This window comes from Podarcis bocagei, assembly GCF_964188305.1.
Source record: "Podarcis bocagei genome assembly, chromosome: 1".
In the NCBI taxonomy this organism is placed as follows: domain Eukaryota; kingdom Metazoa; phylum Chordata; class Lepidosauria; order Squamata; family Lacertidae; genus Podarcis; species Podarcis bocagei.
This window is the reverse complement of record NC_138125.1, coordinates 134,326,754-134,615,111: the sequence shown is the minus strand read 5'-3', so window position 1 is coordinate 134,615,111 and position 288,358 is coordinate 134,326,754. Positions and strand designations below refer to the sequence as shown.

The following is a 288,358-nucleotide window of genomic DNA, read 5'->3' as shown; positions in this document are numbered from 1 at the left end:
CATTCAACATCCCTTGCTTCTACACAATAAGCTGTCCACATTAAAATCATAGGTTTCAGGTAACCAGATGCATCTGTTGCATCTGGTTACCTGCAGCTGTGGGGAACTTGCAGACCTCCAGGTGTGGTTGCTAGACTACAACTCCCATCATCCCTGACCGTTGGCCACAAATGACTCTTCATTATCTGGAGTTGAAAATATAGCCATCACTGCCCCAAAATACCTGTAGAAACGTTGGAAAGGTCACTGGAGGTTTTCATTGACCAGCTTACTGAACGCTTAGAAGGACTTACAGCATGGGTGTCATGGTCCAGTTCATGGGCAATCGAAGTCCCAGCAGGGGACGTCAGGACAAGATGGCAGGGTGGGAGCAGGAACGGGGGTCCAGAAGCCAGGAGCCAAGAGTCCAAGGGTCAGGGAGCAGGGAGACAAGAAGCCAAGGGTCCGAGGGCCAGGAAGCAAGGAGTCAAGAAGCCGAGGTTCAAGGATCAGGAAACAAGAAGCCAAATGCAGCAAAGCAGGAAGTGTGTTGCTGTGGCAAAGAGCCGAAGGGAAATGCTGACCTTATCTCTCTTCCCAGCTCTTGCCACCAGGTGCTGTGAGTTACCAATTGGCCTCGCCTTGCCTCTTCAGAACAAACTTTGGAAGGCCCCAGTCCTGCACAGTCCTATTGGTCACAGGGCCTGGCTCCTGCACACACACCTGACAATGGGGAAAGGCAGGGCGCTTCTCAAATTCCCTTAAAAAATAATAATTAAAGGGTAGACATCAATGAACTGGCAAATGGGAAACCAAGAAGCAAAAGAAAATATACCATTTTGAATTCTCACACTTGGAACACAGCCTTGATAGAAATAGCCCAGCTCTTTGTTTACTAAAGACGCTGTAAACAAGGGACGCGGGTGGCGCTGTGGGTTAAACCACAGAGCCCAGAACTTGCCGATCAGAAGGTCAGCAGTTCGAATCCCCATGACGGGGTGAGCTCCCGTTGCTCAGTCCCTGCTCCTGCCAACCTAGCAGTTCAAAAGCACGTCAAAAGTGCAAGTAGATAAATAGGTACCGCTCCGGTGGGAAGGTAAACGGCGTTTCCGTGCGCTGCTCTGGTTCGCCAGAAGCGGCTTAGTCATGCTGGCCACATCACCCGGAAGCTGTACGCCGGCTCCCTCGGCCAGTAAAGAGAGATGAGCGCCACAACCCCAGAGTCAGCCACAACTGGACCTAATGGTTCTGGGCACCACAATTCAAGAAGGACACTGACAAACTGGAACGTGTCCAGAGGAGAGCAACCAAAATGGTCAAAGGCCTGGAAACGATGCCTTATGAGGAACGGCTAAGGGAGCTGGGCATGTTTAGCCTGGAGAAGAGGAGGTTAAGGGGTGATATGATAGCCATGTTCAAATATATAAAAGGATGTCACATAGAGGAGGGAGAAAGGTTGTTTTCTGCTGCTCCAGAGAAGCGGACACGGAGCAATGGATCCAAACTACAAGAAAGAAGATTCCACCTAAACATTAGGAAGAACTTCCTGACAGTAAGAGCTGTTCGACAGTGGAATTTGCTGCCAAGGAGTGTGGTGGAGTCTCCTACTTTGGAGGTCTTTAAGCAGAGGCTTGACAACCATATGTCAGGAGTGCTCTGATGGTGTTTCCTGCTTGGCAGGGGGTTGGACTCAATGGCCCTTGTGGTCTCTTCCAACTCTATGATTCTATGATTCTATGATTCTATGGTTCCCTTTACCTTGTTTACCAAGATAGAAGCCAGTGACCAGATTTGGAGAACGGTGGGGGGAAGAAACCTTAATGGTCATAATAAAGAATTAGCATTTTAGAAAGAGATGCAAATTTAAGCTCTAGTGCAGAATGCCAGTGTTCTCTCACATTCTTAAAGCAGTCCAAAAATGCTTGCTCTCTCTCTGTGTGTAAAACACATTTGTACTTGTTACACCTCTCAGGATTAGGTTCAGAGCTTGTGCTAAGGAGGAGCTTTCCATCATATTGAGAGACAGGTCCTCTGAGGAGAACAAGTGGCCTCTAAAGGATAGAGTCAAGAAGACTTAGGGAAAACAAAACCGACTCAATGCATTTCTGACTCAATGCATTCTCTGAAGCGAGTTCTTTGGAGTTGGAACATTGAGACTGGTGCAGATAGAACTGAGCGTTTATCTAGAGATCTTTCCCTTGCTTGTCACACTGTTATTCAATTATTGACACTTCGCTGGCCAAGTATGACTGATGGTTCAGTATTGTGGGGAGGGCAGTCCACAAAAGGTCAGCTCAAGGGGAATCTGTCTAAGCCTTTTTATTATTTTCTGGGTGTCTCCTGTAGAAACCTTCCAAAGACACAAAGCGGCATGTTCTCCTCCATGGACACGCCTGCTATCTTCATGTCGCAGAATCACATTTCCTTATCTCCACTTGTTAATTAAGGGGAAAGGGTGATAAAACTGGCCCGTGTAGTACAGAGACACAGAGGCACATAATGGAATCTGCGTGCTTCACAATGTGATGCCTCAGAGCATCTCCAAGAAGCTGATAAAGAGGATATCCAAAATATATCGATGAGAATTCATGTGGGTTATTCCCAAGTATTAATTAGATCTCTGGCAGATCGCATATACCTCCAAGGGTGGGAGAGGGGGAAGACTTGTGAAACAGGAGCTGCTTTTTCTGTAATTCACAAACTAGCACTTTCCATGACTAAATCTTTTTTTTTTTATAAAATTTTTATTGGTTTTTCACATTTTATAAAGACATAACACACACATAAAAGACAAAGACAAAAACATGTATAATTTCAGAAATCTTACTTTCTTAACTTTGGTCCTTGACTTCCCCCCACCCCCCCCTTCATACATCCCAATTCCCATAATTATGTCAGCAAGTTATTATTTTCCCTCCTTACCATGTTAATATTACATCTTTTATGAAAAATTAAGTTCTTTCCTAAGTTGGACTCAGATTCCCTTCCATCGATTTCCCATTTTTTATTAAACATAAATCATATTGACTAAACCCAAAAGTCGTAAGTGTTTTTGAAATTCTGTCCCCCCCCCTCCCATCCCCGGTTTCCGTCCCTTCCCAAGTACATGTCCACAATAACAGTTCTTAGCCTGGATTCCTCACATCCGAGGCCTTCAAGTCTCTTTCAGTCCCTCTCCGCCGGTTTTGTTGGTAGTCCTTTATGTTGGTCTTCGGATCTCGAAGGAGTTCTGTCCCAAACAAGCCAGGTTTTCTTCCCACAAGAAAACTTAAAGACAACTGCTGCAAAAGTTCCACCAATCCTTCATATTCAGAATGGAGGCCCCAATCATATTTCTTCTTTCTTTTAAGTTCTTGAATTCCAAGTACTCCAGGGGCCTCCTCCTTCATCTTTCGCATCTTTTGCAGATTTGTAATCCATATAATCCAAGGGTCTTCTTGTTTATAATCCACTTGTGTAGGCTTCTGGTTGGTACTTTCCATCTGTGCTTTCTCCTTTCCTTGTTTAGTCTCCTTCAGTTCTTGAGATATCTCTTCCAGTTCAGCTGCAGATTTTTTCTCATTCAAATCCTCAATACATTCAGCAGAGCTGCTTATTCCAGAAGTCAAGGTCGTGAGTTGTTTATTCATAGCCAGACTCTGCTCTTGTAAAATTCCCACAAGGTAAAACATTCTTTCTATCTCAGCTAGTAAATTTCCATCCGCAGCCATTGTAATGTCTCAGAATTCCCCCTAGAGGGAATCTAGTTACTTAGTAATCTTTTCCCAACAGTCCTTTGCCTCGTTATTTGTTTCTTTATTTCCAACCACTTTAATTCAATTGTATCGCATTTAGTCCAGGGAGATCTTAAGTAACAAGCTTTTTCACTTTAAATTGCCCGTTTGACAGCTTTGACAGCTGTCAAACTCCTTTCCTCTTCAGCAGGCTCAGAAACAGGACGCTCCCAGGCCCGGGAGGGGGGGTTGCACACAACAAGAGAAAAACTTCTAAAATTCCACTCTTACACTCCAGCTCAAAACTTCTTTTATCAAATCGTGAAAGTTAATGTCTTTTTAACTCACCCCAAAAGGGTAGGCTCTCCAACTTAGTTCTCCTGCTATTGCTTTAAATCGTCTGCAGGAGGGGGGGTGCGGACTTCCCTTTGACACATCCCCCGGTCGTATCAAATTCAGAGATAGATATTTTAAAGTCCGAATTCCAATCTACTCACGGGTTGCTTCTTTTCAGGTCCGAATTTAAGGAAAAAAAGTCAGCGCTCTTCAGCCATGGCACACGGCTTCGCTCCACTGGGGTAGCGGTCTACTCCCAGCACCACGCCGCTCTCCGTACCCTCTCCGAAGCCTTTAAAAAGGCTCTTCGTGGGTCGGGGGGCGCTTAAGGTGCCCACCGAGTCACCAGGTCCGCAGGCATCCGCGCCTGCGGTTTTTGAGGGTCTCCGCGTCGCCGTCGCGGCAAGACCCGTCCCCAGCGGAGCCGATTCCCTCCGGAGCTTGGAGGGAATCCGCCATTAGCTGTTCGCGCCAACCCGGAAGTCTTCCATGACTAAATCTTGTGCGCTATGGGAGGGGGAAAGGAAAATTCGGTGCTGAGAGTAATTTGGATTGGAAATAAGATGGCAGATACGATATCTGCCATTCTAGAAATCAAGGGTGGGGATATCACTGCCTTCCGGGTTGGATTGCAACTCCTGCCATCCCTGATGCCCTGCCGGCTATGATTGATGGCAGCTGGAATCCAACCACACCAGGAGGGCCACAGGTTCCCTACGTCTGGTATAAATCTATGGTTTTTAACTACCTTTAGAATAATGTAAGCAGTTCTGGGCATCCCAGGTAAGAAAGGCAGGGGACAGATATTTTAGAGCTGGGGAAATGATAGAAAATGGCAAGTAAAAGGATAGCAAGCCCGATCCAAATAGCTTGATCAAAACTACCACCTGCCAGCCCAAAATCCAAAGTTGCTATTTGTAAATTGGACCATAAAGAAGGCTGATCACCGAAGAATTGATGCTTTTGAATTCTGGTGCTGGAGGAGACTCTTGAGAGTCCCATGGACTGCAAGAAGATCAAACCTCTCCATTCTTAAGGAAATCAGCCCTGAGTGCTCACTGGAAGGACAGATCCTGAAGCTGAGGCTCCAAGACTTTGGCCACCTCATGAGAAGAGAAGACTCCCTGGAAAAGACCCTGATGTTGGGAAAGATGGAGGGCACAGGGAGAAGGGGATGACAGAGGATGAGGTGGTTGGACAATGTTCTTGAAGCTACAAACATGAGTCTGACCAAACTGCGAGAGGCAGTGGAAGACAGGAGTGCCTGGCGTGCTCTGGTCCATGGGGTCATGAAGAGTCGGACACGACTAAACGACTAAACAACAACAACAATTTGTAAATGGAGCGAAACTCCTCATTAGTACTAATACAGGTTGCTTTCCTGATGCAAACAACAGTTGGGCGTCTATGGCTGTATTTCTGGTCCCTCTCTGGTCCCTAAGGTTGTAATGTTGTTTGGGTTCCCTTTCACCTACTATTTACATTTTTAAAAAACATGCACTTTATATATATATATATATATATATATATATATATATATATATATATATATATATATGCAGGTTTTGGTGTCTTCGGGTGTCTTCCCGTGTAAGAGTTGGGGTGTCTAGGCGACGTTTCGACGAGGTCTCACTCGTCATCTTCAGGCTGGTGCTTTCGGCTTCTTGTTACCACACCCCCTCAACAGTATTTATAGGAACTCAAACACTGAGATCCTGCTCTGTTCTAGTAACAAGAAGCCGAAAGCACCAGCCTGAAGATGACGAGTGAGACCTCGTCGAAACGTCGCCTAGACACCCCAACTCTTACACGGGAAGACACCCGAAGACACCAAAACCTGCATTCCTGTACCCGTGAAAATCTACGAAAGCAAATATATATATTATATATTATATTATATTGCAGCATCAGGATGGGTGGGGTATAAAATAATAAATCATCATCATCATCATCATTATCATTATCATTATCATTATCATTATCATTATCATTATCATTATCATTACATCTAGCTATACCCTGGGAACCAGTGGGTTAGAGACACTCAATCTACTGTTACCATATTAAGAGTTCACATCAATCTAGTGGGGCTATTGATTTTTTTGGGGTTCCGTTCTTCTTTTTGCTACGTATTTTGGGTTCTCATTTTGTATTTTTATGTTGCTTACCACCCTGTGTTCTTCAGATGAAAAGTAATATACTAATTCAACAAATAAATAAGTGAAAAATAAAATGGATTATAATATTGTCAGTAGGCCTAGGGTGGACAAAAGGAAGTAAAATGGCAAAATAGCACTAATTAAAAATAAAATTAATGAACAATTGCTCTAGCTGCAAAGAGGAAAGCAGTAATTAACACCTCCCCCCCCTCAGGGAACAGGAACTCATTAAGGGCTATTCAGGGATATCATAGCCACAGGACTGAGTAGGAAACAAAAATGAAGCACTCTCATAGAAAGAGGCAAGGACAAAGCTACTAATTAAAGGGACTATAGCCCTGAAAAGTCTCAGGAGAATTTTGCTAACCAACATTGGGCAGGCCATTGTTGCAATTGTAAGTCATACATTATTATTTTTTAAATAAAGGGGAACATTGGAATCCAATGGGTGGTAATTATAACATCTGGATTGTCCATATAATCTGAGCAAATGAAGAATTCAGTTCCAGACTAAATGACTAGTATGGAAGAAGCCCTGGTACGATCACAACAAATGGATAACAACTTTGCATTATTATGCCAAAACTCATGCTTGTGTGCAATTTAGCAGAAATTGCCCTATTTCTGGCTCTTAACTACTACCACGAGGTCTCCAAACACATTCCTTCTAAAAATTAAAAACTTGGGATTTTCAGGCTTCCATGACAAAGCTCAGATTTTTGCTTGAATCCATTTTTGTACGTTGTGGTCCATTCGCAGCATGCTGATTCCAAATAAACCTTCATAAACTGGCCTACAACATTACAACATGAGTTGGTTTTTAAAAGATCTAAATCCACATTCAGAATCTAACACCTACACACACATGATGAGCCTGGAGTGAGGGCTTACTCCCATCCAGTAACTTAAAGGCTCTGCCCTTCTGTGATTCACACATATGTGTGTTTTCTCACATCTCCTTATTCTTGCATTTTTAGGCACCCTGCTAGTCTCTGATGATTCATCTTCCCTTTATAACTCAGTCCCATGTGGTGCTTTCCTGAAACCCGCTGTTGTTACAAGAGAGGCATGAAATATAAAGGAACCAAAGGATACATCAGGATCTTCCGCTGATTTTAGTGGAGCATCTGACATTATTAAAACTCTTAGCTGAAATTCACTTACTAAGCAGAACATCCAGCCTTCTGATGATGATCCAACGTACTCCTTTATTTTTCATTTGGGTACAACATGACACAATGGACAACAGAGTGGTTTAACAATCAAGCCCTCCTCCTAGGGCACTCTGAAAATTGTAGCTCTGTGAGGGGAATAGTGGACTCCAAATGACTCCTTTAACAAACTACAGTTTCCAGGATTCTTTGGGGGAAGCCATGATTGTTTAAAGTGATACGATACAGTTTTTAATGTATAGGGCAGGTGGGGCCTTTGTTTGATAGCCCTAAATGGCCTCGGCCCAGTATACCTGAAGGAGCGTCTCCACCCCCATCATTCTGCCCAGACACTGAGGTCCAGCTCCGAGGGCCTTCTGGCGGTTCCCTCACTGTGAGAAGCAAAGCTACAGGGAACCAGGCAGACGGCCTTCTCGGTAGTGGCACCCACCCTGTGGAAAGCTCTCCCGCCAGATGTCAAGGAGATAAACAACTATCTGACTCTTAGAAGGCAGCCCTGTTTAGGGAAGTTTTTAATATTTGATGCTACATTGTATTTTTAATATTTTGTTGGAAGCCACCCAGTGTGTATAAATATATTATTATTATTATTATTATTATTATTAGATACAGGAAACAGAAAATTGTGTGTTGCGGTATACCACAGATGTTGAACAGTCTTCTTGCAAAAATATTCCCAACGGCATCCTGACATGGAACCCGCTAACTCTATTCTAGGGTTATTTCTCATCCAAAAACAAAACAAAACAAAAACCCAGGACTTCCCCTTACCCATAACACACACACACACACACACACACACACACACACACACACACACACTTTTTGAAGCCTGAGAGTGCTCAGTCTCAGAAGCAAGAACTGGTGTGCTCAGCTTACAATGTGTTTAAATCTGACTTAATGGTTTTGAATATTGTATTGTTAAATTGTTGTAACCCACCCTTGGACATTATGGTGAAGGGCAGAGAAGAAATCTTAAAACACCAACACCAACAACAAATACCATTGTCAGGGAAGTGCCGTCAGCTCAGAGGCGAGAGGTGGAAGGGCAGTTGGGTTACAGGGAGTCTCCAAAGATTGTGAGAAGCAGCTCTTCCTCTGGGGAGGAGGGAAGCCCCGCCTCCAGTGGGGAAGGGATCCAGGGCTCGGAAGATGCAAGAGAGAGCCGCAAAACCGAGCCTGAGCAAAGCGGGGGGGAGGCAGGTCGCCCATCGCCCACGCCCTCTCTGTGCAGTCGGTTTACGCGCAGAGAGGGGGGGCGTAGGATGGGGGTCAAAAGACTGCTATGCTGGGGAAAGTTTAAGGACCACCCACTCCCAGATTCTGCTAGCGACTGAGCAGACATGGAATTGAGACACTCTGCACTGTAAATGTTTTGCACCGATAATAACGCCTTGAAAAGACCAGTGGGAGTCTTGCCTGTTTGCTCTCGAGCAACCACGCCAGCATACATAACAACTGTGTACAGTGGGACCTCTGTTTCCGAACGTCTCCGTTAACGAATGTTTCGGAACTCGAACACCATAAACCCGGAAGTAAATGCTTCAGTGTGATGGCCTGGGATTCCGATTCGGAGGATGAAACAGAGGAATCCCAGCCTGCACAGGAGTCCCCGCCTCCAGGGCCGGCTGAACTGGGGCAAGGCCTAGAGGCTGAAGAGCCTGCACCTGTGGCAGTGCAGCAGGAGCTGGCCCCAGGTGAAGTCCTCCTGGCCCCAGAGGAGCCTGATGACTCAGTGGCCACAGGTGAGCCTCCTCCAGGGCCCAGTAACCCTTCGGCCTCTCCTGATCTGCAGAGGCTTAGGGCAGAGAGGCGAAGGGAACTAGTTGCCCCCAGGAGGAGTGCTCGCCTTAAGGCCAGAGTAGGCGGGGCTCCTGGGGGTCGGGACCGCCCCTGACCTTAGAAGAGGATAAAAGCCCACTCATCCCGGCCCCAGGTTGCGGGAGCAACGTCGTTGTTGGCTTCGGACCTTCCTGTGATCCTGATCCTTGCTCGGCCTCCTGTTCCTGACTAACCGGTACTCCTGTTCCCTGCTCGGCCTCCTGTTCCCGACCATCCTGTACCTGCTCCGCCTTCGGTTCCAGCGTTCCTGTTCCCCGCCCGTCTCTCTGCATCGGACCTCGCCCCGCTTCGTGTGGACTCTGCTACACTCACGGTACCTTACCCCCGGGACCAGCACAGTTTGCTCCCGCCACACCCGCACTCCCCCTTCGTAGGGGTGCGTTCGGGAAGAGCCAGAGGCCATGGAGGACCCGGCGGCTGCACTGGTGACTTTGGCCCAGGAGAACCAGGCCTTAACTCACACCGTGCAGCAGCTCAGTGACGCGGTCGCGGCACTTCAGCAACGCTTAGAAGCCCTACCAGCTCCTGGGGCCGACGCCCCGACTCCTGGCAAGTACCCAGTGGCTTTGCCTGAGAAATTTGATGGAGCCCCGGCCAGCTTTCCTATGTTCCTGGCCCAGGCCAAGCTATATATTCAGGGGCGAGCCCGGAACTTTCCTGACGACCGCACCAAGGTGCACTTTTTGATTAGTTTGTTAAAGGACCAGGCGGCCAAGTGGGCGTTGCCGCTACACAGGCAAGACTCCCCCTTGCTGGCAGACTATACGGGGTTTTGCAATCGTTTGGAGGCCATGTTCGGCAACCCCCAGAAAGGGAGTCAAGCCAACCGGGCGATTCGGCGGTTGAGACAGGGCAAGTCCACGGTGGCCGCATACACCACAGAATTCCGGCTGCTGGCACAGGACTTGACCTGGAACGACTCGGCTCTCCGGGACCAGTATCTCGAGGGGCTTTCAGATGAGATACTGGACCAGCTGGCCACGATGGAACGCCCCACCACGCTAGACACCCTTATCCAATGGAGTCTACAGATTGACGATCGGCTAGAGGACCGGTGTCAGGCTCGGGACCGCCGGCACCTCCAGTTCTTGGCCCCAGTGTCGACCAGCAGCCCCACGGGCCCAGCTAAGTCATTGGAGGAACCTATGCAGCTTGGGGCAGTGCGGCCACGCCTCTCCCCCGCAGAGAAGTCGCGGCGTCGGGAGGGGAATCTTTGTCTCTATTGTGGCGGAAGCGGACACTATGCAAGGTCCTGTCCTGAGAAACGCCAGCCGCAGGGAAACCACCAAACCCCAGTAGCTGATGGCCCTGGCTACCGGGGGTCCCAAACAGCACAGAATGGGGCCGCACCAATTGAATTACAACACCTTATGGTTCCGGTACATCTATACCCTCCAGGAGGGCCATGGATTCTTACCCATGCACTGGTGGATTTGGGCGCAACCCGCTCTTATATGGACGCTGCTTTTGCTGCCCAGCATCGGGTGCCATTGCGGAACAAGCCAGAACCGGTGCAGGTGGAGGCAATCGACGGACGGCCCCTGCGTTCGGGTGCCGTCACTCAGGAGACCCAGCCCCTGGTCCTGTGCCTCCAGCAGCACCGTGAGATGCGAACTCTGGATATTGCCTCCATGCCCCGGTTCCCCCTGGTGCTTGGGATGGACTGGCTGGAGGCTCACAATGTGCGGATTAACTGGGTCAAACGGACTGTACACTTCCCAGACCCCAGTTCTCCGGCTGAGACTGAGATGCTAGCAGCTGCGCCCACTGAGGAGGTTGCTGCAACGCTCCCCGCTGAATACCGGGACTATCACGACGTGTTTGAGGAACGGGGGGCAGACCAGCTACCGCCGCATCGGTCCTTTGACTGTGGCATAGACCTCCAGCCCGGAGCGCCTCTACCGGTGAGTCGCTTATACTCGTTAACCGAGCCAGAGCGCGAGGCTTTACAGGACTTCTTGCGCAAGAACCTGGAGCGTGGGTTCATTAGGCCTTCTACCTCGCCCACTGCTGCGCCAGTGCTCTTTGTTAAAAAGAAATGTGGGGAGCTCCGCCTTTGCCATGATTGCCGGGCCCTGAACAAAATCACCATCCCGGACCGGTACCCTTTGCCCCTTATTTCGGAGTTACTGGAGCGGGTGCAAGGGGCGCAGGTGTTCACCAAGCTAGACCTCCGGGGTGCCTACAATTTGATTCGGATCTGCGCCGGGGATGAGTGGAAGACCGCATTTGGGACCCGGTACGGACAGTTCGAATACCTGGTTATGCCCTTTGGTTTGTGCAACGCGCCTGCTGTGTTCCAACGGTACATCAACCACGTGTTCCAGGACTTGCTAGACAAGTATGTGGTGGTGTACTTGGATGACATTCTGGTTTACTCCCGTGACCCGGCGTGCCACGAAGGCCATGTCCGGACCGTGCTGCAGCGCCTGCGCGAGCATCGTCTGTATGCAAAGCTCAGCAAGTGCGAGTTTCATCAGCGGTCAGTGGACTTCCTGGGTCACCGACTCTCACCAGGTGGGGTGCAGATGGATCCTGGGAAGGTGGCAGCGGTTCGAGAATGGGCGGCACCTCGGAACCGCAAGGACCTACAGCGTTTCCTGGGGTTCGCCAACTATTACCGAACCTTCATTGCGGACTATGCTCACCGCACCACCCCGTTGACCCGACTACTGCGCCCCAAGACGCCGTTTTCCTGGGACAAGGAGGCGGAGGAGGCGTTTCAAGGGTTGAAGGCCTGTTTCCAGAGAGCGCCAATCTTGCAGCATCCGGATCCTTCTCGACCCTTTGTGGTAGAGACTGACGCCTCCAGTACGGCTCTCGGTGCCGTCTTGTCTCAGCAGCACGGACCGGAAGCGCCACTTTTACCCTGCGCCTTCTATTCCCGCCAGCTCCTCCCAGCGGAGCGTAACTATACTGTGTGGGAGCGGGAACTACTGGCCATCAAGGTAGCCTTCGAGGTCTGGCGCCACCATCTTGAGGGGGCACGACATCCGGTGGAGGTGAGAACCGACCACCGGAACCTGGAGTACCTCCAGACCACCCGCAAGCTGAACCAAAGACAGATCCGGTGGGCGTTGTTCTTTTCCCGGTTCCAGTTTCGCATCCGCTACATCCCTAGCTCTCAGAATCAGAAGGCGGATGCTCTGTCCCGGAAACCTGAAGACAACGCAGACACGGTACAGCAAGCAGAACCCACCACGATTCTACCTCCGGCTGCATTCCTGGCCACCCAGGAGGCGCAGCCACTGCAGGTTCGGGTGCGGGAACAGCAGCGGGTCGACGCTTGGGCCCAGGATCGTCTCCGGGAGCTGGCTGAAGGGTCCAGTCCACAATATCCGGGGCTGGTCCTGCATCAGGGCCTGCTGCTGCACCACGGTCGTCTGTACGTCCCGCCAGGGCCACTACGGCTGGAGGTTCTCCGGATGGCCCATGATGCCCCAGCAGCGGGGCACTTTGGACGGTATCGGACCACCCATTTGGTCAGTCGGGAGTTTTGGTGGCCCCGCCTGAAGGCTGACGTGGCTCGCTACGTTGCTGGTTGTGATGTCTGCCGTCGCGCCAAGGGTCCTACCGGGCGACCCCCCGGCCTACTTCAGCCATTGCCAGTTCCACCGCGCCCTTGGCACACGGTTTCGTTGGACTTTATAGTGGAATTACCCTCGTCTCGTGGCTGTACCTGCCTTCTGGTTTTCTCCGACCATTTCACCAAGATGGTACACTGCGCTCCCTGTCCATCTGTACCCACAGCCAAGGAAACTGCGCAGCTGTACCTTCAGCATGTCTTCCGCCTGCATGGACTACCTGAGCGCGTAGTGTCCGACCGGGGCATTCAGTTCACATCCCGGTTCTGGCGAGCATTACACCAGACCCTCGGGACAGAGGTCTGCCTCTCGTCAGCCTACCACCCACAGACCGATGGCCAGATGGAACGGGCGAACGCGGTGCTAGAGCAGTACCTCCGGTGTTACTGCAGCTACCAGCAGGATGACTGGGTCGACCACCTGGCATTGGCGGAGTTCGCCTATAACAACGCGGTGAATGCGTCCACCCAGCAGACCCCGTTCCAGGCCAGCTATGGTTATCATCCATGGCTGTTTCCAGAGGTGCTGCCAGCATCCGCGGTCCCGGCAGTGACGGAGTGGCTTCAAGAGCTCCAGTCCCAGCAACAGCTTTTGGTGGAGCAACTGCACCAGGCCAAGGAAGCGTACAAAGCCCAGGCCGACCGCCACCGCCAGGTGGGGCCGGAACTTCGCGTCGGTGACCTGGTTTGGCTCTCCACTCGCCATCTCCACCCCTCTCGACCTTCGCGGAAGTTGGACGCCCGCTTCACCGGCCCGTTCCCTATCGTGGACCAAGTCTCTCCTGTGGCATTCCGTCTCCGGTTACCCGCAACCCTGAAGGTTCACCCGGTCTTCCACAGGTCCCTTTTGAGTCCTGTGGCCCCACCCGACGAGTTCCACCCGAACCGTCCCCAACCGCAGCCAGTGTTGGTTCGGGGAGAGCCTGAGTACGAGGTGGAACGCATCCTGGACTCCCGATACCGCAGGGGAAAGCTACAGTATCTCATTGACTGGAAGGGGTACGGACCGGAGGACCGTTCCTGGGAACCAGCGGCCAACGTCCACGCACCTGCCTGCCTCCGAGAGTTCCATGCGACGTACCCCGGCAAGCCGGGTCCGGACCCTCGGTTGAGGGGGGGGGCTGGGAGGGGGGATGGTGTGATGGCCTGGGATTCCGATTCGGAGGATGAAACAGAGGAATCCCAGCCTGCACAGGAGTCCCCGCCTCCAGGGCCGGCTGAACTGGGGCAAGGCCTAGAGGCTGAAGAGCCTGCACCTGTGGCAGTGCAGCAGGAGCTGGCCCCAGGTGAAGTCCTCCTGGCCCCAGAGGAGCCTGATGACTCAGTGGCCACAGGTGAGCCTCCTCCAGGGCCCAGTAACCCTTCGGCCTCTCCTGATCTGCAGAGGCTTAGGGCAGAGAGGCGAAGGGAACTAGTTGCCCCCAGGAGGAGTGCTCGCCTTAAGGCCAGAGTAGGCGGGGCTCCTGGGGGTCGGGACTGCCCCTGACCTTAGAAGAGGATAAAAGCCCACTCATCCCGGCCCCAGGTTGCGGGAGCAACGTCGTTGTTGGCTTCGGACCTTCCTGTGATCCTGATCCTTGCTCGGCCTCCTGTTCCTGACTAACCGGTACTCCTGTTCCCTGATCGGCTTCCTGTTCCTGACTATCCAGTACTCCTGTTCCCTGCTCGGCCTCCTGTTCCCGACCATCCGGTGTTCCTGTTACCTGCTCCGCCTTCGGTTCCAGCGTTCCTGTTCCCCGCCCGTCTCTCTGCATCGGACCTCGCCCCGCTTCGTGTGGACTCTGCTACACTCACGGTACCTTACCCCCGGGACCAGCACATTCAGTTTTTGAACATGACTCGGAAGTCGAACCGTCTTCCAGAACGGATTACGTTCGAAAACCGAGGTACCACTGTACTTCCTTGTCTCTGCAGCCCAGGTGAAGGAATGTATCCTATCCTGCCCTAGGTTAAAGGTAAAGGTAAAGGGACCTCTGACCATTAGATCCAGTCGTGACCGACTCTGGGGTTGCGGCGCTCATCTCACTTTATTGGCCGAGGGTCATGTAGCCAGCATGACTAAGCTGCTTCTGGCGAACCAGAGCAGTGCACGGAAACGCCGTTTACCTTCCCGCCAGAGTGGTACCTATTTATCTACTTGCACTTTGACGTGCTTTTGAACTTCTAGATGGGCAGGAGCTGGGACTGAACAATGAGAGCTCACCCCATCGCGGGGATTCGAACAGCCAACCTTCTGATTGGCAAGCCATAGGCTCTGTGGTTTAACCCACAGCGCCACCTGCGCCCTGCTGCCCTAGATTAGGTTGGAGTTTTTGATTTCCTAGCAGAAGCACTGGGGAGGGAAGAAAAGTCTTGGATCCAATGTTCTCTCCTTTTTTTTAAAATGATATTTATTAAAGTTTAACATTTACAAGAAAGAAAAGCAAACAATAAGAGAGTTACAATACTTCAAAAATAAAAGAAAATACAATTAAAAAACAGTACAACAAAGCAATAAAAAAATTAAAAAACAAAAACATTTAAAAGGAAAAATAAAAACACATCCGGTATTTTCATATCTTTATCTTTCATTTACTTATTTCCTCGACTTCCTCACACCTCCCTTTTTTGTATTCTAATTCAGTTAGCTGTTTCAGCAAGTCCTTTCCCTCTTTCTCAGATTTTGTTCTATAATTTATCTTAATGCAATTTAACCTTAAATTTTACACTTTGACCCATTAACAATCCATTTTTACTTAATTCTTTGTAACCTTTCTGATAAAACCATGTAAGTTCATTCCAGCATTCTTCTAACATTCATTAATTTTACAATATTTCTGTAAATATAGTTTAAATTTTTTCCAATCTTCTTCCACCGACTCTTCTCCCTGGTCTTGGATTCTGCCAGTCATTTCCGCCAGTTCCATGTAGTCCATCAGTTTCATCTGCCATTCTTCCCGGGTAGGTAGATCTTGTGTCTTTCAGTGCTTTGTGACAAGTATTCTTGCTGCTGTTGTAGCATACATAAAAAAAGTTCTATCCTTCTTTGGCACCAATTGGCCGACCATGCCCAGGAGAAAGGCCTCTGGTTTCTTCAGGAAGGCATATTTAAATACCTTTTTCATTTCATTATAGATCATCTCCCAGAAGTTCTTAATCCTTGGGCAAGTCCACCAAAGGTGAAAGAATGTACCTTCAGTCTCCTTACATTTCCAACATTTATTATCAGGCAAATGGTAAATTTTTGCAAGCTTGACTGGTGTTATGTACCACCTATAGATCATTTTCATTATATTCTCTCTTAAGGCATTACATGCCGTAAACTTCATACCTGTAGTCCATAACTGTTCCCATTCAGCCATCATAATGTTATGTCCAACATCTTGTGCCCATTTAATCATAGCAGACTTCACCGTTTCATCCTGAGTATTCCATTTCAACAGCAAGTTATTATTCTCTCCCTGCCCCTCTTTTCCCGCAGCTTTGAAACCTTTGAGTGAATTGCTTTGGTTTTATCTAAAATTCACCCATTTCAACCAATAGAACTGTTGGATTAAGAAAGTGAAAATGTTTACATTGCTATCTTTATTCCTTCGGTCAGCGCACATGTTTTCCTACATCGGAATACATAGGTTGATGGAGGGAGAAGGAGAAAACATACGCACTCTGATACAGTGTCATGTGTGAATCTCGTATTTTTAATCAATTTATTGGAGCGACTGCCAGGCTTAAACTAAATTAATCGATTTGTACTTAATTCTGTTCTATTTCTCATTTCATTCGGTATGCATTTCCCTTGGTTTGTATTGTGATGACCAATGGTTTTAAGCAATAAATCTGAACAGAAATATTACTTATATAAGATAATTATAGATTTATTTTTTTACACCCCCTCGAGGTGGATTTCAACAGGTTGAGAGCAAACTATGCGATCAATAATCAGATTTAATCCTAAATCACCATGGAAACAGCACCCCCCCCGAAAACTAAAATGCAAATAAACCAGCATTGTTTCCCGTCGCTTCTGAATGCAGGAGTGAAACTCATGTGGTGTGTGCCTTTTCCTTACACGAAAGTGATATCCATATTGAAACTTGCTGTGTATGAGGCAGCCCTAATGGAGAAAAAATATTTGATAGAGGCTGCTAAAATCCTGTTTCATTAAAGTAAGCCTCAGACTCACCCACGATTTAAGACATCGAGGAGCTCACCTGCAGAGTGAGAGTCTAATCCCATTTCTACTTGAATAAAATCAGCGACAGCCTCACTGAACTCAGGAGCTAATGAAATCAGAATCCAGCCTTGTGAGGACAAAAGGACCGGAGGTGACTGCGGACTAAACCAATAAGAAAAGGGCACGATTGATAAAGGAAAGAGAAATGGTGGTTAGGGTAAAGTAGAAAAGAAAGAAATGGACATCCAAAGGGAGCCAAAGGAAGGAGGGGCAGAAGATTAGTAACATATGGCAGGTATCAATTATTTACCATGTATGTACAGTTAAGAAAGCTCACATCCCGTCGGGACTGGGCCTGCATCCTAAAAAGCTGAACTGTGTTTTAAAAGCAGAGGGAAAGGAAGATTAGCAATCGAAAAGTTCTGCAATTAATTAACATCTCCAGGGCACAACCGTGTTGGAAAAAGCCCCTTCAACCCTTTGTGAATCGGGTTGCAAGAGAAATTGGCTGCACCAAGGTACAGCAGGACCCATCAGATGCCTGAGAATGATGGGGACAAAATGTAATGATATCCAATATTAGTCATTGAGCAAACCCATTAAAAAGAGCTGACTTGATTTCAGTGGGTCTACTCTGAGTAAGACTTAGGTGGATGTCATCTTTCATCTTCTGCTCCTGAATAGAAGGAACCAAGGGCTTTCCTTTTAAATCAAATAAAATGCAAGTGAAAATAGCCCGTTTACTTACCGGTAAATCCAAGGTTTGCTGTTAATCCCTTTGCCTCCATTTCAGAACCACAGTGCAATTACTCTAGAATTTCCAATCAGCATTCATTACTCTTTTCCCACCTCACCAGATGGAAAAGTCTGTCTTCTTCTTGGGCGATCACTCGTAGCCAAGTAAGATCATCTTCCATGAACACGGTCTTAACAGTGAGTCCGTAAGTGACTGTGGAGGCCAATTCTGGATCCATACGTCCTTCCACAGTGGGGACATGGATTTCCAGACGGGAGTTGATCACGGTGAGGATTTGCCAAACGTGCCTTCCTCTTAGCATGTTTCTCCCTTTCATCTTGAGTTCAAGCATCTTCAAAGTCCATTGCACCTTTGGAAAAGGTCTTTCTCCAATTGGAGCACTCGCAGGCCAGTGTTTCCCAGTTGTCTGTGTTTATACTATATTTTTTTAATATTTGCCTTGAGAGAGTCTTTAAACCTCTTTTGTTGACCACCAGCATTACACTTTCCATTTTAAAGTTTGGAATAGAGTAGTTGCTTTGGAAGACGATAATCAGGCATCCCAACAACATGACCAGTATAACGATGTTGATGTTGAAGAATCATTGCTTCAACACTGGTGATCTTTTGCTTCTTCCAGTTCGCCTGTCTTCCCAAGTGATGTGTAATTTTTTTGGGAGACACCGTTGATGGAATCTTTCGAGGAGTTGGAGATGCTGTTTATAAGTGGTCCATGCTTCACAAGCATACAATAAGGTTGGTAGTGCAATAGCTTTGTAAACGAGCATTTTGGTTTCCCTGCGAATGTCCCGGTCCTCAAACACCTCAATTGGGAGAAAGCTGCACTCACAGAGCTCAGGCAATGCTGGATTTTGGCATCAATGTCGGTCCTTGTGGAAAGATAACTGCCCAGGTAGAAGAAATGATTGACACTTTCCAACGTTACACCATTTCTCCTTTCCCACCTCCCCAGTTGGAAAAGGCTGTATGCAATATTCAAGAGATAAACAGAAGCTAATTGGTATCCATTAACGAGGGTGGCCATGTGACCTGTTTCACAGTCCTTTATTTGAATGTGTCCTCTATCTGCCCATCCAAAGTCTGGTTTAAAGATAAACACTGAGAAGGAAGTGCAGGACAGGCCTTCAAGCTGTCGTCAGGACTTAACACCTGGGCAGCAGGTGGAACACGCAGACAGGTCACCTCTTCACATTCTCCCCCACTACATTGAGATGTATGACATTTCTACTTAAATTTACAGTGACTGTTTCTGAATTTGCATCTGCACGTATAAATTAGTACACATAGATGTTATGCAAAACTTTGGTTTTTTGGTGACACCTTTCCTCTTTCTAAGAGATGCGGGTGGCGCTGTGGCTTAAACCACAGAGCCTAGGACTTGCCGATCAGAAGGTCAGCGGTTCGAATCCCCGCGATGGGGTGAGCTCCTGTTGCTCGGTCCCAGCTCCTGCCAACCAAGCAGTTCGAAAGCACACCAGTGCAAGTAGATAAATAGGTACCACTCCTGTGGGAAGGTAAATGGCATTTCCGTGTGCTGCTCTGGTTCGCCAGAAGCGGCTTAGTCATGCTGGCCACATGACCTGGAAGCTGTACGCCGGCTCCCTCAGCCAATAAAGCGAGATGAGCGCCGCAACCCCAGAGTCGGTCACGACTGGACCTAATGGTCAGGGGTCCCTTTACCTTTACCTTCCTCTTTCTAGGTGATGCCACCCTCTTACTAAACTGCCATACCAAAGAGGAGCAGCCTGGCCATTTCAGCAAACCCAGCCCATTGTGAAGTCAGCGATGAGTTCCATAGCTGGGAGACCGTGGATGAGCAAGGTGGTGTTGCGGTCCTCTGACAACACCAAGAATCTCTGGGGTTGTTCCGATCAGGGATGTCCAGAGAGGGGTTGAGGTGTCCAGAAGAGGCCAAGCAAAGCTTTAGAACTCAATCCAAATATTAAGAGGTGGAATCAGGCCTTGGATAAAAACAGAGTCCCATATGGGATTATTATTAATAATAATAATAACAATAACAACAATATATTTGCATCTACTCATGCCAAGTTCACAGTCAAGGTTGGCTTCAGGTTTGGGGGGGGGGGAGATATCACCAAAGTTTCTCTGATGCCAGACCTTCCAAGTGTCCCTATTTTTCAGGAGTGTCTCTGATTTAGAGAAGCCATTCTGGTTCCTGATTTGATCCTGGAATGTCCCGCTTTTCCTAAGGATGTCCCTATTTTCACTGGAGAAATGTTGGTGGGCATGGAGTTACCTGACCCCCAATCCATCTGAAGGCAGCCCAGTATAGGGAAATTTTAAAATGTTTAATTTATATATATATATGTTGGAAGCTGCCCAGAGTGGCTGGGGCAACCCAGTCAGATGGGCAAGGTATACATAGTAAAATTATTATGATGGAATAGGACATCTGCATTATTATTTTTCATGACCAGTTGCTTGGTTTTTCACAATTTTTATAAACACAAACATTACACAATACAAATAAACAAACATGTATAATTTCGAATCCTTTTTTCTTAAACCTTACTTCACCGACTTCCCCGTACCTCCCCTTTCTGCATCCCAATTTCCAAATTTGTTTCAGCAAATCCTGCCCCTTGGTTTTATCAAATTTTCCCTTATTCTTTTCTTTTACTTAATCTTTTACAGCTGTAATCCCCTTTTTTCTAAAACCTCAACATTTTAGCATTCCTTAATTTTACAATGTTTCTTAAGATAAATTTTAAATTTCTTCCAGTCTACATCCGCCGTCTCTTTCCCCTGGTCACGGATTCTGCCAGTCATTTCAGCCAGTCCCATGTAGCCCATCACCTTCATCTGCCATTCTTCCAGAGTGGGTAGATCTTGTGTCTTCCAATACTTTGCGATGAGTATTCTTGCTGCTGTTGTAGCATACATACAAAATAATTCTGTCTTTCTTTGGCACCAATTGGCCGACAATGCCCAGGAGAAAGGCCTCTGTACGTGTAGGAAGACCTCTTCTGCTTATCTTCTGCCAGTAACCGGAACTTAATGAGAACCGAACTGCACCGGGCGAAATGGATGGGGTCCGTTTTCCACTGGTAGATTTAGGGCTCAATCAGGGGTCATATGAAGATGCTCCCACCACCAGCAATGAGTTACTAGCTGAAACCTTCTTACTGGATCTCTCATGCTTTCCATCACGAGAAGCCCCATAATATAGGTCAAAGGTCCCTCCACATTCCCTAGGGGTAGCCCCCAGGAAGGAGCAGCCTAAATGGCTTCTATTGATCCAGCAGATTGATTGAGCCCCAGCTGTGATTAATTTTGGACCAAAAGCACCTGCGGTAGCAAAGCAATAGGTCAAGGTTTCAAAGCTGTATCGGCTGAAGCAAGGGCTGCTTTTTAAGGGGCACACAAGGCCCTTTAAAAGGCCAGTGAAGGATTGTAGCTTGTTAAAGGCTTTCCAAGCCTGCTAATATTAACCCACCGAACTGGCCGTGCTCAGCTCTGCAGCTTGCCCTAATAGCACCTTAATAGCACAATAATGTGGACTGCGCAGAAATTATCAGATTGATCTTCTGATTGATGGGGAAATCATGACCACTCTGGCCTCTTCGCTCGCTCTTCATTGGATTGTTTTTGAATTCATCACACATACGGACCACAGCACTTAGTTTCATAATTAATGCTTGGGACAAAGAAAGTCATTCATTTATCAGTTCTTTGCTTTCTCTACTTTTCACACCCCCCCACCCCCCAACGGCTCATTCTTAATGTGTGAACAGATTGAAGCAGCCCGTGATGACAGTTGTGTTGCTTGGTTCACTCCCTGGAATCATCCATTCACACATGCAATTTGACATTTACTTCCTTCTCTGTTTGCCTCCACATCCTGCGCTTCTTCCAGTGGGCACAGGGATGAGCACGTCTTATCTTCACAACAACCCTGTAAAGCAGGCTAGGCTGAGAGGTGGAGAAACTTGCACAGGGGCACCAAGAGAACTACACAACTGAGCAGGGACTGGAATCTAGACCCCTGCCAGCCCAAGTCCAGAAATCTACTAGCTATATCATGCAAAGAGCTACAAGCAGGGAGACCAGTGTTTAAATCTCTACTCAGCTATGAAGCTCCTTCTGTGACCTTGAACCAATCACAACATAGTTGGGAGGAAGGAAAGCACCTTGAGCCCCTTGGACAGAAGGCGGGATCACAATATCTGGAATCCAAATATATTTCCGAGATAGTGAATATTCAGAGGTCCATCTACTCACGTGCATGGGAACAGGTATAAATAATAAGCCTCTCCATGATTGAGAATAGAAAGTAGTGTAAACCAGGTATAAAGGTAAAGGTAAAGGACCCCTGACAGTTAAGTCAAGTCATGAACGACTCTGGGGTTTTGGTGCTCATCTCGCTTTACTGGCCGAGGGAGTCGATGTTTGTCCGCAGACAGTTTTTCCAGGTCATGTGGCCAGACTAAGCTGCTTCTGGCGAATCAGAGCAGCCCACGGAAACGCCATTTACCTTCCTGCCAGAGTGGTACCTATTTATCTATTTGCACTTCGACGTGCTTTTGAACTGCTAGGTTGGCAGGAGCTGGGACCGAGCAATGGGAGCTCACCCCGTCGCAGGGGTTCGAACCACCGACCTTCCGATCGGCAACCCAAGGCTCAGTGGTTTACACCACAGCGCCACCCATGTCCCGTAAACCAGGTATAGGGCAACCCAAAATAAAATTAAAAAGTGGTCCAAGGCAGTGCATGAACCAGATCAAAGAATACAGTGGTACCTCGGGTTAAGAACATAATTCGTTCTGGAGCTCTGTTCTTAACCTGAAACTGTTCTTAACCTGAGGTACCACTTTAGCTAATGGGACCTCCTGCTGCCGCTGTGCCGCCGGAGCATGATTTCTGTTCTCATCCTGAAGCAAAGTTCTTAACCCGAGGTAATATTTCTGGGTTAGCAGAGTCTGTAACCTGAAGCGCATGTAACCCGAGGTACCACTGTATATGGATTCTTCAACCCAAACAGTGCTATGATCTGATTAGATGTAATGGTTGTATTCTGCTATTCCAGCAGCAAATGTTGAGCTCAAAGTGGCTCACAATAGCATTAGAAAATAAATACTGCCATCACTATAATCAAACATAGTAGCGTATAACAAAAGCAAACAACAACAGATTCATCAAAACAATTAATACAATTCCATAAAGTCAGATTAAGTCAGAATAACAGAAATGGTTGTTGAGCACCAGTCATGCGTTTGTCCAAAGCACTCTCATTGATTGAAAGGTCCTCCCCTTTGACCTGATAATGTGTCTCATCCAACAAAAACAATGGGCTCCTTGCAGTGGTTTTCAATCAGTGTGCCGTGGCACCCTGGGGTGCCTTGAATGATGCTCAGGGGTGCTGCAGGCAACACTGACCTCTGTCCCTCTTCCTTCTGGTCTCTTGCATCTCTGCCTTCCAAAGGCTTGCACAGCTGTTTGTTGCAGCAGCCCTGGCTACAAGCTCCGCAGGGGAATGGTGCCTCTGGGGCTGGGCAGGGGGTGCTTTCCAGGCCTCTGTGGGGCAGTGTGAAGAGGCACCTCTCTTTGGGGCAGGTGGGGAGCAGCTCAGAGACCAGGGGCAGCAGCAGCTGCCTGGAGGACTCCCAAGGAGAGGGGAGAAGAGAGGAGGCCGAGGGAAAACTCCACCAGGGAGGGTGTTCAAAAAGGGGTGAGGGGCTGCCAGCTCTGCAGGCAAGGGGTGACATAACTGGGCTCCTGAGCCCCACAGGGGTGTTGCAGAAAGAATGTAGTTGGTCAAGGGAGCCGTAGACCCCAAAAGGTTGGAAGCCTCTGGCACATTGGACATCACAAATGATCTCAGTCCTTGAGGTGTTCCTGACATGGGTTACAACTCAGGTCTCATACCCTCATGATGTGGAGCTACCCCTTGGGGGATGGAGCCTTGGGAATTATTAACTTGTTCTTGGAAAACCTTGCTGCATTTCAAAGGCATGCATATTTTACTAAATGAAATCCTTGATATTTGCAATTTACCAAAGGACCATGAACTATGGGTTCTTGGTTCCAGGCACACTCATGGTCAGCTTCCATTCAACAATGGAGTAATGACTTGCACTCCTTATTTCAGCTGGCAAAGGATCAATGGGAGGGTAAAGAAAAGAATCAAGAGAACATTTGATCAGGATATTTGATTTCCAGGTCACAACACTTTAAGCCATGTCCCCTGTTTCCTCGATTATTATTTTTGTTTGACTATTACTTTATCCTCATTGTTCAGAAATGATAAATTCTGTTAATGAAGTTGTCAGGGTATATATATATATATATATATATATATATATATATATATATATATGCTTTCGTAGATTTTCACGGGTACAGGAATGCAGGTTTTGGTGTCTTCGGGTGTCTTCCCGTGTAAGAGTTGGGGTGTCGAAACGTCGCCTAGACACCCCAACTCTTACACGGGAAGACACCCGAAGACACCAAAACCTGCATATATATATATATATATATAATCTACAGATTCTGTCTCAGAGTTACTATACCATACATTTAAACACTTGTTTAAAGCACATGACTCCCCCTAAAGAATCCTGGAAACTGTAGTTTCCCCCTCACAGACCTACAGTCTCCAGCATCCTTATTAAACTACAGTTCACAGCAGGGCTTTTTTCCAGTCAGAATTCACTGGAAATCAGTGCCTCTCGGGTGGGTGCCATTGCCATTCTAAGAGAACAAGAGAAGTGTTCTTGATGAGAAAAATAGCACTGGTTCCTGGGATTCATGCGCTTTAAATGTGAATTGGGTGTGCTTTAAATGTATAGTGTACATCTGCTCTCAAACTGTCCCGTGAGTCGCTCACTGCTCTGGAAAGAAGCTTATGAACTATGTCGGCACCCCTGTGACAGAAACCACATCCATTCCATCCATTTTTCACTTGATCCACTGTGGATATTCGATTGTGGGTTTTTTGTCCCCTCACAGAACTCCAGGAAGTGGAGGAAATTGTTGATGGGGGGGGGGCAGGTGTCGTTGTTGACAGGGGAGGGAACAATCTGAGAACTCCTCTGAATCCACAGCCGCAGAGGATGTTTTCTAAATGGTCTTAACAGATCCGAGGTGACCAAAGCTCAGTCTCTAACAAGCAAACAAGGAAACATGAACTTCCTCCCTCTCCGCTACAAGAGCTCTCTGGTTACCCTTTAATAGCTTTTGCAGTCACCCTTTGAAAGACAGTTAGCAGCCTCAGCTCAGATCAATGCGGGTGCTTTTTGAGCACATGAGGGGGATGGAGATACAGGGGTGGGAGAGGGATGCCGGGCGGCCTAGAATTGCTAGCAATGCATGGGAAATCTGGGAGGAAAATGAAGCCACAAATCCAACTTCCTAACAAAATGGCTGCTCAGGGAATGTTGACTAATGCTCATCTCTGTGCATCCGAGACCAGGGAGAAGAGTCGGTGAAAGAAGACTGGAAGAAATTCAAAGACTACTTACAGAAACATTGTAAAATTAATGAATGTTAGAAGGATGTTGGATAGAAACTAAGCGGTTTCCAGCTGTAATGCTTTAAGAGATATGAAAAAAAAAGAGGTTTTACAAATGGGTAAAAGTTTAATGGTAAGGATTTGCTGAACTAACAAATCGAACTGGAATACAAAGAAGGGAGGTATGAGGAGGTCCGAGGAAATAAGTGTATGGAAGTTATGTTATTGAAAATTAATGTGTTTTTTTTTTGTATGTTTATTTTTCTTTTTTCTTGTTATATCTTAAAAACTTTTAATAAATATCTTTTTTAAAAAAAATAAAAAAATGCTCATCTCTGTGCGGTGGGTTTTGATTCAATTCGGACACCCTGAGCCTTGAGAAAAATGGAGGCAGGAGGAGTAAAAGTAGAATACCAAAGCTTCTGCCCAACTCACTCACCCAACTAACTCCTTGGACTATGGTTCTCCATCCTAGGATGACTGTCAGGAGTTCAGGTTCCCAGCTTGATAACACAGTAAGGTAAAGGCCCCCCTGACCATTAGGTCCAGTTGTGACCGACTCTGGGGTTGCAGCGCTCACCTCGCTTTCTTGGCCGAGGGAGCTGGTGTACAGCTTCTGGGTCATGTGGCCAGCATGACTAAGCCGCTTCTGGCGAACCAGAGCAGTGCACGGAAATGCCGTTTACCTTCCTGCGGGAGCGGTACCTATTTATCTACTTGCACTTTGATGTCCTTTCGAACTGCTAGGTTGGCAGAAGCAGGGACCGAGCAAAAGGAGCTCACCCCATCACGGGGATTCGAACTGCCGACCTTCTGATTGGCAAGTCCTAGGCTCTGTGGTTTAACCCACAGCACCACCTGCAGGTAATTAAAAAGGAGGATTTATGGCAAAAACAGATAGCTCCGGATGGCTCTGACAAAGTCTCCTGCATCATTACTCAAAATAATAATAATTTATTTATACCCCGCCCATCTGGCTGGGTTTCAGAAGATGACCCTTCTGAAGACTCCTTCCGGCATCAACAGAAGATACTGAAATTACGGCCTTTACGTCTCTTGTTTCATTTCCTATCTAGCAGCCCTCCCATTTGTCGACTCTTTGGACTTAGCGGATCAGCTCCAACCCCTTCCTGATCTGAGAGGCTGTCTCTGAATCTATTTGCGCTGATTTGTGCTTCCGGTGAGCTTTGGCTGTGTTCTAGTATGCTCTCAGCTACTGCCTTATCAGCCTGCCTATCAAGGTCAAGAAGAGCCAAAGTTTGCGGCTGCCACTCTCCGCTGCCTGACTAACATCTAAGCCTCTCTGTTCCTGGCTGCTTTCTGCAGTTGGCTACAAACCTTTGCTTGGAGCTGGCTCATTCCTGACAATGATCTGGCTTCCAGCCAAGGGGAGAGGGTTTGGAGAGAATGCCTGTCCCCTTCCTGGAGAACACCATCACTTAAAAGCGAGTCATACAGGGCTGGGCAATGGGCTTCATGGAGTGGCGAATGCTTCCCTCTATGAGAGAGTTCTTCCCGGAACCCCTTAAAGAAGCGGTTTATGAAACTGCTTCTTAAAAAAAAAGCATCTCTTGACCTGGCTACTATGGCCAATTATATGGTCCAATCTCAAATATTCCATTCCTGGACAAGGTGATAGAGCGGAACAACTCCGGGCGCATCCGATGGCTGTGGACCATTTGGTTCCCTTCCAGTTGGGTTTCAGGCCCTACTATGGGACCTTTTCTCTTAGGATAAAACTTGTCTGACCAGTCCAGCAGCCTCTTCTGTCAGAGTCTATCCAGCAAGAAGCATTGTCACAGTTCAATGAAGCATTCCAGACAGGGAAAACTCTCAGGGCATCAGGCAGGGTCACTGTTGGATACAGACTGCAGACAGTGTCAAGGGCCACACAGAGATTTCAGGAGGTGACACATTTACTGTCTGGGTCGGAGGTTCTCCACCTCCATGATAACCCTTTGTTTTTATCCGGTGGCTCACTGTATAGAAAGGGAGTTTCATCCTGCCATTGCAAACAGTCGCTGTCGCCACCACTTTCAGGGGAAATGCCTGAACCACATGACAATTTGCCAAGCGGCAGAAGGGTTGCTGTTTTTTTTGGGGGGGGGGAAATATTATTGGATATAATGGGGTTCAGGGAAAAATTTGTGACAGGAATAAAGGCATTATATGCAGAGCAATTTGCAAACATCATAGTAAAAGGGTTTTTTATTAGAAAAATGCATTATTGCTGAGGGAACAAGACCAGGTTGCGCACTCTCATTTGCCCGATAACAAATGTTGGAAATGTAAAGAAATTGAAGGTACATTTTTTCACCTTTGGTGGACGTGCCCAAAGATTAAGGCTTTCTGGGAAATGATATATAATGAACTGAAAAAGGTATTTAAATATACTTTCCCGAAGAAACCAGAGGCCTTTCTCCTGGGCATAGTTGGCCAATCGGTGTTAAAAAAGGATAGAACTTTCTTTATGTACGCTACAGCAGCAGCAAGAATTCTCATTGCAAAGCATTGGAAGACACAAGACTTACCCACCTTGGAAGAATGGCAGATGCAACTAATAGACTATATGGAGATGGCGGAAATGACTGGCAGAATCCGAGACCAGGGAGAAGAGTCGGTGGAAGAAGATTGGAAGAAATTTAAAGACTATTTACAGAAATACTGCAAAATTAATGAATGTTAGAATGATGTTGGATTGAAGTTAAGTGGTTTTTAGCAGCAATGTTATAAAGGAATATGTAAAAATGGATTGTTAATAGGTGATAATTTAAAGTTATAATATATTAAGATAAAATATTAAGATAAAATCAAAGAGAGAAAGGATTTGCTGAATTAATTAATTTGAATTGGAATACAAATATTGCAGAAATATTGTAAAATTTTTGAATGTTGAGGACATTGAAATGAATTCCAGGGGTTCTAGCAACAAGGTAAAATGTAAGATTGGATTAATAATAGATAGACTAATAGGACATGAATTTGCTGAACCAATTTTTAAAAGGGATACAAAAATGGGAGACGTGAGGAAGTCAGGAAAATAAGTTAACTAAAGAGGAGAAATTAAGAAAGAGAGAATTTTTGTTTTCTTTTATATGTGTTTTTTCTTTTTCTTTTTTTGGTGTTTAATGTCTGTATTTTTGTACTTTATAACTTTGTATTTTTTTTCATTTTTTCATTTTCTAAACCTTTCTATTGTTAAAACCTAATAAAATATTATAAAAAAACAAAACAAAAAAACAACAAGACCAGGTTGCGCACTCTCACGGTTACTGTATATTTTCTTAGGCCGTTAAGTCTGAAATGCGACAGCAACCACTACTACTGATTATGCAAACTGGCCTCTAACTGAAGTACAGTCAAACCTTGGCTACTGAACGCCTCCGTTTTAGAACGTTTCGACTCCCGAACACCGAAAACCCGGAAGTAAATGCTCTGGTTTTCAAACGTTTTTTCGGAAGCTGAATGTCCGACACGGCTTCTGCTTGAGTGTTGGAAGCTCCTGCAACCAATCGGAAGCTGTGCCTCAGTTGCTAAACATTTCAGAAGCTGAACAGGCTTCTAGAATGTATTACGCTCAACATCAGAGATTTGACTGTATCCTTGTTTTGTTTTGACTCAGAAACACCCTTCTCCCGGTCAGGGCCATAGGTAGGGGGTGGCGAGGTGGGCAACCGCCAGGGGCACAGGCAAGGGGGGGGCGCAAAATTGGCCTAAAAAATATGTCCGTAAATATGTCCATAAATAAAAATATTGATTATTGCCTCAAAAGAAATGGTTTTAAATAGAGGGTGAATTGAATGGGTGGAGGGTTGGAGGAGAGGCGGAAAGAAGAGCTAATTTGTCCATGGCTAGGGGGCGTAATCTGGACAGTTCTGTCAGGGGTGCAAGATCACCCTAGCTACGGGTCTGCTTCCAGTCTTATCTCAGTTTCTGGTTGCCGATTTGATTCCATTTACCAATTGCTTCCCATGAAATCCCTCTTGAGATGTCGTATTGGAAGCAATTCTTAAGTGGAATTAATCAAACAAACACTCTGCGGAACAGTAAGAAACCAGCAACTGAAACCCAGTCGTAACGTAAACAATCTTCCTAAACCTGAAAGTGGAGGTGGGAACAATATTAGGTATTGCAACATGGAAGCCGTTCATCCCCGTTTTGAGTTATTCCCCACGTAGCCTCGTAATGCCAGGGCATCATTCCATTCTGAACCTTTTAGAGATCTGTGGAGACAAAAGTCCTCAAAAGCATGAATCACCCACCTTTTCCCTGGGGGTCCTGATTAATTTCCAGCTTGGATTGCATCATGTGTGTGTGTGTGTGTCTGCTGAAGCATATATGTGCAATGGGAGGGGCTGGAGTTGCAGACAAGAGCCCAACAAAGTTGCACAATTGGTACTTCTGATAAGAAATAAATGCACCTATGTTTCTGGTGGCAGCGAGGAATTTGAGCTTCCACCCAATTAGCATGATGAATAAATTGACCCATAACCTGTAATCATCCAGACTGCAGAGAGGCGGTCTAGGAATCTGCACAACCGAGATTATACTGCAAACAGCAAAAAACTAGAATCTCACACCACGAAAGAACCGAGTTTCTAGTTCTTTCATGTGCAAAGAGAATTGCAGTATGCTTCTACTCCAGGCGTAGGAGGCTGGGGGTCCAGGTGGGTCGCCTAGTGTTGTTTCCCCCCCTTTATTCTGTAAGTTCCACAATCCTTGCAGCAGCCCTTTAAAGAAGCCAAGTATCATTTCCTGTGTATCGCAGATGGCTGGCTTGTCACCTGTTTGTGGCTGAAGTGAGATTTTGGGCATCTTTCCCACGACCCTTTGCTAGAACCCCAAGGCGTGCTGCTAGATTTCAATCTGCTTCTTAGACTTCTCTCCCTCTCTTTCTCTCTCTTTCACACACACACACACACACACACACACACACACACACACACACACACTTGAGTACAGTTCACTTGCTGACTTCATGTACCTGAAAATGCTTCCACCTGGAAGTGGCCATTTCCTTTCTGATACAGTCCTAATTGATTGGCTTGATAAATGGTGAGCTTTTGCTGCCCCGAAGCACAGCCTGTTAGTTACTCAATAATAAATAGATCTGGCTGGCACTTGCAGATGCAGCCGCCCCCTGCTCAAGCTTCTCCCACAATGCCTCCGAACAATAGCCGCTTCTTTCATCCAAAGCTAAGAACACAAACTCTGCTTAGCTCAAAAATTCCCACTGTAACTAGGATTTCCACCACCGCCTGGTTACATTTTTTTTATTAAAGGAACAGATGCTTAAAGCTCCATCTTCTTCTAGAAGACGCTAGAAAAACAGGGAGAATAAAACGTTGTATGCAAGGCAAAGCCAGCTGGTTCTCTATTCAAGGCACTTAAGCAAAATCAATGTCTGTCCTGTATGCATCAGCTTGAATGAGAAAATGAGTTAATTTGAGGAAATTCGTGGGAGGAAAGTTTCCTGTTTCCTCCGCCTCCTCCTGTACCCCCCAGAAAGCCTCCCCAGAGAGTTTGGGGTTGTCTGGACAATGTGGAATGAGGTGGTATGGGAGACCCCCCCCAATCAATCAAATGTCGCCCCACACCTCATCCCACATGTAAGCATTATTTAGCTTCAACCAGGTTGACTTTAGAGGTAAAGGGACCCCTAACTTAAGTCCAGTCGCGGACAACTCTGGGGTTGCGGCACTCATCTCGCTTTATTGGTTGAGGGAGCCGGCGTACAGCTTCCAGGTCATGTGGCCAGCATGACTAAGCCGCTTCTGGCAAAATCAGAGCAGAGCACGGAAATGCCATTTACCTTCTTGCCGGAGCGGTACCTATTTATCTACTTCCTCCCACCTCTAACCCACCAATCTGTGGCGGACATGTGAGAGCCGCCAAAGAGGGTGGAAAACTGTGAACAACCACACTGAAACAATGATTAATATAAAGCTTCCTTTCTTAAGAATGTACCCAGGAGTTGATACCAGTGCTTTTTTTCTGGGAGAACGCAGGAGGACGTATACCCCTAAACATTTTATGAATCTTTGTCCTTTTGTCCTTTTACTGTATTCATTTTTCCCAATTTGAACTATAAAATGGTGATTTTCTTGAGTCAAAATGAGAGTAGCCCTAAACATTTTTTAAGGAAAAAAGCACTGGTTGATACCACATGTATTCGTAGCAGCACAGACCCTCCAAATGTCCCTATTTTCCAGGGGCGTCCCTGATTTAGAGAAGCTGTCCGGGTTTCTGATTTGACCCCAGAATGTCCCACTTTTCCTTAGGATGTTCCTATTTTCCTTGAAGAAATGTTAGAGGGTATTTGACCCATGAGCCGTCTGAAGGCAATCCAGTATAGGGAAGGTGTTTTTTAATGTTTAATGTTTCATTATGTTTTTATATATGTTGGAAGCTGCCCAGAATGGCTGTGGCAACCCAGTAAGATGTGTGGGGTATAAATAGTAAAATTATCATCATGGGATGAGACGTCCCTGTTTTCATTGGAGAAATGTTGGAGGGTATGGCAGCATGTCATGTAAGGTATCAGAAACCTTTAATAGCCCATGTCTTACTCAGAAGTAAATCATGGTTCAAATGGGATTTTGTTTGTTATAACACTAAAACTAGCTTTATATGCGTAAAAATAAGGAGGCAGCTTAATCATTTTGTTCAGAACTGACTAACTGCAAAAGCACACCAAACACTGTACTTCAGATAGCAGAAATTGCCCTTCTGAAATATTATAAAGGGTATTTCGCCGAAGAATTGATGCTTTTGAATTATGGTGCTGGAGGAGACTCTTGAGAGTCCAATGGACTGCAAGAAGATCACACCTATCCATTCTTAAAGAAATCAGCGCTGAGTGCTCACTGGAAGGACAGATCGTGAAGCTGAGGCTCCAGTACTTTGGCCACCTCATGAGAAGAGAAGCCTCCCTGGAAAAGACCCTGATGTTGGGAAAGATGGAGGGCACAAGGAGAAGGGGACAGCAGAGGACGAGATGGTTGGACAGTGTTCTTGAAGCTACCAGCATGAGTCTGACCAAACTGCGGGAGGCAGTGGAAGACAGGAGTGCCTGGCGTGCTCTGGTCCATGGGGTCACGAAGAGTCGGACACGACTAAACGACTAAACAACAACAAGAAGGTGCCATTTTGGGGCCAGATAACTCTCAAGTCTTATTTTTCAGATGACAGACTGACTGTGATTATCAGTTGAACATCTGGCTAGTTCAGATGACACGACTAAACAACAATAAATTTTATTAATTTTAGAATGTATGTTTTGCATTAACAGAAAACGAAGCAAACTTTCTCTTAGGAAGACTAACCATTTCTATATTTACGAACTGCGCCTTCTCAGTGCAGCGAGAGTCCCTTTTCAATTTAACCTTTACTATAGGACCAACCTGAGCCTCACCCACCTGACCTTAAGGGTCCTTGGCTAGATGGAAGGTTTAAACATGAAAAATAAGGAAACACAGGGAGGAAATACTCTCAGATTTTACCAGCCTTTTAGTTTCCTGCTGGGAAATGATGCCTTTTCCTATTAAACTGAAGAAAGCAACCAACTATTTGGAAGACACTAAGCTTTAAAGTTTAGAAGTCTATATTTACCCATTTATTTCTGCTGTGTCACTGTCTCGTTGGGTCGATTATCCTCTGGCTGGAAAAGAGCTGACTCAGACCTCTGCCTGGCACAAGGTTTTACCTGCAGCACAGCAGAAGCTTCCTGGGATGCTCTTGAATCCAGCAACTCTTCCTGAATCTTTTGCATTGCCAAACTGAGAATCACACACAAGATATTGCCGTAAGCAAGTCAGATGTTTAGACTGTATACCTTACTGCGGAAGCTGTGACACATAACACACGCAAATGGCGAAGAAGAAGAAGAAGAGGATGAGGAGTTTGGATTTGATATCCTGCTTTATCACTCCTTTTAAGGAGTCTCAAAGCGGCTAACATTCTCCTTTCCCTTCCTCCCCCACAACAAACACTCTGTGAGGTGAGTGGGGCTGAGAGACTTCAGAGAAGTGTGACTGGCCCAAGGTCACCCAGCAGCTGCATGTGGAGGAGCAGGGAAGCGAACCCTGTTCACCAGATTATGAGACCACTGCTCTTAACCACTACACCACACTGGCTCTACGAATGTGTCATCAAGATTCTGATTCTGTGTGCCATTGAGTCTGGATCTGTGCTTGGCTGCCCTACGTGGCAAACTCCTGACTTGCAAAGGACAGTGAAGTACTTTCGGATTCTGGACCAACTGATCAGTCATCACCAGCTCAGACCTCATGAGCCATATGCAAACATAAGATCTCCTTGCCCTAACATGCACTGCTTTGCCCTTGCTTACATTGAATTGCATTTTACCACCCATTTACACCGTTAAGAAAGGTTCTTTTGGAGCTCTTGGCAATCTCTTTTTGTTTTGACTGGTCTTCACTGATTTATGCACCAGACGTGAATCTATCTCTAGCTGAAGCAGCTTCAGAGACTGTCTGGAAGCCCTTCCAGCAGAACATGTGTCTACTCCCATCTCCTTTCTTAATAGCATTCCTTGGAGATGCAGTATTGAATGCTGCTTTCAGTGCCCAATAAAATCCCTCCACTTCTGCTTTTGGGTGCCCTTGACTCTGCAAATGTCTATAAGGTTCACCCAGCCAGTCATGAAAGGGATGCACACAACATAGAAACACTGTGTGCACCATTCCTTCACAAATGATTTAACCCTTAAAAACTCTATCCATCAGCCTCAATGTGCATATAAAACAGAAATAACATACGGATTCTCAGCAGATATTAGGTGTTAACCGACCCAGCTTCAGTAGTTTCCTTGGGGGTTGAGGGATGATAATATCCATCAGTCCCCCCCCCTTTCTCCCTAAACCATCATTTGTCCTGGTTCCAGAGGCTGCTTTGGGTATCCCCATGTTTGCCAGCCTGGGCTACATGCGCAAAATAATATCTGTCTCTCTGTATGGGCAACCTTTTCCAGAAGACAATTGTATTTTGAGGAGTTTTAGTGATCTGGCCTACTCATCTCTTCCTGCCTCTGTTTGCTTCCCTTCTCTGTCTCTTGTTAAAGCTCTTTGATGGCTGAGAGCAGCCTTTAATGTATAATCTGGTGGAAGGAAGAAGTGATGGTGCAGGATACCTGCTGACCTCCTTTGATGTTAGACGTTGTTTGGAAGAACGTCCAGTATTGGAAGAGGGGGCTAGCTAATTAATAATCTGTACTAGCTAGTCGGGCAAGGCACATAGGCTAACGGGTTAGCTATCTATAAATCAGATGGTGTTGGGCAGGAGTTCTGTGCGAAGTGCGTGTATGAACTCATGGCTGGAGGGTCGTGCAACCTGTGGCTACCTGGGGTTCACTTCACCACTTCTTGAGGGCTTCACTGCCAGAAGCCAAGTTACAGGGAACCAGGCAGAGGGCCTTCTCGGTAGTGGCACCCGCCCTGTGGAACACCCTCCCACCAGATGTCAAAGAGAACAACAACTACCAGACTTTTAGACGACATCTGAAGGCAGCCCTGTTAAGGGAAGCTTTTAATGCTTGATGCATTACTGTATTTTAATATTGTGTTGGAAGCCGCACTGAGTGGCGGGGTCTAAATAAAAAGTTGTTGTTGTTGTTGTTGTTGTTGTTGTTGTTGTTGTTGTTGTTGTTGTTGTTGTTGTTGTTGTTGTTGTTCCCAGTGGCAGATCGAAGGGCTTGCTTGGTAATGTACATAATGCTTGCTGTTTAGAATAAAATCTTTAATCTTCTCACTCCCTTGTGTTTGTGTTGCTTCTGCATCTCATTAAAAGAATCACCTTGCATTTGGCAAGACGCTCACCAAGAGCCGTCGCTATGCATGTGTGTCTTATTCACCAAGACGCCATCTCCCCTCTAACCTGCTGATCCTTGCCTGCCGTCCCATGACAATGCCTGCCTCTGAATCCAGGCACCTCGCAGCTTACAAGGCTGACAGCTGGCATTTAAGGGAAACTGATTTAGCAGGCTGTTTTTATCAAATTTTGCCTTCCCTCCAAAGACCAGGGCTTGCTTTCCCCTCCCCGTCCCCCATGCCTGCATCACCCAGCTCCCTGGAGAACAATCTCAGGCAATTTACAAAGCAATACTTTTCCTGTTGCTGAGATCCTTGTGACAGCAATGGATATTTTATGCTTGAGGAATTGGTCTTTAAGGATTTGGGCTCTGGATATTCCAACCCATCTAAAATGTCACTTTCAAGTGTTTGTGTGCTCTCCCGTCTGATATCTCTTTGTATTTGATCCTACATGGAACACCCCGCCCCCCAAGAGAAACCATGCCTGGGCATACATACTTTGTTCAGAATCTGCCGTGGGAATTGAAGAGTCTTGCAGCAGCAGCAGCAGCAAAAGAGAGAGAAAGGAAAGCCACTTTATATTAACCTTGCAACAAAGGCAGGGGGGAAACAAATTCAGTCCTCATATCTGCTATACAAGACTGCATGTACTGCAGCGGTGTGGATTCATAATTCATGGGTGTATAGGTTCAAATGAATTAAATATTTTTGCCTTCTCACTTGAATTAAATACATAACTTTTCCATGTAACAGCACCTAAATCTACACACAAAGGGATACTGTGTAAGTTTATGATGGTATATATTTGGCATAGCTGCATATTATATGTAATATATAGGCAATGTAAAACATTGCCCTATGTAGGGTTGGGAGGATGGAAAGTAAAGAATGCATTTGAGATTATATAAAAATCTGTTTCCATATATTTAGGCCGAAACTCTATACGCACTTACAGTGGCACCTCAGGTTAAGAACTTAATTCGTTCTGGAGGTCCATTCTTAACCTGAAACTGTTCTTAACCTGAGGTACCACTTTAGCTAATGGGGCCTCCCGCTGCCGCTGCGCCACTGACACGTGATTTCTCTTCTCATCCTGAAGCAAGGTACTATTTCTGGGTTAGCAGAGTCTGTAACGTGAAGCGTCTGTAACCCGAGGTACCACTGTATTTTGAATAAGCTTCATTGAACTCAACTGGGTTCAAGTGCAGGACTGTGTGATTTAACTACTGAGAGTTGGTAGAAGAGTTTGGATTTGATATCCCGCTTTATCACTACCCGAAGGAGTCTCAAAGCAGCTAACAATCTCCTTTTCCCTTCCTCCCCCACAACAAACACTCTGTGAGGTGAGTGGGGCTGAGAGACGTCAAAGAAGTGTGACTAGCCCAAGGTTACCCAGCAGCTGCATGTGGAGGAGTGAGGAATCGAACCCGGTTCACCAGATTACAAGACTACCACTCTTAACCACTGCACCACACTGGCTCCTGGAGAATGTCCCATGTGTCCAGAGTGAACTAATCACATGAGAGTTACTGGGGAACATTTCAGAATTAAACACACAGTAATGCGTTTAAGCGTTCCCAAATTCAGCAAATTAAATCACTATACTTGACATACTCCAGGGCCCCATGCACCATCTGTCTCAAAACAGGGAAGCTGCAGAGTAACAGAGGATATTATTCACCACACTCCATTCCACGTGTAAGAATATTGCACCATTGGCAGTCAAAATAGCCATGTGGGAGTAAAGGCTAAAGCATCCTTTGCAGCCCAGTTTGTCTGATCATGCAGAAACGAAGACACTCAAAAGCATCCTTTGAACAAGGAACTGTTGCAACTTGTTCATCATTCATAGACAAGTGCTAACATTATGCCTTTCAATGTGCCTTTCTATGAAAGATTAGATGTTTGGTCCAGTTGTCTCGTATGAATAATGCATCCGCCCCAGACTCCCTGCAACACTTGCTGCTAAATGGATTCTTTAAAATATATATTTGGATGTTACATCTTGGTTCTCCGGGGAGAAACAACAGCAATAAGAGGATTTTCCAGTTTCTGTGTCTTAATAAAAACCTGGGATTATCCCCCCTGCACTGTTATCTGAATTAGTAGGCATGAACACTCTGGTTGTGATTAAAATAACAACAACACACAAACACATCTTCAAAGATCCGAAAACACAGCACCAGTGGATTGTTCTACTCTCCAGGGGAAACTCTTTCATGAACTGATGTTTTGATCCGTGCTGATAAAATCCGAATTGTAGAAGGCCGCTTACCCAAACCCCTTTTCCAGGGATGGAAAACTAGAAGATCTCATACTGTTTGCAACCTGCCAACTCTGTTGTTGTCCACAGTGATCTCTTCCTTAGAAGTATGTAATGCTCATTCCACTGAAACAGTTTGTGTGCCTGAATGGAAGAGATAAAAACCATGTGTGATGGTCTGGGATTCGGACTCAGAGGCTGAACCTGAAGAATCCCAGCCTGCACAGGAGTCCCCGCCTCCAGAACCAGCTGAGCTGGGGCTGGGGCATGAACCTGAAGGGTCCTCAGCTGTGCTAGATCCTCAGGTGCAGGCACCAGCTGAGTCTGCTCTGGCCCCTGAGGTGATGGAGGACCCATTGCCTGCAGGTGCTCCACTCTCAGCCCCATCAGGGGAAGCTGAGGTTGCCTCCTGGTCTGGTAACCCTCCAGCCTCTCCTGAGCTGCAGAGGCTCAGGGCAGAGAGGCGGAGGGAACTAAGTTCCCGCAGGAGGAGTGCTCGCCTCCAGGCCAGGAGAGGTGAATCACCTGTGGACCGGGGCCGCCCTATGCCACGGGGCAGATAAAAGCCAGCCAGCCCCAATCCCATGTTGCAGGAGCAACGTTGTTGGTAGCCTGTTCCTGCCTGCACCCCGTCCTGCTCTTTTGCCAGAGTTCCTGACCCCACCCGACTCCCTGCCTTGGACCCAGCTTCAGCTTTGACGGACAGCCTCCATACCACACCATCGACTTCGGACTGGACTCGGACCTCACCTCTCGGTTAGCCCCCAGGACCAGAATACCATGGCTGTGTTCCATTTTGAACAGGCCCATTCTGAGAGTCTCTCTTCCGATGACAAAGTTGGGGGGTGCGATGACGATGAACAGATTTCCCCCCACGCCCCAACAAACTATAGGAACTCTTTTTTTTATATAGATAAATTTTTTATTGGTTTTACAATTTTTTTAAGACAATACAAACATATAAAAAGACATACAAACACGTATAATTTCATAACCTTTTTTTCCATAGACCGTGTTTCTCAGACTTCCCCATACCTCCCCTTTCTGCATCCCAATGTCCAAAAGTTTTTAGCAACTCTGAATATATCTGTCAGACCTCTGTCCTCTTAATCTTTCCTTCAATCTAGTCTTATATCGCTGTAACCCTTTCTTACTCAAACCTCAACATTCTAACATTCAGCAAGTTTATAATAGTCCTTAAGATAGATTTTGAATTTCTTCCATTCTTCTTCCGCCGTCTCCTTTCCCTGATCGCGGATTCTGCCAGTCATCTCGGCTAATGTCATATAGTCCATCACTTTCATCTGCCATTCTCCCAAGGTGGGTAAATCTGGTGTCTTCCAATACTTTGCGATGAGTATTCTTGCTGCTGTTGTAGCATACATAAAGAAAGTTCTGTCCTTCTTTGACACCAATTGGCCGACAATGCCCAAGAGAAAGGCCTCTGGTTTTTTAGGGAAAGTACATTTAAGTATCTTTTTCATTTCATTATATATCATTTCCCAGAAAGCCTTAATCTTCGGGCATGTCCACCAAAGGTGATAGAAAGTACCTTCAGTTTCTTTACATTTCCAACACTTATTATCAGGCAAATGGTAGATTTTCGCTAGCTTGACTGGGGTCATGTACCACCTGTAAATCATTTTCATAATATTTTCCTTTAAGGCATTACATGCCGTAAATTTAATACCGGTGTTCCACAACCATTCCCAGTCAGCAAACATAATGTTATGACCAATGTCCTGTGCCCACTTAATCATAGCCGATTTAACTGTTTCATCTTGTGTATTCCATTTCAGCAGCAAATTATACATTCTTGACAAGTTCTTAGTATTGGGTTCTAACAGTTCAATCTCTAATTTTGATTTTTCCACCAACAAACTCTTATCAACTTATGGGATACAGCATCAAGCAACATTTGGTCATTGTGTATTTTAGGTGCACATCTACAACAGGGCCCTGCACACAACTTACTCTCTGTCTCAGACAGAGACATGAATGCTACCTTAATAGTCATGTATCTTTCTACTGGATGTAAACCTAGAGATATCAGCAACCCTAAAAGACCTCTCCCACCCCAACATGTGCATGCACACACAATTTATTCTTAACGTTTTCCACTTCAGGTCATACCTAGCTGCTGGCAAAATCCCATTTTACTGTCAGAGAGACCTAGACCAGGCATAGGCAAACTTGGCCCTCCAGATGTTTTGGGACTACAACTCCCATCATCCCTAGCTAACAGGACCAGTGGTCAGGGATGATGGGAACTGTAGTCCCAAAACATCTGGAGGGCTGAGTTTGCCTATGCCTGACCTAGACCCTCCAAGCGTCCCTATTTTCCAGGGACAGTCCCAGATTTACAGAAGCCATCCCAGTTTCTGATTTGATCCTGAAATGTCCCACTATTCCCTATTATCATCACAGAAATGTTGGTGGGTATGGTAGGACGTTCCCTTTTTTTATCAGAGAAACGTTGGAGGTGTGGCGCACCAAGCCAAGGAGATAAGGAACTCCAACTTTTAGAAGACATCTGAAGTCAGCCCTGTATAGGGAAGTTTTTAAATGTTTCATGTTTTGTTATGTTTTTATCTATGTTGGAAACTGCCCAGAGTGGGGTATAAATGATAAAATAATAATAATAATGATGATGATGATGATGTACTGAAGTTCTCACCCTGGGCCAGCAGAGGATACTGTAGATAGTTTTCACTCAGGTCCACATATGCAAATAAGGAATTGAAAGTGACGTTCAGGGATTGGATAGTTACAGAAAGTTGTTACTGTTGCTTTGTGGTCGAGCTCTATATAAGCAGGTTGGCTGAACCCTTCAGCCCAGTTCTGTTCTGGGCCTGTGAATAAGCAAGAGCTGTTTGAAGAATCTCCCTGTCATCTGATATGTTCACCCACAACTTAACACTTCTTCTTCTTATTATTATAGAATAGGACATCCCTATTTTCATCGGAGGATATGAGAGAAGCAGCTCTGGAAGCTCTGGGGATCAACAGCAAGCCTCAGCAGTACGAAGATGAGACATTATGGTAATGTTTGTTCCTAAGGAAGTTGGTTCCTTAGGGCAAATGGAGTGCTGCTTTGCCACCAACTTAAGTGCATCTCCAGCCAGCCAGCAACCACCTGCCTGCCTACCTTCCTACAACCACACCAGGTGGGGAGCAGTGATGCCGCCTGTCAACTTCCTCTTCCTTCGTTTTGGTGTTGCCATTGCAGAACTTAGCAGGGAGGATGACGGAGACCAAACCAGAAGTAATTGGCTGCGCCTGCCATTAGCTCTGATTTCCTCTCCCTGTTGGTCTCACTGCCAGAGGTCTTCGCCTAAGCTTTACTCATGCAGCCAACCAACCTCCTGCTACAGTTGTGCTGCTGTTATTTTTCATCATCATGCTTTGAGGTCAATCAGCTTAAAGCCTCATGACTCACACATCAGATGGGCTGAAGCTTGACATAAAAGTGTTATAGCAAGGAAGAAAGCTGAATTAGACTTTCTTGAAACTGATAGAATGGCAGGAGCCTTGCAGTTCTTAAATACTGTGGTATAATAACGTTTCCAAACTTCTTGTCACATTGCCTTTAAAAATCACATAAAAGGAACAATATGGTCTCCTTAGAATTACCAAATAAAATTAAAATTTACAAAGACCGTGAAATCATAGACCAATTTATAGACTTTTTGCTCCTCATTTCTATTTGCCAGGAACAGCTAACCCAGAAGAAATAATCAGTTATATCAACAATGCAAGAGTAAAACAAATACAGTCATACCTCGGGTTGAAGTTGCTTCAGGTTGAATGCTTTCAGGTTGCGTTCTGCGGCGACCTGGAAGTAACAGAATGTGTTACTTCCGGGTTTCACCACTCGTGCATGCGCAGATGGTCAAAATGACATCATGCGCATGCACGGAAGCGGTGAATTGCGACCCGCAGATGTGGGTTGTGTTCACTTCAGGATGCAAATGGGGCTCCGGAATGGATCCCGTTTGTATCCAGAGGTACCACTGTCCCAGATAAAGAGAAAAACGATCTAAATAATCACACCATCATTGAAGAATGACATGATGCAATTAAAAAACTAAAAATCAGCAGCAGTAAAGACGGCTACACAGTCACCCTTTATTTAAAAAGAAAGAAAGAAATAATAAACACGATTTTTTAAATAACTTACTTAATACAATTTTACAGGAGGGCAGATTCAATCAATGTGGATAAAAACCAGAGAAAGAAGAAAAAAAATGGTGAGATCCTCTCAGCCAATCTCTCTTGTGAGGTTGTTGCCTAAGCAGCACGCTTCCCTGGGTAGCAAATATCTCATTTTCCTAGTTAAAGATCTGAGACAACCAACCTTGTCAAGAGCTTGCAAAACATATTAAAATGTATTTATGTAAAATATTTGCACCCTGCCTTTCCATAAAAAATGGTTTGAGCCAGCTAACAACAGTTAACCAACTGAAGTGATAGCAGCAATAATTGCCTTAACTAAAGCTGCCTTATACCAGGCTATGTACCATCGAGAACCAGTGTCTGGCACTGGTTTTGCAGGGTTTCAGACCTGAGAATTTCCCAGTCCGACCTGGAGATGCCAGACACTGAAAATGTCGCTTTTTGCACATAAAGCATGGAAAGCCACCATTGAATTGCAGCACCGGCCCTTCTCTCCCTAACCTGCCTCTTAAAAGTTTCGATGGACAATTGCCAGTTTTTAAAAAATGTCATCTTCCCATCTTGCTACACAGCAAAAGTCCTATGAGTTGCCCTACAAAAGGGTGGAGTGCACCAGATTGAACGCCCACGATCCTTTTCATGATAGTGATCCATTTTAAGTGATTGTCGTGCATTTTTATTTCAGACCATCCGGGCATGCCATCGTTCAACCCGGACACTGAGGTCCAGCACCGAGGGCCTTCTGGCAGTTCCCTCCCTGCGAGGAGCCAAGTCACAGGGAACCAGGCAGAGGGCCTTCTCGGTGGTGGCGGCTGCCCTGTGGAACGCCCTCACATCAGATGTCAAGGAAATAAACAACTATCTGACTTTTAGAAGACATCTGAAGGAGCCCTGTTTAGGGAAGTTTTTAATGTTTAATGCTGTATTGTGTTTTTAATATTCAGTTGGGAGCTGCCCAGAGTGGCTGGGGAAACCCAGCCAGATGGGCGGGGTATAAAAATAAATTATTATTATTATTATTATTATTATTATTATTATTATTAACACTAACATCTTACAAGAAGAGTCTGTGGGATGTTGGGAATTCCATTCCACCCTTTGCTGCAGACATGTCACATGTCTGTTTACATTCCAGCACAGATTGCTGGCGTGAGCGGAACTTCCACTCTGTATTGCTTTTGCTTTTTAGCCTCTCTCCGAGAAGACGGCAAGGAGAGATGTTTTCTTTGTCCTGATTTATGTATAATAAATGCGTAGTTTAGTATGTGTCTACAGCCTCAAGCCTTTTCTGTTGCGCAGTTTGCACTGCTGAGGAAGGTGTGCTCAAGCCTGCAAGCTTGAGTCACTGATGCACGTTGGAGCAGAGGTTGATGGATCTCCGCAGCAGCAAGGCTGAGGGGAGACGCTCCAGCTGGGGCTGGACCCCCGATTCCTACACGGGATCCGGGCAATTGCCAATCTGGCCCAGCACCCTGTTCTCACAGTGGCCAACTGGATGCCCGTAGGAAACCCACTAGCAGGACCCAAGTAACAGAGCACTCTCTGCTCCTGAAGTTTCCAGCAACTGGTATAAACCAGATGAATGCTCATTGGTCATTCTTCTCTAGGGATGGGCAGTCAGTAGGCAGATGGTTTTTGTACACAAAAGAAACTTAACAACAAGTGATGGGATGGATGTATTAGATAATTGACTCTGCTCCCTATCAAATCAGGATTCTGTCCCCTGACAGATGATGATGCAGATATAAAGCATACCACTCTTGACGTCTGCGGAGTGAAGCAAGGTGCATGGATCTAGCACAACTCCAGCTCAATTTCGGACCAGTTAAAAAGCACCAATCTTAATATAGATACTTGAGGACGACATTTCTTACATCACTCCATTATGAACTGTCCATTTCTTCCCACTCTCTGCTTCTTTAGCCAATTACCAATTGATAAAAGGACCTCTCCTCAATTTAATCAATTAATCAATCAATTAAATTTCGCTGACCGGGAAAATCAGAAACCAGGAAGAGCAAAATTTTAATAGAGTGAGAACAATTTCTATTGTACTTGAAAGACCACTGTAAACAAATGAACCCTTTAACAGGACTTAAATAACACATTTGGATATAATGGATAATTAAGTAATTGGATGACTTAAAATATGCAGTAGAAAAGGATAAGTATGGAACCCATGGAAGGGTGGAGGGAAGTCTATGGATTCGAGAGAATCTTGTATTTGTTTTTTATTTATATGTGATTTTGAATGTAAATATTAATTGGAAAAATCAAATGAAAAAATAATAGAGAAAAGGACCTCTCCTCTTACCACATGGCATGTTTTCTCAGGAGCCATTAGTGAGGAACATCGTCAAAGCAATTAGACACAATAATGTCTAATTGGTTCAACCTTATTTACATGATTATTGAAACTGTTAATAAAAAACAACCCTCTAAAAGAAAGGTTAGTTAGATAGGGCATAACTTTGTGGAAGCCATGTTGAATCTTCTTCAACAAGACTCGTTCAGCAATCATTGACAACTGATGAGGCAGCCGCAGAATTATTTCACCACATGCCCCACTCAAATACATATTTCTGTTGCAACCAATCAACCAGCTTTTCAGCAGAACAGTAAACATGTGAGATGGGCATGTACCGCATGAATTCACTCGCCACCCTTTCCCAAAAAGGGAAAGTGTACCAGACTCACACCTGCATCAGCAGCAGTGGCGTAGCGTGGATTGTCAGCACCCGGGGCAAGGCAAGTAATTTGCGCCCCCTAACCCGTGGATTTGCGCCCCTAACCCTAACCCCCAGATGTTGCGCCCGGTGCGGCCGGCCCCCCCGCACCCCCCACGCTACGCCACTGATCAGCAGGACTCAAGATGCTGAAATCAAAGCATTTTTTTCTCTGGAACGACACTTTCAGAATAAAAATTAGATCAAGCCACTCCCAAAAAAATTATTGATAAGAAATACACCAGAAAACAAAAAAAAAAAACAAAAACAACTCCTAGCTGTGCTCAATTTATAACACAGAACACAACTACCATAGTTTAAGACTAGGTTCTTTTCTTTAAAAATCACGCTAAAAAGTGGGGGTCGTCTTATACATGGGTAGTGCATAGGGTGAACGTTTGATTGGTTGCTGCCATGGCTGTCAGAGGCTATCGTGCTGTTATTGGTTGCTTCATCAATAGGTGGTGTTGATTGGCCAACGCTGTGGCAAATTGGCGGGCGACTGGCAGCTTCTGCCGGCGATGGGACAGACAAGAGGTGGATTTTGCAATGTGTGGGTGAGCGATTTTTTGGTATTCCCCCCTAGAAAAAGCTCAACAACCCTTTGGGCCATCTCCCCCCATTTTCTTAAATCTGAGTCCCCCAAAATAGGGGGCGTCTTATACATGGAAAAGTACGGCACTTTACAATATGTTCACGGAACATCCAGAAAGTATAAAGCAATGCAGCTGCATAAGAACATCATTGCAAAATATAATTATAAACAAGCCTCTTACACATGTACCTTAAGTGTGTACACAAACTTTATGAGAGGCATGAGGTTGCTTAATGAGAGGCATAAATTGCCTGACTTCTCCGTTTCATAAACTTGCAAACCCTTGGCAGTTTTCTTGCTGTTGTACACCCCCTTTTTAAAAAATCTCTCAAAAGGAGAAGGTGAAGATGGAACTGCACTGTTCTGCATTGTTCATTTCTAAATGAGACAGCAAAAGCTCTGTACAGTCCCCAAGAGACACTGTCTGGCATGAGTCAGCATTGAGCAGATTTACTGCCAATTGATTAAATTAACATTTGTTATAAGCCAGGGAGCGGATGGGAAGAGGAAGAGAGGGAGGGTAAGAAACCCTTTCGTGGCATTTGCATTATTTATGCACTGGAACTCTGTATTCTACGCTATGTGCACCCTTGATAGATACAAGCAGAAAGAGAGACAGCCCCCTCTCCAAACTCACACCCACACATCCATGCATTTCCAAACTTTGTCAGCTAGCAAGCTTCACTTACGGAGAGAGCAAAGCTTTCGAGCTCGTTCCAGGGGTCGGGATTTCCACCCCGCAGTTGGCTAAGGCTGCACAGTTGGAAAGGGTTTGCCTGCCCCGCTCACTCCCCAATCTTATACAAAGCCAGAGGAACATACTGTATTTTTGCACCATAACACTCACTTTTTTCCTCCTAAAAAGTAAGGGGAAATGTCTGTGCGTGTTATGGAGGGAATGCCTACGAGTGGCATGCCTACGGATTTTCCTCCTCTAAAAACTACGTGCGTGTTATGGTTGGGTGCGTGTTATAGAGCGAAAAATACAGTACGTCTTGGGAAACAATTCGACAGAATTCCTTGTGCTGGTCCGGACCCCCCCAAAGTGGTCCTCAGAACAATCTGCTGATGGGCGCTCTGTAAAGGTGGAAACAGGCAAGGAGGAATTTGTGCCTCTTCTCTCTTCCAGGCCATAGTTTTCATATATGGAATTCTCTGCCAGAAAATATGGCGGTGTGATGGCTTTGGAAAAAGAGACAAATTCAAGAAGGGCAAGACTCTCTCTGCAATAGTCTCAGCAGATGAGAGCAACCTCTATGCACTGAAGCAAGGGACGCGGGTGGCACTGTGGGTTAAACCACAGAGCCTAGGACTTGCCGATCAGAAGGTCAGCGGTTCGAATCCCCATGACAGGGTGAGCTCCCGTCGTTCGGTCCCAGCTCCTGCCAACCTAGCAGTTCGAAAGCACACCAGCACAAGTAGATAAATAGGTACCGCTCCGGCGGGAAGGTAAACGGCGTTTCCGTGCGCTGCTCTGGTTCGCCAGAAGCGGTTTTGTCATGCTGGCCACATGACCCGGAAGCTGTACGCCGGCTCCCTCGGCCAATAAAGCGAGATGAGCACCGCAACCCCAGAGTCGGCCACGACTGGACCTAATGGTCAGGGGTCCCTTTACCTTTACGCACTGAACAGTATTTCCCTGGGTAATGGATGCCATGACCAAACCACAGGCAGCATTTAGCTGGCCACTGATGCGCTAGATCAGTCTTTGGTCTGGTCCATAATGTTCCAAGATACACCTGCACATGTCATGCCTTTCCAGATAACAGAATACTCAAAGTGTTGTTGGTACTGATTTCTTATATAGGATCCAGATGCCTCTCTTCAGACAACCTTTCACACTTGGGAGAACTGCACTACCATTAAAGGGAAAAGGCATTTCTTCCTTATGTTTATCGAGCTGTTGTTTAATTTGCTGTCTGGACTGCAGTCATGGGTGTGTCTCGACACTTTCCACACAGCACTCCTGGTGTCATTGGTGAACAGGTCACACAGCTGTTGCTGTTTTCGGATAGGATTTCTTTTGTTGCCTCAGATTTGCACAAAAAAACTGCAAAGGTGTGAGCTGGGAATTTGCGGCTGCCTGACCATGTGCTCCTGCGCACTTCAGGGCAGAAAATTCTTTTTAAAGAACCAAACAAGGTGCAAAAGCAGCTATCTGCATGCGCGCCCTGCTGCACTGATCTGGCATAACAGAATCAACAAATTCGAAAGTAGGGAAATGTTATGTACTGAAGTTCTCACCCTGGGCCAGCAGGGGGATACTGTAGTTAGTTATGCAAATGAAGGATCAAAAGTGACATTCAGTGATTGGATAGTTTTAGAAAGTTGCTACAGTTACAGTGGTACCTCGCAAGACGAATGCCTCGCAAGACGAAAAATGCGCAAGACGAAAGAGTTTTCCGTTTTTGAGTCGTTCCGCAAGACGAATTTCCCTATGGGCTTGCTTCGCAAGACGAAACGTCTTGTGAGTTTGTTTCCTTTTTCTTAAAGCCGCTAAGCCGTTAATAGCCGCTAAGCCGTTAATAGCCGCTAAGCCGCTAATAGCTGTGCTTCGCAAGACGAAAAAACCGCAAGACGAAGAGACTCGCGGAACGGATTAATTTTGTCTTGCGAGGCACCACTGTACATTGTTCTAGGAGCTCTATATAAGCAGGCTGACTGAACCCTTCAGTTCAGTTCTGTTCTGGCCTTCAAACAAGAGCTGTTTGAAGAATCGCTGTGTCGTCTGATATGTTCGCCCACAACTTAACAGGAAACCCTAACGGTTTGAATAACAAAGGCCAATGTTGCTCCTCATATACAAATTCAGATACATGTGGACTTATCTGGCTTAACTCAAATGGGAGGAAAGTAGATGTAGTCGTACCTTGGAAGTCGAACGCTTTGTGACTCAAATGTTTTGGCTCCTGAATGTTGCAAACCCAAAAGTGAGCGTTCCGGTTTCTGAATGTTCTTTGGAACCCGAACATCTGACGCGGCTTCCGATTGGCTCGCAAGAGCTTCCTGCAGCCAATCGGAAGCCATGCCTTGGTTTCCAATTGTTTTGGAAGCCAAACGGAGTTCCAGAACAGATTCCATTTGACTTCTGAGGTACGACTGTACACAACTAAATAATGTTCAAATATGGACAAGCCTGAGGTAACCTGAGGTAGTCTGAGTGACTGGAAATTCCTTTTACCAACTGCAACTGGTTTGACAGCTACGGCCTTTCCTGAACTGGGATGAACTGTTTTAATATATTCTATTTTGATCATAACCTTCTCTGTGTTTAAAATTATGGCTGTAATTTTTTTTGTTTTTTTGTTTTTTGAAGTGACAAAATGCAGCTGTTTATTGAGTAGTACATGATTCAACACATTCTGAATTTTCATTAACCCCACCTTTTTTTAATAATAAAAGTATCCTTTCTGGATATGTAGTGTACTCCCCAGGCACCCCTTGAGAAAAATAATGACAGAGGTATAATTAAATCAGTAATAATTTAAGGCTTTGCTGGAAAACTGCTATCCAAAACAGAGGCACTGGTGAAAATGCACCTTTTAATACTTCAGCCCCAGGTAAAGCTTGATGCTTTAGACAAGAGGAAGTCCACCACAAAGCTCAACATCCACCCCACACCAAACTCTTCTTATTCCCTGTTCTACTGCGGGGTTTCCCCCCTTTTCTTTTGAGGTGCTACACATTTTTGAAGAATGGCGATGAATAATTTTTCTTCCCCAGTAGAGGTGACTTTTTAGTCAAAACAATAACTCCAAGCTACTTTTAATATCTGGCACAGAGCTTGTTTCTCAGAACCCCTTTGCAAAATGTTTTCTGCTGGTACCTAGAGCCATTTTGCAAGAAAGGCCACAATTTTATTGTTTTATCTTTTTGTGAGCTGCTTTGATGTTTTTTGTTTTTTTGTTTTTTGGCACAATCAAGCGGTATATAAAGTTTATTAAATAAAGCAAACATATAATCCCAAGGACTTATTGGCTGGGCCCCCAAGATGACACAAAGACTCACCTGCACCAGTCCTGTAACCTTAAATCTATTCCAACTGGCAATGGCTTTCCGGGGTCTCAGGCAGAGGCAAAACCAATAAGCCAGTAATGAAGCCTCTGCAGATGCAAAATGCAAATAGAATGTGAATTACATCCGGAGAACAGCTCCATCTCCAAGGCCAAACCAAACACCCGCTCCTCACTAACACCTGACAATTGTTCCTGCCTCCTTAGGGAAACCCGCTTCCCTCACTAATAGCCACAGCTAGAAGGAGTATTTCAGAACGGAGAGATATTGCAGCGCATTGTATCCTCTTGAGGACGCTCCCTGCTCCACTGGGCCCTTTGCTTCCATTATTTTTACCCTGAACCCTGATTTTCCCAATAACACCGCGACAGATAGCAATATATTGCCACTATGTTTTTAATGTCCCCCAGTAGCTCTTTATTAATTGTGACTGGTTGGTCTCTGGGAGCTTTAGGGGAGCTTTGCTGCTTCCTCCATCTTTGCCTTTGTGGCTTTTAGCACCGAAACCCCAGGAAGGAGAGCTGGCAGGTGGGGGCTTTGTGCTGTTATATGGATTGCTTATGCAGGTCTGCTGGTTTCCTCTTCCATTTCTGTGAATCAAGCGTAAGGTTAGGTTTTGGGGAAAGAGAGAGCAGGTTTCTTAGAGACATCTCTCTCTCTCTCCTTTTTCTCCCTGGGGGATGAAAGATGCATGATAGAGAGCCAAGAAGAGAAAGAAATAGGAGGAGGGGAAATTTGAAAGATGAATGAAACAGCTGACTGGATGCACAAATTTGGGAGGAGGTTGTGTTTATTTATTTGATGCAGTTTATGAGCTGCATTCCATATGTACCGTCTCAAAGCAATTGCACAGCAGAAGCGTCATAGACAAAAACAGTCAAAACCAATTCCGTACGTAAAGACAATTTCAAATTCAACGCAGATACAGACTAAGATACAGATCTCCACTGAAAAGTCTTGCTGAAAAAGGAAAGTGTTCAATAAGATAATAGAGATGAGAAACCTGCCTTGATATATGGTTGGGGGTGAGAGTTCCACCACACTCAAGGTGTGCAAAGCTAAATTGGAGAAATGCTTGGGCTAACTATGCTTACCTGGGAGTAAGCCCCATTGGATTCAATATCACTTACTTCTGAGTAAACATGGTTAGGATTGTGCTGTCAGTAATTATTGAGATGTGCATTTTTTAAAAAATCGTAAGTGTAATGAAAAAGACCAATGTCCATAATTAGTGTTTTAGCATTTTCTTTTCCTGTATTCCACCCCCCTTAAAGGAAATGCTTTCTGGTCTCTTACAGGCTTAATATTCTGGTTTAAAAATAGTTTCAGGATTAAGAAGGATGCATTCAGAAAGTGTGCATGTATTTCTCGAGAGATATGCGTTCCATCAAAGAAAATATCATGGATGAAATGGGAAAAAAAGACAAATTAGCTGGGACAAGAGAAATAAAATCACAGGTGCCCAGTTACTGGGAGAAGGTAACACCTAGAAAATGGCTTTGGCAGCGTATACATTGGCTCCAGCGGGGGTGGGGTGGGGGGTTAGCCTGTGGCTGCAATTGATCTCAGTAGGTTTCTTTGAGGATAAAATGGGGTGCTGGGAGTACCATGTATAGATACATACGGTTGAATACAACTAAGGAATACAGTGGTACCTTGGGTTACAAACGCTTCAGGTTACAAACGCTTCAGGTTACAGACTCCGCTAACCCAGAAATAGTACCTTGGGTTAAGAACATTGCTTCAGGATGAGAACAGAAATCGTGCTCCGGCGGCAGCAGGAGGCCCCATTAGCTAAAGTGGTGCTTCAGGTTAAGAACAGTTTCAGGTTAAGAACAGACCTCCAGAACGAATTAAGTTCTTAACCCAAGGTACCACTGTACTCAGAGTGGACACTGAAACCAATGGACTTGACTAACCTAAGTCAATTGAAAGCATCAGGACCACTCTGAATATTACTTAACTGGACACAAACTTCCATGGGGTGGAATTAAGCAAAACACTAAGTGGGGTACGTTCATGGGGAGCGAGGTCTGCTCTGCCCCTGCCCACCCTGGCTTCAGCCTCACCCACATGGCGCACCCGACAAGTTATCCCCCGCCCCCAGGGCGATGCTAGAGAACCTGTGACCTTCCAGATGTGAGTGCTGGATTCCATCTCTCATCCTCCCATAACCATTGGCCATGCTGCCAGGAGCAGATGGAGTCCGACAACAGCTGGAAGGGCCACGAGTTCCCCAGCTCTGCCCTGGGTCACCTTTGTGACCTCCCAGGCAGCCTTTCTCAAAACTGGGTCCCCAGATGTTGGTGGACTACAACTCCCATCATCCTTGACCACTGGTTGGTCAGGGATGATGGGAATTGTAGTCCAACAACACCTGGGGACTGAAGGGGGGGAGGAACCAGTTGCCCACTCCTCCCTAGCCTCTGTTGCTCTCAAGGACCTCAATAGCTCATCTGATGCAGTGGAAGGGGGACCAAAAGGATACAGAACACACCAAGGCCAAGTGGTGCAAGTCCTGTTGCATAGTAGTAATTGTATACTTCATGGTTCAGCCTTAGCACAGTGACTCATAGGTGAGTGGGACCCCTGCTCCATTAGCACTCTGAAATAACTTTGCCCAGCGTTATGAAAATGTTCAGTTTTTGAAAAGGGCCTTCACAAAAGTGCTGCTTCAGCAGACAGAGCACAGCTCAACACACACACACACACACACACACACACACACACACACACACACACCCCAAGAAAGAAAGGCATCCCTGTTTCCATCCTAACTGAATTGCTGACACAGAGCTGGTCCATAGGAGAGACATCACACATACAGGCATAAAGGTAAAGGTAAAGGGACCCCTGACCATTAGGTCCAGTCGTGACCGACTCTGGGGTTGCGGCGCTCATCTCGCTTTATTGGCCGAGGGAGCCGGCGTACAGCTTCCGGGTCATGCGGCCAGCATGACTGAGCCGCTTCTGGCGAACCAGAGCAGCGAACGGAAACGCCGTTTACCTTCCCGCTGGAGCGGTACCTATTTATCTACTTGCACTTTGACGTGCTTTTGAACTGCTAGGTTGGCAGGAGCAGGGACCGAGCAACGGGAGCTCACCCCGTTGCGGGGATTCGAACCGCTGACCTACTGATCGGCAAGTCCTAGGCTCTGTGGTTTAACCCACAGTGCCACCCGCGTCGCCATACAGGCATAGTCAGTTATTATTTCACTGCCTGCTCTCAGTGCTAGGTTAAGTATACTTTAGAGAGGTTAAACCAGGCGTCAGCAACCTTTTTCAGCAGGGGGCCGGTCCACTGTCCCTCAGACCATGGGGTGGGCTGGACTATATTTTGGAGAGAGAGAAATGAATGAATTCCTACGCCCCACAAATAACTCAGAGATGCATTTTAAATAAAAGCAGACAAACTACTCATGTAAAAACACGCTGATTTCCGGACTGAACGCGGGCTGAATTGAGAAGGCGATTGGGCCACATTCGACCCCCAGGCCTTAGCTTGCCTACCCCTGGGTAAAATGATGAAATTAATTATTGGAACAGAAATATCAGCTGCCATATTGACAGCCCCAGGGGACTGCACCTTGTCAGCAGACTTAAATGTGCACACTAACCTGTTTGTAGCCAAGAAAGAAAAAAAGAAAAAGTTTTACTTACTCTGGAATTGTTCCTGCTGGGACCTTTCAGTTATAGTTCCACCCACCCGAGGGAGGACCACTTGCCTGGCTCCCTCTTTGCTTGCTTTTCAAGGGCTGAGTGTGAAAACTGTTTTACATCTGTGAGCCTTTGGCCCTTTTTCCTTTAAAGGGCATTGTAGTAGCCGTTTATCAGCAGTTTTGAAAATATGGATTATCCCATTGTTCCTTTAAAAATGGTTAGCTGCTTTGACCTTCAAAGATGGAGAAATGGAGCATAAATTCTTTAATAGTTTAATAAAACTGGAGACGGTGGAAACTGTATTTACAGAAGCAGTGCTAATGCGTCCAAACACAATCATTATGGAAAACAGGCTGTAGTAAGATCTAGGAAACTGAAGGTCACACTGCGCTGATGGACTCTTCCCTAAATTAATTCCAATAAATGGAGGCTGGGAAAGATTTCCTCTCTTGTCCCACAAGGCAATGGTATAAGCTTGTTATTAATATAAGCTTGCCATGTCTGTAGCACAGAGCTGAGCAATCTGCAGCTGCCCAGCAAATTCTCCCTCTCTGTTTTTCATGATACCAAGAGGGAGTATTCTGGGTATAAAAGCAAAACAAAATGAAACAGGAAGCGCACCTAGTTGTCAGCACGTATTAGAGAAAACCAGCTCTTTAAAAGTGTTCAAAATCTCATTGATGTCTCCTTTGGGAGAATGAGGAAGAGGGTTTTTCCCCCCTAAAGCATCAACGCCAATTCTCTCTTTCGGTTTGTCTACATAGTGATGTCTGACAGCCAGTTGTCAGGGCAGTTTTCCTTATTAGGTGGTACATTTGGGGTGGGAGCAGGTGCATAACACCAGTCAATTGCCCTCCTGCAATTGGTGGAGAGGATGTCAGGGCCAGGCCAGAGAAAAGCTGTGATCTTCCTCCTCACTCTTCCTCCATGCAGGGAACGTGTTAGCTTACATAATGGGTTATGTAAAGGTCAAGGTACCAGAAGATGTAGTATGAATGCCAGGAATTAAATGACTTAAGAATAAAGGATGTTAAGGATGCAGCAAACAAGGGGATATCAAAAAGGTGTGAAATAGTTTGTGCTGCTACTAAGAAGTTACAAACTAATGTGGAGCTTGTTTTCTCAAAAAACAACAACCAGGTTTTATCTTGTATCGTGACAACACCAATACACACACAAAAGGAATGAGAATAGGGGAGCCCAAGGGGCAGAGTCTTGCTTTGCTTTGGACCACGTCAGCGAGGCTGAAAGGGAGCTCTTGTTGTCTGGGCAGGCCTCGAAACGCACTGCTCAGGATTTGTGCCCCAGAGAGGTTACTTCATCGCTGGGAATGCAGCAAAAACAACACAGGAAGCAGCAGTTGTGAGTTACTGGTCTCTGCGGCCACAGCAGGCGCTGTGATTCCCCAGAGTTTGACTTTGTCCCCGGAGCCACATCCCGCTGTCTCTAGAGGCAGATGGATGCCAACAAGGCTAAGCGCTTAGCCAACCCATCTTTAGTCTGCCAGTAATAATACTGACCCGCCTTACAGACTTATTGTTAGGATTGCAGCGTAATGAATGTGATCTAGATACTCTAGAATGCTGTATGATTGCAAAGTAGTTTTATTATAAAGTTTTGCACATTTACAGTCAGCGTGAACTGTGAGTCTCTTTAACAGAATGTGTGCCGTTTCATTCTATGGGCACATTGCCTCAATACCATGTGTGTGTTGCATTTCTTAGGAGAAGGACACTAAATAAGAGAATTGTTTGAAAGGGAAAATATGGCATTCATGACAGAAGTATGGAGGAACAGTGAACAATTATTTCATAGTAATGCGATGCAATTGACCTCAACAGGAATGACGACAATATCTATGGAAAGCAACCACTGTTTTCAAAATATGCAGAAATGATTTGTATGAAAATTTAAATTGCTAACAATGTTTTAATAAACTACAATGTGATACAGTGTCTATTGTACATTCTTATTTTGAGAAGGGACTGCTGTAAATTAATTAATTGATAAAATACCTTAATATGGAGTCCTATATTCAGTTGATTTGGACACAAATCCCAAACAGGTTAATGCTCTTCACAGTATGTATAAACCATCACAAAGTTCAGATCCAAGTCATGCATATCATCGGTTTGCAGTTTGACCTTGAAAATTATACACTGTGATTTAAAGTGCATATAATTACCACAAAGAACATAATAATGTTTCCCCAAGACCATCATACTTATTTTTGTAAATAGTCCATGCACAGCAGAAAACATATTAAAAACATCTCCCATTCTTGGCAATGTTTCTTTTCAACTGCATGTATAATGTTGCTTCCTTACCTAATTTTAAATGATTTATATAGATTCACATCCAAATTATACCATTTACAAAATGAATCAATGGTGCCCAGTTTTCACAAACATTTCCCAACTCGTCCCCTCCATCCCTTTTGTTTTCAGCAAGAATGAGTGTGAGTTAAGCATCGCCATGCAAGGCTAGGCAAAAAAAGACTGGCATGCAGTCCCTCCTCCTCTGCGATAAAAGCCTAGAGACCCCTCTTGACGTCTGGCTGACTCTCTCAAAATGACAGGGGTGCCAAGTCTGGGTTTACTGCCCTTGGGTTTCAAGTGAATTCTGCTAAAGGAGAATATTGGAGGGGTTAATTAAGCCAAAGGTTCTGTAACATTGCAGACGGGGCTATTGTACTGAGATCGTTTTGCCCACAGTCCTGTGACAGTGTGATAATGGAGAGTCTTCTCACCTAAACCTTTTCTTTTTTTCTACATCAAAGCTAATATGCGCAAGAAAATGCGAGCCAGCCTTTGCCAACCTGGTTTTCTCCAGATGTTGATGGACTGCTGTTGTTTAGTCGTGTCCGACTCTTCGTGACCCCATGGACCAGAGCACGCCAGGCTCTCCTGTCTTCCACTGCCTCCCACAGTTTGGTCAGACTCATGTTTGTAGCTTCGAGAACACTGTCCAACCATCTTGTCCTCCCCGTCTCCTTGTGCCCTCCATCTTTCCCAACATCAGGGTCTTTTCCAGGGAGTCTTCTCTTCTCATGAGGTGGCCAAAGTACTGGAGCCTCAGTTTCACGATCTGTCCTTCCAGTGAGCACTTAGGGCTGATTTCCTTCAGAATGGATCTGCAGTGATCATGGAGCCCAAGAAAGTAAAATCTCTCACTGCCTCCATTTCTTCCCCTTCTATTTGCCAGAAGGTGATGGGCCCAGTTGATGGACTACAACTCTCAAAAGACCCGCAGGTCTCAGGCATACAAGTAGAAAACAGTAAGAAGTGAAGCAGCCCTAATATATCCTTGATTCACTTCCTCTTATCTGTTTTGAACTTGGTGTGATACTAGGTGACTTGCAGCTATTTGCAAATAGCAACCGATCGGGATTTTGAAGTTCAATACATTAAAACTTTTTATTTATCCATTACTAGTCAGACTGGTACTTGGCAATGCTTGGGAATTCTAAGAAACAAAAAAAGTGCAATATTTAAAGGTTCAGTCCATGACCTTGATTCAAAACGGCAGCCAATCATATCCAAACATGGATTAAGGTTACCAGATTTTTTTCAATGAATCTGGGGACACTTGTCAACTTCAGTGGATTTTGTATGGGGACTGATTTGTAAATCCAGGGACTCTCCCCGGGAAAGGGGGACATCTGGTAACCTTAACATAGATGTGAATTTGTTCCTTGATCTCAGAATCCATCATGCAAAATGTAGTTAAAGGTAAAGGTAAAGGTAAAGGTACCCTGACTGTTAGGTCCAGTTGTGGCCGACTCTGGGGTTGCAGCGCTCATCTCGCTCTACTGGCCAAGGGAGCTGGCGTTTGTCTGCAGACAGCTTCCAGGTCATGTGGCCAGCATGACTAAGCCACTTCTGGCGAACCAGAGCAGCGCACGGAAACGCCATTTACCTTCCCACTGCAGCGGTACCTATTTATCTACTTGCACTTTGACGTGCTTTCGAACTGCTAGTTTGGAAGGAGCAGGGACCGAGCAACGGGAGCTCACCCCGTCGCGGGGATTCGAACCGCCAACCTTCTGATTGGCAAGCCCTAGGCTCTGTGGTTTAGACCACGGCACCACCCGCATAGTTAGAGTACCTTAAAAGGTGCCCAAATGCATAGCTAACAAACTTTCCAAAGTACAGAGTAGATTTTGAATTAGAATTTGTGATAATGTTTAACAAGCTATGAGAGACAACAAAAGTGCAAGAACAATAATTCCCTATCAATTTGGGTGTTGTTGGGTTTTTTTTGCTTTTTAAAAAGTGTTATCATGAAGCGAAAGTACACTGGAGGACTGAGCCGGTGCCCACTTTCCTTCCTGAGCGCAAGGTGCACTCAGAGTGTTTAATAGGAAGACTTGGCTGTACTCTGCAAAGGTGTGTATTATGGAGAGTCCCCAGCTAGGAAGTATTGGCAACCAACTAGGCTTCTGTACACATGCAGATCTGAGCAAGGAGGAATGTTGCAAGGCATTGTTCCAGCACTGCAGAGTGAAAAAGTAGGTCATGGAAAGTAGGTTTGAGAGAGCAGAGAATTGAACTTGTCACCTCAGATTCCATTGGAGTAGAAACTGAAAAGAGCCAGCATGATCTAGTGAGTTGAACAGGGCTCTCTCTGCCTTAAAAATAGCAGTCGAGATGCAAGGCAGACCTCCACGTCCCCACAGTCTCTTTGATGGTTAAAAAAGGGAAAGGGAAAGAGGCTGCAACACCTTAGATGCTTCTGGAGATGTCTGCCTTAGAAGCTGCTCTGTCGTCCCCTGTGCTTTCACTCCCACTTAAATCAATGGGATAAAAATGGGTTCAAGATGGAGATGTAATTAGATACAGGTAGACTTAATCATCATTATTATTATTTTTTAAAGATATTTATTGAATTTTTTTTTGAATATAAGAAAAAATTAAAAATAAACATACAAAATAATAAACAGTTAAAAACACACATTAATTTTCAATAACATAACTTCCATACCCTTATTTCCTCCGACCTCCTCATACTTCCCTTCTTTGTATTCCATTTCAGTTTGTTAGTTCAGCAAATCCTTACCATTAAACTTCTACCCATTTATAATCCTTTTTTCATATCTCTTAAAGCATTACAGCTGGAAACCGCTTAGTTTCTATCCAACATCTTTCTAACATTCATTAATTTTACAGTATTTCTTTAAGTAGTCTTTAAATTTCTTCCAGTCTTCTTTCACCGACTCTTCTCCCTGGTCTCGGATTCTGCCAGTCATCTCAGCCAACACCCCTGTCGTGTCCCTTTTTCAATTCTAAATTCTTCCGTAACCACATTATTTACAATTAGTTTAGCCTTTTGTTCAGAGTATATTGCACCTATACCATTTTCAAAACCTTGGCCCACCCCCATCCCATGTAGGTTCTTCTTCATAAAACTCCAAGAGATGTTGTCAAAAGCTTTCTCCGCATCCACAAAAATCAAAACTGCTTTGGTGTTTATATTCACTTCTAATTTTTCCAAAATATCTATTATATTCCTCACATTATCAGACAAGTATCTTCCTGGGAGAAAGCCCTTAGATGCTTCTGGAGATGTCTGCCTTAGAAGCTGCTCTGTCGTCCCCTGTGCTTTCACTCCCACTTAAATCAATGGGATAAAAATGGGTTCAGGATGGAGATGTAATTAGATACAGGTAGACTTAATCATTAAATGGGATTGCACGTGTTTCAAAGCTCGTGCCCGTGTTTAGTCTAGTCTTCTGGATTTAAGTAAGGGCAGCCCTCCCCCGATGCATTTTAAACGAGACAAAGCAGTATCTTGCAAGGGGGGGGGGTAGTTTATAGGAATCATAGGACTGTAGAGTTGGAAGGGATCCTGGGCTAGATGAGCTAGATGATTCTGAAGAGGAGGTAATCTCCACTGGGTGGCCGCTTAGGAGGAAGAAGCTCCCCACCCCCCACCCCCCTGCAAGTGCCCTTCCTACCAGACATGGAAAGAACGTGTGCCAGTCACGGACATCACATCATGAATATTACAGACACAACATGGGGAGAGTGGGTGGTTTTGAAGTTGCCCTGAGAAAGGAGATGGAGACTGGGCAGCCAGAGGAGGAGGAGGAGGAGGAGGAGGAGGAGGAGGAGGAGGAGGAGAAGAAGAAGAAGAAGAAGAAGAAGAAGAAGAAGAAGAAGAAGAAGAAGAAGAAATTATTTATACCCCACCCATCTGGCTGGGCTTCCCCAGCTACTCTGGGCAGCTTCCAACAAAATATTAAAATACAGTAATGCATCAAACATTAAAACATGGGCTGCCTTCAGATGCCTTCTAAAAGTCTGGTAGTTGTTCTTCTCTTTGACATCTGGTGGGAGGGCGTTCCACAGGGCAGGCGCCACTACCGAGAAGGCCCTCTGCCTGGTTCCCTGTAACTTGGCTTCTCACAGCGGGGGAACCACCAGAAGGCCCTGGGTGCTAGACTGCAGTGTCCAGGCTGAACAATGGGAGTGGAGATGCTCCTTCAGATATACTGGACCGAGGCCATTTAGGGCATTAAAGGTCAGCACCAACACTTTGAATTGTGCTCAGAAACGTACTGGGAGCCAATGTAGGTCTTTCAAGAACAGTGTTATGTGGTCTCAGCGGCCGCTCCCAGTCACCAGTCTAGCTGCTGTATTCTGGATTAGTTGTAGTTTCTGGGTCACCTTCAAAGGTAGCCCCACGTAGAGTGCATTGCAGTGGTCCAAGCAAGTAGTCCAAAGTTGAACAAATATCAGCCATCTTGTCTCTTGGGGCTTAATTTCTATGCAAAGAGAGAGCAGTCCCCACACACCCCTGTTGTTTGGTAATGTTGTTCTGCAGTAGTGGGGGACACATCAGGAAGCACTTCACATCCCAGAGAAAACACTCATCCCTTGGAGGTTTTAGAGAAGAGGTTGGATGGCCATCTGTCATGGATGCTTAAACTGAGATTCCTGCGTTGCCGAGGGTTGGACTAGATGACCCTTGGGTCCCTTCCAACTCTACAATTCTATGTTAAGATCTCTTCCATTGTAAATGAAATGCAAACCTTGTGCCTCACTCTCCTCTAAGCCGTGGCCAGGGCCAGATTTAGGTTTGATGAGGCCCTAAGCTACTGAAGGTAATGGAGCCCTTTATATGCCCAGCTGTCCTTTGTCAACAAGAAATTGCGTGTAAAGACCCCCAAACCCCCTCCAAAATAAATCACACAGGAAACAGAATATTTGTTTAGGATTTTTGGCATTAATTTGGCCACAACTTTATTGTTTACAGCATGTGAGAGGTTGCTTAGGCATTGGTTCGGACTACCTGAATTTGCACCGGCAGGAACAGGACTGACAACTGGAACCTCTAGAGGTGAGTAAGGGAAAATATACTGGGGGGGGGGCACAGAGGCGGATTTCCACCTCTTAGTTCACCCCAGATGTTCCCAGGAACTCTGGCCTGGCCCTACTCCTGAGAGAGGATCGGACAGAGCAAATGGAGCCCCTGGTTTCCTTTAACGGAATTCCCTAGCAGCAACAACAAAATTGAGGGGCAGGCACAGCCAATCCATAATCCCCTCCACCAAAGGATGAACCAATGCCTAACTTCCAACCTTACAAAGCTGCGATGATTTGCTACACGGTAGGCAAAAACCAAATGGCACCAGCCAATCAGCCAAGTGGCAAAATTCCTACCAGGCCCCTGCTCCAAAAACAGACAACCCCTAGACAGGCATAGGTAAAGGTAAAGGGACCCCTGACCATTAGATCCAGTCGTGGCCGACTCTGGGGTTGCTGCGCTCATCTCGCTTTACTGGCCAAGGGAGCCGACATACAGCATCCGGGTCATGTGGCCAGCATGACTAAGCTGCTTCTGGCGAACCAGAGCAGCGCACGGAACCACCGTTTACTTTCCTGCTGGAGTGGTACCTATTTATCTACTTGCACTTTGATGTGCTTTCAAACTGCTAGGTTGGCAGGAGCAGGGACCGAGCAACGGGAGCTCACCCCGTCACGGGGATTCGAACCGCTGACCTTCTGATCGGCAAGTCCTAGGCTCTGTGGTTTAACCCACAGTGCCAGCAAGGTCAAAAACAGAACCTAAAATTATAGGGAGGGAGGGCGGGAGATCCACTGCACGATGCGAAAGAAGAAGTACTTCGCCACGTGCAGCCCCTTAAATAGCCCCTTATGTGCCAATCAACCCCCAAATGACAGAAGTCTGCCCCAGTAACAAAGGGGCGACCAATGAGGCAAGGAGGTCATCCAAACGGGCCTGCCCCAGCAGAAGGCAGTTTGGTGATCTCACCACAACATGTGGCTCTCCATGATTTGGAGGACACGATTTGTCGCTGTTTTTTGTTTTGAATATATGCTATATGGTAATTTATGGACCTAATAGGTATCTAGAGCCATTTGCACATGGAGAATGTAGGCACCCTATATATAGAAATGAGCAAACCAGTGATATTTTAGGGAGCAGGCTAGCAGGCAAGGCCTATTACTTACATCATACACAACACAACACACTGTTGCTGTATGTAGGTTTTATTTTGTTTGTTTTTTATCTTATATTTTGGAAATGTACATCCAGTTTTATTCTTTTAATTTTTTTGGGGTCCCCCAAGAGAGTCGGGCCCTAAGATATAGCTTGTTTAGCTTATACGTAAATCTGGCACTGGCTGTGGCTGATTGGAATATACGCAGCCTCGTTGAAATAATTCCTGGTTTTTTAACTGGAAATGGAAGGAAGGTCAGAGAACTCCCAAACTGGAAAAATGAGCAGCGAAGAACAATGCACTTATTTCTGTGCTGTCCTCCCTTTGCTTTGTGCAAGGTGGCTGTGACCGGTTGGAGTTGGGAGGGGGGGAGTGCACGGGGGGGGGGCCATCGCAGACAAGCATCTTCAAGACACCCAGGAGGCTGGCGACAAGCAGACAGGAAAACGCGGCAGGGGCCTGGTGCCTGTTTCAAAAGCCAAATGCTTCCATCCACATGCCCTCCAGCCATCAGGCACGCAGCTGCTGCACATTACCTTAAACATTTCTCGCTTTTACTTTTCCCAGAGATGCTCGCTAATGACATACCTGTCGGTGACATGTGGCTGTTTGGGTTCTTTGACAGTCCGTATGTCCTTAATCCAATGGATTTTGAGATTAGACATGGTGCCTCCACCTGTTCCTTCCCCCTGTCTTTCTTTCTTTCTTCTGGCTAATAGCTTTAATGTGTCCTGCGCAGGACTGGGCTGCCTCCCTCTATCCAGTGGGTCATCATTTATTTACACGGCTAGAGTCCCCCAAGCTGTCTCCTGCTGGTTGTCACTCTGCAGGGGGCAAGTACAGCAAGACCAGCCAACCACAAAGAAAGATGACATCATTTTCATGTCGGGAATGAGGACGTTGGGGTAGGGTATAGCAAGACACCTAATCTTGTGTTTGTGTACACACATCTATCCAGCTACTAGTCCCACTGTGTCCTAGATAAAGGAAATTATATGAATTTCCTATATCTAGGATGCAGTGAACTAGTGAAGGCTAAAGCAAATGAGTACTGAAGGCTGGACCATAAAGAAGGCTGATCGCCGAAGAATTGATGCTTTTGAATTATGGTGCGGGAGGAGACTCTTGAGAGTCCCATGGACTGCAAGAAGATCAAACCTCTCCATTCTGAAGGAAATCAGCCCTGAGTGCTCACTGGAAGGACAGATCCTGAAGCTGAGACTCCAATACTTTGGCCACCTCATGAGAAGAGAAGACTCCCTGGAAAAGACCCTGATGTTGGGAAAGATGGAGGGCACAAAGAGAAGGGGATGACAGAGGATGAGATGGTTGGACAGTGTTCTCGAAGCTACCAACATGAGTTTGCTCAAACTGCGGGAGGCAGTGGAAGACAGGAGTGCCTGGCGTGCTCTGGTCCATGGGGTCACGAAGAGTCGGGCACGACTAAATGACTAAACAACAACACTGAAGGCTAGGAGCACATGGGTTTTGTTTTGTTTTTTAACAGGAACAGAAAAGACGTTTTCTGTATGCGACAAGAGTCGCACAGATGTTACTAGCCCAGAGATGAAAATAAGATAAAGTCCCAACCAGAGAGGAATGGCAAATCAAGCTGTTGGACTATGCGGAAATGGCAAAACTGTCTGGAAGACTCAGGAACCCCGAAGACCTAAACTTCAATAAAGAATGGGGGGAAATTATAATTTGTCTAGGACAGGGGTCAGCAAACTATTTCAGCAGGGGGCCGGTCGACTGTCCCTCAGACCTTGTTGGCAGCCAGACTATATTTTGCAGGGGGAACTGAACAAATTCCTATGCCCCACAAATAATCCAGAGATGCATTTTAAATAAAAGGAAACATTCTACTCATGTAAAAACATGCTGATTCCTGGACTGTCCGCGGGCTGGATTTAAAAGGCGATTGAGCCAGATCAAGCCCACGGGCCTTAGTTTGCCTACCCATGATCTAGATGACTGTAAACAGGTGAAAACAATAGCAGACATAGGAAGTTGCTATAACCTTCGATTTCCCAGAAATCAGGTGGTATTGTATTCTGCAAATGTATAAAAAGTGGGCGCACCCTGACTGGGATGTGCAGATTGCGAGCTTACCACGCTGTGCCTTTGTCCTGCATATGCATTTCAAATAAATCCGGTTGAATCCTGCAAGGTTGGTTGCCACTTTGTGTGAATCTGTGCTCCGGGGACCCAATAGCAGATATGGAAAATGTCCAACAACTGGACTTTGCCAGGCTGTGCTGCTGTCTTTTGACTACCAGGGCCAGCAAGTTCTTGGATCCTGAGCAAAGGTAGCCAGGAAGATGAGGTTTTGGGGGCGAGAAGGAAGGTCTCTCTCATCCCCTCCAACAGGACATTCCAGGATCAAATCAGAAACTGGAACGGCTTTTGTAAATCCGGGACTGTCCCTGGAAAATACAATTAAAAAATTCCTTCCAGTAGCAGATATCTGGTATCTGAAGAAGTGTGCATGCACATGAAAACTCATACCAATAACAAACTTAGTTGGCCCCCTGGAAAATAGGGGCACTTGGAGGGTTTGTGTATACCAGTGTTTCCCAAACGTTTTTGGGCAACGGCACACCTGTTTACCGGAAAAAAATCTCGCGGCACACCACCATTAAAGCCCCGCCCCGTGACGTCAGCGCGCAGCGTCACGCCGGGAGGGACGCACAAAAGTGAAAGTTTTTTCCCTCCCCCTTGCCGGGGTGGGAGGAGGCAGCAGAGCGAGGGACTGAGGGACGGCGGCAGCTGAGGCGGCGGCGGCTGTTGTGGTGGTGGCGGCGATAGCGGGCGGAGGAGGGGGCGGCGGCGGGGCTTGAGGAGCCGTCGCCGGGAGTTGCTGCTGCTGCTGTTGCTGCTGCTGCCCGGACATGCCGGCCTCCTCCTCCTCCGCTGTCTCGCGCTCCTCCCTTTTGCGCGCGCTGCCCCGCCGCTCGGCACCACCACCGCGGAGCTGCCCCCGGCTCGACGCGGATCCTCGCCGCCGCCGCCTCTCGCCGCCCGACTCGCCCGCCTCCCTCCCACGGCACACCAGCCGATGTCTCACGGCACAGTAGTGTGCCGCGGAACACCGGTTGGGAAACACTGGTGTATACTATAGTATAGTACAGGTGGACCTCAGTTTAAGAACAGTCTGGTTTAAGAACGATTTGGTTTACAAACTCCGCAAAACCGGAAATAGTGTCCCGGTTTGAGAATTTTACCTCGGTCTAAGAACGGAATCCAAATGGTGGAAGGGCACTGGCAGTTGGAGGCCTCATTAGGGAAAGCACGCCTTGGTTTAAGAATGGTTTTGGTTTAAGAACGGACTTCTGGAACAGATTAAGTTCGTAAACCAAGGTACCACTGTATAAAGAAAGGGAGATCATAGAATTGTACGGTTGAATAGGACTCTGAGTGCCATCTAGTCCAACCCCCTACAAAACATGTTAATAATAATTAGCTAATAGTGTGGGGGGGAAACTAACTGGGAATTGAAATGGATAAAAAAATACTTTGAGAGGCACATGGGAATGGGAAAATGCAAAATGGGGAGGCAAGGTCACAATATGTCTTTACTTCGCTTGAGGGGAGCTGAGCTATGGAACTCCTTGCCACAAAAGTGATCTGACTTCACTTTGCAAAATTCCGGGAGCTCATAAGGCAGAACTGGCCATTGGTGAGCCATTGTCTGCCTTCAGCTCATCCTTGGTAGATATATTATGAATGACATGAGCTACATTGAAATGAACCACTTTCTGGTTTGCTCTGCGCATTCCTAGGGCTGGAATCTGCATGCATTTACCTGGGAGGAAGTCTTCTTGTAGTCAGTGGGACCTCTGGGTTGGCATGTGTAGAACTGAGCTATAAATCATGCTTTAATGGCTTAGCACTCCTTTTGTATCTCACATGGGCTTAGCTATAATATTCCTTTGCAGTGTGTGAGGATAAATTAGTGAAAATAAGGGTTACAGACTCAACAGCCTGATGATCAGGACCAAAATATACCACTTGCTGCCAGAATCTTCCCTGTAACCATGCTGATAATTCATTGTATGGTGCCATCAAATTATGCTGTGATAACAGCTCTTATACATTACACGTTGCAGATGCTTTTTTTTATTGGCTTAATGTGAATATTATTGCCACTGTTTATTACTGAGACCTATCTTGTAGTAATTGAAATACAATATGGTGCTATTAATCACTCTGAATACAAAATGTTAACTTTAAAGTGTTCATGGTGTGTGTTATTAAATACTGTTCTAAACATAAAGCAATTTGATTTACAACAGGACAGCTTAGAAAACTATGGCGATTGGCTATGTAACAGGATGGGCAGATGCAACAGACGAACCTGTATTCTTGAGGAAGTTTACAGCTGTTTCCTTTTGAATTGCCGTAAAACAGCATCTCGCCAAAGCTCTGCATTTTATTTAGTTGTAACCGAATGTGAACATCAGAAAGTTTAGACACATTCTTTTAAGAGCACCTTGAATGATGGGCCCATTGCCACAGTAAAATCGCCGATAGCAGGCCTAAAAAACCATATAAATATATTGGAGAGATCTGGGTTTTAGCAATATTAATGTCAGCATACTAGATGCTTCAATATGCTACGAATTTCATCCTCACTTTTATGTATTTATGTATTTTATTATAAAAGCTTTATCCCACCGTTCCTTTAGTAAAGGTAAAGATAAAGGGATCTCTGACCGTTAGGTCCAGTTGCGGACGATTCTGGGGTTGCGGCACTCATCTCGCTTTACTGGCCGAGGGATCCAGCATACAGCTTCCGGGTCATGTGGCCAGCATGACTAAGCCGCTTGTGGCGAACCAGAGCAGCGTGCGGAAATGCCTTCCCGCTGGAGTGGTACCTATTTATCTACTTGCACTTTGACGTGCCCCATATTAAAATAATATAAAGCAGCTAAGAAGGGAGAAGGAAGCATGCGACAGCGTGAAGCCGCAGGGTCCAGCAGCACTCCTTCTAAGTCTGATTTTGATAAGCGAGTTAAGCAAATGCTGAAATCTCTCCTATTGAAATGAACGAGGCTTAAAACTTAATGGCAGTTGGATCACACCTGTAATATATTAGAAAGCACAGTAATAAAGGCCCATCATGATAAACAAATAATGCTCAGAATAAATCAGCATCTTAAAAAATAATAATGCAGAAAACACTTTTGAGTTCCAACTTCCTAATTTCCCTCTCAGGATCTCTCTGGGCAGGGCAGCAGGAAGAAATGATAAGAACTTGTGAAGAGAAATATGAACTCACAAGATGCCATAAGTTGGAACCCCAAAGACTGGATCCAATGTTTTTGCAGACTTGGGTATAGGGAAAGCAATAGCGTACATATAGTTCCTTAGCTGACTGGGTGAATGTTAATTCTCATCGTATTTTTCTTTTGGGTGGTTTGATTGAGTTAATACAGCCTAGAGGATAAGTGCATCAGCCATGGGAAGTGCTTGGCAGAAACCTCAGCCCTCCATAAATAAAGTGTTGTCAAATGCCAACCACAACGTCACAACCTCAACCACTAATAATATGGGGCTTATAACAGCAGCCTACAGTACAAGGTTGTCATGACGCTTACTACTATGTTTATGAAGTGCTGTGAATGTTCTAAGGCAGGGCTTGCCGAATTTGGGTCTCCAGCCAAACAACTCCCATCATCCCTAGCTAGCAAGACCAATGGCCAGGGATGATGGGAATTGTAGTCCAAAAGCCGCTGGAGACCCAAGTTCGGGAAACCCTGCTCTAAGGCAACCTTCCCTAGACTGGTGCCCTCAGATGTGGATCACAACCCCACATCTTTTGTCTTACTAACTATCCCCTGTTTGCAGCTGGCAAACTTTACTTTGCTGTTGGCCCATCTTGGTTTCTGTCTTGGTTTCTTAATGGCTTATCCCCAGGCAATTCCCCGGTCAGGAAAAAAAACAAGTTTGACGCTGCTAAATCAAATGTTCTGCACCTTCTCTTAGTCATAGCTGTCAACTTTTCCCTTTTCTTGTGAGGAATCCTATTCGGAATAAGGGAATTTCCCTTTAAAAAAGAGAAACATTGACAGTTATGCTCTTAGTACTCCAAATATTGGTTAAAATCTAACATTTACTAAATCTAGGAAGTATGGGTGCCTTGCACCCATGAACTCTGACACCCAAAACCTATAGCAATGCAAACCAATATCCCATCTTTTCAAAATGCCCATTTAATCTGGTGTTGCCATTTTGATATACACATTTGTTTTATATATAACCAGCAGCGAGCAGATGGAGATGAGTGTAAGAAAAACTCCAGGAAGAAGAGAATCGTAGTGTTAAAATGCAGGTTGCTTGCCGTTTGGCATGATTTGGGGTACAAAGGTCATTGATGGCTTTACTTTTTTTTAAAATGATATTTATTAATGTTTCACAAACAATAAAAACAAATTCCAACATTTAAACTACAAAAGCAAAACAAATAAAAGATACACAGTAGAAAAACAGCTAATAGAAGAAAGAAGGAAAAAAATAAAAAATAAAGAATAAGAACAAAGAGAAAAGCCAAAAGTCAAAACTAAAAATAGATTAATATTTTCAAATCTTATATTTTCTTCACTAGTTTCTTGACCTCCTCACACCTCCCACTTTGTATTCCATTGATGGCTTTACACCACACATTGCTCAATGCTCTCCCAGTTGCCATCCGTGTGTATCTTAATCATCTCAACCCCATTTACATTTTGTTCTCAATTATCGGTGGTAATCCACATCGCCGTGACATGGCCGCTGATAGCTCAGACATGAGATGGTGCAGTGTGAATGGTAGGAGAGATGAAAACTCCACAGAGCACATGGGATGAAGCACTACACAAATTGGGCACATTGGATCAGTAGCTTCGACTGGCAGAGATTGTCCCCATTGTAGTTCATAGTCCCTATACAGTGGTACCTTGGGTTAAGAACTTAATTTGTTCTGGAGGTCCATTCTTAACCTGAAACTGTTCTTAACCTGAAGCACCACTTTAGCTAATGGGGCCTGCTGCTGCCGCCATGCCGCCGGAGCACAATTTCTGTTCTCATCCTGAAGCAAAGTTCTTAACCTGAAGCACTGGAGAGCCCCTGAAGAGCTGGAGGAGGGTCTCCCGTTGTCCCTCAGCGAGCATGGAAGACTCAGGTGGTGGCACCTCCTGCTTGGGGGGTCGGGAGGTGGGGGGTCGGGTGGAATCCCGCCTTGGCGTCACCTGCATTGACCTCCCCCCACATAGGCGTCTGGGGGGGATGTAACTTGACCCTTCCACCCCACCTCCCACAGACAAACATTTGTGGGCATCTAACTTTGCCCCCCTTTCCCTTCCCATATATTTGGGGGAGTCTAGTCTAGACTATTTCCTCCCCTCTCCTATACATTCGGGCTAATATTTTAATGTTTCAATATTTTAATGTTGTATTTTAATCTTGTTTTTATGTTGTATTCATTCAACTTGATTTTATTATTGCTTGTTAGCCGCCCTGAGCCCGGCCTTGGCTGGGGAGGGCGGGGTATAAATAAAAATTATTATTATTATTATTATTATTATTATTATTATTATTATTATTATTATTATTATTATTATTTCTGGGTTAGCGGAGTCTGTAACCTGAAGCGTATGTAACCTGAAGCGTATGTGTTAAGTTGTGGGTCGACATAGCAGACGACACAGCGATTTCTCCAAAGCAGCTCTTTATATTGTAAGCTGGAACAGAACTAAGCTGAGGAGCTCAGCCTGCTTATATAGAGCTCCAGAACAATGTAACTGTTGCCATTTTCTAAAACTATCCAATCCCTGAACATCACTTTTCGATCCTTCATTTGCATACAAAACTATCCAATCACTGAACGTCACTTTTCGATCCTCCATTTGCATAACTATCTACAGTATCCCCCTGCTGGCCCAGGGTGAGAACTTCAGTACATAACAGTATGTAACCTGAGGTACCACTGTATTTTGCTAACGTTCTTAACAGTTTCCAAAAGGGGAGGCATGTTAATCTGTTGCAGCAAAAACATCTTTGAAACCCCTTAAGGTTTCACAAAACTGTCTGTTGCTTATTCTTAATGTTGCAATTCCATACATGTCTACTCAGAATTAAGTCCCATTGATTTCAGTGGTGCTTTCTCCCAGGGAAAGTGTTTGCAGGACTGCAGCCTAAAAGGACTTCTACTTAGACATTAGGACTTGGAGGAACAAATATTATCAGGGTAAATTTAATATTTGTTTGTACATGTCAGCCTGTGGTTTTTTTGCCGTACCGCCTCGTCAGCGATGAGGTTTACTTTGGAAAAACCTCTGGGCAAAATTCTGCTCTAGGTATTTTAAAATAAGATTACTCTGAATTATTGATTGCATCAATAAATACAGCCCATGGAGGAAGCAGAGGAGAATTCACAGGACCCTTGGTAAAAGGCAGCTGCCATGTGTTATTACTGTAAGGTAAATTAAAAGTTGATGGTGATTGCTGGCGTACTAAATACCACCCTCACCTGACCCTGGCTTTCTCGTCTTTTATTTGTCTTTACACTTCCCACTCCCTAAAAGGAAAACTCACAGTTCAGGCACAAGGCAACATGTTTGGGTTGCTTGTTTATGGCGCTCTAATTTTAAAATGTTCCACTAGATTAGAAGTAAATATGAGTATTGTGCTGACTTTAATCACAAGAGACAAGGAGCTATCATTTGCAGCCGGTGCCAAGATATACCTGCTTGTGAATTTAATGTGTAGCAGGGCAATTCTAGGATACTGTGAATCTATAAGTATATACACTAATGGGGTGGGGAGGGGGAGGGGAGGGAAGAAAAGGTCAGCTCTCCTGAGAGACACCATCTCTGTGGAGGATGTGACGTTAAAAGCCATTGTTGCCATGTGCCTTTCTGTAACCCATGGCAACAGCCATCCCCATAGCAGCTGTCAGGTATTGATTTGAAGGGATAATGTAGGTGCTGCCCTTTAAAAATAACCCCACCAGATATTTGCACACTAGAATATAAGGGATCATTTTCCATTCTGGATGCGAGATTCCCAAAGTGTAGCTTTTACAGCAGCAAACTGCTTCCCTAAATAAACAGGAAAGCTGTTTCAGAATGGTGATAGTATGATTTTGGAAGAGTGGTTGAATGCTCCCTGGGGGTAGAAACTGTTTCCCCCCCTACATGCTGTTATAGTTTTGTAGTTAATTAGGGGAGTGTAATTGGAGATTATTCTAGGTAATATAGAAAGGAAAGAAAATCTGCATATGGGGTTGTGAATAGCGATGGGGGATGGGAGAGAGAGCTGTTAGCATTTGCCAAGAAAGCTCAAATCAGCAAAAATTTGAAGCACAGCTAATCCTTCTCCATAATTTTCTTGTAAAGAGGCTGGTTAAATGTGGGTTGAACGAGGTAACTGTTAGGATTTGTAGCTGGTCTACCGACCAAACTCAAAGAGTACTCATTAACGGTTCCTGACCATAGCTGTCAAAGTTTTCCTTTTTTAAAGGGAAATTCCCTTATTCCGAATAGGATTCCTTGCAAGAAAAGGGAAAAATTGACAGCTATGGGTTCCTCGTCATCCTGGGGAAAAGTGACAAGTGGGGTGCTGCCTGGTTCTGTCCTGGGCTCCTTGTTCAATGTATTTATAAATGACTCATAAACGTAAAGGTAAAGGGACCCCTGACCATTAAGTCCAGTCGTGACTGATTCTGGGGTTGCGGCGCTCATCTCGCTTTATTGGCCGAGGGAGCCGGCGTACAGCTTCTGGGTCATGTGGCCAGCATGACTAAGCCGCTTCTGGCGAACCAGAGCAGTGCATGGAAACTCTGATCACCTTTCCGCCAGAGCGGTAAATATTTATCTACTTGCACTTGGATATGCTTTTGAACTGCTTTCAAGCAGGGAGCAAGGACTGAGCAACAGGAGCTCACCCCGTCACGGGGATTCGAACCGCCGACCTTCTGATCGGCAAGTCCTAGGCTCTGTGGTTTAACCCACAGCACCACCCACATCCCAGATGACTCATAGGATGAAGGAATTGAGGGGATGCTCATCAAATTTGCCGATGACAGTGGGAGGGGGTAGCGAATGCCGCAGAAGACAGAATTGGGATTCAAGATGATTTTAACAGATTGGAGAACTGGGCCAAAACTAACAAAATGACAGATGTAAGATTCTGCACTTGGGCAGTAAGAACCCACTGCAGAAATATAAGATGAGGGACACTTGTCTTGCCAGTAGTACATGTGAAAAAGATATAGGGGACTTAGTAGACCGCAGTAAGAAGAAATCCAAATTTAAAAAGTAGAGGCTGGTATTTTGACATCATATGAACATTTTTAAATTGCGTACATGAGCAGCACCAATTTCATCATAAACTTCTATCTGGAGGCACTCTAACTCTCAGCCTAAAGGTAAAGGGACCCCTGACCATTAAGTCCAGTCATGGCCGACTCTGGGGCTGCGGCGCTCATCTCGCTTTACTGGCCGAGGGAGCCGGCGTACAGCTTCCGGATCATATGGCCAGCATGACTAAGCTGCCTCTGGCGAACCAGAGCAGCGCACAGAAACGCTGTTTACCTTCCCGCCGGAGCGGTACCTCTTTATCTACTTGCACTTTGACGTGCTTTCGAACTGCTAGGTTGGCAGGAGCAGGGACCGAGCAACGGGAGCTCACCCCTTCACAGGGATTCGAACTGCTGACCTTTTGATTGGCAAGTCCTAGGCTCTGTGGTTTAACCCACAGCGCCACCCGCGTCCAACTCTCAGCCTAATATACCGCAAATATGTGTGATTATTCCTTAGGAAAACTCTGTGTCTCCCCTTTATTAGCAAAACTCTGTAAAAAATGTTTTAACTGCTATCAAAAAGTCCACTTCTTCTGTGTGCACAAAACTATGGCCTTGCTGCTAAACACATCCAAGAATCTACCTTTGAATATGTTGTAAACCATCACTGCCACCCTTTCTGCTTCTTTACCATAATAAAAAAATGGTACCCCCCTCAGCCATGGGTTATTTAAAGTGAAACTAAAACCCCATATAAGTCACTCTGAAATTCTTGAAGGACAGGATGTCTACACCTCCCTTTGGCAGTAACAATACCATGAACAATCCATGAAGATTTCCGTTGCACATGTGCAAACAAGACAAATTTTCACAATTTATAGGACAAGCTATTGTGGATTTCCTCCTTTGTGAAGCGTATAGTCTATTGTTATCACGGCAGTGCAAGGATTCAGAATACTCCCAAATACAGTTTTAAACTGGTACCAACAATTTAGAGAGGAAATAAATAAAACACACTTTGTGCAGACCCTCCAAGTGTCTCTGTTTTCCAGGGGCGTCCCTGATTTAGAGAAGCCATTCTGGTTCCTGATTTGATCCTGGAATGTCCCGCTTTTCCTAAGGATGTCCCTATTTTCACTGGAGAAATGTTGGAGGGCATGGAGTTACCCGACCCCCGAGCCGTCTGAAGACAATCCAGTATAGGGAAGGTTTCTTTTAATGTTTAATGTTTTATTATGTTTTTATATATGTTGGAAGCTGCCCAGAGTGGCTGAGGCAATCTAGCAGGACGTGTGGGGTATAAATAGTAAAACTATTATTATGGAATGGGACGTCCCTATTTTTATTGGAGAAATGTTGGAGGGTATGTTTGCAAAAGAATGTGCTATCTTGTCCCTTTTGCTTTCAAAATTCATTTTCCCAGCAGAGAACATGTATGAGAAACCACTTAACTCTGCTATATTATTTACAGGTTCTCTTATTATTCAGTGAATGTTACTTGTTTATATCCCTACTTAAAAAAAAAAAAAGACAGCTGTAATTTGAGCACATTAATCCAGCCTGAATCTGTGGCTCCATTTGTAGTGTACTTAATATGCCCACTCAGCCTCTTCCACATCTGTTGAATTCCTAGATAACACAAAAAGGTTGGAAATGCTGTCCACAAAAGCAAACAAGATTTTTTTTTCTGTTGGGGGGTGGGAAAGGGGCAGGAATTAAAGGAAGACACAACTAAAGTTTCCGAAATAGTTCTACGGTAGTTAGAGATCCATTTAAGGATTGCACTTCCCCTTAAAAAAACACAACAACAGTGTGATTAGGTAGAATTGTTATAATTTCATGATATCACATAGGGTAACTGTATGCTTTACCACAGATACTCTTCCCATTCAGTTATTACTAGATGGGTGCAACTAAAGGTCCAATAAGACACACACACAGGGATCCATAGGAACACGGAGCATAAAAGCTGTGGGTTTGTAATGGAATTTGTTTTTCTGTTTTCCATGTGAGATCGGGCAAATTTTGTGAGACCCTGGTTTGAAATATTTATTCAACCAGCCCAGCTAAAACAATATTCAAATGAACATTAACAGCATTTGTGCGGAATGGGTAGTGCTTATGAAGATAATGAAACATGCCTCTGAAGAAACTTCTTTCAGATGTGCCTAAAAGCTCTTTCCATTAATCAGTTATAATGATACTTTTTTTGCAGAGGTTAACAAGAGTGGCACATGGTAATTAACTACCCATTCCCTATTGCAGAAACAATCATAAAAGCCTGCCATATTTGGCAGATTCCTTGTTCCTGAAAGGTTTCCTTTAGCTAAAAAGGATGCATTCCTTTATTTTAGGTATTAGAAATATTAGCATAACCCTGGGCTATTAAAGACCTGATTCAATCTCATTTTTTAGGTACGGGGGAAAGTTAACCCAGATTGCCTATGGTAGAAAGCCTAGCCCTCTTCAACCCCCCCCCCCAGGGCTGGCCCAAGACATTTTGGCACCTGAGGTGAACCACAAAATGGCATCCCCTCCCCACCATGGGAGAAAGGGGGAGTGAAGATCTACATGAGGAATAAGGGGTAGGGACAATAATTTACATTCTGTAAATGAATGAATAGGACTTCTTCAAGTACTGTTCTATGCAACACTGGTGCACCCCACAAGTTGTGTGGACAGGCGGAGTCCCCCCAACCTCACGTGACCCCCAAGCAGAATATTGACTCAAGACAATGTGCTATGGGGTTAAAATTGGCCACAACTTTATTAAGTTTTAGACGTAGGGAGACCTTGGCTCAGGCATTGGGCGTTTATCCTTCCCAGTCACCAGACGGGGATCTGGGAGACAGGAGGGTTATCCAGAATGTGGGGGTTGGGGTTGGGCTGGCTCTGGAGAACATATGTTCAAGCAGAGAGCCCGCCCCCCGTTTCGCCACCGTTGGAGGGGAGAGCAGCGACAACCTCTCGGCGTATGGCCAATACCTCCAATCAAGACCCCTTTAGCGAGGAACCCTGGGATCACCGCCGCAAGGGGGGCGTGGGTCACCGCTTCACCCCTCCCCACATTTAGGAAGATAGACTAAAGGATTCCGCCCAAAGCCCGAAACCGCCAAAGTTGAGGAAAATTCCTTTCCGGCCCTTCAGCAGTGACCATGACGTAGCAGCGCCCACGTACCTATGGAGAAGAGGTTAACCTGCAAAAGAAGGCTTAACTGAGGGAGAGCAGGGTGGGAGAAGCTCTGAAGCCAACTGACGCTTCGCAGGTAAGATTCACCTTCTGTTGTGTGGGCAGGGCAGTCCCACCCCCTACCTGGCCAATCACCTGGCAACACCTCCCCAGGCAGGATTAGGCGATTGGCTGAGGTAGGCAGAGACTGTTATGTACTGAAGTTCTCACCCTGGGCCAGCAGGGGGGTACTGTAGACAGTTTTCACTCAGGTCCACATATGCAAATAGGGGATTGAAAGTGACGTTTAGTGATTGGCTAGTTACAGAAAATGGTTACAGTTGCGATGTAGCGGAGCTCTATATAAGCAGGCTGGCTGAACCCTTCAGTTCAGTTCTGGCCTGGCCTGTGAATAAACAAGAGCTGTTTGAAGAATCACAGTGTCGTCTGATATGTTCACCCACAACTTAACAGAGACCTCCAGGTATCCAGCCTGGGGAGGGCGAACCCAGCCCATACTACTGGGATCCGGGGGGCTGCGCGCGACCACGCAAAAGGCGTGAAGGATCACGTTGACAAGAAATGGATGAAAACCAAGGATCAGGGCTGCGCTGCAGTGCAGTTGGGATGAGCCAATCCCAGGCCTCTTGATCTTTTCAAGCCACACAACTCTCCCAATTCCTGCTCTGATTGTGTTACTCCACATCTTCGAGTGCGGGGAATGCCCTGTTAGTGTGGCTGACACTGGTGCTCCCTGCGTTTTGCTTTCATGCTAAGGTGAAAAGCTCCCATGCGGATGGGTTCAAAAGGACTCAATTTGTGTTCTTTGGCTTAACTGACTTAGGAGGTAGTTTGGTTTATGGAACGTGGATGAAACGAGAAATCTTACTGTGGTGTAATCATTCCCTCTGGAGCTGCAAAAAACCAAAGAGTGTGCAGCAGATTTGTATTGATTTCTGAACTGGAGATTAAAAGAAAGAAAGAAAGAAAGAAAGAAAGAAAGAAAGAAAGAAAGAAAGAAAGAAATGCAGCCATATGGAAACCAAAGACACACAGAGAAACATGTCAGTTTCCATGCTTTCTGAAATAGCTGACTGTGTGGGCCTTTTTATTCTCCGACATCATCTTTAGCCAAATATCATGATACCACAAATGTAGCAACATGGAAAGTCGCGTGTCACTTGAGGGCAAGATGAACTTAGGAAAAAATGATACCTCTGGCAATGAAAACTCCACCATATTGTTGCACACCAACCCCAATCTCGGAGCAGTGCGAGATTCCAGGAATTCCAGGGTCTCAGTTTCCTTTTGGGAATGAAGCACAGCAGAGACTGTGGCGTCTTTATGATATATGGTTTATTTACACACACACACAACCTGAGCCTACAGTGGAGAGGTTCACAGCATAATCACCCCCAAAAGATTTTTTTTTGTCCCACAGGCATAGATTCAAAGAGACACCAAACATCACCCTCTGCCTGATTCTTTGCATCTCGGTCACATAACTCCTAACTCCAAAAGTTCTTAAGTTCTGGCTTTATCTGTTGAGGGAGAGGCCCTACTCATTTGCCATCTCACACCAAGTCCCTTTTGACCCTTTGCTGTCTTAATGGCTCATGACCCAAGCTCCCACTTCAAAACTAAACTACCCTGGCTTAATTAGCTCTTAACACTTGCTGGTTCCAGAATAATTAGAAGTGTCTAGCACACAACTCAATACATATATATGGGTTTGGATCCAGTTTTAACACTTAATTAAATTCTAACACTACCTTGAGCTGCAGATTGTAGTGGCCTGGCACCCACAAACCCAAATCAATATCATGCTAGGTTTTGGTCTGGTTTGGCATAACCTCCTGCTCTTGATGAAATCCCGCCCCAACAAAATGGTGGGGAAATGTATTCCATAACAGCACACAGAGCCATAAGAAATACAGTCATACCTTGGGTTGAATTTGCTTCAGGTTGAGCGCTTTCAGGTTGCGCTCCGCGGCAACCCGGAAGTAACAGAGCACGTTACTTTCGGGTTTCGCCGCTCGCGCATGCGCTCAAAATGACGACACGCGCATGCGCGGAAGTGGCAAAACGCGACCCGCGCAGATGCGCCGTTGCGTCTTACGTTCCATTCAGGATGCGAACGGGGCTCCAGAATGGATCCCGTTCACATCCTGAGGTACCACTATATTAGGTTAATAGCATCACTCAAAAAAAACCTTGTCACATTAGGAAAATGAGGCTATAGTGAATGTTCACCTGTTTCTATTAATGATACAAAGAAGTGCTTTTGCTGGGAGTTGTGGAGTCCTGAGCTCTGTAAACACCATACATTCAAACTCCACCCCCCACCCCCAAAAGAAATAACGGGAACTAAAGTTTACTTCAATGCCCTGGCTTGGAAAAGAAGCCTAGCCTATATTTTTCTACTGGCCTGCAATTTCTCCTTCAATACTCCAAAATAATCAAAACCCCACCATTTATTAATTTCTAGGATTTAGGGGAGTCGTCCCCCCAAGCCTATAACAATACTGACATGGGACCTGTTTGCCACTGCCCCCAACATCTGTTGTTCCTTGGGTAGTCAATTGGGGAAGGGGGCTTAGACCGTCCCTTCCCCCCTTATGCTGAAATAAATATTTAAGTGTTTATAAAGGGGAAGCAGCTCTTGCTACCCAATTAAGAAATAAAGCCCAATGCTAAGATAGTTTTCTTTTCATTTGTCAGAGGTAAAACCAGTGCTGTCAGTCACTGTCAGAACCAGATAGGGCTGCGGTGCTGACTGTCCATCAGTGGGTTAGTCAAGCGTGAGTTCCAATATATAATGAAAGCTTTTTGATAATAAAACAAAGCACCTTGCTATTATTTTCTCATTGATATCTCATCAAATACTTCCCTGAACATTAGTCATGGCAGGATTTTGTGATCTTTCAATAGTCTGATCTTAAAGGGCTGTTTTCAACATTACAGCTTTTTTACCCGTGTCCGTGTTCTTACAAGTCATGCCAGGATGAAATCTGGGAAAGATTTATACTCACAAGCCACACACAGATATGCTGAGCCAACGCTGAGTTTCTAGCAGAATCATGAATGATTAAGGTGCACAAATGAATTAAGAGTTGCTGCTGAAATGCACAACCCCCTGCCTTAAGTATCATGGCTGAATTTGGGAATGAATGAATCCCAATCCAAAAATTCAACTCTCTGTTCTGAAATCAAGCATTTTTTAAAAAGAATAAAACCTACTTACATGTGAACTTAAAGAAAAGGCCATTCATTTTATTTTCATGGCAAACCATCTCAATTATTGTGACATTGCATAGGGAGTGGTGATGGGGAATGGGAGGTCTGCGCATAAGCAGATACATGTGCTCAATACACATTCTGTTATGTCAGTGTCTTAATAACAACACATGCTTCCTAAAGGTACACACACACACAGAGAGAGAGAGAGAGAGAGAGAGAGAGACTGAATCTCCAATTGTACACCTGTTCTTTCCAACAAATGCTTTCATTTGGGGAAAAAATACACGTTAAATTTCCTTGCACAAAGAGGAAATACAAAGAACTGGCTCTTATTCCATGAAACCCTACAGTCCCCGTGACAGTCATATCCCCCTCAATGAAGAAAATGGTATAAATGGACCTTTCTGTTTACATTGTTTGTGGTAGTTTGTAAGGAGGTTTGTAGAACAGATCAAGGAAAAATAACTTCAAAGACAAGAGAAGATGGTTGTAGTCCTCCAGCAGAAATGATGAAGGCTAGTTCATATGAAAGCTGAATTCTTTTTTAAAAAAAAGAATGTTACTAGCCCAAATGGCTATGAAAATGGGCTTGAAAATGTACTGACTAATGCCTGGCAAAAAAGTCTCAGAAGCTGGGGACCGGATGAGGGAAGTAAAAAAGAATGGGGCTTCACATTGCCCTACATTCCTGTTCCATAGGCTAGTGGAAGCAGTATAATAAATTACTCAAAATCAGATAAATTCACTTTTCCCTTTACTTTCCACGCATAAATTATGTGGGTTGCAAAGTTGGCACAGAATTCAGATCACTATTTGTGCACTAATTTTGATGGTTTTAGTGCAGGGTATGGAGAGTCCAGGATGCGGGTGGTGCTGTGGGTTAAACCACAGAGCCTAGGACTTGCCGATCAGAAGGTTGGCGGTTCGAATCCCCGTGACGGGGTGAGCTCCTGTTGCTCGGTCCCTGCTCCTGCCAATCTAACAGTTCAAAAGCACGTCAAAGTGCAAGTAGATAAATAGGTACCACTCCGGCAGGAAGGTAAATGGTGTTTCCGTGCGCTGCTGAGTCATGCTGGCCACATGACCCGGAAGCTGTACGCCGGCTCCCTCGGCCAATAAAGCGAGATGAGCGCCGCAGCCCCAGAGTCAGCCATGACTAGACCTAATGGTCAGGAGTCCCTTTACCTTTACCTATGGAGAGTCCAGCGTTAAAGTCACATTAAAAAACAGAACGAAATGAAGAAAGGTGGGACGGTGGCGTCTAAGCCTAAACCGCCAACGTGTGTATCAAATCTTCCTTCCTTGCTCTCCTCAGAACTCTTCTGTGAGGCACAGGAGCTTTCTGGTGAGATGCTGGGAGCCTTAGCACACACAAGCATCTTTCAGCGTGAGACATCTTCCACCTGCAGTGTTGAAGAAGGCTGAGGGGTCTAAGCAGATGGGATTTCACCTACGGCAGAAGACAAGACAGTTTCATACTGTCAAAATTTCACACCATCAAAATAAGCATGGTGTGGCTTCAGCGCTCCTCTCAAGTTGTACAGCAAAACCAGGTTGATTTCTAAGCAGCCGCCAATGAGCCAAAACTGAGTCCTGTCATGTCATTAAAGCCTGCCGGCCTGGAACAGAACATCCGGGAGCCTTTGCTGCCTCTGCCGCACACAGAACATTTCCTTATTAAATCTCTGGTATACTCAGGAGCCATCTCTTCAACAGCTTGTTATCAGGAACAGAAGAGAAGAGAAATCCCCAAGGATGTAGAGACAGTTTGGTAACAGACTCTGGCAGATTCCAGCTGTACGGCTGTATTTTTAGAATTTCCTTCATTCATGTTTAGGGCAAAACCCCAACAAGGTTGTCTGGAACCATGTTTCTCAAGGAAACTTTCTAGTCTGACAAGGAACAAAGTGACTGAGTTTGCATGTCATACTATGCCAAACCAAATGTGTGAGTGTGAAGGCTTCCAAAAGAAAAGATTGTGGCCACTTGGCTTCTGTGGTCCTGCTGCCGTGAGCTAAACCATGGTTTGTGCTTAGTGTGTTGTCTGAACACGATTTGTTTCCTCCAGACAAACCACAAGCTGTAAGTCATCTAGACTCTCAAGCAAGACAAACCATGAGCCCAGGTTTGGATGACACACTGAGCCAAACCATGGCTTAACTCACAACAGCGTAGTAGCAGAAGACTGGAGGAATAAAATGGCCACAGTCTCCTTGTTGAGTGCCTATTGTTTGGGCTTAGCTTTACTTGTGAACTGGGTAAATGATACAACTTGGAAGTAAGATATAACCTGGAAGATGGCTATGCCAAATGTCCTTGTGGATGTTGATTTAGGAAGCACAACAAATATAGCCCCCAATGCACATCTGAATATATGCACCGACACCGATACAGCATTTTAGCCAGGTGCTTTTGAAGTACAATATCCAGAAAGGCATGTGTCTTTATTTTTAATTACCTACTGATGAAGAACCAAGTCGCAAAATGCAAAAGGGTAAGTATTTATACAGTAATCCAATAAGATATAGACAGCCTAAGATTTGATGTGCAAAGGCAGACTTTTAGAAGGCTATAACTATGCATTCAAAAGATAGGGCGACTTCAGAATGATCTGAGCATGTAAAGGTAAAGGGACCTCTGACCATTAGGTCCAGTCATGACCGACTCTGAGGTTGTGGCGCTCATCTTGCTTTATTGGCCGAGGGAGCCGGCTTACAGTTTCCGGGTCATGTGGCCAGCATGACAAAGCCGCTTCTGGCGAACCAGAGCAACGCACGGAAATGCCATTTACCTTCCTGCCTATTTATCTACTTGAACTTTGATGTGCTTTCAAACTGCTAGGTGGGCAGGAGCAGGGACTGAGCAACGGGAGCTCACCCCATCGCAGGGATTCGAACCGCCAACCTTCTGATCGGCAAGCCCTGGGCTCTGTGGTTTAACCCACAGCGCCACCCACGGAGATGATAGCTAAGACACTACCCTTCTCAAACTCAATTTTCAAGATATAACACACACAAAACAACAACCACCCTTTACAGAAATATTTCAAACTTACATTCATAAGACATTGGCTTCAGTGTCCCTTATGGTAATGGCTGAAAAATGAAGCACTGTATAGTGGTAAAGAATAGCAGTTGATTTCCATGAAAAGGGGGCTTAGTGTAAAAGTTATTTTTGTAAGCGACCTTCATTCTGAAGTGGTCTGCCCATAGAATCACAGAATTGTAGACTTGGAAGGAAACCCAGGGGTCATCTAGCCCAGGCACAAGATTTCATGTAGCTAACTAAGCCAAAATGCTACCCCTTAGTTGTGTCTGACTTTTTTTGCTGAAACGTGACTGTAGGTTTTAGAAAAATAGTAATAAGCGCCCCAAAATATTGACAAGCTTTCTCTCACCCATGGGTTTGGATGAGGCCTCACGCCTGCAGTGATGTGGTATACAATATTATAACTGGTAACCCCAAAATAATGCCACCACTGGTAGTACCCAAGGCCCATGCAAACTTGTGTTTTCCTGAATAAAGAAGCAGGTACTTTGTGATATTTCTAATCTAGATCTACACACACCCTTGAAGGTGGAACAGAATTTATTTATTTTTTTAATAAATATTTTATTAAGTTTTAACAAATAAGAAAAAATTCAAGAAAAAATACAAAAACAAAAAGAATACAAGGTTGCAAAATACAGTACAAAAATACGAACATTAAAGACAACGAAAGAAAAAAGAAAAAGGAAAAAAAGAGATAAAAACACATATAATAGCAAAAACCAAAATTTCTCTCTTTCTTAGTTTCACATCTCCAATTAACTTATTTTCCCGACTTCCTCACGTCTCCCGTTCTTGTATCCCTTTTAAGAATTAATTCAGCAAATTCATATCCTATTAATTTATCCATTATTGATCTAATCTTACATTTTACTTTGTTGCTAGAACCCCTGCAGTTCATTTCAATGTCATCAACATTCAAAAATTTTACAATGTTTCTGCAAATAAATTTTAAATTTCCTCCAATCTTCCTCCACCAACTCTTCTCCCTGGTCTCGGATTCTGCCAGTCATTTCCGCCAGAAGGTGGAACAGAATTTAAGCTTACTATACAAATGAATGAATGAAAAATAAGCATATAGAAGAGGGAAAGGAACTGCTCCACATATATTTTTGGACACAAGCAGAAGGTCAGTCATTTGACCATGGTGACCAGTTTGTGAATCTCATCCTAAATTGGAAAACTCAACTGACTTCACAAGGCCACCATGCCTGTAAGCAGCCATGTGCGTTGGCCCTAGTAGGGTATCAGCCCAAAGCCAAGCATTCTTCCAGGAATATCAGATGTTTGGGAACACTCTCTGAAGCAGAATGCGGAGCTAACATAAATTCTTGGCTGTACAAACTACTTTCTGCGGATTGCTACAAGGACAGAAAGGCTTAGCGAGCAAAAGCACGTTTAAAGAGGAATACTTCAGAGACATCCCTTCAATTAAAAAGCGGAAGGTTAAAAATATGGGCCTGCAAGGATTTCCTTGCCCTAGAAAACGAGGTTTCTTGTGGGGCTCCTTTCCCTCTCCCTGTTTAACACCTCAAGTGATGAAATGATAGAAGGCAAATTCCTATGGTATTTTTTCCCCTTTCCTGTTTCTTATAAGCTGGGGTGGGGATGGTTGCTTGTATTTGAAATAGGTTTAAGAGAGCAGTGTAGAAAAGCTACTGCAAAAGAGTGTCCAGCACATCAGTAAAATACCTCAGGGTTAAGGGGAAAGAAGATAGTTTCTCTCAATAAAAAATGTCACTTAGGGAATGGGGGGGGGGGATGAGTTTCACAAGAAGGTGAGAGGTTGAGGAGGAAGCTATCAAAACAAGAGGAAATTAGAGGGACTTTAAGGACCTGAAAAAAAGGCCTTGGTTCTAGGAAAGGAAATTGTGCCTTTTATTGCACTGTACTGTTTGTGGAGATTTTAGTTGTCTGTTCATACCAAATTGAAAGAGGTGGAATACCTTCTCCTGGAATAAATAGAGGCTTTGTTAAAGAAAGGAATACATTTCTAAGGCCCGATTCTCATTTCACTTAACAGAATTGTGCATACTTAAGACAGTAGGGATGCGGGTGATGCTGTGGTCTAAACCACTGAGCCTCTTGGGCTTGCTGATCGGAAGGGTCAACAGTTTGAATCCCCTCGACGGAGTGAGCTCCCATTGCTCTGTCCCAGCTCTTGCCAGCCTAGCAGTTTGAAAGCACACCAGTGCAAGTAGATAAATAGGTACTGCTGCGGCAGGAAGGTAACGGTGTTTCCATGTGCTCTGGCTTCCGTCACGGTGTCCCGTTGTGCCAGAAGTGGTTTTGTCATGCTGGCCACATGACCCGGAAAGCTGTCTGTGGACAAACGCCAGCTCCCTTGGCCTGAAAAGCGAGATGAGCGCCACACTCCATAGTTGCCTTTGACTGGACTTAACCATCTTGGGGTACATTACCTTTACCATTTTACCTTTACAGTGGTACCTTGGGTTACATATGCTTCAGGTTGCATATGCTTCAGGTTACAGACTCCGCTAACCCAGAAATAGTACCTCGGGTTAAGAACTTTGCTTCAGGATGAGAACAGAAATCGTGCTCCGGCGGCATGGCAGCAGCGGGAAGCCCCACTAGCTAAAGTGGTGCTTCAGGTTAAGAACAGTTTCAGATTAAGAACGACCTCCGGAACGAATTAACTACTTAACCGGAGGTACCACTGTACTTAAAGCAGATGGTTATAATTAGGGACCTGTGAAAACATCCAATGACATTTCTGAAGCTCTTTTGGCATCCTTCAACATTTTGCAGGTGTCTTACCCAAGAAGAAACTGAGTACCACCACCAAAAAGGCCCTCTCTTTAGCATCTGCCAAATGACAATGCCATGAGGTCATTTGAGAAAGGCTTTCCTTTTTCTTAGTAGCTGCTCTATGTATATGGAACTCCTTTATGCTAGAGAGATTCACCAAGTGCAAAAATAACAACTGGTCAATGAAAACAAATTGCCCAGAGCTCTTGTGGAATCTCCATGATGGTATTTGTTAAAGCAGTGTTTTTCAACCTTTTTTGGGCAAAGGCACACTTGTTTCATGAAAAAAATCACGAGGCACACCACCATTAGAAAATGTTAAAAAATTTAACTCTGTGCCTATATTGACTATATATAAAGTAATTCTCTTGAATAGGAATCAAACAAACACAAAGAAAGTATTTTATAATTACTTTATTATGAAATAGTAACTAAACAGAAATATGAAAAATTATAAAATACTTTATTCAGTGCGCAACCTGGGCCTGTTTGGCTGAACACAAAGCTGATATTCTGGCTGGAATCAAAGAAAGACACACAGGTAGCTCTTCGTCAACAGCTCTCTGTCTCTCTCTATATTTAGTTTTTATAGCAATCATGCTTGAAAAGCTCATCTCACACAGATATGTAGTGGAAAATGGGAGCAATGTCAAAATAGCTTTGTTTGCCAGAAGGGGGAACTCCTTGGCAGTATCCAACCAAAAACTGTCCAAAGGCAGATCAGCAAATCTTAGCTTGAAACCACGATTTTGTCTCAGTTCAGTTAGTTCCTCCTGCTCCTGTAAAGTCGTGTCCTTTCCACCAACTGATGCTGAGCTATAAGGGTCCCTAACCCAGTCAAGGCATTCAGTGGAGACTGAAGAGAAATAAAATGACAACTTCTCCAGTCCTCCTGGTGACTCGAGTCGCGACGTCTTCTTCTCTCCGCTGCTGCGCACACTGTGCTCGGGCGGGAAGGAAGTCGGAAGATGATGTCCTACTGTGATAGGTCCAGGCTGGAGTCTGGACCAATCACAGCCCGGACATCAGAAAAGTGGAGGGTGTCCCCCTGAGGAGCGCCAATCGGCGCCCCTGCTGGCCGAGGGTGGGGTCAAAAACCCCACCCCCCCATACCCAGTCCGTCGCCCGCCTAGTGGGCGAAAATTTGAATTTTTTTTTTTTTAAAAAAATCTTTCCAATTTTTCCCACGGCACACCAGGCAACATCTCGCGGCACACTAGTGTGCCGCGGAACAGTGGTTGAAAAACACTGTGTTAAAGTATGGGTGCACCTCTGATAATCACTGCATACGCACCAGGGCTCCCCCCCCCAAGGGGAACTTGCCAGAACTCAGTACCGGCACCTCTCAGCTGGGTGCCATAGCCATTCTAAGAGAATGAGGGAGAGGATGAGTTTCAGCACATCTTTTTCTAGAAAAATATCACTGATACAAACCCAATTAAATCAGTGGGACTTCAAAGTACATGCATTTAGGATCGGGCTACAAGGAATTATCTGGCGAACCTTAACGTCCCTTTCAGTATTCTGAAGCAAAGGTTTCACAGAATGACAAAAATAGTCAATGTGGGGTGCTTCTGTGAAGATCTAAATTGTGTCATTTTATGAGAAGTGAACAGAACTTCCTTAGCGAGCTGACGTGAAAACCTAGCCATGAAGTTACACGTTTACGCTGCTTAGTTTGCATTGGTGTAGTGCAGAAATTGAAAGCTCACCTTTTAAAGAATTCAGCGGAATAACTGGCATAGATGCATCTGCTAAAGTTAGCTATTCTTATGCAAATTATTTTCAAATTCAATAGTAACTCTTGTAGGGAAAATGGTTCTGTCCCGTCCCCCCCGTTTGCTCCCCCTCATTCCCCTTAAAAATAAACATAAGCACAAAATGTAAAGCAAAATAACACCCACAACAAATCAAAACCAGAGTGAAACCAACAACAGAGAACGACATCAGTACAAAAATCTGAAAATCACCAAAAAGATTTTCAGACTGAAAATTCTTGGAAAATGAAAGGTCTTTGCCTGACAGCAAAAAGACCAAGAAAATAGGCATTGAGTATTCATTGCTGCTGCTTAGAGGGAAGTGAGGGGCAGATGGGGCTCGTCAACTTAGGAAGGTAGCCCACCTATGAGAAGGAAAACTCTTGACCCTAAACCTCCACTGCCTTGTGGGACGTCTTTGGGAAAAGAAAGAGCTAATCAGTAAATCCTTCACATATCTGGAGTGGAGTCCGTACGATGTTTGATGGCGTCTTACACGCCTCCTTTTTTTTTTTAATAGATTTTTATTGGGTTTTCACATTTATATCAACACAAACAATACACAATACACAATACAAACACAAAAAACAAACATGTATAATTTCATATCCAGTTTTCTTGAAACTTGTTTCACTGACTTCCCCATACCTCCCCTTTCTGCATTCCAATTTCCAAATTTGTTTCAGCAAATCCTTCCCCTTAATTTCATCCAATTGTTTCCTTTCCTTTTCTTTTACTTAAACTTTTTCAGTTGTAATCCCTTACTTCTATAAACCACAACATTTTAGCACTCATTAATTTTACAATATTTCTTAAGATAAATTTTAAATTTCTTCCAGTTTTCTTCCGCCGTCTCTTTCCCCTGGTCTCGGATTCTGCCAGTCATTTCCGCCAATCCCATGTAGTCTATCACCTTCATCTGCCATTCTTCCAAAGTGGGTAGATCTTGTGTCTTCCAATACTTTGCGATGAGTGTTCTTGCTGCTATTGTAGCGTACATAAAAAAGTTCTATCTTTCTTTGACACCAATTGGCAGACAATGCCCAAGAGAAAGGCCTCTGGTTTCCTTACACGCCTCCTTCTGGCAACTCCTGCAGCCAAGCTGGTTCCAAATGTATTGCTCTCCTTTCTTTTGGACCACATCAGAGAGGCTGATAGCGTTGTTTTGCCTGGGCTTGTGCCAAGGGGAGGTAACTTTGGCACTAACACAACGGTTTGACTTCAGCCTTAGATGCACACTCCGTTGTCTCTCAAGACAGACGGACGCCAACAGTGGGAAGTGATAGCAAGGTCAGGGCTGTGTGAACACATGTGTGGGAATGCTGGATTGGGTCCACCAGTACATCTGCACAGCCCCAACCTCCCCACTCCTAATAATCAGCAGGAATACTGCATTCGGGAAGCTTTTTCTGCTGCTCTGCTTCACGGGTCATGTTAACAAAGCAGTTGGGCCTGGAAATATACTAGACGTCTGTGCAGGTGACAAGGTGCTAGCACAGTAAGATCAGCAGCTGAGAGTGCATCTGATCTCCAGCTCAGCCAGCTGATCCCTGGCTCGGCGGGTGCAAAGTCTGAACCCTGGCTGAACCAAATAGATGTGAGTGTAACCTGTCCACTCTGGCTGAGCACCCTGGCTCCGCAAAGGCTAGTGTAAATTGCCCCAGGGCACCATAATTTCATCCCCCCAAAGATTCCATCCTTTCTGCTGTTGCCTGGCCATTGTGCATCTTCCACAGTGGATCTAGCATCATCTTGGGGCATGGATGGTGGAGGAAAGAATGCTTGCCAACACGTGCCTTAAAATAAAAATGCTGGGGCATATTTGGAGGGGGGGGATGCATTCACAATATTTCTAGGTAAAATCAGAACGAGATAAATCTCTGTTCCTCAGAAAAATGTCTTGAGAAATTTTTGCTCAGCTCTGGAATGGGCTGAAATAGGGAAGATTTTTCAAAACATCCAGCCAAAATTCTGGACTGTGTGCCCCCATTATTCTAGATAAGAAGACAGTTTTCCAAGCTAATCTGTTTGTATGCAAACCCTACTTTGACCAGGAGGTTATGTCTTGTTTATTTAATAAGATATAGATTTTAGACAGCATGTCTTATTAAATGCAGACATCTGCTCTTCCTTCCTTCCCAGTGGTGTAGGGACAACTCAATACTACTCTTTCCTTGCTTGTTGACATTCAAAATGATCCTATCCCAAGTCATGAAATGCCTGCTTAATGGAACTTCTTTTCCACTTAATATCCCAGCACTTCGCCAGATATCTGGTCCTCTCCAGATATTTGGGACCACACCTCCCACCAACAGCCTCAACCAGCCCTGCTCCCATTCTTGCAACCTCACTGTGGTTCACCCTCCCCTGCCCCATCCAAACTGAGCAGCTTAAACCCTCCGCTGGGTGCAGCAAAGACAGCATGCAGCTATTACAACTAGGATGTGCAATTTTCCTTCTCTGCATGGCTGCTGTTTATAATATATACAGGAAAGGGCAGGGCTACTGTTACAAAACACTGTACACTATGTGGCATCTACAGCAAGTGACAGTCCCCCTCTCCCATCCTCAGAAAAGGCAGAGGGGATGAGGAAACCCCCACATCTGGATTCTGACCAGCCCTGGCTGGAGAGCTGAGCTACTGCCAAGCCTTAAAAACGGACAGAAAGGAGCACATACTTGTCTGTTTGCCACTCAACAAAATCACATTGCATGCAGCAAATCCCTAGCTCTTCCAAGTGAAACTACCTTTACCACCACTCTGAAAAGCTTGGGGAAGATGTGGCCTAAGCAAACCATTTATGGAAAAACTCAGCCTGACATGCTCACTTAAACTGCTTTGCGCGAAGAACTTGGTAGGCAACAAAATATGCAAGTGGCTGGTTTCTGGCATAAGGCCCCAGTGCTTTCAGATACCCTTAAGGGGTTATCTTCACCCAGTGTTGTCACAGATTTTAATCTTCTGCTTTCTTCTCCCTAGTTCAGTATCTGGCTCCCCGACTGCCACATATCACAACAGAACATTTCTGACTTTCAGTTACAGATAGGTAGCAGTGTTGGTCTGCCATAGTCAAAATAAAAAATTCCTTCCAGTAGCACCTTAAAGACCAACTAAGTTAGTTCTTGGTATGAGCTTTCGTGTGCATGTATCTGAAGAAGTGTGCATGCACACGAAAGCTCATACCAAGAACTAACTTAGTTGGTCTTTAAGGTGCTACTGGAAGGAATTTTTTATTTCTGACTTTGTTTTCAGTGGCAGATAGACTTGGAACAGAGGGCAGAGGAGGCTATACCCAGGAGTAACTCCGCGACAGGATGCCAGGGACTTGGAAGTGCCACGAACGCCCAAACTTTTGCTAGCGCTTGCAAGGTCTGCAGACGTTTCGGGGGCCTGATCCTGTGCGCGCTTACTCGGAAGCCAGTCCCCTCGGAGTTCAACGGTCCTTACTCCCAATTGCGCGTATATAGGACGGCAGACACTTACAGCCTGTTTTTGTGTGTGCGCGCGCTTTTAAATCGCCAGTCCATGCACGCATTTTGCAGCAAGTGCAATAAAGCCCCCGGAAACTTTCCCGAACGGCGTTCACAAAACAGCACCAACCCCCGGGATAAATACGCTTTCCTCGATCTCCACCCTCCCATTGGATTCTGGCTTCTCTTTTTTAAAAAGTGGGAAATGGGAAGTAGATCTGAACTTGTGCGCGCTCCCCCCCCCCAGCCAATATCTCATTGAAAAACCGGGAGATTCCTGCTTTCTCAATTCCCGTCCTGGATCGGTTTTTTTTTTTTTTTTTTTTTTTTTGCTTGGCAATGCAAAATAATTTTTTTTAAAAAAATGCTGGCTTTCTGGCTGCTGCTGCAATGCAAAGACCCTCTGACCACGGGAGCCCCTTTGCAAACGGGCCGGAGCCCGAGGTCCGCGCGCAGCTTCCCGGGCGCGCTCGCGCTCTCTCTCTCTCCTGCAAACTCCGCCGCGCACCAGCCGCTCCGGCTCCTTTATATAGCCCTCTAAAAATAGCTCCCCTTACACTGCCTTATAAGGCGGACGTCGGATCCAGCCCTCGGCCCAATCGCCGCGGCTCTTCCGTGCCCGGCCCCGCCTCCGCCGCCTCGCTCCGGGCCCCCATTGGGCGCCAGTGACTTCATGAGCGGCCCTGGCGGCCCGCCTCCCGCTTGCCTTACATGGTCACGCGCTGCCTTAATGGACAGTTTCCTCTGAAGATCCCGCGGCTGCGCGCAGGGAGGAGGGAGGGAGGGAGAGAGAGAGAGGAAAGTATGGGAGCGCGCCTGGCTCCAGGAGCGCGCGCGCGCGCGCAAGGCGGAAAATGCAACCTCCCAAAAATAAAGAGCAAAGATTGCATTCAGCAGCGAGCAGCAATGCAGAAATAGATGGCAGTCTCGTGTCAGTGAGTTTGCATCCCCACCCCCCCTTCCCCGCCGGTGCAAGAGCTGGAGTCAGCAACAGAGCCCCGGAAGGCAATTGCTTTTTTACTACAAGTGGAGAAGAAGTGTGTCCCCCCCCCTTCTCCGCCTCCTCCTCCTCCTCCTCTCTGGCTGCCTGGCTGACGGCTTGCACTGTACACGTTCGGGAGCATTTATCCCTTCTCTCTCTCTCCCTCTCTCTCTCTGGATCGTTGATGGGTCTCCTTCCTCCCCCCGCTTTCCTCCGCTCCTGTTCCTGCTTTGGGTCCGTTCCCGAAAGTGTGACTACAAACAGCATATGCATATATATAGGAAACAAAAGCAAAACAGAGGACAAGGACAGCTGGGTTGATTGCTCTTAACGGTCCTTCTTACCCCCCTTCTCCTCCTCCTCCTCCTCTTCCCCCTTTCCCTTTTTAATGAACAGAACTAAAAGCCCACCGCAAAATTGCAAACACAAACCTAAAAGGAAAGGGTCGGGGTTTGTTGTTTTCAGCAGAAGCAGCAGCAGCAGCAGAAGCCGCAGCAACAGCAACATGGATGTTTTGGCTAGTTATAGTATATTCCAGGAACTGCAGCTTGTCCACGACACCGGTTACTTCTCGGCTTTGCCATCCTTGGAAGAGAACTGGCAGCAGGTGAACCATTTACGTTACTCCTGTGAAATCTCTTAAATGCAGGCGCTGGTGAATCAGAGCGGCTTTTCTGATTTTGTTTCTCGTTTTCTGTGATCTTGTCGCCCCCCCCCCTTTAAAAAATAATCAACACTGTCATAAATGTTATCAGTAGCCATGCAGTCCTGTTGAAAGCTGCTTGCATTAAATCCTAGTTCATATAGTAATTGGGGAGCACCTGAGGTCTGGTGGAAGTTGTTCTTTGGAGTGTGTTTTTTTCATAATACATTGTGGTTCTGTTATTTTTTTCAAAATAAAAAAGTTGCTTCTCCTTTCATTGCTGTTCCTTTAAAATAAAATGGGGGGGGGGGTTGCTTTCAACCAGTGTTAACAACTAACAGCTGGTGAAAGCTGAATAGATTTTCAGATTTTTTGCAAGGTAATTGGTGTGTAGGGGCAAGTCAGTTCCTTTATTGGAGAGACTTGATTGCAGAAGCCAAGGCACACGCTGCAATAATTTTTTTAAAAAGAAAATCCTTTGTGTTACTTCGCTTCCATTAAAAAAGAAAGCTTGTTTTCGCTTAGAACAATGACAGTTCAAGCACATGCAGAAGAGAGTTTAGACAGCGAAGGGGTTTAGAAATACGGCCAGAGATGGAAATTGGGTAATGAGGTTAAACCAAACTGATTGACAATACGGTGGAGAGGTGGGGAATCCAGAGAGAGATAGCGGACTGGGTGTGAAATCTCTGATTAGCCTAAATATGTACAAAGATGGGAAGAGGAAATGACTAGAAACCAAATGTATCAGCTGGGATCCTTCGATACAGCTGGAAGGGGTTTTTTCATTAGGGCAAAATATGACCTAAAGTCGTGCTGCTATGAGTTGCCCTGCTGGGTTTGGTTACAAGTCTAAGATTATTTAGCCATTGTACAAACTACTGTGTCTTCATTTGGGGAGGGGGGAAGCCTGGCCTGTGTAGTTTAGGAGATAGGTGTAGATGAAGAAGCATGTGGCCGCAAATGTAACTTGCATACTGCACTCCCCCCCTACCCCATGACAGCTGTAGGGAGAGTGAGATAATGAGGTGCCAGATTTTATCTTCCTGTTATCCAAATGATATTGATTAGCATGATTCTACAATGTACTTTTAAAGGTGTGTTTTTTGTGTGTTTAAGGACACTGCACACGTGCTCTAGCTGTCTGCATCTATTGTTGGATATTATTGCCGCGGAATTGTTAACCACTTTGATAGTTGACCGGCATTATTTGTAGAGGGATCTCAGCCTTGAGTTCCTGCTTTCTTTCGGGAAAGGTTTTCTGGCAAAATACAGCGCTGGCAGGCAATGGGGGACAGTTCAGGTCTGCTTTATTCTTAAAGGAAGAGCAGCCTTTTGTTTGCCTGCTTGCTAGGCATAGTCATTGATGAGTCACATCTGGTTTTCTCCATGTTTCTCCTTTAAGGGACTGATTCAGTTGGAGAGGCGAATAATGCCCCACTTAACAGTTCTTCCAGTTTGCTTCCAACAGCAGTGCCCTTGCTGTTGAATCAGTTGCATATTAATAACAGTCTAGACAGTTCAATGCGAGATAATCTGTTGACATAGCCAGCATGCCTCAGGCAGATAATGTATGCTACACTTTGTGAGGTTGTCCTCGCGCACTGAAAGGAAGCTGACTCTTTTCTGCCACACGACTGCCAAATGCTACATTTAAAGGAGCAAGGCTTGTTCTTTGTATTTTAAGAACTCAGGTGTTTGGCCTACATCCTTTAGTCCATCTTTGTTTCATAATCACACGAACCTTTCAATCAAACCATTTTTGTTTCTTACACAAGCTCATCGCGCTGTATAGTATTCTTTTGAGTTTTCCAAGTGCCCCATGTACATTATCTCATTAAACGTCACGGAAAGAAAAAGGAAAAAGAACCCGAGAGGCAGGGCCAGTGTGTCTTGGGAGGGAGGCAAGTTAGAGAATCGTGGCTCCTCTAAAGCCTCAGTAAAGCTGAAGTGAGATTCGAATTTGGGACACTGCATTTCATTCCATTGAACATGTAGTCCCAGGCACGTCTACTTAGAAGTAAGTTGCATTGAATTCAGTGAGGTGTTCTCCCAGGTAAGTGGGTACTGGATTGCAGCCAAAGGCACTAAAAATAAAAAAATAGGATGGGTACAGGGTAAATGGAGCAGTGATTCAGCTGCACAGAAATAATTTGTAGACATTGGTGCCATGGTGGCAGGATTTGGAGGACGGGGTGGCAGATGTCCAGTGGCCCTTTCAGCAGCCTGAGCAGGGGACACCCCTCTCCACTGCAGCAGGTCAGGCTTCTTATCACATTTTGTAGTAAGTGAGCATTATCATCTAAAGAAGAGGGAGACATGAGACAAGCATGTCCACAGCCTGAGATCACCAAGTGGACCCATTCTTGTCTAGGCACATGCTTTGCTTTCTCACTTTCCCCCAGGCACCACGATTTCCAGACATGTGTCCACAAAAATCACGACAAACAAGTTTCTAAGATTTTTTTAACAGAGCAGGGCTATCGGCCATCAGCGACTCACTGCAAATTATGGACTCTTAGCTAACATCTCTTAGTAGGGTGACTTGTATGAATCTGTTCTTCTGTGGGGGGGGGGTGTGGAGAGCTTGAATGTTATTGTTCTGTATAATACCAGCAAAAGATAAATAAACAGTTTGAAAAAGATAATTATAGCTTTGTTTTTAAAGGGAGCACCGCCGTGGAATCCTCATGCGCTTATGAAAACTGGGTTTTAGGGGGTTGGAGTGCAGCAAAATTGCCACAGTTGCTTTCAGTTTTACTGAAATTTATTCTAGGACAAGCCTTATTCATTTTATATCTCTGTGCTTCTGGCCCACCCTTTCTCCCAGTGGGCTGCCCAGGGCAGCTAACAGTGCAGTAGAAAACCCCAACATTCAATAAAACTACCTTGGTGGGAGGTGGCAGAGGGGGCGAAGGAGAGAAGCAGGTGGGGGGTGGGTCTCTGCTTCCTTTTCCCTTCCTGCTGCCCTCAGCATGGCCAGATCTCAGCAGCATTTGAGGGTGGTCCTCCAGGGATTAGAATCACAGCATTCATCCTCTACCACTCTATTCAGAAGTGAGCCCTATGGACTCCCAGGTATATGGGTCTAGGATTGCAGTTCAAGTGATGTTTGCAATTGATTCCAGACATGGATTCCCAAAGCGCAACTCTTTCAAAAAAAATCCCCCACCATCCTTGGTTTGGTCCACTTCTTCCATCTTGGAGTTCCTAAATGGTGGAAGGTTACAGTTCTGTTATTGAAGGGCCGTGGTTGTACGAAGCTTCTTGCTAAAATGAAATCTTCAACCTTCAGCAGGTAATAGAACGAGGGAAGACTCTGGTTTGAACCTTAAGGTCTTAAAATCAAAAGAAACATGAAGTCCAATTACAGAGATGTTGTAAGGATTACTGAGAAAGTGTGCATGAAATTGCTTCTAGACTACCCAGGAAAAGCACTGTGTAAATACTAAAGGCACACACTTGGCAAAGGTGAGGTTGAGAACTTGCTTAAATCTCTCCCACTGAAATCCATGGGACTTCAAAATACTTACATCTGTGTAAGTTGCATTCAATAAAATATGCTTAGAGGTGCAGCTTTTGTGCCCCAGTAGACATTTGGTTGTGATTGACAGCTGTGGAGAACTGTATCTTTCTTCTGTCTCTCTGCTTGCCTGCCTACTGCTTTGCAGCAACTTTGTGAATACAGAACAGAAAAAGTTGCATGTAGTGTAGCTGTCAAGTGTCATAACCTAAAACCCCTATAGTACTGTGTCTGCAGCAATAACCCAAGACAGTTGCTAAATAATCGCTGGCTGTCACCCATCCTCCTTTCTGACACACACACACACACACACACACACACACACACACACACTGCCGTTCCCTGTAGCTGAAGGAAGAGGAAGTTCTTAGGTCTCTGCTTCTGAGAATGTGCAGTAGTTGCATGGAAAGTTACAATGAGGCAATTTCTGAATAACTTGTTAAATGTGGAGCAGGCAGACTCCTTTCGGTGGAAGAGAATTGATGTCCATTGCACGCTGGTTTTAAGCCAAATTACTTTGGCAGGGGCTGCTGGTGCATACCTGATAGCAAAAGGTGCGACATAGATTGGACTGATGGCTTTATTTCAGTAGGATTTGGCAGAGCAGAATTCCTTATGGAGCGGAATGAAAAATGTGAATTCTTAGCCCTTGCAGAGTGAGCAAGTTTGGGGGTTTTGTTGTCGGAAGGATCATTTCGGCCGTTTCCAAATGCTCAAGGAGCCAGAGTAAGAGATTAGAGTAGCCCCTCTGACTTTGGCTGGGAAGAGCTAAGTTTAAATAGAAGAGCTTTGCTGGTTCAGGTTGAAAGGCCCGTCCAGTCCAGCCTCCTGTTCTTACAGCAGCCTGGACAGAGACCTCTGGGAAGCCCACAATCTAGATTCTAGACCCAAGCCCAATAGTTCTCAAGTCTCTCCTCTTGGTTGCTCTGAGCAGGTCATATTGTCTCCTCGCCCCCCCCCCCCCCGCCACCTTAGTCTGTCTGTCCTCAGATCAGATTTGTTGAAAAGAGCCAGCATCTTTGTTCGTGCAGATGTTCCCAAGGCAGATTGTCAAAGTCTTGTGCAAGACTGAAGCATCTCATTGCAACAGAAACAGGAGTGGGACAAAGAGCAAATGGCTGTGTTGGACAGGATACTCGGCTCAAATGTTATCTCTTGAATGAAATTAAATATAGACTTCTAAGATCTTGAATGAACCTACGTAGAAGAATATTTCACGGACAGGAAACAGCTTGTTATCTGCCGCTATCCTGTGGCTGGGTGTTCTGTTGGGTTCAACACATGCCTTGATCATGCTTTTTAAAATTGGTTGGTGGGTTCAGAAAGTAAGCTTGGAATGTTTTATTATAAAAGAGTGTGTGTGTATGTGTGAACTTTTGGCTGGGGTGTGAGATTGTTGCCTGTGATGTGGAATAATATGTTGGGTGCAGCTTACAATTTGTTCATTTAAATTCCTTATTTGCTCCAACTCCTGGTCTCAGCGCAGATCTTTAATAGCTCCGTGATGTGGGTGAGACTCACAGCACAACACCGGAAAATTGGTTGCATTGGTTATATCATTGATCTGCTATCTGTTTAATGATCAGCTCATCTCCCACTAGCAAGCCCCTCGACTTTAATTTTAATGACACGTGTGTGTCCTATGTCTACAGACACTTATCGGTGTTTAGGATCCTTGCTCACAGAATCATAGGATTGGAAGGGACCCTGAAGGTCCTCTAGTCCAACCCCCTGCAATGCAAGAAACTCCATTAAATCAGCCATGGCAGATGGCCATTCAGCCTCTGCTTAAGAACCTCCAATGAAGGAGAATCCACCACCTTTTAAGGGAGTCCCTTCCCCTGTTTTACTGTCAGAAAGTCCTTCCTGATGTTTAGTTGGAACCTCATGCCTTGCGCGGGTGGCGCTGTGGGTTAAACCACAGAGCCTAGGACTTGTCGATCAGAAGGTCGGCGGTTCAAATCCCCGCAACGGGGTGAGCTCCCTTTGCTCGGTCCCTGCTCCTGCCAACCTAGCAGTTCGAAAGCATGTCAAAGTGCAAGTAGATAAATAGGTACCACTCCGGCGGGAAGGTAAACGGCGTTTCCGTGCGCTGCTCTGGTTCGCCAGAAGCGGCTTAGTCATGCTGGCCACATGACCTGGAAGCTGCACGCCGGCTCCCTCAGCCAATAAAGCGAGTTGAGTGCCACAACCCCAGAGTCGGCCATGACTGGACCTAATGGTCAGGGGTCCTTTACCTTTTACATGCCTTGCAACTTGAAGCCATTGGTTGGGGTTCTACCCTCCAGAGCAGGAGAAAACAAGCTTGCTCCATCTTCCATATGTCAGCCCTTTAGATACTTGAAGATGGCTATCATATCTCCTCTCGAGGATGTTTAAAACAATACCGTTCTTCCTGTTCTGCACTGTTATGTTTGGTATGTTCTGAAAGGGTGGGAAGAGGATCTCTTGTAATCATGGAATTTCACAAACACAAGAGATGGCTTTCGCCCAGCGCCATTCCTCCCCCCCCCCCACCTTTCAGGCATGCTAAGGATAACCAGATATAACCTGCATGCTACACATGGGAACGTACTGTTTCTCTGCTCCTTGACACTTTGGCGAGTGGCAGTTGGTCATGCTTACTCCAGTGGGCAGCAGGTCTAAGGTCCTTCTCTGTCCCTGCTACCTGAGAGCCTTTCCAGCTGGTGAGGCCAGGGATTGAACCTGGAACCCTTTCACATTCAAAGCCTGTGTTCTGTCACTGAGCCAGGTTCATACGATGGGGCGTCAATGCTCTGTGTCCCTCACCAGGCTGAGCAGGAACAGAATAAATCTTGCAAAACAATCCCAATATATGCCCATTTGCTGCCTGCATATTTTGCATAGGTTGTTGAATTCCAAATTCAGCTTCTCTTGCCACAGAATTTTGGCAGTACTGGTGTGCAACTGCAGGTTTATCTGTTTGTTTTCCTCCTGGGGTCAGAGGGTAAGTTTGACGCACAATTATGTGGTTTCAGTGGACACTTAGCAACAATTTTGCACCATGTGCAAATGGGCAGCTACATGCCTTGCATAATACAGGTGTTTGCGGTGTATCTTGCAACTTGCTGCAGCCATAGTTATGTGCATTATTCTGCATCTAGTGTACATGGCATGATGACTCGCAGTCAAGCACTGATCCCCTGTGAGATGTGCAAGTGGTCAAAAACAGAAAAATGTGGATACAATGTGCACATTATAGGTAACATCAGGATGTGCACAGGTGTGTAAGTGATAATTTCTGTAATGTGTGAAAAGATTCTCTGTGTTGAGAAGCACATTGGGCTGGCTTGAGGTGGCATGATCTTTCCTTGGGTCTCTTCAAAACCACTGGACCTCAAGCATGAGGAATGAGGTACAGTATGAATGGACCAAGCTAATTCCAGGTTGTTGCTGCTCTTAAGGCAGATGATTGTTCAGACATTGTGATGGAAGGCCCGCTAAGTAAAAAAATGTTTGTTGGAAGGGAGGAGAGACCCTTTGCATTGGCCAGACTTAGTTTTGATTTGTATGTGATAGGCCAGGAATGATTGGACCTTTGTCTCTTTCAGATCTTGCTGTACTACAGTCACCCTGGAGAGTATTCAGGAGTGATGAGGGATGCAGCCCAGTGGCTCCTGGAGGACCAAAGGTTCTCTAGCCCATGGATGGACCTTCATTTAGAGAACATTTTTTGTCTCCTCATTGTTTCTGTTTTTATGCACACACACTTCCCAAATAACTAGGTGTGTGTCAAGTTAGCCAAGCGCTGACTTCATTCACACGGCACGTGGTACTTTTGCAGAGCTCTCCCTGAGTTCAGTGAGGCTTGCTTGAGAAAACGTCATGCTGGATTGCGTTGGTGGTTTTTTTGTTTAAAATGGTCTGCTTGGTAGGTTCTCTGTGTTGACCAAAAACAACACAAGGATCATCCAATCTGTTGGGAATCAAGCCTTTATCAGGAGAAACTGGCCACTCTCCAGGCACCCGGCTTGATCTCCTGTTGACCTCCCTGTCTGCATTCCCCGGCAGGATACAGGCTAGGTCACGATAGGCGATCCTTCTCGGCGTGAGAAGAACACCCCCCCTCTTTCCTGCCCCCCCGGGCAGGGGAAAGAGATAGACAGAAACGTATTTACATGCCTTTATTTCTGTCTTTACAGCGTTACAGAAAACATGACTGCTTTCTTCAAACTCCAACAGCCAAGAGACAAAAACCTCCTGTACTTCCTGTACAGCTCATATTGCACTCTGAGCTAATTCCGGTGCCCTCTGCACTGTGAATTGACTGTCCCTCTGTTTCCCACGGAACAGCCCCAACATTCCCATTATGTTTTGCTTTCAAGCTAGCAGTAGCTCGCGGCTGCATTGCTTCAATATCGTAACACTATCTACACACACTGGGCCATATTAACACACTCTCTTTGGCAATACACACTCACTTAGGGGAAGAGAGAGAGAGAGGTCAAGAAAGAGCCTCTGTTCTACCTTACCGTCAGAAGGCTAACCTTGCCCTTTGAAACAAGAAATCTCAAAATATGCTTTTTCACGTGTCATACAGGCTGCAAGTTCTAAGCACACTTCCTTGAGCGCAGGCCTTATTGAGCACAGTGGGACTTGCTTCTGAGTTAAGGTGCAAAGGTTTTTTTCCCTGTCAGTCCTATTGGCTGTTTGGGAGTAGCAGTCATAATTTTAGGGCAGCTCGTATTTCCCCCTCTTGAGATGTTGCTGTAAAGTGATGGGAGAGGCTGTGAGGTTGTCTGGGGCTATGGGAGTATCACAATGGCAGGACTAATCTAGCACAACTCTGTTAGCCATTAAGCTGACTTATATTTGGCAGACGGGGCCATTTTGCTGGCTGGTTGAAAATTTTCCGCTGCTACTGGAAAGGAATAAATCACGGGGCGGAACATTCCTTCCTTCATGCCATTCCCCATTGTTCTAGAATAATGGCATACTTGGCCACTCCATAAACGAAACTCATCTCCTTTAATATTGCTATTTCATCTTGGTTCCAGTCACAGCAAAACACATTTCTAAGTGCTTATTGTACATCATGCCCCGCGAGAATAGCTTGCAGGAAGAGTTGACTTCCAAGAACAAGCAGCCACCTGTGAGCTATGGAGGACTGGAAATGGCTGTTGAATAAGCTAAAACAGTTCCTGTCACACTTGCACACAATGCAGGATGTAAAGTAAAAGGGTTTAAGGTGATTTGTCTTTGACATGTTTTGGCTGCAGAAACCCTGGTTACAAATTATGGTTTCTCTGCGTTACAAGTCTCCAGACCACCATGAGGGCACAAAGGACGCAATTCCATGCACTAACAGAGCTATGGATTGCTGAAATATATTTGCTAAAAGACCTATGGGAATATCTTCCATGTGAGCCTGCTTGAACTGTGGGATCCACAGGAGAGGGCTTGTTGTGCACCATTCAATCTTTTTAGAAATCTTATTAGATCTTGTAGATCAGAACTGGGTGAAAGGTAGGTCAGGATGTACTGGTAGATCTCTTGGTTGTTTGCAGTAGATCATTAAGGGTTTCTGCCTCCCAATGATTTAACAATGCCAAGTAAAATTGCAAGAAAGGAAAAAGAAAGCAATACTGGCCTTGTGGGAATTACTTACTTGACTCTGTGGTCCTCTCCAGTGAAATATGAATATTAGTTGGTTTCCCTTGACTAGGTCTCTCTGCAGGTCCACTCGCCTGTTTCAGGATTTGTGTTCAAACTGTAAATTTGAAGTAACTAATCTATGGATTTGTATTTGTATGTGTTTATTGGACAAAGAAGATTGTCAGCTCAGGGGCAGTGTTAGAAACTCAGATATATAAGCTAGGCATCAAATGGCTCTTTAAACCAAGTTTACAGTGGCCAAAATGGAATGTCTAGTTGCCATGGTCTAGTTGTATGGAAGTGAGAGCTGGACCATAAAGAAGGCTGATCACCGAAGAATTGATGCTTTTGAATTATGGTGCTGGAGGGGACTCTTGAGAGTCCCATGGACTGCAAGAAGATCAAACCGATCCATTCTGAAGGAAATCAGCCCTGAGTGCTCACTGGAAGGACAGATCCTGAAACTGAGGCTCCAATACTTTGGCCATCTCATGAGAAGAGAAGATTCCCTGGAAAAGACACTGATGCTGAGAAAGATGGAGGGCACAAGGAGAAGGGGACGACAGAGGACGAGATGGTTGGACAGTGTTTTCATAGTTACTAACATGAGTTTGACCAAACTGCGGGAGGCAGTGGAAGACAGGAATGCCTGGTGTGCCCTGGTCCATGGAGTCACAAAGAGTTGGACACAACTAAGCGGCTAAACAACAACAACAACAAGGTGCCATTTTGGGGCCAGACAGCTCTAAAGTCTTATTTTTCAGATGACAGACTGGCTGTGATTGATTATCAGTTGAATGTCTGGCTAGTTCAGATGACAACCTTGAGCTAAGTGAAGAGCTTTGAGAAGAAAAGTCACTTGATCCAGGGGCAGTCTACATATACACTGGCCTATTCTGACCTCCTTTTCTTAAGGGTGATACATACCATTCATAATGTAGGGATATTCTTCACAGCTGTGGGCAGGGCAGTGGGGTGGGCAAAGCGATGGCACACTCCAACCATTGACTATTAACGTTGTTCACTGCTCCTACTCAGGCTGCACAGAAAAAGCATTTTGGTTCCTGAAATTCATTCTGATTGTGCAGATTTTATATAATTGATTGAATTCTACAGGATGTGGTATTGGTGTGTGAAAACAGTCTAGATCCAATGATCCCCAGGCATGAAGCTTCAGATGGTGGAGACGTCAGGCACTCTCCTGGTGCCCAGGCATCTTCTCTTGGTTGCAAGTGGCTCGTTGTTGTTGTTGTTTAGTCGTGTCCGACTCTTCGTGACCCCATGGTCCAGAGCACGCCAGGCACTCCTGTCTTCCACTGCCTCCCACAGTTTGGTCAAACTCATACTGGTAGCTTTGAGAACACTGTCCAACTATCTCGTCCTCGGTCGTCCCCTTCTCCGTGTGCCCTCCATCTTTCCCAACATCAGGGTCTTTTCCAGGAGTTTTCTCTTCTCATGAGGTGGCCAAAGTATTGGAGTCTCAGCTTCACAATCTGTCCTTCCAGTGAGCACTCAGGGCTGATTTCCTTAAGAACGGATATGTTTGTTCTTCTTGCAGTCCATGGGACTCTCAAGAGTCTCCTCCAGCACCATAATTCAAGTGGCTCATAGTCAGGTGCAAAATGCGCCTGGCCACCTGGCTAATTTCGAACACTCTTCAGGGGGTGGAGGAAATATTTTGCATCTTGCTCTGGTTAATGGATATTGGGAGTTCTATGAAAAACATAGTGGTGTCATGTTCAGGAGAGAGCCTCCTCAGTGTTGGTGCTGTACTTACAAAGTTGCCACCCAGGTGAGTCTGCTCGGGCTCACCTGGGGCCCACCCTATTCCCCCTGACTGTAATTTGTGTTAATTGCTTTTAATTTCTGACTTTTAATTTGTACCCTGCTCTGGGGCTTGCTGGTGAAGGCTGGGTTATAAATTTGATTATGATAATACTCCTGATTAATTTGAAATGCAAAAAACCCCTGCCATATATTCCCTGTTTGTTATGTTTCTTTGTTCCTGGTTTTTTAATAAGAATGATGAGCTAATGTGTTTTAACTTAAATAAAAAAATTCTACGGGTAGAATATTGGACTTGCACAACAAATGTCAGCATGGCCTCTAGCAAAACATCCTATATTGGTGTTTCCAGGCATACAGGGATTGCTTTGTTGTTCAGCTTTTGTCAGGATTTCATGCATCTTCCCTTGAGGCAAAGTTTCTGCCGCTAGAAAATCACGTTCTTCCTGTATTCAAACCTCAACGTTTTTTGTCACTGTTGAAAGTGTGATTCCTCCCTTCTTTCCTCCAGAGCAATAATTCTGAGCTGTGGCAGAATGTGGGAATTATTGTACAGTTATAGCACATTTTGTGCCGTTCGCTTTACCTGAGTGTCACATTTTAAATACGTTTAATTATGACTACAGCATAGCCAGGGACTGCTTTTCTTGTGCATCGTGATTATGTTGCCCATGCCACCTTTCTGGGCTTGCCTTTCCTGAAATTGTGGGACAGCTCCCACTCTGCAAACTGCAGGCATTGCAAAAAAAGGCTTTTACCTGGAGTGGGAGAGGATCTCTCAGATGGAGGAGGTGCGATCTTCTCCTGTCTTGCTCCTTCTCTGCCTCGCAAATTGTACATGACTGCTTGGTTTGCGTTTGCTGAGTGTAAACAAGTAGGTGGAATTGATTTAACCTCAGTAGCTAAAAGTGGCAGAAATGGAGGGGCGTTGGGCCAAGGTGGTTAATGAGGTATGGCAAGCGGTTAAATGCATGCCAGTTCCTAGGGCTGGTGGCGATGGCAGAAGCAAGTTTGCCTGCATTGGCAAGTCCTGGTGCTCAGTCCCTTATCTTCCCAAGCAGTACAGAACAGTTTGCAGGGATGTGTAAGTGATTGGCATGGGATTCTTTCTCTGTCTTCACAATCCACAGTTGCCACTGGGCTGTGGATTCTCCAGGGTTCTAGGACGTGACGTGTCTTCATTCCCACATACATCAGTATTTGAAACTCGGATCTATAAACCAGGCACCAAAGGGTTACCAAGGTTACAGTCACAAAAACGGTATGTCTAGTTGTCGTTTTGGGGCCAGGCTGTGATTGATTATCAGTTCACTGTCTGGATAGTTCGCATGACAACCTTGAGCTAGGTTAAGAACTTTGAGAACTTAAAGAAGAAAAGTCACTTGATCTGGGGATAGTCCACATATATATTGGCCCATTCCAACCTCTTTTTCTTAATGGTGACATGAAACATTCATAATGTAGGGATATTCTCCGCAACTGTGGGCAGGACAGTGGGATGGGGTAACTGAAGACAGTCGATTATAACTTTGTTCACTGCTTCTCAGGCTCCACAGAAAAAGCATCTGGGTTCCTGAAATTCATTCCGATTGTACAGATGAAATATATCTGATAGAATTCTGCAGGATGTGTTGCTAGCATGTCAAAACAGTCAAGATCCAATGATCCCCAGGCATGCACCCCTAGAGGGTGGAGATGCCTGGCACCTGGCTAGTTTTGAACACAGGTATAATAAGGCTCAGGGATGCGGGTGGCGCTGTGGGTTAAACCACAGAGTCTAGGACTTGCTGATCAGAAGGTCGGCGGTTCGAATCCCTGCAACGGGGTGAGCTCCCGTTGCTCGGTCCCTGCTCCTGCCAACCTAGCAGTTCAAAAGCACGTCAAAGTGCAAGTAGATAAATAGGTACTGCTCTGGCGGGAAGGTAAACGGCGTTTCTGTGCGCTGATCTGGTTCGCCAGAAGCGGCTTAGTCATCCTGGCCACATGACCCGGAAGCTGTACGCCGGCTCCCTTGGCCAGTAAAGCGAGATGAGCGCCGCAACCCCAGAGTCGTTCGCAACTGGACCTAATGGTCAGGGGTCCCTTTACCTTTACCTTTATAATAAGGCTCAAAACACAAAGTAACACCTTCACAGATAAGAACTTAAGAACAGTCTGCTGGTATAGCCCTTCAACTCCAGCATCCTGTCCTCACCGTGGCTGAACAGATGTCTGTGCGAAACCAGAGACCAGAACCTGAGCACGAGCTCCCTCTCCTCGCCTGTGGTTTCCAGCAACTGGTACTCAGGAGCGTTGCTGCCTCCAGCTGTGGAAGGTAGAGCATAGCCATTGCAGCTAGTGAACGTTGATAGCCAGCGTTCGAAATTAGCAGGGTGCCAGGCGCCAGTGGCGTAGCGTGGGGGGTGCCAGGGGTGCCGGCCGCACCGGCCGCAACATTTGGGGGGCGCGTTTGGCCGGCCCTCCTCGAGGAAGCAGGAACCCCACTGTCCTCGGACCTCCTCCGAAGGCTGGCGGTGGGGCGGAGAGACCTCCTCCCGCCGCCAGCCTTCGGAAGGATGCTCCGAAGCCTGGCGGTGGGGCGGAGAGACCTTCTCCCCGCGCCAGCCTTCGGAAGGCTGTTCTGAAGACTTGTGGTGGGAGCAGTGGTGTAGCGTGGGGGGTGCAGGGGGGCCTGCTGCACCTGGCACAACATCTGGGGGGGGCGCGGAAGAGACCCGAGTGCTAAAATCCACGGGTTAGGGGGCGCAAATTACTTGCCTTGCCGGGTGCTGAGAACCCACGCTACGCCACTGCCAGGCGCACTTTGCGCCTAAAGATTCTCCGTTCGCGAGCACCTCTAAAAGTCTGGGTGCCATTTTTTGCACCTGGCTGACACTCAAGGATTACTGAAATGTGTGTGCTTTGAAGTATATTTTTAAGGATAAACAATACATTAAGGAGTTTAACAATAAAGAGTAGAAAGTATGGTTTTGAAAGTATGGTACCAATATTTTTATTGTAAACAACAAATTAAGCATGCATTCACAATTTCTGCTAAAAATGTGATATTAACAATGTCTCACTTGTGTGAATTGCGTATTAATTCATCAAAGGAAAATAAAAAATTGTTGCTGACACCCCCACACCCCTGTGGCGACTAGGCATTCTGTTTTGGCGCCCTCAACCCAGGTCCCAGAAACCATTCGGCTTTTCTATCCCAGTTTCTAACACTGTTTTTTATATTATTATTGTATTTTTATTAAATATTTTCTTCGTTTACAAAAGTGTGTGCAATGTCTCTCTCTCTCTCTCTCTCTCTCCCCCCCCCTTCCAAGTAACATTTTTTTACAGATCAGTTTCAGTTGTTGAGACATTAGGAAGAAGAAGGGGAAGGGCAGAGATGGGGGGTCGGGTGACGATGTTTCTATTATACTTACTATATGTAGGGTTTGGTGTCAGCGTTGCTCGTGCCAGTTCTCTGCTGTTCACTTGTGTTCCTTTGGTGGTGAGAGAGGTTGGGGTTGGCCTAGGGTGCAGTTGTTTGTTTGTGATTGGCTGTGGTGATCTTTGTTTTCATGTGTGAGTGAGGTGGGTGGGTGTTTTGGATCAGGTTAGCCATATTGATTTGTATGCTGTTGATGGATTTTTGTCATTGTCTTGTTGGGATGTGTATGTAATAAAGGGGAGCCATACCAGGGTGAAGGCATCTTCTTCTATTTGTCCCCGTGTCAGTTTCAGTTTATTGCTTACCGTATTTTTGCCCCATAGGACGCACCTGACCATAAGACGCAACTAGTTTTTATTTTATTTTTTTAAAGTAATATTTATTAGAGTTTCAAGTAATACAAAAAACAAAAAGAAAAAAAGGGGGGAAAAAGAATTCATTCTTTACATTCCCATTTTCAATAACTTTTTTCCGCAACTTCCCCTCACCTCCCCTTCTTGTATTCCAAGTCCAGATATTTATCCAACAAGTTCTTATCTCTAAAATCTTAACCTTAATTTGTTATTATGTTTATTTATATTAAATTTTTAACCTTAATTCATTATTATATTTAACTCAGTTTATATATCAACTTTTAACTTATATACCTCAATCATTTATAGAAAACTTTTTCTAAGGTTGACCCTGTTTCCCTTCCACGAATTCCCCATTCTTATACTAATAGCAACACAAAATTAAACACCGAATGAAAAGGATCAAGCCCCCTTTGGATTTCCAAACCCCACCCTCCCTTCCCCGGTTTCGATCCCCAAACCATAGTCCATTAGTCCATCTATTATTAGCCTCGCAACCTCACGTCCGAGGCTCTTAAATCTCTCTCAGTCCCTTTCTGCCAGCTTCTTTGAAAGTCCCTTGTGTTTAACACCCAGTCTCGAAGGGGCACTCTCTCTATAATGTCCATAAAGACGCAACTAGTTTTTAGAGGAGGAAAACAAGAAAAAAAATATTCTGAACAGTGGATGTATGATTTTTGTGGTTCATGCTGTGGCCACAGACATGTGATCTGACAGTGAATTTGGGGTAGCCCAATGCAAAAATCCTGAGGATCCATGCTTTGTAACCACATTTTTGCACCATTGCAGCCCCAGGAAACAGTGGGTGCTTGATTTTTTTGGTGCAGGCTGTAGCCATGGACATGCTATGTGATCTGATGGTGAATTTGGGGTGACCCAATGCAAAAATCCTGAGGATCCATGGGCTTTTTCCTCCCCGCTCCCAGGCAGCCTCCTTTATCGTGTCCCTTATCTCTCTCCCAATTGCTTGCTGATCAGCTGCTTCCTTTCAACACTCCCTTCCCTCTTGTTTGCCTTAGCGTCTTTTCCTTAGCTGGAGCAATTTTTTGCTCCTCCTTTTCTTCTAATTTCTCTCCTCATTGCTTGTTTTAGTATTCCTGTCTCTTCTCCTTGCAAGTTTGCTGTCTTTACCTCCCCCAGCAGCCTCCTTTACTAGCAGCCTTATCTCCCGATCACTTGCCAATCAGCGGCTTTGTTTCAACACCCCCTTCCCTCTTTTTTTAAAAAAGCATGATCTGCTTTTTGCCCCTGGGCAATTTGGCACCAGGGACCACGCATTCACTCCATAAGACACACAGACATTTCCCCTTAGTTTTTAGGAAGAAGAAAGTGTGTCTTATGGAGCGAAAAATACGATATTTTTTTCTAGTAGGGCTGTTTCCCATACTGTTTGGTACCATTGGTCAGTTTCTAACACTGTTGATCTCCCTCTCCTCCTCCTCCATGAATCTGTCTGATCCTCTTCTAAAGCCATCCAAGTTGGTGTCCATCACTGCCTTCTTGGGGAACGAGTTCCATAGTTTGACTATGTTGTCCTGCCTGAAGGAGGACTTTCTTTTCTCCCTCCTGAATCTTCCAACATTCAGCTTGGTTGGATGTTTGGATGTGCATGAGTTCTAGTGTTGCTCCGACACATCATACATCCCTGCAGAGGCAGCAGGAAATCCCTGGCTTACTCAAACCTTTGTTACCTTCTGAGTTTTTTGGGCTCTGTTTTGTGCTGTGCCACTGCCAGTTGTATTCCCTATGGCCAAGCGAAGGTGCAGGTCACTCCATGAAACCAGATGAAGATTTGTGTTGTAGGAGAAACAGGTTGCTTCTAAATCTGGAGGCCTGAGACCCCAAGCTCTCCTTCTCGTCTGGAAGCTTCCCCCCTGCCAAATCCCAGAAGTCTGGGAGCTAACTAGTACAGTGGTACCTCGGGTTAAGAACTTAATTTGTTCCGGAGGTCCGTTCTTAACCTGAAGCACCACTTTAGCTAATGGGGCCTCCTGCTGCTGCTGTGCCACCGGAGCATGATTTCTGTTCTCATCTTGAAGCAAAGTTCTTAACCCAAGGTACTATTTCTGGGTTAGTGGAGTCTGCAACCTGAAGCGTATGTAACTTGAGGTACCGCTGTATTAGAAAAGAGGATGGGAAAAGACAGTCTCATTCCAAGGCTGCAGTTGCCCATTAAAAGCCGGTGTCAGACTGAACCCCTCCTCAGAACAAATGGTATGATAACTCTTAGACTCAAGTTGCAAATGTTTCTTCAACTGTAGAAGGCGCTGTGCCTACTGGGCACAAAATGATAATGAAGCACAGTCGTACCTTGGTTGTTGAATGGATTCCGACTTCTGAAAACTTTTGACAGCCAAGGTGTGGCTTCCATTTGGCCGCAGGAGCTTCCTGCAGGCAATCGGAAGCCGCGTCGGATGTTCGGCTTCCAAAGAACATTTGCAAACCAGAACACTCCCTTCCGGGTTTGCAGCATTTGGGAGCCAAAACGTTCGAGATGCAGGCGTTTGGGATCCAAGGTACGACTGTACAGCTTCTTTGGGTGGTCGGAAAACTAGCAACATTGGACATGTTGAAGGTTTTCTGCCTGCATAAGGAGCTGTCCCTTAGTTTGGAACTTCGGCCTTCACCGGATGACAGCGAGAGCTGGTGAAACACTTGATAGTAGGATGAGCTTGCTAACGTGCTCTTGATGCAGCTGTGCCTATAGGATCAAGCTCATGGCTTGGAGATGCCCACGGGTTCCGCCTGGGTTGCGCTGCAGCACCCGCAAAGCTGTGGCAGTAACCGTTGTTGTCGTTTAGTCGTGCCCAATTCTTCGTGACCCCATGGACCAGAGCACGCCAGGCACTCCTGTCTTCCACTGCCTCCCGCAGTTTGGTCAAACTCACGGTAGTAGCTTCAAGAACACTATCCAACCATCTCGTCCTCTGTCGTCCCCTTCTCCTTGTGCCCTCCATCTTTCGCAACATCAGGGTCTTTTCCAGGGAGTCTTCTTTTCTCATAAGGTGGCCAAAGTATTGGAGTCTCAGCTTCAGGATCTGTCCTTCCAGTGAGTGCTGTTTTCCTTAAGAATGGAGAGGCTTGATCTTCTTGCAGTCCATGGAGCTCTCAAGAGTCTCCTCCAGCACCAGAATTCAAAAGCATCAATTCTTCAGCGATCAGCCTTCTTTATGGTCCTGCTCATTATGGTCCAGCTGGACCATAAACAAGGCAGTGACCATAGGTTCTGGCAAAATCGTACGAGAACTTGCCAAAATCGTGTGAGATCTTAGAATCATAGAATCATAGAATCATAGAATCATAGAATCATAGAGTTGGAAGAGACCACAAGGGCCATCAAGTCCAACCCCCTGCCAAGCAGGAAACACCATCAGAGCACTCCTGACATATGGTTGTCAAGCCTCTGCTTAAAGACCTCCAAAGTAGGAGACTCCACCACACTCCTTGGCAGCAAATTCCACTGTCGAACAGCTCTTACTGTCAGGAAGTTCTTCCTAATGTTTAGGTGGAATCTTCTTTCTTGTAGTTTGGATCCATTGCTCCGTGTCCGCTTCTCTGGAGCAGCAGAAAACAACCTTTCTCCCTCCTCTATGTGACATCCTTTTATATATTTGAACATGGCTATCATATCACCCCTTAACCTCCTCTTCTCCAGGCTAAACATGCCCAGCTCCCTTAGCCGTTCCTCATAAGGCATCGTTTCCAGGCCTTTGACCATTTTGGTTGCCCTCCTCTGGGCACGTTCCAGTTTGTCAGTGTCCTTCTTGAATTGTGGTGCCCAGAACTGGACACAGTACTCCAGGTGAGGTCTGACCAGAGCAGAATACAGTGGCACTATTACTTCCCTTGATCTAGATGCTATACTCCTATTGATGCAGCCCTATTGTGCGCTGTGCTGGTGGCAGAGGTGGTGTGCCTCCTCCTCTAAGGCTTCCCCAGCCCAAGGTGGCTGCCTCACCTTGTCTCATGTTTGGGCTGGCCCTGTGCTTTACTTTTCAATACATTGGACTCAGGCTGCCTGAAGGATCGCTTACCAGGTCGGCTTCTTGGATGGCCGTATTCTGGAACTGGAAGTGAAGGCCTTCTCGGTGGTGGTGCCCTATCTATACCCACTTTTCTACCTTGTTGGTATGAAGCAAACCCCATTTTATTTCTCAGGTGTTTTCAGTCCACGATGAACTTGGTTGTGGTGCTGTTCTCTCATGCTGCTTTACTGTTAGCTGGGCTAACTGTGGTGCTTCTGTTGACTTGTATTTTGCTTTTGTGTGTCGCAAATCTTTCTTTAACTCAAGAAACAAACGATGGGCTTTGTGGGATAAATGTGACTCTATGTAGACGGGCAGCTTATGGGGGGCGGGGAAGGAGATGCACTAGGATCCTTAAACATTCCATTTTATCAGCTCTGCTCTTTAAAATCTGTAACTCAAGGACATCCTTAATTATTCCAGAGAAAAAGAAACAAAAGTGGAAAAACCTCCATGATGTGAATTTTGAAACGTTTGTGTAATGTGTATGGGTTGTTCGTGCGTAAGTTGCCGCCTCTCCAGGCTTTGTTGCCTTGCTAAACCTTTCAGTCTGGGCAGCCCTTCACTTCGTGGCTGCCTCAGTCGCTAGCAGAATCTGTCAGTGGGCGTTTCTTAAATCTTTTCCAACATAAAAGTTGTTTAACACCCAGTCTCCTCCTACTCTCTCTGCGCGGAAGTCTTCTGCGCAGGGTGGGCGTGGGTAGTGGAGGACCCGTGCTCTCCCCGCTGGTGTCCGGTGAAGAGTCCTGGAGCCCTCTCGCCGATTCCCCCATCAGCCCCTCTATATCCCTGGTGTTGCGCTGATTTGCTTCCCCATCTGCGGAGCTGCCTCTCTCCCTGCTGGGCCCTTCTCCAGCATCATTTGAGAGCTCCAATGTCAGTTCCCTGACAGTTTGCTAACCTTTTTTTTAAAGCATTCCCTCCTCCCCGCAATACCTGAGGAATGTAGGAGTTTGTTTTTGTCTTACATAAAATATTTTTGAAAGGAAAGGAAATTCCCAAAGTGCAGAATTTCTGGCACTCTAAACCCCCCCACACTCTGCAGACATGATGTGCTCTCCTAAAGACCCACAAATCCAAGATCTTCATTCAGACAGGGCTTTGAATCGTAATTCCTAGTAAGATTTCAAAAGTGTTTTTTTTAAAATAAACATTAAAAGGACTGCAAGACCTGAGAGATAATGTTGCAATCAGAGTTCCCCCCACAAGTTGTTCTTACGTGTAGTTTTTAAAAAGGGTTTCATTTGTGTGGGTTTTTTTTTTTTTTTGAGTATAACATATTTGTCAAGCAAATCTTGAATGTTTTAGTTCATTAGATGTGCTTCTATAGGTCCAATATATTGCGGATGGTTGCACTATGGCATGGGTAGGCAAACTAAGGCCCGGGGGCCAGATCCGGCCCAATTGAAGGGCCATCAGTTCCCGGCAGTCTGCCCACGGACGATCTGGGAATCAGCGTGTTTTTACATGAGTAGAAGGTGTGCTTTTATCTAAAATGCATCTCTGGGTTATTTGTGGGGCATAGGAATTTGTTCATTCCCCCTGCCCAATATAGTCTGGCCCCCCACAAGGTCTGAGGGACAGTGGAACCGCCCGCTGCTGAAAATGTGTGCTGACCCCTGCACTTTGAGGTCTGCCTATGTGTGTGGTCTCACTGAAGTCGAGATACTTTTTCGGCAGCTTCGGCATGGAAACTGCAACCAGGGGCAAATTTTGCAAACATGACGTCCAGTTCAGAGCCATTAAAACCAATGAGAGTTTAGTCATCGACTTCAGTGAGGTGTGGATTGGATTTAGGGAATATCTGCTAGTCCTAACCACGGCAACCACTTTGGCTATTTTCTTGCCTTGTTTCAAAACCAGCTTTTTCCTCAAAGGGCTCACGGCTAGTCATGTGTCTTTTGTGCTCTCTCTCTCTCTCTCTCTCTCTCTCTGTGTGTGTGTGTGTGTGTGTGTGTGTGTGTGTGTGTGTGTGTAGCCATTTAATCTCGGAGTTGCTCTGGAAAATTTACATTGCCCTGAAAAGATTCCAGTCGCTAAGAGCTGCTAAATCGAACTCGTTGGTACAGAGAAGCAAGAAGGGGAGAGAGTGCAAAGGAGCATTTGATGCAAAAAACAAACAAACCCCAGCATCTTTCAAATATTGTTTGTCTTTGACATATAGCGGCTAGAAAAGTGGTGCTAACTGTCTAATGGAAGCCTGGGCGAGTGCCACCTAGGACAAATTTTGCACGTTACTGAGCAGATTGGAATGGCGATGAAAACCTGCCGTCAAGCTTTCTTGGTCCTTTTTTTTAAAAAAACGCTGCATTTGAACATTAAATAATTATGGATGCTGTGTGCACTTGCAGACTCGTGCGTTATTACTGTTTCTTTCAGGATTACTATCTGGGCAAGGCTTCTCCACTCCAGTGTCCTTGCTAGGGCTCTGAAAGACAGCCGGGAGTGTGTTCAAGGCTCTGTGCCAGCCTCTTCTGCCAGAGTCTCCATGTTGTGTGACGAGAATGAGGAAACGGGAAGACGTCAAGTCTCCAGGGGCTGGCGGCAGTGGCTGCTCTCGCTGTACAAGGGTGGGAGACTGGATGTCTGATATTCACTGGGCTGTGCTTACTGGAGAACATAAGGCAGCGGTTGGCAAGGCTTACCGGGCATGGGCTGGATCACTCCCACAGAGATCCTCTGTAGGCTGGAGCGCCGCAGTGCGACGCTGGAAATTGAGTTTGCGCATGTACGCAGCGCCGGAAATCGCTTCCGCGCATGCCCAGACCCTGAAAATCGTGCCTGTGCAGAAGCGATTTCCGGTGTCTGGGCATGCGCAGAAGCGATTTCTGGAGCCGCGGAAGAGAGTCCCGGCTTTACCGGTTTAGCGCAGCGCACGGGGACTCGCCAAGTGGGCAGCTCGGTTCACGGGTGGCTCGTGGCAGTGGCGTAGCGTGGGGGTGCAGGGGGGGCCGGCCGCACCAGGCGCAACATCTGGGGGTTAGGGTTAGGGGGCGCGAATCCACGGGTTAGGGGGCGCAAATCCACGGGTTAGGGGGCACAAATTACTTGCCTTGCCCCGGGTGCTGACAACCCACGCTACGCCACTGGCTCGTGGACTGGTTAAACGGCCTCAGTGGGCTGCTTCTGGCCCATGGGCCTCAGGTTGCCGACCCCTGACATGAGGTTTCTGGGATGTTCACATGATTGCCTGCCCCCCCCCCCATTAGATTAACCATGGAGACATTTTGGTTTGCTTGCTCGTTTGTCATTGTCAGCTAAAATGGAAAAAGCAGTTGGTAATTTTGTGTGCGTAGGTGTGCAAATCTTGCCTGGTCGACAGCTTGTCTTTATTCTCACAGGTGGTCACCTAAAGGACTGTTTATAGGTACGATCTGTGGTTGATGTATGTTTGTTTGAAAGGAAGACCACATCCACGCCAATTCAGCATCGCACCAGTGCAACCTTCTGCTTTCCTGATGGAACAATCTCCCCTTTCCCCACCCCTCGTTGGTTGTTGTGGGGGTTCTCTTGAGCAGATTTGGGAAAGGCGCAAAGGATGTGCCGGGGGACGAGAGTAGCGGGAAAGCCCTGTTGCCCTAGCCTAGCGGGAGTCCATCTGCTGGTTTCTCCTAGCACCCCGGGTTGGTTGAATCCAGCCCTGTATGTATAAAGCACTCTTATACCACTTTTAACAGTCATGCCTTCCCCCCAAGAACCCAGGGAACCAGTGTTAGAAACTGAGATATGAAAGCTAGGAGCTAAACGGCACCTTAAACCGAGGTTATGGGCGCAACAACATAATGTCTCGGTGCACTTTTTATTTATATAACAAAGAATACAAAGCTGAAAATGAATGAACTGCAGCTAAAATATTATGTTCATTTTTCACATGGTCTAGTCCTTCCCCTAAAAGGGACGCGGGTGGCGCTGTGGGTTAAACCACAGAGCCTAGGGCTTGCCGATCAGAAGGTCGGCAGTTCGAATCCCCGTGACGGGGTGAGCTCCCGTTGCTCGGTCTCAGCTCCTGCCCACCTAGCAGTTTGAAAGCACATCAAAGTGCAAGTAGATAAATAGGTACCGCTCCGGCAGGAAGGTAAATGGCGTTTCCATGCCTTGCTCTGGTTCGCCAGAAGCGGCTTAGTCATGCTGGCCACATGACCTGGAAGCTGTACACCGGCTCCCTCGGCCAATAAAGCGAGATGAGCACCGCAACCCCAGAGTCGGTCACGACTGGACCTAATGGTCAGGTGTCCCTTTACCTTTACCTAGTCCTTCCCCTGCCCACCCCCCTAATATTCTTGAAAGGGTCTCTTATCTAGTCTTCAGAGAGTAACTGGTAGTGGGGAGGCAGAAAAGGGTCTTCCTTTCCTTCCACTCTGCAGTTGTAAACTGAAATCTTAGGCACAGTACTGCACCCAGAGCTCAGAAGCTGCCCACGTTCATAAAATTCCCCGTCGCAAAATACGCCTAGTATAATGGGGGTTTCAAACACTGCAGGGAACTGTAGTTTATTAATGTTCTAACGACTCTCCGAATCCCTTACCAACTATGGATTCCAGGGTTCTTTGGAGGAAGCAACGACTGCTAAAGGGGCATAAGACTAATATCCTTTACCTGTATGGTGCAGGTGGGACCCAGGTATCCTTGAATTCAATGAGGTGTGCAAGAAAATGCACAAAGGATCAGGCTGTTATTCTCTAAGGTGCCATAGTAAATGTTGTTTTTTACAGGGAGTTGGGCCGTGCCAGTTAATAGTCAGAATAGACATATTTCTCATCCACAATTCCCTACTTATCAGAGACAGTTTTGTGACTACTGTGTTGACTGATCCTCTGTGATGGTAGATATGATGTTTCAGGCCTCCTTGCTAAAATATTTGTTGCTGCTAGATGTTCCTGTTTGCAGATAATCTTGATGTTTTAGGTTTTGTTCTGTTGTTTGAACGCAAGCAAAATAAAATGCTTACTATCTTATCATATAAAGGGACGCGGGTGGCGCTGTGGGTTAAACCACAGAGCCTAGGACTTGCCGATCAGAAGGTTGGCAGTTCGAATCCCCGTGATGGGGTGAGCTCCCGTTGCTCGGTCCCTGCTCCTGCCAACCTAGCAGTTCGAAAGCACGTCAAAGTGCAAGTAGATAAATAGGTACCGCTCCGGCGGGAAGGTAAACAGCATTTCCGTGCGCTGCTCTGGTTTGCCAGAAGTGGCTTAGTCATGCTGGCCACATGACCCGGAAGCTGTACGCCGGCTCCCTGGGCCAGTAAAGCAAGATGAGCGCCGCAACCCCAGAGTCATCCGCGACTGGGCCTAATGGTTAGGGGTCCCTTTACCTTTACCTTATCATATATAATATGAGAGAGAGAGAGAGATGGGGAGGAGAGAGCAAGATACGGGTGCAATACATTGTGACTTGGAAGAACAGACACTTGAAAGCCAACTGATAATTTAATTGTTTTTGGTGTGTATGTGTGTTATGTGTGTTTGTGTGTGTTTGTAAGGTGTGGGTTGAGAAGCATATGTAGGCACCTCGGTTCTTTAAAGAAAGCCTTGATTGTGGTTTCTTTATTTGGGACTCAATTTACACATCGCCTGAGCATATGATGGTCACCCCAAAACTCTGTATATCAGCATTTATAAGGGGCATTCGCACAAGTCCCCAGCATTACATGTTCGATTGCATATAGAGGCATGGCACAGTGACCATGTGCCATTGATTTTTCAGCTGCTCTCGCATGGCAGGTGGCTTTTCAGCAGCTAAGGTGTAAGACGGTATTGGAAAGACATGAGCTGCTTCTGTTTCCCTCCTACCTCTTACTTTACATAAATATATATAAAATAGATCTGGGAAAAGTAAGGATGCCTATTAACTGGACCTGGACGTAGAATGCCAACGCTCTCTTCTGAATTTGTACCTCGGAGCCCTTGTGTCGACTGAGGGCAGGAGGAGTCTCAAAGTTACAACACAGTTTACTTTTTCTTTGCAAATTGTGCGTGGCAGGGAAGGTGGAGGAGGACTGTCAACACAGTAACCTTCAGCTTCTCCTTGGTGGCCTTCGAAGACATTATCTTGACAAGGAAGAGGCTAATAGTGAAGATCAGAGAGTCCAAGCTCATGTCTTCCTATCGCTTGCCAGCATGTGACGTTATGAGGCACTTTTGCACATTTGCTGTAGCTGGCCACCTTACGCGTTTATTAAAACCACCAGTAACTTAAATCAGTGCTTATGTATTCAATTACGGCTGCAATACTGATAGCCAGAAGTTGGAAATGTGAAACAACACCTACAATAATAGATTGGCAATCACTCATGCTAGAGTACTTTCAATTAGCGAAGCTGACCGGAAAAGTCAGAGGAGCTCCAAATCAAAAAATATTCAGAGAATGGAGACTATTCAAAGATTATATTATCCTAGCAGAACTGAATGATACTTATATACAGTGGTACCTCAGGTTACATACGCTTCAGGTTACATACGCTTCAGATTACAGACACCGCTAACCCAGAAATAGTGCTTCAGGTTAAGAACTTTGCTTCAGGATGAGAACAGAAATCGTGCTCCGGCGGTGCGGCGGCAGCGGGAGGCCCCATTAGCTAAAGTGGTGCTTCAGGTTAAGAACAGTTTCAGGTTAAGAACGGACCTCCGGAATGAATTAAGTACTCAACCCAAGGTACCACTGTATAATAAAGAAATGGAATAAATATACTAGATGAATATACAGGAAAAGTTATAAAACAAACTGTGCGATAAAATTAAGACAATAGAAAAAGTACAATGAGAACGATCGGAAGTTTCTTTCAGAAGACTTTATTAGAAAAGACAGGATGTTATAACCAATATTCATTTCTTATTGTTAACTCTTTATTGCTTTTTATTTTCTTTATTTTTTTCCTATTATATTTTTGCGTTTAATTTTGATGTAAGTGTCTGTAATATATATGTAAGATGATATTTTAAATCAATAAAGATGATTTTTTTTTAAAAAAAGTAACTTAAATCAGTTTTGGCTTTGCCTTGGTTACATTTGGAGAGATTCCAGGCAGTTTTTTATTTCTTAAATCGAGGGGTCCTGCCCTTCCGCTGCCACTGCCTCCCATATCTGGTGGGAGGAGCACCCATGGGGGGGCCACCATCTCTTGGGTTTACGCTGCCTGAGTTGGCTCCCTTCAGCTGGGGAACCTTAAAACTGAGAATTGATGAACACCGCCTGCCCACCAGCTATAAAGTCCGCGAACGGAACAATCTTGGAAAGCTACCAGCGGCCTCAGACATAGAAATTATCTTTACATAACTTCAAGGTGACACAGTACAAATTCTTCTTTCGCTGACCTCCACCTTGATTTGCAAGATCGTTTACTCAGAACTTTGCCGGCTAATCTATATTCTCTCTTGAATGCATCCAGACCATAAATCTGCCTTGTTACGCAGGCAACGCTGCTTTTTTCCAAAGAAGATAATAAAACATGAATCCACCGCCTTCAGTTTTGAACCAGACCATTGTAAAACCGCTCTTTAATACCCGGTTAGTTTCTCAGTCTTTCACTTTGAAATCTGTGTAAATATGGGTGTTCTGCTTTTATTAAAGATGGCTGGGATTCCTGCATAAGTATCCCATGCTCAAGAAGACAAGGGAGGCTCTTCTTGTGTACCGGTGAAGGTCCTGTGTGAGTGCCTGGAGGCGGTTGGAGGATGGATGGCGGCTAACAGATTGAGGTTGAATCCTGACAAGACAGAAGTACTGTTTTTGGGGGTCAGGGAGCGGGTTGGTGTGGGGGATTCCCTGGTCTTGAATGGGGTAACTCTGCCTCTGAAGGACCAGGTGCACAGCCTGGGAGTCATTTTGGACTCACAGCTGTCCATGGAGGCGCAGGTTAACTCTGTGTCCAGGGCAGCTGTCTACCAGCTCCACCTGGTACGCAGGCTAAGACCCTACCTGCCCGCAGACTGTCTCGCCAGAGTGGTGCATGCTCTGGTTATCTCCCGCTTGGACTACTGCAACACTCTCTACATGGGGCTACCTTTGAAGGTGACCCGGAAACTGCAATTAATCCAGAATGCGGCAGCTAGACTGGTGACTGGGAGTGGCCGCCGGGACCACATAACACCGGTTCTGAGAGATCTGCATTGGCTCCCAGTACGTTTCTGAGCACGATTCAAAGTGTTGGTGCTGACCTTTAAAGCCCTAAACGGTCTCGGTCCTGTATACCTGAAGGAGCGTCTCCACCCCCATCATTCAGCCCGGACACTGAGATCCAGCGCCGAGGGCCTTCTGGTGGTTCCCTCATTGCGAGAAGTGAGGCTACAGGGAACCAGACAGAGGGCCTTCTCGGTAGTGGCGCCCGCCCTGTGGAACGTCCTCCCATCAGATGTCAAAGAGATAAATAATTACCTGACATTCAGAAGACATCTTAAGGCAGCCCTGTTCAGGGAAGTTTTTAATATGTAACGCTGTACTGTTTTTAACACTGATTGGGAGCCGCCCAGAGTAGCTGGGGAAACTCAGCCAGATGGGCGGGGTATAAATAATAAATTATTATTATTATTATTATTATTATTATTATGTATAAGAGTTTCGTGAAGTTGGCCCAAACTGGCTGAGATAAGTGCTCCTGTCATGAAGAATGCATTTCTGAGCTCAGGATGGTGCCCTAAGAATGTGACCATTTAAAAACGTGATGGTGCATAGCAGGAGAGCTTTGAAATGCGCCTATCCTGACAAGCATCAGAATATTTAGCAAGAGTGGTAAATAAAGTCATACCTTGGATCCGAAAGGTACTTGGTACTCGGATGTTTTTGCTCCTGAAAGTCGCAAACCGGAAGTGAGCGTTCCGGTTTGCAAACGTTCTTTGGAACCCGAATGTCTGATGGGGCTTCTGCAACTTCTGATTGGTTGCAGGAAGTTCCTGCAGCCAATCAGAAGCCGCAGTTTGGTTTCCGAACGTTTTGGTAGTTCATCAGGGATTGGAAAACTCGAATGTTGGTTCATGCTATATCTCTTCATAGTATGAAAACATCTATGGCAACATTTGTCTTGTTAAAAGGGCAATGATTGCATTTCTGAGCATTAAACAGACTGGATGGAATCTATTGCATTGATGAACCTGAAACACTGATTTCAAGATCAGCTGGGGGGGGGGATGTTATTGGCGGAATACTGCAGGTTACTGGTGCTGATACTCCTTCACCTGGAGTATTCTAAAGCGTTCCTTGGCATGAGATTTAAAAAAATGCTGGTTAGTCCTCTTGGCTATTAGGGATTGGGGTTTTTCCTTCACCCTACTATGTTGCACCGGGTCTTTGTGAAAAGACCCTCCTGTCCACTGCTAATCTGTCCTTAAAAGGAGGACTTGAAACTTGTCTGCTTATAGCAGGAACACTAATAGTGGGGTGTGTGTGTGGGGGGGTGTGTGTGTGTGTGCGCGCGCGCGAAGGAAGCCAATACAGTGGTGCCTCGGGTTAAGTACTTAAATCGTTCCAGAGGTCCGTTCTTAACCTAAAACTGTTTTTAACCGGAGCTACCACTTTAGCTAATGGGGCCTTCTGCTGCCGCCACGCCGCCGGAGCACGATTTCTGTTCTCATCCTGAAGCAAAGTTCCTAACCTGAAGCACTATTTCTGGGTTAGCGGAGTCTGTAACCTGAAGCGTTTGTAACCTGAAGCGTATGTAACCTGAGGTACCACTGTATATTTTATACCTGGCAACCAATGCACCCCTTTGGCTTCAGATGGTACCTGGGTAGACGAGTCTGAAAAGCCGGGGACACAAATTTTCACAGTCCTCTAGTGGCTAAGGCGGCTCATTCACCAAAAGTAATGTATTTAGTGTATGGGATGTGGGTGGCGCTGTGGGTTAAACCACAGAGCCTAGGACTTGCCGATCAGAAGGTCGGTGGTTCGAATCCCCGTGATGGGTGAGCTCCCATTGCTCGGTCCCTGCTCCTGCCCACCTAGCAGTTCGAAAGCACAAAAGTGCAAGTAGATAAATAGGTACCGCTCCAGCGTGAAGGTAAACAGCGTTTCCATGTGCTGCTCTGGTTCACCAGAAGCGGCTTAGTCATGCTGGCCACATGACCCGGAAGCTGTACACCGGCTCCCTCGGCCAATAAAGTGAGATGAGCGCCGCAACCCCAGAGTCGGCCACGACTGGACCTAATGGTCAGGGGTCCCTTGACCTTTACCTGAAGGTGTATACTCAGTTCTGACCAAACTAAACCTGCTAGAGCAAAATATATATCAAAAGTTTGGTCACATTGTGTCCCATTCTTTTTAGACTCTTCTGCTTATGTACCTTCTGAAGCCATAGGGGTGGTTAACAGGTGTGGATTTTTTTCAGCTCTCCTTCCCCACTATAAAAGTGAGGTTTTGGTGAAAAAAGACTAACCTGTTGCTTTTTAAAGACCGGTAACTGTGACGGCCAACAAAGCCCAGGCTGAAAAGCTCCCATTGTCTGTGGGCCACAGATAATGGCATAACTTACACCTAAGTACATATAATTGTCACATTGGTAATTGTTTGTTTTTCCTTCTTTTGCCTCCTTTTCTGTGATGGCTCTTCCACTCTCGCAAGTCCCTTGTAGCAGGGTTTCTGTCCTTGTTATGCTTAACTATTAAAAATGTCTACATTGGCCCAATGTATTGTCTGAATAGTAGGAGTTAATAATAATAATAATAATAATAATAATAATAATAATAATAATAATAATAATAAGTGAACTCTGGGAGCAGGATGAAATGAGTGGGGATGAGAAATGGAAAGATGCAGCCTCAAATAAAGTACCATATTTTTTGCTCTATAAGACTCACTTTTTCCCTCCTAAAAAGTAAGGGGGAATGTGTGTGTGTCTTATGGAGCGAATGCAGGCTGCGCAGCTATCCCAGAAGGCAGAACACCAAGAGGGATTGCTGCTTTCACTGCGCAGCGATCCCTCTTGCTGTTCTGGCTTCTGAGATGCAGAATATTTTTTTTCTTGTTTTCCTCCTCCAAAAACTCTTGTGGTCTGGTGCGTCTTATAGAGCGAAAAATACGGCACTTGTTTCTCTTCTTTCTTCTCCATCTCAACAACTGTAAAAAGCTGCAACATCATCTAGACTGAGATCCAAATGAGGTTCATTAATCACCAGCAGCGACTGTGGCTGTGCCAGGCTGAAATGGAATTAACAAAATCATGTGGTCTATGTAATTTTTCCAAACGGAAGAATTAATACTGACTATAACCAACCAACCGCCTCCCTTGAAGTAAATAAGTAAATGCACTTAATGATTGGGGATATGATAGCCCAAGATTGTATATATTTATTTATATTTTTGTCCTGCTCTTCCTCCAAGGAATTCAAGGTGGTCGGCTCTTCCCACCCCATGGATACTCACAACAGCCCTGCTGTATAGGTTTAGGTATAAAAATAGCAAGATCACCCAGTGAACTTTGTGGCGGAGTGGGGATTTGAACCTCTCTTGTTAGTCTGATATTCTAACTTCTATGCCCCCCTGGCTGTTCCTGTTTGGTTAGGTAACTCGTGTATATCTATTGCACTCTTCTTCACTTTTCTAGATATTTGTCTTATTGTATCTGAGTTTGAGGAGCAACTTGGGGAGAAATTAAGCTTGGCTAATCCGTCGGGCTTCTGACAACATCTAACATGGTCAAGATTTGATCTGTGGCTGGGTCTCTAGGCATTGCCACAGGATGAATATTGAACACACTTGGTTTTTCTTAAATTTATTTTTGCCTATAAATAGCTGTTTTCTTTACCTCAGCAATTTCTGTTGATCTTTCCTGGAGGTTTGCCAGCTTGTCAAGATCTTTGCTCTGCAATGAGGTGCACAAATCTAAGTATAGTATTGCAGGGAAAGGCAGGTAGAGGAGGACCTAATTTATAGTGCTATTATCGATGGCCATTTTGCCTAGTATAGTGTGGTATCAGTTTCCATTGCCTTCAGTATTATTATATTATCTAAGGTTCTGCTTTTTTCATTGCTCTTGAATTTGTTGTTTAGTCGTTTAGTCGTGTCCGACTCTTCGTGACCCTATGGACCAGAGCACACCAGGCACTCCTGTCTTCCACTGCCTCCCGCAGTTTGGTCAGACTCATGCTGGTAGCTTCGAGAACACTGTCTAACCATCTCATCCTCTGTCGTCCCCTTCTCCTTGTGCCCTCCATCTTTCCCAACATCAGGGTCTTTTCCAGGGAATCTTCTCTTCTCATGAGGTGGCCAAAATATTGGAGCCTCAGCTTCAAGATCTGTCCCTCCAGTGAGCACTCAGGGCTGATTTCCTTCAGAATGGAGAGGTTTGATCTTCTTGCAGTCCATGGGACTCTCAAGAGTCTCCTCCAGCACCATAATTCAAAAGCATCAATTCTTCGGCAATCAGCCTTCTTTATGGTCCAGCTCTCACTTCCGTACATCACTACTGGGAAAACCATAGCTTTAACTATACGGACCTTTGTTGGCAAGGTGATATCTCTGCTTTGCTTTGCTCTTGAATTGGGAATGGACAAAAGTGTTAACTGTCATTGCCGTTTCTCTGTCATTTTTTCAGTCTTAAATTCACCATGCCCCAGTTCTGTCTATATTTGTGAATTCTCTCTCTCTCACACAGACACACACGAGCATCCCTGCATTGCAGGGGGTTGGACTAGATGACCCTTGGGGCGTCACTTCCAACTTTAATTTAATCTATAATTGTCTGTTGCATAGTATATTTATTTCTGCACCACAAAATTCAGGGAAGGTTTTTTGTTTTGTTTTTTGGGGCGATACATTTCATTTTTTTTCCATTTCCTCTTTCTTGAGTTTGCAACCTAGTTGCAGCAAGACCATCTTTGGAATACAGTGGTACTTCTGGTTGCAAACGGGATCCGTTCCAGAGGCCCGTTCACAACCTGAAAGGAATGCAACCCATGTCTGCGTGGGTCGCGATTCGCCGCTTCTGCGCATGCGTGTGACATCGTTTTGTGTGTCTGCGCATGCGCGAGTGGTGAAACCCAGAAGTAACCCTTTCCAGTACTTCCGGGTCACCGCGGGACACAACCTGAAAAAGACATAACCTGCAGCATTTGCAACATGAGGTATGACTGTAATGTTTGGTTTGAATGCATGCTTGATTTATAAAGGAGATAAATCCAACTTTAAGTCTTGCATTATAGAAGTATTCACAAGTGGTGCATTCCACACCCAAAAGATGTTCTTGGCCACAACCTCACGATCCATTTTAGAGCGCTGTGATGCCCCTTTAAGCAGTTGTGACTTCCCCCCAAAGAATTCTGGGAGCTGTGGTTTGTTAAGCCTGCTGTGAGTTCTTAGGAGACCCCTTTTTCCCTCACAGAATTGGAATTGTCAGAGTAGTTTAACAGCAAATCCCTCTTCCCAGGGAACTCTGGGAATTGTAGCTTTGTGCAGGGAATAGGGGTCTCCTAACAGCTCTAAACACCCTTAGCGAACTATAGCTCCCAGAATCCTTTGGGGAAAGCCATGGCAGTTAAAAATGGGGTCATAGTGCTTTTAAATGTATGAATGTGGCCCTTGTCACTAATTATTATTATTATTATTATTTCCCCATTTATTTTATTTTATATTATTATTATTATTATTATTATTATTATTATTATTATTATTATTATTATTATTATTATTTCCCCGGCCACTCTGGGCGGCTCTCAACCAAATATTAAAAACACAATACAATATTGAACATTAAAAAAAACCTTGCACATAAACTGTAGGAGTGGCATTACTGAGCCTAAAAAAACACTGCAAGGCATTGTTATCTATAGAAAAACTATCAGAACGGATGGAACAAACTTGATTCTTTATGCTCCAACCATCTGGAACCGCCTAAAGCAGCCTGTCAACTTGGTGGCCTTCAGACATTTTGGACTACCACTCTCTCAGAGGCCTCAGACAGCATGTCCATCTGCTGTAGTCCAAAACATCTGGAGGGCAGCAGGTTGGTTTGATTCCTCCTGTCTAGGTCTAGGTCCAGTTCTTCAGGAATTCCCTCTAGACATTGCTCTGTACGAGAAATGACCTCTCTGCGGGAGCTACCTGTCAGACGTGACGATCCCGGCAGCGGTCAGGCCATCGCTAACTCCAACTGCTAAATAAGCAGCACTTAACGGGGAGGATATATAAACCGAGAGAGTGCTGAAAGCACATGAGCTGCTCACATGACTTAACAACACCCCTTCCCTAATCCACACTGATTTCCATTTAATATCTGGCGGGAGGAGCGGAGAGCCTAAGGGGATTGTAAATAACTCTAACACCAGCCAGCTGCTAATGACCAGAAAGGGATATCCAAGCTGGATGTGAAACGCAGTGTGAATAATTGTCTTTAGAAGTTTGACTGCACAGTTTTCTGTTGAGCTTACTACAGTCAAGACGCCTGGCCAGTCGGATGAGGGGGTTTTGGTCTTCCGTCTCTGCACATTTCAAATTTGCTGCGATTAGGGAAAGACCCCAGGCTTCAAGTTTGGGAGGTTTTGGAGGCTGGTAAAAAGGGATAGCAATATAATTAGTAGAGTTGGTGTAAGGGAACCCTGAGTCCAGTGAATGCTACAGGGAGCGCTGCATTTTTTAATTTTTTATTTTAAATATATTTGTATAATTCTCAGCATAAGATGGGACTGTCACTCATTAGGGTGTCTGGAGATTTGTCTGTTTGCTGAAGACAGAAAATCAGAATGGTGCTGTCCTTCAGCATGGAGGTAAATGCCATAAAAATATGCCTATTATTATTATTATTATTATTATTATTATTATTATTATTATTATTAACCACCCTGCACCCCCCGGTCCCAGGGCAGCTTACAACAATTAAGACACAGTATTAAAAATGGTTTAAAACAACTTAAAATTTCAGAAATATTGTGGGTCCTAAAAAAAAGGCACCTCAGGTGTCACAAGCCCAGGTACAGAGATGCCTTAGCATCTGACGCCTGAGGCAACACTGTCTCTTTTTTTAAAAAAAAAAATTTATTAGAGTTTCCAATTTTTACAAACAAAAAGAAAAAAGCAAACAAAAAAAGCAAAAACACATAAATTTCACAGCTTATTTTCTCATAACATCTTTCCCCGACCTCCTCATACCTCCCCTTCTTGTATATCCAATTCAAATTATTTATACAGCAAATCCTTATCTCAAAGCATTACAGCTTAAAAAGAAAAAGAAGAAAAACACCTTATTTTCTCTCCAACATCTTAAATTATTATAACTTTAAATAAAAGAAAACCATTTTATCAAATTCCTTTTACCATTACAGCTAAAAACCGCTTAATTTCAATCCAACATCATTCAACATTCCTTAATTTTACAATGTTTTTGTAAATAGTCCTTAAATTTTTTCCAATCTTCCTCTGCCGACTCTTCTCCCTGGTCACGGATTCTGCCAGTCACTTCCGCCAGTCCCATACAGTCAATCAGCTTCATCTGCCATTCTTCCAAAGTGGGCAAATCTTGCATCTTCCAATACTTTGCAATAAGTATTCTTGCTGCTGTCTGAGGCAACACTGTCTCAATTGCCTAATGATAGGGCTTGTTCTGATTATGATTCTTAGGCTACTTGGCACTCTATGTGTGGAAGGGCACTGAACCAGACATTAATAAAATAAAAAGGAAATCCTTTTAAACATTTCATAAACTACACTGCTCTACCGTAACTCCATGTACAAATGTATAATTCCATGCAAAGTCAGGGACCTACATTACAACATAGCTTTCAAACATTATATAAACCTTTAAAAGACACAACATTGTCATTTCTGTTTAGTTCCCTGTAATCCAGAAATGCAGGCTGTATTTCATTATAATCCCTTTATCTTATTTCCTCCATTCATTTTCCTGCCTGCTCAGCAACCTGAGCACAGCCGCACATAAACTCCTGGGGTATTTTTATCCTTCCTTCCATACCTGAAATAGCATTCTCCTTCCAAGCGAAAAGGCTTGCCACAACGAGGGCTCTCTGGAAGCTTGTCAGGGAACCCACACTGGAAAACTCTTCTGAAATGGCACCCTTAAATTGGAACTCATAGTCTATTCATACGAAAAGGAACTTTATTAAAACCCACAGCCTCTTTTCCAATAGAGAATCACAATCTGGCTTTGCTGCAACGTATGTGTAAGTTTTGCCTTGCTCTTTCCATATGACTGGCAAATAGCAGTTATTAATAAGCCTCTCTCTAAGCCAGAGGTTTTCAACCTTTTGGTGTCCACAGCTGCCTTGACCAACTGCATTCTTTCTGCGGCACCCATGTGGGGCTCAGGAGCCCAGTTATGTCACCCAGCAGAGCTGGAAGCCCCTCACCCTTTTCTGAACACCCTCCCTGGTGGAGTTTTCCCTTTGCCTCCTCTCTTCTCCCCTCTCCTTGGGAGTCCTCTGGGCAGCTGCAGCTGCTGCCCCGGTCTCTGAGCTGCTCCCCACCTGCCCCAAAGAGAGGTGCCTCTTCACACTGCCCCACAGAGGCCTGGGAAGCACCCCCTGCCCAGCCCCAGAGGCACCATTCCCCTGCGGAGCTTGTAGCCAGGGCTGCTGCAACAAACAGCTGTGCAAGCCTTTGGAAGGCAGAGATGCAAGAGACCGGAAGAGGGACAGAGGTCAGTGTCGCCAGCGGCACCCCTGAGCATCATTCAAGGCACCCCCGGGTGCCACGGCACACTGGTGGAAAACCACTACTCTAGAGCCTTAATAGAGCCTATAAAGAATGCAATGGTTTTTTTTTCTTTTTATAATCCATTGATACCCAAGGCAAGATTTTGAGGACTGCTGGTCACTGTAGCAGAGCAACTTAAACATCTTCTTTTGTCTTCCTTTCCATACGTAACAAATCTAAACCTAAATCGGATGTTTGTATTTTCATCCTTTCATATTGTGCAATAACAAATAACTTTCTCTAAACAATGAATGTTTGGCTCGTTAGATGCTGCAAAGTCATTTGGTCTAAACAACCTTCTATCGGTTGATGGTTTCAGCAACTGTGGGTATATTGCCAACGAAGGTCTGGAGGCAGTAAATATTTCCGGCTCCATCTTTTACATCAACTCAGAAATAAGTTCCACTGAGCTCATTGGGTACTCCTAGGTCAGTGGTTATAGGGCTGTTGTAGCCTAAATCTGCAGTCATTTTAGGTGATCACAAGCAATCCTGTTTATAATTCACATCTTCAGTACTTGATTCTTTAATTTATGTATCAGAAGAGTTTGCCCCCAATTTCTAAATTAGCGTTACACTATAACTCTCCCTCTTTCTCTTTGTATGTGTTACTTAATCAATAGTACTTTTTTGCTACTTATTTTCTGGTCATGCATGCTACATCAATTGTAGCTGAGATTTCAAGTTAAAAGTATCTCCCGTAAAAATGCTTACTCATACGTTCATGTCAGAGAAGATGCCAGAAATCAGTGTTTGAGCAAAAGTTGCATATTTTGGTCTGTTGAAGCAATGATCTACTCTAAGGGCAGGCTGAGCTGGAATTCTAGCCGCAGACTGATTGTCACACACTCAACACACATGCATTCTAGATTTCTTTCAATTTTTATTTATTTATTATCTTTGCTTCTGTACTGGAAGGGAAAGATTTTCCAGGACTTGTTCAACCTTCCACCAGCTATTCAAAAGTACATTTGCAGGGGGCGTTTGACAACGCAGAGCATATATTGGCGGCGAGGTGAAGAAACAGAGTTGTGCAAACTCTTGCCTGTTACGGTTACTATGGATGCTGTCCTCCCTCCCTGTGGCCTTGTAGATTCTAGCTTCATTTCCTGGAATCTAATTGCCCTGGACCAGCAGTCGACGTTTCTCCCCCTCTGGGGAACGCATCTACCGTTAGAGATTGCTGTACTTCGGCACGCTGGGCCTGATGGCATGCACATGCTTCCTTTCAACTCGTGTTTATCTGCACCGTTTTCCTAAGCCTTTAAACGTGTATTTCTAATAATGAAGGAAACGTTTATGAGGTGGGAGGTTGGCTGGAGAGAGGTAGCCTTGCTTTATGGCCTTGCACTAATAGTGTGTGGCAGAGCTTGTAATGAGAGACCCTCTGGTGAGCAGCTTTGATTCAGCTGTTGAAACTTCAGTGTTTGGTTTTATGGGCTTTTATGAGGCCAGATGCTCAAAATGCCATAAACTGACACAGCTTCTCAGACTTCAGTGGACCTTTCTCGTAAATCTGGGTGGTTATTGGTTTGTTGTTGTTGTTGTTTTGATGGGGGGGGTTGCTTCTGGCTAAACAGTTTGGAAGCACCTGCTATGAAAATGGGATGGGGCAAGAAGCTGCATAAAGGCACCAGAGAAAGTTGCCGAACAGCAAAATCACACAAGAGACTGTGTGACGGCAGGCAAGATACAGGAGATTTTTTATTTTTTAAAAAGGGGGGGTGCAACTGTCTTGTCTTGTGTACTATAGGCTGTATTGAGAAAGTGTATCTGCTTTAGTCTCTAATATTTAAATATTAGTCAATATTTAAATTGTAGGCAAAAACTTACTGAGAGCGAAATCGTAGTCTCATTGCTGCTTATGTTTCAGTGGGGGAATAAAAAAGGCAGGCAGGCAATCAGTAGAAGAAGAAGAAGAAGAGTTTGGATTTGATATCCCGCCTTTCACTCCCTTTAAGGAGTCTCAAAGCAGCTAACATTCTCCTTTTTCCCTTCCTCCCCCACAACAAACACTCTGTGAGGTGAGTGGGGCTGAGAGACTTCAGAGAAGTGTGACTGGCCCAAGGTCACCCAGCAGCTGCATGTGGAGGAGCGGAGACGCGAACCCGGTTCCCCAGATTGCGAGACTACCGCTCTTAACCACTACACCATACTGGTGTATGCTTAGAATGCAGGTAGTAGCTTAGAATGCAGGTAGTTCAGAATACAGCAACTGGATTAATAACCCAGACTGGGTGTTATGATCATAACACAGTAGTGCTGCACCAATTGGGTTTTGAGACAGTGCCTTTTAAACCACCTTGCTTTGACTTTAATGCCCTTTATGGCTTTGGCTGAAATGCCCCTTTCTCCATATGTGGCTACCCATAGAACCCCTGGATGCTTAAGTCCAGCCAACGGTGACTATGGGGTGCAGCGCTCATCTCCGCTTTCAGGCCGAGGGAGCTGGCATTTGTTCATAGACATCTTTTCCGGGTCAGCATAACTAAACCACATCTGGTGCACCGTGACAGAAGCCACAGCACATGGAAATGCCGTTTACCTTCCCACCACAGCAGTACCTATTTATCTACTTGCACTGGTATGCTTTTGAACTGCTAGGTTGGCATTAGCTGGGACAGAGCAACACGAGCTCACCCTGTTGCGGGGATTCGAACCACTGACCTTCTGATTAGCAAGCCCAAGAGGCTCGGTGGTTTAGACCACAGTGCCACCCGCATCCCTGGCTACCCATATGTTAAGCTCTTCATAAGGGATCTGCAGGTGCCCCCATGATCCATGCCAGGGACGGGGCCTTCTCAGTGGGGGCACCTGGCTAATGGAATGCCCTCCCCAGAGAGGTCCACTGAGTGCCTACTTCATTTTTAACAATGGAAAATGAGTTTTTGAATATGTGTTCAGGACTCTTAGGCTTAATCTTTGCTCTTCTGATGGTCACCACTTGGCTTTAAAGGATAAAATGGTTACTGTTTCCTGTTAAGTGGGGATCAGCCTGAGTAAATCGGGAGAGGACGTTACTGTGGGAGTGTCTGTTTATGTAAACAGGGATTTTTGCAGCAGAAGAAATATTCTGAATAAGCCACCTTGAAATAACCTTGAGTATACCAGGTGGTAGGTACAAATTGTCCAAGCTATTAACACTTTCATTTCATGGCTTTTAATTTCTAAAGACTGACCAGGGCAACAGATACAGATTTCTTCCTTTCTTATCATTCTCTCTTCCCACCCCCAGCAGGATATGTCTTTTCCTGGCAGGATTCTTCTCCGTTTGGATATTTCTGCATTTCTCATGCTGCTCATAAAGTGTCACCATTTTAAGTGACCCTCTATTTTAACTAACTTGCCGATATTGGCTGTTTGGAGTCTTTCCTAGTCTCTGACTTGTGCTTTCTTATTTGTTCATCCTTGGGTTTCTTTCATATTAACTTTCCAGTGTGTCAGGGAAAATGTCTCTGATGAAACAGTTTCTGTAGAGACAATTATTTCTAACCCCCAACCCCTCAGGCAAATTCTTAGCGGTAGGGGGTGGGGTGGAGGTAGAGAGAGATGCACTTTTTTCTCTACTTCAAGCTCAGCAAAGCTTATAAAGTGGTTTTCCTCTTTTTCTCTATAATACAGTATTGATTTTAGCTAGGCTTTCAGGCAGTAGGTGTAGTTCTCTTCAGTTTAAATGCTTGTGCAGTTTTAAAATGCATTTTCCATTTATCTTTAAAACAAAGCATGTTGGGTTAAAATGCGCAGTCCTTTTATAAGAATTCAGATGTCCAGTTTTGCTCCTCTGTGCATGCTTTCTCTGAGAACTTCCTGCTTTGAATTCCTTTAGGAGCTCCTCCGAACATTCGGGAAAAGTGCATGGATGGTACAGTTCTCCCAGCCGCATTCTGAAATGGAGCGGTTCTGTGAGGACTGTACCACGTGCTTTCTCTATACTTCCGAACTGGAATTTAGTCAAGCATCAAGGTTAACAGATGATTATAACAAGATCTGATTCCGTGCCCTTGAGAAGCTCCTCAAGGAGGCAGTTAGTGAGTGCTTTCTGCTTCTGGAATGTGGATAAACATGCCCTTACGGGAACAGGAGAAGTGAGCAGAACAACAGGAGCAGAATGGTGTGAGAGAAAATGTTCAAGGTATTTTATTTTAAAAGCTGCTGGTCATGACCTTGCTTGGCAGATTACTCTACCCGAGAAGCTGCGCTAATAACAAAATTGTGGATAAAACTTTTTCATATGACTGTCTGCCTATTGAAAGCTTTCTTCAGTCAGGGACAAGGACCAACGTTTTTGGTGGCTTTTTAAAGTTTGGTGTACGGGACAGAATGAACTAAAAACAAAGGGCTTTCATTTCAGTATTGCCAAGCCCTTGCTAAAACAGTTGACCTGGCAGTTAAGATGCATTCTGCGTGGACCGTGAGAAGCAGTAGCCATCATGAAAATATATATTGAGGCAATTTTCACAATGGTTGTCCTGCAAGATATTCTTCAAGGGCCAGTTCAGACATTCAGATGCAGCTGGACTCCTCTGAAATTAAAACACACATGCAACTAGCAGATCTGCTCCTACACAGACACTTGTTTTGTGGCCTAAGAGAGAGGCTGTGTTTATAAAGCTTTCCTGCGCAGCTGCTTTGAGCCGATTCTTCCTTATCTCAGGTTTGCCCAGGCAAATAATTTTACAAGCCTGGTTTAAGCAGAGGGCGCCAACAAAAGCCATGGGAGACAACTTGAAATTAACGTAATTTTCATCATGCTTGAGATACCTAAAATAATATTGAGGCTTCAAACCTGAAAATGCCCTGCTGGTTCCCTTTTAGACTTCATTGGTAGATTAAAGCAGATTTTGTCAATGCCTGTATAGAAGATGCTCTCTGAGACATTGCAAATGGAGGCGCCGTGTTATCTACCTCCATAATTAATGACTCTGTGGCATTTCTCATAAGAGCAAATGTTCATGCTGTTATTCATTGGCCTAAGTGTTTTCCTTAGTCAAACTATTAGCTCTGGAAATAAAAAGCAGAGACAGGGGATGGAGAAAGGGGAAAAGAGAGAGCATTTATTTTATGCATTCAGACTCTAATTTGAGTGGGCTTGCGCAAAGGCATCTGAGTGTTTACCTTTTTTAATAGGTTGTTATGCTTTTTAATTCAGATATATATTCAAATCATTCTCTGTTCATTCTAGGTTCATTCGTTCCTCCCCACTGGTTAACTCAGTGGGAATGCCATCAGATCTCTCCACATTTCTTGTATTTGCTTTACTACTTGTAGAGTCCAGTAGGTAGGAACTGTAGACTGAGAATGGTGGAAACTCTTGACTTGGTCCTTCACCGTTCCTTGTTGCAGGATCATCTGGGCTTGACACTGGAAGGATCAAAAATGATGTTGTATCAAGCCTTTATTGTGGTATTTTGAAGTCTGCAGAGGTGGGGCATGAGAGAGGTCTCCTCTGGTTGTCCAGAGGAGGGCAACCAAAATGGTCAAAGGCCTGGAAACGATGCCTTATGAGGAACGGCTAAGGGAGCTGGGCATGTTTAGCCTGGAGAAGAGGAGGTTAAGGGGTGATATGATAGCCATGTTCAAATATATAAAAGGATGTCACATAGAGGAGGGAGAAAGGTTGTTTTCTGCTGCTCCAGAGAAGCGGACACGGAGCAATGGATCCAAACTACAAGAAAGAAGATTCCACCTAAACATTCGGAAGAACTTCCTGACAGTAAGAGCTGTTTGACAGTGGAATTTGCTGCCAAGGAGTGTGGTGGAGTCTCCTACTTTGGAGGTCTTTAAGCAGAGGCTTGACAACCATATGTCAGGAGTGCTCTGATGGTGTTTCCTGCTTGGCAGGGGGTTGGACTCGATGGCCCTTGTGGTCTCTTCCAACTCTATGATTCTATGATTCTAGGTCTTGAGAAATGGAAAAGGACTGAAAAGCAGGAGATCTGGGTTGATTCGGAGCACCAGCAGCTTCTGAATCTTCCTACTGATGTTGGGGATCTGAAACAGGTTTCCTTTCCCTGTCCTGACAAGGTTAACATGGCTGGCTATGACTGAAGTATTGGCACATGCCGGTTCCTCAAAAGACACATTGAGTGAATTTAGAGTACACATTTTGCAGCTGTCCAAGGTACTCAACTGCCTGAATGTGAAGGAAAGCAGCCTCACAGCTCCATTCATATACAGTCGTACCTTGGAAGTCGAACAGCCTAGTTCTTGAAACGTTTTGGCTCCCGAACGATCGAAACCCGGAAGTGAGTGTTCCAGTTTTTGAACGTTCTTTTGGAAGCCAAACATCCGATGGGGCTTCCGTGGCTTCTGACTGGCTGCAGGAACTCCTTGCAGCCAATCAGAAGCCGCACTTCAGTTTACGAACTTTTTGGAAGTCAAATGGACTTCCAGAACGGATTCCATTCAATTTCCAAGGTACGACTGTATAATATAGATACTTTTCTTTTGTTCCTTAGTAATTTTAAGAATGAATACATGTAATGGAAGAATGTGCTGTAATTGGCACAGTTATAGTGAAATGCACAGACATATTTGATTGGAATGTGGTGAATCCAATGCAGTTTTCCCCAACACTGGGACGCCAAATATCCCCGGCTTGCTTGGCCAGTGATGATGGGAGATGTAGTTGAATAACATATGGGAACCCAAGTCTGGGGAAATTGTGTGAAGGGGCTGCTATGCTAGTACCGGGAATGTTTTTTTTCTTTGCAGAAGACCTTGCTAGCATAAAGAAATCTAGAGGCAGGGCCGATCCTGGCAGTGTGGGCTAGGAGCACAGCCCTGCTCCTCAGTACTCCTCTATTGCCCCTTTCATACCTGTTCACAAACAGCTGCTTTTACAGAAGCTTCCATGCAACCAGAATACCCAGTTACGTTGGCATCCAGGTACCAATGGTTTGCGCTGCCTGTCGGTCAGTCTCTCCCTTTCCCTCCCCTTGCAGATGGCCACACTGACACATGGGTACCCCTAGATCAGGGCCAATTGCGGGCTGTGTGCCAGGAGCTGTGCCCTTAGGGCAGAGCTTTCCAGACCGTGTCGCGACATGTTAGTGTGTCGGCTGCAGTGTGTAGGTGTGTCGTGCAAACGCTCCCTCCACTCCTTCCGGGGCTGGAAAAGGGTTAGTTTAACCTCCGGTTTGCTAGTTAAACTGAATTACTGCATCGCAAAATGATGCATGTCTAAATAGTGTGTCATCAACATGAGTGCCTGGAGGCAGTTGGAGGATGGATGGCGGCTAACAGATTGAGGTTGAATCCTGACAAGACAGAAGTACTGTTTTTGGGGGACAGGGGGTGGGCAGGTGTGGAGGACTCCCTGGTCCTGAATGGGGTAACTGTGCCCCTGAAGGACCAGGTGCGCAGCCTGGGAGTCATTTTGGACTCACAGCTGTCCATGGAGGCACAGGTCAATTCTGTGTCCAGGGCAGCTGTTTATCAGCTCCATCTGGTACGCAGGCTAAGACCCTACCTGCCTGCAGACTGTCTCGCCAGAGTGGTGCATGTTCTAGTTATCTCCCGCTTGAACTACTGCAATGCACTCTACGTGGGGCTACCTTTGAAGGTGACCCGAAAACTGCAATTAATCCAGAATGCGGCAGCTAGACTGGTGACTGGGAGTGGCCACCGGGACCACATAACACCAGTTCTGAGAGATCTGCATTGGCTCCCAGTACGTTTCCGAGCACAATTCAAAGTGTTGGTGCTGACCTTTAAAGCCCTAAATGGCCTTGGTCCTGTATACCTGAAGGAGCGTCTCCACCCCCATTGTTCAGCCCGGACACTGAGATCCAGCGCCGAGGGCCTTCTGGCGGTTCCCTCATTGCGAGAAGTGAGGTTACAGGGAACCAGACAGAGGGCCTTCTCGGTAGTGGCGCCCACCCTGTGGAACACCCTCCCTTCAGATGTGAAGGAAATGAGCAGCTATCCTATCTTTAAAAGACATCTGAAGGCAACCCTGTTCAGGGAAGTTTTTAATATTTTATGCTGTACTGTTTTTAACATTTGATTGGGAGCCGCCCAGAGTGGCTGGGGAGACTCAGCCAGATGGGTGGGGTATAAATAAATTATTATTATTATTATTATTATTATTATTATTATTATTATTATTATTAAGCTCTGCCTTAGGGCATCCCTGCCCCTTCCTGCCCCTAACACATGACTTTGAGGTTCAGACATGCCATTTGAATGGGGTGTGCAGCTGTAGAGCATACAGTACATTGGTCATCCTCTGCAGTATGTAGGAATTTCATGGGAAATGGTTGGGGATTTCTCATGAAATGAACTGAGGATTTCTCACCCAACCAACTGATGAATCAAGTTTTCCCTGTAGAAAGTTTGATTCTTTCTTATGCAGCATCCAAAAAGGGTTGACATTGGAAACTGTGGGCATTTCACATAACAGATCTCGGGCACTTTTGCCCTTTGCAAATCACAAATGTGTTTCCTGTACGTGTACACTCTATTGCACATCATAAAGCATGAGCAAACAGGTCACCCACTTTTACAAGGCCAAATCTGCATAACAGGATTTCAACAGGTGCTGTCATGAACAAGGATCTAGCCGCGTAAATTGGGTTCTTCTCCTCCCCGCCCCCCCCCCCCAATTTTCTTTGTCACTTTACTGAGATATTTAGTGTGGCCAAAGCACAGTCATGTATAATTTCACAGTTTTCAGGATGCTGATGCGAAAGTAAGCAATCATTTTAACAGAGCCGTATACTCTAAATTCAGCCTTTTAGATTTCTGCTTAGAGGTTTTTTTTAACTTTGTACTTCTGCTAAGAGTTTAGCACTTTACTGTATCACTGTGGACATAATTGGAGAATGCGCATGATGTGAAGAAGAATTTGAATTAGCAATCACTAATAGTTTAAACTATCTGATGCCTTCCTAAGGAATCACATTTGGCCACAGAAAAACATTGCTTAGTTTCCTTGACCTCATCCGCTAACTTTTGTTTTCATTTCACCTTCTTCCTGTCTGCATATTCTCTTTGTCTTTTGAAGTTTTGATCTTTCAGTTTTCCCTGAAACATTCCCAATTTAGGGATATGTGTGTGTCATATATGCTTCTTAAAGGAATTCAGTGCTCTTTTTAATTGCTTCCGTACTCCCAAACCTTAGGGAATCGTGTTTTCCAGACATTCTCTTGTAACCTCAAGAGCTAGAATGTAACTTTTTTTTTTAAATGAAAGCTGAGGTTCTTTTCTAATTGCCTGCCTGGTGCCTGGGGCATTAATAAAAACAGCAGATATTGCAATAGAAGTGATAATATTGCAGCACTGATTCCTAGGGCTTTGTATTAGTGCTCATGTGGTCTCTGCCTTCAACATCCACAAGGGTAAGGCAAATCTCTCATTGGCTTCCTAAAAGCTGCAATTGAAAGTTATCACCCGGGATTTTTGCAGTGATTGGTGTGACAGTCACATGAAGCACATGGCTGTCTAGCTTTCCTTTCTTGCCCTTGTGCATTTCACTTGAAGGCCACCTCCTACTCAGCGAAGAGCACCGATAACCGCTTGAAAATGGGATATAAAACACGCACGATTGGTTTGCACCATTTAAATTTCTGTAGCTATAATAATTTAATAATAATAATATTTATTATTTATACCCGCCCACCTGGCTGGGTTTCCCCAGCCACTCTGGACGGCTCCCAACAGAATATTAAAAACACGATAAAACATCGAACAGTAAAAAATTCCCTAAACAGCTTGCTAAAAACATTAGGGGCCAGATTCCATGAAGTAGTTCCAACTAAGGTCTCCCGCTAGTGGAATGGGACTTGCCACCCTCCTTGCTTTCTTTTCTGGGGGGACGCAGGGGGACGCATACCCCTAAACATTTTGTGAATCTAAGTTTGGCCTCATTGAGGGGCAGTATTTCAATATGAGGAGGAAAATGAGAGTACCCCTAAACATGCAGGGGGAGGGGAGGAGAGGTTGTTCTATTAGACAAGCAGAAATCCTTGCTCAACTATGACGTTTGTTTTAGTGCAATACAGTCATACCTCGGGATAAATGTGCTTCAAGTTAAGCATTTCCGGGTTGCACTCCGCAGCAACCCAGAAGTAACGGAGTGCATTACTTCTGGGTTTTGCCGCGTGCTCATGCACCGACGGTCAAAATGATGTCACACACATGCACAGAAGCGGCGAAACGCGACCCGTGCATGCGCAGACGCGGGTTGCGTTTGCTTCAGGATGCGAACAGGGCTCCAGAACGGATCCCTTTCGCATCCCGAGGTACTACTGTACTAAATTCCTTGCTAGGTGTGTACCCAAGATGTGCTAAGCATGCTGCAAAAGTGGATGGATGTGGAATGGGTGGATGTGACCAGCATCTGTTTCCAGACATCATGTGTATCATACTAATAGACTTACAAGGAGCAGCTAGTGCTTGTGGATCCCTATAAATGGTACTCTTCAAGCCAGGCCTAAGTTTACAGCTGCTTATATGTGTCTAGACTACCTGTGTTTCTTCCTTCGCTTTGGGCTCCATAAGAAAGATTTAAGAGAGTGCTTTTATTGCAGCTGGTTTTAAGCAGCAGTTTGAGACCTGATGTGAAACTGACACCCCCCCCCCAAAAAAGGGCAATGTGTTCCCATCTTTGGGTTGCTTCTTTGCATGAGGCTATGAAAAGCTCCTGCTGTTGCTCTTATACATTTTAGTGTATTTTTCATCTTTGTTGGAAGCCGCCCAGAATGGCTGGGGAAACCCAGCCAGATGGGCGGGGTACAAATAATAAATTATTATTATTATTATTATTATTATTATTATTATTATTATTATTATTATTATTATCTTAACCATGAATCTTCCTCCCCTCCCCCTGTAATAGGAAACTCAGGTGGTTGACTGGACATAAAAATGATTGGCAATACTGAATGGGGCTGCTGGGAAACGAGAGAGGAAGCATAAGAATGCTCGGATGAACCTTGAGTTATGCAGAAGTAAAAACAGCAACACATTTCTTTAAAACCTGAAGGGGCAACCCTTGCAAAGAAAAGCCCAGTTTAGATTAAGCATGCTGAGTCCATGAAAAGTCAAATCACATCAACCCTGCCCATTGGCAGTCTGGCTGGGGCGCTGAAGTTCAACACCTTAGGAGAACCACCAGTTCCCCAACCCTGTCTTAGACTTCACCACTGTTGATCACACTCCACCCCCTGCTCTGTGAGGTTCCACCCCAGCCATCTCAGGATCTGAGCCTCAGAAGACCTGGTCTACATACTGGCGGGGGGGGGGGGTGGAGGCAGAAGAAGCTAAGGTTGGTAAGGAACTTCCTCAAATAAAAGGTAAAGGGACCCTTGACCATTAGGTCCAGTCGTGGCCGACTCTGGGGTTGCGGCGCTCATCTCGCTTTATTGGCCGAGGGAGCCGGCGTACAGCTTCCAGGTCATGTGGCCAGCATGACTAAGCCGCTTCTGGTGAACCAGAGCAGCGCACGGAAACACCATTTACCTTCCCACCAGAGCAGTACCTATTTATCTACTTGCACTTTGATGTGCTTTTGAACTGCTAGGTTGGCAGGAGCTGGGACCGAGCAACGGGAGCTCACCCCGTCACAGGGATTCAAACCACCGACCTTCTGATCGGCAAGTCCTAGGCTCTGTGGTTTAACCCACAGCGCACTGAGCTTTAACTTCTGGGAAGAGGGGGCATTGGGCGAGGGTTCTCACCCATGCCCCAGAATGGTAGTTCCCACAGAGAGATAGGATCTCTACCCACCCCCCGCAAGCTGGAACAATCAGGGGCCGACTCCTCATTTCTCTTTAAGGAACCGCATTCTTCTTGAAACCCTGTCCATCACGTCATGCAGTGACTCTGGCAACGAATAACATCTATCAACTTCTCTTTATCTTGTAGCAGCTGGGCCACGTCATTTATCTTTAGGTGTCTTTTGTTCGGTATCAATCTTCACAGTACAAATCTGTCTCCTCTTTCAGCTTGCTGCTTGCTAGTGTAAAATGGAGCTATGGTTTGGATTTTGGTTTTTTACGAGAGGCTGTAGGTTTTCCTTCCCCACCATCTAACGGGTCTTTGGTATGATTCACCAGTGATACAGTGGTACCTCGGGTTACAGACGCTTCAGGTTACAGACTCTGCTAACCCAGAAATAGTGCTTCAGGTTAAGAACTTTGCTTCAGGATGAGAACAGAAATCGCATGGCGGCAGCGGGAGGCCCTGTTAGCTAAAGTGGTACCTCAGGTTAAGAACAGTTTCAGGTTAAGAATGGACCTCCGGAACGAATTAAGTTCTTAACCCGAGGTACCACTGTATTCGCCAAGGCTCAATTTGGATTTAGTGTACAGTGGAAATAGTACCTGTTCTTAACCTGAGGTACCACTTTAGCTAATGGGGCCTCCCGCTGCGCCGCCGCCGCCGCACAATTTCTATTCTCATCCTGAAGCAAAGTTCTTAACCTGAGGTACTATTTCTGGGTTAGCGGAGTCTGTAACCTGAAGCGTCTGTGACCCAAGGTACTACTGTATTTTTAAGTAAGGCTTTTGTTTTGAAGCACTGAGCCGCAAAACCTTCTCCAAAAATATGGCTAATCTCTTAACTATCTTTGGTGTTGCTGCTGCCAACAATTCCAAGTAGATTGCAGAAATTGGTGTAATAGAGATCTGCAAGAAAATTGACAGAAAACTTTGTGCCATTCCAGGTTACTTTGTGCAGATCACTGGCATACATTAGCACTTTCGAGCCCATTCCTGCCACAGTGAATATCTGTTAGGCAAAACGTATCCTTTTATTCCATCACCAGGACTTCTCTGTTTTCTGACCACTGCTATGTTGGTTCTAGTATCTAGCACAGAATATACATTTCCCGAGAATATCACCAGCTTCCCTACTCATAACAGGCTTATAGCTTTGGTGGTTATGGAGGAAATATGGCCCGTAACACTAGCAAGTTTCCTAGGAAAATGGGATTTGGAAAATTTTCCTATACAAATTAGGATACTTTGCATTGGAAAACTTTCTGGGGCCCAAGAGTGCTTTAATTTGCTGTGTTCGGTTTACATGTATTTAGCAAGCAGAGCTAGAATTTTGAAGCTTGTCTAATGTTATAGTTGCAGTTGGCATGCATTCATTGTGACTAATGAATTTACGAAATAAAATTTCCCACGAAGAAACAGATAAAGCACGTTTTACAAGTAATGTTTCCTGGGGGGGGAATAATCACCCCACGTTGCTAACTAGCACACCCCAAAAGTGGGCCTCTTGAACAGCGCAGTGAAATGCAACAGAAAAAGCCAAGTGGGTACGAGTAGAATTGGACAGATGAGTCTTAATGCATTTCTGAATGTTTTGTGCAATGAAAGTTTCTACAGCAGAATAGAAAGTTTCTAGTGCAGAATATGGCAGCAAGGCTGCTCAAGGAGGTGACTAACACTTGTTCTGAAAGAGCTTCACTGGCTGCCAGTATGCTGGTGGATCGTGTGTGTGTGTGTGTGTGTGTGTGTGTGTGATTTTTTTTAATACTAATAATAGCATGAAGCACTGTAAACACCAAATAATGAGTAGCAATCACCAGGAATAAAGCAAAATACAGTCATTTTACATACACCTCAGAAAATAATAGCAGCATGTTAAATTAAATCACCAAGCCAAAAAGGTGCATGAGTCCCACGGGGTCTGGGTAACATGGTGCGTCAGGTTTAAGGTCTTCCACCTAGCAGTTCAAAAGCACACCAAAGTGCAAGTAGATAAATAGGTACCACTACAGCGGGAAGGGAAACAGCGTTTCCGTGCACTGCTTAGTCATTCTGGCCACAAGACCCGGAAGCTGTCTGCGGACAAACTCCAGCACCCTCGGCCTATAGAGCGAGATGAGCGTGCAACCCCAGAGTCGTTCGCGACTCGACTTAACTGTCAGGGGTCCCTTTACCTTTACCTATTAGCATATTTGGGACTCTGAACAACTTGGCACCGGATTCCTTCAGGGAGGCCTTACACTTTTTTATACCCCTGTGTGGTCACTTCTGCCCTTGCAAGAGGCCCTCTTAGTAGTTCTGTTTTCTCCCGAAGTTCACCTTACGCCTACTAAGAGCAGGGTCTTTCATGTGGTAGCACCTGCCTTTGAGAATATGCTTCCAATAAACAGCAGACCAGGCACCTTCATCCTGGCATTTATGCTCACCTGTTTACTCAAGGCTTTCACTGCAAGGTGATCCATCTATGTTGATACAGTAATTTGATACAGTGGTGCCCCGCAAGACGAATGCCTCGCAAGATGGAAAACTCGCTAGACAAAAGAGTTTTCCGTTTTGGAGGTGCTTCGCAAAACGAATTTCCTATGGGCTTGCTTCGCAAGATGACAATGTCTTGCGAGTTCCTGCTGGTTTTTTCCCCTTCCCCCCCCTTTTCTAAGCCGCTAAGCCGCTTATCAGCTGATCCGATCAGCAGATAAGCCGCTAAAAGCCGCTAATAGCGCTAATCCGCTAATCCGTCAATGGGCTTGCTACGCAAGACGAAAAAACCGCTAGACGAAGAGATTCACAGAACGGATTCTTTTCGTCTTGCGAGGCACCACTGTACTCCAATTTGCAATGTATTTTGAATTTGTTTTATGGACGCAACTTTTACTGTTTTATGGTGTTCACCACCATGGTGGTTTTCGTAAGGTTGACGGTAATTTTTGCAAACAGATAAATAATAAAACAACAGCACCTCCTTCTCATTCTCCATTTGGGGGCCAGGGTGGCGGTGTTATGCCAACAAATTCGTTTTATAACATAAGCTTGGCAACTGGAGATCTTGTTTTTTTGTGTGTGTGTTTTTTACTTGTGATGTCGGACTGAGAAGGAAGAAGGTTATGTAAGGTATTTGATGTTTTCCGGAGCAGCAAAATTGCATGTGAAGAAAGAATCTCTGTAATGCATGAAGAAGCGTCAACTTGTAGCAAAGAGCAGGCGGATGAGAATTGGGGTTCAAAGGAGGACGGCCCTTCCTCATTTTGTTTTGCAGATATTTTATCTGTAGTTCTTCTCTAATGGAACAGACGAAGTGTTAAAGACAGAAGAATTCTGTGAACTGGATGGCTAAAGATAACTATGCGTATTTGGCTTCATATAATTAATTTGCCGATGACCCGTGGGAATGTGGCAGGCAGGTTGTGCTGCTTTCACAACAGTCTTCCACCACAACCCCACACAGGTTTACCCAGAATTTTGTCTTGCTGTGTTCAGCGGGTTTCAGTCACTAGTAAGTGTGCAGCCTAATTCAATAGCAGCTTCTCCCCAACGGTGGGCAAGCCACAGGCAGCACCTGGGGGAAAAAATACTGATATATGAACTTCGAAATCATAGCAATCAAAATGCAACAAATTGTTTCATTTGTTCCCACCTCCACTTGATAAGCATTGTGCTTTAAAACGTAAGCAACCTCTTAAAAACTTCTTCTTTTTTAATGGATACTTTCTGTATCCTGAAAATAGACCCAGCTTTATCAGAACCTTGTCCAGCCATGGAGTGTGTTGGGGTTTTGTTCCTGTTGTTGAAAACTGTATCTTTTCCACTCTGTCCCGTTCTTTTCCCCTCCCCACCCATCCAACCTTTTGAGTTCTCTCCCCCTCACCGCCACCCCATTTTTTATTTTTTAAGGGAGATGGCCTTGAGGAGGTGGTTTTGTGTTTCAGAAGCAGAAGGCAAGGCTTGACCAGCTGGTATCTTGAACTGACACAGGTGCAAAGACCACGGGGGGTGGGATACAAGAATAATTATAGGTTTCTGAAGCATCAGGCCTTGCCTCAAAGGGGGCTTGCGGAGAACTGTTCTTTATGGAAAATTAATGACAAGGCTCGAAGTCTGTCAGGACCACTATGGTTGTCATAAGAGGAGTAATGCCTTAAAGGGACAGCTCCCCCCCCCTTGCCCTCTCCACAGGAAGTTCGGAGACCAAACCCAGCATTTTAATGTCCAGGCAGTGGAGAATTCAAATGACTGGCGTTAGACATCGCCTCCACACTTGCTAACCTAGGGATTACGTGCTCTTAAGAGTTTTCTGTGCAGCAGAGAGTAAACCGACGCCAGGAAAAGAGAGAGAGAGAGAGAGAGAGAGAGAGAGAGAGAGAGAGAGAGAGAGAGAGAGGCAAATATTTCAGCCCTGTGATAGAAAGAAGGAACATCCTAATACAGTTACAGATAGGTAGCCGTGTTGGTCTGCCATAGTCAAAATAAAAAAAATTCCTTCCAGTAGCACCTTAAAGACCAACTAAGTTAGTTCTTGGTATGAGCTTTCATGTGCATGCACGTGTATCTGAGTGTATCTGAAGAAGTGTGCATGCACACGAAAGCTCATACCAAGAACTAACTTAGTTGGTCTTTAAGGTGCTACTGGAAGGAATTTTTTTATTCATCCTAATACAGTAATCCCTCAGCTTACACAGGGGTAACATTCCAGGGATAGCGCTTAAAGCCAAAATCAAGTGTAGTCAAACCGTATTGAGTGCAATGGTGGGTGGGGTTGCCAAAGACTTTTTTTCTCCTCTGCTCAGTCCCGCTTTTTAATTTTGTTTTGTTTTGTTTGTTTGCCAGGCATGTAAAGCTTGAATGCACACAAGTTAAATGTGCACCAGTTGCATAGAATACTTACTGAATTCTACCGGGGGGGTGGGAAGTGGACCTTACACTGGTTTGTATGTTATAGCAACTCCTATTCTCTGGGTGTTTTTCCTTGACTACTCAGCATTGCGTGGAAAGGCTAAAATGTAAAAGGCTGGCCTATATAAATGGACAGCACTTTCGATACCCCACTTTTCTGTCCCGGTGGCCTGGCATTTACACCAACAGCCGGCGGTTCTGAGCAGATCCTCAAGGAGCTTTCCCCACTGGTTCCTCTTGCCCTGCTGAAAGAGCTAGGAGCCACTGGGCCGAAAGCAACCTGGTTTGCACTGCAGAGGAGCACTTCCTGTGCCTTCCACCCCACAAAAACTAAAGCTTCCCCTGTTTGGTACAGAGGTATTTGTGCCAGGACCCCAGAGAAGATGCAACTGCAGCCTGCGAATAGCCTGCTTGTGTGCTATAAGCAAACATTTCAGATGGATCGGGGAGGGGAAGGAATTTGACTGATTGTGGCGCAGCCTCCTAACGTTTGGGGGTTGGTTCACAAGTGGTTGCTCCTGGGGTTGCTAGGCAACTGGAAAGGGCCTCTGCTGTCCTCCGTCTTCCTCCCAGAATGGAGAAGTGGCACTTGTAGCTGTTATTCTGTAGGGAAATTCATAGAACTGTGGAATTGGAAGGGATCTTGAGGGTCATCGCATCCAACTCTCTGCAAAGCAGGAATCTCTTACCCAACATGGGCTTTGAACCAACCACCCTGAAATGAAAAGTCTTGAGCTATAGCACAGCAAATAATTTATTTCTCCTTTCTTTTCTTATGACTGTTTTGGCCTATCCATATGTTTCCGCCAATTAGGGAAGGGATGGGGCAGCTGTGGCCCTTCAGATATTGCTGAGCTACACTTCCCATCATTCCCATTGGCCTTGCCAGTGATGGGAATCGAGCGGTACCTGGAGGCCCGTGGGTTCCCTACCCCTGTGTCTGTCTTCTGTTTCTCGGCAGTGGCAACTGTTGGATTGGGTGATCTAATGACGTCTTCCTTCTCTGTCTGCAGACATGCCTTGAGCTGGAACGCTACCTTCAGACGGAGCCCAGGAAGATATCGGAGAGCTTTGGTGATGACTTGGACTGTTTTCTCCACACTGCCTCCGCTCAAGACACAGAAGACACCCTCCAGCAGCTGGACCCCCTCTTGTTACCTGTAGACATGAGTCCTTGCGACAAGAATTCCAACATGGACGTTATCGTCTCGCGGGACAAACTCTTGTCCGAAACTTGCCTCAGCTTGCAGCCTACCAGCTCCTCCACAGAGGGCTATACTGCCGTTAACCAGGCCCAACTCAACGCAGTGACCTCACTAACGCCTCCCTCCTCCCCTGAGCTCAGTCGCCATCTTGTAAAAACCTCACAGACTGTCTCCGCGGTGGATGGCACAGTTACGCTGAAGTTAGTTGCAAAGAAGACCGCCCTCAGCTCTATAAAAGTCGGTGTGGTAGCACCGGCCAGCACAACAAAGTGTGCGCTCAGTGACAGCGAGCAAGGAGGGACGGGGGCAGATGCTTTGCCGGAAAACAAGAAGAGGGTTCATCGCTGTCAGTTTAATGGGTGCCGGAAGGTTTATACAAAGAGCTCACACTTAAAAGCGCACCAGAGGACTCACACAGGTACTTACGTTGGATGCTTGGGTCTCGTGCTTGTTTGTTTGTTTGTTTGTTACGTTCAGAGTTGAAGTCCCTAGATGAGAGTTGTCTACTGGAAGATGGTTTGGAGCAAGGTGTTTCTGAAGTGGGGGGTGGGAATTTGCTATCTGAGTATGACCTTGCTTGCGTGGAAGACCCCTGAAAGAGTCTCAGGTTTCCCTGCATTTGGTACACGTTTCAGAATTCCCCCCAAACACTGGGGATACAAAGCCTGTGTTCACATGTAATGCTATGCCACATCTTCTGGTTTACTGTGAGCAAGCAGCATTTGCAAGACACGACCCTCAAGCGAACAAAGCAACCAGGGCTTCAGCCATGATCCTGAGTTTTTAGGTAATGGAAAGCCAAGGTTTGCTGGTTTGTTCACCCCACTCATGCCAGGGGAGGAGCAAAGTGAGAGCATGCTGGGAGCACATTGTTTGTGAAATCTGGATTACTGTTACATGCAAACACATCCAATGGGGTGCACAGGTCATTGGATGTGAAAAGCTTTTTGCTATTTGTTTGAACCATCTAGATTTGCATATCTTGGTCACAGAAAGCACCTCCAAGTATAGCATATATTCTCTCCGTGAATGATGCGGATTAATGTAGCAGGATTAATGCACTGTCAATGCTGTTAGCTCCAGGGGGTGAGTGAATTGGCTTTATTTCACACCTGGTTTATGAGTCTGGCAGTTCTTTGATGGAATGAGTTGAGGACAGAAGAGTGGGCTGGATTCTAATCAGTTTAGCTTTGTAATGGTCACATGCATTTCAAGTGGTGAAGTCTGTGAACTAATAGGATTCCGTAAAAAACCTTCAGGGAAATGGCTTTAGTCCTATTGTCAAAAGAAATGTAAACTTTGAAAGACCTGCACTGTAGTTCCCATCCCACAAACAGTTGACATCTGGACTGAGCAAACACACAGGTCACAGACTTTCCCACTGGGCTGAGACATACTGTATTTCTGTTTAAACTATAGTGATTATTTATAAAGGTGCATATATGTCCTTAGGCTGGTAGTTGAAATGACACTTCTCAGTGTGCTTAGAAATGTCACTTGTGCCGGGATTAAGGAATTTTTCTGGGCGGTGGTGTTTCCATGCCTTTGAGCTGGGGCTTCCTCTCAGTATCTTAAGAGTACAGTGGTGCCTCGCAAGACGAAAAGAATCCGTTCTGTGATTCTCTTCATCCAGCGGTTTTTTCGTCTTGCGAAGCAAGCCCATTGACGGATTAGCGGATTAGTGCTATTAGCGCTATTAGCGGCTTTTAGCGGCTTATCAGCTTATCGGATCAGCTGATAAGCGGCTTAGCGGCTTAGAAAAGGGGGGGAGGGGAAAAAACCCGCAGGAACTCGCAAGACATTTTCGTCTTGCGAAGCAAGCCAATAGGAGATTCGTTTTGCGAAGCACCTCCAAAACGGAAAACTCTTTCGTCTAGCGAGTTTTCCGTCTTGCGAGGCATTCGTCTTGCGGGGCACCACTGTACTTTAAAAAAAAAAAGCTTTCAAATAATTGCAAAGAAACATCCCAAAACTTGAGATGTGCCCTTTCCTAGGAATAATTTTGTGCTGTTGATTTTGCATCATCATCATTACCATGCCATCACACTTGTAAAACACCACCTCCTTAATTCTTTCCAGAGTAATCTTGCAAGGTCATTGCTTCTTCCCATGCTCAGATATGGCAGCTGACATAGAGTGTTTTGCCCAAGGCCACAGATACCTATGGCTGACCACAGGTTTGAATCCAGGTGTCCCAGTCAGAGTTTAGTTTTTTGTCTAGCAAATTGTATCCTCTTCATGTAGAGCTTTTCGCTGTGTGAACTACATCACATTAGAAATGATTTTAGACATTCAAGGAGGCCCAAGGTATAAACCTCTAGCTGAACTTTACAGTCTTAGTATGCACAATGTGGATTGCAAAAGTCCTTGTGTCAGAATTTCTCAGTGGAAGAAGGGAGAAAATGACATATTGAAATGAGTGAGCTTTTAAACACCCAGTTCTCCATAAGTTCTTTCCCCTCTAAATATTCAGATTACATGAGTTGAGCTATCCCGTCTTCTTTCTCTACACTCTCTCTACTCTCAGAACATTTCTCAAAATAATTATTCTGCAATTGATTAATGTCTCTGCTCTCTTTCTCAGCTTTCCTCATGAGGATGATACAGTTCCATGACTGCTGTGCTATTTTTTGCTTCTAAAGGAACTGCTGAGTCAGTTTCCTCAATTTTGCTGTTGAACATGCAGTCTTTGATGATAATGCCACCACGCCATTAATATGTCTTTATAAAAGAGAGTTCCTAGAGATAGGTTTCCACCCTTATAAAGATAAATTTCCTGGACTAGTAGAAATTAATATTATGCAGAGGATTTTCAAAGACTGAACTATTCGCTGTGCCGTAGAGTTCCTGCATTGTAGTGGCTTAAAATCATCTCTTGATCAAGGACCACCTGGGCCACATGCTTTCCATGTGGTGCTGGGGAAACTGTGGGTTCCTTTCCAGCAGCACACCAAACCATGGTTTGCTCTAATAATAATTTAAAATCCAAACTATTAGCAAAATGATGCTCATAACTATGTTTTGTCAGTTTGGACATCACACCAAAGTGCTCATCATGGAGCTGGGAGTTGATGGCATGGTGGGAGTTGTAGTCCAACAGCATCTGAGGGCTAGTGGTTCCTCAACCCTGGTGTAGATGACTGAACTAGGTGGACCGATGGTCTGAATCCATAAAAGGCAGATTCTTGTGTTCCTAACGTAAAGTGAAGTGCTCTGAACTCCCTAAAGTGCTATATAATCCATGTTTAGTATTAGTGCTTCTCATGCCACTGGAGGTAATAATTTCAGTTTACTCATAAGTTGTAGATGAGCACTGTTATCTGATTGTGGCACACTTTGGTCCATCAGCTTAGGTTGATATTTGAATGGTCTGGTGTGAGAAGAGCAAGGGGGTTGGGTTTCATGGACATTTGGTGAGTCTAGTTTTCAAACCTGATACTGGTCAGATCGAGACTTCCTGGCAGCAGTCAACTAGCAGCGGAAAGCTGTGTCGTGTTCTAGGTCATCGGGAGGCAGCCTTCAGACATGCAGGACTAGAACTTCTTTGAACAAAAGGTGAAACCAGGTGTAAAAGAATGACTTCGGGGAGTGGACACACCCTTGAAATTAAGGTTCTGGCATGATTCCTACTGAGCTTGTACTCAGAAGTAGAATCAGTATTTAGTTTCAGAACTGAACTCCGTCTTTCCTGGCCCTGTTCTAAACTTTGTTCATTTCATTTAGTGAGGCGAGATGCTTTTCGTAGCTTTCAGTTGGGAATTTCCCTTGCCATTCAAATGCAAATCACCCAGATATCTACCAGTGAATCCCAGTCTACCTTCTGCCTCCCCCAGCTCTGGGCCACACCTTTCAGCCTTGAAGCAATTCATCGGAAAGAGAAAGAAGGTCAGTGGCTATGTGCAGGATATAGCCCTCCTATACGTGTTGTCCCTGACACCTTCACATGCTAGATACATAGAATGAAGCACCCTCTCACCTCGCTTGTGTAGTTACATTTCTGGACCTGATCACTATTGCAAATGAGATACTGGGCTGGGTGGGCCCAGAAGTCTGACCCAGAACAGCTGTGCTTATGTTTGCCTTTCTCAATCTGCACCGTCTGATCCCTCTTGACAATAAAGCTAGCATTACTTATGCAGGAAGAGAGCTAATTGCCTCCAAAACCAAAATAGGAAGTATTAAAGGGGTGTGGTTTGGAAATTTTGGGGTGTATTGTCAGGATCCCAAGCACACGTCCCCAAGATTACAGCCACGGAGCAGTTATTTTGCTGGGTCCTTTGTCTTTCCACGCAGCCGTAGCTTCTTGGAACCATCATCAGCGTAATACACTGTCAATTGTGAACATGCTTGGCAGTGCCAATGGCTGCCAGCCACTTGGCTCAGTTGACAGCTGAACTGAAGGTCTGAAAAGATTGTGAGATATTATTTTTCCCTTTGGCTGCTGGTAGCGCTCTCATGTGCAGGAGAAGAGGAGGCTCTGTGTGGCTTAATTGCTCCGCATCTCTACAATAAAACGGAAAGACAAAGGCTTCTCTTTCCTTGAACATAAGTGGATGGGTTTCTTCTGCCACGCAGTGTCTCAAGCAATCATCTTGCAAACTCTGGTGGATGGATGAGATTTGCTGTAGGGCGGCCTTGGGGGTGACCACAGAATGCACCCTTGATTTTGCCTGTGAAGACCCATATGCATTCCACTGACTGCAAAGTTGACAATCCCTGAGCAGGGGGGAAAAAGCAAAGCACAAAACACCTGGTCCCTTGCTGTTGAGGGGACTGAAGCAGGCAGAAGGAGAGGGGAGAGGACAGAAAGAAGGGAGGGTTTTCCCACTTGATTTGATTTATTATATTTCTGTGCTGCTTTTCATTCAAATGAACCTCAAAGCGGCTTACTGACAGCAAAGAACGATAACCCAACGGAACACAGTAAAACATCACAAATACAGCTTAAACCATATAGAATGAAACAATGACAATCTATAAAACACTGTCAACAATTTTAAAAAATAAGCTGAACGTCACAATTAAAGCAAAAGTCATATTATATGATTAACAAATCAACACAGCATTTATACCGTATTTTTCACCCTATAGGGCACACCGGCCCATAGGGCGCACCTAGTTTTTTTTGGGGGGGGGATAAAGGGGGGGAAATTATTTTTTTTCCCAGGCGCGGGGCTGGGGCGGGGGAAGCCCGAGCTTCCCCCGACCCAAGCCCCCAAACAGGCTGCTGTCCGCAAGCCTGGGGAGCCCGGCGGGAAGCCCCGCCGGGCTCCCAAGGCTTGCGGAGAACTGCCCAAAGCCCGGGGTGCGCTCCGCTGCGCTCCCCAGGTTTGGGGCTGCAGGCTGCTGTCCGCAAGCCTTGGGAGCCCGGTGCACCGACCCCTCTGGCCTTGCGCACCGACCCCTCTCGCTCTCCAGGCTTCAGCGAAAGCCTGCATTCGCCCCATAGGACGCACACACATTTCCCCTTCATTTCTGGAGGGGGAAAAGTGTGTCCTAAAGGGAGGAAAATACAGTAATCTATAAAGCAATGTTAACATTCAGAAAATAGCAATCAGAAAATAAGCTTAAGCGCTGTTAAGTTCATACACACCCTCTCCACACCCCTATGACTCGTAATCTTCCGCTCTGTTAAAACGCAGACACACATAGCTCAACGGTACATCATGTTGTGCAAACCAAGGGTCCAAGGTTCAAGGCAGGGCTCCCGAGTGACTCACATCTGAAACTGGTGTGCCACTACCAATCACTATGGGCCAGATGGATCCATGGTCTGACTTTGGCACGAGGCACAGTTCCCTCTGAATATTGTAATTTCTGGCAAATGAAGAGTTTGGAATGCAACGGTTTGGTGGAGCCACTGTGTAGGGAAAGGAGTTTAATTCAGCTGAGCAGAACCAGAAGCAGATCCTTCTTTTTAATTATTTTGTTGGTCTCAGTTAACTTGAAGGGTTTTTTTTTTTTTTAAAGTGGTGGTGCTAATTTATGTTGCGCCAAGGAGACGTTGCTAAGGACGAACGTGCAAAAAGGTGGGACCAGATTTTGGCCCGGAGTAAAATGGAGAAGTCGCTTGTCATATGGGAAAATATGTGCGAAAGAGCACTCTAGGTGGCAGGGGAAAGTGAGGTCTGCAGTTGGGAGAAAGAGCACCTATTTCGTGGGTGTGAGGAACTGAAATAGAACTGGTACTTAATTGACTGGGGGAATAAATCTAGCTTTAACACATTTGCCCCCTCTTTTAATTGCATGGCAGATACTTCTGCAAGCAGTGACAGTTTGGCTTCTTGGGGGGGGGGGTGGAAGAGAATTTTCCAGCCCCATCTCAGCAAATGCCAGTGAATCAAGTGACAGAAGGAGAGCTAATTTAGGTTGAACAAAAGCAAGAAAAATGTAATTCACAGAGTAAAAATGTGTCATTGTCTAAGAAGGGAAGCAAGATATTTTGATGGGGAAATGTGCCTTAAAAATTAAATGAAGACCCTTCTATGGAAGGGTTAGTTTGGCTCGAGCCTCAACGCGAACCCAAAATGATGCTTTGAGCAGCACCTTGTAGAGACTTGCAGTGCTTTTGTTGCAGAAACAAATGGAACAGGGAGCCAGCTTGGGGGACAGGCTCCATCTATTCAGAAGCAGCACGATGTGATGGAAGAGTGGGGTGACTGATGCAACAGGGAAGCAACACTGGGTCAAGAAAGAGTTAATGGCAGCAAGGAGGGGCAGGCAGGGGAGAGCAGTCAGCTGAGCCCCAGGTGAGGCAGGCCTGTCAAGATGGTTGATGAGGAGCCTTATCCTGTTGGGATCTGGAATCCAGAGTGACCACCTAGGGAGTCCTAGCAGGGGGTGGGGGCCTGAAGATGTAAAAAAGAGAGAGAGAATGGAGAGTAAAGGGGGAGGTAACAAACATTAATGGTGTTTGTTAAAATGGCATAAATTATGCAAAGGAACCAGGCCTTCGGCTCAGTTGCCAACATCTATGATTCCTTGAAGATGAAAGGGGCTTTGGGGGTGGGTTGCTTCATTTTAACTCACACGGCGGCTCAAGCAGCATAACTAATTCCAATAAACTTTGGTGCAAACGCAATGCACTTTTGAAATGGCTGTGAGGAAAAGGCATCATTGATGGGATGCAGAAAAATGACTCAGAATCGTTGTGCGGATTTTAGCACTAGGGCAGTTGCCTCAGAGAGGCATGTGTTGATGGTCACACCAACAAAATGTCCATTAAAAATGAGTGTGTGTGTGTGTGTGTGTGTGAAGGGACCGTTGTTGGTAGGGCTTACCTTCCATGTGCATAGGGCCTCACATTAAATTCTTGGCATCCCCAGTTTTTTAAAGGCACACAGAGCAGATGGTGGGAGAGCGCTCTCTCTGCCCAAGACCCTAGAGAGCTGAGTAAACAAGACTCGACTAGAAAGACAACTAGGACTCAGCTACACAGCTGCAAATAAAACATTGAAAGTGTGTTTTGAATGCAATATACAATGTGACGCTAGATAGTGATGGTGAGTCCTATGGAAAACTCAGTGTGGTTTTTAAAAACACGCTTAAAAAGAAAAAAACATTTTCAGAACGGTTTTTATTTGTGTGTAGATTCCACCCTACTCTGACCATGTTAGGCAAATAAAACTGATCATGAGTTTTGGATTGGGGAGAATATATTCATGGGGCTGAAACCAGCTCTTGGGGAATACCAGTGGCTGCCAAGAGTTTGCAGTAATGGGGCAAAGATTCTGAACTGCAGTGCGTCAGATTCCTCTGGTGAGCAGTGCACAGTTGCTCCATGTTTTAGGGAAGCCACATTTGTACAGGTTTCCCGCTATGTGTGTTATTCTGTGCATCAATCTAGCATGTTCAATATGGGGCAGTGGATACTGTTAGCCCTGCGTAGCAAGCTTACCTCGCCATATTGGTAATATTTAGTCTTTTGTGTTTGGTCTAATGATTGCATTTTTTCAGACACAGATCCACAAAATATTGGTATCTGCTTTTAATGCTGTGCGCTGCGTACTAACAGACAAGGTCATAAATAGACTTCTGTTGGATAAAAATGCAAAATCATATTAAAATCTATATTCTGGCTTTTTTTGTGCCTACGTGCTACTCAGGGCAGTTAACAACAGTTGAAACCCATCACAACATACCATAAAATTCCTCCTCAAATGCATTATAATAAAATCAGAGACAACTGCAGCGAATAAGAATGACATCAGATAAAAAGCATATCTCTCCAATAAAACAGACTCTTGCCTAAACAGGAAGGTTTTTGCCGTGTGGCGAAACAATGTAAGAGTGGTGGTCCAAGCTAGCGGTTACCATATTGTGAATGATATTCTAAGAAAAGCTTATACAGTGGGCTGAAATATTGACGTCTCCCTGCTCCTTATTTGCTGGTTTTGCAGCTGTTGGCTTGTCATATATCCAGAGCTCTTAGTGCTAAAGTGAAGTTGAAACTAAAAGCTCTTATTCCTTTTTTTTTTTAAAAGTTCTCCTAACCTCTCCAGGGACAAAAAAAATAATAATGGCAATTTAAAGCAGCAGAGAGTTGTCAATTAGGGCGAAAGAAAAGAAAGTAATGGTTTGAATGAGGGATGGGGGGGGGGAGAGAGAAATGTGAGGGAAGAGTGTGTCGCAGACAGACTTTTGCATCCTGTTGCTAGGAAACCACATCAGCATTAAATACAGTGTGCTAATTGGCTAGCTTGTCAGTGCCTGGGTACCAGCCTGGGCCTGCTACACAGCTGCTTCTGCTGTCTGGTTGCTAGGCAACTGCATCTTCTCTCCCCCCCCCCTTTTCTTCTGGCACCTAATTGTCTACTTTTGCTGCTGGTGTTGCTGCTGGGTACCAGTCTGGGCCTGCTGCTCTGCTGTTCTCCCGAGGGGCTGAGTTGGAGGGGGGGGGAGAGGATATGTCAGCAATTAATGGAGCAGAAGGGCACATTCTGCAGAAGGCCTGGCACCTGTGTCTCCTAATTCTCCCTCCACCCCCAACAAAATCCTTCCGTTCTTAACGCACATCAGGTGCCTCAAGCTTCTTTTTCTGCTAAGCTTACAAGAACTGGCTTTTAAAAGGAATTGGAATTGAGGGAGCTTTGTCCCTTTCATGAAGTGACTAGCAGGGGAAGGCTAATGTACCTTTTTCCAGTGTGCGTTGTGTCAGTGGGCTAGAAGCGATGAATCGTTGCTTTCCTGCGTATGGGCTTGTGAGGGGGTGTGATAACTGAGTGCGGGTAGCTTAAGCCCTCTGAGACATTTTACTCTTTCTAAGAAGCATTCTTTACCCATGTTGAGGGAAGAGTCTATTTTTCCTTATTTCGTACTCCTTTTCATGCTTCGCATTATATGCAGAATGACATGTGAAGGTTGTCACGGACACTTAAGTGACAGAGCCACTTAGGATGTGATTCGCCGTCGATGTAGGTAAATTGATTGAAACAGCTCCTTTTCATTCCTTAAATGGGAACGACCGGTAGCTGCCACACAAGGGGCTGCCTGTCTCCACTCAGACATGCGCATTGACCATTCCATGGCTGCAGCATGAAGCAGTGACTGGTGTGTTGCGAGCTCTCACAAATCCAATTCCCACAGAAAGGATAGCATTCTGTCCCCTTACGTAGAGTTTTTCAGTGGAGTCGATTCACTGAAATTTTGAGTAATCAAGTAATGTGTGAATTAACCCCAAACATCAAAGCGAGATTGGCTGCAGCAAGGCTTTGTACCCGTGCTGAAGGGCTCAGAGAAGGTGACGTATGGGGATCCTGCCCCCATCCCCAGAAGGAGTCCTGGCTTTCTATGGTTACGATGTTCCTGCCACTTGTATAAATTGCAAGATCCCACAAAGTGTTGTTGTTTAGTCGTTTAGTCGTGTCCGACTCTTCGTGACCCCATGGACCAGAGCACGCCAGGCACTCCTGTCTTCCACTGCCTCCCGCAGTTTGGTCAAACTCATGCTGGTAGCTTCAAGAACACTGTCCAACCATCTCGTCCTCCGCCGTCCCCTTCTCCTTGTGCCCTCCATCTTTCCCAACATCAGGGTCTTTTCCAGGGAGTCATATCTTCTCATGAGGTGGCCAAAGTACTGGATCTGTCCTTCCAGTGAGCACTCAGGGCTGATTCTGTTTAGAATGGATAGGTTTGATCTTCTTGCAGTCCATGGGACTCTCAAGAGTCTCCTCCAGCCCCATAATTCAAAAGCATCAATTCTTTGGCGATCAGCCTTCTTGATGGTCCAGCTCTCACTTCCATACATCACTACTGGGAAAACCATAGCTTGAACTATATGGACTTTTGTTGGCAAGGTGATGTGACAAAGTAGCATGCTTGAAAGGAGAAAAGACATTTTCTGGAGTAGAATTCAGAGAGCTTGGTTCATAATATGGGTTACCAGCAGGATGATGCAGAGTTCTTAACATTCCTGTTTTGTAGTCATTCATACCATTCATTGGGAACTTTGAATTCAGAACAGCCTTTCAGGCCAGTGTTAAGCATGGGATGTTGGTGCTAAATCTGCCTTCAATGGGCATTTTTGTGGCTTTAGGTGCCATTGATCTGCCTGTCAAGTCTCTCAACTAGAGGCTGTGTGATATTCCATCTCAGGTAGGCGTTTTGATTCTACAAAACTGTGTGGGAGCAAATACGTTGACGGAAAGGATGATCGCAATGGTGGTGTGCTGCTTTTCCTCTCACACGTCTGCCATGTTTCTCTTCTTCATTTTTCAGATTAATGTGCATGCGTGAATTGCTGTTGATGGTGTTTGCAATTTCTCTCTCTAAATAGGAATGGTACAGTACCCCAGCCACCTTAGAAATGAATTGCACTTTTTCTTACCTGATGAAATCAACTAGAGGCACATTCAACAATGAAAGAATCTTAAAAGAAACCGAAACAGATTTTTCTATTAGTTTCACTGTGACTGGTTCAAGAATGACACACATACTTTATGCTCGGGTGATATTTTTTCTCTCAAAAATATCTCTCTCTTTTAAACAGCTGTATCTGTCTGTCTGTCTGTCTGTTTGTTTGTTTGTTCTCTCTTTGTCTAAAAAACAACAATTTGTTCCATCTATGAACCCTACTTTTACATAATGTGTTTTAAGATTAAATGCAAGTCCCGGGGGATTTCACATCCAGGATATTAGAGGGAATGATTGCATCGTCAATCATTAACATACTAGTACTGTGAAAAGGTGAAATTATTTCCATTTCTAGCTTTTGGAAATGGAAAACACTAAGGTTATAACATAAAACTGCATACATTCAGATTTTTAAAACTCAGCTGTTTGTTGACTTTGTTTAGAAATCCATTTATGGCAAAAACTCACTTCAGAGGGTTTGGGCCAAGATATAAATCTGTCGTGAGTATGAATGTTAAATATATACTGGGGCACATCAAACTAGAAGAACCTTAATACAATTTTAATTTATAGAGCTTTCATTTTGTTACATTTGAAAGACAGTCTTCCCTCCACCCCTACGTTGGCACGTAAATGCTTCAAACAAGCCATAGTTCGGCTTGTTGTGCCATCCAAAAGTGGACTGTGGTTTACTTCAAAACCTAGAAAGCCAGAAATAAACGAAGAATTCTAAGGACTGTGCAGGCAGTCACATTCATGATTAAACTATGGTTTATTACAAACTTTGGTTTATTGCTACATATGAACACGACTCTTACCGATTAGGCAGGTGAGTATTATTTCTGCGTTGCAGGTAGAGGGTCTGTGCTGGGCTCTTGAGTGAAGCAGAGATTCAAACTGAGATTGCCTTAGCTGGCTGAGTGTCTTAGCTGTTACACTTCACCATGTGATGCTCGGCTGAGATCGCAGGGAATCACGAGGGGTGTTCTGTATCTCTGGTGCTAATTTATCTCTTCTTTAATGCCTCCTTTTAATTGATTGTTTGTATACGTATTAGCTATTTTTGTGACCTTTGTTGGTTTATTTTGTTCACTATCTTGAACAAAAGCAGTAGCAAGTAAATGACCTAATAGTGGGGGTTTTTAGGTGTGTGTGATACTCAGTCCAGGTCAGGCTACGAGATCACTTTGATCTGAAAAGTGCCCTTGTTTTGGCACCAAATAGAGTCTGGTCTGGTGAGTGGAGGAGGAGGAAGAGCTGTCTAACAGAGTCTCCATGGCACTTTACTGTCTCCTAGAAAAAAGCAGCATTAATCTTGAATTTTCAACAACTGGAGCTGCCTTATACAGAATCAGACCATCAAATTCAGTATTTTTCACTCTGGCAGTAGCTGTACAAGAAATCTAGTTGAGGGTCTCTCCTCACAGTCCTCCTACCTACAAACTAACTGGAGATAAAAAGGTAAAGGGTAAAGGGACCCCTGACCATTAGGTCTAGTCGTGGGTGACTCTGGAGTTGCTGCACTCATCTCGCTTTATTGGCCGAGGGAGCCGGCGTACAGTTTCTGGGTCATGTGGCCAGCATGACTAAGCCGCTTCTGGCGAACCAGAGCAGCGCACGGAAACGCCGTTTACCTTCCCGCCGGAGTGGTACCTACTTATCTACTTGCACTTTGACGTGCTTTCGAACTGCTAGGTTGGCAGGAGCAGGGACCAAGCAACAGGAGCTCACCCCGTTGTGGGGATTCGAACCGCCGACCTTCTGATCGGCAAGCCCTAGGCTCTGTGGTTTAACCCACAGCGCCACCCGCATCCCGCGTCCACGTCTCAGGTATCTGGAGATACCTGAGATTATAACTAGGCGTATGCTCTGAACTTAATGCTCTTCTTTTACCAGAAAGCTACAGATTGTGTATGGATGTGGATAGAAAACAACTGCGTAGAGGGTTCCCCCATTTTAAAATAAATTGTTTAATTTTGTTAAATATATACCTGAAGAGCCTTGCATTTTGGAAAATTGTGTCCTTGCTTGTCCTGCTGTGCTCATGCAGAGGTGGACAGCTGGGCAGGCGAAGTTAGTTAGAAAAAAATAAATCTGTAGAATAGCAGTAATGATGAGCTTGCTTCTACAGAGTTGTTCGGATGGTAAACACAATCTTCAAAGCTCTTTTTCAATTGAAAGCACAGAAATTATAAATAGATCAGAGCCGCTTCAGTTCTAAACAGGTGGCTGTAGGTGGATATTATATGAAAGTAACTTGCCCTCTTTTAGCTTTCTGATTTTATCCCGCGACAGCTCAGAAAAGTAGTACAGTATGTGAGAAAGCAAGAATAGATGTTGAATGTTCAGCTCCTAGTTTGAATTCAGCCTAGGCCCTTCATGAAAGCAACTGCTTCTTTTTCAAGATGCTACAGAATGGGACGCGGGTGGCGCTGTGGGTTGAACCACAGAGCCTAGGACTTGCCGATCAGATGGTTGGCGGTTCAAATCCCCGCGACGGGGTGAGCTCCCGTTGTTCGGTCTCAGCTCCTGCCAACCTAGCAGTTCAAAAGCACATCAAAGTGCAAGTAGATAAATAGGTACCGCTCTGGCGGGAAGGTAAACAGCATTTCTGTGTGCTGCTCTGGTTTGCCAGAAGCGGCTTAGTCATGCTGGCCACATGACCTGGAAGCTGTACGCTGGCTCCCTCAGCCAATAAAGTGAGATGAGCCCTGCAACCCCAGAGTTGCCCATGAAAGGTAAAGGACCCTTTACCTTTACAGAATGGCTATATTGTGACTACAGTATACAATAAAGCAACCTCTCAGAATCCATTTTCTGCATTCGTTCCTTAAATGCTTATTTCTTCTGCTCCTTGTCCGTAAAACACAGCACAACAGTACACAATGTGAGAAGATGCAAGAAGGTCCCAAAGATTTAGCACTTATGAAACCCAGATTGCAATCTGTGGGATGCAACTGTAACATGCCTTTAAAAAAAGCAGTCCTTGCCATAAGAAATTTAAATTTAGATTATTATTTTCCTGGAGGCCATTGCACTTATCAGAGGGTGAGATAACCAAGTGATGCTTTCTTTAATTGTTTTCAGGGAAAGGAAAGCATTAATGAGATATTATGTAATGAGATTGTCACTGTTCCCTTTCCCTGCATTTTGCTTTGAAGTTTTGACGAGCTGTCAAGGGGGGCAGGGAGCAGCCGAATCTTGGCTGAGGTCTGAGGGTCAAGGATTCCTTTAGACAGCGGCTTTTAAAGGTCACATTTTCCTTTGTCTTTCTGTTTTGTCCTCTGCACTGCATACAGTATGCAAGCGTGCAGTGCCTGGGAACACAAGAGACACTGTCTGACATTTGGCAGCAAGGCAGCTCGTGTTACAAAAGAAAAGAATCTGAAAAGAAGGCTAGTCTCGGTGCTTGGCAAAGCTACTCTGGAATGCCCCCGGAGCTCAGCTATCATAGATGTTGGAGGGATATCTGACGCTGAAATAAGTCAAAATACACTCCAGAAGGCTTTAACAGCGTCCGTGCAGCACTGCTGTCAAGATTATCCATCTTGGGTCGTATTTTTTCAGCTGGTATCGCTGAAGGCCACCCCAATTAGTGGCTGCAAGATATTTTGTTTGTTACGTTAGATCTTGGATCGTTGAATTGGGTACCAAGGGAATTACTCACTTCCATGGCAAATCAGTGTTGGAAAATCTCAAGCTGCTGTAGAAAACGATGGATCCTTTATCCTAGAAGGAAGAGGGCTAGGAGCCGGGTTGCTTCAGTTTCTGGACAAGATGGGGTCTGATAAGCTAGCCTAGTCAGGAACTACACAATACTGTCTCCAGCACCTTCCCTTTATGAAAGTGGATGCTTTTAGTCTTGTCTTCATGAGAATAGGTGTGCATTCTGTTATTTTGACTGATGACCTGTCCTCAATCCCAACAGGTCAGGGAACAGTAGGGTATAAAACCATGCATCTCCCTGCTTCAGTAGGTTGACAGTTGAAAGGCTAGTCCATGCTTCATGTAGCTGATGCTGTTCCTGGATACATGGCGTTAAGCAGTCATTTTCTGCATAAGATATCGTTTACATAATAGGTGCATCTTTTATAAACCAGTGTCAGAGAGCCACATGGCCAGGTCATTTGTTGCACAAGGCACTGGAGTAAATAGCGTGTTGCTGGAGCAGTTGTGTTTGCTGTGCAAGGTGTATAATATACAATTTGTGCCCTGCTTCCACATTATTCTGCTTTTTAAAAATTATTCAACCCATATGAAAGTTGGCATTTTTATGTGTACTTTTAAACTTATTTTAAAATACTGGAAACCCAGCCAGATGGGTGCGGTAATAATAATAATAATAATAATAATAATAATAATAATAATAATAATAATAATAATAATAATAATAATTTCTGTCTTAAAACATGCATTTCAAAGTGTGTTTTGAGCCGGAAACTGTGTTACAACATTTGGGAAGGCGTGAAGTCTGGCCTAAAAATGAGCAATCTGTTTGTCCTCGCTGTTCTGCTTTATTTTAAATTGCATTAAGACACATACCTTTTGCTGTACAGAGGGGAGGGCATTCTTCTCATGCTCAAAGGCACTCATGAGACATATGTATTGACATGTATTTATATATATATATATATATATATATATATATATATATATATATATATATATATATTATTAGTTTTTTAACATAGCATTTTCAACAGTAATTAAACATACTTTTATATCTTATTCAATTTTTTTGACTTCCATCAATCCTGCCTGAAAATTTTCCAGTCTAATCTCTTAGTATGCATTTCTTATCTTCCCTATTACATTTCAAACACATAACCAATATCTCTATCTTTGTCTACTTTGTAACACTTCATATATTTCTCCTTACAAAACTTCTTGTAGTCCTACTAGCATGATTTGTTGATTACAGTTGCTCTTCAAATAATTCATATACTTCTTCCAATCTTCTGTAAATCTCTCGTCCCGCAGGTTTCGAATCCTTCCTGTCATTTTGTCCAATTCTGCATAGTCCATTAATTCCGTCTGCCATTCTTCTTTCGCCGGATTTTCTTCTTGTTTCCATTTCTGGGCTAACAATACTCTTGCCACAGTTGTTGCATATAAAAACAATTTAACATCTTGCCTATTAATGTCCTGACCTATAATACCAAGTAAAAATGCTTCTGATTTTTTTAAAAAATGTATATTTCAGCATCTTTTTCATCTCATTATATATCATTTCCCAGAAGTTCTTTACTTTTTTACATTCCCACCACATATGATAAAATGTTCCTTCTTTTTCTTTACATTTCCAACATTATATGTATTGACATGTCTTAGCGGTTTTGAGCCATTGAGAACTCTTGAATTCAAGAGAGTTCCAATACGTTATATGAAATGAAACAATGCACTTTAAAAAAACAACAACCTAGAACTCTACCCCCCACTTCCCCCCTCACTTTCCCCTAAGGTTGTTGTTGTTTAGTCGTGTCCGACTCTTCGTGACCCCATGGACCAGAGCACGCCAGGCACTCCTGTCTTCCACTGCCTCCCACAGTTTAGTCAGACTCATGCTGGTAGCTTCGAGAACACTATCCAACCATCTCGTCCTCTGGCGTCCCCCTTCTTGTGCCCGCCATCTTTCCCAACATCAGGGTTTTTTCCAGGGAGTCTTCTCTGGTGGCCAAATATTGGAGCCTCAGCTTCACGATCTGTCCTTCCAGTGAGCACTCAGGGCTGATTTCCTTCAGAATGGAGAGGTTGGATCTTCTTGCAGTCCATGGGACTCTCAGGAGTCTCCTCCAGCACCATAATTCAAAAGCATCAATTCTTTGGCGATCAGCCTTCTTTATGGTCCAGCTCTCACTTCCATACATCACTACTGGGATGCAAAATGGAACAGGGTTCCTGCATCTTCACCTGTTGTGTGGAAGGGTGAGGATTTCAGCAGGTGTAGCTGGAGTCACAAGCTACACCTGCTGAAATCCCCTCGTCCCCCATAACTTTAAAGGCTCAGGAACCCCAGCCCTCTTCGCATGATCCAGCTACCCTGTTTTCTCATTTATTGCCTTGAGAGACGAGATCACTTGACTGATGGGCTGGTGGATCAATGGGTGTTTGGCTTTGCTACACCTGCTTCAATTTTGTATAGAGTTTCCTTTCTTCATTGCTCTGCCTTTCAGTTTTAGATCCCTCTCTCTCTCTTTCATTTGGAAACCCATCTGAGCTGAGGATAAAAGGCTCTGCTTGCTGAACTGTAGGAGATATCTCTGCCCATTCTCCTCATCTGCTTGTGCCAGATTTCCACTTTATCTTTGGAGTAGCAGAGCCTAGCTTGCAATCAGTAATGTTTCGTAAATGACTAATCACAGAGAAGCCTCTCTCTTTTTGCCTTCCTTGGGCCCTGATGAGAGATGCTTGTGTTAGCTTCATTATAATTTCGGGGCTTAAACTGGAGATTAATTTGGGCCTGTTTCAGCTTTTCTCCTCTCTCCATTTGCCCACTCCTTGAATATGTGGTTTCTCTTAGATTTGGGCTATAAAGCAATCAGATCTCCCATTTCTCTCCTTGCTCTTGCTAATAATAAATAACACAGAAGACACATCAGTGTTTAGGATTCAAGAAGCCTGTCTCTTGAAGGCAGTGGCTGTGAACGAGCTTTAAAGGGCATCTTTAAGGTGATTTCCAGTATTTTAAAAATATTTTCCTCTTCCCTGGTGCTGACAGTTCCTTATTAAGGAAGCAACAATGAAGACTGTTGTTCTTCTTTTACTGTGTACTCGCTTTTGCTATTGGGCCCACCTTTTGTTCTTGCTGAGCTGCATACTGAATGTGTAGCTGCGTATTGAATACTGTGTGTGTTTGGTTTCAGTATCAGGATTCTTTCTCATGTTAAAATACGCAGATATTGGAGCCGTCCACTGTCTGCAACTAGGTGCTGTCTGAATGACAACTAGATTGGAGAGAGGAGACCTAGGCTGAAAGGATGCTGTAACATTCGCTGGCGGTCCTCCCTCTGGTTTGGATCAACACCATCTTTCAAAGAGCAGAATGCTTCGTCAGTTGTGATGGTGACAAGCACATTGGCAGACTTTTGCAAGAGAAGGGGAGCAAAAATGAAATGACAGTATCTCTCTTAAGTATCTCTGTGGTGCCCCTGGTTTCATCCCACAGAAGAAGCATCATTGCCTGCTGTTAAAATCATTTGCTTCTGTTGCAAATCAGGTCTCATTTACCGTATTTTTCACTCTATAGGACGCACCTTGTTTTAGAGAGGGAGAACAAGGGGGGAAAAATCCTCCCCCTCTCTGCGCAGCGCCCCTTTCAGCGAAGCAGCAGGAGAAACGGAGCCCCTTCCATTTCTCCTCCCGCTTGGCTGAAGGGGTGATGCGCAGCTCTCCCTCTCTGCTGAAGCCAGGAGAGTCTTGCTCTCGTGGCTTCAGCGAAAGGAACCCGAAGGCTGCGGAGCACAGTGGGAACTCGCGCTGCGCTCCGAAGACTTCAGGCAGCTATCCCTGAAGCCTGGAGAGCGAGAGGGGTCGGTGCGCACCAACACCTCTTGCTCTCCAGGCTTCAGCGAAAACAATGCGAAGCCTCTGGAGCATGGAGGGAGCGCTCCCTGTGCGCTTCGGAGGCTTCGCGTTGCTATCGCTGAAGCCAAGGAGCCTGCATTCGCTCCATAGGATGCACACACATTTCCCCTTAATTTTTGGAGGGGGGAAAGTGCGTCCTATAGAGCGAAAAATACGGTAGCTAGGGTTAAAACATAACTGCACCATCACCTAGCACCAGTTCACACATACATATTTCAAACCTAGACCTAAACTACTAGATGAATGCAACTTTCATGTGTGAATGGGCCCATCCAGAATAGATGAAACTGGGCTGTTGGTCAAATTTTATTTTTTGATTATTATTTTTTTGGTAAAAAAATAAGAAATCAATTACAGTGCTAATCATTGAAAATAGAACCAGTGCTTCCTGTAGTAAATGAGCCACTTTCATAAGTGTCATAAGAGTTTCACAGCCTCAGATTTCAAAGGCAGCTTTAAGGGTCTGCCTCAGAATATCTTGGTTCCTGCACTAGTTTCTTATTACAGGCCTATTTATGCATGGGTTATGTTCTGAGGCACTGTGCATTTAAGTGAAATTGCGTATATTGGGAACGCCATTGAAAAAGCCCGCAAATACCGTCTAAACTTATGGAAGCCCTTGAAAAACCCTTAAAAACACACACACACCAAAAAAATCCACCACAATCGCGCCCCACCCCCCTAATCCCTTGATTTCAGAAGGAGAGGTGATATCAGGAGGGCTTGGAAACTGAAATCTCCTGGTTTGTTCAGGGTACATAGACAACTTGGAGAGGCCATGATGATCTGGCAGCAATACAACCCTCCTCTTTGGCATGTAAGATATTGGTGACCACTGTGATAGGAATTTTATGGTCTTAGATATATGGTAATGTTCATAAGTGTACCAACCAAGCACGTACATAGATCAGCACAGGAAGACCAATCTGGAACCATTTTGATTCCTAAACTGAGCAAATGTTTTGTCTGCAAGGTCAAAGTGGGAAACCTCCCCATTGTCTCTTTCCTCACAAATCCTGTCTTAAGGGCATATTTAAGATATGAATAGGGTGTGAGCCTGTGACCTGGCCCAGGAACTAAGTATTTATCATTACAAAAGACTGGCCTGGCTCCCCAGGCAATCCAATCAAGTAACCTGCCAGACAGGAGATAAACAACGACAGGAGAAAAACAACATTCACAATTTCTGTTTTAGTAGTAGATAGGTAGCCGTGTTGGTCTGCCATAGTCAAAATAAAAAAATTCCTTTCAGTAGCACCTTAAAGACCAACTAAGTTAGTTCTTGGTATGAGCTTTCGTGTGCATGCACACTTCTTCAGATACAGTGTATCTGAAGAAGTGTGCATGCACACGAAAGCTCATACCAAGAACTAACTTAGTTGGTCTTTAAGGTGCTACTGGAAGGAATTTCTGTTTTAGACCACCTTTTTTGTGATGTAGGTATGATGTATCTGAGGGGTGGTCTTAGGTTACACCCCTTCTGTGATGTATGTATGATGTTTCTGGGGGTGGTCTTGATCTACAGGATGGGAATTTCAAAAGTCTTTATAAGGCCTTGCATGCCATTTTTCTGGGTCCCTCCTCTCTCCTGCGGGTGAGGGGAGCGCCCTGTTGCAACAGTTCAATAAAGATCAAGCTTACTAGCTGCTTTGCTTCTCAATATTCTCTGGATGGCCTCTGTTATTTTCTCCTACCAATAGGGAACCTATGTAAGGACTCTACATGGGCTCTTGGATACCCCATAAGGGAAAAGGGCAATTTTTGTTTACAACACCAGACACTCCAGCTTTTGGTTGACACTGACAAAACTTCTTCGGTCTTCTTTGCAGGTGAGAAGCCTTACAAGTGTTCGTGGGAAGGGTGCGAGTGGCGTTTTGCACGAAGCGACGAGCTCACGCGACACTACAGGAAACACACAGGGGCAAAACCCTTCAAGTGCAACCACTGCGACAGGTAACTTGCATCCCACCTATTGGTTCAAGAGCTGCCCTCGAGGCAACTTGGAGGGAAATCTTTTTTTTTTTTTTAAAGGAACGCTTAATGCAACGTTGGCTGCTTATTTTGGAGGAAGGGGAATCGGTCACACAAGAGCCCCCGTGATTGAGCTATAGGGTTACCTTTCAGCCGTGCATCTCCAAACATTTCAAGGTTGATTCCACTTCCTTGGACGGAAAGGGAAACAGGCCCTGCCCAGTAAGGAAAGAAGGTTTCCAGTTCAGTCCCTGGAATCTCCAGTTAAAACAGTCTCTGATATTAGCAGCTGGAAAAATCGCTCTTCTGGAGACATTCAAAAGTTGCTTCCAATCAACGCAGACAATACTGGCTTAGACAGTGGTGGGGCTTGGCTTGTTCGTTGCCGATACATTAACAGAGTGCGCATTTCAAAAGCCCATAATTCTGTTGCAGATATAAATATTTTACTCGCGCAGATGTGAATATTTTATTTCTTTCCCTATTAAGCAAGACTGGCTTGCCCCACTGGGTAGGGCGAGCATTTGTCCGGAGTCCAAGGAAGTGGAGCACGCTTTCATTTACAGGAATTGCATGCTAGGAAATCTCTTGGTATTTGCACCAGACCATCAGCAAAATGCGCAGGTACAGATGAAAAGCTATGGTGTCGGCTGGCCCTCTCTCATAAACAAACAAGGATGTTCGGTGAGGGCGGCCGTGTGTGGTTTTTCCCCTTTCCCCTTCCTCATTCATGTCTAAACTGGAGCCTGGGGTAATATTTGCAATAGAACGCACATGCTGTAAGGGAAATTAAACTTTCCCCCGTCTTCCTCTCTGCTTGCTATCGCTTGACATCCTTTTCTTCCCAGCTCAGATAGCTTCCATTATGAGAGACAGACTGGAAGCAAAAACAAACAAAAAAGGGAGCAGTGTGAGGAAAGGGGAGATATTGGGAGGGGGAGCTGGCCTTCACCCCCAATCTGAGCACATCTTTTGTTTAAAAACACTCTGTGAGTTGCGCAGGCTTGCTTGGTTGTTTGAATTTGTTACCTGCCCCCCACTGCAAGGTTCCAAATTGGCCGCTTGCCCGGTCACGGGGCGGGCGACAATTCCGTGTCGAGGTCCCCAGGGCCACCCCAATAACTCACACACCACACAGAATTTTTGTTTAAGGTTTTTGGCATAATTTTGGCCACAGCTTTATTAAAATACAAAAATGTGAGTGGTTGCTTAGGCATTGGTTGCGACGGTCTCCCCCCCCCCCCCCCCGTGGGGGACAGACTGACATTCCGCATGATGCGAAAGTCAGAAAAGGGGAATACACTTGGGGGTAGCGACGGAGCAGGGAACCTGCCCTCAGCCCTCCCCAAATGCAGCCAGGGGCTCTTGCAATGGCCCGAGCCCCCTTGGCAGGGTGGAGAAGCAATAGTTAGCTCCTGATTTCTTTAACGGAATCCCTTGCAGCAGCAGTATTAGAGGGGCAGGCACAGCCAATCCATGCCCCTCAACCAACCAAACCATAAACCAATGCCTAACTGCAACCTTACAAGTTGTGACGATTTGCTACGCTGTAGGCAAAAACCAAATGGCCCCAGCCAATCAGCCAAATGAACAAAATTTCCTACCGGGCCCCTGCCCCAAGAGCAGACGACCCCATGACAGGCATAGCAAGGTCAAAGCGAACAACCCTAATTCTAGGGGGGGGGGCAGGCAATCCGATGCACGGGCGAAAAGAGGAAGCCTCGTGCAAAGAGATTTAGCATTTCTGGCTGTCAATCAGCAAATGGCAACATTAACTTCTTCCCAACAGCAAGGGAAGCCCCAATCGCATCAGTGGCCAACGATCAATTAGCCCGCCCCAAACTTTGGAGTGTCCTGGCGGCCCCCACCGCAACACGTGCTCTCCGTGAAGGAGAACACGCTTTGCGGCTCATCGCACCAAAATCCTACCGCTGGGAAGCAAGACCACAGCTAGGCGACCGTCCATTGGGGAATTCCTAGGCCGGCCATTGGGCTTGCCCACCATCTCTTTATTTGAATCCTGGACAGCCAGGCCAAGTGGACAGGGCTTGGGATAAAGACCGGGTGCCGTTGGACAAAGAACCATTTCAGGGAACCTACATTCAATGAAACACATTAAATAACCTTAAAACCAAAATTAAATTACAAAGTTTATTACTGCGCAGAAGCGGGGAAGGACCAGTCCAGTCTTAAATAACTCGGCTGCTCCCCAAAGCCTGCGCAAAGAAGTGTATCTTGGATACCTGGCGGGGGGGAAATATGGCGACTGTGTCAGGAGCAACTCTGACGAGAGGGAGATCCATAATTGAGGGCCACCGGACAGAACAAACATGGTTCCCCTGTCATTTATATATAGTATGACCCTGAGAAGGTGACATGAGAGGGTCTTTGGAGAGTCAGCAAAGAAAAAAAAAGAAACAGGAGGGAGGGAGGGAGGGTGGGAGAAAGAAAGAAAGAAAGAAAGAAAGAGGCCAAGCCTCTAAACAGTGTTAAGATAAGTCAATTTAATTAGACATCTAAGGACGTGGGTGGTGCTGTGGGTTAAACCACAGAGCCTAGGACTTGCCGATCAGAAGGTCGGCAGTTCGAATCCCCGCGACGGGGTGAGCTCCCGTTGCTCGGTGCCAGCTCCTGCCAACCTAGCAGTTCGAAAGCACATCAAAGTGCAAGTAGATAAAATAGGTACCGCTCCGGCAGGAAGGTAAACGGCGTTTCCGTGCGCTGCTCTGGTTCGCCAGAAGCAGCTTAGTCATGCTGGCCACATGACCCGGAAGCTGTACGCCGGCTCCCTCGGCCAGTAAAGCTAGATGAGCGCCACAACCCCAGAGTCGGTCACGACTGGACCTAAAGGTCAGGGGTCCCTTTACCTTTTAAGAGGGCTATAGGTTTTGGTTTTCATGCTCCTCAAGGGCCTAGCTATCCTTTTATCCAGTTCACTAGCACAGATGTGGCAACCACTGGCCGCGCATAGTCATGTCAGGAGACACAGGCTTAGACACGGATGATTTTACAATGTAACCTTCTAATTCATGCCAGTGTAATAGAATCATAGAGTTGGAAGAGACCACAAGGGCCATCGAGTCCAACCCCATCGAGTCCTTGTTCTTATACTTGCAATTGCCTGCAAGGGTGTCCCCCCCCCCCTCGTTTTTGTTTGAAAAGAACAATAAAAATACATTGAAGAAGAAAAGAGCAAATCACATTTCAAATTATTTGGCATAAAATTATTTATATCGCCATTCGCAATCACAAAAATAAAAGCAGGAATGGAAACAAATCTAAGCCATTAATACAAAATAATGGCTTGAAGAATGTAAAGCATGTCTAAATTGAATAGTTAAGTCACAAAGCATCCACATCTAACAAATAAAACGTAAAAAATAAAACGAAACAGAGAGGACTGCAGGCGTATTGTGCTTATGAAGATTTCTGTAGCCACCACAGCCTTAAAGGAAGCGCAGCTGAGACTTCCGGCGGGCGCGGATCCGGTTGCAGGCGAGGGTTTGTCTCTCCGGAGAGAGCTCTAGCTTTTCGGCCGAATTGGGAGTTTTTGAGGGCGACAAAACTCCCGCTAACCCTCTGGAGGGTATCCAGAGGTCTTGGTGCCCAGCAGTGCGAAGGTGTCACTCATCTGGTCGTCAGGTAGCCTTTGTATAAAGGCGAAGAGAGCGACGGAACGAGAGACGGCAATTTGGGCAGCCATTACAGCCATTACAGCGGCGAATTAGCGAAGCCTCAAGCCTGCAGGCTAAGCGCCTTGCCCTCGATACAAAGAAACTCAGATACGCAGAAAGAGTGCTGGAAATTGCAAAGGGGAGAGCGTAAGGAAGTATCTGAGAAGAAAGAGAAACAGCCGAGTTCAGCGTTAGCTTGTCTTCAGTGGGAAAAGACGCAGTGTGGTTTGCAGAGCCGAAGGAGAAAGTAAGTTACTGCTAGTGGCTACATTGTCCGTCCCTCCCCCACTGACTCACTTTGAAATTAGACCCTCTCCCACTGTAGAGGGGAAAGGGAAACAACCGAGGGAGGGCAGAGAAATGCGGTACTAGAAAAAAATTTAGTCGTCATGGCAACGGAGACACAGAACTACAAAGAGCAATCTACATAAAAAAAGACAAAAGGAGATTACTGTTAAGAGGACTTTTACTAAGATTCCTGTGAGACATTACGCCAAGTGGTTTATAAGAAAACTCCGGGGGTAGGGAAGACTACTCTTTGGACATTCGGAATCACGTTTGCTATTGTATTGCTGTTTGGGAGCTTTCTTTATCTGCTATGTTTGTTATGCTCTGTCTATCTTTTTTTTGGACTTAATATTTGGGCCACGGGAAGAGGCAGGAACGGGGGAAGAACAGTGTGAACAGCGTGAATCCACAAACAGGAAAGACTAATTGACTAACTCTCTTTACACTTAAGAACTCTGCTTAAGAACTGACTCCCCCTGCTGGACTAAATTAAGCATTGCACCTAAACTCTGGAAAAGATTAACTGGAGATTCAGACTCTCACAGGCTAAGTGGTTGTTAAAGTGGTTGTTAAAGTGGTTGTTAAAGAGTGGGTGGAAGGGTCTGAATTGAGGCGGGAAGAGTGTAATTAGAATCTGGTTGGTGGACCTAACTAACCTCTTTAAAATCTCTGGAGGGGAGGGATAGTTTTTTTTTTATTTATTTTTTCTTTTTTTTCTGTTGGGGAAACAGACTCTGTGACTTCAAGGGACTATTTCAAGTGGTTAAATTTAAGAAGGTTTATACTATCCCGAGGGACTAAGACCTCTTGGGGGCTATTTGAAAGCTGAATAGTTTAACTATAAGGAATACATTTACATTTTTTCTTTTTTCTTTTTTTTTCGGCATAAAAGGAATTCCCAAGGTTTAAGGACAATGTCACATACGCAGAAGAAAGGGGCAGAGGGAGGTACCCCAACTGATAGGAGAGCTTCAAAACAAGAAACAGAATTTAGGACAGAAATACTGAGGATGTTCGCAGAAATAAAACAAAGCGAAAAAAATTTGGAAACAAAATTGGAACAGGTGGACAACAAAATCGGAAAAATGGACAAAAAGATTGAAGAGACAGTAAGCGAGCTAAAAGGACAGATTAAAGAGGTTTCAAAAAGAGTGGACGAGGGACTAAAAAAGACAAAGCAGGAAATGAAAGAGATGAAGCGAGAGGAGGAAAGATTGAGAAATGAGATAGTAGAGTTAAACAAAATACAGGAAGAAATTAAAGACTCCATCGCAATGAACGATCTAAAACAGAGGGAGATTAACTTAAGATTGAGACAAATTCCAGAAGTACAAAACGAGAATATAAAAGAAAGATTAGTGAAGGCAATAGCACAGTGGATGGAAGTGGAAGAGGAAGATGTGGCTAGAACAATCATAAATGCGTATAGAATGAAAATTAAAACAAATAAAGCCAGGAAATATCCAGGGGACTGTTTAGTTACATTTAAAGACAGAGAGATGAGAAATTTGGTTTTGCAAAGAAACAGGGAAAAAAGATTATACATCGATGGGCATTATATTATTTTATTTAAAGACATCCCCATAAGGTTGCTTAAACGGAGGGAATCGTATAAACCACTAGTTCAACTACTTAAAAAGAATAGAATTGACTTCCGATGGGAATTTCCGGAAGGGGTCTCTTTCTTTTATAAAGGTGTTAAAAGAAGATTGACTAGTCCCGAAGAAATAGGAAAATTCACAAGAAGATATAAAGAGCTCCAAGTGGGAGAGGAAGAGGAGAAGGGTGCAGAAGGTAGATCTAGATTGAGGGAGGATTTAGAGTTAGGTGAAGAGGAAGAACAAAGTAGAGGAGAACTAGAAGAAGAAGAGGAGGAGGAAGAAGGAGAGGAAACAGAAAGGTTACAGAGTAACAACTAACTCAGAGTAGCACCTAAAATAATATGTCTTTAAAACTATGGAATTGGAATGTTAATGGAATGAATGATAAGAAAAAACGCAATGGAATTGAACGCATTCTAAAAAAGAAAAATTTAGATATCATATGCCTTCAAGAAACCCACGTGGCCAGTAAACATAAGAAAATCCTTATTAATAAGAGGTTAGGAAATGAGTTTATCTCCTCCGATAAAAAGAAAAAAAGAGGAGTAGTATTATATATTAAAAACAACATTGAAACACACCAGCTATTTAAGGATGAGGAAGGGAGAATGATCGCAGTCCGCATTAAATGGCAAGGGGAAATGATGATAATAGTGGGAGTCTATGCACCAAATGGCAATAAAACAGAATTTTTCAGATCATTGGAAGAGAGATTATTTGACTACATGGACCAAAAAATCATAATAATGGGAGATATGAACGGGGTGGTCTCAACAGAAATAGATAGATTAAGGAAAACTAAGACAGAAGGAGGGAAACTACCTAAGACATTTTTTGAAATGGTGAAGAACTATAACTTGGTAGATATATGGAGATTGAGACACCCCATGGAGAAACAATTTACATTTCACTCAGGACCGAATGAATCACTGTCAAGATTAGACCAAATTTGGATATCAAATGAACTAACAGTAAGAACTACAAAAATTGAAATACAGGCCAAAATTATCTCCGACCACAACCCCATAATAATGGAGATGAAGGGGGTTGAAGGACGAACTTTCAGATGGAGATTAAATGATAACTTATGGGATGATCAAAAATTTGTGGAAAAGATTCGGACGAAATTATTGGAGTACTTCATAGATAACCAAGACAAAGGGGTTAAAATAAACGTGGTATGGGATGCGAGTAAGGCCGTCATGAGGGGCCTGCTCATCCAACAAAATGCATGGAAAAGGAAAAATAAAGAAAAAAGAACTAAGGAGATTTTGAGACAGATTATGGATTGTGAACAAAAACTAATTAAAAAACCAAATAATGAAAGGATATTGCAGGAAATAAAATCCCTCCAAACCCAATTTGCAATGTTGATAAATAAGGAGGTTGAGTGGAACATCAAAAGATTAAGACAGAGAAATTTTGAATTTGCTAATAAGCCAGGAAAATGGCTTGCGTGGCAAGTCAAAAAGAGAAAGGAACAAAACACAATAAACAAAATACAAATAAACGGAGAAGAGATAACTGAACCAAAAGGGATTAGAAGAGGATTTACGGAGTTTTACGAGCAATTATACAAGAATAAGGATAGAAACAACAATAGGAAAATAGAGAGATATTTAAAAGAGAAAATGGTAAGGAAGATTTCGATAGAGCAAAGAGAAATGTTAAATGCCCCCATTTCCAGAGAGGAAGTAGAGGAAGTGATAAAGGAACTGAAAAGAGGTAAAGCTCCGGGCCCAGATGGGTTTACTGCGAGCTACTATAAAGAAATGAAAGATATATTGACGGTTCCGTTAGTTGAGGTGATGAATAAGACCCTAAAGGAAAAAGAGATCCCAAGCACCTGGAAGGAGGCATTTATCACAATAATTCCAAAACAAGATACTGACCCAACCCAAGTGAAAAACTATAGACCCATTTCCTTATTAAATACAGATTATAAGATTTTTGCGGGAATTTTGGCAAAAAGGTTCAAGAAAATATTAGTGAAGATAATGCATGAGGACCAAGCGGGTTTTCTACCGGGAAGGCAAATAAAAAACAATACAAGAGGCATAATTAATATAATAGAATATTTATCGGACAGAATTGATAAGCCAGCTAGTCTGATTTTTATTGACGCGGAGAAAGCCTTCGATAACGTCACCTGGGACTTCATGCTGAGAAATTTAGAAATTATGGAAGTGGGTCAAGAATTTTGGAATGGGATAAAAGCAATATACACCGAACAGAAAGCGAAGCTGATAATAAATAATGCCATAACAGAAGATATAAAAATATCTAAAGGGACAAGACAGGGCTGCCCGCTCTCTCCGCTGCTCTTTATAGTGGTGTTGGAGGTTCTGCTAAACGCAATAAGGCAAAACAAACAAATTAAGGGAATATCATTAGGCTCAAACGAATATAAAGTTAAAGCATATGCTGATGACGTGGTATTAACGGTAGAAGATCCTATAAACAGCTTAAAGGGAATTTTGGAGGAGATGGAGGAATTTGGGAAGTTAGCTGGATTCAAACTAAATAAGAATAAGACAAAGATGATCGTTAAAAACTTAGACCAAGACAAGATAGAATCACTACAGGAACAAACAGGAATTGAAGTAGTTAAAAAAGTTAAATATTTAGGACTCTGGCTTACCAATAAAAATATTGACCTATACCAAAATAATTATATCCCAGTGTGGAATGAAATTAAGAAAAAGCTGGAGATTTGGGCAAGGATGAAATTATCACTCTGGGGCAGAGTGTCCATGGTCAAAATGATGGTACTCCCCAAAATGCTTTTTCTATTCCAAACAATCCCGATAATAAAGGGCACAAAAAACTTTAAAGAATGGCAAAGGGTGATTTCTAGATTTGTCTGGGAAGGAAAGAAGCCCAGAATTAAGTTTAAGATATTAACAGATACCACTGAAAGAGGGGGCTTCGCCCTGCCAGACATGAGAACGTACTACGAAGCGGCATGCCTTTGCTGGATTAAAGAGTGGATAAAGTTGGAGGATACAGAGTTATTGGATTTAGAAGGGTATAAGAACAAATTTGGATGGCATGCCTATTTGTGGAGAGATAAGATAAAAGTACATAAGGGATTTTGCAGCCATATCTTTAAGGGACCTTTGATAGAAGTTTGGAATAGATATAAGAACATATTAGAACCAAAAACCCCACACTGGTTATCACCAGTGGAGTTAATAAGTGTAAAGAAAGTCAATATGGGGAAAAAATGGGGTAGGTACGAAGAATTGGTATTGAAGGAAGGAGGGAAGTGGAAAATTAAACCATACGACCAGGTAAAAAGATATACATACGATTGGCTGAGCTACTATCAGATAAATGAGATATTTAAAAAAGAAGTGAAAGAGAGGGGCTACGATGAAAAGACATCGAAATTTCAGAGAGAGATAATAAACAGTGATCGGAAAAATCTGTCAAGTATGTATAAAATACTGTTAGAATGGAACATGAAAGATGAGAAAGTCAAAAAAGTGATGACTCAGTGGGCAAAGGACCTCGGCTATGATATTCAATTGGAGAATTGGGAAAAATTGTGGAGAGTGAATATAAAATTTACAGCATGTGTACTGCTAAGGGAGAATATGTTAAAAATGTTATATAGGTGGTATATGACACCCGTTAAACTAGCCAAGATGTATAAAACAGATAACAAATGTTGGAAATGTAGACAAAAAGAAGGGACGTTCTATCACCAATGGTGGGAATGTGGGAAGGTTAAAAGCTTCTGGGGCGAAGTCTATAATGAAATCAAAAAGATATTAAGCTACACATTTGTAAAGAAACCCGAAGCTTTTCTATTAGGTATGGTCGGAAAAGATATTAAAAGAAAGGATTATAAAATCTTCCAATATGCGGTAACAGCAGCTAGAATCGTGGTGGCGCAGAAGTGGAAGCAGGAAGAAAGCCCAACGTTAACAGAGTGGAGATTAAAATTGACGGAATATGCGGAGTTAGATAAATTAACAGGGAAAATTAGATATATGAAGGATCAAAAATTTATAGATGACTGGGGAAAATTTGCGGATTATCTGGAGAACAAATGTTTAGTAAACACAACGCTAGTAGGATTTAAAGAGGCACTGTAAAACACTAAGAAGTATTGCTTATGGAAAACAATGTCTGAAAAATGGTACTAATGGCAGTACGAAAGATTGGAATGCGTTATAAAGAGATAAATACGAATGAATGTCAAGGACGTTGAAGGAAGTCCAAAAGAATGAGATGTATGAAACACGGATTTAATGTATATATATGGAAAGATTAATAAAAATTTTTAAAATGCAAAAAAAAAAAAAAAAAAATAAAGGAAGCGCAGCTAAAAGTGCACTTTCAAGCTATTTAGCCTTCTTACAGTGTATTTATATAAAGGCAAATAACTGCACAGTCACTTTATACCTTTATAGGCAGCTGTTATTTGTGGTTGCCTTTTACACTCAGTTTCCTTAGAAGTTATGGAGCTCTTGGTTACTTTTGAAAACTTGCTGTAAGATTTAACAGATCTTACAGACTGGAATACTTGGCTCAGTGTACTTTAGACTATCTGACTGTTAGCATAGCATTGGCAAAATAAAATCAGACTTCCCAGTAATAAAACCAAATAGCACTGTCATTGCCAAGCAGTAAACCACCTAATTTGAGAGACTGGCCATGCGCAATCTAAAGCTGAGATCTTGCCGAGGCAATAATCAAATAATATCTTACATCTGGCCATGCCATCTTCTGAAATCCTATTTATATATGTAACTTTGAGAGCAGGTTTTGGAAAATTACCCGTCCTTTTAAAGCAGCCCTCAAGACTTCTGTTGCAATAAGGAAATGCTTTTAATACAATCAAATCTCTCTTTAGTTCCTGAACACATTTAGATTGCTGGGGTTCACGTATAGAGAAGAGGACGTAAACAGATACCTGTTCTCTAACAGGGGAAGAAATATTATCATTTTTCACATTCTGTCTGTCGGCAGCGCCCATTCATCCCACCAAGTTATATAATAATAATAATAATAATAATAATAATAATAATAATAATAATAATAATAATAATAATAATAATTTATTATTTATACCCCGCCCATCTGGCTGAGTTTCCCCAGCCACTCTGGGCGGCTCCCAATCAAGTATTAAAAACAATACAGCGTTAAATATTAAAAACTTCCCTGAACAGGGCTGCCTTAAGATGTCTTCTAAAAGTCTGGTAGTTGTTGTTCTCTTTGACATCTGGTGGGAGGGCGTTCCACAGGGAGGGCGCCACTACCGAGAAGGCCCTCTGCCTGGTTCCCTGTAACCTTACTTCTCGCAATGAGGGAACCACCAGAAGGCCCTCGGCGCTGGATCTCAGTGTCCGGGCTGAACGATGGGGGTGGAGACGCTCCTTCAGGTATACAGGACCGAGGCCGTTTAGGGCTTTAAAGGTCAGCACCAACACTTTGAATTGTGCTCGGAAACGTACTGGGAGCCAATGCAGATCTCTCAGAACTGGTGTTATGTGCTCTCGGCGGCCACTCCCAGTCACCAGTCTAGCTGCCGCATTCTGGATTAATTGCAGTTTCCAGGTCACCTTCAAAGGTAGCCCCATGTAGAGAGTGTTGCAGTAGTCCAAGCAGGAGATAACTAGAGCATTCACCACTCTGGCGAGACAGTCTGCGGGCAGGTAGGGTCTCAGCCTACATACCAGATGGAGCTGGTAGACAGCCGCCCTGGACACAGAATTAACCTGCACCTCCATGGACAGCTGTGAGTCCAAAATGACTCCCAGGCTGCGCACCTGGTCTTTAAGGGGCACAGTTACCCCATTCAGGACCAGGGCATCCCACCCACCCACCCGCCCCCTGTCCCCCAAAAACAGTACTTCTGTCTTGTCAGGATTCAACCTCAATCTGTTAGCCGCCATCCATCCTCCAACTGCCTCCAGGCAGGACATTCACCGCCTTCACTGGTTCTGATTTAAAGGAGAGGTAGAGCTGGGTATCATCCGCATACTGATGAACACCCAGCCCAAACCCCCTGGTTTTTCCTCTGACAGCGCTGCCTTCCTTTTTATTTCTGGACATTTGGCCGTGCTTTAGTTTGTTCAGAATGCGGGATAACATAACTTAGAGGGAGATCTCTGGAGCTTTACTTTTCTTTGCATGCCTTTTGTCAACCGAAGGAAGATGTGTTCTCTTTTCTTTGTTGGCAGTGAGAGACTCCTTAAACAATTGTTGTTCTATTGTTGTCACTGGAACTAGCTTAGTTCTTCACAGTTGAGGGAATTGTCTTCTTGGAGTGAGACCGCTGCTTTCTTGTAATCTTTAAGGAGAAGCTGACACGTTTCTGACCTTGGGCTGAAGCCGTTCGTTTCATTTCAGCGTTGCGTTTCGTGCTCTACAGCAGTTTAACTCCCTTTCCCACAACCTTAGTTATTTATCTTGGTTAGAGCTGTGCACAAACGGCCCTTAAAAACCACCTGCCCTGCTTGTGGGCAGAGAAGTTGGGAGGAACCGTTTCACAAGATCTCTCCAGGGGCAGGAAGAATTTTCCAATGGTTTCTCGGGGTGAGGCTCATCATTAGCAGCGGAAGTAGCAGAACCAACACGTTCCTTTCCCCCTAAGAGTGTGCGTAAGTGTGTACAGCTTGCAGCAGCAGCCTGTCCATCATTTAGCATCATCTAACTAGCATTGGGTGGCGCTGTGGGTTAAACCACAGAGCCTAGGACTTGCTAATCAGAAGGTCAGCGGTTCAAATCCCCGCAACAGGGTGAGCTCCCGTTGCTCGGTCCCTGCTCCTGCCAACCTAGCAGTTCGAAAGGACGTCAAAGTGCAAGTAGATAAAGAGGTACCACTCTGGCGGGAAGGTAAACGGCGTTTCCGTGCGCTGCTCTGGTTCGTCAGAAGTGGCTTAGTCATGCTGGCCACATGACCCGGAAGCTGTAAGCTGGCTCCCTCAGCCAATAAAACGAGATGAGCGCTGCAACCCCAGAGTCGGTCATGACTGGACCTAATGGTCAGGGGTCCCTTTACCTTTACCTTAACTAGCATTGTTCCATGACAATTGTGAAGGGGAAATGGTAGCCACACTACCCAAAAACCCCAGAAAGTGTTGGGAAAAATTCTTCAAAGTGGCCTCCTACTTAGAGGGTGAGGGGAAATGCCTCATCTTTTCAGAAGAAAAGTGTTCTGATAAATTTCAGCTTGGCTCTTGTTGTAATATTATTCAGCCCATTGAACAAGCTGATGTCTCTGTTTTCTCCTGGCTTGTTTCCAAAGACAAACACAACTAGTCCTTCATGCCCAAGGCAGATACAGGGTTGTCTTTCCTGAGCAGAAGTCCTTCCATGGCTTGTGGCAAGTTGCATTTGAAACTGAGGGGACATGATACAGAACGGGTGTGTGAGCTTTCCACAGTTGCCTTGGGCTTGCCTAAAGTCGCTTTTTGGGTAGTGGTCTTTTTGGATTTGGGTGTCAGAAGTACTCAGCCTGATGTATGTGAGGGATGGGGGGGAGTTGCTTCTGTCTCTCTCCCTTTTTCTTTCTCTTTCTCACACACACCCATACACCCCCCCCCCCACACACACACACACACAAAATACCCTGTTTCCAGGGCAGCTGTCTACCAGCTCCACCTGGTACACAGGCTGAGACCCTACCTGCCTGCGGACTGTCTCGCCAGAGTGGTGCATGCTCTCGTTATCTCCCGCTTGGACTACTGCAATGCACTCTACGTGGGGCTACCTTTGAAGGTGACCCGGAAACTACAACTAATCCAGAATGTGGCAGCTAGACTGGTGACTGGGAGCGGCCGCCGAGACAACATAACACCGGTCTTGAAAGACCTACATTGGCTCCCAGTATGTTTCCGAGCACAATTCAAAGTGTTGGTGTTGCCCTTTAAAGCCCTAAATGGCCTCGGTCCTGTATACCTGAAGGAGCGCCTCCACTTCCATCGTTCTGCCCGGACACTGAGGTCCAGCGCCGAGGGCCTTCTGGTGGTTCCCTCATTGCGAGAAGCAAAGCTACAGGGAACCAGGCAGAGGGCCTTCTCGGTAGTGGGGCCCTCCCTGTGGAACGCCCTCCCATTTGATGTCAAAGAGATAAACAACTACCTGACATTCAGAAGACATCTGAAGGCAGCCCTGTTCAGAGAAGTTTTTAATGTGTGACATTTTAGTGTATTTTTGGTCTCTGTGGAAGCCGCCCAGAGTGGCTGGGGAAACCCAGCCAGATGGGCGGGGTACAAATAAATTATTATTATTAATACAGTTTCAGTCTAGCTTCAGAGAGTAGAGTGGAGGAGGTTTGCTTCAGCTCCGTGCTATAAGATTTTACAGCTGCTTTTTGAGTAAGTCCGCCTTGTGTTCTGCCTCAGGGTCCTTCTGCACTGGTTGTGCAGTACAGTGGTACCTCGGGATGCGAACGGGATCCGTTCCAGAGCCCCGTTCGCATCCTGAATGGAATATAAGACGCAACAGCGCGTCTGCGCGTGCGCGAGTTGCATTTCGCCGCTTCCGCACATGCGTGTGACGTCATTTTGAGCATCTGCGCATGCGCGAGCGGCGAAACCCAGAAGTAACATGCTCCGTTACTTCTGGGTTGCCGGGGAGCGCAACCCGAAAGCGTTCAACCTGAAGCAACTTCAACCAGAGGTATGACTGTAATGGCTACAGGGAGCGCTGTGAAATCTCCACTTGGCCAAAAAGTCGCCCTTTGAAGGTAGGCCAGCCACTCTCTTGGTCTAACCAAAGTCAAAAGGTTGTTGTGAGGACAAAGTGGGAGGGATTCCAGGAATAGAGATCCTGCCCCCCCCCCCAAAAAAAAACAACAACAAGTTTTTGGACTGCAGCTCCTATAATTCCAGATCTTTGGCCATGATAGCTGATGGGAGTCCAACATCATCTGGAGAATCACAGGTTCCCCATTCCTGACATATACCACCCTCAAAAGACTGGAGATAAAAATGTGGTAGATTTGGGGGGGGGAGGATTGTGGTCAAAACCATTATGCAGCAAATGAACATCCAACCGCTTAGTGTTCTACTTAGTGTCCGAGAGTCCATGTCCTTGCGAGTTTTTTTTTTAAAATATATTTATTAACTTTTCAAAGTTTATACAAAAAAGACAAAATACAAAAATACAAAAAATTAAAAACACATATAATTTCACTCACTTGTTTTCTTTTAACTTATTTCTCGGACCTCCTCATACCTCCCCTTTTTGAATTCCAATTCAAATTATTCCTTCAGCAAATCCTCTCCCTTAATTTTCACTTAATTTTACACCTTTCTTTCTTCTTTCCCCCCCCCCCCAATTATCTTAATCATTACAGCTAGTAACCACTTAAATTCAGTCCAACATCAATCTAACATTCACTAATTTTATAATATTTCCCAAGATAGTCCTTAAATTTCTTCCAATCTTCTTCCGCCGTCTCTCTTCCCTGGTTTCGGATTCTGTCAGTCATTTCTGCCAGTCCCATGTAGTCTGTCACCTTCATCTGCCATTCTTCCAAGGTGGGTAGATCTTGTGTCTTTCAATACTTTGCGATAAGTATTCTTGCTGCCGTTGTTGCGTACATAAAAAATGTTCTGTCTTTCTTTGGCACCAATTGGCCGGCCATGCCCAAGAGAAAGGCCTCTGGTTTCTTAAGAAAGCATGTCCTTGCGAGTTTTCCTCCTCATTGGAATAAAGACTTGCATCTTAATTGGACAGGCAGACAAAATATTTATTAATTTCATAAAATTTATACATGGCTTGATTATGTATATATAAAACCACCTCAAAACCATTTACAAAAAACAATACATTTATCAATAAAATAGCAATAGTAATTTAAAACATTTAAGAAAATGCAAATCAACAATAAACTAAAGACAGATTAAACATGCATCAACATTTTAAATACTGGTATCTGGGCAAGCTTGTCTAAGCAGAATGTTTTCAGCAGGCACTGAAAAGAGTATGTAGCACGCATAGGCAAACTCGGCCCTCCAGATGTTTTGGGACTACAACTCCCATCATCCCTAGCTAACAGGACCAGTGGTCAGGGGTGATGGGAGTTGTAGTACCAAAACATCTGGAAGGCCGAGTTTGCCTATGCCTGGTATATAGCAAGTTGCCTGCCTGATATCAATAGCCAGGGAGTTCCAGTGTGGAGGTGGCCACACTAAAATACTGATTTCTTATGTGGAACGGGTATTACGTGGCACTTGTAACAATGCCAGTTCACAGATCAAAGTGACTGAGTGGGTGTATATGGGCTCAGGTGATCTCATAGGTAAACTGGTCCCCAGTTGCTATGTGCTTTGTATACTAATAGCAACACCGTGAACATGGCCCAGTAGCAAATCGGCAACCAGTACAGATCTCTGAGCACAGGTGTTACATGCTGACAAGGCATGTCTTACTCCTCTCAGCAATCGTGCTGCAGTGTTCTGGATCAAGCGCAAGGAAGCCCCACATAGAGCACATTGCAGTAATCCAGTCTTGAAGCAACCAAGGCCTGAGCTTCTATCTCCAGGCTTCCCCAGTCCAGGAACAGCCATAGCTGTCGAACCAATTGCAGTTGGCAAAAGGCGCTTCTAGCCACTAGGTCCAGAAGCACCCCAAACTGCGAACCTGCTCCTTCAGGGGGAGTGCAACGCCATCCGGGGGGGGGGGGCAGTTGACCAATTTATTGGATATGGGAAATACTCATATTCAAGCTCAGCTTGTTTTCTGACACCCATCTCCCCACCGCATCCAAGTAATGGCCTAAGACTGCATCGTCTCTGTTAAGTTGTGGGTGAACATATCAGACGACGCAGCGATTTTTCAGACAGCTCTTGTTTATTCACAAGGCCAGAACAGAACTGAACTGAAGGCTTCAGCCAGCCTGCTTATATAGAGCTCCACTAGAATGCAACAGTAACCATTTTCTGTAACTATCCAATCACTGAACGTCACTTTCAATCCCTTATTTGCATATGTGGACCTGAGTGAAAACTATCTACAGTATCCCCCCTGCTGGCCCAGGGTGAGAACTTCAGTACATAACAGTCTCTCCTGATTCAGATGTGGTGGAGAAATAGAGCTGCGTGTTATCAGCACTCTTTAAGTAAGCACTTGATCTCCAAATGCATAGGGCGTGAGAGGGTGTAATGTAGAGAAACCTTGCCATATGGATAATCATACAGTGGTACCTCTAGTTGTGGACTTAATTCATTCTGGGGTGCTATTCGCACCCCGAAAAGTTCACAACTAGAGCGCCTCTTCTGCCCATGTGCGTTTCTGTGCATGCGTGAAGCGTGCAGATCGCTTCTGCGCATGTGCGGGCGGCAAACCCGGAAGTAAACACTTCTGAGTTTGCCACGTTCGTAAGCTGAAAGTCTGCAACAAGAGTGGAACGCAACACGAGGTATTACTGTACATATTTTGTCACCCCCCCCAAAAAAAAAGTTCGATTATCTGAGGAAATGAGAGTCTCGCTGCTCATCCAGAATTTTACTTTATTCAACCTGGCAAAATAGTAGTTCTTTTTATTTAATTGTCCCAGCTTGTGATTGTAACATTTGCTTTCATTACTCTTCTTCCTTCCCTATTCCCAGGAGTATGCAGCAATAATCTCTTTTAAGCTCTCATTTGTGAGAGAAAATAAGTCTCTGATTAGCTGAATAAGGATGCTTTCATGAACCGACAACCTAGCTGATAAACGTCCTGTTATATCCGCAAGGTGATTTGTGATGGCTATTGTTTTAACCTCTTCCTCTCCACCCTGTTTTGGTCAGCAGAAGTTTAATTGACATGTGACACTGGAAACTTAAATGGCACTGGGGGGGGGGAGCTCTATGTGGGCTTTCAGACTTTTTGTTTAAACTACCTTGCCTTTGGGGATAGAACCTGCTCATCCTGCTGCACCCAGAGAGGAGGGGATGTTTTCAAACAAAAGAATTGTTAACTGTGAAGACCAAAAAGGGTCATTTTCTTTGTTTGTTTGCCTGTTCAAATACCTGAATAGGTTTCGGTGATCTTGAGAAAGGCAGATGGGCAGCATAGCCCACCATGTGGGGTTTATGTAGGCTAAAAAAACCCTCACTGGTTTGAGTTCCTTGGAAGAAGTGGCAGGGTATACAAATATAAAATGAAAATAATAAATTTCCGCTAACAATGACATATGACCATGTGAAGATGAATGTGTATCATCATTCTCTCCAGAATGTGGTTGCCGCCCTATACCAATCACACCAGCTTCCTTGCTATGTGGTTTGTTAAAGAGATCAGATTCTGGACATGTTGAAAACTCAGAATTTTGTGCATTGCATGTATGTACCAGATAGGTGCCCTCATGTTGTCAGAGGGCTTTTTGACTGTGGCACTCCTTTAAAAAAAAGTGTACTGCCCTTAATCTGAAGATCTCAGGCATTTCACAACATAAAAATATAAAATGAGGGCACAAAACATAGAATAAAACAAAGGCAAACCAATAACCCCTCACCCACAACCACGTTTCAGATCCTATAGAATGTTAATCAGCCAAAGGCCAGGTTGAAGAGAAAACTGGTGCCTAAAGAAATGCAATAAAGGCGTCTGGTAAACCTCCCTGGGGAAAGCATTCCACAAACGGGGGGCCACCACAGAAAAGGCCTGTCCTTTTGCCTCCACCCTCGAAAACTCTCACAGAGGAGGCACACAAACAAGAGCCTCAGAAGATGATTGCAGGGTCCGGGTCAGTTCATATGGAAAGAGGCTGTGCTTGAGGTATTGCAATCCTGAGCCATTTAAGGCTTTATAGGTCATAGAATCATAGAATCATAGAGTTGGAAGAGACCACAAGGGCCATCGAGTCCAACCCCCTGCCAAGCAGGAAACAAAAAAAAATAGAAGGTTTGGATTTGATATCCCGCTTTATCACTCCCCGAAGGAGTCTCAAAGCGGCTAACATTCTCCTTTCCCTTCCTCCCCCACAACAAACACTCTGTGAGGTGAGTGAGGCTGAGAGACTTCAGAGAAGTGTGACTGGCTCAAGGTCACCCAGCAGCTGCATGTGGAGGAGCGGAGACGCGAACCCGGTTCACCAGATTACGAGTCTACCATTCTTAACCACTACACCACACTGGCTCTCAAAAACCAGCAATTTGAATTGGGCACAGAAACTACTTGGAAGCCAATGCAGTCGAGGCAGGATGGCATTATATGTTTGACACATATTACCCCGACGAACAGCCTGGCCGTCGAATTCTGCACTAGCGGAAGTTTCTGAACTGTCTTTAGGGGCAGCCCCATGTACAGTGGATGCTTGGGTTGTGAACGTGATCCGTGCGGGGTGCACGTCCGCAACCCGCATCGGCGCATCTGTGCACGCACGGGTTGCGATTCGTCGCTTCTGCGCAAAGCGTGATTTAGTGCTTCTGTGCATGTGCGACTGCCAAAACCCGGAAGTAACCCGTTCCAGTACTTCCGGGTTTCAGCAGTCCGCAACCCAAAAAAACGCAACCTGAAGCATCTGTAACCCAAGGTATGGTTGTAATAACACATTGCAGTAATCTAACCTAGAGATTGGGACACAGAGCCTAGGACTTGCCGATCAGAAGGTCGGTGGTTCGAATCCCCGCGATGGGGTGAGCTCCTGTTGCTCGGTCCCTGCTCCTGCCAACCTAGCAGTTCAAAAGCACGTCAAAGTGCAAGTAGATAAATAGGTACCGCTCCGGCGGGAAGGTAAACGGCGTTTCCGTGCGCTGCTCTGGTTCGCCAGAAGCGGCTTAGTCATGCTGGCCATATGACCCGGAAGCTGTACGCTGGCTCCCTCGGCCAATAAAGCGAAATGAGCGCCACAACCCCAGAATCGGCCACGACTGAACCTAATGGTCCCTTTACCTTTTTAAACCTAGAGATTGCCAGAGCATAGACGACAGAAGTTAGGCTATTCCGGTCCAGATAGGGGTGCAGCTGGGTCATCAGTCAAAGCTGAAGGAAGGTTCTTTGCACCACTAAGGCTACCTGAGCCTCAAGCCAACAGCAAAGGATTCAGGAGTGCTCCCAAGCTACATACCTGCTCCTACAGAGGGAGTGTAACCCAACAAGAGTAACCCAACCTCCCAGCTATCTGGTCTAGGGAACTGCCCACTAACAAGTGCCTCAGTCTTAATCTGGATTGAGATTCGGTTTGTTGGCTCTCATCCAATCCATTACAGTTAAATTGATGGAATATGCTGAAATGGCAAAATTGACGATGAAACTGAGAGGAAGAGACGACAATGAATTCAAGTAAGAATGGAATATGTTTATTGCATATATACAGGAGCAATGTACACAGGTTAATACATTAGTAGGGTTTTAAGATCACTTGTAATTTTATCATGAATGAATAGTGGATGATTTAAATACGATATAAATATAACAACGGACATGTAGTAAGTTGATAAACAGTAGAACCAGGTAAGGGTTTAGATGGAAGTCAAGGGATTCTAGGAATCCCACAAGTGTACTTTTGTTTTTATTTTTTTTTATTTTTTTTAGACATATTTTTGTGAATGTATGTTTTTGTTTCTTTGTGTTTTTTATTATCTTTGGGAAATCAATAAAATGTGTTAAAAACAAAACAAAAAAAACAATCCATTATACAGAGGCAAGACTGAACATCGGCTGAACGCTCTGCTTCTGGAGTTTTCTTGCCCAGCGCATGTTATTTCCCCAGAATTTTAACCTTTGAGTATGTAATACACACAAGCACACAAATTGTGCGCTGTGATTCTTCATGGCATTGCCTATTCCTAATGGAAGAAAAAGAATCCCACACAGCTCCCCACCCCGCAATTCGTTGTTCCAGCTGCGTCTTGCATCTCAGGTGAGGCATATGGATGTAAGCTGGCAAAGTGTCATGCTGATTAGCAGCATCAGCATATGTACTGCAAATGTGTATGTGTGTGTGTGTGAGAGAGAGCAGAGGTGGACCCCAGAGGGGACTGAAAGAGAATCCCTTGGGTGTCCTTTCAATAAGCTGGCTACTAGCTTTCGCTAGGTATTTCTGTTGAAGTGCTCAGTAGGTCACCCGCTGTACTGGAAGGAACACAGAACCTGCATGGATTGTGGCACAGGGCTTGCGCTCAGCCAGTTTTTTCAGGGTCAAGCAGTTGAACTGCAAGCCAGCCTTTGAGGTAGATGCTGTGTGGACTGCAGTCTAATTTTCAGTTGTTCCTTACTGATCAAGGAGCAGATGCAGGGCTGCAGGGGTTTAGCAAGCCTGGCATTCTTGTTGAAATCACACTGGTTTGCACGGGACTGTAATGGATTTGGGACTGTTCCAAAGACCTACTTCCTACAGGGAAGTTTTTACTGGGAAATGGCGCCTTGTTGGAAATAAAGGTGTGGATCTACCTTTTTTAGGTTTCCTGAAATACAGCCTTATATGGGTATATGAAAACGGCTGAATGAGTATACAATTCATAAACACAGCAGGATTTCCCCCTTAAAAGAGAGCCAGCATGGTGTAGTGGTTAAGAGCGGTGGACTCGTAATCCGGTGAACTGGGTTCGATTCCCCGCTCCTCCACACGCAGCTGTTGGGTGACCTTGGGCCAGTCACACTTCTCTGAAGTCTCTCAGCCCCACTCACCTCACAGAGTGTTTGTTATGGGGGAGGAAGGGGAAAAGGAGATTGTTAGCCGCCTTGAGACTCCTTAAGGGGAGTGAAAGGTGGGGGATCAAGTCCAAATATGAATCAGGTGTAAGGAAGCTCTGGGCCCTCCAGATTTTGCTGAACTACAACTCCCATAATCTCCTGCCTTTGGCTAGGGCTGATGGGAGTTGTAGTTCAGAATTGTCGGGTGCGCCAAAGGTCTCCCCCACCCAATATAAATATGACCAGCCTCTATTGAAAAATCAGATATGTTAGGAGTAAAGTTTAGCTCTAAAATGAGTGGTTTGTACCCACTATTAGGAACCCATTCAAAACTGCTGTTTGTTGTGGCATGGCTAATAGCGAGACTGTGCTGCTTCGTCGGGATTTTACAGACTGGGTGGTGGTGCATTGCTTCGCCTAGCCTTATTTGATATGCTGCTGCTAATAGAAAATTCTAGCTACAGCGACTTATTCTAGCACTTGAGTTATAACGCAGCTTTGTTGCTTCCTGCCAACGAAGGTGATGCACTTCCTGTTCTTGGAAAATGAAAGCATACTGGACTCCTGTTTACTGGCCCAATAAAAAGGTTGCACCTCTGGTGCTCTGTGTTTTAATTATTATAAATATACAAAACATTAAAAACATATATAAAGGTGAAAAGGTAAAGGATCCCTGGATGGTTAATTCAACTATGGGGTGCAGCAGTCATCTCCACTTTGAGGCCAAAGGAGTTGGCGTATTTAGGACAAATACAGCTTGTTACATCCCATATAACGAAATAACCCTTATATTCCTTTTCTCATAACTGTGTATATTTGTGAGTTGCAGAAGACACCCACATCAAAACCCATAATTGGTGTTTTATTTGCTAAGCCTGAGCTCAAGCATGCATGGAAGATTCACAGTCATACATTATTTCTAGAGTGTTCAACACGTACCAGGTGCTTTGCAAATTCTGCCTTTTTACGGAGCAGCTGTAAGCAGAGAGTTTTCCATCCCGTTTGACGATGATCTGGTATACAAAATCAGAAAAGTTTTCTATTGCCTAACTCTGATATATATATATTTTGTATTTATTTCTGCAGGTGTTTTTCAAGATCTGATCACCTTGCCCTCCATATGAAGAGGCACATCTAAATAATAGATCTCTCAGCATGGCCCAGATGCAGACAGACCTTGAGCATCCTGGGGAGAGGGGAGCTGCCTGTCTCTCGCTGCCTTTCAGAGGAAGAGAACTTGATCACCTGTACGCAAACCATGCACTAAATGCCGTCATGCACCCAGCTATACTTAATTACATATGTGTCTTCTCTACACCTTGCCCAACTGGAAGGCAGATGATACCTGAGGAGGAGGAGGAGGAGGAGGAAAGGGGTGCGAGAAGATGTCAGCAAGACACGGATGGTGCTTACAGCACTTCAGGACCGTAGGATTTTTGTTCCCCGTTTATTGCCAATGGAAATGAAAGCAAACGGGAGAGGATTCCCTGCCGCAGTAAGAGAAGAAAATGTAACTTGCTTCTCGATGCAACTTGGATGATAGGGGATGGGGAACATGACTTTTGGAGTTGCATATTTGTAGCACTAACTTTTCTTTTTAAATGGATTTTGGAGGGGAAACTAATGACCTAGAAAAACCAAATCCCAGTTTGGTAGCCAAAACGTTAATGTCTTGGTTCCTTTCTGTTTTTGTTTTCGAGACTCCCTTATGTACAACGATGCATCAAGGCTCCTCACAGACACTTTGACCTGCTCTGATCTCTGTCAAGATCCCTTCAAGTCAATACCAATGGCCTTAATTGGCAGTAGACTGTGCGGTGATACCTGGGACACGCCTACTTTTTTCGCTTGAGATGGTATAGACTTCGTCAAGGATATTTTCTTTTGTTTTGGCTTTGCTTTTCGTTCCTTAAATTTTGATATTTTGTTATTGCACATCATGTGCACTAGGGGACTGTGAAAACTACTGATGTTCCTTCACAGTGGTTGGCCAGCAATGTCCCTGAGCAGCACCACAGTATATCTTTGGAGCCTTCACCACATTGCCATAGTTCGGACTTTCTATTTAATTGCCTAATGAAAACTTGAACAACAGCTTCTCTGGAAGCTTTGAACCTTTTTCTCCATGTTCATCAGAACTCATTTACTCACCTGGATATCTGTCTTGGATTCTGTCACTCAGGCATGACTTCAGATTTTCCTTCTGCACCGTGGGGAGCACGCTTGCTGCAACCCACGACGATTGGTTAGCAGCTCAGGCCGCTTTTGACCCTTTGACCCGGTCAAAAGCCTGGTTACTGATTTGTGTGTCTGGCACCTGCAAAAAGATATATTTTGGGTTGAGCAGATTTGTAGAAATACGATGATCATCATGAATGGAAAAGTGAGAACCTCTTCTGGTTAAAATAACCCCACGCGGCATTTTTGCTCTGAAGATGAAACCTACTTAAGGTTCTCCTTTCCCATTTATCAAGGTGATGTGACTTCCCCACTCTTCTGACATGATAAGGTTAAATGAAAGGGATTGGCTTTTTGGTGAGCACTGACTTCCTACCAAATGACAAGTTTAAGCAAAAATAACAAATAGAAAACACATGGGTCCACACTGTCCAATGGTTGAACCATTTAGTGATCAATGGAGGTATCAGGCTCACCTTTTGAATCTTGTAGATAATTTGATGGTTGTGACTCAAAGTGGATTTAATTTCCCTGTACTTTACACACACACACATACACACCCTATTCTATATATACATGATGTCTACTTCTAGTTAGTTGGAGCTGGCACTGATTCCAAAGACTGCCTTTTCAAACTATCTCTCACGCAGGTGGAGAGTTAGTCATTGGGAATGGTTGTGTATAGTTAATAATGCAAGACCACCCGTGCAAGATGTGCCGAGAAATGAAATGGGCATGTTGATTCTTCCTTGGTTGCTGCTCTTCCACTCTCTAAACTAGCTCACTGCCCACCCTTTTGACTGTTTTTTTGACTTGCCGACTGTTCAGTAATTTCCTAATTTATGTTTAGGATGCAAAAACTTTAAAAGTTCTTTTTTTATATACAGAATATCTAAAATTGTATAATGTAAGTACAGACACAGGGATTCTTAGCACTTGGCCGCCTTGGCTTTCTTTCCATCTTTGATTTCGTCAAACTTAACTGAGTTTTCAAATAATACTCTCTTTGCATCGGAGTTCTTTCAGACGCTGTGGCTGTCAGTGCAGATACAAGGCCCAGCCCTTTAACAGTGGGATGTGAAAAGGACCAAAATCTAACCATCTGTGTGAGGGCAAAGAACGAGAGCATTTAAGGATGAGGGAGGAGAGATCTAAGTTTTATTCCAAAGATTTATGGTTAGCTATGATTTAGAAAATATTGGAGCACTGCTTGCTGACAATCTTGTAGTTCTCTGTATCTGTGTTCACATATTTTCTATTCCACCCAGGGGTTGAGTGGGCATTTGAGAGCCTTGTAGCTCGTTATTTGAATATTGTATGGCAGTTTTAGACTATCAGCTGAGGTGGATGACGGAACATCCAGACAGTGTGTTAGCTGAAAAATCTATACTGTCCAAGAAATTATTCTTGTAGCATCCTACATAATCTGCACACATATCTGTCATCACAGTAATCATTGGGTACCAATATCCATGAATGTCGTCATCTGAAATGTTGTTAAATCCTATTGCCTCTAGAATTCTTAGAGATCATCTATAAGACTTGGTGACAAATTTAATATAAGCCTGTATTTTAAATAATTCAATGTGGGTGGGAGTTGGGGAGGGGGGAAATATGGGTATGGAAAAGAACAATGTTGATTTACTTCCCCAGTGTCATTTGTGGTCTCGCTTAACATCTCTGCTTCAGAATGTGAAATCTTCAATGCCCGCCCTTTTGCAGCAGATCAGAACCCTAAACTGGTCCCCTCTCTAATGGCTTCACAAAGTTAGTGGTCTGAAAAAGCACACACATTGGAAAGTATGACCTCCTTGAAATAAATAAGATGTGCTTCTGAGTAAATATGTAGAGCCAGCCCAAGTGTTGAGCAAGGAAGAAAGAGACTTTAATGGCGGGGATTGCAAGATAGGGGAGAGGAATACTAGGTTCCAGCCATGCAACTGTTAATTGGCAGACTGCCCCCAACATGGACCCATGGCATCAGTGGCTCAAACACTACTGCTGGCCAGTCAGAAGCTGAGCCTCGTGCTGTCACCATCACTTTGCGGCCACCACCACCATCACGGAGGCCACCTGGTTGCTCCCTCCCCTTGGTCATCACTTGGGTGCTGCAACCTCTGGCTTTTTCACCTGTGAACCATGCCTGATGGATGTGCCATCACAACAGTTCGCCATGCTTTTGAGGGGTTTCCTTTTTCCATATTACAAATCCTGAAGAAATTGAAATGGAGCGTTTGTAAATAGTTCGAGAACTTGATTTCGGCACTTGCCCCATTTCACCTTCGCTTCTCTGTCCTGTAGAAGTTGGGATTTATTTGGGGCTTTCTTGCTTCATCGGCAATGGTGGACGTCTTTGGCCCTGGGGCTGCTCTTTGTGCAGGGCTCTCAGTACGAGAGGGAGCTGGGCATCACCTGGTCTCCTAATCCAGCACAAGTAGGCATGGGAGGCAAAAACGCAGGAAGGGCCCAGGTGGGGCGAGAACTCGTGGCATTCCAGTTGGCCATCAATATTTCAGAGCACTGCCTGAATCACACTGGTAGAGAGGGGCACACAGTTAAGGAGCAGCAAGGCAGGAGAAGGGGCAAATGTTCTCGTTGCGTCTGCCTCTCAATTCTCAGTGCGCCAGTATGCAAGACCGCTGGTCTCTGGTGGATCCCATGTTAAAATTTGACTTGAAAGACAACTCTCTATTTTCCCTCCCAACCTATAGTGGGCACAGTGAGGTTCCTTGAATTTTTTCTGAATGGTGATAAAGTGGGCCTAAGCTTATTGTCTCCTCTTGTTGTATTTATGTTTTTTTATACAGTATATATAATGTCTTCATTTGAAGTGGCAAGATTTGGCATGAAACACCTTTTGCCACTTAGAATCTGGCATTCTCTCTCTTTATTTTCTTTTTTCGGGGAGAAGAGCAATTTCATCCCTCCCCTCCCCCCCCCAAAAAAATAGGGTGGAAGGAGGAACATATCAAGAATGTATTTATTACCTGTTCTGATTGCAAATGCGGGCGGTAGTGTTGTGTTTTCTTTCTTTTAAATGCTTATACGTGACATTTTTGGATTCAGAAATGTAAGATTGGCCTACTCATTTTGTTTTTTCGTTAGAATACGTTGACCGCCAGATCGCCCAAGCTGGTGAAACCCCAAGCGAATTAAGGATCAGCATACTATCCGTTTTGCATTTGCAGGCCCCGATCTCTGAGATTCCCCAAAACTTCCCCACAAGCCAGCTGTCCTGCCATAGAGATGACAGGCAATTGTGGGTGGGGGGTGTCCCATGCATTGATTTAGCGCAGAGGGAGCTTCATGAATGTAGCAATGGGTGTCCATCCTGCTGCTGCATAGCTTTGATTTTGAATTGGGGCCAAAATTGTGCATTTAACTACCTTTGCTACACACAGGTGCCCCCAACAGCTTTCCTTCCATGCAACAGAAGTGAGTCACAATATTGGATTTGACTTGCCTGTTCTTTACGATCTGTTGCCTCCTAAGCTAGAGCAACATGGCTTTTGAGAATTCAGCAGCCTGATAGGATCAGTTGATCTCCCAGAACAATTTCCTGGCCTGGGATATTTTTATTTTAAGAATAATGTTAGAAGGCACCAAGCCAGAAACCAGAAGGTGTGTGTGTGTGTGTGTGTGTGTGTGTGTGTGTGTGTGTGTTCCCCCAGCATTTCTCTCCTAAGCAAAGGCTTTTGCACATCACCTCTAGCAATCATATAAACCCACCAGAGTCCCTGTTTCGTTATAAAGGGGTGTGCGTCTGTGCGTCTGTATATACTTATATCTATATATAATTTCCTTTTTGCGTGTGTGTTCCAACTTGGTCATTCATTTGAAAAGAAGAAGAAGAGAAACAATGCCCACATAACAAACAACAACACTTGAAGGACTTTCATTTTGCACTACAGCACAGCTTCCCTTGCGCCAGATGCGTTTGCCAAGTGCATTTGGAGGAACCCTTCCGTCTCGTTCTCTCAGGCCTTCTCTGGTATTTCTAGTATATCGCGGAAGTACCCAATCCTGTAGCCCTCGGTTCTGCCTTTTTTCGGTTGACATTTTATTTTTTTTAAGCTTTTTTATATATAAATATATATATATGAATATATTACTTTGTCAATTTTTTTGGCTGTACAAAAGTCTTAAGATTTAAAAAAAAATATTATTTGTATTATATGATGGTGGTATGTTAATGTTCCAAGATTATTAATGAAGAAGATTTATTTTTGTTACTGGTCTGTTTCATAATTCTTTTTTAAATTGGTATATTGTAAGATATCTATGCAAAAAAAAAAAAAGTTATGTGACGCATTTTTATTTAAGAATGTAATATGTGTAATAAAAAGTAGAATGTGTTTGGCCTGAAAATGGCTCAAGGTGTGCTGGAAATCTCCATTGGGGACATAAAAAAAACAGATGGAAATAGAAATATAGGATGTGGGGGCTGTGTCACACTAGAGTGATGCTGCTGTACAGTTTTCTGGGTAGCATCTTGGCGGTAGGTTTGAACTAGCAGAAACTCTTATACACAGGATTAAGCATTTGAATTTCACCATTTCATTACCATTTAATGGCAGCTCGCCGAGCCCCAAATGCCTATTAGTACAGGTGATCCCCCAAATCTCACCTGCAGCTCTCATGGGAGTACAGTGGTACCTCGGGTTACATACGCTTCAGGTTACATACACTTCAGGTTACAGACTCTGCTAACCCAGAAATAGTGCTTCAGGTTAAGAACTTTGCTGCAGGATAAGAACAGAAATTGTGCTCCGGCGGCGTGGCGGCAGCAGGAGACCCCATTAGCTAAAGTGGTGCTTCAGGTTAAGAACCATTTCAGGTTAAGAACGGGCCTCCGGAACAAATTAAGTACTTAACCTGAGGTACCACTGTATGGGGAACGGGAGATGCTTGGGATGCAAAGAGCTGACCAATGGAAGCCAGGCCCCCTGCTATGAACTTTCTGCTAGTGTGAAGCCCAACTGAATGGAAACTTTCTACATGCATGGTGGCCAATCCAGAAATTCTCTCTAGTGTGAGGGCCTGTCCACACATAGTATTTACACGCAGGGTTTCGTGTGGAGTTTTCATTAAAAGCCACCCAACTCAGATTAATAAAGAAATGAGTTGGAAACGAACCCGTGAAGGAACATGTGACACGGACCCAGGAGTATATGAATTTGGCCGTCCCTAATTCAGCCGTCCTTGGGCAGCTCAGTAGTCCCACTTTGCTTCCCCAAGAATTTTTGGGTGGCTTGTTTGAGGAAGAACACCCCACTTTGCTTCAGATTTCACTCTTAATTAAAATACCATGCCAATCTAGGAATGTACAATACCTGCCCTAACAATTTTTCAGTCACCTTATCCAAACCCTTTTGTCTTACCTCAAAAATTGTCAGATGTTTTGCCCAAGCAGCAACCCTCCTCACATTTGCTTCGGAGGCTGATTCAGAATTTCAGAGGCAGCCCTCCTTATTCATTTTTAAATAAAACTCCTTGAGGGTTTTATTAGAGGGCCGGATCCCTGCCACCCTTTTATTCCTTAGTACAAGAAAAAGGTCTGTATAGTTAAAGCCATGGTTTTCCCAGTAGTGATGTATGGAAGTGAGAGCTGGACCATTAAGAAGGCTGATCGCCAAAGAATTGATGCTTTTGAATTATGGTGCTGGAGGAGACTCTTGAGAGTCCCATGGACTGCAAGAAGATCAAACCTATCCATTCTGAAGGAAATCAGCCCTGAGTGCTCACTGGAAGGACAGATCCTGAAGCTGAGGCTCCAATACTTTGGCCACCTCACGAGAAGAGAAGACTCCCTGGAAAAGACCCTGATGTTGGGAAAGATGGAGGGCAGAAGGAGAAGGGGACGGAAGAGGATGAGATGGTTGGACAGTGTTCTCGAAGCTACGAACATGAGTTTGACCAAACTGCGGGAGGCAGTGGAAGACAGGAGTGCTTGGCGTGCTCTGGTCCATGGGGTCACGAAGAATCAGACACGACTAAACAACAACAACAAGAAAAAGTTGCAGTGTTTCGAAAGGTGGGCAGTTGCTGCCCTATATTCTGGGATGTGTCTGTTCAGACCACAAGTGGAAGCTTCTGGAAGATTAAAAGCACTGACTTGCTCCTCCTTTCCTAAAAGTAGAGCCAGCCCTTTTTGTGGCGGTCTCTACTATGCCTCAGAAAGCAAATTTTCAGTGCAGCATATTATCTTACTTGCATATTTATTTATTGCTGCATTTTTTCACTGCAAAGGAGAGGGAAAGTTTGTGAGATATTCTGCCTCAAGAGACACAATAGCATGACCAGGCTTTGATATTATGAATCTATTTGCTGCTCTGCCTCAGGGAGCAAAATGGTGGCATGATAGCAGCTACCAGGCAAGAGACCACACCTAGCCTCTTTATCCTTAGGGTAAAAGCTTTAGCTCAGTGGTAGAGCACTTGCTTTGGGTGCAGAAGGTCCCTGGTTCAGTGACTGCTAGATGCCAGGATGACCGTGGTCCTAACTGCCATTTATGTACATGTCCCATAACATAAGCTGTATTTACACAGCCTCTGGCTAGGTCCCAGGACGCAGGTGGTGCTGTGGGTTAGACCACAGAGCCTAGGACTTGCTGATCAGAAGGTTGGTGGTTCGAATCCCCACGACGGGGTGAGCTCCCGTTGCTCGGTCCCTGGCTCCTGCCAACCTAGCAGTTCAAAAGCATGTCAAGGTGCAAGTAGATAAATAGGTACCACTCTGGTGGGAAGGTAAACGGCGTTTCCATGCGCTGCTCTGGTTCGCCAGAAGCGGCTTTGTCATGCTGGGCACATGACCCGGAAGCTGTACGCCGGCTCCCTCAGCCAATAAAGCGAGATGAGCGCCACAACCCCAGAGTTGGCCACGACTGGACCTAATGGTCAGGGGCCCCTTTACCTTTACTAGCTAGGTCCCACTGCTAGTGTTCAAAGCAGGTGTAAGCTACATTGCATATCTATCCTATTTTAGCAATACTTCTCTTTGACGCTTTCCCCCTCAAACTAGCTTTCATCTGATCTGAAAACTTAAGCTGCAATCAAGCAGAGGTGTATACGTTTCAGATAACCTAATCATCATTTATTACTTATACCCCACCCATCTGGCCGGGCCTCCCCAGCCACTCTGGGCAGCTCCCAACAGAATATTAAAAATTCAATTAAAACATCAGACATTAAAAACTTCCCTAAACAGGGCTGCCTTCAGATGTCTTCTAAAAGTCAGATAGTAGTTTATTTCCTTGACATCTGACATCACATGCACAGGTGACCAGGGCTTTTTCCCAATTGAAACTCAGTTCCAGCACCTCTCAGGTGGCTGCCATTGCCATCATAAGGTAAGGTTAAAAAAAAGAAGAAGTAAAGGACCCCTGGACAGTTAAGTCCAGTCAAAGGCGACTATGGGGTGCGGCGCCCATCTCGCTTAGAACAAGGAAAGCATTCATGGCGAGTTTGGGCACCTCTTTTTCTTGAAAAATGGCACTGCAGATGACACTGAACAGGAATTTAATGTGAGGAAACAAGCCCACTGGGTGAAGATATTCCCATTCCCTCTCTGGTGCGTACAGAAACATTTTAAAAGGCGATTTAAAACTCAGCAGCCGGGGGGGAGGGGGAGGTTCTGTGAGAAATGACCTCGCTCCCTTGTAAGCTGCCCATGCACACCCTAAAAATAGGCAGCAGCCACAGGGAGAAAAACAGGTCATTGGTACGGAAAAGATGGTGGCCCCAGGGCAGCTGATTAGAGGGAAAAGCTCACTCATTCTATTAGTTTGGCTAACACCGATTTAAACCTCAAAAAAGGTCAAGTGCAATATACCACATATGGAGAAAGCAATATACAGTTCCCACAATTCTTTGGGGTAAGTCATGTCCTTTAATGGCATGGTGTGGAAGTATTTTTGCTGAGTTTTCCACTGCACTTTTAAAAGTTGGGACGAGCCTGGAAAAGGGAGGCTGAGATTGCAAATAGGGGTGGTTGAGGTCACCAGGTGATGAGGAGAACAAAACCACACCTTTTAGCAGTCTGTGCAAAACCCAAGCGTTCTCCCCCGCCCCATTTAACAGGTAGTCTAACTGGAAAGAAAATGACAGTTTAGTTCAAGAACTCCTAGGATGCGATAAGACTATTCTTATCTCTTCTTCTCCTTACCGTCCACCACTATTACGTTCATTTTGCCTTATCATGAAGTGGGTATGCATTTTTCTTTTATTCCTGTTCTTAAAAGAACTGGAGATAATTGAATTTTCAGCAGGGGGCGTAGAAATCTGCGAGGATCGAAATAATCTCACTTGTCATTTTCTCAGCAAAGCTAAGTGTTGCTTCTCCTGGGTGGAGATGTTGACAACTTCTACACTCCGTGTTATGAAGGAGGTTGGGGTTTTTCTCGCTGTCTCTCCCTTTCCACAGCAGAAGCCTAATTTCCTGCAATTCTTGGAGAGCCCAGGCAGGAAGAGAGGTCAGGAAACTCACTAACCACACAGCTCAGGCAGTGATTAAGAGTGGACACATTTCCTTCCTTTTCCTCCACTACCATTGGAAAGATTTTTGTGTTCCCATGTTTGGGAATTTCTGCATTCCTCCCTTACACATAACACACAATTAATTATGTGAAAGATTTTTTTGTTTTGTTTTTCAGCACCTCCCACACACAACGAATGTTTCACATCAAATCCTCTTCCCGTGCAGTTTTTTGTTCCTTTTGCTGCTGTTTGGTCTCTCAAAACAGGATATGGCTGAGTGAAGAGGATCTGACAGTTTCATGGCACTTGTTTCGCTTCACAGGCCGAGGTCTCTGCTTCCACCCCGGCCATTCCTAGCGTTTAAAACACCTCTGCTTAGCGGGCGTGAGTGGCACAGAGGACGGGCCTGCCTCAAATAAACTGCGCCTTGGCATCTTGGCATGTTCAGCTTCCAGAAGTCCTCTCCCGCCCTGCTTTCCTGCACACTCAGTGTCAGTGGCCTGCCCCCTAGCTTGAGGGCAAGTCTTCTCCAATTCAGAACGTGGTGGTGTGGCGACACCAAAGTGGAAATCACTGTTCACGACGGGCTCCCACAGCCTCCAGATGCGAGATTGCAGCATGTTTTCTGTTTCTCATTACAGTGCAGTGAGCTTGGACACTTTCCCCTAACCAACTGGAAATCCCCAAAGGGCTGGAGAGCACTTTAAAAGCTGAAGCAAAGCTCCACAGGAAATGGACTCCATGTGTTAGGTCAGTCCTTTCACAGAGTATGGAAAGAGGGCAAGTTTCTCTTCCCATGTTCTCCTTCAGTGACCTCAATCTGCGTCCTCCATTCTTTGTGGTCTCCCTCAGCTGCACAGCTTTCTCTCTCTCTTTTGCTGAGTCCCCATTTCCTTTTTCTCAGAAGACTGGTTGCTAAACAGTTATTGAAAGCGTCCGCTCTCCAGTTATTTTCAACTGCAACAGCTATTAACCCCTGGTGTGCCACCCTCTCACACAACCTAACACCCTGGCACGCCCTTAGGCTGTTTCCGACCTCTGAAGGAGTCATTACTCAGAGACGACCCATTAAAATGAATGGCTATGTGAAATAATTGGGGTCAATTCATGTCAGCGTGTCTGTGCTGGGCTCAACTTGGGGCTCGCACACACTTTGCTTGTCCCACACCTAGAAAACACGGGTCCAAGAGGTTTGCTGCTTGTCCTGGGCTTTCCTAGGCGTGGGTCCAAGCGATTTTTGCTTTCCTCAGTGAAACGCGCTGTTTGTCGGTGAATTGGAACAAACAGCGATCGGTGGGAAACATGATTGCTGTCTGGCCCAAATCAGCGGTAAAATCGTGTTTCCTTGGACGGGTCAACCAAGGTGTGGACAAGCCCTTTCTTGGGCCTTTGCAAGGTGGAGAGAGCCCGGCTACCCATGAGGTGGGAGAGAGCCATGGCTGGTTCTTGTAATCCTCCTTTGATGCCCTCCCACCTTTATTTCAAACATCGGCAGCCATTTCCTAATTTGATGGGAGGATAATTTGATTGGGGAACAGGTGTTGTGAGGAGGGAAGTGTTTCTAACCATTCTTCCGTACCTAATGGCAAGTGTAAATAACCCTTCTCTCTCACACACACACCCAATCCAGCCTCACCGCTGCCAGCTGCTTGTCTGCTTGGTCATTTGCCTTCCATCTCCACCTGGTGGCTGTTTTGTATAGGACCAGAAACAAATGGCCAAATGATTAGAGCAGGGACGCGGGTGGCGCTGTGGGTTAAACCACAGAGCCTAGGGCTTGCCGATCGGAAGGTCGGCGGTTCGAATCCCCACGACGGGATGAGCTCCCGTTGTTCGGTCCCTGCTCCTGCCAACCTAGCAGTTCGAAAGCACACCAAAAATGCAAATAGATAAATAGGTACTGCTCTGGCGGTAAGGTAAACGGCGTTTCCGTGCGCTGCTCTGGTTCGCCAGAAGCGGCTTAGTCATGCTGGCCACATGACCTGGAAGCTGTATGCCGGCTCCTTTGGCCAGAAAAGCGAGATGAGCGCCACAATCCCAGAGTCGGTCACAACTGGATCTAATGGTCAGGGCTCCCTTTAATAATAATAATAATAATAATAATAATAATAATAATAATAATAATAATATATCTTTATTGTCATTGCCCCCTTCGGGGACAACGAAATTACTTGACTGCTCCATAAAAACACTAATTAAACAATACAGTATAATACAGCAAGGGAGATTAGATGACTTTCAAAGTCCGGGCTTTACCTAGGCAACCTAAGGCCCGGGGGCCGGATGCAGCCCAATCGCTTTCTCAATCTGGCCCGTGGACAGTCTGGGAATCAGCGTGTTTTTACATGAGTAGAATGTGTGCTTTTATTTAAAATGCATCTCTGGGTTATTTGTGGGGCATAGGAATTCGTTCATTATTTTTTTCCAAAATATAGTCCGGCCCCCCACATGGTCTGAGGGATGGTGGACTGGCCCACGGCTGAAAAAGGTTGCTGACCCCTGGGCTAGAGTATCTTTGGCCACACGGCAAATGCCTCGTTCCTCACTGCAGATGCAGCAGCAAGGCGATACCAGGTTCCACCAGGGGCTGGGCAATAAAGTGGGCAGTAGTGCTGGAAATGGACTGCAAGGAGCTCCCACTATCAGTGGTGATGCTGCTGCAATTTCCAGCACTGCTGCTAGTCTGCTAGATATTATTATTATTAATATAATGGGGTTTTTTTTTCCTTCAGACCACATACTCCTAGGTAAACCAGCCCTGTGACAGATTCAGACTATAAGCTATTTTTTAATGTTGTGAACTGCCTTGAGATCTACAAGATGAAGGGTGATGTAAAAAATTGTTTGTTTATTTGTTTATATTAACTAATAATAATTAATAATAACTAAGATTCGAATCCCCGCGACGGGGTGAGCTCCTGTTGCTCGGTCCCTGCTCCTGCCAACCTAGCAGTTCGAAAGCACATCAAAGTGCAAGTAGATTAATAGATACTGCTCTGGCGGGAAGTTAACCGGCATTTCCATGCGCTGCTCTGGTTCGCCAGAAGTGGCTTAGTCATGCTGGCCACATGACCTGGAAGCTGTACGCCGGCTCCCTCAGCCAGTAAAGCGAGATGAGCGCTACAACCCCAGAGGCGGTCACGACTGGACCTAATGGTCAGGGGTCCCTTTACCTTTACCTTATTGGTGGGCAAAGGTGTCAGTTTTGCATCTCCGGGTTTTCTATTTCCCCACCCTTAAATTCAGTTCTCCACATATGCATTAATTAAAAGATCTTCATTAAAACTGATCAGCATCTTCGAACAAATGTTTCCCCAACAAACCTATTTTTGTATGTCGCTTTTGGCTAATATACACGTTTTTACAAGCGGTTTTCCCTACTATGATGCATGTTAATGACACACACACCCACTAATACAAGCATTATTATGCACACTTTACCTTATTATATGCTTTTATGTATCCATTACTTGGCTAGAAAACCGCACTGCAAAGTTCAGAGAAATACAGATTTTTAGGAGTGACCATGCAGCCTGCAGCCCATGGCATTCACGGCCCAGCAACAAGCAGAGGAGAACAGGTGCCGTGCCATGTTTCAGCTGACGCATGCATGCGCCACAAGAGGCATCATCTCAGAAAGGGTCTTCCTTTCTCTTTGAGAGAAAAGAAGAATGCCTGTTTTAAGATGGTGCCTGCAATTTGTCATTTTTTTTGGCACAGTCTCAAGCAGAATTTAAATCTTCTGGCCTATTACCGTATTTTTCGCTCCATAAGATGCACCTGACCATAAGACGCACCTAGTTTTTAGAGGGTGGATGCAAGGAAAAAAAAATTCTTTAAAGGGAGTGCTGAGCAGAGTCTGTATGCATCCCAAGCTCTGCTCAGTGCTCCCTTTCACGAGCTGCGTGGAGTGTGTGTGCGGCGCTTGCAGGCTTTTCCCCGAGGAGGGAGAAGGGACTGACGGGCCGTGTCAGTCCCTTCTCTCTCCTCGGGGAAAAGCCAACAAGAGCCGCACACACGCTCTACGCAGCTCTTTAAAGGGAGCGCTGAGCAGAGCCTCCCGCCTGCATTTGCTCCATAAGACGCACACACATTTCCCCTTACTTTTTAGGAGGGGACAGTGGCGTAGCGTGGGGGGTGCAGGGGGGGCCGGCCGCACCGGGTGCAACATCTGAGGGTTAGGGTTAGGGGGCGCAAATCCACAGGTTAGGGGGCGCAAATTACTTGCCTTGCCCCGGGTGCTGACAACCCACGCTACGCCACTGGGAGGGGAAAAATGCGTCTTATGGAGCGAAAACTACGGTAGCTGAGAGAAGCTCTTTTTAAGTCCCTCGAACTTATTTTAATCTGTGGATCTAACCGATTGTTCAGCCCTAGCAAATTTGGACTGAGTTGGTGTGATTTATTCCGTTTCTTCCGCTAAGCCTGGAGTGAGGCACAGAATTATGCACATGCTAATGGCAGGCTCTGTGTTAACTCTTATTGATAGCTCTGCCAATGGTGCCCATGAGGAAGATTTGGGGGAAGGAACTATGAAGCGTGAGAAAACAGCCGTCTTGTGAGACCTGTAGACATCCTTCCACTACCAAGCTGGAGCTCGTGGGTATGGCAGCATAGCATAACGCCTGAGCTGTGGACCAGATGATTTCTATTTACAGGGAGTGCATAAGGTGTCCTAAATGAAGCGAGAGACTTTTGCACCTACCTAAAACACCTGGGGGGCACCAGGTTGGGGAGTGCTGATCTACTATGACTCGCAGCAGCTCACAAGGACTTCTGAAATGGGTTCCCCCATCCCTACCTTGAGATGCTGGGGATTGCATTTTTGTGAAATTTCGTGTATTTATTTTAACAAATATACCATGTTTTTCCATGTATAAGACTAGGTCCCCCCCCAAAAAAGAATAATGTCAAAAATTGGGGGGCATCTTATACACAAATATATCTCTCCCCATTTTCTTAAATCTGAGTCCCCAAAAATAGGGGGCGTCTTCTTATACATGGGGGCGTCTTACAGACAGAAAAATACGGTGGGTGGGTGGGTGTGTATAACAATATAATTTGAGTTCTATACAGAAGCTGCAAATGCAGTTTACATTATTAAGTTCCTTTCAAAGTTTCTATGTCCACAGTTCACTAAAACCAGATTTCCCCCCTGTGGTATTTATTAGGTATTGGCAAATGACTATGTTTGGCGTCAATTTGACAATTTTAGCAATCTCTGTGCTTGTTAAAAAGCCATTCACTCATTTTTGGAGACTATTGTTTATGTCCCCGAGTAATGGTTGCAAACCATTTTTAGGGAACTGATAAATTCATTATTGTAATTGACAGTTTCAATCAACAAAATTAAATTAATTAATACCTAATTCAAGCCCAGGTCACATCTCATTATTTCAGATACTATGGTTAAAACTATGAACAATCTGACTGTACTTCTACAGTTTTGCCTAGGAAGCATTACTTTCCCAACATTTAAAGTGTATTTCTGAAAGCATAAAATCTCATGAGAGTCAAATATACTGTGCTTCACGCACCAGCAGTGACCTATTGGATCCCAATTCTGTTCCTCAATTGTTATTAAGTTGTCTTCGTCCAATTTAGAGACCTTGAGCTATCATTGAAATATAGATTGACCGAAGAACACAATACAAACACATTTTTAACAAACCGTAACAAAGTGATCAATGCCATCTTGAAACTTATATCTAAAAGAGGTCTATCGTGTGCAAGAAAGAAATTATTCCACAGTTCAGCAAGTCTTACCTTTCCAGAGTGATTGATGTTGAGGAAGTGAGTGCTTATCTTGTCGATTCCGATTCCCAAAAGCAATAAAAGAAGATTCCTAGCAGAATAAAAAGAGTTCTGTTTAACCAATGTCTTCATCAAATAAATTCCATCTGTGAGTTTCTCCATCACTGCCAAGGTCCACGTCCTTTTTGATTGGGGGAAGGTGGCAGGAGAGGCCATTGTGCAATGCCCTGAGTACATCCATCGAGTGCCAAGCAACATCTCTTCTTATATTCATGGCATTGAGGAAGGGGGAAATAGGCAGAGAGAAGGGCATGGACATAGTTTTCACACCATTAACTTATAAGGAGCATTGACAATGGCCACCACCTCTGCTTCTTGGGGGAGAATTGGATTAAATTTGAATGCATATTAGGCTATGTGGGGTGGATAAATCCTATCAAACTGCAGGCACATAGGTGCAGAGGTTTTTGTGTCGAGTCCATTTAAAAGTTTATTATTTTAAAAGAAAGACATGTCTAAATCCTTTTGATTTTGGGGGCAGAATTGGATGGAAATTTCAGGTAAGGTATCTCCTTCTGAGGGCACAAATCTCCAAATTTTCAGAAGAAGAGCTGCAGTGGTTTCCGCACAACAGCAGCCATTACAGTTTGGAGATCTACTTCATTTCACAACCCACATTTGCTACTGTGACATCAAAAATTGCTATACTTCCCCCTCCTCTTGACAGGTGTGAACGAAATTTGCAGGCATACTGGCTCCTCCAGAGAGGTCCAATGCTTATCTAACAGATACATTTTATTTAAAAAGAGAGAAAAAACATCAAGAACTTTTGTCATCACAGATTTGCATGAAATTTGCAGGCAGGCTCCTTCTGAGGAAAGCTGCTGTGGTTTTTGCATAAGGGCAGCACTTAGAGTTTTAGGGTGGATAAAATAGGAATAATTTAATCTCCCCAAGTGTTTTGTGGGCCATCATTCTGAAACTACCAGGCGTGAGAGAGGTGTCCTTAGGTAACAAACCTGCCAAACTACAGACAAATAGTTTCAGGGAGTTTTGTGGTGGTTGTTGTTGTTGTTTAGTCGTGTCTGACTCTTCGTGACCCCATGGACCAGAGCACGCCAGGCACTCCTGTCTTCCACTGCCTCCCGCAGTTTGGTCAGACTCATGTTTGTAGCTTCGACAACACCGTCCAACCATCTCATCCTCTGTTGTCCCCTTCTCCTTGTGCCCTCAATCTTTCCCAACATCAGGGTCTTTTCCAGGGAGTCTTCTTTTCTCATGAGGTGGCCAGAGTATTGGAGCCTCAGCTTCAGGATCTGTCCTTCCAGTGAGCACTCAGGGCTCCTTATGGATCACTGCCTTGCCGTGGTGAAGAGGCTTGAATAACTCAGAGAAGCTATGAGCTATGCTGTGCAGGGCCACCCAAGATGGACAGGTCATACTGGAGAGTTTTGACTAAATGTGATCCACCTGGAGCAGGAACCGGCAAGCCACTCCAGTATCCCTGCCAAGAAAACTCCATGGACAAAGACAACAGGCATATAAAAGTTATGACGCTGGAAGATGAGCCCCTCAGTTTTGTGGTAGAAGTCTTTAAAGGTGACTTGAACGTTCAGTAGGGGGAGGTGGCATGCCAGGAAGGGAGAACAGCTGGTCATTTCCCTGAGTAGAAAAACCTGGAGACTAAAGGTGCTAGAGGAGGCAAAATAATTCATGACAAAGAGTTTGTTTTTTAAAGGAGGAATCTGAAAGACATATCATGTAGGTGTTAAGGGAGAGAGCTCCAGGCACAAATGCCAGCCATGAAGAATGTGTGAAGCTGGTTAATATATCAGGAAACTTTTGAGGGTTGAGGATGATTAAGAGGTTCAAAAAGCCACAATTGTGCAATGGCCTCTCAAGCCACTCCCTCGGCACTGGCTGACTGGAATCTAAATCTGGGATGAATATATTTACTGGGAGCAGACTCTGATTGCAAAAGTTCTCTGGGGAGAAGGGTAGATTCCCTGGTACACATGGCATTATTCCGCCTAACAATAAAATGTTTGCCATTTCGGAACTGAAATGGGTTGCCTTAAATAAGGTGAAGGTTTCTACCCATGGCAGTAGAATGACTTGCATATTAGTTTGTAAATTAACAGTTATTTTTTTAAAAATGAATTTAAAAAACCATGAGAATGGAATGGAGTGCAAGAGAGGTAACTGAACGCCTCAAATCCTTAACAGCTTATTATATGTCCTGGAGGTATGGGTTCGAGTCGGAGAGATATGCACCATAAGGAGACAATTCTTTGCATTGCAAGCCTGTCTGAATCTGAGCACAAGCTTTTCTGCATGCTCCCTCTTACTAGGGGGAACAGGGAAAATAATAATAATAATAATAATAATAATAATAATAATAATAATAATAATAATTTATTTGTACCCTGCCCATCTGGCTGGGTTTCCCCAGCCACTCTGGGCGGTTTCCAACAAAGAAAAAAAATACACTAAAATGTCACACATTAAAAGCTTCCCTAAAAGCTTCTGAATGTCAGGTAGTTGTTTATCTCTTTGACATCTGATGGGAGGGCGTTCCACAGGGAGGGCGCCACTACCGAGAAGGCCCTCTGCCTGGTTCCCTGTAGCTTTGCTTCTCGCAATGAGGGAACTGCCAGAAGGCCCTCGGAGCTGGACCTCAGTGTCCGGGCTGAACGATGGGGGTGGAGACGCTCCTTCAGGTATACGGGGCCGAGGCCGTTTAGGGCTTTAAAGGGCAACACCAACACTTTGAATTGTGCTCGGAAACATACTGGGAGCCAATGCAGGTCTTTCAAGACCGGTGTTATATGGTCTCGGCGGCCGCCCCCAGTCACCATTTCAGGTGGCCAGCTTTGGGCAGGCTTGCAAAGCACAGAATCATTTTAGCAGAAGAACAGAAGGAGAGCTCTGCTAAATCAGCCCAAAGACCCACCCGATCAAGAATCCTGCTTTCACAGGGGCAAACCAAATCCCTCTAAGAAGTCCACAAGTAGAAACATCCTCCACCATTTTGTCTTATCCTCTTTTAAAGCCACCGAAGTTGGTGGCCTTCACTATCCTGGGAACAAATCCAATAGGGGAATATGAAATTAAAATATCAGAATGTTTCTTAGTGGAGGGGAAAATACTTTCTGAGAGATGTCGGCTCCACTCTAGTTGTGGGCTCTTGTTTAGTTCTATGGTCCCAAAGAAGCACTATAAGCTAGAAGTGTCTGTAGATCATTGGAAAAATTCACAGGAAAACATCAGGTAGATTAAGTTTTCTGACAACAAAAGGAGGGACTGAACATAGTGAAAAATGTTCAGAATGACAAAAATCGATGAGATGCCTTCATACCTGTCTATAAAGGATAGGCAAGACAAATTAGGCCACTGCAGTAAAAAGTTTTGAATTTTAAAAGGGCTATTGGTTTGACCCTGGAGACTTTATGCTGAAGTAAAAATTCAAAAGTGAACAAGTTAATCATTAATAACAATTGCACACTATTCTTAATTTTGGCCATAGAAAAGGTTTCTACTGTTAATTGGTTAATTGAAACTCATTGTGGTGAGTTTTCAAATTGCATGCTGAAGTACTATGGGTTTGGGTTGTTGTTGTTGTTTTCAAAAGTTTGACATGACACCGTTTGCATGATATAGAAAAAGTTCTTTGTTTCACCAGTTTAGGACTATTGCTCAGAATAAGGACTTGATGTAATTTGAGTGTTGGCTTCAGCAATGTTAGCATTGTATACTTGTATAGCTGAAGGAGCGCCTCCAGCCCCATCATTCAGCCCAGACAGTGAGGTCCACCTCCGAGGGCCTTCTGGCAGTTTCCTCACTGCGAGATGTGAGCTTACAGGGAACCAGGCAGAAGGCCTTCTCGGTGGTGGCACCCACCCTGTGGAACGCCCTCCCATCAGATGTCAAAGAGTTTAACAACTATGTAACTTTTTGTAGACATCTGAAGACCTGTTTTGGGCGGGAAGCTATTAATGCTAGATTTCCACCTGCCCCCCCCCCCTTTGTATTTTTGTTGGAAGCCACCCTGAGTGGCTGGGGCCGTGTCAGAAATAAATTATGATTATGATGTTATTATATATGTTATTCACTGTGGAGGGCATTTCGTACCTGGCAACTCTTGGTCAAGAGAGCCCAACTCTGCACTGCTTTGTGATACACCTGTACCTGTGTTCGGAGGTTCACTTTCTATAAAATAATAATAATAATAATAATAATAATAATAATAATAATAATAATAATAATAATAATATCTATACCCCGCCCATCTGGCTGGGTTTCCCCAGTCACTGTGGGTGGCTTCCAACAAAATATTAAAAATTCAATAAAACATCAGACATTAAAAACATCCCTAAGCAGGGCTGCCTTCAGATGTCTTCTAAAAGTCAGATAGTTGTTTATTTCCTTGACATCTGATGGGAGTGCGTTCTACAGGGCGGGCACCACCACCAAGAAGGCCCTCTGCCTGGTTCCCTGTAAGCTCGCATCTCACAGTGAGGGAACCACCAGAAGGCCCTCAGCGCTGGACCTCAGTGTCCAGGCTGAACGATGGGGGGGGGGGGAGAGAGAGAGAAGCTCCTTTAGGTATATCAGTCCTAAGCTATGCTCTCCAAGAAGCCTTAAGTTAGATGTTCATAGTGTTGGCATCTCCAGGCTACTGAATGGTCTTTTTGAAGATGCCCCCTGCTTGTAGGGCTGTCCGTTCCAAATCTGGTTTAAAGTTAAGGAACTGTAGAAAGGGAGAGCAGAAGCATGGAAGTTGGGAGCACCAGTCCAGCAGAATGAGCAGCCAAACAAGTTCCCTGGTGCTTGGCCACTCTAGCGGTATCTGCTGCATATCTATTTAAACTAAAGCAATAATTTGCATTCATATACATGAACATTTGCAAACTTTATGCAAACTGCTGTTCTCTTTTTAATGATGCAAATCTATTTCTTTTTCTAAACAATGCTTAACTGGTCACTCGAGCAAGTGTTGTCGCAGATTTTTGCTGGGAGATAAAGGACACAAATGTATGATTGTTTGACTATTTGCAAAAATTTTATAAGTTACATGAACTATAGGATTTCGCATGAATTTGAATGTTAGCCCCAGCAAAGAGAATGGAATATATATGAAATTAGATATTATTAATGAAAGATTCAATGTTTAAATGCCCAAAAAGGATAATATGTTTGCTTATAGAGTAAATGGACATTAAGGGATTTAAACTTAAATTGCAATTGAAAGTACAAAGTAACACATGAAACAAGGTTATAATTTGCTGATAAATTTATTGTTAAGAATGCTCTGTGCGGGAGACGTGGGGAAGTCCGTTGGAAAGTTGAAACAAGCTGTCGAAATGGTTGGTTTTTTCTTTCTTTCTTTCTTTATCTGTACTTTTTTTCTTTTCTCTTCCTTCTCTTTGGTTGTTTAATACTATATCTGGAAAAAATGCAATAAAAATTACTTTTAAAAAACAACAACAAATGTATGATTGTTTAATAGCTCGTGGGTTGGTGTGGTCCATACAAAAAACAACAACCCTTGTTAATATTTCCCTTTGCAAATTAACCCTAGAACAAGGGTAGGGGATGTTTGGCCCTGCAGATGTTGCTTCACTCCAACAGCTAGCATGGTCCATGGGTCAAGGATGACCTGTGTTCCAGAGAACCATCCCCTGTCTCCTCTATTTGTTGTTGTTTAGTTGTTTAGTCGTGTCCGACTCTTCGTGACCCCATGGACCAGAGCACGCCAGGCACTCCTGTCTTCCACTGCCTCACGCAGTTTGGTCAAACTGATGCTGGTAGCTTCAAGAACACTGTCCAACCATCTCATCCTCTGCTGTCCCCTTCTCCTTGTGCCCTCCATCTTTCCCAACATCAGGGTCTTTTCCAGGGAGTCTTCTCTTCTCATGAGGTGGCCAGAGTATTGGAGCCTCAGCTTCAGGATCTGTCCTTCTAGTGAGCACTCAGGGCTGATTTCCTTCAGAATGGATACGTTCTTCTTGCAGTCCATGGGACTCTCAAGAGTCTCCTCCAGCACCATAATTCAAAAGCATCAATTCTTCGGCGATCAGCCTTCTTTATGGTCCAGCTCTCACTTCCATACATCACTACTGGGAAAACCATAGCTTTAACTATACGGACCTTTGTTGGCCTTTGTCTCTGCTTTTTAAGATGCTGTCTAGGCTTGTCATTGCTTTTCTCCCAAGAAGCAGGCATCTTTTAATTTCATGACCGCTGTCACCATCTATGCTGTCTCCTCTATTTAGTGTTGCCATACATCTGGGAAAACCTGGACATGTCCTCTTTTTAGGGGTCCAATATGCCCACCAGGGCGGATTCCTACATTTTAAAGGAAATGTCCAGATTTGGGGGGTTGGGCTCAGGCCCAGACAGCTTGTGTTTGGGCGGCTTGGGCTGCTCTATACACCACAGCTGCTGCCAGCCTAAGCCGGAGAAAGAGGCATCCACACCTATGTGCCTCTGGCTTGGGCTGGCAGCATTTTGGGCTGCCCTCTTTTTTGCTCTTCAAGATATGGCAACCCTTCTTCTATTTGACTAGTTCTTCAGGTGCGCCTTGGAAAGCTTCTGTCAAAGATCTTTTGCAGGGAGGATCCATTGAACCTTCTCTGTGTAATTGTTCTTCCTGAGATGTAACATACTTAAGAAACCTAAACAGCCAGTGCTTTTCTTTGTATAATAAAGGCAGAAGAGCCACCACTTTGTCCTGTATGAATTATAGCCTCTCAAAGCAATGATAGCTGCAGGGGGGAAAGGCAAATATTGACACTTCAATAATGTTTGCCTAGCGATCATTGGACAGTATACAGCACTCAGATTGTCTGTGTTACATGAATCAATTAGGGAAATGGAGATTTGATGTCCTCCAGGAAAAAAAGTACATAGTGAATGCTGGCAATCACTGACCATATTCACCTTATGCTTAATTCTCGAAGCACATTTATGTGATGCTTAATCATTTCTATTTAGATCAGATCCACATGCTGCATCTTGGCAGCTACAACACCCAGGAACACCGTTACAACATAATGTGCATTAACTTAGTGTAATGGATTTAGGGGTTGCTCGTGCGTAAGTTGCCGCCACTGCTGGCGAGGTTACCTGGTTAAACCCTTTCTGACTGAACCGCCTCCAGCATCGTGACTGTCTCAGTCGCTGGCAGAATCCGTCAGTGGGCGTTTCTTGAACCTTTTCCAGCATAAAAGTTGTTTGACGCCAAGTCTCCTCCTACTCTCCCTGCGCGGAAGTCTTCTGCGCAGGGAGGGTGTGGGCAGCGGAGTACCCATACTCTCTCTCCGCTGGTCTCCGGCGAGGAGTCTTGGAGCCTCCTCTCCGATTCCCCCATCTGCCCCCCTTCTCCACTGGTCTTACGCTGATTTCCTTCCCCAGCAGACGGGCTCCCTCTCTCCCTACTGGGACCCTCTCCGGCATCCCTCTGGAGCCTTCCCTCCACCTCTAGCTCCGGTGGCAGTTCCCTGACACTTAGTTTTTTACAAGAATTATGGAATGAGGACATGTCTCCTTCTCAGCATCAGTCGAGATGAAGGAGGCAAGTCCTTGTAGCCGCAAAATGGCAAAACAAAGTGAAAGTTTGTTGAGACAAAGCCCTAGATCGCACAGAGGTGGTCAACCTGTACCTGGGCGACAACACTTTAGATTCCAGGTGGGCTGAAGGGATAAAGGAAGGGGAATGAGCCAGTTAGTTCTGCCTGCAAAGAGACTGGACAGAGCAGGCCAGGAGCGAATGCACTTCAGTGGCCTTCCTAACTTCTGCCTTTTCCTTCCTTCCATCCATTAGTTGGGCTGTTCATGTTGCTGCGATCGATGAAACAAGGAGAGTTCACAAATCCCTCTTGTAGCAGCAAACTGTGCTTTAATACAGCTGCCTTCTCCTCCTTGAGTCTCTACAACAGGTCAGCCTCTACCTATAGCGACTTGCCATAGGTCCTCTTTTTCTAGGACATGCCCTCTTTTTCATGGGTATGTAAAATGGGAGTTGTCAGAGCGATCCATTGTTAAAAGCAGAAGTTGGCAAAGGTGCCCTCTTTGTTGCTCTTCAAAATACGGCAACCCTACAAATCTAAGCAGAAACCTTAACCTAAAGCTAGTGTGGCAATTCTCATAAACACTACCATGTCACAGAAACACCTCTTGAGGGGCAAAGGCATCTAGGAATCGGCTCTTGAGTCCACATGGCCAATACGCTTCTTCCTGCTTTGTGATAGTGTTGCACACTGTAGCAGAAGTTCTGCCCTCAAAGGAAAGCCCCACAACAGATTTTTTTCACAAAACAAATGTTGCAAACAGAGGAGGAATGGCATCCCTAGGTGGCAACCAGACTTGGGCCTATGTGAGAGTCCCAGACAGAGAGTTTTGCCATCTCTTTGGGCCTAATGAGGCGTTCTTCATAGTTCTTGTAAATGTCACACGTGGGAAATTGAACAGGGCTGAGGACTTCATTACAGCCAAGGCTAGACTTCTCCAACCAACTAGGAACAGCAAAAAGCAAAGCGAAACTGAACTAACTGCTTTGTTCCTAAGCGGCGATGTCAAAATTACTAAATTGTGCATCTGGGGAGCATCCCAAAATGCCCTCAAGAAATATGTCTCATAATATAACAGTCGCTCTGAAACAAAGCAACGCAGGCAAATGAAGCAGAGACAAGTGACTGGAATCAAAGCACTTGGGAAATAAAGCTTTGTTTGCATTTGAGAAGCTGGGTGTTTTTGGGTTTTTTGCAGTGCCTGTTCCTAACTTTGAAACAATCTCCAGTGGCCCTTTTTTCTTGTAAAGAAATTGCCAGGAAGAGAGAAGGGTGGCTAAGAACAAACCAGAATCCTCATTGACAGGTCTCCCTGTCAATGGAAATATTGCCTGGTTTTGCCTCCAGGCTTGCCGTTCAAAAGGCTCCCATTAATTGGTTCTCTTTCTTTCACGTCCTGCTCCTCTCGCCCAATGAAGTGATGGGGCGGGGTTTTAATAGAACTTCTGTGCCTCTTAATCACTTCGCCTTGGTGCTAGTGAGAAAGCAGCTTTATGCCAATGGGTTTTATTTAATGCTAACTGGACATAAATATAATTGTTGGCAGAAACCTCAAATATCAGCTTTGATAGATATGTGCCAGAACCCCGGCACATATGCATGTAAACTTTTGCAGGGAACTAATCAAAGGACACTTCTGTGCTCCCGGTGTCATGCAAATACGTGCCCAAAATACCCTGTGAAAGGTAGCAGAAACTGCTTTACTTACTTTAAAATTTAAAGGTGCCTAGCACAAAATCTCTTGGATCTATCTGGCTGAAATTTGGCAGGCTTCATCCATGCATAAGGGTGTGCAGATTTGCTCCAATTTTATTTTTTTGAAAATGTTACAGGCACATTGGCAATTTCCCCATTTCAACACAAAGCACAGTTTATGAAATGAAGCAACCCTATGAAGTGGGAATGAAATGACGCAACTTATACCCGCAAGTGAACAAAACAAGGTGGCTTCCCAAATGTATACTATTCCCCTCTTGCCCCCCTGTTTTTGCAGAGCCTCTGGATCTCAAGGCCATGGGTTTGAGCCTCACATTGGGTGAAGATTCCTTCATTGCAGGGGTTGGACTAGATGACCCTTGGGTCCCTTCAGATCTGCAATTCCATAACTCTGTGAATTCGCTCATCAATGAAAAGGCCCTTATTCCTCATCTTTCTCCTTCCTGTTTTCAAAGCCTTTTCAGTTCTGGCACCTATCCTATGGAAGATTTGAACCACCAATGGCTTGGTCTGTTGATTCTTCCTATACCCTTGCCTACAGTGACCCAGATGGTTCTATCACATTCCCATCATTTGTGCGTTTGTGTCACCAGGGAAGCCATTGATTGTGAAAAGATAAATCTACTTGGGGGAGGGAAGGAAGCCAAGGAAGGCGTTGCTTTGAACCATACTTCACGCCAATAGCTTCCTTATTGTTTTGGGTAACAGCACTGCAAGATGTTTTTACCCAGAGGATATGTACTGTATCACAAAGTTCAATGGAGTCGAAAGATGACGTTCATTAGCTTCACATTTAAGACAATTAGAGCGGAGAGGGCCATAAGAGAAGCACTTACTTTGTCGTTCTCTCGCTGCTTCTTGCAAACCAAACAGCGTGGAGTCCCTCGCCAAGTTTAATGGCTCCCTTTTGAGTCCTCCGGCTTAGATGCTATCGCCACGGATTGTCAGCCTTGGAGAATGGAGATGGATGGCATTTGAAGGTGGAGCGTCAGCGAGCCCAGGTGACCTTTGTGCCGACCTCTGTTGCCCATAAGGAGAATGCATAAAAAAGATGTTTCAGCTGGGCTGGAAGGGAAAGTTCGAGGTACCATAGAGACCAAGCCGTTGCTAAGGATGTGATCAGAGCTCTGATTGCAGCAGAGATAATTGCAGTGCCCTCATTCCAGTTCTCAGGGGAATACCTGGAGGTGAAAGGGGGAGGTTGGTGTTTTAAAAATCCATCTGCAGCTGTGTACAGTGGTACCTAGGTCTACGAACAGCCCTGTTAACGAACTATTTGGTATACGAACACTGCAAAACCGGAAATAGGTGTTCCGGTTAGTGAACTTTACCTCGGTCTACAAACAGAAGCCGAATGGTGGAAGGGCACCAGCGGCAGGAGGCCTCATTAGGGAAAGCGCACCTCTATTTAAGAATGGCTTTGGTTTAAGAACAGACTTCCAGAACGGATTAAGTTCATAAACCGAGGTACAGTGGTACCTTTGGTTATATACTTAATTTGTTCTGGAGGTCTGTTCTTAACCTGAAACTGTTCTTAACCTGAAGCACCACTTTAGCTAATGGGGCCTCCTGCTGCCGCTGTGCCGCCGGAGCACGATTTCTGTTCTCATCCTGAAGCAAAGTTTTTAACCTGAGGTACTATTTCTGGGTTAGCAGAGTCTGTAACCTGAAGCGTATGTAACCCAAGGTACCACTGTATTTGCAAAGGCTAGAAATTTCAACATTGAACAGTGTATCCTGGTGTGTTTGAGTGTGTTTTAAGCATCCTTCTCTTTTGTTTCTCTATCCTCTCTACACACACACACACACCTGTGAGCAACACTTTATTGTGGTTCCTTCCTATTCCTTGGATGTTTAGGAATTTTCTCACTGCCCCCTTCCCCCCAAAAGCCTTTCAGTTCGGCTATTAAGCTGAACGTGGCTCAGGGAAAGGAATGGGAATGTCTGGTAAGAAGAAAGATAGTCTCATGAAAAGGGAGGGGGCTGGGGTAGCCTGAGGTAATAGGGATGGATCATTTAATCTATCCACAGTCTCAAATAAAACCAGCTGAATTTAACATGTTAGGTTACAGTTAAAACAGCCAAGTTATTTTGCTCCCTGTATCACCGTTTCGAATGATCATGGGGACTCATTTTTTATTTTCGCATTTCTAAGTCATTTTGCAGTCCCCAGTGAGGATGAGAGTGTATTTATTATCTTTGTCCCTGCTGCTGTGTGATCTATTAATATCAAAGGGTAGGGGAAGAGATGAAAGCAATGAAATGATCTGGTGTCTGAAATTATTTTCAAGTTTTGCTTTCAATGTAGCTATGTTTAGAAAAGCGTTCCAGATCTCGTAGGCAGCTTCCTAAAGTATGTTTCCAAACTCTTCTTTTGCAGGCCTCTAAGTTTTAAATGGGACGCGGGTGGCGCTGTGGGTTAAACCACAGAGCCTAGGATTTGCCGATCAGAAGGTCGGTGGTTCAAATCCCCGCGACAGGGTGAGCTCCCGTTGCTCTGTCCCTGCTCCTGCCAACCTAGCAGTTTGAAAGCACATCAAAGTGCAAGTAAATAAATAGGTATTTATTCCCTCCAGCGGGAAGGTAAACGGCGTTTCCGTGTGCTGCTCTGGTTCGCCAGAAGCGGCTTAGTCATGCTGGCCACATGACCCGGAAGCTGCACGCCAGCTCCCTCGGCCAATAAAGCGAGATGAGCGCCACTACCCCAGAGTCGGCCACGACTGGACCTAATGGTCAGGGGTCCCTTTACCTTTACCTTTAAGTTTTAAAAACATAGGCCCCGTTTGGCAGAAGCAAAATGAAATATCCGATTGATGCAAAGTAATAAACATTTATTGAACTCTGCACCTCTCCCTCTATTAAACCACATGGTTCCATCTAAACCCTTAGCTTTCACAGCCTCTGAAACAAATTGACTCTCGCAGGACAAGCAGGTGGCAGAATTGCACCTTGTCCAGTGTTTCCAATGTTGTGAGACTACTTGAGAGTTAGTTTTGACCCTGGGAGAGAACCCAGAGGAGGAAGGGTGTGTCAGAAGGAAAATGAATTGATATTGACATATCTTTGCTGTTTTTATACCTCATGACATTTCCTCTTTAAGACATGTATTTTATCTTACAGCATATCTCCTCCAGTAAAACAAGTGCTAACTCAAGCAGTTACTAACCTTCCCCCAATCAGCAAAAGCCACTGTGGAAGAACCATCACGTTAACTTTCAAAGTATAGATTATCATTATTGAGCTTGTATTACTTTTGGCTGGCAGCCCAGCACGTCCTTGGTAACTCAGGGTCACCAAAAAAGAAATGAATAATACTCTGTTGCTACTCTATAATGGCATGGGATTCATAGGATTAAATTGGTTTTTGCATTCAGACATTCTTTCAACACCACACTCTAATTAGATTTAAAGTGATTTGGCTGCTAGTGACCCTAAATAGCTGTTAACCTCTTGCAACTCTACATGCCCTTACTGGACATCTCTATTAATTCCCTTTTGGTCAAGAGTTCCCCGTGAAATGTGAAAGACTATTAAACCACTCTGGGAATTGAAGCTCTGTGAGGGCAATAGGGGTGGCCGAAAATCTCTCAGTGCCCTTAATAAACTACAGCTCCCAGAATACTTTGCGGGGTGCCATGACTATTTAAAGTGATATCGTGGGTGGTATGGATGTGGCCCATGTTAAATAATATTTTTGATTTAATTGAATATTTAGAAGTGCATTAAGTTATTTCTGATAAGATTTGGTTGTTGTTGTTGTTGTTATTATAGAATATCAATATACATCTCAAGGCTTGGAGATTAGACCACTGAAGAAGCCCGGAAAACTACCTTGGGAGTGTGCTATCTGCAAGCCCCAGTAAAAGGGCACCATTGGGGGCAAACAGTGGCCTCTTGATTATTTCGACTGCCAGAGCGAAACAGGTGCAAAACGCCGGCACCCTGTCTACAACTTTATTAACATCCATCTACAACTTCACTAGCATCTCTCAGTATTGTGAACAACACCGAACTTACCTTTTGTTGGTATCTTCATGAACTTACCTAAAAAGATAAAGAAAACAAAAGACTGAGTTAAGCGCTTGAAAAATCTATTGAAATCAGACATTATAAGTTCATCTTAGGTTGGGTAGTTCACAAGTCTCTGTAGCTTTGCATAAGGTTTTGTATTTTTCTCAGAAGATTGATAAAGAATGTATAGTCATTTTGGTAATTATTGTGTGTATATTAGTCACCAACATGTTGCATGAGTTACATGTTAAATAAGCGGGCAAATAAAAATATTTTAAGTCGTTCTGCAAAATATTGTAATACAAGCTCCACTTGCGAAAGCTGCCTCTGTCTGATTCTTCACAATTCCCCCATGCCGCAAACCCCTCAGTGCTTTGAGCAGTTGCTCCTTGCTTTCTCCGGGAGAAGATAACACTTCACTCTCTTGTTTTTGCATCAGACAAGGGGAACCCAGCTTACTTCAGCAGAAGGAGGCAACTCCACTTTAGGGATGGAATCGGAATTCAATAAGCCACAGTTAACACCATGATTCCTAATTCAGACACAATGAGATAACGTGGTTGGTTGAAATTGGAGCAAGCGCTTCTGATTTTCTTGTTGCCAAGCTGGATAAAAGAAGGGGAGAATGGAAGTGTGTAAGTCCAGGGCTTGCGCTTAGATAAACTAGGCCTCAATGTTGGAATTAATATGCATATTTTACATGTAGGGTTTTTCATTTGCTTTTAATTACCGTATTTTTCGCCCCATAGGACGCTCCGTCCCATAGGACGCACCTAGTTTTTTGGGGGGGAAATAAAGGGAAAAAAATTTCCCTTTATTTCCCCCCCAAAAGCAGGTCGGGGAAACAGAACCAGGTCGAGGAACAGCGGGATGGCGGCGCTACACCTCCCTGCTGTCCCCCGAGCTTGTGGGGCTGGCCGATGTCTGCCCCGCGCGAGGGGCGCTCATCATCAGGGCGTCCCCCCTGCGGGGCGGCAGGCTGCTATCTGCAGCGTGGGGAGCCTTGCCGGGAACTCCTGCAAGGCTCCCCAAGCTGCGGATGTCTGCCTGGTGGGGGGGCGCTCTGCTTCAGGGCGCCCCGCCCGCCGGGCGGCAGGCTGCTATCCGCAGCCTAGACATCCCTGCCGGACCTCCCGTAGGGCTGCCTAGGCTGCGGATGTGTTCCTGAAGCCTGGAGAGCGAGAGGGGTCGGTGCGCACCGACCCCTCTCGCTCTCGAAGCTTCAGCAAAAGCCTGCATTCACCCCATAGGACGCACCCAGATTTCCCCTTCATTTTTGGAGGGGAAAAAGTGCGTCCTATAGGGCGAAAAATACGGTAAGTGGATTTTCATGTTTGGGTTCCTACTAAACAACTCTCAGCTCGCACGGGGTTAAGTTCCCAGGATGGCGCATAAAGCCAAAATCACATCTAGTCAAAACACATTGGGTACGATCAGTGCTTTTTTTTCTGGGGGGGATGCAGGGGTACACATACCCCCAAACATTTTGTGAATCTAAATTTGGCCTTGTTGAGGGGCAGTATTTCAATATGAGTAGGAAAATGAGAGCACCCCTAAAAATTTTTTTTAGAAAAAAAGTACTGGGTGCAATGGTGGGTGGGATTGCCAAAGCCTTTTTTTCTAGATGCCAGCCCACTTTTTAATTTTCAATTATTATTATTTTTTGCCAAGCATGTAAAGCAGAATGCAGGCACGTTAAATGTGCTTACGTTGCACACTCCCTGTATGCAACTGTTACATGCTGAAGGTATCATTCCCTTGATTTCTGAAGGCCAGGATTCTGCAGAGAACAGAAAATAACATAATTCACAGTCATTTTGGCACAGCCAAAGGGAAAGAAAGGCAAAGAAGCTCAGATCCAGAATATGAAGCCATTTGCTTGCATAAAAGCCCCTCAAAGAAAATAATCACGAAGGAATGCAGGACAAACAACTGATGGAATTGCACCCTAAGACATCGACATGGCAAGTTCAAAAGTTCACCTCCCTCAGATCTCCCTTGAGCATAATGCGCTTGCAAGGCATGTCTCTTGTGTCTGGCTCCTTGCATAACGTTAACTAATCTGTGCAGAAACATAGTGGCTCTCTTGCTTTTTCAGAGCGTAGGAATGGATCCTCCAGATCCATAAAACCATCTCAGAGCTGTGGCTTGATTTAAACAGCAACAATGTGCAGCTCTAGGTAGGTCCGCCCCATCTGGATTTCAAATACTCTTGGTCCTTTTAGATAAAAATCACAGGAGGCCAAGTTGAGCCATTGGTGGGGTGGAAACAGAAAGATAATTCCTTGTGCCTCAAATAATGCAAAGCGGCGAGAAAGCTTTTGAGTTCCTCAGAACCCTTCTTCAGCAGAGAGAGACAAAGAACGGTGGCAATGCCAAGTGTACTTTTTGCAAGATGGAGTGGATTTGTGCATAAATTATTTATTTATCTAAAACATCTTAGTATTTTAAACACCTATAAGCAAACAATAACAACAATAACAACAACAACAATAATAATAACGTATACCCGGGCCAGGCCTCCCGAGCCACTCTGGCAGCTTCCAACAGGATTTTTAAAAACAAAATAAAAGATCAAAAATTAAAAACGTCCCTAAACTGGGTTGCCTTCAGATCTTTTCTAAAATTCAGAGAGTTGTTTATTTCCCTGATATCTGGTGGGAGGGCGTTCCAAAGGTTGGGCACCACCACCAAGAAGGCCCTCTGCCTGGTTCCCTGTAACCTCACTTCTCGCAATGAGGGAACCACCAGAAGGCCCTCGGAGCTGGACCTCAGTGTCCGGGCTGAACGATGGGGGTGGAGACGCTCCTTCAGGTACATTGGTACCTCAGGTTACATACGCTTCAGGTTACAGAATCCGCTAACCCAGAAATAGTATCTCGGGTTAAGAACTTTGCTTCAGGCTGAGAACAGAAATCGCGCGGTGGCGAGATCCGAGATCTCCCCCACCCACCCACCCAAGCATAGTCTCACCTAAGCCGAGAGCACATAACACCGGACCTGAAAGCTCTACACTGGCTCCCAGTACGTTTCCAAGCACAATTCAAAGTGTTGGTGTTGACCTTTAAAGCCCTAAATGGCCTCGGCACAGTATATAGTGGTACCTCGGCTTAAGTACTTAATTCGTTCCGGTGGTCCGTTCTTAACCTGAAACTGTTCTTAACCTGAAGCACCACTTTAGCTAATGGGGCCTCCTGCTGCCGGAGCACAATTTCTGTTCTCATCCTGAAGCAAAGTTCTTAACCTGAAGCACTATTTCTGGGTTAACGGAGTGTGTAACCTGAAGCGCGTGTAACCTGAAGCGTATGTAACTCGTGGTACCACTGTATTTGGACCAATATGGTAACTGATCTTGAACTGGTTCCCATGGACTCACGAGAAATCGCGAGGCGCAGGCCGCATCAGGGACTCGGCCAGCGCAAGGACAGCGGAAGCGGCTTCAGTCAAGCCAGACACGAGGGCTTGCTTTCAGAATCTTCCCCTATAAACTGCAGTTGACCCCATGGCTGATGCTTAATACGGACCTTACTGGAAGCCTTTTGCCAGTCTGCATTAGGGTTCTGCTCGACATGGCGCTGAGCGGAAACCGAGAAGCTTTCACACAGCAGAGTGTTATCAAAGAGGAGCAAACCCCTGCAGCTTTAACCCTTTGCACGCTGGCCTACGCTTTTCCCTCCTGGGCCGCAGCCTAAAGGCCCTGCATATCACCCCAGTGTTTTTGCCATCAGGAGATTGCTTCTTCCCGGGGAGTGGGGGCTGACTCGTCCTACTTCTCTGTGCAGGATGAGTGCAAGGCATCACTGTCAGATCCCAGGAATGGTAAGGACAGGGAGATGATGGACATTGCTGGCAGCCTAGCAGCGACTGCAAGGACACCTTTCATTCTGGGGAATCCTATAAAGGAGCTTTTTCCGAAGGCTGAGCTGTTTTGCTGCTCTCTTTCCCTGTTTCAGCGACATGTTAAAAGTCTCCTGCATCATTTCCAAAAACTTCCCCCTTTTATCAAATTTAAGAAACAAGGGATGGCGGGCAAGGCTGGACGTATACTCGACTTTGGGTAGGCAGCCTCCAAAAGCCAATGCCCGATTTCGTTTCCACGAGGTGGCAAGGACCGCTTGAAATCTAGTGAGAAATATTTTAAAGGGATGAGGGAACTTTGCACAGCTGTTTTTCCTCTTATTATGGCGCAGCACCACCTGGCGGCCATGGGAAGTGCTTCGTTACATGTTTAAGAAAACATTTTACCCACAAGGCAAACACTTAAAAAAAATAAATGTCTTTGTGGTCTACAAGCTATTCCATTGTCTGAAAACAAACAAACAAACGACTCTCCCACAAAAATAGCAGTAATAGGTCGACTTAATGATACAAGTATTTTCTTACTTTCATTCGTTTTTTAAATGGAACAAACTTTCATTATGTCTTACAAAACATTTCAGGCCATGTCTCCAGTACTGAAAATGCAGTGAAAAGTGCCCCCCCCCCCGCCCATTCACTCTTCGACATGCCTCAGTGGCAGCAGCGCTGGAAGGGGAAAGTGGAATATTCCGGGATCAAATTGTTGAATGGTTTCTTTAAATGTAAAGGTTCATCACTGTTCCACCCGATGTACGTGTCTTTAAGGGGCCAGAGAAAGGGCCAGAGCAAGATAACGAGACCCAGCTTTACAGCTGTGAAACATAGCAGGTGCTGCTGAGTTGTATTGATTAAGCAGTGTTGGCAATTGGGTGTAGTATATAAGGAGCAGCACCTAGCTCTCCCATTACCCTGGGGGATGGGTTGGTGGTTGGGTCTGGTTTGTTGATGTATTTAGTGTAAATGGAGTTTTTGTTTTTCTTATTAAAACCTTGTTTAAGTTATTTTTGAGTCCCTTTTTAATGCATGGTCTCCCCAGCAAGCTCTCTGCAGCGCTACCATACTGCAAAAAGCCAACACAAATCAGAAGCCAGATATAGATCCTGGAATTGCTAATAATCTGATGCGTTTGTAATGAATTGTTCAGATTCAACCAGCGGAGACGAGTTGAGAAAGAAGAAATCTAGTACTGACGGACGAGTGGGATAGAAAATGTAGCGACTTTGTCTTTGTACGTTGTTTGAAGGCAGGCTGCAATCCTATGCAGATGTATGTTTCTGAGCAAACTTGCATAGGATTGCACGGGGCGCCCCTTTTTTGTGAAGTAACAATGGGAAACTTCCTTCCTGAAGATATTGTGTGTTTTAAGCTCAGGCTGCAACCCTAGGCACCCTTCCCTGACAGTAAGGCCTAGTGGAGTGGGAGAAAAAGATGAGATGGGGCAAATGAGGCTTTGGCAGGACTCTTCTTAAAGGAGCTTACTTCTGAGTAGCCATGAACAAGTTTGCACTGTAACCTTCTTTAAATCTGAGGCATTCCTATGGGAATGAAGTCACGTGAGACAGCGCAAAAGCCTCACAGGGAAAGCAGCACTGTTTCATGCTGGAGTCCATTCTCAGGAGGCCTCCGTCTGCATATTGTGAGGGAATAACAGAAGAGCCATGGGACTTTGGAGAGACTGTCATAAACTGCCAGTTACATATCCTTATGACCACTGCTCCTTGCGCGTTTTTCTAATCTATGGGTTGTGCTGAAGAAGATTCCAGTGAAAAAGTCAGATTATCCGGGATCAGTGTCCTACGTTGTTATTCACTTACTACTTCGGCACCATGAACACCTAAAAAGTTTTACCGCTTAGCCCACAGGATAGCATCTATTGTTGTTGTTGTTGTTTAGTCGTTTAGTCGTGTCTGACTCTTCGTGACCCCATGGACCAGAGCACGCCAGGCACTTCTGTCTTCCACTGCCTCCCGCAGCTTGGTCAAACTCATGTTTGTAGCTTCTAGAACACTATCCAACCATCTCATCCTCTGTTGTCCCCTTCTCCTTGTGCCCTCATCTTTCCCAACATCAGGATCTTTTCCAGGGAGTCTTCTCTTCTCATGAGGTGGCCAAAGTACTGGAGCCTCAGCTTCAGGATCTGTCCTTCCAGTGAGCACTCAGGGCTGATTTCCTTCAGAATGGAGAGGTTTGATCTTCTTGCAGTCCATGGGACTCTCAAGGGTCTCCTCCAGCACCATAATTCAAAAGCATCAATTCTTCGGTGATCAGCCTTCTTTATGGTCCAGCTCTTACTTCCATACATCACTACTGGGAAAACCATAGCTTTTACCATACGGAGCTTTGTTGGCAAGGTGATGTCTCTACTTTTTAAGATGCTGTCTAGGTTTGTCATTGCTTTTCTCCCAAGAAGCAGGCGTCTTTTAATTTTGTGGCTGCTGTTACCATCTGCAATGATCATGGAGCCCAAGAAAGTAAAATCTCTCACTGCCTCCATTTCTTCCCCTAGTACAGCATTTTTAAGGCTTTGCCCAACTGACACTGGTCCATTGAGCGCATCCCCTCTGGCGATTGTGTCCTCCTCCTAACTTACTAGTGTTAAAGAATGTTTCTAAATGATTACAAATCCTTTCTCTGCACAGGTCCATCTTTCCATGGCCCTAGGTGGACCTCTTTCTTTCCTTAGATTTGCAGTGCAAATATTCCCTAAGGCCGTGATGGGGAAGTGGTGGTTCTCCAGATGTTGTCAGGCTATACCTTGAATCATCCCTGACCTTGCTGCCTGGGGCTGATGGGAGCTGGAGTCCAGCAACACCTTAAGGACCACAGTTCCCCCCCACCTCTTCTGTGATGGATGCTTTCATCCTTCACATCCCCTGCAGTTCACCAGGACTCTCTGAGTTCACTTTGCAAAGGAGCATCCGCTTCACTTCCTGCCCACAGATATATAGCAGCAACCTGGCAGGTCCCTCCAAAAATCCAGCCTTCTTCCATTAGCTCTAATTAAACATTAAAAGCTACCAGATATCGTCAAGCATCCTTGCTTCTTGCAGCTTGCAAGCCTTACAAGATTAGCGGGAACAACAAAGAGAATCTATTTTCCCTGACAGGACTGTCTGCTTCTCAGTGGGGAACAGTCACTTTAGATAGAGCAATCTTGCCAGAGCAATAGAATAGAGCCTCGTTGATGTCGGATAAACTCTTCTTTTATGCCGGAAACAAACATCTCATCCTGTATTTGGAAGTTTTATTTCCCATAAACGCTCCCACTTGCCTTGCTCTTTTTTCTCCCCCTATCGGGAGGGAAACAATCGAGATGGATAATGACTGTCTGTCCCCATTGGCATTGCAATTTTAATTACCACCCATAGAAAACCATGCCAGCTAGTCAAATTGCTGCCAGATGGCTAGCCCTTATTTACTGATAAAACCTTTTACAATGGCTATTTTGGAGACAGACAATTTTTAAAAAAACACTTCGGGAATATGGATGAGGTTGTTCAACAGATATCGCACAAAAGTCATTCTGCGTGGCCTAATTTGAGCAGGCACGTTTTCCAGAATGAGGGGGTATAATTTGACCCTTCAAATGAAGCCCCTGTGGTGCGGTTGGGCTTCCTGACATTGTCACAAGGTGGAATAACCACCACTAGTGTTCATAACTAGTATTCTTCATTTGTTTGGGGAGTTAAAATGGCATGAGCCAGCACAGCTGAACTTCTATGAAGCAGTCATAGGCCATAGTAAAGGTAAAGGGACCCCTGACCATTAGGTCCAGTCGCAGATGACTCTGGGGTTGTGGCACTCATCTCGCTTTATTGGCCAAGAGAGCCGGAGTACAGCTTCCGGGTCATGTGGCCAGCATGACTAAGCCACTTCTGGCGAACCAGAGCAGTGCATGGAAACGCCGTTTACCTTCCCGCCGGAATGGTACCTATTTATCTACTTGCATTTTGACGTGCTTTTGAACTGCTAGGTTGGCAGGAGGTCATAGGCCATACCTCCTCCCAAAATAGTGATTTTAAGTCTTTGGAGCTTTTTCCATCGTGTTGCCATACATCCGGGGTTTCCCTGACATTTTGCCGATTCTGCAAAATTCCCCCTGGCGCCATTTTTATACACGAAAACCAGGACGTATCAGGAATTTTATTGACATATGGCAAGCCTAGGACTTCAACTCCCATCTTCCCTGGCTGGGGCTGATGGGAACTGGAGTCCAACAAAGCCTGGTAGGCATCCACAAGTTCCCCACCCCAAGTTGATTACCACGTCTTGATCGGCCCATGCAATTTGAGGAGAAATTGTGCATTCAGAATAAAGGCAAGATGCAGTACTCCTAATTTTGATCTCACACCTTCGAAGCTTGGTGCCTGGACTAAAATCTCATGACACTTTGGCCCCTGAACTATAGGAAATGAATGGAACAAACAGGTGCCCTTCGGAGTAGGAGTCTCAGTAGAAAAATGGCCCCATGAGGAAGCTTAGACCTTGTCCTGACCCCCTGGCCTACCTGGCAGCCAGACAGTGCACCAAGACCAAGTCCAAAATCTGCATCAGCAAAGTCCACAGTCCGAGATCCAAAGTTGAAAGGCCAAAGGTCAGGAGATGAGGTTCAGGCAGTCCAAGTCCAAAATCAGGATGCAGTCCAGTGTCAGGTCCAAAGCACAAATCTGTGGAGGTCCAGGAGCATCCAAGACAAGGTCCCTCAACATGGGCAGTTGAGCAGACACAGCACCTCAGCTCTGCTGATTGATTGCAGCTTCTGGGCTTGATGAGGCAAGTGGCCCTCACCTGTGCTCAGCCTCCTCCAGCTGAGTAATCACATGCCTGCTTCCCCACCTGGCCAGGTAGTGAACTGGGCTGCAGGCCCTGGCCTGCCTCTGCTTCCTGGAGTGTGTCGCCTGAACCAGCATCACGGGGACGTGGTCTCCTCTGGCTCTGGTGAGGGATCCAACTGCTCGGCTTTCTGTGCACTGGCCCCCGTCCCCTCATCATCCTCTGTGAGTATTACCTGCACCAACCTCTTCTTCCCCATCCCCAATTTGACCCGTGTGTCCCAGTCCCGGCTACACCCTTTGCCAGTATCCTCTAACTCCTCTCCGTAGTCCTGCCAGTTCGTGACATCTAGAAAGGTTCTGGAGCAGAATCCTTTTAGCCCAAGGCGATGGGGAGTTTTTCTATATCTATGCACTCTCAAAGGATGTGGTGGCTCACTCATAAAGGAAGGAAATGACTGAAGAATTGGGTCCTGTCCTATAACCCTTCACTTTTCTGATACTGAATTTCTGTGAACTAGCAAAGCATCCTGGAAATTGGGAAAAGGCTAATCTTACCCAGATGTCCCCTCCCCTCCATTGTATACTTGCCACTTCCTCACAGCTGCTTCCATATCCAAGAGACGTTCGCACTCACCTCAAGTGCAGGCAAGCATAATATGCATATTATCTAAATCCGATGGGTGAATTATGCAAATACGATCCACTACATTAGCCTGTTTAATTTGTGTGATTTCCACTTCATGTACTATTATGGACAAGGGAAGGCATTATTTTCCTAGTGGCATTCCCTGTCTGCAAAATTGTGATCTGTCGTGTTGCTAAAAATCCAACACATGTCTGCTTAGAGGCCGTGGTGTGTTGTGGGCTTAGAAAGGTAAAGGTAAAGGTAAAGGACAGTTAAGTCCAGTCAAAGGTGACTATGGGGTTGTGGTGCTCATCTCGCCTTCAGGTCGGGGGTGGGGTGGCATTTGTCCACAGACAGTTCTTCCGGGTCATGTGGCCAGCATGACTAAACTGCTTCTGGAGCAACAGGACATAGTGATGGAAACCAGAGCACATGGAAACACCATTTACCTTCCTGCCGGAGTGGTACCTATTTATCTACTTGCACTGGCGTGCTTTCAAACTGCTAGGTTGGCAGGAGCTGGGACAGAGCAACAGGAGCTCACCCAGTCATGGGGATTCAAATCGCCGATCTTCTGATCAGCAAGCCCAAGAGGCTCAGTGCTTTAGACCACAGCGCCACCCACATCCTTTGGACTTGGATATATGATAGCAATACTTTTTTTTTAATTGATGGCTGAAATCCAGCCTCCTGTTCACCTCTATTCACCAATTTACCACAACTGAAGAGAGTCCTTGAGTCACACGTTAGCAAAGAGGAGGGAACACATTGCCACTTTATAGGTAGAGACTGCGTTGTTATCCAGCACTGGGCAGAAGTATTCCCAACCAGCTCAGTGTGAGGTGGACAATATGACTGCTCTGACACACAAATAGGACTGCCCTTTGGGGCTCAGCCATTGGAAAGAGCAATAAAATGACCTCTGGATGGTTAAGGCAACTATGGGGTTGCAGCGCTCATCTCGCTTTCAGGCTGAGGGAGCCAGCGTTTGTCCACAGACAGCCCTCCAGATCATGTGGCCAGCATGACTAAACCGCTTCTGGTGCAACAGGACACTGTGACGGAAGCCAGAGCACATGGAAACGCTGTTTACCTTCCTGCTGCAGCGGTACCCATTTATCTACTTGCACTGGTATACTTTCAAACTGCTAGCTTGGCAGGAGCTGGGACCGAGCAATGGGAGCTCACCCTGTCATGCGCAGATTCGAACTGCTGACCTTCTGATCAGCAAGCCCAAGAGGCTCAGTGGTTTAGACCACAGCGCCACCCGCATCCCATGAAAAAGGAGCAATCATGCTACTCTGGTTAAGATAAGAAATGGCAATAGAAGCCTCAGTTCTAGATATATGGCAGTTGGTGTAGGGGTTAAGGTGTTGAGCTAGGACTTGGGAGAGGGGTTCAAATCCCTGCTTAGCCATTAAACTCACTGGGATGGGCACCATCTCTGAGCTCGACCTACCTCACAGTGTTGTCGCTCAGAGGGGGAGAAATGGCAAGGGGGATACGTACATTTGCTTCCCTTGAGGAAAGGTGAGCTATATATGTAATAATAAATGAAGGTAGCATATAAATGTAATAATTAACAAACCAATGCACACCTATGATTCTTCATTTTTAAAAAACATGTGCTTGCTGCTACTAATTGACTGAAAAAGAAGAAAAAACACCCATCCTAACTATTGTTGACAAGTAGGGAAAAATTCACTTTGTTGCAGCCTTCTCCTTTAAGCAGAAATGATTACGTTTGCATTGCTAACAGGTTGTTATAACAGCCGATGTGTCAGCGCGAGAAAGCCTTGTAGACGGAGGATAAATGTTTTGCTGCTTGAATATAAATACATCAATTTCACTTTCCATAAATGCTCCAGTTTGCTTTCCTTGTTGACTGGAGACAATATCCGGCATAATGTCTTTGACTTCCCACTTGACATTACATCTTAATTATGCTAAAGGAGAGAAATGCCTGCAAGTCAGATTTCTGCCAGATGGCTAGCACTTATTGACTGATAAACCTTTTACAGTAGCCATGGTGGACACATAAATTTTTATATTTTGTTTTATTTTAACAGTACCACTGAAATTAGAGGCTGCCTGCTCATTTATGGTTATTGGCTAGGTTTACAATCATGGATGAGGCTCATGACAATGGCTAGACGTTCAACAATCTGTTTCTCAAGGTCCAGAGCGGTCCCTTAATTGGCATGAGAAGTCTCCCTAAAGTAGATCATTTCCACAGTGAAGCGATCAGCCACACATGCCAACCTAGCAGTTCGAAAGCACGCCAATGCAAGTAGATAAATAGATACCACTGTGGCGGGAAGGTAAACGGCATTTCCGTGCGCTCTGGTTTTCGTCATGGTGTCCCGTTGCGGCAGAAGCTGTTTAGTCATGATTACCTGGGACTTATAGATTCATGATAGAATCTTTGGGAACATCAGCTTTTATTGTAGAACCCAGAACTATGTTGCGAGCTCCTATTATTGCACAGAAAAAAACTGAAATGCTGATTAACGGATGAGGCTTACTCAGAAGCACAAGAGCTTAATGGCGTGAGAACTAAACGGCGATTTAAAATATATATGCAAGCTTCACAATTTCCAAACTCACTGCATTGATTCTGAGGGGGTGACTGATGGATATGAGCATTTGGTGCGAGATGCACCAGGGATCTAGGTTATCTCAGCCAGTTGGCAAACTCAGCTGGTGAGAGGGCATGGATCCACTGTCCATATTGCCAGGATTGTTTTTTTAAACCCATGAAATTGAAAGGCCCTCTCAGGCACGTAATAATACAATGCATGCAGAGAAGCCACATTTGGCATTTGACAGCACCCTTGGTGTTCAAGCAAATGTTATGCAAACTGTTAATTATGTTAATTAAAGTATGCAAATCAGATGCTATCTTCCAGTTTATGACACATTTCAAGCCCGATCAAGTTGGCCACCTTTGAGATACTGTACTGTCTGCTAACTCCAGCAAGTCGTCTTCTTTTCACAATGATCTGTTGTTGTTTTTTTGAGGGCTGAAATTTTATTTTATAAATTTTTATTAATTTTACAAAAAAATTTAAACAATACAAACATATAAAAAGACATACAAACACGTATAATTTCATGACCTTTTTTTCATAAACCTTGTTTCTCGGACTCCCCCATACCTCCCCTTTCTGCATCCCAATGTCCAAAGTTTTCCAGCAACTTCTAAGTTAGTTCTGTCAAACATATGTCTTCTTAATCATTCCTTCAATCTAATCTTATATCGCTGTAACCCTTTCTTTCTCAAAACTTCGACATTCTAACATTCATCAAGTTTATAATAGTCCTTAAGATAGATTTTAAATTTCTTCCATTCTTCTTCCGCCGTCTCCTTCCCCTGGTCACGGATTCTGCCAGTCATCTCGGCCAATGTCATATAGTCCATCACTTTCATCTGCCATTCTTCCAGAGTGGGTAGGTCTTGTGTCTTCCAATACTTTGCGATAAGTATTCTTGCTGCTGTCGTAGCATACATAAAAAAGATTCTATCTTTCTTTGACACCAATTGACCAACAATGCCCAAGAGAAAGGCCTCTGGTTTCTTAGAGAAAGTACATTTAAGTACCTTTTTCATTTCGTTATATATCATTTCCCAGAAAGCCTTAATCTTCGGGCACGTCCACCAAAGGTGATAGAAAGTACCTTCAGTTTCTTTACACTTCCAACACTTATTATCAGGCAGATGATAAATTTTTGCTAGCTTGACTGGGGTCATGTACCACCTATAGATCATTTTCATAATATTTTCCTTTAAGGCATTACATGCCGTAAATTTTTTTGAGGGCTGAAATTTTGTTCCGCCTTATAGTTTCAGTCATTCACAAAAGGAATCCACAACAACCAGTGACTGCGATTGGATTAGTTGCTCTTTCTACTCCTTTGGCAGAACCACGTTCTGCCATGCCTCCTATAAGTTGGCATAGCAGGGGTAATGCCAGTCTTGCCTCATCACCCACTAAAGGTCCCTTAAACCCCTGGGCAGCATCTTGACACAGAATTACCGTATTTTTAATTCTGTAAGTCACACCCGACCATAAGATGCACCTAGTTTTTAGAGGAGGAAAACAAGGAAAAAAATGTTCTGAATCAAATGTTGTTGAAGAGGCTTTTCGTGGCTATCCCTGAAGCCAGAACAGCTGTTCTGGCTTCAGCGAAAGCAACGCAGCCTGCATTCGCTCCATAAGACGCACACACATTGCCCCTTACTTTTTAGGAGGGAAAAGGTGCGTCTTATGGACAGGCGGAGTCCCCCAAACCCTGGGCAGCCCCGAAGTGGAATAATGACTCAAGGCAACATGCTATGGGATTAAAATTGGCCACAACTTTATTATGCTTCAGATCTAGGTAGACCTTGGGCTCAGGCACTGGGCGTTATCCCTCCCAGTCCCCCACTGGGGAACATCAGGGTTATCCAGAGTGTGGGGGGGGGATGGGCTGGCTCTGGAGAACGTAGGTTCAAGCAGAGAGCCCACCCCCCTGTTACGCTGCCATCACAGGGGAGAGCAATGTCATCCTTTCTGCCACTGGGGACATGAGTAAATAAAGATCTTAAAGCATCCAAGCACTAAAGAAATAGAAACACATAAAGCACACAGATGTATTCAAATAAGCCTTTGGGTGGTTCTGTTAAAAACATCTTTTTGCTAATGCCTTACTTGTAATAACCTCATGGAATTTTGTATGTATATGGAAGCTTATTGCTATCATCTTGCCCGTAAAAGAGCAACCCATTATTATTCTATACCAGTCTAAAAGAGATTACTGCAATGCACTGCATGATAACCAGCCACTTAAGTTTTTATAGGTTTTTATCACGAGCAATAAAACTGCATATTAACTATTTAAGCACAGTATAAATGACAGCAGTTGAAAAGTCTGGGATATTAGCACAACGCCCAGGCAATATATTTATTCTCTGTGTAAATTATCTGCTCATGATCTGTTCAATTAAGCAGAATGTTTATTTTAACTCTCAAGCCTGCATGCATTCCACTGCTTGTGAATGATTTGGGTTCTGTCTACAGAGTTCCCTAGTGAATATTTTCCAACAGCAACACATAAAAAATTCAGAATTCTACAAAAAAATCAAATAAGCAGATCCAAAGTTAAGAATAAGAAGGGGCTAACTTTCTGCCAAGGGACGCGGGTGGTGCTGTGGGTTAAACCACAGAGCCTAGGACTTGCTGATCAGAAGGTCGGCGGTTCGAATCCCCGCAACAGGGTGAGCTCCCATTGCTCAGTCCCTGCTCCTGCCAACCTAGCAGTTTGAAAGCATGTCAAAGTGCAAGTAGATAAATAGGTACTGCTCTGGTGGGAAGGTAAACGGTGTTTCTGTGCACTGCTCTGGTTCACCAGAAGCAGCTTAGTCATGCTGGCCACATGACCCGGAAGCTGCACCCCGGCTCCCTCGGCCAGTAAAGCGAGATGAGCGCCCAGAGTCGGCCATGACTGGACCTAATGGTCAGGGGTCCATTTACCATTTTTAACTTTCTGCCAAAAAAACGATATTTGCATGCAACTTGAAAATGCATTATCAGTGCAGAATTTGAATGGCATCTGATACAAATATGGTATATCAATCATGACCTGATGTCCATCATGTCAATTCAAATGCTATCTAAGGCTTCATAAACAAATATTTATACAATGGTTAGGCTGCTGAATTCACCTTTCTGGCACCCCACCCTGAACCTCTCTTTCTCATTAGCACACTTGAATCTTGAACAACACATATATTCCATGTGCATGACAGAAGCTGTTTGTTACAATTCTTCAGGTTCCTAAAATCTCTTTACCCAGTCCTTTGACAGCTGAGATGCATATATTTTAGGACCCACCTGATGCTTTTGACTGTAAATCGTTTTAACAGATTTTAATATTGTATATTTATATTGTAGTGACCTGCCCTGGGGCCTTATGGTGAAGGGAAGGAACCCAATAAAATAATAGGAATAGAGAGTAGGTTAAAAAAAGACCGTACCAATCATAAAACAGCAATTATAAAACAAAAAGAAGATTGCAGTCCCAGTTGCAGCACCACTACTCCCCCCCCCCCGGTGTGTAGGATATAGTTATGGTGTAAAGAACAACAATCTGGGATAAAATTGACCACAACTTTATTGATTACAGATGTAGGTGAACTTGGGTTCAGGCACTGGGTGTGTATCTATTTTAGCCTCCTACTGGGGGGCTGGAACTTCTTACAAGGTCGTGCCACAGATTGTGGCCTCCCCAAGATTCCTAAACATTAGGAAGAACTTCCTGACAGTAAGAGCTGTTCGACAGTGGAATTTGCTGCCAAGGAGTGTGGTGGAGTCTCCTACTTTGGAGGTCTTTAAGCAGAGGCTTGACAACCATATGTCAGGAGTGCTCTGATGGTGTTTCCTGCTTGGCAGGGGGTTGGACTCGATGGCCCTTGTGGTCTCTTCCAACTCTATGATTCTATGATTCTATGATTCTATGATTCTATGTGCTGAGGAGGCCATTCTCAGGCCACCGCTGGGAGCCCCAGTCTACCCCACACTTGGCTTCTTGACAGAGACTTCTGCCTAGACCCCTCTTATGGGGTACCCTGAGTACGCACCTGCTCTTAGGTCAGGCACCAATTCACCCAAGACCTTGGTGACAAGGAATCCACCCAATTCCTTACCCACCAAAAATTGGGACATTTTGCTATGTGGAAGTCAAAATCTGCAAACGGGCCCAATCAGCTTGCAAGCAAATTCCTTCCTGGCTCTGAATGTGGCAACCACTGGGAACCATAGCAATGCCAAGCAGAGTGCAAAGGAGGCGGAACAAGGTTGTTGTTGTTGTTTAGTCGTTTAGTCGTGTCCGACTCGTCGTGACCCCATGGACCAGAGCACGCCAGGAACAAGGGTAAAACAAGTCAAATACAGTAAAGGCAAAAAACAAAAAAGATAAAGGACCCCAGGATGGTTAAGTCCAGTCAAAGACGACTATGGGGTGTGGCACTTATCTTGCTTTCAGCCCAAAGGAGCTGGCGTTTGTCCACAGACAGGTTTCCGGGTCATGTGGCCAGCATGACTAAACCACCTCTGGTGCAATGGGACACCAGAGCGCAAGGAAACGCCATTTACCTTCCCGCCACAGCGATACCTATTTATCTGCTAGTGCTGGCGTGCTTCTGAACTGCTAGGTTGGCAGGAGTTGGGACAGAGCAATGGGAGCTCATCCCATTGCGGGGATTCAAACCGCTAACCTTCTGACCAGCAAGCCCAAGAGGCTCAGTGGTTTAGACCACGGTGCCATCCACATCCCTGAAAAAAATAAATATATTTTTTCTTCTTCAAAATACAATGCCACGTGAAAGCAGAGGAGAGGTTGCTCTTTGACCAACTACACTGTAAGTGCTGGGCGCAGTTGGCTTTTATAGGCAGTCGACGGACCAGAATGAAAACTTGTGCATCCTGGTCCTCCAGCTAAGCTCTGCCCCTATGGTGCCCATGATTGGGCAGTTCACACTGGGACAATTGGCAGGCAATCCAGCCCTGTGATGCGGCCGACCAGCGATCTTCCACGTGGATACGACTCCCAGCAACTGGGAATGGCAGCCAGCCCACAAGGGGCTGCAACTCTCAAGCAGCCAGAACAGAGTAAAGCAGCCCCTCCAGCCCTTGAGATTTCACAATGGCCAAGTTAAGAACAGAGGACGGTTTTAGGTCGGTTTTTTTCTCCAGATCAGATATCTTGCTGCCGTAGGTATCCTGAAAGGAGGGTTGCAGCATCAGAGTCCTGTCCAGTATACCTGAAGGAGCGTCTCCACCCCCATCGTTCTACCCGGACACTGAGGTCCAGCACTGAGGGCCTTCTGGCGGTTCCCTCACTGCGAGGAGCCACGTTACAGGGAACCAGGCAGAGGGCCTTCTCGGTAGTGGCGCCTTCCCTGTGGAACGCCCTCCCACCAGATGTCAAAGAGAACAACAACTACCAGGCTTTTAGAAGACATCTGAAGGCAGCCCTGTTTCGGGAAGCTTTTAATGTTTGATGTATTATAGTATTTTAATATTCTTTTGGAAGCTATTGTATTTTAATATTTTGTTGGAAGCAGCCCAGAGTGGCTGGGGAAGCCCAGCCAGATGGGCGGGGTATAAATAATATATTATTATTATTATTATTTATTATTATTATTATTATTATTAATTATTATTATTATTATTATCCCAGTGAAGATCTAAGCATAAGGCAGGAACGCAGAAGCTTGACAAGAATGTGCTCAAATGAAATGGCTCCCTACCACAGGCTTCTGACACAATATTCAGTATCTGCTGCCTGCCTGATGGCATCCGCACGAAGCTGGCAGGCGATAAGGTGTTTCACTTCCGCAGTTTCCACCTTGCAGCAGAGCAGGCTCAGTGCATGGCTGCTATGGCAACTGGGTTTCTTGGGGGTTTGCGCGGAAATTTCTTTTATGCAACTGGCAGCCGCACAGGAATCTTTGCTAATGTTACGGGCTGTAACAAGCGCCTACAAAACATGTCCTTTCAGCACAGAGCTGCTCCAAGGAAACAGAACAGAAACTCGCTGGGAAGCAAATCTCATTAAATTCAGCAGCGCTTTCTCTGGGTGTGTTCAAAAGGCTAGACAGCAAGGAAAGTAGTTTAAAACCTGAAGGAGGAATTCCATTTGTAAATCTGCAGATTCTGACAGAAAATGTGCCTGCACAGGATTATTAACAACTGAAGACTTCAGCTCTTTTTTTTTACTGTACTTCTTTCATTGCTAGTGGCACTGCAACATGGGCTTTGTAATCTTAAAAAGCATCTTACAAGAGGGAATTATTATGTCTGTGTATGTTTCATGCACAAAAATGAAGATAGCTTGGGCTCCAATAACCCCAAAAGGCAGATTTTATAGCTCAAAAGCCAAAATGTTGCAGGAACACAGGCTGTCATCCAAATTCCTGACTGGTTTTTTAATACAACCATTGCCTACACGATACACTGCAATGCAAAAATCACACCTAGCCTATTGTTTCTCCACTTCCACTTGCTCTCCACTCGGCCAGAGTTACTCCCAGGCAGCTTTAGAAAACAATCATCTAGTTGCCGAGAGTAGGTCAGAAACCAGAAATATCATAGCCAGACACTGGGGTGACCTGTCAGGAGTAAGCATGGGCCAATGGTACCAAATAGTATGGGAAACAGCCTTACTAGACAGCAGCGGCGTAGCGTGGGTTATCAGCACCCGGGGCAAGGCAAGTAATTTGCGCCCCCTAACCCGGGGCAAGGCAAGTAATTTGCGCCCCCTAACACCTAACCATGGTCATTAATACGACAAGACGCGCGTCTTTGGGCGTCGCGGCGCAGCCTTCTCGGTCTCCCTCCCCGGCCCGGCTAGTCCCGACGCGGCTTCTTTCTGGCGCGGGGAGGGGGCGGCTCTGGGGCCAGTGCGTCGGCAGGCCTCCGGCGCGGGTGGGGGGGCCCCGTCGGGGCGGGTGGGCGGTCTTGGTGCGCAGGCACTAGAGCGCCGCCGATGGCGGGTTTGGCGGGCTGCGCGTGTCCAGACAGCGACCCGAGCCTGGGCGGCGTGGTGCTTGGTGCCGGAGTCTCCGCCCGCAGCGCCCCGTCGGGAGACCCAGCCGGAAGGAGCCTCGAGCCGGCTGTCGGACGCGGTTGAAGCAGCCAGGGCGGCATGGCAGGCGGCGGCGGCTCCTCGGCGACTCCACGCGGCCAGCCCAGCGCGCTGGCCGAGCCCCGCAGGCGAACGCTGCCCGTCGGTGAGGAGGGGCTGCCTGGCGCGCCCTCCGTGGCCCTGATGCGCGGGGACCGCGGCGAGCGCTGAGAGCCGCTGCCAGCTACAGCCTGCACCCGAGGCTCTTCGGCGACTCTGGAGGCAGCGAGCGCGCCCCCCCAGAAGCTGCGCCCGGTGCGGCTGGCACCCCTGGCACCCCCCACGCTACGCCACTGCTAGACAGGAGAGCAATCCTGAAGCGTTTTGACTCTCCCAATGACCTCAAATATTCCTCTGCAGTAAGGGAGGAAAATGGGGAAAGCTTTCCCATTCTTTTTGCTTAAAAATCCTGTCTTAAGGGGTATTTGTGTATGACTAGGGTGAGCCTGTGACCTGGATTCAAGAACTAGAGTATTAACCATCACAAGAGAATTGCCATGCTGCTCAGGTAATGCAACCAGTGACCATTATCAGGTATCCTGGCACACAGGATTTCTGCTATAGACCACCTCCAATGATGTATAAATGATGATTTTGCGGTAGTCTTTGGCTAAAGGGGTTGGGCAATGTCCAAAGTCTTTAAAGGTTCCTGCACACTTTTAATCATGGTCGCTCCCTCCTTGTAAAGAACTCATAACCCACCAACTAGGTCAGAAACCAGAAATATCATAGCCAGACACTGGGGTGACCTGTCAGGAGTAAGCATGGACCAATGGTACCAAATAGGATGGTGGATTACATGGAATTGGCGGAAATGACTGGCAGAATCCGAGACCAGGGAGAAGAGTCGGTGCAAGAAGATTTACAGAAATATTCTAAAATTAATGAATGTTAGAAGGATGCTGGAAAGAAGCTACATGACTTTAGTAGAAATACTATAAAGAATTAAGTATGAATAGATTGATATTGGGTAAAGGGGTAAATTTAAGGCTAAAATGTGTTAAGATAAATTATGGAACTAAATTTGAGAAAGAGGGAAAGAACTTGCTGGAGTAATTAATTGGACTAGAATACAAAAAAGGAGGTGTGAGGAAGTCGAGGAAATAAGCAAATGAAAGATAAGGATATGAAAATACGGGGTTCTTTTTATTTTTGTTTGTTTTTTGGGGGTTTTTAAATGTTTTTGTTTTTCCTTTTTTTCCTTTTTTTGTATTGTTGATGTTTTGTATTACTGTATTTATTTTTGTTTCTGAGGCTTTGTAATTGTTTATTGCTTGTATTTCTTTTTTGTTTCTCTTTTCTTTTTTTCTTTTTTTCCCTTTCTCTGTAATGTTTAAACTTTAATAAATATATTTTTTTTAAAAAAAACAAATAGGATGGGAAACAGCCTTACTAGAAAAATTAACCAATAAACTGAAACTGACACAGGGACAAATAGAAGAAGATACCTTCACCCCGGTATGGCTTCCCTTTATCACATACACAGCCCAACAAGACAACGACAAGAATCCACCAACAGCATATGAATCAATATGGCTAACCTGATCCAAAACACCCACCCACCCCACTCACACATGAAAACAAAGACCACCACAGCCAACCACAAATGAACAACCACACCCTAGGCCAACCCCAACCTCTCTCACCACCAAAGGAACACAAGTGAATAGCAAAGGGAACCTGCACAAAGGACGCCGACACAAAACCCCACACATACATTAAGCAAATGAGAAACATCGCCTCCCGACCCCCCCTCGCCTTTCCCCCTCCACCTCTCCCCCCCCCTTTTCTTCCTAATGTAACCCTAACGTCTCAACACATGAAACTGACCTATGGAAAATGGAACTTGAAAAAAGAGACATTGCGCATACCTTTGTAAACCAAGAAAACTTTAATAGAAAATAGAAAACAATCCACTGCTGTTCCATTGCAAAACACGGGGGGCCATAAGCAAAAAAGAGGTGCTGAAGGATTGGCACATCCCAATACACACACAGCTCATTGTAAGTGGCACAATGATAGTTAAAGGTAAAGGGACCCCTGACCATTAGGTCCAGTCGTGCCCGACTCTGGGGTTGTGGCGCTCATCTAGCTTTACTGGCCGAGGGAGCAGGCGTACACTTCCGGGTCATGTGGCCAGCATGACTAAGCTGCTTCTGGCGAACCAGAACAGCACACGGAAACGCCGTTTACCTTCCCGCTGGAGCGGTACCTATTTATCTATTTGCACTTTGACCTGCTTTCGAACTGCTAGGTTGGCAGGAGCAGGGACCGAGCAACGGGAGCTCACCCCATTGTGGGGATTCGAACCGCCGACCTTCTGATCGGCAAGTCCTAGGCTCTGTGGTTTAACCCACAGCGCCACCCGCATCAATGATAGTACTCTCTGCAAATTTGATCAGGTTTAGGAAACCACATGCCCGCCTCCCGGTTTATGCTGTGGGAGTGGATGAGAGTGGACACATTCCCATGGCAAATGGGGTGCTGCCCCACCAACTTCAATCTGCCCTCAGTCTCCACCCGTTGACTTAATTCCAGTGCAATATTGGCCCTGCATATAATTCAGCAGGGAGTAGGACTTCCCCCTAGCTGTTAAGCTCCACATTATATCCACATTACAGCTGAGCTTTCACCTGACGTAAAAGCCACTTCTGGAACTATCACGGAATACAGCGCAAGTTTGACACTCATTTCCGTGTTACTCGCATCTAGAGACACAATTCTGTGATTGTGGGCTAACTCTGTGCAGTTGCCTTGTGGGCTAACTCTGTGCAGTTGCCTTAAAACTGTGGCTTCTGTGATTTATTTCAGTATTTATATTCTGCCTTTCTATGGAAAATATTTAAGGCAGAAACTCTCTAGTGATCCTGTTTGCAGCAGGGATCCTATAGCAAAAAGGAACAGATAGGGCTAATTCATAGACATGAACTACATTTCATATCCTGTACGTGTAACCCATTGGAAAATACGATGGTGGTACTATTGTGCAAACTTCACTCAGTCAGCTCCTGTGCCATTCCATGAATGGAGCATCTTTCCCCCCCAGGGTTCCTAAAAGTGCAGTGTATCTCTCATGTATAGTTGTGGATATGCAGTCTTCAGATCTTACATTTTAAAATGTATTTATAAGAGCATATATAAAACCAATTATATTAAAAATATTACGGCAGCATAGATGAAAACCATTACCGTATTTTTCGCTCTATAAGACGCACCAGACCACAAGACGCACCTAGTTTTTGGAGGAGGAAAACAGGAAGAAAAAAAATCTGAATCTCAGAAGCCAGAACAGCAAGAGGGATCGCTGCGCAGTGAAAGCAGCAATCCCTCTTGCTGTTCTGGCTTCTGGGATAGCTGCGCAGCCTGCATTCGCTCCATAAGACGCGCACACATTTCCCCTTACTTTTTAGGAGGGGAAAAGTGAGTCTTATAGAGCAAAAAATACGGTAAGTCATAAAATACCAAAAGAACCAATTTAAAATGCATGGCAAAACAAAAAAGATTTTCAGTAGGTAATGGAATACAGTGGTGCTCCGCAAGACGAATGCCTCGCAAGACGGAAAACTCGCTAGACGAAAGAGTTTTCCGTTTTGGAGGTGCTTCGCAAAACGAATTTCCTATGGGCTTGCTTCGCAAGACGACAATGTCTTGCGAGTTCCTGCTGGTTTTTTTTCCCTCCCCCCCTTTTTCTAAGCCGCTAAGCCGCTTATCAGCTGATCCGATCAGCAGATAAGCCGCTAAAAGCCGCTAAAAGCCGCTAAAAGCCGCTAATAGCGCTAATCCGCTAATCCTTCAATGGGCTTGCTTCGCAAGACGAAAAAACCGCTAGATGAAGAGAATCACAGAACGGATTCTTTTCGTCTTGCGAGGCACCACTGTATTACATTTGCAGGTGTGTCTCTGATTCTAATACCAACAGGGCTCCAAAATACTGGTGCCACAATGCTATAAGCCTTTACCTGCATAGAAACTAAATGAACACAAGATAACTGTGGGCCAGTTACAATGAACATGCAGAGTTTGGGGGCAGAGCCTGCTACTGCAATGCGTCTCTCTCTCTCTCTCTCTCTCTCTCTCTCTCTCACACACACACACACACACACACACAGAGCTGCAAAAACATTCTCATTGTTCACATAAATAATGTGTGACAAGAGCTAAAAGCTTCTTGTGATCAGCTTAGGAATGCTGCCTGATGCCACGCAGGCATCCAAGACTGCAGTTCTATGTGCAATTAAGTATATTTAAAACCAGGTGTGCCTAACCCAACCTACAGTCAAGCTGCTATAGACAGAAATCGACCACTGTGCTGAAATATTTTCTGTATCAGGACTTCTGTACCAAAGTAGTTAATAGGAATGCATTATTTTCATTTGTTATAATACACATGTGCATTTATTTTATTGCTGAAACCCCTACTAGACTACAAGTATTTACCAAATCCTTTCCCCCCCCCACACACACACACCTGTGTTGAAAAACTAGACTTGTTACTTTGATCATTCAGCAGTAATTCCAACCATAGCAAGGAAACCAGCGTCTCTGTCCCCTATGATCGGAATAACTGGCTAGGCAGTAATCATCCAAAGAAATATCCTGCATATTATCTTGGGTGAACCTGCGTATCACAGCATGAAGATGCATCAAAAGTAGTCTCAGGTAGATATACCTGGGGATGGTAATGAGAAGAATCTGTGGGGTGGTGGGTTTTTTTGGGGGGAGGGGGGATACTGCAGTGCCCAACTTTGAATCTGTCTTTTTTAAAAATGTGGCACGGTTCTTATTATCTTTTTATACCCAATAACCAGCTTTTCAAGCCTTTTAACAATGGATATTAGTGGTGAGCAGATAATATAGCACAAGAGGTTGACAACTTTCAGTTCACAGTAGAATTCAGAAAATGTACTCAAAACCAAGCACGCGGGGGGCAGGGCGGGGCGGTTTGCAGGGTTGTATTTCCCATTTCAATGATCACACAATGAAGTGCACCCAGGATGAATTTGAATGAGATGCCCACTGCAGGGGGTTGGACTAGATGACCCCTGGACCCCTTCCTATTCTATCATTCTACGTAATGCTTGCAAACATGACCCTGTGATGCATCATACAGTGGTGCCTCGCAAGCCGAAATTAATTCGTTCTGCGAGTTTCTTCGTCTTGCGAAGCACGGTTTCAATTTTTTCAAAAAAAATCTTCAAAAAAGGCTACCACACCGCGTGCTATGAGTTGCTCCCCAAAGTCAAGTCGCAACTGCACCTCTTCAAGCAATGCACCCTGTATTACTGTAACGGTTTTAAGAAAAAGGAAACAAACTTGCAAGACGTTTCCGTCTTGTGAAGCAAGCCCATAGGGAAATTCGTCTCGCGAAGCAACTCAAAAAACAAAAAACTCTTTCGTCTTGAGAGGCATTTGTCTTGTACATTCCTTTTGGGACCATTTATGGAATCACTTCGGGCAAAGGCTCCCTTCAAACAACATGTGGGAGTCAGTGCATACCCAACGCCACATCAAAGTGTGGTCATGCGTGTGCACACACGGGAAACACATAAGCAGCGCTAATGGGGTTGGGTCTCCCCAGGTGGTTATTGCTGTCCCTTCCACTGGGAACGTGGTGATCAGGCAGGAGAGAGCCATGCTTTCAGCCTCTCTTCCAAGCAGCTGTGAGAGTCACATATACTCCCCAGTGGGACTGCAGCCCAGGGAAGCAATTCACAGGTCATTCTGGGTCCCCATGTGCACTTTCTGGGAACCTACTTCTCTATTTTGGAGTCTTACAAGGTAGCCTGGGACTTAAAAGCAAGTTCTGCCACCAACTGTCCACCTTAAATACTAGGAATGTCAAGCAGCAATATAGTGAGTGTCTCTGAGCATATGCAGAACGCATTCTCACCCAATAAAGAGAATAACTTCCAACAGGCCTGCGTTTAGTAGCAAGGCTTCTCGTCAGGCCTGAACCCAGGCACTTCTCTGTTGTGAACTCTTGATGCTCTACTCCAGGCTGCATCAAACTCGGCCCTCCAGATCTTTTTGGCCTACAACTCCCATGATCCCTAGCTAGCAGGACCAGTGGTCAGGGATGATGGGAACTGTAGTCTAAAAACATCTGGAGGGCCGAGTTTGAGGAAGCCTGCTCTGCTCTCAAAGGACCACACCAAAATATCATCATGTTGGACTAGATGAGCCTCAGGGTATCTTCCAATTCTACGATTCTCTGTGAAGCTAGATGATTATGTCCTTAAAGTCTCATGTTAGGCAATAAATAAGAATGTACCGTTTCACAGCCAAGTTCTTTCTAAGGATGGAGGCAACTGAGGATTGGTTTTATTTATTTGAAACATGTTCTGCAGTCTTCGCTAAACAGTGAGGACTCAAAAGTGATAAATACTACCAGAGGCAAAGAAATTCATCCTTCCTCAGTCTATAACAAATCTGAGTCAACAGAATTCTAAGGCAAGGACAGGCAATGAGGGAATCTTATTCATTTATTTTCTTAAAATGCAAAAAGGAAAAGGAAAAAAGCAATGTGGTATATCAATTTAAACAGAGATCCTGGATGTTCTAATCAGAATCCAAGTGTGCCTCTGTTGAAAATATTTCTCCCTTTAAGAACTCAACTGCCTCGTCTTTCTTCAGTTTCTGGAATTCCTGGTAATGAACCTGAACAGAAAAAAGGAAGAATGAAATCATGTCAGTTTTCATCCGAATTACAAAAGACCTGTACATTTTAGGTGATTTATATAAAGAATAAAGCAGGAATCCTAATCTCCCACCTGGGAGTGGCAGGCCGGAGCCACTGTTGGATCCATAGCCCTGCCATTCACACCAGCCCCATTCTTTTCTTTGCCAGCACCAGGCTTCACTGCAGAATCTTTTGCTGGCTATTACCAGCAGAGAAATCCCCATCTGCCTACCCATGCCCTTGGCGAGTGCAGCAGAGCTCCTTTACCAGTAGAGCTGAGCTGGGCAGAGGAAGACCTCTGCCACATCCAAAACCCCACCAGTGTGGTAGAAAAGGGGCTTGGATTGCTCCATAAACAGCAGAATCATCTGCATGTGTACGCCCACATTTCCAAAGTTCAAGAATTAATATATATATTCAAGCCATGTTCCAAACTAATATAAATAATTTGCCTTCTTATTGTAAAGTTTATGCAAAGCCTGTAAATACAGGCATTCGGGGATTAAAAATAAAAGTGCTTTTATCCAGAGACACAGATTAAAACAGGCTCCTCATTTGCGTGCATTCTGTTTGCTCACAAACACACACGCACGCATGGGGCCAGGTACCTGGAAATGAGGAGCGCCCTCAGGAGGCCTCCCGCCTCGTGAGGAGACCCTTCCCGAAGCCCAAAGAGGACGTCCTCTTTGGGCTCCGCGGAGAGTCTCCTCACAAGCCGGAGGGGCAGCAGGGCTTTGTTGAACTGCTCAGCCTCCCCAGCTAACAGCTGACATCTGGGGTAGCGCAGCAGCCTCAGCCATTCCCCCACCTGTTAGCTGTGCAAATATTAGGGAAAATAAACCAGAAGGACTGAGGCACTTGGTTGACCAGCTCAGCTGATGTGCTGGGAAGGTTCCCTGTGTGTTAGCTTTGCAGCCTCAACAAGCCTCTGACTCATGAGACAGTGCCTAGGGCCCAAAGAGGACGCCTGGGCTTGCACAGTTAAGGGCAGGAGCCTTCAGGATCTGCACGAGCTGGAGAGACAGTGGGATTTTCTCAGCAGACACACAGGGTGTTCCCCATTTTATGTGATTTGGTGTATACACACGGGGGCCTGGAATGTCACCCGTATCTTGTTTCGTTTTCAAATTTTTCTTACAACCTGCTCAAGACTACTAAAATTAACAGAGTCCCAAGTTTTCTGATGGAGCAGCATTGTGGCTTCCCTTACCAGAATCACGCGATAGCCCAGAAGACGCAGGTGTCTCATCCTCATGGCCAACCTCCCTCGGGGATGTTTGGACGCAAAACAGAGCGCGGACGCAGGAGCACACAGCACGGCTATCCTATAACCAAGAGAAGCAGTAATGATGTCTACAAAAGTCATGAACTTGGCTGCACTAGTCTGAAGGACACTGCAGCTAAGGAAAGTTAAAGAGACGTTCGAGGGAAAATAAGTGGTATTGGTTAAAAGTTTTTTAGTGTATGTAAGCATAGATTGTTAATTTTTAGAAATATATATTTACAATAGGTGATGAAGTAGGGTTAGGAAAAAGGACAGAGGGTAAGGATTTGCTGAAAGGACTTTTTAAATGGGAATACAAAAGGGGAGGTGTGAGGGGGGTCAAAGAACTAAGGTGATGAGATAAAGGAGATTGAAGGATGGAATTAACTTTAAACTTTAAACTTATGTTTGTTTTTCTTTTTATCTATATCTAATCATTCCTTTGCTTTTATGTCTTTATTTCTTTTTAAATTGTTAGTTGTGTGAATTGTACTTTATAAATTTATGTGTGTTTTAAAAAAAACCTTAATAAATATTATATTTTTTAAAAAAAGGACACTGCAGCTAACAGTGTACTGAAACAAGGATCATGGGGCAGAAGGCCCGTATGTGTGCGTGTTCAGTGACAATTACATTGACACTTATTTTCTTTTAAAAAAACACGTCGCCACTTCTGACTCGCAAGGCACTCTTGAGAGTGTCCAGTGGGGGGTTGCCAAAGCCTCACATTTTTGTTTTAGTTATCAAATTCCTTGCCACAAACTATCAGGTGAGCAAGTGTCTATGATCTAGTTAGTAAATACATTTGTAATACAAATAGGCCAGAAAATAAGGCAAAGTGTTTGTTATAGCTCTCCACTGAAATTATGTTTCCAGCACATTCTGACTAACCTCTTCACTAAAATATATGGACCACCCATGCAAATAAATTAACTTTTCATGTCTTTGAAGATTAAGAAAGCTAAACCGTTGAGGCTGGAAAAAGCCCATGAAATAAAAATGGAAAGAAACCCTGTACTCAGGCTAAAGGTACCTTTGAATGTCAGACTTATCTGTCACTTCAGCATTTGGTATCACTATTCCCTTCTCTGCATCCATTAAGATTTCAAAATCTGAAAAAAAGGAAAATATTACATTCTTATAAAATAAATTGTTACAAGATTGCACTCTATTCAGGAATGGGCAGTAAAAAGAAAATGTGCAAACACTAGTGATTTAGTAACAGTTATACCAAATATACATTATCAGGGCTATAAATTTTTACAGCCACTAATAAAGGCAAGTACAACTCTTGCAGCAGCCTGGGGAAAGGCAGGTTTAAATGGAAAGAAAGGGAAATTGCAGATATGAGCCACAATCCAGCACACGCTGGATATTTTCCTCAGACCATGGAGTGGCGTTAATTTGTGCCAGGTGCAATTCAAGCATTTAATTCCAATGCCACGGTTTTATCCAGAAATGAAAGGTGCACAAATGGATAAATTGGCATTTTGGCATGCGCAACGCTAATATCTCTCACTGCTGAGAAAGGAATCAAAGAACTGTACCTCTGGAAGGGACCCAGTGGGTCATCCAGTCCAACCCCCTGCAATGTAGGAATCTCAACAGGACCCACACTCAGGAGGGATTTGGCAAAAGGCAAGAGCTTCCAGGTGAGAAGGTACCATTTCCAGATAGACCTGAGCCTCAGCTCCTCTCTGTTCGGCCCACTGAAATTAGCAGAAGTAACCCTCTCTCCCCACCAGATGACCTGATGATGAAAATGTTTATTCGGCTTTACGCCCATCATAAAACACAACACAACAAAACAAATCAAATAAAACAGTGGACTCGTACAAGCCACCAGTAATATAACACAATTCACCGCTCACAAGGACAGATATTAGCAATTCAAAAGAAAAATTTAAGATTAAGATTTAGGCACTACGCTAAAATCAATATCTGATGTCATTGTAGAAAATTCTTATAACTATCAATAATCGGCTAACATTCCATTCCGTCTCTTGTACGAGAGGACGGCTGTTAGGAATTTAGCAACCTGTAGGGTAATATAAGGATCCACATCTTGAAGAACCCAGGCAAGCTGTAGGTCTACTGGTTTGTCAGCCATAGGCTGAATTATGGAGTTTAGTATACTAGCACGAGCTGAACTGTACATAGGGCAGATAAACATGACATGCTGTAGAGATTCAGATGTTTTCATATCACAAGCACACATTGAAGGGACTTGGCCCTTAGTGAATCTATGTCTCAGGACATTTGTTGGAAAAACATTGAACCTAGCTCTAATGAAGGCATATCGGTGAGACGCGGCCATAAGCGATGTTAAGTAGGACGGAGCACGGTAGATAGGGATTATGCCGAAATTTAACGGCGAGCAGACTCCACCACCAGCTAAGAAATTTTGGTATAGCTCCGTATCATCCAGCCTTTGATTTATACACCTTTTTGCCACATTTAGATCCAATTTGAGCAATTCAGAGGGCGAGATCTCATAGGACAGCAATTTGGCATGGATTTTTCCTGACCACAAATTTGTGAAGTCATCCCGCCACATGCATTGAATGAGATAGTGGTTCGGGAGTTTATGCCATAGGGATATCCAATAAATCAAAACTCTCCTCCATAGAACTAACTCCACTGAGGGGATCTTCATTTCTAAACGAATAGCCGCATTACTTACGCATGTAGGTAATTTTAGAAGTCGGCGTAAGAATCTGTTTGTGGGGGAGACGACACCATTCATGCTGATTATCTTGTGCGGTGTTTACTTGTCTTCCCATCAAACATTCATTTCGGGCCACACTTTACATTTCCTGGTCACTTTCCAGATTGCAAGAAGTCAAGATTTTTTGTTAGATTTGTTGTGCTAGGACAACAAACTGCTTTAATTTACTTTAATCATGCAACTGCAGATCACAACAAAGATGCTACTGGTAAGTTTCTGCTCAAGCCAAGTGCCTCTTTGTGCTCATTGCTCCTCTCTTCCCACTTTGCCCTCCTCAGTTTTCCGCAAATTGCCATTATTTTGTAAAGGCAGTAACCGTAATGCGCTCTCCCATACCTAGAGAGAAACCGTGAACCACTGATACGTTAGCTCGAAACAGACTTTCATCTCCCAACAGTGAAAGCAGAACCTCCTTAACGTCAGGAAAACTAAAAGCAGAGGATGATGGTAGTTCCTTCACCGATAGGGCTGCTGGCTTGGTGAAACAATTCCTATCGAGTTCTAAACAAGCATTTATGGTATGCAACATTACTTCATTCTGCTCTATATTCTGGCCATCTGGGGAAAACAAAAGAAACAGCAATATTATTTTCAAACAACCTTAACATACAGTTCTTCTGTAGCAGGAAAAGTCTTGATGAACAGTAGTTTAATATTTTTACATGACTTCATTGAAATAAACCTGCTCTAATGCCCTATAAGATAAACAAGTGGCTAGACCACATGGTTGTATTCACCTAGGTTTTACTAGAGTAGAATCACTGAAATTAAGGTTCTACTCTGAGTAAAATTTAGGTGACTACCACCCAGAGGCTATAGGATACCTGGTCATCAGGTAGGGGGAAAGTGAGCAACTAGCACAGGGGAAGGAGGGGGATACTGTTTTATAAAAGAAGAGGTGGGAGTGTTAGAATTCCTGCTCCATGATTGCAGTCATAGGATTGTTGTCTATCACCTGACGGTGTATGTTTTGACTCCACAAAGTGGGAAGTGATGGAGACAGGATGTTTGTGTTACTGTGTTCCGTGAAGTGGGACTGTTGTCCTTTGTTCATTCTCTTTGCTGTCTGATGCTAGAGAGAGGGAGCCATGTTGCAGTGCTCCGTGTGTGTTTATATGTAAATAAAGTAGATTAGCCAAAATGCTGAGTTGCGGAGGTCTGTTACGCAAACTGCGAAGACTCTGCGGATCCCTAAGTGTGCCGATGTCTGTTGGCATCGGTCGCTGTGATATTCGGGCTGAAGAAAGCTTTTGAAGCTCCCGAACGATCGACCAGGAGGGAGAGAACATGCCAGTCGGGCATGTGTCTCTGCCAGGGTCCTACTCGAGTGTAGGACGAGCTCCTGACAGGGAGAACTGATTTATTTAAAAATCTGTTTAGACTGCTTACCTATAACAGTATCCAAAACAGCTTGCAAAAATAAACAAGCCACCACAAAACTACTCAGTGGCATCTTCTGAAGTTACCATTATTCTACTGCATTTTACCTTGAGGTTTGCATTCTGGGGGAAATAAGTGATACCTACTTACTGCAGGAATGAGTGCAAAGAAAAAAGTGGGGGAGGCAGATTTGAGAGCCCAGGTGCAATGGAGCTGCGGATGGTGGCACCGAGGCAGAAAATAATTGAAGTAAACACAGGACGAACAACTGGGATTTAATCAAGCCCCAACATTATTGATTACAGGTGTCAGCAGGTTTTGGCGTGGGCACTGGGTGTGTATCCTGACTGCTGGTCGATTTGGCAGGGTTAACCAAGGTTAAGGATCGCCCTATGGCATACACCAAATCAGGGTGACACCCCCCCCCCAAGATGACCATTGCGGGGTGCTGTGGCCCATCAACATCCTTTTTTCTTGTCTGGACAGAAGCACCTCCCACAGGATCCCTTTAACGGGATACTCTGATCCATAAGAGCAGAGTGGGGGGAGCACCCCCTGTCCAATTTAACTAGGGATCCAACCCAATGCCTTATCCCCCACAAAGCTGTGACAGTTGCTATGAGGGAGGCAAAATGCTAGTCTGATGGCAGGACACTTCCTGACCCCAAATACAGCAGCCGAGGACTTAAATAGCCAAGTCCTACACAGGGCTTGCCGCTGTATCCCTGGACAGCCCGTAAGCATAAAGATTGGGAGGGTGGATGGGGGAATCCAGCAACGACTGAGGCTGAGACCTGGGCATGGCTGGCTTTTATCGCCAGGGACTGGACCAGCAGGAGGAAGTCTTCCATCTGGTCTGCTCCCAAACTGTGCCCCCTAGCTCGCCCGCAATCGGCTGCAGTTGTGGGTGAGCTCCAGCAACCAGCATGGCTGGGGGAGAAGAAAACGATGTCCTCCCTCGGCTGTCCCAACTCGCTGCACCAGACCACAACCGCCACCTCTCTCCAGCTGACGGTAAGTGTTCTTTGACAAAAAGCTTCTGATTTTTAGTCATCCAAATACCCATGGAAAACTACATTTTGTAGATCACTGAATTCCTGTTTTGTTTATCGAGGCATCTGTCACCCAGATTAAATTATTTAACAATAATGTGGGGGGGGGGGGAGTTCCACTGCGGAAACAGAAACTATTGTGCTTTGTTTGAGGCTACCACAGTGGCAAATCAAGCACCCTAATGCGATAGAATAAAAACGCACCCGAACTTTCCTTGTTTCTTACATGGGCACAGGGAAGAAAACTGCAAAACTAATATACCAAAGCACTATAAGCAGTTGTTTTCTGCTGAAAGCGAAGATGAGCATTTAATGCACTTTTTTATTATAGGACTAATTTAAGGAACTCTAAAACACAGTATTGATTTTGCAAACAAATAACACATTTCATTCACAATCTAAAGCTATGGCGTCAGCTTTCATTTAAGGAAGTATATGAGTCAAGATGAATATCTGACCTCTTGCTACCAGATTGTGGAGGATTTCATCTACTAGAAGCTGCTTAAGTGCAGATTGGGGGAAGTATCCTAAAATGCAGAACGAATACACAGCTTTCAGCAAGTCCACGTCAGAGATCTTGGGGAGATACTTATCCAAGACACTATTCAGTGCCTCAAGGAACCTTCAAAATGTGAGAAAAGAATACTGTCAAGCAGAAATTCATGATTTCATTAACAATATACTCTGCCTCACTACAGGTATAGAGAGCTATGTAATTAATAAACATGACTGGCTGACAAGACACAGATGCTACACACAGACACACAACGAGTTTTCATCTGATAGATACAAGTTCCTGTTTTCTAATGGAAATGCAATCTCCCACTGATTCCAGTGTACAAAGAGCAACTTAGCTTTCACAGCCTGTCCCATCTTATATATTTGTGACTTGGTTTGCCCTGTACTAGAGTGGGGGCTTCTGTTTTAATATTAACCAGGTCCCAAATTTTGTTTATGTAGTCAGGTCACCCTAACTGCATCTTTTTATGTGATGTGATAGTACCATGACAATGTAGACACTTCTAAGATGCAGACAGTCCTATATGCCTTTAATTTTATGTATCAATCACAGGAAGTACAGTTTTGTACACCAGAGGCACCCTCAGCCATTCCTGAACGGCCACTAAAATCCACACAGAGCTGATTCATATGAAGGTTCCATTCCTGGCTGTGATTGGTTATAGGTACAGCCAATGGTCTTATCTCAAAATATCTGGAAGGAACCCAAAGCCATCATGCCAATGCCCATCACATTTAAAGCATTGGATAGGTTAATTCTGTGGCAAATGATGATAGTGCTATCTGGGCTAAATTTCTCCATTAGCTACCATGTAATACAATAATAAACGTTCTAAGCCAGAACCTACTCCTGATTTTGGCTTTTGGGGGTGTGGTTGAGAGAAGAATAGGCTCGCAGAACAGTCACAAGATCCTTCATGCTTAGGCATTCAGGATCGGACGTCACTTTCTCAGCAAACGCATCCATCAGATCAACGGGTCGAAAGCCAACATTCTCAAAGGCAGAAAGAAACAGGACTACCTGAAATCAAAAGAGAAGTCAGGATAATACGCATATATCAAGTGCGCTACTGAGACAACTGGGCTGAAGACGTTTCTTAATATAAAACTATATTCAGCTGAAATATGTGTAACTGATACAAATGCCAAGCTTATGGCTTCTTTAATTTCCCACCACCTCCTCTGCTGCGTCCCCGGTATCTAATTTTAGACACCCCCCTTCATTTTGAAACATCAATTAAAGATGCAATCCTAATTCCAGTTGGCAGAAGTGCTCGCATTGGCCAGGACAGGTTGCCGGGTGGAGCGAGGGGAAAATGTCCCTTTGTCACACCAGCACCCTAGCTGACACAGCAGAGAGGCTTGCATTGCGAACGCTGCCCTCTTAAGACGGATCCAGCAGATCACGTGGTGGCCCAGTCCTGCCTCATGTTGGTGGGTTTCCACAGGCTACTGCTGTCAGCAAGACCACGAGACGTGGCTTAAGCCCACCTGCCTCTTGGGTGGGTACACTGGGACACTCCTTGCTGGCAGGGCTGTCCTGCTGATGCCAGACCTCCTTCACTCGCAGAAGCAGGCAATCAAGGGTTAGGATTGCTCCACAAAACAGCATTGCCAGTAAACACAATCTGGACTAGATTATTGCAATGAATTGGATTACTGTCAGGCTGCCCTGGGGAATCTGGTGTCTGGGCCTCATTATTCAGAGTTGGATTATCCTCAGCGTTAGATTCTCCCAGCAGATATCGGCCATGTTTGCAAGTAACAAAAAATGTAAAGGTAAAGGGACCCCAGACCATTAGGTCCAGCCGTGACCGACTCTGGGGTTGTGACGCTCATCTCGCTTTATTGGCCGAGGGAGCCGGCGTACAGCTTCCGGGTCATGTGGCCAGTATGACTAAGCCACTTCTGGCGAACCAGAGCAGCACACAGAAACGCCGTTTACCTTCCTGCCAGAGTGGTACCTATTTATCTACTTGTACTTTGACGTCCTTTCGAACTGCTAGGTTGGCAGGAGCAGGGACCGAGCAACGGGAGCTCACCCCATCACGGGGATTCGAACCGCCAACCTTCTTATCGGCAAGTCCTAGACTCTGTTGTTTAACCCACAGCGCCACCCGCATCAATGATAGTACTCTCTGCAAATTTGATTAGGTTTAGGAAACAAAAAGCCACAGCTAATGCAAATCAAGGTTTATAAGCTTCTTCGTGGTTAATAAACCATGGTTAAGCTGCTGGGTCAGGTTTGGACAATCCAATAAACCAGTTGAATAAACCATGCCTTAGCATTACATGTAAATCAAAATACTGAGAAGTTAACACTTGAATGAATGCAGTTTGAGAACTACAACTCCTGAAGTCTACAGCCAGCTCCATATTGGCATCAATTTTCTATTTAAAATGCCAGAAATGTGCAAATTAATATTGTTATCCCAAAGTTTACCTGCTTTGTGTCCCACATATAGAAGACGGATGCTGCATAATCCGCTATTGCAGAACAAAGCTTGCTGTTGCGATACAGGAGGTCTTTGCAAGACCTCAAAATATTCAGCAGACGCCGGAAGGGAGTTCCAGGGATATTCTCTGATACACACACAAAAATAAAAATGGAAATTGCACTAACTGCATTCAAGTAACCCTTGAGATGGAAGTATGTATTTCATTTGTTAAAAGAAATGTCACCTAAAATCACAACAAAACATAAAGTTAATGGAACCAAGGAGCTGCTTAAGATAATAAAAGGGACCAGAGTTAACCCAGGAGTTTTTTGATATTCCTCCTTTGTACAGCGGAAGCCATGCCATACAACAAACCGTTCTCAAAACATTCCTCTGTTGCAAATTCTGCTTGTCATGTGATAGTGGGGGCTGCAGTTACAAAGTAAATTGAGCCCCACCCACCACACACTTGGACTCACAGAATTAGCTGCATAGTTCCTTGGATCCTGGTCCATATTATTTTGGACCAACCCTCTCAAACCATGGCAACTGGACAGATTCAAACAGAGAACAGTTCTCCTTTGACTGTCCCAAATCCCTGTTTCTCTCTTCTTCTTGTGTTCCTTGACAGATGGCTCTGCTCTCCATACTTTCTTATTAAACGGTTGTCCTCCTTTAGTTTAAGCAAGATCTTTTTTAAAAAATTAAAGACAAAAATTCTTACATTCTTTCTGACTTACCTATTATTTTGTTACTGCAGGCATTCAGGATTGGAACAGAGCGGTAATTCATTTCAGCCAGCAAGGTGAACATGTGCTGAGCATTTGGGGCAGTAAGTTGGTCTATGTGATACAAAATCTTGTTCTGAAACAAAACAGATTTGAATGAGACAGAAATATCAATGTCCTAATATGCACAATTTGTATACGGTGTCTGTTTGATAATGTGTGGTTTGCTATGCCTAATAAAGGATATTTGATTTGAATTTATTTAAAGACCACTGTAAATGGTTAAAATCATTAGCAGGGATATAAAGACACTTGGAATGTGGAATTGCTTATGATAATTATGGATATTCAATAGATGGATAAGGGTAAAAGATGCAGCAAATTTAATCTTAAACATGGAACCCATGGAGGGAGGGAAGGGGGTCCAAAGATTCAAAAGAACCTTGTGTTTTAATGTTTGAAATGCTTAAGTTAAAATGTATAAAACTGTGAAAAAACCAATAAAAATATATATTTTTTAAAAGGAACAGATATCTATATCCAATTACTTATCAGTTTTCCCCTTTTTTTCTACACTGAGACTGCTTTTCTACACTGAGTTGCTTTCTTTCAAAATGGTTGAAAAAGGAACACCAGAGCTTCAGGCAATATTGCATTTACTTCTATTGTGCAGCTGCAATTACAAAAGTTAATACCATATGAAATAAATGGATTCTTTATATTACATGATACCACTCTCAAAACCCTCAGAATAATGGAAGCCTTTTCCTCCATTGTTAAAATGTGTTGTGATCTGTAGGATGTGGCTGTGTGGGAATCATATTGGGGACTGCTTCTAATACAAGCTTCTAGTCGTAGAATGACTTACATACCTCTTCCTTTACCTAATGCTGTGCCAGTGGTGTTTTGCTTGTGAAACAGTATTTCCATTTCCTCTCCCCCTGTGCGCCCCCAAAATCCTTCCCAGTTGGTCTCCCAACCCTCTGGCATGGGTTTTGAGGATGTAAGCAGGCTGGAGGGGACAAGAGTGGAAGAGGAAGCTCTCTTGCACAGAGGAAGTCCATTATGCAAGCAGAGCTGCAGCAACGGTTATGGCCCTATACCTGGATCCACTGAATAAATAACTCCCATTTTTTACCTCCAGTTTTGCCTTAAGCTTGAGTGGTGCATCCTTCCCAAGACCCTTCATCATGTTTTGCAACATAAGCACATTTGAGATTTTGGGGATTCTCTGCTCCACCAGTAATCTGTTTTTTTGAAAAGAGCAAGGGATTCAATCAGCTTGGAAAAAGAACGTGACATGGGCAGAAGCACACAGGACAGTTAGCAACAACAACAACAACTTATTTCTGCCCTGCCTTTTTCTTGTGACAGGGACTCAAGACGGCTTACAGACAAAATAGTAAAGGTAAAGGGACCCCTGACCATTAGTTCCAGTTGTGGCCGACTCTGGGGTTGTGGCGCTCATCTCACTTTATTGGCCGAGGGAGCCGGCATACATCTTCCGGGTCATGTGGCCAGCATGACTAAGCCACTTCTGGCGAACCAGAGCAGCGCATGGAAACGCCGTTTACCTTCCTGCCGGAGCGGTACCTATTTATCTACTTGCGCTTTGTTGTGCTTTCGAACTGCTAGGTTGGCAGGAGCAGGGACCAAGCAATGGGAGCTCACCCCATTGCAGGGATTCGAACAGCCGACCTTCTGATCGGCAAGTCCTAGGCTCTGTGGTTTAACCCACAGTGCCACCTGTGTCCCACAGACAAAATAAAAGCATCTAAAAACATAGGGGTGGGAAATCGCCCAAAGACTATAGAAACTGGGAGAATGCAATCTTTCAGATAGCCTAGACCTAAAACATAGAGGGCTTTATAGGTTGTAACCCACATTTTGAATTGTGCCCAGAAACAATTAGTAGCCAGTGCAGCTGTTATAACAAGGGAGCTGTATGTTCCCTGTAACCAGCCCCATTCAACAATCTGGCTGCAGCTCTTTGAGCCAGCTGAAGTGTATGAGCGCTTTTCAAAGGCAGCCCTACATAGAGTGCATTGCAGTCATCCAAATGGGATGTAACTAAGGCGTGTGTCACCATGACCAAATCAACATCTCAAGGAACAGTCGCAACCAGAGCATTCGCTTCAACTGTGTGAATGCACTCCTGGCCACCAAAGAGACCTGGAGCATCCATGCTCAGAGCTGAATCCAGGAGCCTGCCCAAAGCGCAAACCTGTGTCTTCAAAGGGAGTGTTACCCCATCCAGCACAGGCTGAATTCCATGTTCAGCCTTCCGACCGACCAAGGGCACCTCTGTCATGTCTGGATTAAATTTCAATTTGCTCACTCTCGTCCAGTCCATTAAGGATGACAGACACAGGCTTAGAACCAAGACAGTTTCCTTGGATTTAAGAGGAAATGCCTTTTAAAAATGGCAATATATGAATGTGGCATTTTAGATGTCATATACTCTCCATCAGAAAGGAATCATTTTGTTTCTGAAACATTAAGAGAGAAAAAACACATTACTGATCTTAAGAGGGGGACTGGTATTGTGCTTGCCTTATCTGTTCCCAGGCATCGCCACCTGATCATATCGCACACTGTAAGTTAAAGAAAGAACAGTTATATAGCTTGGGGTTGCTCCTGGATCCATTACTGTCATTAGAGGCCCAGGTGAGCTCTGTGACAAGGAGGGAATTCCAAAACTTGCTTGGTATGCCCTTTCCTGGACAGGGATGGCTTGGCCAGTGTGATCCATATACTGGTGACCTTACAGCAAGGCTTTTGTAATTATTATCAATTACAAGTATGATGCCTATTAGAAGTCAATGTATTTTTTTTCCTTACTGCAATCCAACTTGGAGAGCTTCCACATTCTTGGACTTTTCCATTCCTTGCAAAGTGTTTGCAACAACTGAGAGACATCGGTCATCAAATTCATTGAGACGTTCCTATTCAAAGCACAAGAAAACCCGGTTTTCAGCAATCTTTCACGTAAAGGGAGCACGTCTCCTCAGAAGTACGTCTGAGAACTGCAGCCTCAAGGACAGTTATTCATTCCAATTTTTACCATTTAAACAAATATTAAACAAATGCATTTTTAACTCCAGCTTTACCATGACTCAATTACGTCGAATTAACAAAGTGTACTTGTTTGGTGCGATTACTCCTTATTTACTGTTGTGTTCTTCAAACTGTAAGTATGGCAATTCTTACAATGTGGAAATTCCCGTGTGCAAAATGTACATTAAGAAGTTAACAGGAGCTTTCAGCAACACCCTGTCCACCAGGAGGGCTTGCCATGCCTCTGATGGTATCTGGCAAGTTTCTACTGCTATGGGGAAAGAACCACAAACATGCAGTGCCACATCACCACCTTGCATTTTTCACAGAGCTGCTATGCCAACTGCTATGTGGTTCTCTCATTCTCCTATCTATCCTTAAAGAGCAGGTGGAGAACAGATTTCACAAGACTGTGTGCCTCAGAGGTAACAGATAGGAGAGTTGGAAAAGGAAGAAGCGTTAGGGCTGCTCTATGACCTATTTTATCCAATTATGAGAATGTATGTGGGAGAACTTTGAAAACCAAAGTATTCATTATAAAATCATTAGTTTAGCTTGCTAGAGTTTCCCTGCCCATGCCAGATGAATGGCCCCACTGACAAGTCTGGAGCTCAATTCACTACTATATAATCATCCCTTATGTTCAGTGCAAGACTATAGAATTTCTGTGACTTACCTGGCATACTCTCAGCAAGGTCTGAACCAACCGGGTGCTCTGTGGGACGCCCAGTTTCACCACAGCTAGCAGGCTGTATGCCAAGTCATCACGCCACATGTATTTGGCCTCCTGCATCACACACTGACACACCTGGCTAAACTGAGGGTGCTCAAACATCAACCGTCTCTCATAATGTTTCTGATCTTCCGAGAGCTTTTTTGTGAGCGTCCACATAGCGGCAAGACAGTTACTGGCATACTTTGGAGCATCTGGAAATTTTGAAGCCAGGTCTAGTACATCACTGGGAGATGTACATTTTTGAAGGTCCTTAAAGAATAGCTGGGGCGTGTTTTCTTCATCCTTTTCTTCCACTGTACTTCTGACTTCCTTTGGGGATCCCAAGAAACCAGATGGAAGTTGGGTGGGTGCAACAGTCATTGGGTCAGGGCCTTGCACATGGTCATCTAAGAGGGCATCAGCAGTTTTCTGTTCATTTGCACTGGTGCTGTCTGTATTAATACTTAGGGTACCTTGAGAAAAAAATCTAACAGATGATTGCAGCCGGCAAGGAGATGCATAAGACAGGAGTCGCCTCGGGTAAATACTGTGTATAGCACTTTTAGGGCCATCAACCCCCAGTGCAAACGCTCTCCTTGTGGTTCGAGAAAAAGGACTCTGTGCATAACGACATGCCTGCAGCTGTCTCACTGTCCTTAAAAAACAATCCAAGTTCTTGTTCATTTTGCTCTTTAGCGCTTTATGATGACTTGTTCAAAGAAAACAACTTCATAAAATTCTCAGAACACAAATAAGGCAGTCAGAAGCGTAGATTACCTGTTAAATGAATTCAAAATGTTAGTTTCATGAATATAATACACTTGCAATATTACCATCAAATGTACACATACTTGGTCCAGTATGCATATGTGTATATGTGTGTCTACACACACACACACACACACACACACACACACACACATATATATATCTGTGTGTGTGTGTGTGTGTGTGTCTGAGAGAGTGTTTTTATGTGTGTGTGTATACAATCAATGTGGCTAGTAACAAACTTGCCTAATCAATCCCCTTTTAAAAAGCTCTCCAAGGTGATGACACCTTCTGGGAGCAAATTCGTATAACGTATGCAGCACTGCAAGGGAGACTTGCTTTTTACTGTCCTGAAACTTCCAAAACAAATACCGCATGACTGGATAACCACATTTTGAAGTTAGTGAAGTAATACACTTCATTATAAACCATTAGGTGCTCCTTTTTAACCAGGTCTTTGGTTAATTTGATTGACAACCTATGCCCTTTTAAAATGTGGTTCTTTTTTGGGGGTGTTATTGGGTTGTTGATTTTATTTTGATTATATATTTTGTGGTTTTATATTTTGATTTTGTTCTGTGAATTTCCCTGAGACCTCCGGGTTTAGGGATATATGAAGCTCAACATCAAAAAAACTAAGATCATGGCCACTGGTCCCATCACCTCCTGGCAAATAGAAGGGGAAGAAATGGAGGCAGTGAGAGGTTTTACTTTCTTGGGCTCCATGATCACAGCAGATGGTGAAAGCAGCCACGAAATTAAAAGATGCCTGCTTCTTGGGAGAAAAGCGATGACAAACCTAGACAGCATCTTAAAAAGCAGAGACATCACCTTGCCAACAAAGGTCCGTACAGTGGTACCTCGGGTTAAGTACTTAATTCGTTCCGGAGGTCTGTTCTTAACCTGAAACTGTTCTTAACCTGAAGCACCACTTTAGCTAACGGGGCCTCCTGCTGCCGCCACTGCGTGATTTCTGTTCTCATCCTGAAGCAAAGTTCTTAACCTGATTACTATTTCTGGATTAGCAGAGTCTGTAACCTGAAGCGTATGTAACCTGAAACATATGTAACCCGGGGTACCACTGTATAGTTAAAGCTATGGTTTTCCCAGTAGTGATGTATGGAAGTGAGAGCTGGACCATAAAAAAGGCTGATCGCCGAAGAATTGATGCTTTTGAATTATGGTGCTGGAGGAGACTCTTGAGAGTCCCATGGACTGCAAGATGATCAAACCTATCGATTCATAAGGAATTCATCCCTGAGTGCTCATTGGAAGGACAGATCGTGAAGCTGAGGCTCCAATACTTTGGCCACCTCATGAGAAGAGTCCCTGGAAAAGACAATGATGTTGGGAAAGATGGAGGGCACAAGAAGGGGAGGACAGAGAACGAGGTGGTTGGACAGTATTCTCAGAGCTGCCAGCATGCGTTTGACCAAACTGCGGGAGGCAGTGGAAGACAGGAGTGCCTGGCGTGCTCTGGTCCATGGGGTCACAAAGAGTCGGACATGACTGAAAGACTAAACAACAGCAACAAATTCAATCAATCCATATAATAAACAACCTCGATTTCGCTGGATGGTCCCCAGATCCCTATATTATTTACTCCCAAGCCTGTTCTTCTCCAGAAGGTGCCCCGCAAGCAGCGGAGGTTCAGAATCAGTTTGCCTTGCCCTTAGATGGGCTACTTACCCAGGTGGATGAGCCCCATCTGCCCCTCACTTCCTACTACAGTGGTACCTCGGGTTACATATGCTTCAGGTTACAAATGCTTCAGGTTACAGACTCCGCTAACCTAGAAATAGTGCTTCAGGTTAAGAACTTTGCTTCGGTATGAGAACAGAAATCGTGCTCCGGCGGCGCGGTAGCAGCGGGAGGCCCCGTTAGCTAAAGTGGTGCTTCAGGTTAAGAACAGTTTCAGGTTAAGAACGGACCTCTGGAACGAATTAAGTACTTAACCTTGGAGGTCTTTAAGCAGAGGCTTGACAACCATATGTCAGGAGTGCTCTGATGGTGTTTCCTGCTTGGCAGGGGGTTGGACTCGATGGCCCTTGTGGTCTCTTCCAACTCTATGATTCTATGATTCTATAAGGAGGACTCCTTGGCCCGAATCCCCAACCGAGACCTGGAAGCCCCCCTCCCCTGGGACGGGCAGAGGTCGAGGGGCAAAAAAAAACCCCACCACAACGACGAGGCCTCCGCTGCCCTCCTCAGGCCGCCCCTCCGGATCCCCGCCTCTCTCGGGGACGCGGGTCTGGCGCCGCTCTCTCCGACTCACCTGCCGAGGTCTCCTCACATGGGCGCCGCCATCGCGCCAGACTGGCACGTGACCCGAGCCGGCGAACGTACGAGTGCCCGGAGCGGATAAAATGGCGTCTTCCGGGGTCGGCCAGGCCGCGTGTGCCTGGTTGCCTGGCAACCGCCCCGCTCTCCTCCGGCCTAGCTCCCGAGGCGCGAAAACACATACCTGTTGTTGGGGGTTGTTTTTTTTGGGGGGGGGGGCTGAGATGGCCAAATTCGTGCTCGCAGGTGAGGCGGCTCCGCCATGGAGTCACACACACACACACACACGCACACACACACACACGCACACCGTCCTGCTGGGGTTTCGCAGGGCTGGGCTGGCTCGCGCCCCCTGAGCATGCACAGAGCGCTGCACTCCCGGCGGTCGCTCTGGGATGAGGAAGGAGTTTGCCGGGCGAGTCGAGGCAGGAATAAAGAAAGAGGAGGCTGCTTCCCGCCCCTGTGCGTCCACGGCACACCCCTCTGTTAGGAAGCAGAGCAACCCGGTTAATAGACGATTGTGTTTTTCTTAGAAAGATTTGTTATTATTATTATGGTGTGTGTGTGTGTGTAAAATAATAGGGGCAATCTGCCTTTCCTGGAAAGTAAGGAGGCAGCAAGTATTCATAAGCTTGTGAATATACCGGTATATACTGTATTCACTCCTTTGACTTCACAAGCTTATGAATACTTGCTGCCTGCTTACTTTCCAGGGAAGGCAGATTGCCCCTATTATGCTGAGGCGGATGGAGATTATATATATATATATATATATATATATATATACACACACACACACACACACACATACATATATATACACACATATATACAGTGGTGCCTCGCAAGACGAAAAGAATCCGTTCTGTGATTCTCTTCGTCTAGTGGTTTTTTCGTCTTGCGAAGCAAGCCCATTGACGGATTAGCAGATTAGCGCTTTTAGCGGCTTATCTGCTGATCGGATCAGCTGATAAGCGACTTAGCGGCTTAGAAAAAGGGGGGGGGAGGAAAAAAACCAGCAGGAACTCGCAAGACATTGTCGTCTTGCGAAGGAAGCCCATAGGAAATTCGTTTTGCGAAGCACCTCCAAAACGGAAAACTCTTTCGTCTAGCGAGTTTTCCGTCTTGCGAGGCATTCGTCTTGCGGGGCACCACTGTATATATATATATATACACACACACACACACACACACACACCCCACCTTCTTTCTCTGGCAGGACCTCAAGCCAACTTACAGATAAAAATAAGAACAGCTAAAAACGTGGCAAGGGCAGGGAAACAACAACAAATAAGAAACCATTGAATCTTAACAGAATTAAAACTATAGTACAGTGATCGCCTTTCTGCCGTTAATGACACTGTGACTAATTTTCGTTTTGTACACCTCAGTTTCACTGGACGCTTATGAGCACCTGCCAATGTTTATTTGTTCATTCATTAGAATGGAGCAGGAGCCCCGTTCGATCCGTGAAGGGGACATGAAGCCACAAAGACCTGGCTCTATTTCTGTCTAGGCCAGTATCCTGCCCACCAGATGCCTCTGGGAAAGCCTGCAAGCAGGACCCAAGATCCCTTCCTTCCTTCCTTCCTGCTTGCGATTCCCAGCAGCCGGTGCTCAGAGGCATACTGGTTGCCTCCAACAGTGGAGGGAGAACATTGTGGCTAGCATAAATAAAAAAATTCCTTCCAGTAGCACCTTAAAGACCAACTAAGTTAGTTCTTGGTATGAGCTTTCGTGTGCATGCACACTTCTTCAGATACACTGAAACAGAAGTTGCCAGATCCTTCTATTTAGTGAGAAGGTGGGGAGGGGTATTACTCAGAAGGGTGGTGGGAATGGGAGATTGGCAGATAGCTGAGATGAGCCTGTTGACGACTCTTAACGACTGCAATAGGTCTTACAGGAAAAGGCAAGGGGTGAGAAGGTGAAAAATGGCTTAGTCATGTATACAGTGGTACCTCGCAAGACGAACGCCTCGCAAGACGGAAAACCCACTAGACGAAAGGGTTTTCCGTTTTGGAGGCGCTTCGCAAGACGAATTTCCCTATGGGCTTGCTTCGCAAGACGACAGCCCATAGGGAAATATCTGGGACAGCGGGTAAGCGCAGCGTGTCTTCCCCACTGTCCTCGGACCTCCTCCGAAGCCGGGCGGTGGGGCGGGAACGCCTCCTCCCGCCGCCGCCAGGCTTCGGAACGATGCTCCGAAGCCGGGCGGTGGGGCGGGAACACCTCCTCCCGCCGCCGCCGGGCTTCGGAACCTCTTCTGAAGGCTGGCGGGGGGCAAAAGTCTTTGTCCCCCCTGCCTGCCTTCCCAGGGGCTTTTAAATCGCCCCGGACAGCAGAGAAGTCCTCCGCTGTCCCGGGGCGATTTTAAAATGCCGCCCGCCAGCATTTTAAGATCGCCCGGACAGGGGAGAAGTCCTCCGCTGTCCCGGGGTTTTTTAAAATGCTGGGGGTGGGAAGAAAAGCCCTTGTCCCCCCCCCCCAGCCTTCAGAAGAGGGTCTGAAGGCGGTTTCCCTAGGAACGCATTAATTGATTTTCAATGCATTCCTATGGGAAACCGTGCATCGCAAGACGAAAAACTCGCAAGACGAAGAGACTTGCGGAACAAATTAATTTCGTCTTGCGAGGCACCACTGTAATGAGATAAGAATCCAATGTCTTTGTTCAAACTCAGCTATCTGCCAATCTCCCATTCCCACCACCCTTCTGAGTAATACCCCTCCCCACCTTCTCACTATATAGAAGGATCTGGCAACTTCTGTTTCAGTGTATCTGAAGAAGTGTGCATGCACACGACAGCTCATACCAAGAACTAACTTAGTTGGTCTTTAAGGTGCTACTGGAAGGAATTTTTTTATTTTGACTATGGCAGACCAACACGGCTACCTATCTGTAATTGTGGCTAGCAGGCCCTGATCACCTAATCAGCCCTCAGCTAATTTGCCCAAATTCCTTTTCATCTAAACCACTCTAGCCGTCGCTACATCTTATGGCAGGAAATTCCAGGAGTTGACTCAGTAGAAACTTCCAGAGTGGGGTGCATGGAAGTCGTGCTTGGGGAAGTAATGCAGTCTTGCTCTGCCCCGGTTATCCTCCCCCTTTGCAATAAGCGTTCACTCATTTGACTTCATGAGCTTATGAATACTTACTTACTTGCTTTCTTACTTTCCAGGGAAGGCAGATTGCCCCTATTATGCTAAGGCAGAACTCCTTGCTGATTATTTGCAGAAAAATCTGCCTCACTTCAGGATACACAAGATTACTCAGCATCCAGACAACTGGGAGGTAAAATAAATCCATGTGGTTCACTAGTGCAGTAATGACGCCTCGCAGGGCTGGTCCTGTCATTAGGGATAGTGAAACATAGTGATTATGTTTTTGTAAAAGATGTTAATTTATGGTTGGTGGTGTTAGCCATCTTGACCTTTTTATCAGGGAAGGTGGGGTACAAATATTTTACATAAATATGTGATGTGATGTGGGCAAAGCTGTAATGGCTTGGTATTTCTCTAGCACACTTATGCTCCCTAGATGGAAGTGTATAACTGGACAAGCACCGACTTATAGAGAATATGGGCACAGTGCCTCTGTTGACCCTTTTTGGGCTATATTTCTATTTCTTTTGTCTTCTTTCTGTTGAAAATTTATAGCCTGGGTGCTGAAGGAGGCTCTTGGTTGAAGCGTTTGAAATCCTGCCCCCTAGTGGATGCATCTGTATATTTGACTAGCATGCTGCTTTGCTAAAAAGTGTGTTGGCTAAAGCTTTCTTAAAATTTCCTGAAGCAGTACTGGTCCACACTGGTCCTTTCATACATTCAAGCAGACATCGGTCTGCATTTTTTCCCTCACTGCAGCTTCCAGTTCAGTGCACTTGCTTGCAACTAATCCATAAATGCCTTATTAATGTATACATTCAAATTAGCATTAGATGCACAGGTGCAAAATGTATGAGCCTGTTATAAAATATGAAGGGAAAGTGTTTGGACGTATCATCTTGGGAAATTACTGTTTCAGTATTGCCTTCAAAGCTTTTTCTAGATTTAACACATTAACAACACATTTCGTGCTTGCTTTGGGGGATTTTGCTTCTAGAAGTGGCTGCAGGAGATCTGTGAACAGAATGGATGGAAACATAAGCGCTCTCCAATTATTTGGAGGGAATTGTTGGACCGTGGAGGAAAGGGACTTCTTCTGGGAGGATTCAATGAATTCCTTGAACACGCCCAGGTCTGCTTCTTCTTCTTCTCTTCTTGTCTCTACGCTTAGTGAGTATTCAGTTGGCTAAATAATATCCCATCTCCCAACAAAATACTACAATCAGAAGAATGCTTGTGAGAGAGATAGTAAATGTGAATTTATATTACTTTGTAACCACACTAGAATCACACTCAAAGACCATAAGATCTTTTAATGGACTTCCAACCTCCTTCAGCCCTAAGCAGCATAGTTTGTGGTTAGGAATGGTGGGAGTTGTAGTCCAACAACATCCAGGGACGGACACAAGTTCCCTATCCATGTCATAAGGAGCTTGGAAAACCTACCATAATTAGAGAGAAGTTTTGATTACTGAGGACACAGGGAAAGGGCAACGAGGAATGAGTTCGGGCTTAATTTGATTATCAGGAAAGTATTCCTAAATGTAGGGATTGCCTATGGCAATACTGCTACTGCAATGGACTGGCCATGGTAATGATAATGGTACTACTGTATTCTGCTTTGATCAGAACCCACACAGTTTAATTTAGGAAGGATATCAACAAACTGAAGCATGTCTAGAGGGCAGCAATTGTGAGGAGCTTATATTGCAATAAATATCAAGATCAAGTCCTGCGAGGAAAGGTTGTAGGAATTGGCTGTGCTTAGCCTGAAAAAAAGATTACTGAGAAGCAAAATAGTAGCCATTTTCAAAAATGAGGTCCAGTGCCGAGGCAGTCCCCTTGCTGTGAGAAGCCAAGTTACAGGGAACCAGGCAGAGGGCCTTCTCGGTAGTGGCATCCGCCCTGTGGAATGCCCTCCCATCAGATGTCAAGGAAATAAACAACTACCAGACTTTTAGAAGACATCTGAAGGCAGCCCTGTTTAGGGAAGCTTTTAATGTTTGACGGACTATTGTATTTTAATATTTTGTTGGAAGCAGCCCAGAGTGGCTGGGGAAACCCAGCCAGATGGGCGGGGTAAAAATAATAATTAATAATTATTATAAATATTTGAAGGACTGTCACACTAATGATAAATCACATTTGTTTTTTGTTTTTGTTGCTCCAGAGGGTAGGAACCAAACCAAATAACCTGAAAAGTATTTAGACTAAACATTAGAAAGAACTTCCTGATGGGACAAACTGATAGTAGAGACTGGATGGTTGCTGTAGTACTGTAGTGGGTTACTTGCTTCAGGAGGGGTTTGGACTAGATTCCTTTTGAGGATCTTTCCAGCACCAATGATTTGATGATGATAGTAAATTATTATTTCTCTTCTACCAAGATACTTGGAGCATCCATCACAGATGGAACTTAATGAAGGATTTCCCTATTCTGTCCCTTCGTTCCTCTCCCCTCCCGCAAACACACACATTTTTTTTAAAAAGTTTTTGTTCTTCAGATTTTTGATTAAATGGTGATAATGTCTGAGCCATATTTGGATGCCTGCTGATGACTCTTTTTAATCTTCAGCAATACTATAACATCACATCCGACATGATGACTGAACAGATGCTCTTAATAGCCAAGGAGAACCTGCAGACCCACATAGTGATTGACCAAGAGGAGGAAGAACTTAAAGGCCTTATCAATCCATTACACATTTGGATAAACAGGTGGGAAAGATGAAAATAAACTGCATAGGGAATCTCAAAAACTTAAGTCTGATCCTTTTCTTTTTAAACAATGCAGCTGTCAGGGGACCTGGAAAATTAGCAGAATCCGGAACCTGTACATGACTGAACACAGTCTATGCTTGTAATACAAAGATTCACATTTGTATATATGAGCACTTACAGCGCAGACCATAATTCCCATTTTTAATTTTCCAACTGCAGTGCCTTGCATTTCATCAAAGATCTCAACATTTCATCAAAGATCCCTTACCTTTCCCACCCCGACCTGGCCACGGTGATCCATGCGACGGTCACCTCCAGGCTTGACTACTGTATTTCGCTCTACGTGGGGCTGCCCTTGAAGCTGTCCCAGAAACTCCAGTGGGTGCAGAATGCTGCAGCGAGACTCCTCACGGGGTCCCTGCCATGGGAGCATATTCACCCAGTGCTTTACCAGTTGCACTGGCTCCCAATGGAGTATCGGGTCAGGTTTAAAGTGCTGGTTTTGACCTTTAAAGCCCTTTGTGGCTTAGGGCCCTCGTACTTATGGGACTGCCTCTCCCGGTCTGCCCCACAGAAGACCTTAAGGTCCATGAATAATCATAGTGTAGAGGTCCCGGGCCCTAAGGAAGTTAGATTATCCTCCACCAGGGCCTTGCTCAGTGACTGCTCTGACCTGGTGGAATGCTCTGTCCCATGAGACCAGGACCCTGCAGGATTTAACTTCCTTCCGCAGGGCCTGTAAGACAGAACTATTCCTCCTGGCTTTCAATTTGCTCCTGCCAACCTAGCAGTTCGAAAGCACGTCAAGTGCAAGTTGACAAATAGGTACCGCTCCGGCAGGAAGGTGAACAGTGTTTCCGTGCGCTGCTCTGGTTCACCAGAAGCGGCTTAGTCATGCTGGCCACATCACCCGGAAGCTGTACGCCGGCTCCCTCGGCCAGAAAAGCGAGATGAGCATCGCAACCCCAGAGTCGGCCATGACTGGACCTAATGGTCAGGGGTCCCTTTACCTTTAGCCACCAAGCCGTTCCTCAGAGCTTCCTTGACAGTGAACTGTCTGATGCTTCCACTTTTATCCATTCTGACTCCTTATGCCCACCCCCTCAACTTCCTTAATCTCTACTTTCTTTCTGGTTTTAGTTTTGACTTACTGGAAAGCAGTCCTATAGGGTACAGCCATAGGGTACAGCCGATCCCCCCTTCCACCCGCAGAGTGGGAGATCCTTGGGAGACAAAGAAGGCCTCCCTTCATGAGCTTTCCTGCTGTGGGAGCGGAAATCTCAGCTAATGCAGTAACAGCAAAAGGGGTGTGTGCCAGTGGCAGACCAGAGGAGGCTTGGGCTCCACTGAATCCAAAGACCTTATGTCCCCCCCCCCCCCGCTCCCCGAACTGAGGTTGAGAAAAGTGCACCAGCCCAGGATCTGGAATACTGATTTTCCCACCGTGAAAGGAAAGTTTTTTATGTTGCACACTGCCTTGCTGTATTTTCTATGAATGCGCGATTGTTAAATATTTACATAAAGAAGCAAACAGCAAGCGACAGAAAGGAGAGAGGAGAGAAAATGGCAGAGCCACAGTCCTACCTGCCCCACACTTGGCTTGCACAAGTCCAGCAGGCCTTTAGATCTGACTGTTCAGCAACCACAACTCCTCCCTCCCCTGACCTAGTCCGTTAATGTTTTTAAGCAGCTTTTCCTGCATTCTCACTGCAGAATTGCTATGGAATGACTGTTGTTGGGGGGATCAATCTCAGTAGTCTATCAGCTTATGTGATTGTTAAGTCTTCAGTGTTAAGTTGTTGTTGTTTTAATAAAAAAGTAAATAAAATAAGTAGGTTATAGTTTAGAAAAATCAAACAGTTATGCAGTTAAATTAATGTAGTCTTTAACCACATAACTTAAAAATAATTCAGCTTCAATGCCTGCTGTTAGAAGATTATGTCACTAGATTTCATGGCAAGGTATCCTTGTTCATTTCTAATACAAGCCCTAAGAGTTGATTACTGAGGACCATGAAAACCTGTAGAATAAAAAGATTTTTTTGGGGGGAATAGCTCTCTTCTGCAGTGTTTGTTTGTTCATTGCTAACTACTTTTCTTATCTTAACAGAGCATCAGCTAGTATCTGCTATCAACTGATCCCTTTGTTAATCAATGGGGAAATATTTGGAATGGAAACTGAGATCAGCCTCCACTTGCTTGACAGAAAGGGCTGCGAAGAACTTCTTGAAGCTATCGTTATGGAGACTGAGGACTTGGCATCCCCTGTCCTTCGTGGTATCACTTTGTACACTGAACTGGACGACCAGACTTTTCTCGAAGCTGAAGTCATCATTTTGCTTGATGACGTCCTTCAAGAGGCAATCCCGTCTCTTGAAGAATGCATCCAGCAAGTTACCAATCAATGTGAAATATACGGTCCTCTGATAGAGAAGAATGCCAGAAGTAATGTCAGGGTTGTTGTGATGGGGAAAACCTTTGTCAACCTTAAGGCATTGATGCTTATTACACACGCTCCGTCCATCAACCCTCAGAATATTGTCACTGTATCCCTGCTCTTGGAAAATGAAGCCAAGGCCATGCTAGCAAGAAAAATGGGAATGCATCCAGCAGGTGTGTAACAAATGATTGCAGATTAACTAATGTTTATTTATGTATTTTGGATTGTTATATTGTCTTGCCTCAGGGCAAATCATGTTAAGCAAATGAAAAAATAAAAATAACATAGAAGCACACATCCATACTAAAACCCACAAAAATAACCAAGGTTTAAAATATTCTAGAACCATGGGTAGGCAAACTAAGGCCCGAGGGCCAGATCAGGCCCAATCACCTTATAAATCTGGCCCGTGGTCCATCCAGGAATCAGTGTGTTTTTACAAGAGTAGAATGTGTCCTTTTATTTAAAATGCATCTCTGGATTATTTGTGGGGCATAGGAATTCATTCTTTCTTTCTTTTTTCGTTCTACCCGGACACTGAGGTCCAGCTCCGAGGGCCTTCTGGCGGTTCCCTCACTGCGAGAAGCCAAGTTACAGGGAACCAGGCAGAGGGCCTCCTCGGTAGTGGCACCTTCCCTGTGGAACACCCTCCCACCAGATGTCAAAGAGAACAACAACTACCAGGCTTTTAGAAGACATCTGAAGGCAGCCCTGTTTAGGGAAGCTTTTAATGTTTGATGTATTTTAATATTCTTTTGGAAGCCGCCCAGAGTGGCTGGGGAAGCCCAGCCAGATGGGCGGGGTATAAATAATAAATTATTATTATTATTATTATTCAAAATATAGTCTGGCCCCCCACAAGGTTTGAGGGACAGTAGACCAGCACCTGCTGAAAAAGTTTGCTGAAAAGGCAGTTCTGCAGTACTGGTGTGTGACACTGCCTCTGAGAACGTATCTCTGCAAACCCTTTGCATGCATGCGGGCTAACCAATAGGCTGGGAGATCATAACATTGGTCCATGCTAGAAGATTTCTCAGTTTGACTCAAGATAATCAAAGCTAGGGTGCAGTGGGAGAGGGGGAAAACACAAGGAGGAATTCGACGTAGCGCTGGGCCAATCATCCCATCAACACAAGCTTTTCAGCTTGCCAGATGGAACAGTCCCCACCCAGTGTGGTGTAGTGGTTAAGAGTGTTGGACTCGTAATCTGGTGAACTGGGTTCGATTCCCCGCTCCTCCACCTGCAGCTGCTGGGTGACCTTGGGCCAGTCACACTTCTCTGAAGTCTCTCAGCCCCACTCACCTCACAGAGTGTTTGTTGTGGGGGAGGAAGGGAAAGGAGATTGTTAGCCACTTTGAGACTCCTTCGGGTAGTGATAAAGCGGGATATCAAATACAGACTGCCTGTTGTGCGCCGTTCTGAGGTTCTCCTGACCCGGCCTAGAGCTAGTGGATGTCCTGGAACAAATCTAATTGAATCTTGCCCATAATTTACAGACTTTCTAAAAGGTCTGCCGTTCTACTATGGTGAACCCCACCAGGCCTTAGTTAAGGACCTTAGGCAGTTTCTTGCCTCGTGGGACACAGCAGAAGACATGTCTTTTGAAAGTACACCTTTGCTATGTGAGTTAACTTTGCTATGTGAACGGTTACCATGATCAGTGGCTCCCAAAAGCAATGGCTATGTTGAGCCTCTGGATTAGAGCTAATCTGCTTGAGGGAGCAACACCAGGGAATGGCTTTTGCCTTCATGGCCTGCTTCATGTGGGCTTCCCAGAGACATCTGACTGACCGCTGTGGAAATCAGGATGCTCAACTACATGCATCCTGCAGAACCTTTGTTCTGTTCCAGTGGGGTTTTTCCTTCCATTCTTACCTGTTATGCTTATGCATCTTTCGATTGTTGTCTTCAACAGGAATAAAAAATCTCGTAGTCTGGGGTAATATCAGTGGGAACAGCTTCATCGATCTGAGTAAAACACAGCTCTATAGATATGACAGCGCCATCTGGGGCCCACCAAGCTTTTCCCGTGATCTGATGGATGTCCTATTTGATCGGTATTTTTTTGTGATACTTTTGATTTTTTAAAAAACTGGCTTTTATGCCATCCCTCCGAAGTGTCTGAAGTGGTGTTTGCACCTTACGCATCGGCCCAAGACCTTTGCCTCTTTCATAGTCTCTTGCATTTTACAACCCCAAAGTCTACTCTTCAGTGCTTTGGGGCATTGTGATGGTGTTTGAAAAATCTTAAACAAAAAACTGAGAGCATCCAACTCAAAGGCTTGAAAAATGGAAAAAGTATTCATGTGCTAAAAAGCAGAAGCATTGTACTTTTCAGGACTCAGTTCTCAGGACAAAACCCCCAAATTGAGCCCAGAAAAGGCACAAGAATGCCAGTGCTTCCGTTTACCAAATGCAGCTTCCAAGTGAAAAGCAAAGGAAGTGTGAAAAAGAATATTCTAAATTAAGCGTCTCTCCTGATCTTTACTTCCACCAACAGAGAGAGCTCTGCTCCAAATCAAAGCTTCTCTACTGCACTTTTGAACCTCTGTGGAATGTTACATAAGGAGCAGGCATCATTATTACAGTGGTGCCTCGCAAGACGAAATTAATTCGTTCCGCAAGTTTTTTCTTCTTGCGAGTTTTTCGCCTTGCGAAGCACGGTTTCCCATAGGAATGCATTGAAAATCAATCAATGCGTTCCTATGGAGACCGTCCGGGGACAGAGGGGAAGCGCCACACGCCTTCCCCTCTGTCCCCGGACCTGTTTTAAAGCAAGGGAAAGGGCAGCGGGGAGAATCGCTTCTCCCCGTTGCCGCCCCTTGGTTCAAAAGGGGTCCGGGGAGAGAGGGGAAGGCGCGCGTGCCTTCCCCTCTGTCCCCGGAGATTGCGGGGCTGGCAACGGGGAGAAGCGATCTTCTCCCCACCGCTCCTTGCTTCAAAAGAGGTCCGGGGACAGCGGGGAAGACGTGCTGCGCTTCCCCGCTATCCCCGGAGCTTGCGGGGCAAGCTTCGTTTTGCGAAGCAAGCCCATAGGGAAATGCGTCTTGCGAAGCGGCTAAGAAAACAAAAAACTCCTTCGTCTAGCGAGTTTTTCGTCTTCCGAGGCGTTCGTCTTGCGGGGTACCACTGTACTTAAAACCTGATTTGGTGCTTTAAAGTTATTAAGGTCAAAGTGTAGCCTTATGAGGTTTTGCCCTCGGGTGGGAAAAATATTGCGCCCCGGGAAAGGGAGATGGGAGTCAACAGACACTCAAGGAATAGTTTTGGAGAAAAAGCTATATTTCTACCATCCATGAACTGGTAGAAGGAGCAAGTGTGATAGATTCACAAAACAAGCACGAGTTCACAGTCATTTGCACAGAGCATATATTCCCCTTCCAGTTCCCTCCCCTTTCTCCTCCCTCAGGAGTCCTGCCCCATGTTGAGGTTCCTGAGCATGTACAGAAAGCTCCTGTCTTGGGGCTATTGGACTCTTGGCGCCCTTCCCAGGAAAGGGGGAATGAGAGCAGTTCAGCATGTCCAAGAAGTTGCAACTAGAATGAGATAAAAGTCAGTTCTCAGGCCTGCTTTGAACAGAGCCTACTCATTAGCTCTTTGAAGCCTTCTTGTGCTGATAAAAGAATAACATTTTGCCTTGCAACAGCAGAGCAAATGAGCAGATGCTTAGCTGCTGAGAAAATGATTTTGAAAAGCTTTGAGAAGCTTTGAGCCTGCTTTAGGGTGAGGGGCCTTCCGGCCTAGGTGGGGTTACCTGTCCTCACCTGCTTCAAAAGTATTTAATTAAGAAATAAATGGTCTAGTTGTGGCAAGGATCATAAGCAGCAATAGCTCCAGTGCTCTGTTAGAGTCATACCATGTAAGGATCTGAAACACATTTTCCCACCCAAAATACCGTAGTACAGTGGTGCCTCGCAAGACGAAAAGAATCCGTTCTGTGATTCTCTTCGTCTAGCGGTTTTTTCGTCTTGCGAAGCAAGCCCATTGACGGATTAGCGCTATTAGCGGCTTTTAGCGGCTTATCAGTTTATCGGATCAGCTGATAAGCGGCTTAGCGGCTTAGAAAAAGGGGGGGGAGGGGAAAAAACCAGCAGGAACTCGCAAGACATTGTCGTCTTGCAGAGCAAGCCCATAGGAAATTCGTTTTGCGAAGCACCTCCAAAACGGAAAACTCTTTTGTCTAGCGAGTTTTCCGTCTTGCGAGGCATTCGTCTTGCGGGGCACCACTGTATTGTTACTATTATTTATTAAATTCGTTAATTGCTGGTTTCTAGATTTTGCCCTGAAGTACATCTATATTTGAGAGCTCCTGTTTTGTTTTTGAGTGCTCTTCATCAGAGTTTCCGTCACACGGCTGCCCTGTTGCAACCTGCAGGCTCCCCTGTCACTTTCAAACCTGCCAATGAGTTGGACGATGAAGCAGCCACACCTTCTCCAAACTTTTGCCCCTCCTCCTGTGGTCCACCATCTTCTCCCCCGGCAGCCCCGCTGCTTCCTGCAAGCAGGGGAACAGATGATAAAACTCGAAGGGGAACAGAGGAGAGAGGAGGTGGCTGTCTCATTTCCCAGTTCAGCATCAGATTATAGGCAAAGGAGGAATCTCCTTGCTCGGAATGCCTGGAGGTGAAAGGGCACAAAATTCATACCATTCCCATACCATTCCAAACCTTGCTGAAGAGACTATGACAATGTATGAGGCTTTGGGGGGGGGTCTGAGACTTCAGCCTCTTGATGAGGAGCTTCTTGCTTAAAAATGGTTTGGAACATGGTCTCTTCCTGTAGTTTTCTTTATTTGTATTTAAGGAAAGCTCTGCTTTCTCATTTTACAGCGAATGGATACGAGCAGAGTTTCTGACTGCAATGAGTTCGTTGAGTTCCTGGGAAATTCATTGCGTAGGCATAGCGCCAGCACATGCCATTTTTACTGTGCTGAGATACTGGTACCTGGACTCCCCTCCAGGAGAACTTGTCTCCCTGGGAGTACTCAGTGAAGGTAAATGTTGCTCTTCAGTCAAATAATCATCAAACGTTTCTCTGTCACACTGCTTCATTTCCACCAGAGACCATGTGGAAGGCTTGTGTTTTTCTCTCTGAATTAAAATCTTTGCGTACGATACAGCCAAAGTTTAAGCAAAGCCCCATTGATTTCAGTAGCAGAATTTCATGCCCGCTTAAATCTCTTCCACTGAAATCGGTGTGGCAGAATATTGGGATATGGTCCATGTAATTCACAGTTTTAATGGCAAATGAATGGGTGTGTTGTTATCTGTGAATAAAATACACTTTGGAGGGATTGTTTCTGTTCCTTAGGTCAGTTTGGGATTCCTGAGGGAATTGTCTACTCCATGCCTGTAACTTTCCAGAATGGCAGCTGGAAGGTCTCTACAGATCTACAAATTAGTGAGAAAAACCAAGAGTGTCTTCAGAATCTAACCTATGATCTGATTCGGGTAACCTCATGCTGCTTTCATGTCCTGTACTATTGTTTTCATAATTCTTCCTTCTAGTTATGGACACATTCCAAACAAGAGACTCCCTTCATGTTAGATTTACTCTACATGTGGCGGGTGGTCCGATTGCCATTGGATTCAGCATCTAAATTGATCCTTAGAGGGCAGCACTTGCTAGTGCAAACAATACATTTTTACTAGTTTAATTTTAAAGAGTGCAGTTAAGGCAAATTTCATTAGCACCGAAAGCCTGCCTAGTACTTCCTAGATTGTGCCCATTTATTTGGCCAGTTTGTGATTGTTTTGCAGACAGGAAACAAACAAAAACTCCTATATCTGTATAATGGGACAAAGGAGAAGCAGTAACTCACAGCTCTTCCCCTAGAATTTTCCTTGATTCTCCAAGCTCCAAAATAAGTGTTAAGATAAGATCATGGATTTGACCATGAGTGAAATCTGAGTTGTCCGTCATGCGTAGAAGATTTGCACGAATACAAAAGGCACAAACATAACCCATAAATAAACCCTGACCCATCACTTTCAGCAGAAATTGTTAAGTGTATTTAGGATCAAACCTTTGGGGAAGTAACTAAGATCACCCTGAGGTCATAGTATTATTGTTTCATCAGTTATTGTATTGTGTCTGTGTACGCTCCCCCCCACCGCCCAGTATTCGACTTTCAGACTATTGAGATGGAAGATGCTACCTTAAAACACCACTCTAATTTTTTGGGGGGGCAAGAATGATTATCTTTGTGGCTCAAACTGGTAGTAAATAAATGCCAACTAAATAAATAATAATTTATTTGGCAAATAAATGCCAACTAAAAATGCACTTTATTTGGGTAATAATTGTGTAATAAATTTCTTGTTTCCCTATGCAGGAAAAGCAAGTTGCATTAGGTGAAGTAACAGAATTGTATCCAGAGAGAAAAGGTAAAAATCAGTAGGATGTGAGTGCTTTCTATTAATAGATAAAACACAGTGAATATGAAGACCAGATTTAAAATCAGATGTTCTCAGTGGTGAGATTTTTAAACTGAACATGCCTATTACTAGACCTTTGGAATCCCCAGTTATCTGAGCGATGATCATACAATCTGAGTTGCATTTCTAATTCTGCAAGTTATAATGTCAAAAAACGATATGAGACTGTTTCATCTTAAGAAATTAAGAGAGTTGTCTGGGCCAGGAGCCAAAGAAACTAGGCTGAGGAGCCCAAGGAGATTTGATTGACTTTTCCCTCAAAGATGAGCCAATCCACCCACGTGACAAACTCCTTTTGAAACTCAGGCAGGTTTCAAAAATAGTTTGTGAAATGAGCTGGAGGCTAGCTGCTTGAAGACCAAAACGAAAACCCAGACCTAGCACAAGATCCTTGCATATGCAGCCCCTTGGATCCCTTTGATTGGCATTCTGGAGCACTTTGTGGGTTTTTCGAAGGACTATAGCACAGGATCCAAAATGCTAGGTGCACTGAAAGGGCTGCATGTTATATAGGTCTGATTTATGTTTACGTAGAAGTGAATCCTACTGAGTTGACTAAGGCTTACTCCCAGGAAAGAAGGCATAGGATTGCAGCCTTAAAGTTCAAACGATGACGAATAACTTATAGCACCTGATTAAATTCCTGTAAGTTCTCAACTGAAGCCTCTCTTGGGATTTTATATATCACCTTACTTTTATTTTATTTTTTGCTGTAGGCTGCTTCTTCAACTAAAGCTTTTGACCTCAAAAACCAGCCACAACAACCCAATTGTTATTAACATTTTCCTTTAGCTTGGCGAAGTGCATTTCGTTGATACAGTTAATGTCATTACGTGGATATTGTTTCTTACAGTCAGCCCTGTGCCACATTCAGCAGAGGAAGAGGAAAGCATCCAAGCTGAGGAGGAAGGTAACTCAACAAAATATTTTAAATATATTATTTTATTGGGGGGAAATTGAGGGCACATTTGTTTACACAGGTTTTGGACAGGTAAAGATATTTTTATGTTTAAAGCAGCGATGGTTTTGAGAATGCTTCTAATTATTGGAGACTCTGCTTTTCAGTCATTTATATAGGTTTTTATGTGATAGCTGCATATTTTTGTTTTGAACTGTTGTTATACACTGCCCTGAGCTCAGTTTAAAGGAGGAGCAGTATAAAAATACAATTAGTAAAAAAAATAAATGAGAAAAGCATTCCCATCCCCTTCACTTATTATGCAGGATAAAAATATATAAGATACCAGCTATGAACTCTGGTTTTAAGGAGATGGTGATGTCATATTATTGAACTTTCTTTATTTTAAATAAACTTTATTGGTTTTTACAGTATGCACTTCAGAAGATGATAGAAATAATAATAATAATAATAATAATAATAATAATAATAATAATAATAATAATAATAATAATAAATTTATTACTTATGCCCCGCCCATCTGGCTGGGTCTCCCCAGCCACTCTGGGCGGCTTCCAACAGGAGATTAAAAACACAATCAAACATCAGACATTAAAAAACTTCCTTAAACAGGGCTGCCTTCAGATGTCTTCTAAACATCAGATAGTTGTTTATTCCTTTGACATCTGATGGGAGGGCATTCCACAGGGGGAAGAAAAACAGTTTTATGCTAAATACATGAATAATGGGGCAGTTAGCAACTGCTTCCCACCCCTGCAATAACTGACAAATTTTGAGGTTTCTGTAGACTATCGCAAACTTGCAAGTCAATATGCAGAAAATGCAACATTTTTTTTAAAGTGTGCAGACTAACTACTTTTCCAGAGGAGCTCAGAGAGTATTTTTATATCCATTAGCACAGAGCGGGGAGGGAGAAATACGTAAAAGCAGTAAACATTTGCTTTATTTAAGAATGGGCAACTTCTTGAGCACCATAATTTCTGCAGAGTGGCAATGCATTTGATAAAACTGGAATGCTTGTGGTGAAACTTGCACCGTAGCTGTCAGAAATGCACAGTGAGCAGAATGCCATTTGACTGCTGCCTGCTGAAGTGACTAGAAAACATAGATTTACCTTGCCTTTTATTTGCAGAATCATTGTCCAGCTCTCCAGATGATGGCCCAAGTTTAGATATCATGAGGTTTTGGGGAGAGGGGGGGAATTTACATTTGGTTATCTTCAGAATCGTTCAATCTTTTGCTTGCCTTCCGAAATCTGCCATTGAGTTTTGATAAAAAAATTTGTAAACGCAAATTAAGGACCTATTCCGTGACCCACGGCCCCGTGACCCAGTCGCTCCCTATGTAACAAAAAACCAGACGAGACAGCAAGATGCAGATTTTGACTTGTTTTTGACAGGTTTTTGAGAAATTCATGCTGGGTCTTAGTAATCACATTAGCCTGGCATGTGTAGAAAAAAGACATGAAATGGAAGAGGCAGGTTAATTCCAGGTTGTGCTTGTTAGTTCCAGGTTGAGTTGGGCAAATAAACAGGCTGTTTCCTTGTGAATGTGTCCTTTCATCATACAGGCAGCTAAAGAATATAGCAGGTTTTTGTACTACTGCAAAAAAAAAATGGTATCTCATTATTGATCGTTAAGGCAGAGCAATTGTCACTGCCTGTGTTGCGCTACTCATCACCTATAGGGCTAGGTGAATAGGTGACTAAAATAAATAATACCCTTAACAGCCATTATAGTTTTGCTAACAGATAAGACCATGGGTAGGCAAACTAAGGCCCGGGGGCCGGATCCAGCCCAATCACCTTCTAAATCCTGGAATCAGCGTGTTTTTACATGAGTAGAATGTGTCCTTTTATTTAAAGTGCATCTCTGGGTTATTTGTGGGGCCTGCCTGGTGTTTTTACATGAGTAGAATGTGTGTTTTTATTTAAAGTGCATCTCTGGGTTATTTGTGGGGCACAGGAATTCGTTCATTTCCCCCTCCCCAAAATATAGTCCGGCCCCCCACAAGGTCTGAGGCACAGGGGACCGGCCCCCGGCTGAAAAGTTTTGCTGACCCCTGAGATAGACTCTAGGAAAAATGTAATGGGTCTGGGAAAACTTCAGAGGGGATGAGTTCCAGCCCTGCTTATCCAGAGATAAGGGAAAAATAGCACTGCAGAGGCTGTGCCACTGCTTTTCTCATCGAAAAGGCTCTCAGGTCTGTTCTTTAATCCGGTTTCTTTTAGGACTTGGACTTTCACCCAGTAGCCAAGGAATCGGTGGCGAAACTCCTGCTGAAGGTAAATCTTAAAGTGTGTGTGTGTTTAGGACTGAGCTAAAACAGCCTCCCCAAACTATGCCCTTTTTCAGTGGTGAGGCTGGAGGGCAGGCGAAGAGACATCAAATTTTCTAGGAAAGGGGGCGGGGCCTGAAATTCTTCAATGCTTTTCCCTCAGAAAATTCTCTCCTTCAGAGGGGATGAGCTCCAGCTGTTATGTACTGAGTTGAATAGGATTCAGAATGCAGCAGTCTGATTGGTCCTGGAACAATAGGCTCCAGAATGCAGCAGTCTGAGTGGTCCCAGAACAATAGGATCCAGAATGCAGCAGTCTGATTGGTCCTAGAACAATAGGATTCAGAATGCAGCAGTCTGATTGGTCCTGGAACAATAGGATCCAGAATGCAGCAGTCTGAGTGGTCCTAGAACAATAGGATCCAGAATGCAGCAGTCTGAGTGGTCCTAGAACAATAGGATCCAGAATGCAGCAGTCTGATCGGTCCACAGGAGCCACCCAATCCAGCTCCAGGTGGAAGTGAATCCGCAACCTGATTGGCCTACAGGAGAATCCCGGAATTAGCCAATCACGTGGGGCCCGTTGTGTAAATAATGTATATAAGGCAGACATTCTGGGGGAACTTCCTCCTCACAACTATGAGCTGAATAAAGAGCATGAAATCCACTCTTGACTATTAGTATATTTCACCAGCCCTGCTTGCTTCACAGAGACAAGAGGGAAATAGCGCACACGGTAGCACTGATGGCTGTTTCTGTGCCACTGCTATCCTCATTGCAAAAGCTCACAGGTCTGTTCTTGAATCCGGTTTCTTTTAGGACTAGGACCATCACCCAGCGGCCAAGGAATCACCTCAGAAATCACCGAAGAAACTTCTGGAGGTAAATCTTAAACTGCAAGTATGTGCGTGTGTGTTTAGGACTGAGCTAAAATAGCCTTCCCATTTGTCGGTGGTGAAACTGAAGGCAGAAGAAGAGTCATCAAATTTTATCGGAAGGGGAGGTGAAATTCTTCAACACTTTCCCTTCAGACAATTCTCTCCTTTCAAATTTTGACTCAGTGATGAATGCAGTGCTTCTGTCCTTATACGTTGATGAAGGAAGCAGTGGGCTAAGAGAGAAAGGCCTCTACCTTCAATGACACTGTAATAATATTCGACAAGATCAAAGCTGGATCCATAGTTTCGTCCAGAATCAACAAGTGGCAAAATTGGAGGGACCATTTTACCATATTCATCCCATGGGATGACTGCAATTCTCCAATACTTTGGGAAGAGATTGGGTAAGGGAAGTTTTCCAAAACTGGCTAAGAAAAGCTATTTTCTGGATACTTCTAGCCCAGCCCTAATTTCTTTTCCTCCACAGTTTTTAAAAAATCTCACAACAACAACAACAACAACCCAAATCTGTCCAGGCATACTTCAATACTGTCCCTTTACCATGAATTGTTTTTTGTCTGAAAAATCACTCCCCTCAAGGTGCTTCTACGTCTGATTCCTCATTCACACATTCAAGTCATTATTTGATTTGCAGTTATCAAATGACAAGCAGGTGTGTGTAAACTAGAGAAGAGAGAGAGAATTTTACTCAGGGAATTTGAAGCTGAAAAGCTGGCAACCTTGGTCTCTTGCGTGTCCTTGCTTAATTACCAGCAATGCTATTCCCAAAGCCTTTTTTAAAATAATAATAATAATAATTTACCGTATTTTTTGCCCTATAGGACGCACTTTTCCCCCTCCAAAAATGAAGGGGAAATGTGTGTGCGTTCTATGGGGCGAATGCAGGCTTTCGCGGAAGCCTGGAGAGCGAGAGGGGTCGGTGCGCACCAACCCCTCTCACTCTCCAGGCTTCAGGAAGCTATCCGCAAGCCTTGGGAGCCCGGCAGGAGTTCCCGCCGGGCTCCCAAGGCTTGCGGACAGCAGCCTGCAGCCCGAAACCAGGGGAGCACAGCGGAGCACACCCCGGGCTTTGGGCAGCTCTCCGCAAGCCTTGGGAGCCCAGCATGACTTCCCGCTGGGCTCCCAAGGCTTGCGGATAGCAGCCTGTTCTGGGGGCTGGAGTCGGGGGAAAGCTTATTTCCCACCCCCCCAAAAAAACTAGGTGCGCCCTATGCGCTGGTGCGCCCTATAGGGCAAAAAATACTTTTTTATATACCACTGAATGTAAAAATGGGCTTTCAGTTAAAAAGATAAAAACTAGTTACACAAACATTAGAATATAAACATCCACAATTAAGATACACAATTAAAGATGGTTGGCTGCAAGTTTGTTTTGTGCCATTGGCTGCTATCTTTTCCTAGCAGCACCAGTTTTGGAATTCAGGTTGGGCTGTTTTGCAAGACAGCATCAGGGCAACTTTTAGAAGTCAGAACTGAAGCACTAGTATGTGCACCCAAGCCTTTGTGTGTGCACTTCCTCCTCCCCAAAGAGTTTCTGGATCCTGCCCATTGGCCGCGGTTGCGTGTTAGCGTGGGTTGGGGCAGAGAGAGCAGATGATGGCTTAAAGCCTTTCAATTATAGTGTAGTCAATCTGGGATTTGTATTCATGTTTCCTGCATCCCAAGCATAACACCCTCTCCATCAGTATACCTGAAGGAGTGTCTCCACCCCCATCGTTCTGCCCGGACGCTGGGGTCCAGCGGTGAGGGCCTTCTGGCGGTTCCCTCATTGCGAGAAGCAAAGCTACAGGGAACCAGGCAGAGGGCCTTCTCGGTAGTGGCGCCTGCCCTGTGGAACGCCCTCCCATCAGATGTCAAAGCGATAAACAACTACCTGACATTCAGAAGACATCTTAAGGCAGCCCTGTTCCAGGAAGTTTTTAATGTGTGACATTTTTGTGTATTTTTGGTCTCTGTGGAAGCCGCCCAGAGTGGCTGGGGAAACCTAGCCAGATGGGCAGGGTACAAATAATAAATTATTATTAAATTATTATTATTATCAAAGCAGACTGACATTTCCTCCCTTTTCATTCTGAAGCACTTCCTTCTGATTAGCCTCTCTCTTTTTCAAAGAGCAGGTACAAACAGCTTTCATTTTTTTAAAAAAATGCTTTATTGGTTTTAAAACTGTATAACAGTAATGATCAATAAATGCTAAAGACAAATTAAAAATAATCATTCATTCCTTAATTGATACTTGCTTTGTACATCAATTTGTAATTAAATTTAACATGACCTCTGATCTTCCCATTATGTTCCTTAATTGGATTCCTTGAATACGCACTTAACTTTATTTTCTCCATGTTGTTTAACTTACTTTACATTTTATAAAGTTATCCTATTTAAACACAGAAACTCAATTGAAACCTGCCAACGGATTAATATTTTGACAATGTTCTTCTACATAAACTCTGTATATGTCCCACTCTCTGGTAAATTTTCATCTGTAATGTCTCGTTACCTTGCTGATAGCCTTGCTAGTTCAGCGTATTCTCTTGCCAGTCTGATTGGAATGGGATAGCCTCTCCCTTCCAACCTTTTGTGATTAAAATTCTGGCAGCAACTCTAGCATACATAAAGACTCTCCTGAACTTTTTTGGAATTTCGTTACCCATAATTCCTAGCAGGAAGGCTTCAGGTTTTTTAGGGAAAGAACATTTAAACATTTTCTTAAGTTCGTTGTAAATCATTTCCCAAAACTGTCCGATCTTTTAACAGTTCCACCACATGTGGATCCAAGTACCTACAGCATCTCTGCATTTCCAGCAAATGTTTGTCCTAGATTTAAACATTTTAGCCAATTTAACAGGTGTTAAATGCCACCTGTAAGGCATTTTCATACAGTTTTCTTTTAGATCGTAGCATGCCATAAATTTGATGTCTTCCCTCCAGAGTCTCTCCCAACATTCCATGAGGATGTTGTAACTATGGTCCCTGGCCCATTGCACCATTACGGATTTGACTTCTTCCTCCTTGACCTCCCAGTCAAGGAGTAACCTATACATTTTAGAGAGTGGTTTGTATTTCTTTTGAATCTCATCTTTATTGAGTCTTGAAGGTTCTGTGGAGAAACCGGTTTATTTGTCTTTTTGGAAGGTCTCATTCAATTGAAAATATTGCATCTAATCTATCAAATGGTGCCTGGTTTTTTCAAATTTTTAAAGTCTTTTTCTTCCAGCAGATCTTTCTAGGTTTCGCAGATATGATTCACTTTCTTCTTTTTAACCGAAAATGCTTCTGCCGGGGACAACCACCACGGCGTTTTAGGTTCTAATAAAGTCTCATATTTAGACCACACTTTGTGTAATGATCTCTTGATTACATGGTTTAGGAAGCCTTTATGTACCTTGGCCTTCTCATAAGCTAGATAAGAATGCCAACCGTATCTATTGTTGAACCCTTCCAGGTCTAGCAGGTCAGTATTATTCAGTGTCTTCCATTCTCGTATCCAGGAAAGGCATTCTGATGAGCATCAATGGTACAGCCCAAATGGCAATCCTCCATGCTTTTCTTAAGGGAGGGTGAGGGCCATAGTTCACTGGTGGGACATCTCTTTTGCATGAAGAAGGCTGCAGGTTAGAATCATAGAATCATAGAGTTGGAAGAGACCACAAGGGCCATCAAGTCCAACCCCCTGCCAAGCAGGAAACACCATCAGAGCACTCCTGACCTATGGTTGTCAAGCCTCTGCTTAAAGACCTCCAAAGTAGGAGACTCCACCACACTCCTTGGCAGCAAATTCCACTGTCGAACAGCTCTTACTGTCAGGAAGTTCTTCCTAATGTTTAGGTGGAATCTTCTTTCTTGTAGTTTGGATCCATTGCTCCGTGTCCGCTTCTCTGGAGCAGCAGAAAACAACCTTTCTCCCTCCTCTATGTGACATCCTTTTATATATTTGAACATGGCTATCATATCACCCCTTAACCTCCTCTTCTCCAGGCTAAACATGCCCAGCTCCCTTAGCCGTTCCTCATAAGGCATCGTTTCCAAATTGTCTGACTCAGTATAAAGCCCCTTTCTGTGTTCCTAGCTTCTTGTGAAAAGAAGGTCAAAATATGCTAACAGATTATAAAAAGGAGAATGTTGGAAATGTGTGAAATGTAAAACTAACAATTCTTTCTACCTCAGAGGCTGAAGGTTCCCCTAATGAGGCAAAGAATCCTGAAGAAGAAAACATCAAAGAACCCACAGGCAACAATGCAGAAGATCCTGTAGATGGTAGGCCCAAGCTGCTTAAAAATAAATAAAAAATTTACTCCTTCAGATGATAAAACAGCAGTATTGTTTTAGCAAGCACACAGGGGTAAGCTCCAACTATTTGTAAACCTTATATTTTAATTGTGAAACCAGGTATTTCTTCCAGTTGGGACTCTTTAACTCAAAAAAAGTAATGTAAAAAATTGTTCTAGTTGTTGGTAGTAGGCTTCATTTTTAAAACTGTTGTGGTATTTGTTGATGCCTGGCATCTTCTCAAATCTGCTTTACTTTCTGGCTTCCATTAACAACAGCAGAATTGCTTTCACAGTACAGTCATACCTCAGGCTGAAGTTGCTTCAGGTTGAGCGTTTTCGGGTTGCGCTCAGCGGCGATCCGGAAGTAACGGAACGCGTTACACGTGTGCAGAAGCAGCGCCTCATGTTGTGGACTTTTCGGGGTTCGTATGGACTCCCGGAACGAATTAAGTTCGTATCCAGAGGGTCCATTGTAATGAGCTCTTTCAACTCTCGCAGTTTGAGCCCCTGCCTCGGCTTCCTTCAACAATAGATACTTTTCTTTTCTGAGTTTGGAGCCCTCTTGAGCCCCTTCCCAACTTTCTCTAACAACCAAATCTGCCTTTCCAGATACCTGAGAATGTGTGGTGGGAAGCTATGATGAGCTTCAGCTCCCAGGCGCATGTCGCCTCTGTATTTGGAGATAAAAGTATCCTTTGCACACTTCCCTCACTGCATACAGTACAGAAATCACAGCGTACAGTGGTGCCTCGCAAGACGAAATTAATTCGTTCCGCCGGAACAAAAAGCAAGACTGATAATAAACAATGTAGAGACGGAAGAAATAACAGTAACTAAAGGAACGAGACAGGGATGCCCACTGTCCCCATTGTTATTTATAATGATATTAGAGGTCCTATTAAAATCCATTAGAGACAACAAAGAAATTAAAGGTATCAGGGTCGGCCAGCATGAACACAAAACTAAAGCTTTCGCAGACGATCTGGTCGTAACAATGGAAGATCCATTGGAATCAACAAAAGAGGTACTTAGAGAATTCGACCAATTTGGGGAAGTAGCAGGCTTTAAATTAAACAAAAGAAAAACAAAAATAATAGCTAAAAACATGCAGGCAGACGAAATCGAGGAATTACAAAGAGAAATAGAAATTGATGTAACAAAGAAGGTGAAATACTTAGGGATTTGGGTGACGCCAAAAAACATAGATTTATTCAAGAATAACTACGAAACGGTATGGAAAGGGGTTAAGAAGGATATAGAAATGTGGGGTCGGCTTAGACTATCATTCTGGGGTAGAATAGCCACAATAAAAATGTCGGTATTTCCAAGATTTTTATTTCTCTTTCAAAATATCCCGATCATCAAAGGTACAAAGATATTTAAAGCCTGGCACAGAGAGATTTCCAGATTCATCTGGCAGGGGAAGAAGCCGAGAGTAAGGTTCAAATTATTGACGGATGCGAAAGAAAGGGGAGGCTTCGCCCTACCTGATTTGAAAATTTATTATGAAGCATCTTGCTTATGCTGGGTCAAAACATGGATAAAATTAGAAGATAGGGAAGTGCTAGACTTAGAGGGTCACGATAACCGATACGGGTGGCACGCTTATCTTTGGCATGGGCGGAAGAAGGGCCATAAAGGATTTGTGAACCATATATTCAGGGGGCCACTGTTGGAGGTTTGGGAAAGGTATAAGGATATGTTAGAACCCAGAACACCCCAATGGTTATCTCCACTAGAGGCTATGGCTATCAAAAAGATTAATATGGGAGCCAACTGGGTAACTTACGAACAACTGCTAATGAAGGAGGAAGGAAAGTGGAAAATGAGGCCGTATGACCAGGTTAAATCTCAAGTATATGACTGGCTGCACTACCACCAGATAAATGCTATGTTTAGGAAGGATGTCAAAGATAAAGGCTACGCCGATAAAAATTCTAGATTCCAAGTCGAGATCTTGGGGAACAATATAAAAATATTATCAAAAATGTATAAGTATTTACTGGACTGGAATTTAGCTGACGAGGAGATTAAGGTGGTAATGACACACTGGGCCAAAGACCTCGGTCGTAATATTTTTTTTTTTTTAAAATTCTTTTTATTATTTGATCCATAAAGAAAATAAAGACTAGCATACAGAAAGAAAAAAACAAAACATGGAAAAAAAGAAGAAGAAAAGCTTACCGACAGAATAAGTAAAAAGTACACAAATTTCTTGTTTTCATAATTCTCCCATAACATAGCTATTTCTTTCAGGACTTCCTTCAGCGTGACCACAAATCATACGGAGCAAATAAATAAAATTACACGTTTCATCATTTATATTGCCGTTGTTTCCGATTTTGTTCTCTATTTTCCTTACACAATAACCATAATCTATCACAGTACATCTCTAAATCCCTCTAGCGTTATTTGTCCCTCGCTAATACCTTCCAGATAGTTTACGTATTTTCCCCAATCCTTAATGAACACTTGGTCTTTTATATATCTAATTTTTCCTGTTAATTTATCGAGCTCTGCATATTCCGATAATTTAAGTCTCCACTCCTCCACTGTTGGAGTTTCCTGCTGTTTCCACCTCTGAGCTATTAGAATCCTTGCCGCCGTGACCGCATAGTACACTAGTCTGCAATCTTCTTTTTTTATCTCTTGTTGTAATATCCCTAATAGGAAGATTTCTGGTTTCTTTTTGAACGTGTACTTTAATATCTTCTTTAGTTCTGTGTATACCTTTTCCCAAAACTGTTTTACCCTTCCACACTCCCACCACATATGGTAGAAGGAACCCTCTGCATCTTTGCATCTCCAACACTTATTGTTCACCTTATACATTTTTGAGAGCTTCATAGGTGTCAGATGCCACCTATAAAACATCTTCATAACATTCTCTTTTATCGTAGTACACGATACCTCGGTCGTAATATTTATCTTGAAGAGTGGGAAAAACTCTGGAAACATCATCTTAAATTTACGGCCTGTGTGTCACTTAAGGAGAACCTAATGAAAATGTTTTATCGCTGGTACCTGACTCCGGTTAAATTAGCTAGAATGTATGGATCCTGCAATAAATGCTGGAAGTGCAAGGAAAGGGAGGGAACCTTTTACCACATGTGGTGGGAATGCCAAAAGGTCACAGGGTTCTGGGAGAGTATATATAACGAAATGAAGAAAATGCTAAGATACACCTTTGTTAAGAGACCCGAGGCGTTCTTGCTAGGTTTGGTAGGAACGGAGATAAAGAAGAAAGATTACAAATTGTTCCAATATGCAACAACGGCAGCAAGGGTTTTAATAGCTAAAAATTGGAAACAAGAGAGTTTACCGACAACGGAGGAATGGAGATCCAAACTATTAGAATACGTGGAGATGGACAGGATGACAGGAAAAATTAGATATACAAAAGATCAGAGGTTTGTTAAAAATTGGGAAAGTTTTACGAAATATCTGGAAAGCTTAGTTGATGAACAGATAACGCTAGTAGGTTTCCAAGGTGCTCTGTAAGAGGTAAAGGGTAATGCCAAAAGAAAATGGACGAATGAGAAAGACTTATGGCATTACAAATATGGAAACGCGGATTTAATGCTTATTGTTTTTTTGGACGATCCGTGGAACGACTGAAGGAAGTCCCATTCTTTTCTTTTAGTGATTAGATACGAGTTTTGATACAGTTTGTTTTGTACTTTGATTTTTGTAAACCAATAAAAATTATGCATGAAAAAAAAAAAAAGAAATTAATTCGTTCCGCAAGTTTTTTCTTCTTGCGAGTTTTTCGTCTTGCGAAGCACCATTTCCCATAGGAATGCATTGAAAATCAATTAATGTGTTCCTATGGAAACCGCTTGCCAGGCTGGCGGTGCGGAGAAGGGCTTTTCTCCCCACCGCAAGCCTTCAGGACAGGTACGGGAACAGAGGGGAAGGGGCGCAGCGCTTCTCCTCTGTTCCCGGGGCTTGTGGTGGGAGGAGGGTTTTTCCTCCCCACCGCCAACATTCAGAACAGCATTCTGAATGTTGGCGGTGGGAAGGAAAACCCTCCTCCCACCGCAAGTCTTCAGGACAGCCATCCGAAGGCTGGCGTGGGGAGAAGGTCTCTCCGCCCCACCGCCAGCCTTCGGAGGAGCCTTCCGAAGCCTGGCGGCGGGAGGAGGTCTCTCCGCCCCACCGCCAGGCTTCGGAGCAGCCTTCCGAAGGCTGGTGGTGGGGCGGAGAGACCTCCTCCTGCCGCCAGGCTTCGGAGCAGCCTTCCGAAGGCTGGCGGTGGGGCGGCGAGACCTTCTCCCCGCGCCAGCCTTCGGATGGCTGTCCTGAAGACTTGCGGTGGGAGGAGGGTTTTCCTTCCCACCGCCAACATTCATGCGCTTCCCCGCTGTCCCGGGGATTTCCCTATGGGCTTTCGTCTTGTGAAGGAAGCCCATAGGGAAATTCGTTTTGCGAAGCGCCTTCAAAACGGAAAACCCTTTCATCTAGCGGGTTTTTCGTCTTGCGAGGCGTTCGTCTTGCGGGGAACCACTGTATTGCTACATAAGCAGCCTTTTGTCTATGGCTACATGAGTCCCCCGAGTACTGATACATTGGTGGCCTTTGAGAAATGTGACTTTGGGTTTCCCATTTCTCTTAACTATCACAGGGACTAAAATGTCTTTTTTTTAAAAAAAAATCATCCTATAGCAAATTCAGCGATCCATATAAAAACCATAAACATATTGGAGAACCACTTAATTAGGCAGTCTCCATGACTGTCCTATTTGGAAAAGCAAAAAAAAGAAAGAAACTAAAATGCTTCCTTCTATTTGTTTATTTTTATTCTGCAGCTCCTTAAGCAGATGCCAACTTGAGCAATCGAGAATTAAGTTCAGAATTCACTGCTGCTGAATTCAGCTGCCTCAGAGAAAATCCCTGGATGCGGTAGCTTCTGTTGCTCAACAGGAAAACGTTAATTCTTCTTTCTGAATGTAATAAATTAAGTAACTGTGTAAAAACTTAAACGTGTTTGTCTTCCGTGTGCATACTAAACAAGCATGGCACATTTTTGTTGGATTATTTGGATCAAACCAGTTTAGCTCCATTTAAATGCAGCAATATCATCTTGAAGATCATTTTGTGGGCTGAGAAAAATGCATTAGGAATTCAAAACACTTACATTAAAAATTGTAGAGGATGATGTTCAAATCCATAGCAAAATTTGGAGGATACACTCTTCTCCCTTCTTACTACACTTGATGGAGGAGTAAGATGAGCCCTTTGGAGCAGCCTGAAATCTGTTTTGCACGCTCAAGCATCTAATCGACTCAAGGCTTCCCAGCACCCTCTACATTCCAGCTTTAAAGACTGCTGATTCTCGGGCTTTTCCTTCACAGCCAGCTTTCCTCCCTTATCCCCTTGTTGTGTTTTTCTCAACAACCAGCCTCAAGAAGATGTAGCTCTGGAGAAATGAAAAAACTTGCTTGCCACTTTGCGACATTTTAGTGCGTTCTAATAAAGATGAAATCTTAATAAGGCTTTGAGATTTATTTCCATTGGAACAACCCAGGTACGCTGCCGTTTTTAAAATAAGGAAGTGTTTCGGTTATGTTATAAGCAAAATAAAGTGCAGATCGCCAGGTAAGTCTTTGTGGAATGGTGCTTTCTTGGGGGATCATTTGAGTGGGGTGGGTGTGGGCATCCGAGAAGGTGCAAAAACACTGAACTTGGCTGTATAGGTTCCACATAAACTAAAGCACAGGGGGTTTGTCAGAATGAAAAGTGCAGCGGGCAAGCATTGAAAACAACTATGATTTGGGATTCTGCATACCGTATTTTTCGCTCCATAAGATGCACTTTCCCCCTCTTAAAATCTAAGAAGAAATGTCTGTGCGTCTTATGGAGCGAATGTGTGGTCCCTGGGGCTGGGGGGGGGGGGGAATTGGCCTACCCCCGCCAGCCCCGACCTGCTCTTTGGGGCTGGGGTTGGGGGAAAGCGCTTCCCCCACCGCCAGCCCCACAAGCTCAGGGAGCAGTGGGAAGGCTGCACACAGCCTTTCCGCTGCTCCCCGACCTGCCTTGGGGGGCTGGGGGTGCGGAAAACCTGGGCTTCCCCCGACGAGCTCCCGAGCAGCTCTGGGGTAGCCCGTGAAGCCTCCGCAGGGCAGCGGGGAGCCTTCATTCTGCTTCCCTGGGGAAACTTATCCCTGGCTTTCGCGGGAGGTGGGGGAAGGGACAGAGCAAGGCTCTCTCACTTCCCCCACCTCCCGCAAAAGCTCCCAAGAGCGGCATGTTTTTTTTCTTGAATTCTCCCCCCAAAAAGTAGGTGCGTCTTATGGTCAGGTGCACCTTAGGGAGTGAAAAATACGGTACCTCAAGGTTTCTCCAAGCATCCTAATGTTTTTCCGTAACCCTGTCTTGGCTTCAGCCCCGTCAATAGTCAACCACTTCATCATTAGAGGGAATTAGAAGATGAGATGGTTAACTTCAAGGGCTGCTACAATCAGGATTTTGTGCTTCTACAAGAGCAACATAATTACTGTAATAAAGAAATCTTTTGTATCGGTCTTTTCGCTTGGTCTTCCAAAAGCATACACAGAAATAGCTAAAGCCAGCGTGGGACTATGACGCTTGTACTTATATTTAATATTCGTCAAAAAAACTAATATGATGAAATGCCTAAAACTGATTATGGTGGATCGGATTCCAAAAGCACCAATTTTTGTAAGTTCCTTCCTAAGGAAACCTAATTGTTCCAGAGCTTGATTCATTACATTGAGACTTTTGAGGCCACTCATCTTGAGGGTTGTTAAAGTACATTTTATGTCCTTAAAATAATCTCTCGGGCTTTTAAGAAATTCTTTATTGCTTTAGGGGGAGTTTGTGAATTTGACGCAAGGACGGTAGCTCGCTGCCCTTTCATGTTTTTCTTCCTGTGTTACTGATAATGGCTCTTCTCTTGCTTCTCGGTCTCTATAGCAGCATCATGTTTCTCAGCTACCCAGAGATGCTCAAGTCTCACTTTCCAGAAAGACAGAGAGAGAGGGCAGATCTGTGCGTAATGGCCATCGGAGACACAGTTCAAAGACGCTGTCCGTTTTCAATTATTCAGAATCTCTTATTATTAATTGAGTTCCCTTGGGGTTTTGTTGCTGTGAGAGGAGAACAGTTGCGAGGAAGCTGGGCGTTTTCGCTGTAAAAGTAGTGAAGACTCCCAATTATTTCAAGGGCTTGCACTTCTCCCCAACCCTGGGATGTCAGTTTATAATGGGGGGCAAACTGTTTTGTCTTCCTTGAACCCCCCGCAGGCCTTTTGTAGATGACGACTACAGAGGTAAGGTCTTCCCTGAAGGAGAACTCGTGTATGCGGTGGCAGCAGAGTGAAAGAAAGGATGACGGAGGTGATATTTTTGATTACTGTACTTTACCTTTTGTACTTTATGTGGTATTTCCAGGCTGCAGCAGAACTGCCGTCTTCACTGATCCCTCACCTTTGCACCTGAGGGTCCTGAAACCTGTGTAGTGATAAAGACCTGGGAAAAGGATGGTTTGTATGTGTGGAAAAGGCCCAGGAAATAACACAAAAGAGCCTCAGTTGAAACTGAAGTTCCTTGTGTGTTGTCGCAAGCCATACCTTACTGAAACGTCAGATATAGCTCTTTTTCCTTATCACACAGTGCATTCAGAACCGTGGATGAGCATTGCTTTGCCTATATAGTTTATTTTGACTGCCTTTTCTTTAATCAGTGTTGACGTTTTAAAGGTCCCATCGGCAAGCATTTTGAACACGTTTCAGTTCACTAGTATGACCGGCTGTATAGTTCCACGCATTTCTTCAATTCTGGGAGTGCTTAAAATTACCGTATTTTTGGCTCTATAAGACTCACTTTTTCCCTCCTAAAAAGTAAGGGGAAATGTGTGTGCGTCTTATGGAGCGAATGCAGGCTACGCAGCTATCCCAGAAGCCAGAACAGCAAGAGGGATTGCTGCTTTCACTGCACAGCGATCCCTCTCGCTGTTCTGGCTTCTGAGATTCAGAATATTTTTTTCTTGTTTTCCTCCTCCAAAAACTAGGTGCGTCTTGTGGTCTGGTGCGTCTTATAGAGCAAAAAATACGGTAAATT

General features: G+C 44.8%; 3 protein-coding genes and 2 long non-coding RNA genes across 8 annotated transcripts; 3 read left to right on the top strand and 2 right to left on the bottom strand.

Annotated features, from left to right (window-relative positions):
- Positions 1-75,685: 75,685 nt before the first annotated feature.
- Positions 75,686-90,176, bottom strand: LOC308582152. The gene is made up of 2 exons (XR_014005518.1): positions 90,046-90,176; positions 75,686-79,037 (listed from the first exon to the last, which is right to left on the bottom strand). It is a non-coding gene; the product is annotated as an uncharacterized lncRNA (long non-coding RNA).
- Positions 89,431-186,727, top strand: KLF7 (KLF transcription factor 7). Its single transcript, XM_081183018.1, has 5 exons — positions 89,431-89,567; positions 90,011-90,221; positions 143,232-143,841; positions 163,688-163,811; positions 186,061-186,727. The coding sequence occupies exons 1-5, from the start codon at positions 89,551-89,553 to the stop codon at positions 186,110-186,112; spliced, it is 1,014 nt and encodes a 337-aa protein (XP_081039144.1). The 5' UTR covers positions 89,431-89,550; the 3' UTR covers positions 186,113-186,727.
- An 8,594-nt stretch (positions 186,728-195,321) lies between these two features.
- LOC308582180 lies at positions 195,322-201,385 on the top strand. Its single transcript, XR_014005539.1, has 3 exons — positions 195,322-195,357; positions 196,268-196,376; positions 200,116-201,385. It is a non-coding gene; the product is annotated as an uncharacterized lncRNA (long non-coding RNA).
- Positions 201,386-240,066: 38,681 nt separating this feature from the next.
- On the bottom strand, positions 240,067-254,923 carry FASTKD2 (FAST kinase domains 2). The gene is made up of 11 exons (XM_081168335.1): positions 254,124-254,923; positions 253,232-253,335; positions 251,529-251,637; positions 250,403-250,526; positions 249,668-249,807; positions 248,073-248,245; positions 247,164-247,327; positions 244,610-244,831; positions 242,579-242,657; positions 241,492-241,606; positions 240,067-240,259 (listed from the first exon to the last, which is right to left on the bottom strand). Exons 1-11 carry the CDS (start codon positions 254,844-254,846, stop codon positions 240,161-240,163), a joined length of 2,052 nt encoding a protein of 683 aa, XP_081024461.1. The 5' UTR covers positions 254,847-254,923; the 3' UTR covers positions 240,067-240,160.
- Positions 254,924-257,419: 2,496 nt separating this feature from the next.
- Positions 257,420-280,292, top strand: MDH1B (malate dehydrogenase 1B; the record flags this gene model as incomplete). Of its 4 annotated transcripts, none has more annotated exons than XM_081173426.1 (13): positions 257,420-257,456; positions 260,390-260,502; positions 261,310-261,444; positions 262,888-263,030; positions 265,143-265,645; positions 267,389-267,530; positions 270,303-270,466; positions 270,784-270,923; positions 271,808-271,859; positions 272,764-272,820; positions 275,061-275,114; positions 275,927-275,989; positions 280,174-280,292. In XM_081173426.1, exons 1-13 carry the CDS (start codon positions 257,435-257,437, stop codon positions 280,290-280,292), a joined length of 1,707 nt encoding a protein of 568 aa, XP_081029552.1. In that variant the 5' UTR covers positions 257,420-257,434. The 4 variants fall into 4 exon arrangements, with proteins under 4 accessions (XP_081029552.1, XP_081029550.1, XP_081029549.1 ...); XM_081173424.1 differs by lacking the exons at positions 257,420-257,456; positions 280,174-280,292 and adding exons at positions 257,492-257,672; positions 279,224-279,342; XM_081173423.1 differs by lacking the exon at positions 257,420-257,456 and adding an exon at positions 257,591-257,672.
- Positions 280,293-288,358: the final 8,066 nt, after the last annotated feature.

Bases quoted from the DNA above. Each gene is read 5' to 3' on its own strand.
- KLF7 (XM_081183018.1), top strand. The intron at 90,222-143,231 runs GTGAACCATTTA...CTCTGTCTGCAG, and splicing joins TGGAAGAGAACTGGCAGCAG to ACATGCCTTGAGCTGGAACG. The intron at 163,812-186,060 runs GTAACTTGCATC...TTATTTCTGCAG, and splicing joins AAGTGCAACCACTGCGACAG to GTGTTTTTCAAGATCTGATC.
- FASTKD2 (XM_081168335.1), bottom strand. From the start codon at position 254,846: ATGAACAAGAACTTGGATTGTTTTTTAAGGACAGTGAGACAGCTGCAG. The intron at 253,336-254,123 runs GTAAGTCACAGA...TGCTTTGAATAG, and splicing joins CCTTGCTGAGAGTATGCCAG to GAACGTCTCAATGAATTTGA. The intron at 240,260-241,491 runs GTAAGGGAAGCC...TTTTCTGTTCAG, and splicing joins TGGGCTATCGCGTGATTCTG to GTTCATTACCAGGAATTCCA.